This window comes from Marmota monax, unplaced genomic scaffold, assembly GCF_021218885.2.
Source record: "Marmota monax isolate L192 unplaced genomic scaffold, Marmota_monax_Labrador192_F-V1.1 WCK01_AAM20220418_F8-fsc00215, whole genome shotgun sequence".
In the NCBI taxonomy this organism is placed as follows: Eukaryota; Metazoa; Chordata; class Mammalia; order Rodentia; family Sciuridae; genus Marmota; species Marmota monax.
Genome location: NW_026695214.1, coordinates 1,515,770 through 1,797,668, shown reverse-complemented (window position 1 = coordinate 1,797,668; position 281,899 = coordinate 1,515,770). Strand labels below are relative to the sequence as shown.

General features: G+C 51.5%; 8 protein-coding genes, 2 non-coding genes and 2 pseudogenes across 41 annotated transcripts in view; 9 read left to right on the top strand and 3 right to left on the bottom strand.

The window, feature by feature from the left end:
* LOC124084154 (NACHT, LRR and PYD domains-containing protein 4-like) overlaps nucleotides 1–6,558 on the top strand; it is a 15,056-nt gene extending 8,498 nt beyond the window's left edge. Inside the window, exons 8-10 of the mRNA XM_058574716.1 lie at nucleotides 2,427–2,597; nucleotides 3,682–3,852; nucleotides 6,187–6,558. Of these exons, the coding sequence (XP_058430699.1) occupies nucleotides 2,427–2,597; nucleotides 3,682–3,852; nucleotides 6,187–6,271 (427 nt within the window). The 3' untranslated portion in view covers nucleotides 6,272–6,558. The remainder of the gene's footprint in view (nucleotides 1–2,426; nucleotides 2,598–3,681; nucleotides 3,853–6,186) is intronic.
* A 35,655-nt stretch (nucleotides 6,559–42,213) lies between these two features.
* Nucleotides 42,214–61,894, bottom strand: Znf787 (zinc finger protein 787). Of its 3 annotated transcripts, none has more exons than XM_046431008.2 (3): nucleotides 61,505–61,894; nucleotides 49,430–49,518; nucleotides 42,214–43,930 (listed from the first exon to the last, which is right to left on the bottom strand). In XM_046431008.2, the coding sequence occupies exons 2-3, from the start codon at nucleotides 49,506–49,508 to the stop codon at nucleotides 42,864–42,866; spliced, it is 1,146 nt and encodes a 381-aa protein (XP_046286964.1). In that variant the 5' UTR covers nucleotides 49,509–49,518; nucleotides 61,505–61,894; the 3' UTR covers nucleotides 42,214–42,863. The 3 variants fall into 3 exon arrangements, with proteins under 3 accessions (XP_046286964.1, XP_046286965.1, XP_058430741.1); XM_046431009.2 differs by lacking the exon at nucleotides 61,505–61,894 and adding an exon at nucleotides 60,999–61,147; XM_058574758.1 differs by lacking the exon at nucleotides 61,505–61,894 and adding an exon at nucleotides 57,130–60,852.
* Nucleotides 61,895–74,912: 13,018 nt separating this feature from the next.
* Nucleotides 74,913–86,612, top strand: Znf444 (zinc finger protein 444). 18 transcript variants are annotated; one of them, XM_046431016.1, is made up of 6 exons: nucleotides 75,316–75,560; nucleotides 77,852–77,992; nucleotides 78,493–78,677; nucleotides 78,852–79,198; nucleotides 84,379–84,487; nucleotides 85,520–86,612. In XM_046431016.1, exons 4-6 carry the CDS (start codon nucleotides 78,881–78,883, stop codon nucleotides 86,101–86,103), a joined length of 1,011 nt encoding a protein of 336 aa, XP_046286972.1. In that variant the 5' UTR covers nucleotides 75,316–75,560; nucleotides 77,852–77,992; nucleotides 78,493–78,677; nucleotides 78,852–78,880; the 3' UTR covers nucleotides 86,104–86,612. The 18 variants fall into 18 exon arrangements, with proteins under 18 accessions (XP_046286969.1, XP_046286967.1, XP_046286968.1 ...); XM_046431013.2 differs by lacking the exons at nucleotides 75,316–75,560; nucleotides 77,852–77,992 and adding an exon at nucleotides 74,913–74,964 and having other exon boundaries at nucleotides 78,621–78,677; XM_046431011.2 differs by lacking the exons at nucleotides 75,316–75,560; nucleotides 77,852–77,992 and adding an exon at nucleotides 74,914–74,964 and having other exon boundaries at nucleotides 78,594–78,677.
* Nucleotides 86,613–108,896: 22,284 nt separating this feature from the next.
* On the top strand, nucleotides 108,897–112,875 carry Zscan5b (zinc finger and SCAN domain containing 5B). Its single transcript, XM_046431129.1, has 4 exons — nucleotides 108,897–109,274; nucleotides 110,975–111,175; nucleotides 111,914–112,040; nucleotides 112,178–112,875. Exons 1-4 carry the CDS (start codon nucleotides 108,897–108,899, stop codon nucleotides 112,873–112,875), a joined length of 1,404 nt encoding a protein of 467 aa, XP_046287085.1.
* A 14,570-nt stretch (nucleotides 112,876–127,445) lies between these two features.
* Nucleotides 127,446–155,197, top strand: Eddm13 (epididymal protein 13). Its single transcript, XM_046431128.2, has 12 exons — nucleotides 127,446–127,530; nucleotides 130,131–130,148; nucleotides 139,027–139,053; nucleotides 139,103–139,146; nucleotides 140,482–140,705; nucleotides 141,340–141,390; nucleotides 145,998–146,092; nucleotides 146,354–146,380; nucleotides 148,225–148,251; nucleotides 152,479–152,603; nucleotides 152,756–152,793; nucleotides 154,980–155,197. The coding sequence occupies exons 1-12, from the start codon at nucleotides 127,446–127,448 to the stop codon at nucleotides 155,002–155,004; spliced, it is 786 nt and encodes a 261-aa protein (XP_046287084.1). The 3' UTR covers nucleotides 155,005–155,197.
* On the top strand, nucleotides 130,531–130,601 carry Trnav-cac (transfer RNA valine (anticodon CAC)). The gene has a single exon. It is a non-coding gene; the product is annotated as a tRNA-Val (tRNA).
* A 2,378-nt stretch (nucleotides 155,198–157,575) lies between the features above and the next one.
* Znf667 (zinc finger protein 667) lies at nucleotides 157,576–190,726 on the top strand. Of its 7 annotated transcripts, none has more exons than XM_046430936.2 (6): nucleotides 157,576–157,795; nucleotides 170,241–170,371; nucleotides 172,334–172,425; nucleotides 174,170–174,296; nucleotides 176,681–176,773; nucleotides 187,668–190,726. In XM_046430936.2, the coding sequence occupies exons 3-6, from the start codon at nucleotides 172,393–172,395 to the stop codon at nucleotides 189,245–189,247; spliced, it is 1,833 nt and encodes a 610-aa protein (XP_046286892.1). In that variant the 5' UTR covers nucleotides 157,576–157,795; nucleotides 170,241–170,371; nucleotides 172,334–172,392; the 3' UTR covers nucleotides 189,248–190,726. The 7 variants fall into 7 exon arrangements, with proteins under 7 accessions (XP_046286892.1, XP_058430719.1, XP_046286890.1 ...); XM_058574736.1 differs by lacking the exon at nucleotides 157,576–157,795 and adding an exon at nucleotides 169,125–169,332; XM_046430934.2 differs by lacking the exon at nucleotides 157,576–157,795 and adding an exon at nucleotides 169,125–169,476.
* LOC131423697 (frataxin, mitochondrial-like) lies at nucleotides 157,806–168,363 on the top strand (annotated as a pseudogene).
* Nucleotides 190,727–201,069: 10,343 nt separating the features above from the next.
* LOC124084080 (activating transcription factor 7-interacting protein 2-like) lies at nucleotides 201,070–202,622 on the bottom strand (annotated as a pseudogene).
* A 1,123-nt stretch (nucleotides 202,623–203,745) lies between these two features.
* Trnaa-agc (transfer RNA alanine (anticodon AGC)) lies at nucleotides 203,746–203,817 on the top strand. Its single transcript has one exon. It is a non-coding gene; the product is annotated as a tRNA-Ala (tRNA).
* A 3,541-nt stretch (nucleotides 203,818–207,358) lies between these two features.
* Znf583 (zinc finger protein 583) lies at nucleotides 207,359–223,867 on the bottom strand. Of its 7 annotated transcripts, none has more exons than XM_058574731.1 (5): nucleotides 222,133–223,841; nucleotides 221,088–221,188; nucleotides 218,835–218,961; nucleotides 218,314–218,388; nucleotides 207,359–209,775 (listed from the first exon to the last, which is right to left on the bottom strand). In XM_058574731.1, the coding sequence occupies exons 1-5, from the start codon at nucleotides 222,203–222,205 to the stop codon at nucleotides 208,301–208,303; spliced, it is 1,851 nt and encodes a 616-aa protein (XP_058430714.1). In that variant the 5' UTR covers nucleotides 222,206–223,841; the 3' UTR covers nucleotides 207,359–208,300. The 7 variants fall into 7 exon arrangements, with proteins under 7 accessions (XP_058430714.1, XP_058430712.1, XP_058430713.1 ...); XM_058574729.1 differs by having other exon boundaries at nucleotides 207,360–209,775; nucleotides 218,314–218,412; nucleotides 222,133–223,840; XM_058574730.1 differs by having other exon boundaries at nucleotides 207,362–209,775; nucleotides 218,314–218,409; nucleotides 222,133–223,838.
* A 1,726-nt stretch (nucleotides 223,868–225,593) lies between these two features.
* Nucleotides 225,594–237,072, top strand: Znf582 (zinc finger protein 582). Its single transcript, XM_046430960.2, is given in 6 exon segments — nucleotides 225,594–226,286; nucleotides 226,856–226,944; nucleotides 228,065–228,191; nucleotides 228,945–229,040; nucleotides 234,565–235,758; nucleotides 235,761–237,072. Coding segments are annotated over 5 exon segments (1,644 nt in total). The 5' UTR covers nucleotides 225,594–226,286; nucleotides 226,856–226,935; the 3' UTR covers nucleotides 235,979–237,072.
* The last annotated feature ends 44,827 nt before the right edge of the window (nucleotides 237,073–281,899 follow it).

The following is a 281,899-nucleotide window of genomic DNA, read 5'->3' as shown; positions in this document are numbered from 1 at the left end:
GACGCCATCGTACAAGAGCAGGAGAAGCGATCTCCCTCCTGCAGTGGTGGGTTGAGCTGCCGGTCAGTCTCTGAAAGAAGCCCACTCCAATGTCAGCACAGTATTTAAAAATGGAAGAGGAATAAACCCGAGTTGTAGTCTAAGTGCAGGTCACGTGAGGTTCTCCCCAGGTCCTTCAGACTGGATCCAGAAACAAGAATCCCAAACTAGTGTCGGCCAGACCCCCGGAAAAATCCATGGAACAATCCTCTGTGGGGGCAGATGATGGAGGACATGAGCCGTGACCTTGACATACTCCAAATGGATCTTCCAAGGTCAATAAATTCAACCCACTGAAAAGAACCTAAGCTCCAAGGAGATAAGGAACACAGACAAGAGAGAGGTCCCCCAACCTCAGACTCGTGGGCCAAACCGTTGTGTGTTCTGCTTCAACAAAAGAACACCTTTCAGCTCTTAGGAACAGGGACCCCGTGGAAGCAGCAGATAATGGATCACCTAGAGATGAGGGTCAGTGTTCACCTCATAGATGATTTGCACAGTGGGTTAGAACTAATGGAAGAAAAAGAGTGGCCAAAGATGGGGCACACTTGTGCAAGAGGTACCGGGGACTGAACCCAGGGGTGCTCAGCCACGGAACTACACCCCAGTCCTCTTCTCAAACTTGTTCTTGACCTAGAACTGGGACTTTCTAAATTGACGAGGGTCTTGCCAAATAGCCGAGGCTGGCCTCAAACTTGGGATCTTCCTGCCTTGGTCTCCCAGAGCACTAGGGTTACAGGCGTGAGGCAGTGTGCCCAGCTCAACATTGTCTCAATTGCCAAACCACAGAGATGCGGGGAACAGGAGAGAAGTAAAGAAACAGATGGCACCGACAGCCGAAAGGGCCAGAAGAGTGCAAGTTCGTTGCTACTCTCTGCAGAGGGCCACTTGTATCCACCTTCTCCCGCAGAGCGTGGTGCCGGCCCTGCATGCTGTGTGAAATGTTGGAGTTGTAGTACACAAAGGTGAAACTGAGCAGGGAAGTTTAATCAGTTTACTGGCTGGATCACGTGGTGGCACACTCTCGTCATCCAAGCGGCTCAGGAGGCTGAGGCTCGAGGATCAGGAGTTGATCAGCAAGTGAGCGAGGCCTTAAGCAACTGGGTGAGACCCCGTCTCTAAATAAGAAGGGCTGGGGAAGTGGCTGAGTGGTTAACTACTTGAAGGTTCAGTGTCAAGTCCCAAACCAGTTAATAATACAGCTTACTGACCCGTGTATCAAGTGCTATGGCTCCAGTATGTAATCAGCAGAAGAATTCGTGAGGCACTGTACATTTCTGTCCTGAGACTCTTTACCTGGCTTACACTCTGGCGCATCTCGGGACAGAGGAGCCGCCGTCCAGTGCTCGGGGATTCCTGTGGCTGCAGGGAGCACTGCAAGTCTTCACCAAGGGGAAGAGATCCTACACCTGCCGGGGGTGACCTGACGGGGTGTTGTGGGCACCTTAGCACCAGGAACCTGACAGATTGTTCCAGACTCGGTCAGCTTCTAGAAGAGCATGACGTGAAGAAAACTCAAGGAGAAAACCGTGAACGCTTCCAAACCACGCGCACAATGAGATCCGCTGCCCTGTGTGGCTTAGAAAGAAGCTTGTGCCAGCGAGTCTCACTAAACCCTCAGGGAAGAGCAGTTTTGTCAGAGTCTTTGCAGATGGCAAATAGAAGAGAGCCCCACGTGGACACTGGAGGACACGGTAGTCTTGATAGCAGCGACAGCTGGACGGTGGGAAAGGACAAGTGCTGTTTCCAAAGTGCTGATTCCAAACCTCTGTTGAGGGAATTCACCCTGATTTGTCCTAGCATCAGAAAGGACAGGGGGAGGGTGGGGCTCGCAGACAGAGCTTAGGCTGGGCAGCTGCAGGGCCCTGGGCCCTTCCCCGCCTCCCAAAGGAGATGCTTAGAAAAAGGTCAGTGCGGGCAACTCTCTATACGAACTGGTTAAAAGTAAAAATCTGCCTAAAAAAACAGAATGTCTGCATTAGGGACCTATCCCTTCACTATAACTCTTGGAAAATTATGAATGTTGGGAACTTCCTCGACCCGGTGAAGGAAGAAGTTCATCATGAAATCTCACTGTGCAGGTCCTCGCGGCACTGGCTGTGGTACTTGGCCTCTGTCCTGATGCCTCTTGAATATTGCAGTGCACCCCCTGAGAGCAGTACAGCTGTCCCAGGGCCCCAGGCTTCGGTCACCTCCATACCTAGTGTCTGCTTCTTGGTTCTTCCAAGACGGGGACCATCACACGCTCCTTCCAGGACATGGTTGTAACGGTTCTTAGTTCTGGTTCTTCTCTCCCTGCGCCTAGTCTATACTGAGCCGTTTGGGCCTCCTCCAGGCCTCCTCCAGGCCCTGGATAACAGGTCTCTGTGTTGGCTGTTGCCATACAGTTTGCAGAGGTGCGGGATCACGATGAGGATCTGTCAGGACCTGGCTCTCGTCCTTGAGACCAACCCAAACCTGAGAAGCCTGGATGTCGGGGGCAACAACATAGGAGATATCGGCATGGCGTTCCTGAGCGGAGGTGTGCTGCACCCCCACTGCGGCTTAAAGGAACTCAGGTGGGTGCTGGGAAACGGCAGGTGCATCCTCACGGTGGCAGAAGGACAGGCTGATGGGCAGGAGGAGACTGTGGGGGCAGCCGCACCTGGCTGCTGCTGCACACCCATCCACCCCACTGCCCGAGGCTGCCTGAGCGCTCACTGCTGGCTGATCCTGGCTGGGAATGGCTGGTCTCGCCCTGGGCTGGCCGGGCAGGCTGGCTGGCAGCTGGGGATGACAGTGAGGCAGCCCACGTCTCATTTAATGCTTAGTCCAGCTTCTGACACAGCATCTGCATGTGTTCATCAGGCTGCGCTAGCAAAATGCACAGACCAAGAGACGGAGATGCCCTGAGCGCAGGTGGCTGGGTTCTAGAGGCCCCTGGAGGCCGGAAGTCCAGCTCAAGGTGCCCAGGGCTGGTTCCTTCTCAGGGCCTGCAGGGAGGACGGCTCCAGGCTGCTCCTTGGCTCCAGGTGCCGCCTCCTCCCTGTCCTCAGTCTTCCCTCTGGGCCTGTGTGGGCCTGGACTTCCTGTTCCAGCGGGGAAACCAGTTAGAGCCCGTTGGGGTGCACCCTCAGTGCCTTCACAAAGACTGTCTCCAAGTGCAGTCACACCTGGGGCTGGGGTTTCAACACGGCCCTCTGAGGGGACAGAGTGCAGCCCTGAGCAGCGCCTTGGGGGTTCCACGAGATCAGGAAGCGTACCAGGCTGGTGTGTTGGGTCCCCCCTGTCCTCCCAGTGTCCAGGGAGCCTGAGGCAGGAGGATCACAAGTTCAAGGCCAGCCTCAGCAACTCTGGAGAAGTTCTCTCCAAGTAGAAGGGGCGGGGGATGTTGGGCAGTGGTAGAGCGACCCTGGGTTGGAGAACCAGTGCAAAAGGAAGAGAAACCTAGCAGGCATCTGAGGGGAGGCCCAGAACTGCAGAACCTTGCTTCCAGGGTGCCCGGTTACTATTCAGAGTGAGGTTCCCAGCCCTGGTCCCTGTCCAAGCGCCGGGGAAAGGACTCCATCACAGAGGAAGGGGGATGCCCAAGGGCTGCCAAGTGAGCCTGGGCGGTCTGGCTGGAACCACCCAGGGCCGCTCCTCACATCTTCCCTGTTGCAGCCTGGATTCCTGCCAATTGACCAGAGAAGGCGGTAAGATCCTGGCTTCCATCATCGCCTTCAGTAAGAGTCTGAATGAACTGGACCTCAGGGGCAACCCCCTGGACAACAGCACCATTCGACTGTTGTGCTTGGCCACGTCACTGCCCGGGCGAGTCCTGCGGAAGCTCAGGTGAGCTGCATGTCGTCTGTGTGGGCTCCCCTGTGCAGCTGCTGGGTACAGGCTCACTGCTGCCACATGCAAGTGAAGCTCCTGCCCAGGTGTCGCAGGAACACAAAGGTGAGTTTAAAATCCATTCCCAGCAGCAGGTGGGAAGTGGGAGCCCATAAAGGGACTTGGCACCGTAACACAAGTCGCACACATTACATTTGTAGATAAAACGTACATTCATGCGGACGGGGGTGACCTACAAGTCTTTGGCTTCACAGTGGTGCAAAGAGGCACCCGTGCACACGGTTCCCCCTCTCGGTGCAGAGTTCAGCAGTGTGTGAGGTGTCCTGTGCGCCATTACCCAGGAAGCTGGGTGCTGGGTGATTGCCCGGCGGTAGGTGAGGTAGGTGGAGCTGTGGGGCTCAGTCGGTCAGGCTGTGAGGGGGGTGTGTGTGTGTGTGTCTGACAACGTCTTCAGCCTGCCGTGGGGTCGTAGCCTTTTCGCTGCTGTGATTAGAACACCTGACAGAACAACGGCAGAGGAGGAAAAGTCCATTTTGGGGCTCACGGTTGCTGGGGTCTCAGTCCCTAGAAGGCCAGCTCCCTTCGTCGGGGCTCGAGGTGAGGCAGGGCGTCATGGTGGAGGAGAGTGGCTGAGGGAAGCCCCGCACGTCAGGGTGACCAGGAGGCAGAGACGTCCCTCTCCAGACACAAACATCTACCCCAAAGGCAGGACCCCGAAGGCCACCTCCTCCAGCCCCACCCTTGGCCTCCAGTCACCGCTCTGCTAACCCCGTGGGGGTGAATTCACTGAGTGGGTTGGGGCTCCCACAAGCCAATCATTTCTCCTCTAATCCTTGCATTGTGTCGCCCGTGAGCTTCTGGGGGACACCTCACATCCGAACCCTACACACTGGCTAATCAGAATGCCACCCCACCGTGACCTGAGAAGGATCTGTATTTACAAACAGAACTTCATATTTGGAAACATTATATTTATAAGTTATGTTCATATAGACCTAAATTATACAAAGGTGTAATGTATATTGACTTGTGACATTGACAGTTATAAATACATCATTCCCATTACACTATATAATTTACTCCTAAACACATTATGAAACAGTGTAATGGGATACACCATTTACACACCACTCTTCTCCACCCTCAGGACCACAGCAATCCCAGGCAGCTATCGGCCCCCGGCTTCTAGAAAGGAGCCCGTTGACTTAAAACTGTAACCCCCCGCCCCAGTGCGCAGTGCTCCTCCTGTGAGGACCTGGTGCGTAGTGTGCAGTCTACCCTCGCACTGTGGGGGGACCCTTGGGTGCTGGGCCCGTGGCTTTCCCTCTGGACCTTGGCTAGCCATTCAGAGTGTCGAGTGCGGGGGGCCGATGTCGATGGGTGGACCGACTTGGCTGTGTGTCCTGAGCCTTGGGGGTCTGCGTCTCAGTTCTGGCCCCATGTGTCCAGCTCGAGGCCTGGGCAAGACTCTTGTCCTCTCCAATTACCATCTTCTCTCTGCCAAGTAGCAGTAATGGCATGAGGTGGGATCGAGGATGTACATCCAGTGACACAAGTACGTTGGAACTAAATGCCAGCACTGCTCTCTTCCCACTCCCTGGAGCGTCTTGCCAAGATGCGCATTGAGGGGACAGTCCATGGGGACAGGTTCACGCCAGGGAGTGGCATACAGAGGCATCTCAAACAGGAGACACATGTATCCACAGAAGAAACAGGACACAAGGGCCCCGAGCCTGTCATATCCGAGTCAGTGTGTCCTAGGGTGCAGGTGGGGCCCAGAGAATCACTGGGCCTCGGGTCCTGCCTGCACCGCGTCTGGTCACTGGCTCAGAGCTGACGAGGTTCAGCGTCTTGCTCACCAGTCGTGGGGATTGGTGTCCTCAGGGTGGCTGTGAAAATGGAACAAGATGTGGTGGGACACCCAGGCCACAGAAATTATTACCATTTTGTCTCTTTAAAGCATAACTCCAAATCCATTGGCTTCTCGCCCCCAAACCCCGGGTCTGTGTGTGCCTGTGTGTACGTGTGGGTGTGCACGCGTGTCCGTGTACTGGGGCTTCCAACAGCAACTCTGGTCAAAGGCGTCTAACTGGCAGTTTGAGATCACATGTGGTCCATTTGGAGAGTTGACGTCACAGAAATTGGCCAAGCGACAACTGGGGTTTGGGAGGGTGGAGTCCAGGTGTTGAACACTCACCAGCCACCTCCTCTCATCACGGGGCGTCTGTCCCTTGGAGCATCGCCAGGATCTCTGCGCTCTGCCTGGAGGAAATTAGGGACAAAGGTGAGATTTTCAGTGTGACTGACACAGGGCTCTTTTCTGTTCTGCAGAGTGAGCAGGGCTTCAACAGAGGAAGGTTTCTGGTTCGACTTGAGACAGGATAACCCACTTCCCTGCGAGATCTCCATGGATTAGTGACGGAGCACCCATGGGGAACCAGGCTGCAAGCCCATCCCCGTCACCCTGATTCCCGCCACCCTGATTCCCGCCCCCTCCTGGGGACAAGTGCAGGGGACAGCGGGGCCTGGCACAGAGGTGTCCCCTCCCCGAGGCACTGAGCTCCTTCCCTTGTGTCCTGCAGGGTACGATCTTTAATTTGTTCTGTGGCCTTGGAGAAGAGCTGAAAGGGTAGAAGATTTAGTGAGAGGGTCTGTCTCCAAGGACATTTTCAAAACCCAATAAACTATCCTATCTTTAAAGCACTTGGGAAACCCTGAGATGGAATTTGTGACTGCTGAATGAGAAGCAGGAGCGCGGGTTACACATGGCCGCCTCTCAGGTGACTTGGGAAGGCGCTGGCCACACTGACCGCCTTCCTGACAGTTCTTCTTGGGGTCTAGGGGCTCTTTTCTTCTCTCTCCTGACAAAGGCTTTCTGAAAACACCTTTCCACACAGTCCTTCCACCTCACACTACAAGTAGAGGCAAACCGACCTGTCCCTCCCTGTCCCTCCCTGTCCCTGAGCCTCAGGCAGCCCTGTCGTGAGATGGGTGCACAGCCTCCAACACCTGTCCTGTGCTCAGCTGCGTCCATCAGTGACCGCACTGAGCTTTTCATGCCTTACCAAGACCACGCTGTGGACACGATGCTGCAAGCCCCCTTCACTGTTAGTGTATCCTGTGAGCACAGATGTGCACTTCAAAATGGTGCACTTCAAAATGGTGCACACCTGTCCTCCCAGGGACTCGGGAAGTGAGGCAAGAGGCTGGAGAGTTCAAGGCCAGCCCCAGCAGGTTGGCAAGACCCCGTCTCAACAACAACAAGGGATGTTGTGCATATTTTCCACAATAAAGGGGGGAGGGGGCTGAAAATCATGAAAGGATGATTGGAAAAGTAGAATGTCCCATGTAAGTGGAGAGCAGTCCACCCGACCAGCACAGGGGCTAAACTAAAGGTCGCTTGCGTGAATTTACTAGGGACACCAAATAAAACAGACACACAACTTACCTTTAAATCAGGCTTCAGTACGGCTCCTCCGCTCTTGGCCTCAAGCTCCCCAAATGGGACACTGAGGAATGTCACCAGAGGCCAGCGAGAGAGGGAGCACTTTCAAAAGTGCAAATTCCATCCAAAAAAGGTCAAGAGGGGCACGGCTACAAGGACAGGTCAGGTAATTCAACCCCTGGGCTGTGGGAGTCCACACCTACTCAGGAGGACACCTGCTGCTGCTTCCAGGAGGGGCAGCGTCTGCCAGAAAGGCTGCTGGGGACAGGAAGGAAGTGAGACCCTCAGCTCCCACCGAGGAGACGAATCGGCTCAGTGTGGAGGAAGGCATCAATGGAAGGCCCACAGCTGACACTTGTAGAGGCACATGCAGGGCCAAGCGCCTGACATCGTCTGGGCAGAAAGTGAGGCCCTAATGGGCCCTAGGAAGGAAACTGTCTGCCAGGGTGAGAGGGAAGAAGGTAGCTGTCCCCTGCCCCCGGACACTCAGTGCTCCCACCTGTGCAGCCCAGCAGCTGCCACCCCACCCTCCCCTGGGCTTCTAGTGACCTGTGGGCAGGTAGGCGGGCTCTCACGTCCACGGTGCACAGAGCTGGACAGCCAGGATCAACTCTCCTTGGTGCAGAGCACGTCACACAGGGCGCTTGAGGTGACATACAAGCAGGGACCAGGAAAGGGACTTGAGGACAGTCTCCCATGGAGCCCAGCAAGGTGGAGGCCCCCAGGGGTCCCCAGCACAGCAGTGCAAGAGCCCTGGAAGGCTAGACTCTGGGCAGTCGTGGCCCAGGAGGCTGTAGCTCCTGCAGAGAGCAGGGGGGCGGGCAGCAAACTCCTGATCCTGGTGCAGACTCTGGCGGGACCAGGCAGGCAGAGGGTGTCCAGGGAGCCCTGACCACCACCTCTCCAACTGCCAGAGAGCTCTCACAGCCCACCCAGGAGGCTGGGAAGAACGCAGGCCTGAAATGGTGGAGGCCACTTAGAGTGACCGCTTCCGCAGGAGAACCCCAGGGAAGTGCCCATCGCAGACAGGAGACTTCGGGAACCAGCCAGGGCAGCTCCAGCCACACCTGCTCAGACACAGCGCAGGCCACAGAGAGTGAGTCAGCCACACGCACCAGGACTTCACCTTTAAGGAATGGCTTTCAGTTGGCAGTCAGAGAGCCACCAGAGAAAGGTGTGAGGAGTGGAAAGGGACAGGGAAACCTGTCACAGATGATCTGACTGCAGAGCTGCAAACCCACAAGTCTCCCTAGAAAACCACCCTGACAATAAGAGAGTGGGCACACACCGCGGCCGGCCAGAGAGCCCCTGACAATGCACAGAGGTCAAAATGCAAATGGAATGAGAAGCAACTACAGAAAAGGCACCTTAGCCCAGGAAGGAGAAGGGAAGAAAAGGAAGTGCCTCCTTTTAACTCAACCATAAGGAATCCTCAGGTGAGAAAAGCAGGCAGTTCCTTCCCGCAGGACCTAGAAGGAGAATTGACCCATTAAGGAAAGAGAGCCCCGCTCCCGCGTGGAAGGCGCCCACCAAGGCGGGCGTCTTCTGTCCATCAGGATCCCTGGAGCTGAGACTCGCGCCCCAGAATGCCACTTGACCACTCCACAGGCATCTCCAGGAACATGCTGGAAGGAAGAGGAAGGAGGAGGAGGAGACCCTGCAGACACTGGGGCCCCTAAAGCCTCCTCCTGAGGGTAAAGGCCTGACAGAGGCACAGACAGGCAGACAGGCGGCCTAGGAGCCAGGCGCAGGATCAGTCCCATGCCCATCTGACAACAGGGCGTCGCTGGCCGGTGGAGGGACTGTCAATAAGTGTCATGGCCCAGGTCTGTTTCCCACGGCATCCACAGGACCATCTCCACGTGGTCAGAGGCGCGAATGCAGAAAGGAGTTGGAACCCCAGAAGCCCCAGCAGGAAACGCCTTAGTGTCTGTACACCCAGGCCCTGGAGAGGACGTCCCTACCCAAGATCAAACTTCAAAAGCAACAGAGGAAAGGAAATCATAAAGGTTTTTGAAACCATCTCTATTTCTAAAAAATACTTTAGGCAAAGCAAAGGCCACATGACAAGCTGGGAACTCTATTTCTCTGTCTGATTCATGAGGAGCTCGTCAGTGCTGAGGAAAAACTGAAATGGACTAGAGAAATCAACCTTCCAAGACCTGGGGACCTTGAAGTGCTAATTAGAGAGTCACAGGTCCCATTTCTTAATTATGTAAAAGGGAGAAGACCTCTGCCTTTTACTCTGTTGGTGGGGCTTTGAGCAAACACAGCTGTCAGCGGGGCCGCTGGGGTGCAGGATGGCAGGTCCCTGTGGGGAAAGGTACACGTCCTTAGGATACTTGGGGAGTCCCTTCCCTGGCTTGAGGCCTAAGGTGAGGGCAGGGCAGGGCACTGACCTGCTAATGCCAGGTGACCGTGAGCCAGGGAGGTGGAAAGGCCAGATCTTGCTGGGGCTGAAGCTGCAGGAGGGTAAGGGCGTCCCTGGGGCGAGGGTTGCAATGCTGCTGGGCCCCCAGGCCAGGTCTCCTCTGCTGGTCCCCGTCCTTCAGGGCAGGGTGGGTAAGGGAACGTGGGCGGAGGACAGCTGAGATAGGCCTTAGGGAAGAGGGAGTGCCCTGCTCTGGGTGCTTCCCTCCCTGGAAGCGCACCTCTCCCTGAGGATGACCTGGGCACTGATGCCCTCTGCTGGGTTAGGTGGGGGTCTCCCCAGCCCTGCAGCTGGGGCATGGCCTCAGTGGGCAGGGGCCCAGCTCCCTGCGTGAACGTGGAAGTGTTCAGGGAGCTGCAGTCCAGTCTCCAGGCTGCCCCTTCCTCCCCTAGCCGCTCCACCCAGCAGTTGAGAGCATTTTGTTTTCCAGCGCCCAGGCTTCTGGGTGGTCCTCCCATGGACTGAGGGAGGGGAAACTCGGGAATTTTGGGCTGCAGTTATGATGTGACCTTTTTAACTGATGAAGACGCATTTCTCCTCCTCCGCACCCCGTCAGCCTTTGCTGTGTCCCCCTAGGAAGGCACCTACTCGCTGGCTCCCGCTGGCCTGCTGTGCGCCATCCAGGGCCTGACCCTCGGTGGTCTCTGACATCAGTCTCCCATTGTGGGCGATGGTGAGGTGGTCATTGGGTGAGGTGGCCTCCACTGTCGTGATTTCTAATCCTGGGCCGCCCCTCAGTGTTCACTGAGAGGACAGCGTGGAGGGCTGCCCTCTGCAGGTGTCCCTCAGTCCCCATCAGGTGTCTCTGTGCCCTGGTCCTCTGCACCTGGGTGGGTGCCAGCCGCACTGAGCCTCCTGTGCTGAGGGCAGGGTGGGTGCTGGAGGCAGCCCACCTGCACTGAGGGCTCCAGGCCCTGTAGGGTCCCTCTGCTTTGAGCAGGGCTGTGTCTAATGATGCCAGGGCTTAAGCAGGGTGGTGTCCCCAGCGTCCCCGAGCAGATGGTGCTTGTTTGCTCTTGCACCAGTGGCGGGCCCTCTTCCTGCGTCCATAGGGACATGGGGACAGTCAGGCAGGACAGAGCAGCTGGACACGTCAAGCACAGACATCACTGTGGCCTTGGGTACCACGTCGTCAGTGGTGTTCGTGTGCATCGAAAGTCCCGGACCAGCTGGACACTGTGGCCCAGGCCTGTGATCCCACCAGCTTGGGAGGCTGAGGCAGGAGGACCGCGAGTTCAAAGCCAGGCTTAGAGACTTGGCGAGGCCCCCAGCAACTCAGCAAGACTCTGTCTCTAATCAAAATATAAAGAGGGGCTGGGGCTGGGGTTCAGAGGTGTAGCACCCCTGGGTTCAATCCCTAGTACCCCCACCAACTATCCCCCTCCAAAAAACGAAGGCAGACCAGTTTTTTGGACCTGCTCACATTCTTTGCTCATTTCACGGCCCTGAGCTGTAGATCCTCTCCATGGAGTCGAAGAGACAGCTATGTAAAGTATTCCTCATAAGTTTCAAGTGTATTTTTACCAGTTTGTTTTCTGGAGAGACGTAAGGTTTTATTGATTTGCTGCTTTGGGGGTTTTTTGTTTGTTTGTTTTGTTTTGTTTTGGATTGGGGAGGGGAGTGAGTTGACTGAAGACTTCCTTGGCTTTTCTCCTATTGGATTGAAATGTTCTATTCCACCTACAAATTATTTTGGGATTAAGTATAAAGTAGGAATTCATGAACACAAATATTTCAATCATGAGCACATCTTCCTTTTAAAAAAATTTTTTATTCTGATTTGTTATATATGATGCAGAAGGCATTACAATTCATATTGCACATATAGGGCACAGTTTTTCATATCTCTGCTTTTATACAAAGTATATTCTTTTTTTTTACCCTCTTGCCACCCTCTTCTTGTTCTGTGTAGAGTTCATCTATTCCTCCCATGCCCCCCTCCCTACCTATGAGTCAGTCACCTTATATCAGAGAAAACACTCAGCATTTTTTTGGGGGGGGATTGGCTAACTTCACTTAGCATTATCTTCTCCAGTGCCATCCATTTACCTGCAAATGCCATGATTTTATTCTCTTTTAATGCTGAGTAATATTCCATTGTGTATATATGCCACATTTTTTATCCATTCTTCCACTGAAGGGCATCTAGGTTGCCTCCACAGTTTAGCTATTGTGAATTGTGCTGCTATAAACATTGATGTGGCTGTGACCCTGTAGTGTGCTGTTTTTAAGTCCTTTGGGTATAGACCGAGGAGAGGGATAGCTGGGTCAAATGGTGGTTCCATTCCCAGTTTTCCAAGGAATCTCCATACTGATTTCCATGTTGGCTCCATCAATTTGCAGTCCCACCAGCAATGTACGAGTGTGCCTTTTCCCCACATCCTCACCAACACTTATTGCTGTTTGTCTCCATAATAGCTAACATTCTGATGGGATCAGAATTAGAGTAGTTTTGATTTGCATTTCTCTAATTGCTAGAGATGATGAGCATTTTTTCATATATTTGTTGGTTGATTGTATATCCTCTTCTGGGAAGTGTCTGTTCAGGTCCTTGGCCCATTTGTTGATCGGGTTATTTGTTTGTTTTTGGAGTTCTTTATACACCCTAGACATTAGTGCTCTCTCTGATGTGCAAGTGATAAGAATTTGCTCCCATTCTGTAGGCTCTCTGTTCAACTCACTGATTGTTTCTTTTGCTGAGAAGAGGCTTTTTACTTCTAATCCACCCCATTTATTAATTATTTTTTAAAATTCTTGTGCTATAGGAGTCTTGTTAAGGAAGTAGGGGCCTAATCCAATATGATGGAGATTAGGGCCTAGTTTTTCTTCTATTAGACGCAGAGTCTCTGGATTTATTCCTAAATCCTTGATCCACTTTGTGTTAAGTTTTGTGCGTGGTGAGAGATAGGGGTTTAATCTCATATTGTTGCATATGGATTTCCAGTTTTCCCAGCACCATGTGTTGAAGAGGCTATCTTTTCTCCAGTGCATGTTTTTGGCACCTTTGTCTATATAAGATAATTGTAATTAAGTGGATTAGTCTCTGTGTCCTCTGTTCTGTACCATTGGTTTACCAGTCTGTTTTGGTGCCAATACCATGCTGGTTTTGTTACTATTGCTCTGTAGTATAGTTTAAGGTCTGGTATAGTGATGCCACCTGTTTCACTCTTCCTGCTAAGAATTGCTTTAGCTAAACTGGGGCTCTTATTTTTGTAGGTGAATTTCATGACTGCTTTTTCTATTTCTATGAGGAATGTCATCGGGATTTTGATTGGAATTGCATTAAATCTATATTGTGCTTTTAGAAGTATGGTCATTTTTATAATATTAATCTGCCTATCCAAGAACAAGGTAGATCTTTCCAGGTGTTGGAGTAGCTTTTATTTTTTATTTTATCATTGATTTCTAATTTCATTCTATTATGATCTGATAGAATACAAAGTAGTATCTATACTTTTTTATATTTTCTAAGAGTTGCTTTGTGGCATAATACATGGTCTGTTTTAGAGAAGGATCCATGTGCTGCTGAGAAGAAAGTGTATTCTTTCATTGAAGGATGAAATATTCTATATATGTCAGTTAAGTCTAAGTTATTGATTGCATTATTGAGTTCTATAGTTTCTTTGTTGAGCTTTTGTTTGGACAATCTATCCAGTGGTGAAAGAGGTGTGTTAAAGTCACCCAGAATTATTGTGTTGTGGTCTATTTGACTCTTGAACTTGAGTTTGTTTGATGAACATAGATGCACCATTGTTTGGGGCATATAAATTTATTATTATTATGTCTTGTTGATGAATCATTCCCTTAAGCAGAATAATATATCCTTCTTTATCCCTTTTAATTAACTTTGGCTTAAAGTCTACTGTATTTTATATGAGGATGGAGACCCCTGCTTGCTTCCACAGTCCATGAATGAGGAATGATTTTTCCCAATCTGTGGATGTCTTTTCTTATTAAATGAGTCTCTTGAAGGCAGCATATTGTTTGGTCTTTTTTTTTTAAATCCAATATGCCAGTCTATGTCTTTTGATTGGTGAATTTAGGCCATTAACATTCAGGTGTATTATTGAGATCTGATTTGTATTCCCAGCCATTTTTGTCTATTTTTGGTATTTAACTGGACTTGCTTTCTCCTTTGGTTAATTTTCCCTTTAGTGTAATACCTCCCTTTGCTGATTTTCATTGTTGTTTTTCAATGGAATATTTTGCTGAGGATGTTCTGTAGTGCAGGCTTTCGAGTTGTAAATTCTTTTAACTTTTGTTTATCATGGAAGATTTTTAGTTCATCATCAAATCTAAAGCTTAATTTTGCTGGATATAAGATTCTTGGTTGGCATTCATTTTCTTTCAGAGCTTTGTATATGTTACTCCAGGATCTTCCAGCTTTCAAGGTCTGCGTTGAAAAATCTGCACATAATCTAATTGGTTCCCCCTATATGTAATCTGATTCCTTTCTCGAGTGGCTTTTAAATATTCTCTCCTTATTCTGTATGTTAGGAATTTTCATTATAATGTGACTTAGTGTGGATCAGTTGTGATTTTGTACATTTAACAGCCTGTAAGCCTCTTGTATTTCATTTTCCAATTCATTGTTCATGTTTGGAAAAATTTCTGATATTATTTCATTGAATAGATTGCTCATTCCTTTGGTTTGGACCTCTGTGCCTCCCTCTACCCATGGTTCCTCTACCTCTGTTCATGGTTTCTTACCATTTTAACTGTTTGATCTACATTTTTTTCAAGATTATATGTTTTGGGGGGTGGGGATGTGGCTCAAGCAGTAGCACGCTCGCCTGGCATGCGTGCAGCCCGGGTTCGATCCTCAGCACCACATACAAACAAAGATGTTGTGTCTGCTGAAAACTAAAAAATAAAATATTAAAATAATTCTCTCTCTCTCTTTAAAAAAAAAAGATTATATTGAAAGGACAAAGAAATTGAAATGAAAAGGATAAGGTTTGTAAAGTTTCCAAGCTGCACTCAGAGCCTGAAATTCCTGTGGCAGTCAAGACAATTCCCGGAACTGCCTGTTAAGATGTGTGTCGAAATCTTCCCCTGACCACCTAGTTACTAAATCACCCCTTCCCAGAAGCCATGTAGCTCAGCACATATACATCTCAGGGCTTCAACCAATCAGTTTAAATATATACCTATCTTAGTACTAACCAATCACCCCCACCCGACCTGTTCCCACCAATGATGTGCTAATCATGTTTTAGAGTTGTTATTTGATTTTCCCGCGGTATATGATGATTTGCTAAGGGAGGCTATGATGTATGTAAAGTCCCTGCCCTCTCTAAAGAATGTATATAAACTCTGCTCAAGTGGTTCTCGGGGCTCTTTGTTCTTTGCTCCTCTGAAGTGAGCTCTGAGCCCCAGCATGCTGGACCCCCAATAAACCCTTTGTTGTTGCATGAGACGGTCTCTTGGTGGTCTTTTCCTCTGGCGCTCGCCCGACCTTTTCAATATGTTTGGTCTTCATTGTCTGAGGTCCTGTCTTCCAAGTGGTCTAATCTGTTGTGATGCTTTCAATTGAACTTTTAATTTGGTTTATTGTTTCTTTCATTTCAAGGATTTCTGGGGTTTTTTTTAGAACCTCTATCTCCCTATTGAAGTAATCTTTTGCTTTCTGAATTTGCTTATGTAGCTCTGTATTGAAATGATCTTTTGCTGCCTGTATTACTCTCTTACATCACCCTTTAATTCACAGAACATTTTAATTACGTACATCCTGAACTCCTTCTCTGTCATTGCTTCTGCTGTGCTGGCCGTGGGTTCTAATAATGTGGTATCTTATTTGTTTGGGGCACTTTCTTCTCTTGTCTTTTCATATTGCTTGTGTGTCTTCCCTTATCACTAGGACCTGAGGTGTCCTATAGGCTCATAGTGCCCTGTAGGGATCCAATACCTCTCCTCCGAGGTGAAGGACAAAGTTGTCAGATCCCAATGTAAACAGTACACACCCTAAAAACAAATGTTTGCTATTAAGACGTTTGCAGTTTGGTCACCATGTACAGAAATGCTGAGTTCAATTATTATCTACCATAGACTCGTAGGTTTGTAAAAGGGTTTACAGTTTCTGATGCTGGACGAAGAACAGGGCTGAGGAGTAGGATGATGTGCTGAGGAGGTAGGAGGTGAGGAGACAGGGTCGTTGTATCCTAGGAAATCCAAGGAGGAGGATGAGCCCAGGAGAAGGGAGAGGAAGTAATTTGGGTAACAAGTAGGAGGGAAGATGGAGAGAACATAAAACAAACACACACACGTACCAAGAAAAGTTAAGAATGTCAAAATAGTAGAAATTGGTGGGAAAAAAGAAAAAAAATATATATATATACACAACACAAGTGAAGTATGCTATTCAGACGTCCCAGCTCCCAAGATCCTAATTCATGCAAAGTACCTGGTTTCACCTGTGTTGGGGATGGGAGGGTGGGAATAGAGAGGGAGGGGCAGATCTTGAAGGAAGAGACAGGGTTGTTGGTTGGAGGTCAGTGTCTTTCCTGCTTCTCTTCTCATCCAGTAGGTGGGTCGCCTGTTGTTAGCTGGTGTCTGCGCCCTCAGGATGGTGAAGGTGACCAGGGTGTCACTGTGCTGGGGTAGCGGCTGCTGGGGAGGGGGGAGTTAGAAACTGGGTACCTGGCCAGCTGGAGTTCCCGTTGCCCCCACTGAAGATGGTGATGAAGGGGCCCAAGATGGAGGTTCTGGCTTTCAGCTGTGGGGAGTCGGATTGAGTGGGGGGAGCTGGGCAATGGCGTTGGACCAAGAGTTCAGAGAGGCGCTCGTGCAGTGTGTGGCTGTCGCTGACTTCAGAGCCTGTGTGAAGTCCCCAGGTGCAGGCAGGCCACTGCACGTAGGGGACTATCTCCCTGCTGCAGAGTCCCAAGATGGGGGCCACCAGGGGGCCCACACTGGTAGATGGGGGTCCACACGAGAGTGGCGGCCATAGTTCCTGTGTGTGAGAAGCTGCCGATGTCCTGCATGGAGTGATGTGGGTGATTTCCACTGGTGGGTGGCCGAAAGTTCTGCGCGGGAGTTGATGGTGCCCGCTTGAGTACCTGACAGTCCTGCATGGGCAGGTAGTTGGGAGATCCACTCTGATGCTGAGGCCTGGAGCCCTGGAAGGGCACAGTGGCCATGATTCCCACATGGGAACAGGAATCTCATTCACAGAGAAGCAGTGTCCCACAACTTGAGTCCTAGGTCACAAAGTGACACAGAATGCTGCCTCCCTCTAGCCCGCCATCTTGGATCTCCTTCTTTTTCTTTCGATGTTGGGAATTGGAGATTGAACCCCCAGGGGCTCTACAGTGACCATATACCCAGTCCTTTTTTTTTTTTTTGACAACGGATCTCACTGAGTTGCCCCAGGCAGCCCTTGAATTTGTGACCCCCGTGCCTCAGCCTCCCAAGTCACGGGGACTGCCACTTCACCTATCACCAACTGAATTCCAGGTCGTGATTGATCTGGGGGTTCAAGCTCTCTGCAGGGTGTACATGCCCACCTGTGAACGTAGTTTTCACCCTTGTCTTTTACACCCCACGTGCCTCCATCTGCTTTGCTGCCAAAGGTCATGTCAACCATGGAACCTTAAAAGAGTGGGCAGAGGAATAGGGCGAGGTGCAGAACTTTCTGAGCAAGAGGCAGCAGGGTAGGAGGCCTTGGTGAAGAGAGGGCTCAGGCTGGACGAGGACCAGCGGAAGGTGACACCAGGGAGTGGCTGCTGAGGTCACAGCCTCTCCAAAATGCTGGCACCTTGAGCTGTTAGTGAGCCGTGCCCTGGGCGGGCTGGAACCGCGGGTGTTTCTGAGCTGGTGCTGAAGGGCTGAGGCCCGCAGGAGCTATGGGGAGGCCAAAGCCATTCTGAGGAAGCCAGGAGAGACGCGGGGACCACCTGGACGAGGTGGTGGGCAGGTAGAGAAGGGCGCGGAAGCGCACCTGGGAAAGGACCCGAAGCCGGCAGAAGAGTGTAAGGTGGGCTGGGTGGTGCTCGGGGGTGAGGACCGGCTTGGGGAGCTGCCAGGCCTCGTCCCAGGGAGCACGGGGGTGAGGCGAGGCTCTGCCTTGGACCCACCCAGACCTCACAGCTGCTGTGTCCCTGTCTGTGTAACTCAAGGCCTCCGGGGGTGTGTGACCTGTCAGAAGTGGGAGGGTTGGAGGATGGCTCCTGAAGGTGACCATCTAGTGACCACAGTGTGCTGCCCCAGACGCGCCTGCCCAGGGCCACACGCAGGCAGGTGAAACGCAGGGCATCCTGGGCTGAGAGTGCCTGCCACCTGTGCTCCCTCGTAGGCAGCCTGAGCCCGTGTGCCCCCCACGGGCCCCATGTGGAACGAGCTGGGCTTCTGGGCCCCGCTGGTCCTGCAGTAACGGGGCAGGGATGAGCTTGCCCCTGGCTTGGGTGGTTGCTGCGTCTTACACCATTCTCTCTTCTCTGCTCTTGGATATTCAACGTCTATACTCTCAGGAAATTCTAAGCCAATAAAGACTGTCCAAGATCCAGTGGAGAAGCAGCACCGGGTTTGTGTGGGTGGCGTAAGGATGGATGCCCTTGTTCTGTGTGACAAAACGTGAGTCGGTCCCAAGGTCACACGGAGAATCTGTTCACGTGCTCATTGGCTCTGACTCTCATGGGTTGTGATGCCTCTTCCTGTATTTTGGATACTCGACCTTAGCAGGTACATGATGGGCAAATATCTTCCCATTCTCCGGGTTTGCTGTTTATTCCCTCGATCATGTCCTTCAAAACTCAAAAGGTTTTGATTTTTATGAAGGCAAATTTGCTTGAGTTTCTAGTGTCCTATCTGAAAACTATTTCCTAGCCCAAGATCATGGTTTATGCCAGTGTTTTCTCAAGAGTTTTATGGTCATAGCTCTGAAGAGCAGTTGGTTCAGGCAGGGATGTAGCTCAGCACTAGAGCACTGCCCTGGTGTGAGCAAGTCATTGGTGGATCCCCCATGGCGAGCACACGTCTCGAGCACACGTCTACACACACACACAGTTAGTTCTTTGATCTGTCTTGAGTTGATTGCTTGTGGCGTGAGGTAGGGATCCAGCTTCAACCTTGGCCTGGGATCTCCAGTTCCAGCAATATTTGTTGAACTTTGTTCTTGCCCACTCAACTGACCGGTGCTCTTTCCATTGAGTCGAACAGAGGCAGGGGTTTGCCTGAGGACTGTCCTATCCCACTGATCTTCGTGTCTGTCCTGTGGCAATACCACACAGACCTGACCACTGTTGGTTCATGGTAAGCTTTGACGTCGGGAGGTGTGATCCTCCAATTTGTCCTCAAGATTTTTGAGCCAATCTGAGTCCCTTCGATCCCCAGAGGAATTTCAGGACCAGCTTGACAGTTTCATAAAAGAGGATAAAGTCCTCTGGGATTTTGACAAGGATTGCTTGAAATCACTCGGTCAGGACTGGGAGTATTGCCCACTAACACGAGTCTTCAGCCATGAACACAGGGCGATCTCACCAGTGCTTGGAGGCCTCTTTCAGTTTTTTGTGGCTTTCAGGAAACAGGTCGTACACTTCTCTTGCAGAAACTTCACCAGAGGAAGAGCGGGATGGTGGGACGGCCGCAGAGCTGTGCAGACCAGGCGCGGGAAGCCAGAGTTCCCTTGGCAGCCGAGGCAGCGGGGCGGAGGAGCGGGCTGTGGGGCCCAGGTGGGTCATTCAATGGGCTTAACTCATCATATTGTTATGAAGGCAAATCCCGAAGAGCCTCTGGTTCCAGTGAACTGGAGCATCAGGCACAGAATTACTTGGCTCTAATCAGAGCTGAGAGTAGGAAAGTATCTCCTCCAAAATTGGAGGTTTTCTCAGCTCCTACCAACAAGTATCTTATAGACAATTACCACCATGAAGAACCCGCAAGGGGATACATGGTCACAGACATCTCAACTCCACGGTTTCCATAGTCCAGAGTCCTGTGTGAATTAAACCACACAGAGGGAGGATGGTGTCGTCCCCAGTGCACGGGTGGCCTGAAGCAGGTGCTGACCCAGGGAGTCACAGCAGGCTCCAGGAACAGGAGACACGCTGCGTATCCACAGTTCCCCCTTTCCAAATGTCTGACCAGAGATTCTCTGCCTCCGTGGGTCTCCTCCCGTTGCCATCACCCAATACTGGACACTTCCCCTCTCAAGCCCTGCACCTAGACAGTCACTCCATATGGCCTCTGCCACCAGGCCCTGGGCTGTCTCCAGGAACCCCCTGGGCACCTTACATAAATGGAACAGTGTGGCCTCAGTGACAGGCTTCCTTGACCTGGCCTCAACCATCAGGGTTTATCGATGTTGTCACCGTCAGCCCCTAGTGGTGCCTGACAGCTGGGCCTTCCGTGGTGTCTCCCCCTGTCCCCAGCTGGTGAGCCTGGCTGGGCCCACTCTGGGCTGCTGTGAAGGATGCTGTGCTCAGAGGCAGCGATGGCGACCAGGAAGCTGGCTCCTGTGAGATTCTGGCAGCAGAACCTGGTGTCCAGTGGCCTCAGAAGACTGGCCTGAGGAGCCGCCCCACGTGCTGCTGGGAGAGCCCGTCAGGCGGTGGCGAGGGAGACGTGACTGCAGGCCCAGACCCTGGAGTGTGTCGAGCTGGGCTCTCACTCCCCGGGACACCACAACATGCCGACCGTGTGTTAATACGCCTGATTCTTCCTACGGCTGACAGGAATCCAAGAGAAGCCATGAGTTTGGGGCTGGAGGTGTATGAGGAAGTGGGTGTTGATGCTGAGGGGTCCCCGGGGCCCCTGTGGGTGCCGAGTTGGAAGGTGAGCCCGGGCTCTAGGGAGCTCTTAGGGGTGTGCACTCTGGACACTTAGACCCACGGAAGAAGAGAGGTGGCTGAGGAGGGAGCAAAGCAGCCTTGTCCGACGGGCGCGTCTTCCTCCCTCCTGAGCCCCCAACCCCTGTGAGGGGGACCTGGGCCCAGGCTCCCGTCTCCTTCCAACAGATTCAGGGCGGGTCTGTCAGCGGCTTTGCCTCGCGGAGATAGGACGTGGAAGTCTTCATCCTGGTTCACAGACTTCTGTAGGAAGTCACTAGTCACGTGACGTGGTGCAGAGACTCCTGCTGTGATTTTTGTGAGCACAATGGCCGGACCAGAAAAGTGAAGGTCCCAGGACGTGGGTCTGGGTGTTGAACAGGCTGGTGAAGGCGCTGGGTGAGCGGAGGTAAAGGGCGAAGCCCTGGTCTCATGAGTGTGCAGACGCAAGGAAGAGTGAGTCTATAACGAGCACGGAGTCAGCAGGTGACGACGGCATGGCTCACGGCCCCACCTGGCACCCGGGGCCAGCCTGAGCTAGTAAGGTCGATGCTCTTTCTTAAATCTCTCACCTCCCACAGGAGGACCTCAAAGGTGGGGAGCTGGAGCCCGAGCACAGGATCCGTGTCTCAGATCTCAGGGACACTGCAGTGCAGCTGGGACTCCAGGGACCACGGCCCTGTTCTGAGGAGCAGGACCCCCAGGGGTGTCCATAGTCGGGGGGACTGCATGCCTGCCCCACAGATGGAGGTTTTAAGGCCATGGTGCAAGACCCTCAGCTCCCCCGAGCTCCTGACTACGTAGGTTACTCCACAAAACGCGGTGCCCACGGGTCCAGGCCCTGTTAGGGACGCTGAGCCCCTGGGAGAGGGGAAGCCCCACGCAGAGTCCAGGCAGAGACAGTCGTAAGCCAACAGAAAGGCAGCCCACAGGTCTTGGGGTCTGAGAGAAGTCAGGGTGAGCAGAGTCTGCGGCTTCTGAGGGGCCACCGCTGCAGGGGATGAGGGACAGCTCCGTCAACAGTGCACAGCCAGGAAGGACAAACGGCCTGGCACTTGGGCTTCTGCCCCAGGACCCACGGTTCTGCCCGGGGCCTGTGCATATTTACTGCACCTGCCCGAGTGGAGACGGCGTGTTGGATCCTGGGTGTGTTGGTGGTGAAGGCCGCGGGGACCTAGCGCAGCCATCACTGTGGACGCCCATTTCTTTTTTTTGGTGAGTGCATCCAGATTCTCTCTTGAGGTTCATGACCCCTCATCGGCGATTGCTTTCTCCCCGCTGTGTTTCACTTGTACCAAAAGCCACTCTGCTCCGATTCTGTCTTCCTGCCTGCCTCCTGCCAGGAGGTGGCTGTGTGATAGCCAGATTCTCCAGAGTTGGACGCACACCTCCGCTTTCAGAGAACTGCTGACTGGCCAGAAACCAAACTCTGGTTGACGCTGTTCACAGAGGGGCTCCCGGATGTGCCCGTGGTTCTGCACAGCAAGTCGGGCCCAGGGAAATCGGTGTTGGCCCAAAGGCTCATGCTGAGCTGGGCGCAGGGCACACTCCACGACACCTTCTCCTACGCCTCATTTCTCCAGGACAGGGACATTCAGCAGATGGAGGAGAGCATTTTGCAAAGTTGATTGTGGCCAGACTCCCAGGCTCCAGTGGCAGAGATCACGTCCCGGCCTGAGAGGCTGCTGTGGTGGTGGACGACTTTGACCACCTGGACTCCCTGCAGAGAGCGTGACGAGCGACTCTGTGGAGATGGGGCTGAGGAGCAGCCGGCCTGCATCCTGATGCCCAGTCTGCTAAGGGAAGTGCTGCTGCTGGGGTCCTCCCTGATGGCCACCATCACTCACGTGGGCATGGAGAAGCTCAAGTCCCTGGTTCAGTGCCCTGTCACCTGATGGTGCGGGCATGTCGGTGGAGAGGAGGACCTGGCTGCTCCTCGAGCGCATCACAGATGACCCTTACCAGACCCAGCTCTTGCGCTCGGTGGTGGGCAGTCACCGTCTTGGGCCAGTGCCAGGTGTCCACGGCGTGCCCACTGCTCGGCATGGCCCTGCAGCTGGGGAGGGGCTTGGCCCCTGTCTGCTGGTCCCTCATGGGCCTGGATGCCGCCTTCATGTTCCGCCAGCTCAGGCCTCCGAGACGTGCCACCAGGCCGCCTCAACCAGGGGGAGAGGGTGACTCTGAAGGGCTCCAGGTTCTACAAGGACAACCTGTGGGTGCATGGGCTGAGGGAGGCCGCGCCGTCTGCCCTGTTTCACATGGACGTCCCCCTCCAGGAGGACTGCGGGAGAGCAGTCACTCCTTCCTGCACCCCGGCCTGCAGGAGTTCTGCGCCACCCCGTCCTACCTCCTGGAAGGGCTGGAGAGGGAGTGGGGCCGTGGCTCCTGTTCCTGAGAACATGCTGGGGCTGAGGGAGCTTCAGCAGACGTCCTGGGCTCCTGCCTGCTCTGGATGAAGCGGTTCTGGTTCAGGCTCATGAGCAAGGACGTGCTGAGGGCGCCGGAGGACCTGCCGGGCTGCCCGGTGTCCCTGGCAGTGAAGCAGGACTCCTGCGCTGGGTATCTCTGCTGGCCCTGCAGGCCGCCACGGCCACCCCCAGGACGTGCTGGACTCCTTCCACTGCCTGCTCGAGCCTTGGGATGAAGAGTCTGCCTGCTCGGCGGCGGCGTTGAGCAGCTTACAGGAATGCGGCTTCCCACCAGCAGAGGGAGGACCTCGTGGCCGCCTCCTCCGGCCTCAGCTCTGCCAGCATCTGCGGGAGATCCGGGTGGGCGTCAGAGACCTCTTCTCGAGGAGCGAGCTTGCCGAAGGGTGCCCCGGGGTCCCCCCAGGCGCGTGTCTCCTGCGGTTTTGTTCTGGGGCTGGGGTTTGGCCAGAAATGGCAGGGCCCACGTGATCCTTGTAGGACAAATCACCCAGACCCCTGGCTAAGATGACTGGACTGAATCTGGCTCACCGTGGATAAGCTCCTGGACAACACTGGCCCACGTTGCGGGGGTGGATCTGGGCCTGGAACCCAGGGGCTGTGGTGTTTTCCAAAGCTCTCTATCAGTTGGATCCTTGTGACTCACACGCTGTGCTGCCCTCTAGTGCAGGGTCCAGAGCTGTGCTAGTAGAATTTTCTGCAATGATGGAAATGTTCAATGACACCTTGTCCAATATGGCGGCCACCAGCCACGTATGCCTATTGCGCTCTTGAGATGCACAAGACTGAGGAGGTAAGTGGACCTTTGATCTTCTTCCACTGTAACTTGCTTATATTCACGTGGTCCTAGTGGATGGACTTACCATATATGCCCCATGGTGCTCACCTGTCTATCCGGTAGCCCATCCTCCCATGACCCACATAGAAGCCCAGTCTCTCTGTCTAAACCCAGGTGTACTACTTCCCAGACTGTGAGCTCAGGGATGTTCCCCGACTACCTGAGCCCATTTCCTCATCTGCAAAACAGACTTGATGGCGTCAGCCAATCTGGCTGTCATGAGATGGTGCAGACAGCCAAGTATCTGGGAACTTGTCGAGCGCACAGATATTGGGGGGTAATATCGTCAGTGCCGATCAAGGGCTGGCTTAATTCAGCAGAGAAGACTGGTTTTGAATTTTAGCTCTGCCTTTAACAAGCTCTGTGGCAATGACAGCATGGGGAAGTAGCTCCAACCCCTTGGACGGCAGCAGATTCACACACAGAGGGGCCCAGGTCAGTGCTTGGGAACAGCCAGGCCTGACCCGGCAGCTGCACGGGGTGGGGGATGATCAGCTTCGACGCCTGCTCTGCTGGAGGAGCTCGCACTGGGGCAGGAGAAAAGGCACCTGGCCTGATGCCTTGCTCTGCCCTTCCGCGGCCAGGGGAGCCCGGGCCTGGGCACTTTCCTGCCGAGAAGCTGGGAATGTGTTCCAGGGTGTGCTGAGCTGGCTCTGCTCACACCCGGTCCTCACGGCCACACCGTGTGTGCTGCTCAGCACTGCCACATGCTTCCAGTTCAATTTGCAGGTGACAGACGGCTGTATGTTTGAGGGGTACAGTGTGATCTGATGCAGGTACTGAAAGCAATTAATCAAGGTAATTAGCAAATCTATCCTCTCCCCTGGGTATGATTTCTGTGTAGTGAGGACATCTTAAACTACCATTTAAGCAATTTTAAGATGAATATTAACTACGGTCGCCACGTTGTGCCAGTGATCACTGAAACCTGTTCCTCTTCACGGACCTTGTCCCTTGGCCGGTGTCTGCCCTGCCCGCCAGGATCCAGCAGCCGCCACCCGCCCATGACCGTGGGACGTGTTCAGGTTCCTGTGAGGTCATTGCTCGTCCCTCTGGGCCTGGGTCACCCACCTCCCATGCTGTCCTTCAGATTGACTGTTGGCTTTTTTATTTATCCCTTGAGGCACCCTGGTGAGATTGGGCAGTGCCCTGGAGAGGTCAGCCCCGTGGTGAGGTGGCCACCATGAGCAGGTGGCCACTGTTTCACAAGAGAATCCATGTCGCTGATGCTGGCTCTGCTGCGGGTCTCTGGGACCGAGTCTCGGACCCGGAACTGTGACTCCATCACCCTCCTTCAGAGGCCCTGGCCGCCCTGACTCTAGCAGCTTCCGAGTTCACATCCTGGGTCCCCCACCTCAGAAGTCACATGGTGGTTGTCCTTCTGTGACCGGCTTGCTCTTCTTAGCTTAATATCCTCTGGATGCATCTGTTGTTGGAAATGGAAACTTCTTTTTTAAGGCAGAATAAAACCCCATTGTGTGTAGAGACCACATCTTTCTCCATTTATCGGCTGATGGACATCAGGTTGCTCCCAGGTCCGGGCTGTGGTGCAAATAGCCCTTCCGGGTCCTGACTTCAGATCTCTGGGGTGTGTGCACAGAAGTGAGATGGCTGTGTCGTGCCCTGGTGGTCTCTATTTCTTGTGGGGTGGCCACGCTGTTTCCACGGTGGCTGCAGCATCTATTGGGGGACCTAGAACTTGAGCAGGAATGTGGTTTGAGCGCACGTGGCAGCTCCCACCCACCCTCCTGCTCCCCGACAGCGTGGAAATGCCCAGGAAGCGTCTGGGGGAGGCTGTCGGCAGTGCACGCGGCGGGTCTGAAGGGCCCTCTTGCCGTAACCTGCGGTCTGGCTGCCCATTGTCCCAGGGCTGCTGGTGTCCAGGTCCGTCCCTCACATCTGTGTCTCCGACAGGCTGCTGTAGAAGCCCCCGTGGACGGGTCCTGGGAACTCACCGGAACCTGCAGCAGGTCAACCTGGGAAGCAGCGTCCTGAATAAGTGGGCCATGAAGACACTGCGTCCAGCTGAAGTGGCCGGCCTGACGGAAGGCTGCCCAGCCCGGGTACAAGAGCGCCTCTTCCCAGGACTGTCATGGCCTCCCCCCACCCGAGGGAAGGCCCAGCCGTGACCCCAGTGTGCCGAGGGAATACGTGCTGTGGCAGGTGGCGGGGAGTGACTGGAAACCGTGCCACCAGATTGTTGAAGCCAGTTCCCTTCTTCTGGCTCTTGAAGGACGAGTAGGAGTTGGTTGGGAGGGGAGAATGGGAGGAGAGCTCATGGCAGGAGGCAGCACCAGGATGAGGGCCATCAAGGTCGCGGTTGCTGACCTCCCCCTCCGCCCCATCCCTCCCTCTGTGAGGCGGGCTGAGGAGTTTGGCGTGTGTGGTTCTAAAAATAAAGTTAGTTTCTTTTGACAAGTGGCTCCTGATTGTGTCCAGCCAGACTGCGGCAGGAGCCCACCTGAGGGCCCAGGCTGGGTGACACTCATCCTCATGACTCCTAGTCCCCGTGGCCCACACTGGCCTCCCCGTGGCTGAGCCGCTTCCCTGCTCCACCCTGCGCTCAGCAGGCCGAGTCTGTCCTGCACACTCTGCCCCCAGCCAGCACTGTTGGATGCTGGTCCTCTCCTCCTGGACCGTGCTCCCTCTGTGCTCCTGTATGTCTTAAAATTAAATGGCGACCTGAGAGCCGGCACAGGAGAAGGGGAGGAGGCAAACCCAGGAGGCAAGGCCACGTCAGTGTCTGTCCCCTCTGCTCTGCAGATTTAAAGGTGCGGAGGGCGCGCCCGGCCTGCGGTCCCTCGGAGGACGCTCCTCATCAGACGGCTGGACCTGGCGGCTCTGTGGGAGGCGGAGGTGAGGGGCCTCTGGGGGCTGCTGGGGGCTCTGAGCTGAGCCTTGGCTCCACGTTGGTCCTTCTGCTTTTTTATTCTGAAATAATCACAGAAGGTTTCAAAAGCAGAGTTGGGAAGACGGGGAGGCAGGGCTGGGTGGTGCGGCGGGCGATTCCCCCCAAGCAGGTCTTGGTGCCACTCAGCGGCACCATGAAAAGCTAGCTGGCAGCGACCTGCATGACCACAGTGACAACCCGCAGGCTTCACAGGGTGGAAACGGCCGTCGCAGGAGGTCGCTGCGCCCAGGTCGCTGCCCTCCTCCAGTGGTCGCGGCCTACGGGACCGCACCACAGCCATTAACACGCGAGTCCCTCCTGTAGCCTCCTCGGCCCGGACCCCTGCCGTCCTGCACTCAGGACGCCGCCTGGCACCGCCGCCCCCTGGTCTCATGCCTCCCTGAGCCCAGTGGCCCCTGGTGCTCTCCGCCTACTTCTGGGGTTGGTGCTGCAGTAAGATAGGACCATGGAGTCATGGCCTGAGACCACAGCTTCCTCCCAGCCTGGGCCCTCAGGTGGGCTCCTGCCGCAGTCTGGCTGGACACAATCAGGAGCCACTTGTCAAAAGAAACTAACTTTATTTTTAGAACCACACACGCCAAACAAAACAGCCTCTCAGGAAAAACCCTCAGAGCCTCAACTGCCACCACCGGCTTTCCACAAGCCTCTCTCTCCCACCCAAGCTTCTCCCCACCTCCCACAATCCTCCTGCTCTTGAGGCCGATTGGCTGGGTCACGTGGGCGGAGCCAAAAAAGTCCCCCAATGAGCATCTCCGTGGTCTGAAAGGGCAGGGAAACAGCCCAATGAGCATCACCGCAGAGGAGCCAATCAGCTAGATGTTGCTGGGGCCGAGGAGCCAATCATCAGCCGGCAGCTGGAAGTTTGCTGGCAGCTGGAAGTTTGCTGGGGCCCCTTCGGCTGTGGCTCTCAACAGGCTCCTCTGTGGCTCAGTGCCAGCAGGTGGCCAGGCCATGCTGTGGTCAGCTTAAGGTTCCCTGACCAGAGGTGTCTTGGGGTGTCCAGCTTCTGGCAATGACCGTAGCTTGTGAGTGGGTCAGGGTAGCTTGGTCAAAGATGCTGCACCCATGGCCTCTGCGACGGGCAGCCTGGGCCCTGCTTCGGGCTCTGTCACTGATGCCCAGTGGCCAGGAGAGACCAGGTGTTGGGCCACTGCCGTGTGGGCTTGGACCTGCGACTCGGGTACTGCACCTTCACGGTACAGCAGTGCCAGGTTTCTGTTCTCGCGACTAAAAGGCTCAGGGGTCACTCCAGTTAAACTGGGCTAACTGGGCTGCACGAAACAACCACACAAGAGACACAAATACCTTTTTCTTTGGGGTCACTGTGACGGCTCCTCTGACCTTAAGGGTCCGCAGAAAGAGTGAGAGAGCGTGAGAGCACGCGCTGACCCCTTTTATTGAGGAGAAGCTGTTCAAATGAGGCAAGGGGTCAGGTTTCAGGGGGCTGAGTCTATCTTCATGATGTCCACTGTCAGCAGGTTGACTGACACCTGGGTAGGCCACACCCAAGGGCACAGTAAGAGGAGGGGACACACACAAGGCACTTCCATGGATGATTCTATCCTAAACAGGGCAAGGGGTTATATTACAAAGGGACAGGTGAGCCTAGCTTCACCCATGGGGCTGTAGCAAGACACACCCATTTCTGTGACTGAGCACCTCAGCACCCAGCTGGGGAGTGTAACTCAGTCACCCATAAGGTTGGCCTCCCACACAGCAGCGTGCTGGCCAGAGACATCCTAAGGGTGAGAAGGGCCCCCGGTGTGTGGCTCCCCGGGGGAGGCGGCTGCCAACTCTCAGCCCCCCATGCCCTCCTCCACTGGTGGGGCCTTGGGTTCAAAGGGAAAACAGCGGACCTTGCCAGACAGGAAGGAGGTGGGCTGTTCAGAGTCTAGAGCGGGGACGGCAGCTCCCCAGAGGCACACTGGGCTTGTTCCTGGTGGCTCTGACAGGCAGGACACCTCCATTTCCCTCGACGCTATATCCCCAAGGCCTGTGGACATGTGGCCATGTCATATCCCAAGGGTTAGTGGAAGGATGCGGGGAGGCCTGGCTGGCTCTGCTGTTGGAACGTGACGTGGACAGCAGGTGGGCAACGCTGTGGAGGGTGGGCTCGGAGTCCTGTGAGTGGGTCCTTTCACCGAGCAGACATCCTGTTCACAGAACCGCGCTCGTTGGCGCCCACAGGCTCATCGGCCTGGAGCTGTTGGCAGGATTAGAGGAAACTGAGATCAGGCAGACCCTTCCCTCTCTCGTCGCTGTTCCGGGGAACACGGCACAGCAGCCCCGGGTGGCATCCGTGCCGTGTTGGGTATCATGCCACCTCCAGGTGGCAGTCCATGGGGGACCACCTGGTCTCTGCAAGCATTACACCCTTTTGCCGCTGGGGCATTTGGTACCCAGGGCCGGGCTGACACCAACCCTCCATGGGCACAGAGGGACTGCTGGAGGGGTCAGAGAGCTCCGTCACCACCTTCGCTGGCTCTTGCGAGCCACAGACCTGCTGCGAGGCAGGCTGCGCAGTGTGGTCCCACTCCACGCGTGATGAGCAGGTGGCCATGGCTGGCGTTGGTCACACATCTCACGTGCTCAGGGGGCGGGCACCATCCCGGTTTCCAGAGGGTGAGCTGGGCGGTTCCAAGGACGTTCAGCTGCCTGCCAGGCGGGTGCTTGAGTGCCCGGTGGACCTGGCATGGAACGCCAAGCCACAGGCTAGATGCACTTCCTACCGTCAGACTCGGCCCGGGGTCCTGGGTTGGGCCTTCTGGTAGATGCTGGGGGCTGTCTGTGGGCCACACAGTCCTGTGGTGCTGGGTGCAGCAGGGAGCCAGGTGAGCCGGCCTCTGCCTCTCAGAGGTGACGTTCTCAGGAGGAAGGTGGACCTACAGGGACGCCTCCGGGTGTGGGGAGCTCAGTGGGTGAGGCGGGCAGTGTGTCCAGCTTGTTCTGAAGAAGTAAGACCTGGGAGACCCGAGTGAGACCTGGGCCGGGCAGCGCAGGGGCAGGAGCAGTGTCCAAGGTGAGCGAGAGCCGGCCATCACGCCGCCCATCTCTGCAGGCTGGACTCCCGCGGGGTGACCCCGCCTGCTACCCACCCATCTCCCAGATGCTTGCAACAGCCACCGGCCTCAAACCCCTCAGCCTGGCAGGGAACCAGGGGACGGACGAGGGCCTCGAGCCACTCTGCACAGCCCTGGGGACCTCACAGGGCACCCTGACGGAGCTGACGTGATGGCTCCCCTCCCCAGGGTGAGGCCCTCTGCACGATGTGTCCCCCTGCAACCCAAGGTGGGAACAGATGGGAGGGTGGCCTTCTGGAGTGCCCCAGTCAGGGGGACCCAGGGAGTCATGCTTCTGAGTCTGTGAGGGCAGCAGCAGGAATCCGCCCTGGACAAGCCACCCCATGTACCCTTGAAGCCAAGCAGAGCGGGAGGCGGTGACTTCCACGGCTGGGGGACTGGCCCCCAGTGACTGAGGCAGACTCCCTGAGCACCCGGGTTCTGGCACCGACTGGGTCAGACAGGAGGCGGGTCCCGCAGAGCATGGCCACGTCCTGGTGGGACTCCTCCGCCTCTGCCCAGGGGAAGGGGAGGGACAGGTCCAGGTGTGGTCTAGCAGTCCTGCGGGGCACCCTGCCCTGAGCCGCTGGTGGCAGGGAGAGCTGTGTGCCCGCAGCTGGGCCACTATCGGGCAGCAAAGCAGGGACCCGACCCCTGGCTGGTCTCCAGGCTGTGCCCTGGCTGTCGCTGGAGCACGTCACCTAGCTCCAGAGTCACAGCCAAGGTTGAGAACGGCGGCACAGATCACCCTCTCGAGGCCAGAGGATCCCAGTAGGAGCCAGGGGCCCTCCTCCCTGGCCAAGCCGCCAGGCGGCGTCCTCACAGGAAGAGCTCTGTGTCCTCCGAGGGCCCCTGTGCCAGGCCCACGGCACGCGGACGGCGCTCGCATAGCCACAGGCCTGGAGAGCGGCCGTGGGCTCTGGTGGGCCCTGGCCTTCAGGTGCAGAGCTTCTTCAAACAGCCGAAGCCAGGCGCCGTGGGAGCCTAAAGCCACACGGACAGGGTTCCCACAGGCTCACAGAGCTGGGGACAGGGACAGGAAACCTCGCGGGGATGAGGGAGGTGCTCCAGGGACAGACCCCTCACCTTGTCCCGCGCACGTCCTGCAGGCTGGACACCTGTGGCCTCATGGCCTCGGCCCTCGTCAGCAGCCGCAGCCTGATGCACCTGTGCCTGCCCCAAAACCAGCTGGGGGCGAGGGCTGAGCCTGCTGGGCCCCCTCCGGCTGCTGGTCTGTGCCCTCGGGAGGCCGATGTGAGTCTGCCTGCTGCCCGAGGGTGGCCACACGGCTTCCTCCCAGAGCACAGAGCTGGGGTGGGGTGGGGGATGCTGCCACCAAGGGACCTGAGACAAGCGTCCCGGGATCTGCAGGATGGGGACTGGTCCCGGGACCCCCACAGATGCCTCAGCAACTTAGGGAGACCCTGTGTCAAAGTACCCGAAACGACAATGGTGGGGGATGTGGCTCGGTGGTGGCCCAGCCCTGGGTTCAGTCCCTAGCCCCACGGGGAACAAACCACAGGATCTCAAGTACAGTGGCCTTCAACCCCGAGGCTCCCGGCTGCACGGCGGTGCTGGGCCTGGCAGCTGGAGGGGTGCCCACCCAGCTGTCCACACCTTATCCCTGGGGCCTGTGAATGGGCCACCTCACGTGGCGAAAGGGACTTCGTGGCTGAGGTTGAGGATCTAGACACCTGGATGGATGACAGGGCTGGCCAGGGGCAATCCGGGGCCTTTACAAGGAGGGTGCAGTGAAGCACAGGTGGACGTCCTAGGGATGCGTCACCAGCCACGGCGGGAAGAGGCTCCTCCCTGGACCCTGCTTCCCGCTGAGCCCCAGCCCAGGGGGCCCCCGTGCTGAATGGACGTCCAGCACCATAAGGTGGTGGGTTTGAGTCCTAGGCAACTAAGTTGTGGCCACTCGCGAATGGCAGCCACAGGAAGCTGGTCCTCGGGGTCCAAGGAAAGGTAAAGAGGAGAAGAATCTGGCGCCCCACATGCCCAGTGCCCCTGGCCGCCCATCCTCAGAGCTCCGCAGCCCTCCTGACCAGGCGCGGCCCTTCCCAAGGGGAGCGGGCCCCACCCTCCCTGCCTGCCCTGGGGTCCCACAGACTGGACCATGTGGCCTGCACGTGGCGGGCTGCGGCTTCCTCTCATTGGCCCTCATGAACAACCTGTGGTGACGCTCCTGAGCCTCAGCAGAACCCCGTGGAGGACATGGTGAAGCTTCTGTGCAGGTCCTGTAGGACCCTGCTGGAGTGCGCACTGCAGGGTTGGCGGGGCTCCTGGGGTCCACGGGAGCTAGTCTCTCCCGTGGCAAGCAGATGTTTGGGTGCAGAGAGTGTGAGGGCAGATGCCCGGCGCTGCAGGTCCTCCGTCCGACCTCAGAGGGCACCACCGTCGCAGCCTGCAGGCGCTAGAACGTCAAACCCTTCTTGTCCCACTCTCCACTCTAGACAGGGTGTGGGAAAGCATGACACAGTACTCCACTCAATGGTGGATGTGGCCTTTAAAATCCCCTACAGGTGGGCACTTCCCTTAGGTCCCGTGTCTCAGTCATGAGCACTTAATAGCATTGTCTCTCAGGAACAAAGACAGAATTGGTAGACCAAAGAGCAGGACCATTTTGAAATCTCTGCCCTCCCACTAGTGAGTGGAGTTGGAGAGATTGTCTTACTAGCCTGTGGGTGCCCTCAGTACAGATCCCCACTGGTGTCAACCGGCCCCCTGAGCCCTACTTCTGCATGGGATAGAACTTCACCCTCAGTCGACTGGAGCCTCAGGGATTTTGCACTAACTGCTGGGGATTATGGCCCTCAGTGTCATTGTAAGGCACAGCCTCCACTCTGGCCCTCAGATGTGAGCCCCCATAACTCAGTCCCTCCCCATTTTGAGCCACATGCTTCACAAGGACTTTCTGACCTGGGGGTCACTCTACTGTGGATTCCAAGCTGAAGATGCAAGTCAAATGTCCCTTGTCCAAGGTGCCTGAGCCAGGAGTGTCCTGGACTTTGGGTTTACCGCACAGTTTGAAATGTGTGTAGATGGAGACATGGCGGCGGGGACCCAAGTCGACACACAAGTCACTTCTTTCACGTACACCGTACCCCGGGGCCTGAAGGTGGCTTCGTGTAGTCTGCAGGGAACCTGGGTTGGCCGACCTGTCCCGCCAGTAGGGGTGGGTGTTGCCATTAGTGGGTTTGATCTTGGAGCACTGGGGTTCAGGACGCCCAGCCTGTGCAGTGCAGACGGTCCCATCTTCGCCACTCAGATGCGCCTGCCGTCCTTCCTCAGCGGCTCCACCCCGCTGCTGGGGACCCCAGGAGCCAGGCCCCTCCAGGAGAGTCAAGCTCTGACATGCTCACTTCCTTTTCCAAAGATGGCCCCCCAGCCACAGGGAGTGAGTGAAGCCCACTGGGTCTCTAAGCCCGCCTTGGCACTGTCCCTAAGATGGCCACCTCTGCTGTCTGCAGGTTGGTTGCCTGCTCCCCATGGCCTGCTGCAAGAACCTGTCCTGCGTGACCTCCACACATAAGCAACTCCAGAGCTTGGACCTTGCCACCAACGTCCTGGGGAGAGTGGAGTGACAGTGCTGTGCGAGGGACTGTGGCAGCCAGGCAGCTCGCTGAGGAGATGGGGTGAGCTCCTGGGATGGCCTCGGGGGGGGGCACTGGGAGGAAGCGGGGGGCCCAGGTGTGGAGGAGGAGGCGCTCAGGTGGACAGGTGCAGCCTGAAGGGCCTGGCCTTCAAGTCCAGCCTGTCCTGTGGATGAGATGAGGGGCAGCAGGGCTTGGGAAGGGGTCTGCGGATAAAGCCCTGGGGGTTCCCAGGCAGCGCGTGGTGCTGAGCAGTGGGTGGGGTTGGTGGACCTGGTGTGGCTGTCTAGCAGGAAGGTCAGCACTTGAGCAATCTCCCCAGTGGCTCCCACTCCAGAGGGCGTCTTTAGGACTCCGTCATGGGGCTCTTTAGGACTCCGCTGGATCGTGCATGGGACCCAGCTCAGCCATGTTGGGACCTGCCACAGCCCACGGGAACCTTGGAAATACGCCACATGAAAGGGACCAAATACACAAGGTCACGTGTGTTGATCCCATCAGTTGGTAATATGCAGGAGAGTCAGCCCCACAGACAGGTGGATGTGGTGTCAGGGCCTGGGAGGGGCAGGCACAAGGCCATCCCCATGTGCCAAGGAAGCTGGAGAACCAGGAGGGGGCGTGGCCACCCAGCCTGCCCGGGGCTCTGCTATACGCCCTGGGCTCCACCTGGGCACCAGCGTCACAGGCTGAGTGGCCCTCTCCAGGACACTAGTCCACCCCATGAGGCCATCTCCAGGACCCCCGCCAGCCCCACATGGCCCTCCCCAGGACCTCCGCACGCCCCATGAGGCCCTCTCCAGGACCCCCGCCCGCTCCACATGACCCTCTCAAGGACTCCCTGCCCCACGTTACCCTCTCCGCCAGCCTGGGGACAGGGTGTACGGCAGGGTTGGAGCACCTGGGTGACCCCACAGGCACAACACTGTTGCTGGCTCTGAAGCTCTGGCTGGACATGGGTGGTGACCTGCCACTCTGACCCACCAACAAAGCTGGAGCCCCTGCCTGGGTGCCGAGAGCAGGACTGCACAGTCTCTGCCGGCAGGAGGCCGGCCTGGGTGCTCCCATGTGGGTGGCTCACAGCACGCAGTGTGTCATCAGGGAGCCCCGGTGACTGGCTCTGGGAGCCCCCAGAACCAGAGGGCAGCCAGTGGTGGGCTCCTGGAAGAATGTTCCCTGGCGAGTCACTGGACGGCTTGGGTGACCAGACCTCTTTGGTGGCCTCTGTGGTCATCCCAGGCTGCAGAAGCCTCTTCTGTCCTGAGGAAGGGTGTGGGTCAGCTCACCACCCCAAAGCACACCCAGGACAACCGGCTCACAAAGGCCAGGGCTGTTCAGACCCCAGCTCGGACCCCAGCTTGGGAGGCCTCGGTGTAGGCGTGGCCCAGTGGCTGCTGGGCCTGGGTGAGGCAGCTGGTCAATGGGGGACCTGGCAGAGCAAGGCCCACTCACCTTAGAGCAGGGTGGGAGCAGGGGGGAAGGGGCCTCGGTCCCCCTCGAGGACACCCTCATGACAGAGCAGCGGGGAAGGGACCTTGGTCTCCCCCGAAAGAAAAACTCATGACCAAGGAACGGGGGCCGACTTCCCAGAGTCCATCCACACCCTGACCGCAGCACTCTGGGAACATTCTAGCTCCAGCCGCAGCCGTGGCCTGGTCCTATGCTGCTTGTGTCCTGTGGTGGAAAGTGAGCAGTCTGCCTGGCCCTGACTGTGGCCGCCTCTGTCTGTACACCAACTCCCCCTGCAGCCCTTCCTCGGGCCAGCACTGGGCCCAGGAGGCCTGCAAAGGCAGAGCTCGTGAGCAGCAGCGGCCACTCAAGCCAGGGATGCACATCGGAGCCCGTGGTGTCCACTAAGACCTCATGGCCTTCCCTGGCCGCACGCCGCCTTCTTGGTAAAGGCATGATTGCAGCAAGCGCCTCTCCGACCTGCGGGGTTTCCAGATTGGTCTTGGAGAGCCGCTGGTGCAGTCCTTCTGCGTCCCCCTGCACTGCAGCTGAGGAACAGTGGCCCTGGGGACAGGAGGGACACCCGCCCCGTCTGCTTGCTCTTAGTGGCCTCCTCAGCTGGTGGCTTCTTTGCAGGAAATCTTGAGACTCTTTCTGGGAGAGTCAGCCCACCTGTGGGCACCTGGGCATGGGGACAGCGTGGGGCAGGACATGGGTGGACGAGGGAAAGATGGAGGGAGGGAGGGTACCTCGTAGTATTCCCAGCTAGAGGAGCCTCCACCTCCCGAAGCACTCAGGCTCCCACTGGGACCACCTGCACGCAGACCAAGTGGACGGCCACCCCTGGGGTCCACCACGGGTAGCAGCCTCAGCTCAGCCTTTTCCAGGAGATGTTGCTGTGCACAGCGACCACAGGGGCCTCGGCTCTGTGCCCACCCCTTAGCCCATCACCCCACGGGGTTGGCTCAGGCCGCACTGCTGTCCTGCCCTCTTACAAGTGGACCCTGGGATCTTCCCATCTCTGTGACATAGGAAGACGTGTACCTACCTCAGTGTCGGCTTGAAGAGGAGTCCTAAAAAGCAGCCACGGTCCTGCCGCCCACGTCCTCTGTGGGCAGGAGAGCAGACACCAGCAGCCCTGGGGCCCTGGGGTGTGGGCAGGGCTGGGCTCATCTGCCTCTCCCTGGGAGCACTCCTGTGGCTGCGGGCCGCAGGCCTCGGGCCCCTCTGCTCTGCCGTCCCCTCTGCGTGGAGGTGCTGCCAGGCTGGCAGAAGAGGACACCCAAGCAGCCGTGCCTCACCACAGCCAGATTCCATCCACTGCCCCCTCCCCTTGGCCAGCTGCAGCCACAGGTTCTCCGAGGCAGGATGGGCCCCAGGAAGCTGGGGACATTGAAGTCCACGGGCCCTGCTCCGCACTGGGGAAGCTGCCCTCTACCACACCTGCCGGAGGGAAGTGCTTTCTCTCTGGCCCTGGGCCTCTCTAGGTAGAGGAGGGACTAGCCTGGTGGGCTGGGAGCCAGGGTCCAGCCCTGCTGGCAGTGGGCTCTGCCCAGGCGGCTGGCCTCTGGGGCTCAGGGCCTGCACACCCCGCTCCTCCTGCCGGCAGCAAGTTTCCCGGGTGCAGGGCTCCATGCACCTCAGGAAGCTGAGCTGCTTCGGCTCAGGACCCGTGAGGAGCAGAGGTGACACTTGAGTGCCATCTGACGCCTTGTTTCTTATTGGATTCCAACTTCTAAACAGATGAAAGGATGATTCTTCTGTGAAATCCCTTCCACTGGGTATGGGCTCGGGTTGTCAGTAGCAGACAAAGACCCTACTCTCTTGGAGGCCATTCTGTCCACCGGGGGGCAAGGCAAGACCACCCCTGTTGTCAGAGCGTCGTAGACCTGCCCGGGAGCTGGAGAGCAGGCGCTGTTTCTTATTGTGTGGTCTGAAAGGCCACTGTCCCTGCGCTGGCTGTATATTGCTCACAGTCAGGTTTGGGGTACGCCTTAGGCACAGTGAAAGGCCCTGTTAAGTGTGTGTCCTGAGCTCTGATGCACAGCTGGACACCATGAGGAGGGGACAGGGCACCCACCTCCTGGAGTCCCCCACCTGCCTGTGGCCAGCTCTCTCCCTACTTCCATCCCTTTCAAGGCTGCTGTGGAAAAGGCTGCTCTTTGGAAGGTGTCGGGAGAGCTGAACATGGGGGAGGAGCCCCCCAGGCAGGGCTCCTGAGATCTGCTGCAGCTGTGGCAAGGCCCTGGGGTTGCAGCCAGTGGAAGAGAAGAGGGGCCTGCGTCAGTCCCTTGAGGACTCTGCTCTGAGTGTTCTGGGCACAACAGAAACAAACCCTCATTTGGCTGTTGCAAGGAAGTCACTCTGCAGCTACCCTTGAGCATCAGATTTTGCCCTCTTTGGCCTTTGGACCCCAAGACTTGCACCAGCGGCCCGCAGAGCCACCTGGGCCTCCGACCTCAGAAGCGGTCTCAGCCTCAGATGGGGCGTCAGCCTTGGAGGCTCCGAAGCCACCAGCCTCAGAAGGGGCTTCAGAGGCTCCTGGACCTCTGCACCCTCATCCTCCCAGGGTCTGAGGTCCTGGCTTCAGGACCGAGTCTTAGCTAGCATCATCTCTGGCCTCCAGCACACCAACAGCATGGTGGGACTTCCCAACCCCTGAGGTCACCTGACCAACTACCTGCTGAACTCCCACGTCTATAGGAAGTAGGAAGACGTGCACCTACCTCGTGCATATAAACACGACTGGTTCTGCTCTCTGGAGAACACTGGCCGAGGCACCAATAGAGCAGCCGAGGTGCAAGGGGCGGAGTGTGGCTGTGTCTTTGAGGGCCGGTGGAGCTTGCTCGTGGAACTGGGTGCACCGTCCAGGTGTTCAGACAAAGGCCTGGAGAGGACTGCAGCAGACACCTGGCAACCAGGGCCGAGGTCTCGGTGCTCCACTACTCCCCGCTCTCTGCCGAGATGAGCAGGGCTCCAGCAAGAGGGCGGGGAGCCTGGTGCCTGGGGTACCTGGGGGCCAAAACTGACTTCTAGACAGACACGGGGCTCTTGGAGGACTCCAGGAGTGGGTGTCTGTACCCAGACGAGTCACTGCCCAGGCCCCAATTGTCCCTTCCCTACTCTTAAATTCGTGGCCTGGGAAGGAGCAGCAGGAGGACGGGGACCCTCCCCAGAGGGTGACGGGTGAGTCCCCCGCATGGCCTCCAGCCGCCTCCCACTGTGGGTGGGGCCCAGCGGGGTGCTGCCTTCTGCACAGGCCTGGCCTCCTCTGGGACCCTTTCCTCCTCTACCAGCCTGAAGCGGGGTGAAGTGTGTGTGAAGCCCAGTCACCTGATGCCTTCAGCCACAGGCTGTAAACTGGTCCCCGGGAGAAGTGTCCATTGTCCCATGGTGTGGTCCTGCGGCAAGCGCCTGGGTCCAGCTCACCCTGTAGCGCAGGACTGCTGGAGCACGGGTGGGCGGAGAGAAGGAGGAGCCGGCCTCCAGCCTGACACGGGGGGGGGGGGGGCACCCAGCTCTGTGCTGTGGCGTGACCTGTGCACCGTAGGATGTGCTAACGCTGGGACACCCACCCTCCAGCTGCGGCAACCAGACAGGTGCACACAGATGTTCCTGGGGGGGGGGCTCCATCTCCCCAGGCTGAGAGCAGCTGGCCCCTCCCAGGCAGATGGCCCTGACACTCCAAGGGCTCTCACCTCAGCGGACCTGGTTTCCACATGATCCACGTGGCAAGACATGGGCAGCTTTGCCATCCTGCCACGGGTGGGGAAAGCTGTTTAGATCCGCTGTCATGCACCACTGCCTTCCTCCTCTTCAGGGCTGAATAACACTCCACTGCGGGCCCACACTCCCTGGCCCGCCCACTCCCTGCTAGGAAAAGGATCCTGCTGCTCTGCAGCGGGGCAGAGCTCCGCCTCCCTGGGCCTTCCCCTCTAAGCGCAGGGCTAGGCCAGGCAGGTGAAGAACCAGCTGGTAGACAGTGCTCATTAAACCCTCGCCTCCCTCCCGCAGTCTCTCCGGTGTCTGCCGCACCAAAGCCCCCACTGGGAGGGCAGGCGGAGGCAGTCCCTGCAGAGGCTGCTCTGCTCGGCAGGCAACTTGTCAGTCTAACATCTCGGGAGCGAGCTCCTTCCCCCTGCAGGCCCCACGTGCCAAGACAGGGCACAATCTAGTTGTGGCTTTGTTATAGCAGCAGATGACTATAGAGGAGCTCAGTGCATCAGCCGGGAATTAGCCACGCAGAGGTCAAGTCCACCCATGAGATGCCACGGGCCGCTCTGGAGCAACCATAGGTGTGCAGCTAGTTGACAGACACACAGACAGCAGTCAAGGAAGACTAGGTGGATGACAGACACACAGATGACGAGATATTGATAAACAGGCACACAGACCACAGAGGCACACAGATGACTGCCGACAGATGGGCAATGGCAGAAGTAGATGGGGTGTGCTCCCACTTGATTGTGTTTTCATCAAGGAGAATGGAGAGAGGAATGAGGCATGTGGGAGCTGGAATAAGAAAGATTTTTTTTTAATATTTATTTTTTTAGTTGTAGTTGGACAGGATACCTTTATTTTATTTACTTATTTTTGTGTGGTGCTGAGGATGGAACCCAGGACCTCACATGTGCTAGGCAAGCGCTCCACTGCTGAGTCACAACCCCAGCCCTGTGAGATTTTGTAAATAACATTTTCTTCCAAGTATAATTCTTTAAAAACAAAAAAACCTTGTGGTTAAACATATCAGTTCTTGACCCAAGCCCTCCTGGTACAGAACCACAGCCCGAATGGCCAGCCGGCCTGCCCACTGGCGGCCACCCCCAGTGCACAGCATCCCAGAGCCAGGCAGTGAGTGGGTGCTGCACGTGGCTGCTGGGCCCTGCTGCTTGCTTGATGGGAGAGCTGGGGAGACTGGGCCCCACCTCCTGCCCCTCTGAGTCCTTGTCTGTAAAATGGGGCACGCCCTCCTGCAGCCGGAGACCCCACGAGGCTTCAAAGGAGGCCTGTGAACTGCCCCTGAGACCCAGGGTGGGGCTCTGTCCAGAGTACTGAAGGACCTGACCCAGAGGCACCACCGCTGGGGACCTGCTGGGGGCCTCCTGGGTAGAGCTGTCCATCAAGGCAGGAGAGGTGAAATGAGTGGGGTCAGAGACAACACCTCCCCACCCACGACCTCCTTGGGATGGGGTGGATGAGTAGATGCACACCGCGACCACAAAACACACACTGCACATATATGCACAAAGATGTATGAGACGTGTGTACTAAGACACATATGAATGCACACATAAGACACACAAATATATGCACAGATATACACACCCCCGACATGCACACAAAGTGTCCTGACCACACCAGCCCAAGATGCTCTGTGACTGGAGGTTTCATGACAGAACAAGTTCAGAACACGGCTTGCCCACCCTCCACACCTGTGCCCACCCTGGAGTACAGAATCCCAAAAGCTTTGGGTGGGATGCCTCTCTAGAGATCATCCAGACCACCAAATCTCCACTATCTGCCATGTGCCAGGTGGGCACTGTGTCCAGGCTAGGGACCAACCCAGCACTTCCCATTAGTGTGGCCTGGAACCTGCACTCTCCAGGACACCCTGAAAACAGGGCTATAGGGAATACACAACTCTGGCACTGTTCAGAGCAGGAAGTCCAGGGAGGACCCCTGCCCTCACACCCAGAAAGCACCCCTCCAGGAAACTGCCCGTTGCTCCTGCCCCACCAGGGCCCTCCTCCACGACCTACCTCCTGTCCGCCTCTTCATCCTCAATTCTTGGCAGCTGTCTCCCCTGGGCCTAGAAGATGCACTCCACAAGGGCAGACACTGTGACCACCAAGGTCACACTGTTCCCCAAAAAGCCCGTGGCAAACAGCATGTGCTCAGTAAACACGGAGCAGTATGTGGCCTCCTCCATCCAGGAGGGTGGTGGTGGGCTCAGGGCGGGGGTGCAGGGGAGGTTGCATAGCCCTATAAACTGCAGCCCAGAGTGGATGGCTTGAGTGATGGGTGTGAAGTCAAAAAACACGGTGGCAGGAGTTATCTCTGCTGCCACCGCAGCTAGGGCTTCGTGAGATTGGAAAGGTGGCCCAACCTGGCATGCCCTCAGCTCGCCCGCCCACACACTGTGAGAGCAGTTGCAGTGCCAACCTGTGGTGAGTGCCTGGGAAGGGAGGCACCCCCTCCTTCTGAGACAGGAGGGCCAGGTCCAGTGCCAAGGACACTTGTCTAAGCCCATGGACATATCAGCTCACTAACACAACTACTACTAAATGGATCCCTGCATTAGGGAAAGTAATGTAGGCCCAGAGGATTTGAGACTTGCCACTTGGTTCTACCCCTGTCTGGGAGGCACGTGCTCTGGGACCAAGTGCTGGGCTTGGATCCCTTCCCAAAGGATTGCCAGTAAGATAGGCAATCTTTTCCTTTCGCAGAGGAGGAAACTGAGGCTCAAGGTTTTGCCCAGAGCCAACAGCCTGGTAAGAGGCAGGGTGGAGACTGGCCCTGAATCTTTCTCAATCTCGGCGTCAGCTCCTGGGGAAGGGGCCAAACTTACCACACTGAGCGGGCACCAGAACCCACTGCTTACCTCCCACTCCTTCCCCCACCTCCAGAAGCACAAGGTCAGTGCTCAGCAGAGGGACATAAGGGCACGAAGCCCAGTCTTCATGATCCCCATGACTCCCAGCAAACCACCCCCTCCTTCAGTGACCTAAACTTCCAAGGAGCTGGGAGGCAACACCAGCCCCCAACACCTGCTCACTCAAGCACAAGCCCCTCCCTGCCTCCTGCAGTGCAGGGGAGGAAGCCTGTGGCCCACCCCCTCCAATCAAACGGCTGCCCGCCAGCTTGGAAATACCCACTGGTGGGGCGTCACCGCACCCCCCTCAAGGCCCCAGGGACAGGGGTCTCTGCCCTGGGGCTGTGACCCAGGTAACTGGAATTGGCATCAGAGGACCCTTCTGACAGGACGCTACAGCGGTCCTGAGGGACCAGGCGGGGACACTGCAGCTCAGTGCTGGACACAGCCACAGCACTCAGTGATACCTAGGTCCTGCCCCCAAATGCATCTCCCACCTTCAGTGCCCTAGTTTGTCACTGGGAATTAGCCCTCCCGGCACAGCTACCTTTGCAAGAAGTGCCCATGTGACCAACTGGCTGGAGGCATCTGGGCAGGAGAGGTGTGTGCTGTCTCCAGGGAGGAAGGCAGGACTCCGGGATTGGAGAACTGCCCCCTGCGGCACAGCACAGCGCCTTCCTCCAGCCAGTGGCAGGGAATCCGTGGCTCCTGAGTAGCACCCAGCAGGAGCACCGGCACAGGCGGGGCTGTTCACTGACCGGGCTGGCGTCCACTGCTACACCTGGGGTTGCCAGAGCCCTTCAGCCTCTTGCCCTTCTTCCTCCCAAATCCAAGAACCACACGGCTACGGGGACAATCGAATAGTGTGATTTATTGCCCTCACACCCCTTCTTCCACCTGCCCACGCCAGAGAACAGACAGCGCACCCCATCCTCTGAAGGGGGCTACCCTGGGTGTAGGGTCTCCTTCTGCTTCACTCCTCTGCTACCCCACACCCAGGAGCAGGAGGAAAACCTGGGCTATAAAATCAATAGGACTCGAAGGGCAGAAAAAATAGTGGATGGGAGGGGGTAAGGGGTATGATTAAAAGAAAACTCTAAGAGGGCAAAGGGCCCCTCTCCCCTCGCCTTTCTGGGACCCTCTAAATACAAAAGGCCAGACTTCCCTCCATCCCTTACAACATCCCAGACAGTGTGGGAAGAGAGGGGCAGCCTCTCGAGTGAGGGTCTGGCCTCTTGACCTCTACAGTTCTCACATTGTCTAGCTCTGGCGGAGAACCTAGAAAGGGCAGGGTTGGGAGAGCCAGCGGGCACCTTGAGAAACCATCTTGCCCTAATGCCCACAGGTCCTCTCGCACCAAGACAGCGCAGGCCGAGTAGCAGGGGCAGGAGACGAGGATGCCACCGGTCGCACCCCTCTGTCCATTTCTCCCTGGCCTCCAGGTCTTGTAGTCCCCGCCAAGCCCGAGGGGCCCTGCTCCCCCCCCCGGGCGCCCCCACCCCTACCGGCCCTCTGTGCCACGACACTCGGTGCAGCGCCCGCCGGAGGCTGCGTCCTCGTCCTCATCCTCCCCGCCAGCCCGGTAGAAGCTCTGTCCGCAGCTGCTGCAGACCGAGGGCGCGCCCACAGCGTGGATCTTCTTGTGTCTGCGGAGCGCAGCGCCCTGCACGAAGCCCTCGCCACACTCCACACAGATGTGCGCAGGCTCCTCGCCGCCCGCCGCCCCCAGCCCGTCCCCGTGCTGAGCCCGCTGGTGGGCCAGAAGCCCAGCCCCATGCCCGAAGCCCTTCCCGCACTCCATGCACACATAAGGCTTGGGAGCCGGGGCGCGCCGTGACCTCGGCCCAGATGCCCGTGCCCCTGCGCCGGCCATAGCTGCGGCAGCCGCGGCGCTCTCGCCAGGCGCGCCCACCACGATGATGCCCTCGCCGTCGCCCACCGGGATGGCGATCTCGCCGTCCGCCGCCGCTGCCTCCTCCGGCGCCTTAGCGCGGCGCACACTGGCTGCCAACACCTTGGCGGCCACACCAGGCCCCGACAGCTCGGGGTGCAGCCGCAGGTGGCGAGCCAGGCTCTTTGGCTGGCTGAAACCGCGGCCACAGCGCGGACACACAAAGGGCTTGAGGCCGCTATGCGAGCGCCGATGCTTGGCCAGGCTCTTGCTCTGCGTGAAACTGCGGCCGCAGTCGGGGCAGGCATAGGGCTTCTCGCCGGTGTGGATGCGCTGGTGCTGCATGAGGTTGGAGCTCCAGCTGAAGCGCTTGCCACACTCGGAGCAGGCGTAGGGCTTCTCGCCCGTGTGGATGCGCCGGTGCTGCACCAGGTGCGAGCTCTGCGAAAAGGTCTTGCCGCAGTCGCTGCAGGCGTTGGGCCGCTCGCCCGTGTGCGTGCGCTGGTGCCGTGTCAGCTTGGACCAGTGGCTGAAGCTCTTGCCGCACTCGTTGCAGATGTAGGGGGCGGGCGGCCGTGGCCTGGGTGGGGGCCCGGCCGGGGGTGCAGACTGGGGTGGGGAGAGCTTGGTCGGGGGCCAGCTGGGGACGTCGTCATCATCCATGATGAGTATGTCCACTGGAAGACAAGAGAGAGGTGGGGAGGGAGTCAGAGGCAGCAGCTCCACAGAGGGCTGTCCATGCAGGAACCCTGGCTGAGTGCTGGCCTGGGACAGCTTCTTGATTGCCTTTATGGAGTACACCCTACCACAGTGGGGACAGCACCCACATCACAGAGCGCAGGTCGGGTCTGCTGCTCTTCACACCCTCGGCCTGTCCTCTGCCCAGGGCACTGACCTCTTGGGGGCATCTGCACGAGTGTGCATCACCCATCTTCCCCAAGGTGCGCTCCTGCAGGCCGTGGCAGCCATGCCTAGGGAGCAGAAGGACCTCCAGGAGGCCATTCACCGACTACATAAATGGATGTTTAGGAAGGAGGCCAAGAAAGGCCTCCAGGGAGAACACGGGAAACCCGGAGCCCTGAGCTGGGGCAGGGAGGCTGAGGGCCAGAGTCAGGCCACACCCAGATGCAGCCTGGACCTGTACGATGGAGGACGCCACCTCCAGCCCACCCGGACAAAGCCTTTCCCGCATGTGCACCATGCCTGCCCAGGCGCCCGTCTCCCAGCCCGTCCTGTTCTTGAGACGTGGGTGCTGTCCACAACACCTGCTCTCCTCATGGGGTCTGCCAGAGCTATAGGGCCTCAAGGGGTGCACCCTGATTTCCTTCAAAGCAGGAATCACAACCTACCCGAACTGTGTTCCCTCTTGCTAACACAAAGGTGCTCAAATACATCTGTGAGACGTCACTGGTGAACACAGGGAGAAGAGCTAGACCCTCCGAGGGCAGAGCTCCGTGCCCTCTATATGTCAGATCGCATAAGATGGCTGCTATGAAACATGAGTCTTTGCGAGTGAGAAACCCAGGCAGGACAAGCTGACGCCTGGCACACCCCGACAGCCACGGCCCGCCTGCTCAGCCACCTCCTGCAACAGGCCCTCACTCTCCCAGCAGGGTCCCTGGCCAGCAGCACCAGGACCACCAGGAACTGCAGATGCAGACCCCTGGGCTTCACTCCAGTCCACCCACCAGGGGGTTCTGGTGTCCTCGAGTTTGAGAATTACTATATTGTAAGGCAAAGAACACTAGAGTCACATTGGCAGGGGACAAAATCCAGGCAGGAGGTGAGCATCAGGGAGGAACCCTGAAGAGATGGCATGAACCCCAATTTGTTGTCAACACAAATCAAGAAAGAAATACAGCTTATAAGTACATTAAAAAGAGAATTAAAAACAAAAACCTCGGAAGCTCTTAGTCCCAGGCAGAGTGACCGGGCCAAGGGGTAGGAGACCTGCTTTCCCATAAAAACAACAGTTGCCTCGTTTGCAAAGTTGTCAAGAGCATGGGACACAACGTGTGATGCAGAGCAGAGCTGAAGGAGTGTGGCCAGAGGTGCTGGAGGAGAGGCTGGTTCCAGCAGCTACCTCCAACACAGTGCTTCATACTGCCGCATGAGGACCCTCTCATCCCTCGGGAGGTGGGCTCTTTGTCCCACCATGCACTGCGTCACACACCAGGCCAGCCCCGCGTGGTGCTGCAGGTGGAGGGCAGGCTATTAGGCAGAATGCCACTTGGGTCCTTCAGCCTCCCCATCTCAGGAGGAAGAGGCTACCATGTTCCCAGAATCCCCGCAGTCAATTAAAAGGACCGGAGAAGCTGGGGATGCAGCCCAGCAGCAGTGTGTGCCAGGTCCTGGGTTCAGTTCCCTAGCACACGCATGTGAGTGCACAAACACAACAAATCCCCGGGGGGAGAGTGGTGCAGAACACAGGTACTCGATGAAAACCAGCAGGAACCAGGGCGACTGAGGCTGGAGCAGGGCCCTGGGCAGAGGGCAGGGTCCCGACACCTTCCTATTGCTGAATGTGCCCATGGATCAATTCAACCCCACAGCAGACCAACGCTGTTCTCAGCTTGGGGACAAGGAGTTCAGGGGTCCTTCAGCTCCTCCAGCCCTGGCACAGAGCAGGCAGTGTCCCACCCCTCAGACCCCCGAAGTGGAGCCCAGCAGCCACAGTTCTGATGTCAGCCTTCTGTGGCACACATGGCAGGCACAAAGAGCTCCAAAACCAAATGCAGAGGTAAGGAGCTCAATATAAAGACACACCAGGCCAGGCATCTCCGTCGCCGCAGGGAGATTCCCCCCACCTCCCAAGCCCAAGCGGATCAGCTCCTGGTACTTCTTCATAGCTCTGCCACCAGGACTGCACTCCGAGGCACTGTGCTCCGGTGTGTCACTCTAAGCTGGTTGGTCCAAAGGACAGCCCGTGTTTCCTCGCAGTGTTCCTGTTGAAGATGGCCACAGGGTCCTCCCGGGCCTCGGCCAGGCAGCTCACTCAGGCACAGCGTGGCGTCGTCCTGCTTTTTCCAGAGGGCTCACAGCATCTCCTTGTGTGTCTCCACGTAACGCCGACAGAGTGGACCACAGGTTGAATGGGGTGCACAAAAGGGCCCTCCCTTGCCCTTGGTGTTGAAGCTGAACTGAATCCTGCAGACCCCATACCTGCCCCTCAGCACCCAGTGCAGTCTCAGGAGGCGATGGCGGGTCAAGAGCTCACTGCCCCTCAATGGCAAGGTTTTCAGGAAAAAGCACTGGCTCCCTGTCGTCTGAGGTCCCCTCTCCCCAGCACCACTGGGGATGAAGGTGGACAGCTGGCAAGCTCCTCCTGCTGCTGGCTGAAACGCCGTCTGCCCACAGGACCCGTGGCCTTCAGTAGCACCACCTACTTCCACACTCCCTGCCCCAGACCATATCACCAGTGTCCCCAGAGCCCTGGCCTCTTGTGGTGCAAAAGGCTTGCACAAGCAATATCAGGAAACACTCACTGCTCCTTTTTTAAAGGTCCTCAGGAGTTCACAGTGAAACCCCCATTCACATCTGGGACTCCAAGGTTTTAATTTAGCCTCTCACATCTGGCACTTGCACCCCACTTGTCCCCGTGAAACCTTGACTCGGTGACTCGGCCATGCACCTAAGGGACCCCCTAGCACCTGCTGTCCTCATGCCCCGCACACAACTGTGCCCAGCCACCAGGCGTACATGGGGACAGCCTCACCTGCGCAGTGCTGAGGCCTGGCCGCTCACCGCCCACAGCCGCTCTGGTCACAGTAGCCATCTGAGGCTCACTGGTGTGCCATCAGACTCCTTGGGAGGGCGCTCGGGCTCCTGGGCTCACGGCTCACCCGAGGACTCCGCCTCTGCCTCTGCCTCTGCCCTGGGCACTGGACAGCGGTGCTCACCCACTCACGTCACATCACGTGCTACTTCTGCTGCAACACCACAAGGGGCAGGCAGTGGGGGTCCATGCTGCGTGGCCTGCTTGGGGGTCTCCTGCTTCACTCTCTCGCCCCGACATCCTCCGCAGGGCTGCCTCGCGGTGCGTGAGCCTTCCCTGTGCCTGGCCTCCACACGCGTCACTGCTGACCCTCTTCATTTCTCTTCCATTTTACGTCCTCTCTCCGTCACCTCAACTGTTCATAAGGAATCCTGGACTCTGCAGTTCTGGGGTTCTTCCACGCGCTGTGCATCTTGCACATCTCAGGGATCCGCACCTTCCTGGGTGTGCTCTTCTGTTGTCCTTTCCAGGGTATCTTTTGGGGGCTGCCCTTAGCATTCTTCTGTGGCTCACGAGGATCCGCGGAGGTGGTGAGTTTGACTTCAGCTGCCTGCACCCCGTGCTCGGTGGCCACACGCGCGCCCACCCGCGGGGGGCTCTATTGGCTGCTCCCATTTTCACTGGGACCCTCTCTCCTTCTCTGTCGGCAAGGACAGGGGCCCAGCAGGCTTCCTGTTGGTTCTGGCTGATCCAAGAGCCCCAGGCCCGGGCTGCTCCAGCCCTTCAGACCTCCCTGGCCTGGACACAGCAGCCCCTCCTTCAGCTGCCCATCTCCAAGGCCCCCCATGCTTTCCAGTGAGAGCCTGAAGGCAACCGCCCTGCCTTCCTCTTCCCAGCACCCTCGCTGCAGGCCACAGGGGCTTGGGCCTCGCGTCGGCAGTGTGCTGGCCTTCACTATCCAACTGCTAAGTTCCTGCCCGGGAACCTGAGGATCGTCCGGGGCCACACAGCCGCTGAGAAAGCTCCCTCAGAATCAGCATGTCTCCTTAGGAAGTCGTGTGGGCCGCTTCTCCTTTCATGCCCTGTAGCGAAGGCCCTGGAGGGCTTGGGGGCTCTGCCCACCCACCACTGCTCACTGCATACTGAGAACCCCAAGTCGGGACGGAGCCATCAGGAGACTAGGTGCCCAAGAGGCAGACGGGGCTCACCTCCACACCCTGTCACGGCTTCTGTTGCCTCACCTGCGCGGACAGGAAGGATGGCACTGATCAGCAGGAAGCCCAACCTCACTGGGCTCTGTGTGGGCTCCAGGAGACGACCCACCTCAAGAGAACTAGTGGGGACAGGTGAACGAAGTGCCGTTCTCGGTGAAGGACTGGCTTGGAGGACCTGAGCACACTTCTCAGAAACATTCGAATACAGAACACGATGATAAAGCCTCCAGTTGCACCAAAACCCTGGCAAACCCACCAGCCCGACGACGGCCCCCTCGGCTCTCCTCCGCGTCCCCCCTCGCTGGGCTCCAGTGGAGAGGCAGGCACCAGGCAGCTCAGCACCCTCCCTCAGGAGCGCCTGCTCCAGCACAGGCCTGGCCACAGTGCCAGCAGCAGGTCACTGTGCTGGGTGGCCAGTGGCAGGACAGAGGGCAGAAGAAACACGGGCAAGTAGCACTGAGTGCTTCCAGACGTCAGGATTTGTGCCCCACTCTCCCTCCAGCCCCATGTAAGCAGGCACAGGGCCACATCCTGGGTGCAGACGCAGGCCCCAACTGAGCCAGCTGAGCCTCAGGCTCTGTGAGCAGTGCTGCCTGGGCACAGAGGATGCCAAACCTGGGGCGAGGCTGCCTGTTGCCACTGCGCCTCTTCCCAGGGCCTTCTCATCCCTGGGCTGTAGTCATGGCAACAGAGGAAGTGAGTGTGTGGTGGGCTGCGTCTCAAACACACCCTGGACTGTGCAGCCTACAGATGCGTTTTATTCACCCAAATACTTTATTAAACAAAAAACATTGCCAACACGCAAAGATTTCATGGTGACACCCATCAAGTCCCCTGAAACACAGGCACCCACCCTCCAGGCCGGTCACTGCTGCCTTCCAGGCCCTGCACTTGGGTTGGCCACCCCTGGTCTGAGGAGCAGCCTGCCAGGGAGCAAGGGCCACCTGGAACCAGAGGCCAGTGGAAGAGCAGGGGTACCCTCAGCAAGGGACAGGGTGCTGCCCCAAGCTGGAGGCACCGGAGAAGAAATCAGACAGAGGTGGTCCCCAAGGCCTCAGGACGGTTCCACTGCAAGGACAACTGGAAACACCAACAGGAGCCCCTCCAAGCTAGGATGCAGAGCCCTGGGGAGGAGAGGAAGGGGCGGGGAACCAGGCGTGCCAGAGTCACAGCAGGGGGAAGAGCGTTTCCCCCCCTGGCGGGAGGGCAGCAGAGCTGGCTTAGTGGAACCTACAGGGCCACCTCACCTGGGTTCTCGTGACTGGCCATCTGCTGGTCCTCAGAATCCAGTGGCCCTGGAGACCAGGCCTCTTCCCGAAGCTCCATGTCTACGTCCCTGTAGGAAGTGGATGAGACAGAAGGTCACAGTTTACAGGGCACCAGATGGAACTGAAGGCCCTGGGGTCAGGCACTGCACCAACAGCCCAGCAGACAACGCCCACGACTCGCCTCTGACAGGGAGTGGAGGGAAGGCCTGGGGCAGCCACTCAGGCCACAGCCACACCAGCCTCCTGCCCAGCGCCACCTACAGCTGGGACACAGCGTACAGTGCTGCCTCTGTGCCTCAGTTTCCTCATAGGCAAGATGAAGGACCTCAGGTGCAAACAGGATGATGCATACAGCACTCTTGCCACGGAGGGACTCCTGATCCACAGAGGTCCTTGTGCCTATGACAGGTCACCTACCAGCACAGGAGGACTGGACAGCAGCAAGTGCACCTGCCTGCCCTGAGGCCTTCCTATATCCCAACCACACGAAATCCTCAAGCCAGACACAGTGGGCAGGTTCCTGACGCCAGTCCACCAGCGCACTGGAAGAGAGTAACTGGACCTCGAGGGTATCTGCTCAGACGGCAGCCAGACAACACTGGCATCCAGGTGTGGAGGGAACTCCAGTGACCACATGGCATCAAGGAATGGCAGAGCCAGCAGGCAGCTTCCAGATACTAGGACTTCACAAACAAGAAAGTTCCAGTAGAATTTGGGGAGGGGAACTGACACAGTGCTGCCAGCTTCTACAGCCAAAACAGAGCAGTAAGAGGGAATTCCAAACACAAAGAACTCCTGCCTCCTGTACAGGCCCTGCTGACTGGCTCTCAAGTCCCCAGCACCTGCAGGAGACAAAGCTGTCACAACTCCAGACCCTCAAGACAAGAGCCATGCACGGGTCTTGCAGGCAGGCAGCAGAAGGGCCAGCCAGCTCCGGGCCTCGGGAGCAGCCTCGGCGGCACGACCATTTCCCATCAGCCCAGCCAGCCCAAACCCCTCAACGCGTTCTGAGACACCGTCTCCAGAGAGCCTCGCACTGCCGGCCCTCCTCCGGAAGGCCCTAGCTCCCTCGCCTCTTGCTGGTCGGTCTGCACGCCCCTGCCCACTGGCAGCACTAACCCTGCACCCCTGCAGCGCCAGGCATGGGGGTGCTCTCGGGAATGTGGACCAAGACTTGAGGGAGCAGCCTGCTGAGGCATAGCCTGCCGCACCCCACGTGCAGGACCTCCCCATCCGGCTCAGGCAGAACTCCAGCAAGAACACACTGGGGACAGACACCAACAGCCCGGGAGCTTGCACAGTATGCAGGCCCCTGACCAGAGGATCACCTCTCCAGAAGCCACTCAGAAGGGAAAACCAAAACCTCAGCAGACGCTTTTTATGAGGGAAAAAAAGATCATGTCAGAGTTTAGCACCAGAAAACCAGCAAGGTCACACATGCCCAACAATGGAAAAAAGTGTCAGCGAATCATACTGGCCTGCTCCACAGAGGGTGGGCTGGCCCCAATGATAGCAGGGTGCCACCAACAGGGACCACCTGCTCATCACATGAGGATTGATTCTAACTTCCTTCTGACTCTATTTTTCTGATTTAATAGTAAAATATAATTACTTCTTTTTTTTTTATTTTTTAGTTTTCGGCAGACACAACATCTTTTGTTTCTGTATGTGGTGCTGAGGATTGAACCCGGGTCGATGCATGCCAGGCAAGCGCGCTACCACTTGAGCCACATCCCCAGCCCACAATTACTTCTTTTTTTTTTTTTTTTTTTAAAGAGAAAGTGAATTTTAATATTTATTTTTTAGTTTTCGGCGGACACAACATCTTTGTTTGTAGGTGGTGCTGAGGATCGAACCCAGGCCGCACGCATGCCAGGCGAGCGCGCTACTGCTTGAGCCACATCCCCAGCCCCCACAATTACTTCTTAATAAGAGAAAAAGACTATAAAGACTGATCTTTTTGACAGTTGTGAGAACTGTATCAAATGGGCAAGTGGTGGGCACAAGGGCAGAGTGGGGGGCAGCAGAAGTGCCCAGGATACGCCCAGCCAGGGCTGACCTCAACCACAGAGGCAGCGGCGACTCCCTTTCTGCCTGAAAGCAGGGGAGAAACTCCCACATGCAATGTGCTCTGCTCCATGTACCGGGCAGCCGAACGACTTATCACAAGGTGGGAGCCAAGGCCACGGCCTTCTGCACAAACAAGCCCTGCTGAAGCTCGGATTCCCCTCAGCCCCAGCCACGCGGCCACCCTCCCGGCGGTCCCCAGCCTTGGGCCTCACTGTCCCAGGACGCCTCCAGCACACAGGCAAGGTTAAGGCACATGCTTTTCTCCTGGTCATCTGTCTCATGTCAGCCTCTCAGGCCCAGAGGCCCTACGAGAGGAAGTTCTGCTTCCCCTGCAAACACACAAAACTGGCCGGTGTGGTGGCGCACGCCTGTAATCCCAGCACCTGGGAGGCTAGGACAGGAGGATTGCGAGTTCAAAGCCAGCCTCAGCAACGGGTGAGGCACTAAGCAACTCTGTGAGACCCTGTATCTAAATAAAATATAAAACAGGGTGGGGATGTGGTTCAGTGGTCGAGTGCCCCTGCGTTCAACACCTGGTACCCCCCCCCCCCAAAAAAGACACAAAACTGCAGCCTACACAATACATCATCAACCTCCAAACACCATAGGAGCCAGGCACAGTGACCAGACCTGTAACCTCAGCGACTCGGGAAGCTGAAGCAGGAGGATCACAAGTTCAGGACAGGCTCAGCAACTTAGCAAGACCCTGTCCCAAAATAAAATTTAAAAAAAGGACCGAGGATGTAGCTCAGTGCTAGAGTACCACTGGAACCAATCCCCAATACCAATTTTTTTTTTTTTAATTAGGCAAAGTCTGGCACACTGCAAGGGACGAAGAGTAGTGCCCAGCTTTGGGAAACAGCCTGGCAACTCTTCCAGTGACAAACGCACTGACTACAGACCCTCAAGTCCACTGCTGGGCCCATACCCAACAGAAGAAAACACTCATGTCCGCCACAAATGCCACAGGTGGTGTTCATGGCAAGTTGTTCCCAATGGGCAAAAAGTTGGACCAATCCAAACGCCAAGGCAAGGGCACAAGGCACAAGGCACACATGGCGGGGACTCCCCATGCAGGCTGTCTGCGCCAGGAAAGACACAGTGGCTGCTGGAGGTCAAGGCAGGAACAAGTGAATGCCGAGTGGTGGGGGCTCCTAGAAGGTGAGGAGACACTCTGGAACTAGACAGTGGTGCTGCCTAAGCAACTCCGCGAATGATAGAGACCACCAAGCTGTACACTGCAGAAGAGCGTCTCAGTGCGCACAAACCTCTAGTAAAAAGTGAACTCCAGAACAGCGCCCCGCCCACTGACGACAACACCACATGGGAAGAGAACCGGAGAGACGGGAGGCTGCTGCCAGGGGCCGCCAGGGCCAGGGGAGGGCCAGGCCTCATGGCCTTTGCTGTTTGAGCCTTCTCTGCCAAGTGCGATAATGTTTCCCTGAAACGAAAGCCTAAGCTCAAGAGGCACAGGGACTTCCCAGCTCAGAGCCCTCCCTGGCCCCAGTCTCAGGCCCAGCTTCTGCAGGGAGGGGCAGCCCAGGGCAGTGAGGCCACAGGCATCAGGGCCAGGAAGAGAGCTGGCGGCTGAGAGGTGGAGGGGTTGACCCTAAGCTCTCTGCAGGAGTCTGAGGTCAACAAACTCCTCCCACCTGCCAATGGTCATTGTCACATTTTAAGACTGATCTAATTACCTACATGAATGACAGAGGCGACTTGCCTCCTGGTCCACAAACCCTAAAATACTTGAGAAGTGGCCCCTTACAGAAGTTCACTGACTCCTGATGTGAACGATGGGGCTACAGGACCGGAGGGAAGCTCTCAAGGCCCAGCAAAGAGGAACCCGGGGGAGACTGAGGACAGGAGGAGGGAAGACAGGAACAGGGCAGGCAGGAGGGAGGCCCCAGCTTGACCTCAGTGTTGTGTGGCTGCTGACCCCAAATTCTTGATGATTCTGTCTGTGGATCCAAGGTTCATAAATGAGGGCTGGTGGGTGGGCTCACAGGTGACATACCACATAATAACCCGGCAGACCCCGAGCAGCCTGGGCAGGAGGGAGGCCTTCCTCCCGCTACTCTGCACAGCCCGAATCGCCACTGTGCACCGGGGCCCTGCAGCGGGCGTGGCAGAAGGAGCGCATGGGCACTGAGCTGGAGCACAGGCATCTGGCGGTCAGCTGCAGGGGCGAGGGTCTTTACCAAGGCTTTGGTGCTGCTTGCCCCTGACTTCTCCCAGTCGGTGGCTGCTGAGAGCAGCTGCGGTCTGGGGCAGGACAGCATCCCTGGGAGGCAGATGTGCATAAACAAGCTGAGTGCAGACACCCTCTCTAGTCCCTCGGCAGCACTGCCCTTTGACCTTGAGCAAGGCTCTGCTTCTTCAGGCCTCAACAGCATCCTCCGTAGGATGGGGACAAGGAACAGCAGACGACTGGTACCACTGTGTAGGAAGTAATCAGCAAGACTGGCAAACAGCCTAAGGGTAGCTGAAATGCCACGCAGTCCTCCTCCTCTCCATTCACCTTCCCTGACACCCTCACCTGGGTGCTGGCCCTCCTCCCTAAACCTCTGGGCTCTGGGGCCCACCCCTAGGACCTCACGGTGCGGGGAGTGGGGCTTCATCTGCAGGGTCAAAGATGAGGAGCTGGGGACCTCGGGCAGCTCCTGACTCCACTTTCAGGGCCCAGGGCAATTCCCTGGAGAAGGTCCCTCACCTGCTCTCAAGAAAACCCCAGGCATGAGGACCTGGTCTGATCCCCAGCACCACACACTAGAAAAGAAGAGCACTGCAGGCAATTCAGGGAACCCCGAAGCAAGAAGGCAGCAGCCTGAATCAGAGCCTACCCCAGCCATCCCTGCCTGTCCTGCCACTCCCTTCAGGGCCCTCTCCGTGCAGGTGATCACCCTGCTCTGACCTCCACCTCCAGAGGAAGGAGGGGAGGGCATCTCCTGCGCCCACCCCAGTCGGGCCCTCCAGCAGTCCAATTAGCACGTGGATCTGGCAGGGCTATTAAGCCCCAGACAAATTATTGTTATTATTGTTGTTATGAGGTCCCACCCACCCTGCTGGATGCCTGCCCGCCAATTATCCCCTCTTTCTTCTACTGCCAATCCAGCCTCCTCCTCCCCGACACTGGGGCTGTGGGCAGGGTCAGAAGCAACCCCTCCCAGCAAGGCCAAGCCAGGCTGCTCCCAGCAGATGCTCCCAGACCCTCTCTCCCACCCACTTGCATCCTCACACACTGGCTAAGCCTCGGAGGGGGACTGTACCTCCTTCTCACCTCCTGGGAAGCCCTTGACCATCTGCACTCCTCCCACTTAGCAACTCAGTTAAGAAACACCCTCTGACTTTTCAGTCACCCAATGCTGCGGCCACCCTTCAACATGAACCCTCAGACATCGCTGTGGCACTGGCAAAGGCATGGGCACGGGCACCTCATGCACTCCTCCTGTTTCCTTCACCAGCACAGGCTTCTCTACCCACCCTTCCCACTGCCAGCTCCTGGGGGCTTCCCCCCTCGGCTACCACAGTGCAGGCTCCCAGCCTGCCCTTCTCAAGTCCCCTCCCACATCACAACCAGTGAACCCTTGTAAAAAGTCACTCTGTTCAAATAACCCTGTTAAAAACTGGGCACCTGGGCTGGTTCCATAACCTAGCTATTGGTGAACTGTGCTGCTACGAGATTGGGTTAAAGAAATATGATATTTATACATAGTAAACTTTTACTGTCATAAAGAATAAAATTATGGTATTTGCTGGTAAATGGATGGAAATGGAGACCATCATACCAAGTGAAATAAGCCAGAGAGTCAAGGGTCAGAATGTTTTCTCTCACATGCAGAAGCTAGAGCAAAGTAAGGGGGAAAGTTGGGGTAGGGGAGGAAATGCCATGATTCTAGGAGACCCGAAGGGAGATCAGTGAGCAGAGGAAGGAGACTGAGGTAGAGGGAGGAGGGACGGGAAAAGGGAGGAGCCGTGGAATCGGACGGCAGACCACACTATGTACACACATAAATACATCACGGTGAATTCCACCTCTGTGTACATCCATAAAACACCAATTTTTAAAAACAATAGAAGGAAGACAAGCGTGGAGGAAGGGGATCGGGGGCAGGGGAGGGAGGGAAGAGGAAGCCCTGGAGAACGAGTGGAGCGAACGGTATTCTGTGCATGTGGGAGGTGGTCAATGTGAACCCCACCATGGTGCATAATAAGACATCTAATTAGGAACACTGGGCAAAGGCGCTGAACAAGCATTTTTCCAAAGAACACACACAAGTGGTGGCAAGCTCGGAGAACTGCCCCAGGCCATCGGCTCTCAGGGAGACTGAAGGAGCCTAAGGAGATGGCACCTGGCACCTCGCACCCCTGGAACACGGGCTCGGGGCTGCTGGGGGGGCTGGAAGCCTCTGCTGGGCAGGCTAGCGCACTGCAGTGGGATATGGGCAGCCCTCACAGGCCAGCACCTCCACTCCTGAGCGCACACCCAAGAACACAGCCACCCAGAACCCCCGACGTGAATGTCCACAAAAACACTCTCTCCACAGCCGGAGCGGAGGCACCCACCGCCCAGCTGACACCCACCCTACAGAGGAGCCCTGCAAACTCAGAGTGCGCCAGGCTCAGAGTGCGCCAGGCAGAGGGCACTGCCTGCCTCTAAGTGTGCATGATGTCCAGATGTCCGTGGAGAAAGACAGTGGACTGACAGCTCCCGGGCCAGGCAGGTAGACAGGACGGCCACTCAGAGGGCAGCTTCTCTTGGGGAGGAGCACGGTGTTCTAAAATCGACCATGGCAATGGGTGCACAACTTGGGAAGGCACACCTTACGTGGGTGAGCTGTGGCATGGGGGACCTTACCTTAACAAAGCCACGACGACAAGAAAAAGCAGCGCAGCTCAGTGCTCCCTGCCCACGCGCCCACCACTGGCCCAAGGAGCACTGTGAAACCCAGATTCCTCCACAGGGCCCCGTCTCCCCTGCAGCGGCGTCTTCCTCCAGACCTGGATTTCCTGTGCACTGCCACCTCTCCTGGCCACACCTAGCATTTCTCTCTGGAGAGCCCTGCCCAATCCTCCACCTGCCAGCCCATTCCCCTTTTCAAGGGTGGGCTCAAGGGTCCCCTTCTTCCTCCACCTCTCATCATCCTTTCTTGGTTCCTGCGGTGCTGGGGTTGGACCCAGGGCACTGTGCGCGGCAGGCAGGTGCTCCACCATTGGCCACCTCCCACCCTCTAGTCACCTTGTCTATTCCTTCCTGGCCACAAGTTCCTTGGGGGCGAGCTCTAGGTGTGCCTCCCCCTTTCCCCTGCACCCGCAGTCCCAGACACGGACTCATGACCTCAGTGGACCTCTCCATCCTACCGCCCCCACCTCTTCCTGGGCCCAACAGAACCACCACTGCTTCCCCACCACCTCCTTCCCCCATCCTCGCTCGTACCAGTCCTGGAACCCATTCTCCTCCCTCCCTGCCCCCCGATCCCAGGACTACATCTGCACAAGGCCAAAGCCAGGCCCTCAGCACGTCAGCCTGGGGCGAGGCCTGACCATCGACTCTGACACATGTCAGGCTCTCACTCCTGTTTGGGGGTGAGCCCCAGGTTCCCGCATCTCACCTGGAGCCACTTCTGATAGACCACATTCTCTGAGAACACTATCTGCGCTTCAGTCCATTTGAGGCTGCATTTAAAGGTGGCTGGGAGCACCACAGGGCACCTGCTCCCCCTCTCCCAGTCTTCTTCCCACTCAAGGTCACATGCTGGGCACCTCTGCTGCCTCAGCAGACCAGTGCCCAGCCCCCCTGGTTCCCCACACATGACTGAGCAGGACATACATGGCTCCTGCCCTGGAGTCACACCCGCCTTCTCCACAAGACATTTCTAGAACCCTCACCTACTGTGAAGCTGCAGTGCAGCTGGAGTGGCAGGAGCTCAGGTTCCTGGGGAGCAACCCTGCCCCTCCCTGGCCACGGGCTGCCCTCTGTGCATGCTGATCTTCAGATCTACTCCCAACACTCAGATTCTCAAATGCTGGCAAATAACTGAAACCTGCTAAAACCCAACAGATTACTCTTCAGAACGTATACTATGGACTCTGGTGGTAACAGGTGACGCGAGTTCATCAGGGTTAACAAACATGGCCACGGTGAGGGCAGAAAGACAGGGACACACAGGAGCCCTGCAAATTTTACTCAGTTCTGTTGCAAACCTAAAACTGCTCTTAAAAATTAACATACATGCCAGACATGATGGCACACACCTGTGATCCCAGCTACTCAGGAGGCTGAGGCAGGAGGATAGAAAGTTCAAGGCCAGCCTCAGCAACTTGGTGAGGTTCTAGTGACTTAGCAAGACCCTGTCTCAAAATTAAAAATAAAAAGGGGCTAGAGGGTATAGCTCAGTAGTTAAGTGCCCCTGGGTTCAATCTATAGTGCCCCTTAAAAAAAAAAAAAAAAGCATATTAAAAGATAGGCAAGAACAAGCACAGACCAGCCCCCAGCAGGGCACTTTCTGGTTGGGCGTACACCCTCCCATCAACCTTCCAGCAACACATACTTGCCCCTACCTCACTCGCCTCTCTAGCTTGCTCTCTGCTGAGGCAGCGTGCCCACTGACAAGCCCCATCATCAATGGCCCCTGCCTGGAAGCTGTCCAACTGCCCCTTCCCCCAGCTCCACTGTCCTGCTTACCCCGAGGCAACAGATCAAGCCCCAGACCCGCAGGCACAGAGTGCCGTAAGCACATAAGCTCCACTCCTGATCCCCTAACACCTAGGAGAGATGGCGAGGCGCAAGGACAATCTCTCCAGGCAGGCTGCTGGGTCAGCAAGCAGCCCCACCAGAGCAGCCAGTGACCTGGGCAAGGTGCTTTGCCTGTGTGTCCGTCCTGCGCTCCCAGGGCCAGGATTGGGATCCAACAGGATAAGGCACGCTGAGAGTTCGACAAGCAGCAGCAGACACAGTGAAGGTGTCAACACCATCACTGCCATTTGATCCAGAGGTTGAGACAGGCTGTGTGGCTGGTGCGATGCCAGAGCCACAGAGCCCCAGCCGAGACACAGTCTGCAGTCTCTCGGTGCTGGCACTGGCTCCCTGTCAGCGCCTGCTAACATGGGTGAGACCTGTTCCCTAGGAAAGATGGCTACCTAACCTCCGTGGCTCCTGCCATGGGACCCCCTGGCAAGTCCTAAACAGCGTCCAGCAGAGTATGTCCTCAAGGAGGGCACAGACTACTCGCAGCACTGCCCAGCACAAACCCTACAGCACCCTCAGGAATCAATGGCTCTGAGCAGCCTGACCCTGAGCACTGAGTCTGCGACTTCATCTGATCTTCCCTGGGTTCCTAGTATCATCTACTGCAAGGCCAGGCATCCTGGGGGAGGTTGGACAGGCTCCCCCCTCAGCACAGGATAGAGAAGCCACTGTTTGCAAGCTCACAGGGAGAGGGCAAAGGGGATGGCAAAGGCAAGTGTGGAAACCACTGGGGAGGGCCCCAGTGGCCTGGCCCACCTGGGCCAGGGCTCAAGCTGGTTGGCTCCTCCATAGCAGTAAGGCATGTGCTCTCTGAGCTCCTAGGACAGGGCCGCCAGCACTAGCAGTGTGACAACCCCAATTCCCCCATCCACTTGGCTGGCATGAATCTCTCCCTACGCTGCAGGACCCCTAAAATGGGAGGCTGGTTCTCAAAGAGTCCCTTGAGGCAGCCAGCAGCCCTGCATGGAGTTCTCATGACAGTGCACCCCACAGAATGGGGAACCCAGAGACCACAACTCTACAACTAAGAGGCCTTCAGATCGGGTTCATCTCTTCTGACTCGACTCTTAGCCAAAACAATCAAGCCAGCAGAGGGGTGGTACAGCAGTCAAAGGCCAGCACAGTAACTAAACACAGCACAGTGTTCTGATGGTGCTGTGGGTCCTGGAGCTTGTGAGCACTGACCAGCCTCCATTCAATCCTGCTAAATGGGGTAACCACCTCTGCCCCAGGGCCTTGAAGAACTCAGGGCAACACCAGACACTAAATGCATGGCAAGTGTCATCAAGTCTGCAGACCGCTAAATACCAAGGCCCAATACTGGCATGACCTCAGCTCCAGAGGACAACTAACCCAGGTTTACGGAGGCCTATGAGGTGTGTCTGGGCACAGTCCTAAGAGCTGGGTGTTCATCAGTGACTAGAAGACCCTGGGGCAGCTGCACAGTTGCTATGGCCTTGACTATGCATCCTGCCATCCCCCTGAGGTCCCTGGGTCCTCTTGGCTATTTCCTACTCTATCTACCCCAGATGTGCTGCTGGCCCTGCACATTCACCTGACCACAGTGCACTCCCTCCGGGTCTCTGGGGCCACTCTGGCAAATCACCCCATCTCTCTACAGCCACTGGGCCTGGCTCAAGAGGCACTGGGACCCTCCTCTGCCACCCAGTCTGGGGCCCCACAGCACAGCAATACACTGGAACCACCTGTGTCTGCGTCCTTGATGGACTAGTTTATTAAGGGAATTTCACCAGGCTCTTCACATTGCAGGAGGGAAGAAGAAACAGTCCAGGAAAGAGGAAGTAACACATCCAAGGTCACAGAACTGGACTAGACTGGGCCAAAATGGGAACTCAATGCCTGGCTCCAGAGCCCTTTCCAGAGCTTTACACTGACCTCTTGAATTCTGCCCTGGCTCTTAAAGGGAAGTATCAAGAGCCTTCTACTGAGGCTAACGCTGTCCTTATCAACCAGGGCTGTCCAGGAAGAAAAGGAGTGTAATTTCCTGTCTCGGGCTGTAGAAGGAAGGAGGGCAGGCTGAAGGACTGGCGCCCCAGCGTTCTTGGGGAATACTCCCGGCCGGCCAGCGCCTCTCTTCCCTCTGGCATTGTGCCATGTGCCAGGCAGGATAAGCCCTTCCCATTCCTCCGCTCAGCTCGGAAGGTTAGGACCTGCGGCACCACAAGTAGTTGACTGACGGGATGTTCTCTGGGCAGAGGCAAGGGGTCTAAACTGAGCCCAAGAGGCTCAGGGTCTGCCAAGGCGCCAGGACACTGTGCTGGCCCAGCACCGAGGCCAGACCTCAACTGGCTCCTCTGCACTGCCCAACAGGAGCCTGGAACCAGAAAACCACAGGGAAAAAAACAAGTCGCTGCCCTCCTGAGGCCCCAAGGGCTGGTCGGGGTGGCTCCCGGACCCAGCAGGGCTTTGGCAGGGTGGTGCCCTGTCAGGGTTCGCTGTCAGCCCTCCACCTGGGCCCGTGCTGTCTCGCGGTCCCTGGTGCCCAGCACGGGTGGACACAGGCGGCCTCCGTCCTCACTTCACTTGCTCCCCCGGCCGCCACAGGGGCAGCGGGGGAGGCGCGGCGGCCGGCGGGGCGCGCAGGGAGGCCGCGGCCTTGGCCACGCGGCGCTGACCTTGGCCCGGCCGCCTCCCGCCCGGGACGCGCTTCCTGCCGCCCGCCGGCGAGCGGGGGAATGAATGGGCCTTCGCTGCCCGCATCCCCGTAATTACCCGTGGATCAAAGGGCAGAGCGGCCCGCCCGGGGCAGCAGCGGACCACGCCGACTCGGAAAGGGGAAGGAAGGAAGAGACCCGCGAGACCTAGGGCCGCGACGGCCCGGCCGCCGCTTCCGGCCAGCCCGGCCCCGCGCGGCCTCAACTCCCCCCCACCCGAAGTCGCCAGCACTTCCGGCCGCGGGGGGCGGAGGTGCCGAGCGGCACGGAGAAGCCCCGGACCCAGCCACCCGCCCGACCCGACCCGGCCCAGCCCAACAGTCACACGCGCGCCACCGTGCCGCGCGCCCGCGCACTGCCCCAGAACCGCGGGTCGCGCGCACGCGCAGTCCCCGGTCGCGCGCCCGCTCACGTTTCCCCCCCCCCAACGGCGCGCACGCGCGCTCGCCCGCCTGGCCGCGCTCGCCCGCCCGCCTCCCCACCCACCCCCGTGCGAAGCCTGGCTCCCGACGCGCGCCCCCCGCCAACCCCGATGCACGCCCCCCACGCCCGTGCCGCCCTCACCTCCTCCGGCCCGGGGCCACCGCGCCGCACTCCTCCTCCTCGCGCCTGCCTCGCGGATGGTGGCAGCGGCGGCAGCGGCGACTCAGACCCTGGGGTCAGGGGGACGGGCGCCCAGGCCGGAAGTGACCTTCCCGGCCGCTTCCGCCCGCGCCGCTCCCCCTCCCCTGCCCCTCCGCCCGGGCCGCCACCCCGTCCTCGCCGCTCTAGGCAGGAGGGCTCCGCGACCCCTGGCCGCAGCCCCCCAGCTCTATGGTGCCGAGCGGCGCCGAAGGAAGCCACTTCCGGACGCGTCTAGGACCCGAGTCCTCCGTCCCCGCTCTATGGCGCCTCGCGCCGAGGGGCGCCGGCCCCGCCCCTCCCAGGACAGCAGGCTCGGCACGGCCCGTTAGGCGCTGACTTCCGGGTGTCTGGGCGGCCCCCAGCCGGCCGCTCGCGCCTGCGCGGTCCGCAGGCCGCGCCACCCCGGGGACGCTCGCGCCACCCGGTCCTCCTGTCGTCTCTATCATGGTAACCCCTTCCGTCCCGGGATCTGGCCCTGGGCCCCACGGCTGCCGGACAGTGCTGCGCTTCAGGCGCCGCGCCAGGGAAGCCTGTCCCTGCCGCTCCTGTCGGCCTCAGTTTCCCGCTGCCGAAGGACGCGACACGCGCGGTGCCTCCCCTAGGTCCTGGCACAGCCAGGCTTTGTAATGGGTCTCCTCCCCACTTGCGGAGCGCGAGCGGCCAGGGCGCTCACTGAGCGACTCGCGAGGGTGCGTTTCGCCGTGACTGTGCACTCGGCAGCGGGAGTCCCCGTCCCCGCGCGGGCCCCGGCGCTGCCAGGCAGGGCTCCTGTGTGGGCCGTTGCCCCGCGACCCGTCTCGCCCGCCGCCCAGGGCGGCCCTCAAGCAAGGGCCTTAAAACACGTATTTTTAAATAATGGTCCACACCAGTGTCTGTGAGCCGGAGCCCCTGGTGTCTTCTCTTCCCTATTTTACTCCCTCTCCCCTAATGTGACCTAAGCTGCAGGTTAATTATAATCATTTTATGTTGTCGTCACTGAAACGGACAGCAAGCTTGGGAGTCAGAGACACAAGCGCTACACTTAACTTGTGATGGGACACCTCTCTCAGCCTCACTTTCTTATCTGTGAAACGGGGCGGGAAGACCATGTGTGTAGTAACACCTGTGAACGTCGCTCAGTTCGCTCCCTGGCTCATCTAAACCCCAACGGCAATGGGACAATAATTACTTATTAGCCATTTCATGCTACAGCTGCGGGGAATCCTCAGGTCAGTCCACACGAATCCCGAGATTGCACACTCAATGTCTTTGCATGCCAATAGTAAGATATGTTTGTGTCCCGGCTTCAAAAATACTGCAAAGGCAATTTTTAAAACAAATCTTAGTAAAGAAGGAGTATGCTGCTATAGATTTATGATCATGTGTATGAACTCTGCACACACAGCCCATGTACAAGAAACACCACATCTGTGTTCCTCTGAATTAGGTCAGCAGGTGTCCTGTGGAGGCTGTAGTGAAAGGGCAGCTTCCTCACTCTTTGTCCCCTTCCCTTACTAGCTGGCCAAACAGAACCAAACACTGAGATCTGGAGCAGCTGACTTGGATCACCAGACGGAAGCCACACGTAGAAGATGGTGGAGTTAGGAGACAGGGTGACTTAGGCACTTGATGGTTCTGTGACAGGCACAGTGCCTGCTGAGTTTCACATGAGAGGGAAACTGCTAGTTCTGAGTCTGTAAAACAACCAAACGAGCACTGGGATGTTTCTCAACCACAGGGCAGGGTTGCAGTGGCTCCGTTACCACTAAAACCCACGCTCTTCCCTTCCTCTGGCCTAAGGTCATTCCTGGGGTTACACTGTCCTCTCGGCATCTCAGTGTGGCTTCATGATGGGTTCTCACCAATGGGATGGGAGTACAGGTGACACAGGCCACTTCCAGGCCCAGGCTTTTAGAAGCTTCACTGTCTCCCCTCTTGCTGGCTGGACATGGACAGTAACAAAGGAAACAGCAAAGCCAGAGAAGCTTGGGTCCCCCGTTGACCCTGTGTTAACCCATTCTCCCACCAGGTGCCCGTCTGAAGTAGAGAGCAGCGTCTGATCTGCATACCCATGGCCATAGCAGCTTTGTCCACAGTAACTGAGAGATGGGAGCCACCTGAGTGTCCATGGACAGATGAATGCATAGACAAAATGGGATATTGTTTGGCCTTAGAAAGGAAAGGAACTCTGACATGTGCAACAGCACAGAGGAGCCTTGCAGACATTAAGTGACCTGAGCTAGTCAGAAAAGAAACTGTGTGACTCTGCTCCAGGAAGTACTGAGAGTGGAGAAACTCGGAGATAGGCAGACCTGTGATCACCAGAGGGCCGGTGGGAGGAATGGAGAGGTGTTGGTTAGGGTGCCTCATTTCACTTTTGGTGACGCTGGAAGCACAAAAGGAAAATAATTAAACTGAACTATACAACTAAAGATGGCTAAGCTATGTGCATTTACCACAAATGAAAATGTTTTTAAAATATGAATAGAAACAACTTCTAATGGAGAGATACTTTTCCTGCAGCTGCCCTCCCTGATGCAGACTTTCAGGTGTATGCCTAACTGCCAGCCCCACCCCCACCCCCAAACGTCATTGTCCTCTAGATGCAGTGATTTGAAGCAGAGACGCTGAGTGTGATGGAGTGCTGGGTTTGCATACAGAGAGAGCAGCAGAGCTCTCACTGCCTCCCGTGATCCACACCAGCCAGCCAGGGGCCTTCTCCTCTGTGGCCCCGCAAGTCTGCACTCCTAGGCAGACACTGGGACAGGGAGGCTCTGGAGCCAACGGTGACCTGTCCCCCACCATGCAGAGGAGGCCACAGCAGAAAATGAGGCTGGGCATGTAGGTGAGGGGTGAGAGGGCATGACCCGTGGCTCAGCCATCCTAGCCAGAAGGCCCTGGTGCCCCAGTTCCACCAGCCGTGCTGAAGCTTACGCTCGCCTTTCCTCAGACGTCTCTCCAGAGTCCCCAGGAGGTCCCCAGGAGGTCCCCAGGAAGGCCTCTGCTAACTTCATGTGGGTCTCTGCCACTGGTAACTGAAGAGCCCAGTCTCCAGGCACTGCACTCGGGGGCCTGGCTCTTGCTGAGCAGTAAAGCCCCAGTGGCCAGTTCTCTGAGGCGCGGAGCATGCCTCCAGGGCTGCTGCCAGCCCCATGTGAATGTCGTCCCACACCACCCCACCCGTCAGGAGCAGCTGCAGTTGGCAGATCGGAGGCGGAGGGTCTGCAGCTGTTGAAGTCCCGTTGCTGTGAAGCCCTGTACTCAGAGAAGTGCACAGCCACCCTCTGCAGATCTCCCCGTTGTTAAGTCAGCAAGCACCTCCTGAGTTTTCTCCCTGGCCAGCGACTTCCCTTCTGAGCTACCTGGTCTACTCCCCAAAGTGGGGGCCTCCGCTGCACACTGGCAACTGTGCTGTGCACAGTGCAGTTTCCCAGGCTTCTCCCCACACCACAGAATCCGAATCTGCATTCTAACCTTCACCCTCAGGACTCCTCCTCACACAGAAGTGTGAGGAAGGCTGGCCCTAGTCAACCAAGGATGCCCTCTTTAATCTGAATTCCAGGCAACTATGGTTTTCTAGTATAGACATGTCCCAAACTGGTCCCCAAAAGAAGTGCTTCTCATTTATTTGAAACAGTGTAACTGGATGTCCTACCTTTCATTGAGCCCAGCAGCCCCAGATTGTGACAGCACCTCCCCACCCATTTCCCTAGATCCCACACCTCTTCTGGGCATCCCCAGGCTGGGCATCAGGAGTGTAGAAAAGAGGGAGATGATTCCATCCCTGGCTGTATGGAAATGGAAGCAACACCTGCTACACAGCTGAGCACAATCCCATCTCACGGTTCCCCTCTCTGGGTAGCATGTCACCCAATTTGTGCCCATAACAGAGAAGTGTTTTGAGTGGGGTTCTGTGGCATAAAGTTGCCTCCTGCATGGCAGGATACAGGACATGATACTTGGCAGAGCAACATTCATTCTGCCACCATGAGGATAACCACCTGAAGACAGAGCCCACACCACAGGAAACAGAGTCCAGGAAAGACAGGCCTGTGATGGCAGTTTGTTGTGTCTGGATCAAATCAACTCCTGAAGCTATCCCTATCTTGGGGCTGATAAATCCTCCTTCAGTTTGAGCACGTTGGATTTGAGTTTTCTGTCAATTACAGAGGGGCACATCCCACCTAACACAGACAGAAAGCATTGAGAAACCAGCCTCTACTTCAGAGCAAAGCCTGTCCAAGGAAGGGGGCGTGACCCTTGTCCTGGGAAAAACCCACAGAGCACTCCTAGGCACATACCCGCCCTGCTGAGTTGTTTGTCTGTAAATAACAGGAGAGATCTGCTGTGCCAGGTGTCCCTGACTCAGTCAGGCTAGGTGAGGACCCATAGCAACCCCCCTAGCAACCACCAATCAGATTGAGACAGGGAGAATACCTGGGATGCCAGATGACCCCCCAGTAGTTTATGGTAGTTGATAACATGTTGGGAAACCATGTAGTTTAGCACGTACTCCCCTCATGGCCTAAACCAATCAGTTCAAAGGAACCCCACTCTTGTACTAACCAATCACCCTACTCAACTTGTTCCCGCCAGTGAATGTGCTAATCAATGTTAAGAGTTGTTGTCTGACTTCCCCGCAGTGTGAAATGATTCGCTGTGTGATGCTGTGACACATAGAGTATCCCCCAAAACCTTTAAATCTCACTGAACAAAGGATCAGGACTCACTCCCTGGGACCGCTGCGTCGGGAACAGTTGTGAGTCCAGGCTCGAGCTTGCAATAAAGACTCTTGTTGCTTGCATTGGATTCGGCTCCTGGAGGTCTATTGGGGTCCCACGAATCTGGCATGACACCATCACCATTGCCCTTGCTCCCTGCAGGTGGGAGCAGTGATGGAGACAGGAGCCTGAGGGCCCAGAGCCGCTGGCCACCTTCTCATCGAGTCCTGCCTGACATCAGAGGCCAAGCAGCAACAGTTCTGTGGGCTTCACCTGGTCCCTAGAAGCTCTGTGCTGACAGACACCTAGGACTTTCCAGCATGAGAGTATTTCCAACCCCTCAGTGTTGGGTAAGGGAGGTGGGGGCGCAGGTGGCAGAGGGAGACTTATTCAAGACCCAAAGAAGCTGAGTGAGTGGTGGGTTGGGGTCTGAATGCAGCTGGTCGAGCCCCTGCTCTGACCCTGTCCAGCCCTTACCTCCTCCACATCCTCTTCCCCATATCTGCCTCAAAATAGATTCCTAACACTTCTATAGCTCAGCCCCCTGCAGCATCCCCATTGCCCTGGGCTGAAGCCAAGGCTGCACCTGAGCCTACAGGACCCCTCGTGTCTTAGAACCTCACCCTACACCCACACGCTCACCTGCACTGGAGGCCATACAAGGTGACAGCCATGGAGAACTGGGCATGCCCCTGAGGTGCCACCAACTCTCCACTGCTGGCACCTGCTCCAGCTGCTCCCCAGCACGATGCCCTCTCCCTTCCCCAGGTCGTTCCCACACATCCTTCCTGATTTGTCAAGGTGTGGACCACCTACTTGCACCCACTCCTTCAACACGATCCCATCCCTCCTGCTGTATCCTGCAGCAAGCAGAGCAGAGCCGAGGCTCAGCCCGGGGCCATCTGGATTGGAGAGGGTCAGGCCCAGCTTCCTTTCAGCGCCTGTGGCTCTATTAGAATCACGCGATCCAGGGGTTGGTCGCCCTATGCAGTCTTCACAAACCTGAAGGATTCCAAGCTCCTACCCAGGAATTCAGTCATCAACCACAAAGACTATAGACACAGGGCCCAGGTCAGAGGAGACAGAAATGCAGGTCCAACAGGTTCAAAGTAAAAAGGGGGTGGGGCAGGGAGACTTCAGTTAGGTGGCCAAAAACAGAAACCACCACCAAAAAATCCCTGAACCTGAATGTCTTCAGTGTCACCAGGGCCTGGTCTTGCACCTCTTCAGGCTCTGCTTGCCAGCTTTGCTTTTGCTCTGGGGACCCTTACAGTGGAAGGACAGCCTCCAGCGGTGGCCAGCCTCTGCTCACCCAGGCAGAAGTCAGCAGGTGAAGCTGGCACCTGATCCCATCTCAGTGCCCCAGCAGATGCCCCTCCTGTCCAACTGGCTCTGATTGGGCCACCTAAGCAAAGCACAGAGGGTGGGGTAGACAGTGCTCTGATTGGCAGATCTGGAGTCTCGTGTTCACTCCTGGAATTAGTGATGGACCCCAGGGAAGGAAAGGTGGGGAAGAGGTGACCGGTGTCTCTCTCCCTGGGAAGACGAGGGAGAGGAAGCTGAGCCAGACCACCCCAGGGCTAGGGGCAAGCAGGGACAGGGTGCTGCCTTTCCTCCTGCGACCCTCATTGATCTCAGACAGAGCAGCCTGGTGCCCAGCGGTTCCATCCTTCATCTCACAAAACTCCACAGGGGTCTCCGAGGCAGGTGCCAGTATGGAAGACAGGCGCAGATGTGTCTGTGTGCTCTTTAAAAGGATATGCAAAGGCATGGTATGCAACTCTTAGGAATGAAATGCATCCGTAACTACGTCTGTTAAGTGAGGTGTAGTTGGCTATCCACTGCACTTCCTGCTCCCCAAAACCCTGACACCCAGGAGAAAAGACTGAACAAAGCAGAACAAGACATCCACGGACCTCTTAACCACCGAGCTCCTGTCCTTTAATAAGAAAAGGGTATTCTGACCCTCCAGGCACGGTTCATTTCAAGTGAAACCTACCCTGGCGTCACAAACTGTCAAAGCAGAGATGTGAATGAGCGGACCCTGGAAGATGCCCGTGGTCCTCCTCAGGCAGGGCCTTGTTCGCAGAGCTAGAAGGAGGTTCTGTAAATTCCCAGTGTTCTGAGAAACACGTGCCTCCCTGCCCTTCTCGCAGCTGCAGGAGCTTACCTGGGGTGGTTTTTCCTGACATGATCACAGGACATCAAGTGTTCCAGATCTGATCTCACATCCCTGCCACCTGCTGCTTGAAGAGGGGGAGATGGCGCCAGCCTTGAAGTTCAGGTGGCAACTTTGTGTAGGGCTGCAGCATGCGCGGCCCTGGAGCCTCACCAGGCCACTGTGAACCTGAGGCAGCCCCCGAGGCCCCATGCCCAGCTAACTGGTACTGGAGAAAGCGGCCTGACGTGGCCCGTCTCAGTTTCACAAGACAGTTGTTTTGCGTTTTGGTTGGGATTCTCTTGATAAACAAAACTGGGAAACAATTTTCAAAAACAGTGTGTGATCCTGATTAGCATGGAGTCCATGCTAGCGAATCTGCCTACTCTCTCAAATGTGTCCACACAGGAAGAGCACAGCACGCCCACAGCCCAGGCTGCAGGAGACCTCTGCCTCCCCTGAGCGCCAGGAAGCTGTGATGAGCCTGGGCGAGAAGCCAGCTAGGGGCAGATGGCTCTGAGGTGGGTTATGGTGCCATTGGCCTCAAGTTCAATGTTCATGAGTCAACAACACACATCATATAAGGCATCTTTAAACAGGAACACACCAAACAAGGCTATGTATCGATCAGCTGATGAACACATGGTTGGAGGCTCCCCAGAACTGCCCCTAGTTGGGCAGCATGTAGATGTGAGCAGGAGCCAGCGGGTTAGGCAAACACACTGCGCAGAACAAGTCAGTGGCACCCAGTTAGCTACCTCGAGACCCTGCCTGGGCTCGGCTCTGTCAAGGAGGGAGATGGATCAACCCAGGGGAGGACAAGGTTGTGTTTGTTCAGAAGGGCCTAATTGCTGAGACATCTTAAACAAGACCTGCACCAACCACACCAGCCAAAGAGTCCCAGACCTGGGAAAGCAGCGTGATTCAGGTCTCAGCGCACTGACCATAAATTCCATAAAACTAGTTCCAATTAGGACCTGTTGTTGCTGGGCCTAGGACGGCAGGCCCTACCTTAGGTAGCTAGCACCGCTCCAGGATAGCAGTTGGGTACAGCTCTCCCCCCTTGCTCCAGGATAGCAGTTGGGTACAGCTCTTCCCCCTCCCCCCCTTGAGTAAAAGGCAGAGTGAGATCTAGGAAGTGACATGATTCACTGTCCATCAGGAGCTAGGAGTGGTACTGGGCCAGGGTTCTCCCAAAACTTCCCCTCCTACTCAATAAAACTGAGCTCACAAAGAAGACAGTCCTGGGTCTCCTCTTGGAAATAACCCCATTCTCCCTTTGGTGCCTTCTTTTTTAATAAACTTTGCTACACTTTCACCAGGTGTTGTGTCTTGTTGGAAACCCTCTCTCAGGAGCCCAGGACACAGCACTAGCCCCTGCCTCGTGGGCAGCCACTGTCAGTGGCAGTATTCCTTTGTGGTGAACGCATGGAACCTAACTCCTGCAGCAACTCAACACACTCAGGCTTGTTTTGTTCTGCGTTTAACAGAATGTAGGCAATAATTGCAACTGTGAATGTATGCCCGACTCCTAGGAAACTCAAAACACGAGCCAGTGTTGATTTGTAGGACTTCCCAGACTCCCCAGCACAGTGGTGCACAGGGCCTCTGTGCTAGGCAGGCCACCGGGCAGCTTTCCTGCTGATAGCCTTGCCTCTGGCAAGGGTCAAGACGCAACTCTGGGTAACACGCCCCTGGCCTTCTCACCCTCATAAGGGTGGCCAGTGGAAGTGGGCAGCCACTGAACCCAGAGCTGGGACCAGGGGAGCATTCAACACACACCAGCACACACCAAACTCACCCCCAGATCCCTGACTAGCAGACAGGAGGTCCAGCAAACAGTTTTAACTCCCAGCCTCTCCGGAGAAGAGATGGGTGGGAGTGGGGTGGAAGCCAGAGATCCTCCTCCCAGGAACCACACTGCCCTGGCTCGACATTGCCAGGTGGCTGGGCAGGCTCCTGGGTTCTTCCCTGCCTTGGCAGTGAGGGTATGGGGTCCTGCCTGTAGCCTGCCGTCCCGGAGGAGAGTATTCCTGCCACCAGGGCTGGGATGGGCAGACACTTGGGTCTCGGCCTCCCTCGGCCTCTCCTCTGCCTCCCTCGGCCTCTCCTCTGCCACTTGGGGAACCACACTCGCCCGCAAGCCTCTCATCCTCAAGGCGGAATGTGCTGGTGTCTGAGGTGCCGTCTCCCACAGGTGAGCAGGTGAGCGTGCGGGCAGAGATAATGGGCAGCGTGTTCCCATCATTAAGCAATTCATTTATTAATTTAATTATCCATTCTCAAACATTTCCTGGGGCCCAGGGATCCCAAAATGATTCACACTCCAAGTCAGTCCCTGGAGGCCCCGCCATGGGGCACAGAGCTGCATGGACGGGTGCTGTTCACTTAGGCTTCTCCTTCCTGGGCTCTCCGCGGCTCGCTTACTCACCCATCATCCATCTGTCCAATAACAACCTGAGCCTCCTGGCGCCAGAGGCTGCAGACCCAGCAATGAACTGAACCCCATCCTTGCCCTGGAGGACCTTGTGGCTTCAAAGCACCATACAGACAGAAAACGTTAATTATTGTTTTGAGTAATAATTACAGGCATGCTACAAAGGAACCAGGCTGCTTTAGGGGGGTAGGAGCTAAATTTGCTGCCAAAGGAATTCTCACCCCGGGGGCTGGGAAGCCGGGTGAGACCCGCTTCCCTCATTGCACACAGGTGCCAAGCTGAAGCAAGGCCTGGGCAGGCGACAGCTGGTCTTTGCTGCATGAAGCATGGGGTGGGTGTCCTTGGGGAGGCTCAGTGGAGAACTTTGTGCAGGCGTACTGAGGTGGGGGTGGTCTGGCAAGACTTCCAGAAGCAGGAGACATCTGAAATGGTCACTGCGGGATGCAGGATGTACAAGGGAGGAAGGAAGTCCACTGAGTCATGGCTCCCTCCTGCTCCCTGCCAGTGTCTATGGTGCACTCAGGGTACATCACAAGTGATATGAGATAAGGACCATCTGCCCAGGTAAATGAGATCAGGCCCTCCTATCCAGGAACCTGAACTAAGGACACCTGGCCTGAACGTGGAGTTCAGACACTGCACAGACATGCACAGGAGCAGGGCCCAGGGCAGACTCCCCTGCTGATCAAGAACCCCAAGACCAACTTCAGGGCATCACATGGTGTGCAGGGTGCAACCCCAAGAAGCCTGCCCCAGATATGTGACTGGCTGACACTTCCAGTTCCAAGGAGAGATAAGCCCAGTGTGGCTTGAGGTGACTTGCTTGGTGTCAAGAGGAGGGGATGGAGGAGCTCCAGCCTCGGCTGGTCGATCTAGCTGTTTACCGCATCATGAAGGACCCAGCTCTTCCTTCTCCCCTCCTGCCTGTCCTAGTTGGGAGCTCCAACCATCATCCTCACGACACCCAGACAGTTGCCAGAGTTTAAAGCATCACCCACACACAGGATGAGGTCACAGGACAGCTGTTTCCTCCTCTCGCCTCTTGAGAGCTGGGAAAACCATTCTGCAAGTTCCCCCACCGCTGGGGTGGGGGCAAAACAGCCCCCACATCTCTCCAGTCAGACACCTGGGCCTCCACCAATAACGGTCAAGGAGGGGAAGGTCCTGATTGGCTTAGGCCAGTAAAGACCCGGCCCTTACTAACCCCCACCCCAACTCTGAGCAGTCCTGTATCGCCATCTCCATGGAGCACTGGTGAGTGGCCCAGGTCTCACATTTGGGGGGTGTTAGGTGGAGTTTCAAGCCCAGCTCTCACATGTTCCTCCCATGTATGCCCTCAACTTGGGGGGAGCACAGATTCCGTTTGCCTCTTCCACCCCTTGTCCTCCAAGCCTGCACAGTGTCTCACAGAAGGTGCCCAATCCATGTGAACTGAATGAAGGGGAGACAACATTTTGTGGTGGAATTGGCTGGTTTTGCCACATTCAGGGGGTGGGGAGTGGGCGTTCAACTGCTCTGGCTTGGGTACAGAACTTTAGTGTAGATAAAGCAAGAATCGAAGGTGTTTTTAGGATCTTTGCTCCACCTGGAAGTCCTAGGTACTCTGCACAAGAACACGACCAAGTAAGTGGTACTTCCTCTAGCCTGCAGGTAGGACATAAGGGGCCCACCAGCATGCACCAGAACCCCAACCCCCAGGCTCCTGAAAACAAGCCACCAGGCCCACCAGCAGCTTCTGATTCAGTAAACCAGAGGTAGGGGCCAAAAATTTGCGTCCCAGGTGTTGCTGTGCAGCTGGCTTGGGGACTGGACTTGGAGAACCTGTGTTAGAGGAACACAAAGTGGCCAGTGTGCTGACGCACAGTGCACAGTGAGGAGGAGGGAAGGGGTGCTGGGCTGAAGGCCTCTGTGAACCAAGGACCCGACCCACACACACCCGGCCAGGCTGGAGGTGGTGGCTGAACCATCCCTCCCAATCCACTTGCCAAGCCTGTGCCCTGTGCCCTGGCTCAGGCCTGCAGCTTCTGAGGAGTGCCTGACCCTGTGTGGACAGAGGACGCTGGATCTGAGGGCTCAGATCACGTGGATCACTGTGCATACCAGGGTCAAAGGTGCACCCTGAAGGGCTGCAAACACGGCAGAGCCCCACTTCCCATAGGAGTGGAAACAAAAAACTAAAACAGAGCAACAAAATGTTATATGTCTATATGATGGAATGCTATTTAGTCTTGAAAAGGAAGGAAATCCTGACACATGCTACATAAACTAACCTGGAGGACACTGTGCTCAGTGAAATAAGCCAGCCACAAAAGTACCAAAAGTTCATAATTTCACTTATATAAGGTACCTAGAATAGTCAGATCCACAGAGACAGAGTAGGATGGTGGGGCTTAAGCAAGTGCTCAGCAGTAGACCACTTGCCTAGGCATACATGAGTTCCTGAATTCCAACCTCAACACAAACAATATGATGATGATGATGTTAGGGGCTGGGGGTGTACTCAGTAGCAGAGCACTTACCTCCCATGTGTGAGGCCCTGGGCTCAATTCCCAGTCCAACAATAACAAAAATGGATGGTGGGTGCCAGAGGCTGGGGAGAGTGAATAGAAAGCTATTGTTTAATGGATGCAGATTCAATTTTGCAAAATAAAGAAGTTCTGGAGGTGGATGGTTTTGTATAACAATCTAAATGTACTTAAATGCCACCAAAAGGTACAATAAAAAAATGGGTCAATAAAGCAAGTTTCATGCTATGTAAATTTTACCATTAAGAAAAAAGAAAAAAAAAATCCCTCTGGCTGTGATCTGCAGAAGGAACTGGGTGCAGGAGGCCAGAGAGCAAGCAGGTCAATGTTCAGAGGGGGCAAAGCAACTTGGACCAGGTTAGCAGTGGACGGGAGAGCTGTGGACAGCTCTGACTAAATCGCATTTCAAGACTAAATAGCATTCCATCATAGTCCTGACTATTCTGAAGGCAGAGTCAACAGGACCTGCTGTTAGAATAGATGTGTATGGGCGACTGGCATGGAAAAAGAGACTCAAAGACCACCCTTCGCTTGTGTAGGAATGGTGGAAGAGGAGACTCAAGGTCCACCCTGCCATTTTTGGCCTGAACATTTGGATGAATGATGGACACGTTTAAGATGGTGTAGCAGAAAGAAACCAGTTTCTTCTCGGGAAAGGAAAGTAGTGAAACATTCTCGACTGCCCATTTTATGTCAGAGATGCCTTTTAAGAAATCCTGGCAGGCAGGGAGGGAGAGTCTGGGATGGGCGGGGCCTAGGAATCCAAGTGGAGGTGTGAAGTAGGCCATTAGATAACACAGGAAAACGAGACCGGGGTTCTAGGAGCAGAAGAGGCTTGGATGACAACAACACGTTAGGCAGGCAGAGGGGGGCCTTACAGGTGGGGCAGGGCAGTAGGCCACGGTGGGTAGGCCGGGGTAAGGTCCTCTGCCCGCCAGTTAACCGCCGTGACACCTGTGCATCCACGAATCCGGTGAGCACTGTAACCAGCTGCCTTCTGACGGATGCTTGCTAGGTACCTGCCTCCCTGTCCCTGCAGGGGTCTTCAGAGGTACTAGAGGTGCGGGGCTTCTCACAACCTGCGGCCGAGGCGGCGGCTGCGGCAGGACGGAGAGCCCGGGCCGGACTCGCCTCCTGCCCGCCGAGGCTCCTGGGTCCCGGAGGCGCTTCTCCGGAGTGAGGAGAAGTGCCAGCCCTCACTTCGTCTCCGCGACGCCGCCGCCATGGCTCCGCCTCTTCTTTCGAGGCTGGCGCGCTGGCTAATAGGAAGCCCCCGCATGAATTCGGGGAAACGTAGTCCGAAGGCCGCAGCACTCAGTTTGCGTTCGCGGTAGTCTATTGGGCGCAGGCCGCGCTCCGATGCATCTTGGGAAATGTAGTTCTAGCGCTGGTGGAGACGCGGGGCGCAGCGAGGACCAATGGGCAGCCGCCTTTGGCGCGATGCCCCCTGGGAAGCGTAGTCCCAGAGCGGCTCTGGAGGAGGGGAGTTGTTGGGCGGAACGGGCAACTCGGGGTGTGGGTGTTGAGGGGAAGGGGGAGCCGGGTGAGTTGGCGCAAAGCCTGCCGGGGCATGGAGTCCGGTGAGCTCTGTGCGCATGTGCGGGAGGGTGAGGGGCTTGGGGGGCCGCGCCGGGAGTGAGGTGAGCGAGGGGAGAGGAGGAGGGCTGGGGGCGGTGGACCGGGGACTAGGCGCTTCTGGGGCGCGGCCCGGGGCGGGAGCGGGCGGTGTCGGGGGCGGAGGGCTGTCCGGGGTGGGCCGTGGGGAGGGAGGCGGCCGAGCGCGACCCCACGAGGGAGCCGCCCCTTCGGGAAGGTGCGCGCGGAGTTCGGGGAGGGACCCGAGGCGGGTGGCGAGCGGCGGCCTGGCGTGCGCGCTGTTTTCCGCGTACCTGCGCCCCACGGCGCTGGGATTCCCGCGGGTGAGGATCGCGGCCCTGTTCCTTTATTTCTGGGTCAAGGGCGCCTGCCACAGAATTCATCCTGTGGGCTTGGAGGTGGCCGGCCGTCTGGAGGGGCCGCCCGGTTAGGGTGGGGCCACTCCTAAGTCCTGTTTTGATGCCTATTGCAGTTTATAAGTGTGTTTCAATCTGTGTGCTTGTTTCCCGTAGCATCTCGCAAGGGACTTTGGACAATCATAAGACTAAATGCTAACTTGAGCACCTAGACATCTTGCAAGGTGCTCTTCTCCGCATTTTTATTTTCCTTATATTATTTCTCACTGCGGCTCTTGGGCTAGTTTTATTATTTTTGTCCCTATTTTACGGCCCAGGAGATGGAGATTCTGTGTGTAAAACGTGTCCTTGTACTTTGTCCAAGGACGCTGGACGGTAGGTGGCAGAGCCGGAATTTGCTTCAGAGTTCTTTTGCTCTGAGTAAATATTTGGCCTGTGGGTGAGTGGCTTCTTAGCCAGGCATGGTTTTGTCGCCCCAGGAACAGCCAACGATAACTGGAGATGTTTGAGGTTGTCACACCTAGAAAGTGCTACTAGCATGTAATGGAACGAGGCCAAGGATACTGCTAAACATCTGCACTGCACAGGACAGCCTCCTGTGACACAGAAATTGTCCAGTCCCAGATGCCATTAATGCTGAGGTTGTGAGTCTCAGGGGCCAGCAGGCCTTTATGGGACATTTGATCTATGCTGTACCGTGTCTAATCCATGCTTCTACTTGAGGAGCAGGGGCTACTATTGGTCCTGTATTAATTAAAGGTGGAGCTGATAAGCTTAGAGAAGGCAAGTCACATGGCCAAGTTGATGATGATGAGTGGCAGAGCTAGAAGTCTAGTGAGCCAGCCATGCTCCAGAGCCTGGCTCTTAACCGTGACATGAGTCCAGCCTGTGTGGATGCTGCACCATGATGCTGGGTATGACTGGCGTGAGCCCTGGAGTCAGATCTGGGTTCAGTTCCATCACTCCTTTGGTGTACATTTCTCTGTACAGTGGGATCCTAGCTCAGGGCTGTTGGAAGGTGTTGCAGTGTAAGGCAGATGTCATTCCTTAGGTATCCAGGGTATGTGGCTCTGGGATGAACCCTGTGGCACAACCAGCCTGCCAGACAACAGGGTCACAGCTGCCTTCATGCAGATGGCAGAGAGTACTCCTTGAGGGACAGGTTGACCTACAGGGTAAATAATCATACTCATTATTTAGTACGTATTCCTGAACTGAGTGACCTCAGGTCCTAGCAAAAAGTCCTCCCTGTCCCAAGCAGTTTACTCTCTGCAACCCAGGCTTATAAATCAGGTCAGCCAGATGCCTGGACCTCACTCCCATTGGCTCAGAGTCCCTCTCCAGTGCACAAGGGTCTTTCCATGGCAGAACAGGTTTCTGTGAGGCTTTTGAGGCTTGGCACTGGCCCTGGTTTTCTGGATGCCTTCCTTGTTGGCTTCCAAGCCCATCAGACCTGGGTGGGTGGAGGGGATGCTGCAGCCTAGATTTGAGCCCTGCAGAAGTGGGGTGAATTCAGGTTCTTCCACTTACTAGCTGGTGTTTCAGCAAGCTGTACTTTCTCATCTGCATGAAGGGGTGATGACACCAGCCCCGTGGGATTGGTCATCCTATAAAATTTCTGAGTGCCCACCAGAATGCTGGGCCTGGAATATATGGTGTCTTGCCTTCTTGGAGCTTAAACTCTAGTGAAGGAAGATGGAACAGCAATATGGTTAATGCCACATCTTATTAAATACTAAAAGAAAACTAGTAATAGGGAGGCAATGGAGAAATGCACATGGATGCCACAGCAGGGTGCATGGTCTGGGAGCATCTCCAGAGGGGCATCGAGGCCCCAGTGAGGAGATGGTTTCAGCTGAGTGTGACCATGGGCAGAAGAGCCATCCAGGGAGAAGACAGCAGGTGCATGGCAGAGAGGAGGAGCCAGGCATAGGCCCTGGAGTGGGAGCTACCTTGAGTGGGCATAGGAGGGAGCCTATGTGGCTGGAGTATAGAGAACAGGGAAGGAGTGCTGCACCAGAGGAGGGAGGCCTCTGCCAGATGGTTCATGCCCAACGTGGAGCCAGCACACAGCAGATGAATTCTTCATCTCATGATCACGGATCAGTTAGCAACTCTCAGCTGTGAGCCACAGAGGGCCTGGCCTGTCAGGGTGTCCTGGCTTCAGTGTAACAAGAAGCCGGAAGCAGATCACTTTCCTAGTGTCATGAGAACAGTACTGAACCATAGTACCCCTGGAAGGCTCTCAGAGGTCTCCAGACAACCCAGGACCATGACCCCTGTCCAGAGTTTCTCATCCTTGGCACTGCTGACATGTGAGGGCAGATGGTTCTGACTGGAGGCTTGTCCTGTGCACTGTAGGATGCTGACCAGTACCTCTGGCCAGGGCCCACTGAGGCCAGCAGTGCGGGGCTCTCTCTGTGCACTGACAGACCTGTTTGCAGACCTTGCTAAGTGTCCCCTCTGGTAGCATCACCCATTCCGCAGCCGTAGCCTTGTCCACCTCTGCCTTCAGGAATGAGAGGGATCAGTGCTCCTCAAGGAAAGACGCGAGTTCCCTTCCCCTGCCCACCACAAGACGCAGGGCAGCCTCTGCAGCCGGACATGGCCTGAGCAGCCCCGGTGCTGTACCTCCCCTTAGACTCCAGCCTTAGAAGTAAGCGTCTCTGTGTTGTCCAGGCCACCCAGTCTGGTCCTTTTTTTTTTAATATATATTTTTAGTTGTCCATAGACTTTGTTTATTTGTTTATATGCAGTGCTGTTTATGTGCAGTTCCTCATGCATGTCAGCCACAACTCCAGCCCCCTGTGATGCTTTTTTACAGCTTCCTGAACTGAATCTGTTTATGAGGCTGGAGGCTGAGGTCAGAGTGCAGCTGGGGGTGGGGGGCAGGTGAGGCCTCTTATTGCAGAGGCCACCTCACTGTCCTTGCATGGCAGAGAGGAACCAGTCTCTTACAAGGTCATAGTCCTATCCCACTGCTCCCCTTATCTCACTTAACCTGCTCCCTCCCAAAAGCTGGAGGAGACACAGACACGTGGGTAGTCCTAGGGCCGAAGATCAGCCCCTGGCTATTTAGGAGGAAGAGGGTGGGTGGTGCTTGCTCTTGAGGCCTCCTTATAAGCCCTGTACATGTTTTTAATCCTCACCTTGAAGCTGTTGGAGAAGCTTGGAGGAGCCTGAGGTACAGCAGTACCCAGGGCTGCCCCCAGGGAGGAGCAGGGCCAGGGCCAGGATTTGAATCCATCTGTTCCCAGGAGGAGTCACAATCACCCCTTCTTCAGCACAGCACCTCACAGGGACCTCGATTGACCTGTCCTACCCGTGGCCAGGAGAGACAGGCAAGTACTGCATCTGACAAGGGAGGAAACTGAGGTCAGAGAGGGCAGTGGAGCCAGGATGCTGCCCGGCCTCAGACCTGTCTGGGCCCTGCGGTCCCCTTGGGCACAGGGGAAGGCAGTGGTCTCTAGGGGGATGGAGCTGGGTCCTCACTTTCAAAATTCCCCTCCCCACAGGTGCTGCCACCCCCAACCCAGAAGGCCCCATGGAGGTCCCTGTGCCCCAGCAGCTGCCAGTGAAGCAGGAGGGCGGGATGGCCGAGGCCCTGACCCTGGACTCCCCGTGGCATCGCTTCCGCCACTTCCACCTGGGCGATGCGCCAGGGCCGCGAGAGGCACTGGGGCTGCTCCGTGCCCTGTGCCGGGACTGGCTGCAGCCGGAGGTGCACACCAAGGAGCAGATGCTGGAACTGCTGGTGCTAGAGCAGTTCCTGAGTGCCCTCCCCGCGGACACCCAGGCCTGGGTGTGCAGTCGAAGGCCCCAGAGCGGGGAGGAGGCCGTGGCCCTGCTGGAGGAGCTCTGGGTGAGCTGGCAGGGGGCGGGGCTGCGCAACAGGTTCCCTGGCCACCATCTCCTCGGGGCCGGGGAGGACTTCCTTAACAGCCCGCTCTGCACTGCAGAGGATGCCAGCCCTCAGGGCATGGGGGAGACTGCACACACTCGGAACACACAACCAAGGTGCAGCCCAAGTGCAGATGCTGCAAAGCAGACACGGGTGAAGTTCAGAGAACATCTGGCAGGAAGAGGGCACAGGAGCCACTCTCCTTTCAACACCTGCCGCCCAGTAGGACCCAGGCCCTCAGTTACTGTGGTGCTTGCTGGAAGGACTCTCAGGGCTCCTGAGAGCTGCTGTGTGTAGGGAGACATGCTGTTCTGGAAGGGTCTTACACATCCCCTCTGTCCACCCATGGGGTCCTGTACAGGGCTGCCTGCCCTGTGGCAGTGCGTGGCAGCGCACACAGCACCATCAGCCAGGGGCCTGGCCAAGCTGGTGTTTACTGGGGCCCGTCTCCGTCTCTGCCCTGCCTGGAAGTCAGCTGCCGCTGTGTGGCTCCAGGTCCCACTCTAAATCCCTTGTTGTGTTCTGGCTGGCCAGGCCTTGAGGGCTCAGGGATGACTTCCCAGAGGCCAAGGCCAAGGACTAGCCTGCTCTTAGGGCAAGGTTAAATTCCTTACAGGGATTTGCAGACATAACCCCTTTTTCTAGAAGTCTTGTTGGTGCACAGCCGTGGCTCTTACTTCTGTGTGGTCTGGAGCCACAGCGACAAAACTGGCCTTCTAGCCTTTCACAGCACTGGGCCAAGCCTGGTGGCCCGCCAGGCCAAAAACCTTGACCATCTGGGCCTTTGCAGAGGAAGCTTGTCTACCCTGGTTTAGAGCCATGCTGTCCTGGGGAGATAGAATGTGAGCCACACGTCTTCCCAAGTGTTCTAGCAGCCACATTAAAAGAGGAAAAAGGAGACAGGCAAGTTTGGTTTTAATACCCAGGGTCTAAGGCATTTTCCTTTCAGCATGTGGCCTCAGCCACCATGTGGGGCTGGTGAGGAGAAGCTGGAGCAGATAGGCGTGCTTGTAGGTGTGGTGCAGTCAAGGGGAGCAGCAGTGGGGTGAGGCGTTGGGAAGAACAGTGGCAGTTCATCCCCAGGGGACTGGGGCATAGCAGAGGGAAGGGCAGCATCTCCAGGTCTCTGAGCAAAATTTGGGTGCAGGGGAGTTGGATGTCCTCTTGCTCTTCCAAGTGACCTCCACCTCCCACTCCAGCCACCGCCTCTGGCTCCCTTCTCTAGCCTGGCCTTTCAGGCTCTCTTCTCTTCCTCTGGGCCACACTTACCTCTTCCACCCTGTGGCCACCCCATGCTCACCCACTGGCTGCTCAGGCCTTCTCCTCACCCTTTCTGGGTCACCGTGTTCTGGATTGGGTGCTGTAACAGACCACCAGTGGCACGTGGCTTACACACAGCTCCTGGGCCTGGCTTCCTCCCTTTGCAGCCTCTGGGAGCTGGAAAAGCCACCAGAATATATTTGGCCCTGGAGACTCCAGAAGGAAGGCGTCCCTGCTAGCACCTTGATTTTAGCCCAGAGACCCATTCTGAACTTCTGGCTCCAAAACTGCAAAATGATAGATCTGAGTTGATGCACTGATGCATTTGATGCGTGACATTTCATAACCACCACAATCAGACTATCCCAGCACCCCAAAGAACTCCCTTTGGCCAGCTCTGCTGTCTCCGCACTCCCTCACCCCTGCGTCAGCCCAGCAGAGAAGCATCTGCTCCGAGTTAAGGGAATCCTGGGGTGCACAGCCTTCCAGGCGGCTTCCCACTCTGCAGAGTGTCTTTAAGGCCACCCTGGCATGCTGTGACCTGGACCATGTTAGATGTGTCTCCACTTCTCCACTCAAGCAGGTGGGCTTCCAGTTTCCCATTGTCTTTGGGAATCAGCTGCTGTGACCTCCAGTGTAGGTTTCTGTTGGAGGTGCTTTCTGGTTTTCATGTATCCATTTGGGCCCTGTAACCAAGTGTCAAGGCCAGGCAGCTCATAAACTGCAGAAAGCCATCACAGTTCTGGATGCAGAAGGCTGAGGTCAAAGACAGTGGTGGGTTTGGTGAAGGCCCCTTTCTTGGTTCCTGATGGCACCTTTTCTCTGCATCCTCCAAAGGCAGGAGGGGCCAGGAGACTCTGGCCTCTTCTGTTCACTCCGGAGAGCTACCTTCACAACCTCGTACCTTGCTGGCACTACCTCCTGGGGGTGAGGCTCCCAGCTGGGGAGTTGGGGCAAGGCGCTCAGCCCACAGCAGAGTCTTTTGCTGGCTTCTGAACTGGCCGTTTGTTTTCTTGCTGGTGAGTGTTGAGCATTGTTGGTATATTATGGATATAAGTCCTTTGTCGGTATTAGAATTTCACATTTTTAAAAAAGCTCCTCACGATTTGTTTACCACTGGGGTTGGCAACCACTGGCAAGAGAACATCTCCAAGGGCCCTGGAGATGTTCCCACCTGGTGGTAGCCTCAAGACTGCAGGTGAATAGCTCTCTCTCTGAGCCCTGACTTAGTCTACGGCAAGGTGGGAGTGCATGTCCACCTTGTGGGGGGAGTGAACAAACTCAGAACAACCCTGCACAGAAACACCCCTTGGTGGCCAGTTGCTGTTACTGCTTTTGGCTCATTCAATTGCCTCCTTGGGCATTAAAATGTCCTTTTAGGTAAGATGGTAAAGTCATAGTAATTACTGTTGCTTTTAACTTGCATTTGTGTATCTAGCAGAAAAATCCCTCCCATTTGGGGAAGGGAGGGAGTATGCTGGGGGAATCTAAGTGTGGGAACCGGTAGCCTTCCCTGGCCCCAGGGGCTTTGCTTATTAGCCTTGCAGGTTCTAGAGGATGGAGGGAGCCCCTCACTAAGATGCTGGCCTTGATGAATTTGCTAATTTGTGTGTGTGTGTGGCTGGGGCTCTAACCCAGGACCTCACCCATGTTACTGCAAGTGCTCTATCACTGAACTGTACCCTAGTGCATTACTTTTTTTCTTTCTTTTTTTAATGGTACTGGGGATGGAACTCAGGCACTTTACCACTGAGCCACATCCCCAGACCCTTTAATTTTATTTTTTTGATGGCATGTTCAGCCCTAGCCAGATTGTAGATTCAGCCTTTCTCAGATAGGAGCCTCATCTTGTTCACTGATGTGTCCCTGGCACGTAGTAGTTACTAAGAAAATGCTTGCTTTGGGGGAATGAATAATCTTTGCGCTTCCTGGAAGTACACAGTTTGACATGGGGAAGCCCCAGCATAATCTGCTTTCCCCACTTCTGTTGAGAGAGAATCTGATCTGCCCAGAGAGCTCAGATGACTTGTTTGTAGTCACCCAGCAGCTGGTCTCAGCACACAATAGCTAAAGAGGATTATTTTGAGACTTGGGGGCAGGGCTCTAGGCAGCCTACCCAACCCAGAGGAAGACTGGTGGGTGGCCAGGAAGCAGGGGGTTGGGGGAGGGGCCTCGGGCAGAGCCCTGGAGCACTACAGAAGCGCAGAAGAGGAAAGGAAAGGAGGGGATCCTGGGTCCACAGGTCAGGCAGGAGGTAGTGAGAAGCAAAGGTGTGTGACCAGAAAGCCCCAGGCTTGTACTCGGGAAGAATAAAGTTGTGACAGACCATCAGCAAGTTGGTGAGGACAGAGCGGGGGAGAGAACAGCTCTATGCACCCAGAGGAAGTGCACGATTCCTGGGAAATTGTGCTCATGAGGAAGCAGCACATCTGCAGTCCAAAAGCCAGAGGAGGTGAAGCAGATATTTATCAAAGACCTCCACAAAAGGTGTCAAGGCAGCTTCCCCTGTGGTGGTGCGCTCCTGTAATCCCAGTGTCTTGAGAGGCTAAGTCAGGAGGATTGCAAGTTCCAGGCCAGCCTTGAGAACTTAGTGAGACCCTGTCTCAAAAAATAAAATGTGCCAGAGATGTACTCAGTGGTTTAATCCCCAGTACAAAAAAAAAGCATCAGGCCCCAGCAGTTCTGTGCTGCCAGCCCTTCCAACAAATGGCTCATCGTGTCTTTTATAAACTATTTGAAAACACGGACAAGGTGGGACCGCACCCAGCCCATTGTGCAAGGCTGCCAAACCTCCCCCCAACTGGCCTAGCCACACAAGGACAGCCCAGGAAAAGCAAGGTGTAGGCCCATCTCAAGGAAAAAAGACACAAGAGTCCCAAATAGGATGTGAGCCAGCACCTGGTAAACTGGCGTGTTGAAGGCAAGCCGGGTTTAATCAGACGCACAGATATTCATCCTGAGGAAACCTCCTTAAAGCTCCGACTTTGTGACCTGAATCTAGGGTTCAAGGATGGGCCTGAGCAGGGTGGAGCTAGAGCGTGTGGCAAAGACCAGAGCCATCTCCAAGGGATGGTCAGCAGCCCATAACCACTGGAGCTGCTTGAGTGGTCAGGAGTTAGTCCCCGTCTCCCAACACGAGGCATTTCCAGGAAAGGCTGGAGTCCTCCCAGAGTGGGGCATCAGCATGGCCAGTGTCCCCAGGGACTGGTGATTCAGGTGGGAGAGGCTCATGTTCCAAGCAGAGTTCAAGTGAAGGGGTGTGGTGTGTGTGGTCCTGGGCCAACTCCACCAGCCCAGAAGAACTACAGTCATCTGGGGCAAGGGTTTGAGGAATGGCCACCATGGCGCAAAGGACCTAAAAACAGACAATCCAAAGCTTTTCTTTGGCCTTTGGGCTCTTGGCTGGTACCATCTACTCAGAAGCTATCCACCATTTGTGCTGAGAGAAGCCCTGGTTCTGAACTCACTTCATTTTTTTTTTTTTCCTGAGTTAAAAGTAGCTTATAGGTTCTGCAGTTTATCTAAAGGACAGCAAGAAGCCACAGTGAGATTTACAACAGGTGTGTGAATTAGTTATCTGATGCTATGGAAAAAATCACCCCAAGTTTAGGAGCTTAAAGAGACACTGAAGCCCAGTTTGTGTGGGTCATCAATGTGAGAGTGGCCGGACAGGTGGCCTGAGTAAGGGTTGACAGGGCGGAGGACACACCTCCCAGACAGCTCCCTGACACTGGTTTCCAGAGGCCAGGGGAGCTTCTCCAGCACAGCTTTGGGTTTGCCTGGAGCAAACCAGTCCGATGACTGGTTGAAGTGGGTGAGGGAAGGGAGGTACAGGCTGCGACCCGGTCTCTCAATTTGGAATGTGGTATCTCTCGTTTCAGGGACCAGCCACCTCCCCAAATCATTCAACAGCAGTGAGGGTATCTCAGGACACGACAGAAGGCTCCGGGGTCAGTGTCGGAAAGGAAGATAGAGGGATGGTGCCTTTAGGTGAGCAGTGGCTCTTCCCTACATTCTCCTGGCCCCCAGCACTAGGGGTCCCTTCTCTCCCCTGGCCCCTGCTGTCATCCACTTGTTCAGTGACGGGCCGAGGCACCAGAACCAGAGATGACTCTGGCATGTCTCTGCCCTTGGGGAGCTGGCGGTAGATGGCGTCAGACTGAGGAGGGCAGGCCACAGGAGCAGTCGGTGCTGCAGTGAGTGCTGCCTCTGTCCAAAGCCCTCAGCAGCCCCTGGAGAGAAGGTCTTGCTCTCTGTGTTTTGTGGCTACTGATAGTAGGTGCTAGAAAGGGCTGTCTGGAGAGCAGTGCTGGCAGCCCATTCCTGAGCCTGTGCACCCAGTCCTCAGCAGGTCCCCTCCAGTGGAGCCCGCCCCATCTCCGACAGTCAGTGTCAGGGTGTGACGCTCTGGGCCTACTGCCTTGGATGGGAGTGCAGTCTTTAGGGCAAGGAGGGCTCACCATTGTGCAGCCCCTTTGGAGAAGGGACCGCCAAAGACGTCCACCTGAGGAAGAGACTGGTGGTCTAGGTGGAACCAGTGCTGGAGACCAGGCGGGAGGGTCAAGCTAAGCTCACAATGTAAAACAGGAAAACCAAAGCAGATGGGGAACCTGCAGGAAGGCATGGGCGCTCGTCTGAGTGTCCGGCTTGGTTTCCAGTCACCCCACACCTCCCATCCTATCTCCACGCAGCCAGACGGCCACCGCCGTGTCTTCCTGGAACCTTCCTGCCGCTGCTGCGCTTCATCGTGTGGCCACCCCAGCGCGGCATCTGCACTCGCCCTATCCCTCTGTATGCTTGTTCCTCCCTCCCCCACCTGTCATTCCACCGGTGTTCCTCCTGTCACCCCTCCCCACCCACACGTCCGTGTCCCCCACGCAGTCCATCTGTCCACTGAGTATTCACCTAGGCCTGGCCGCGCGCCAGCCTTTGTCCAGACCCGCAGACACTGGTACTAAGTCTGCCTGCCCCGCCCGCCCCGATCGCAGCCCACAGCGGGCCCCTGACCCTGCGCCTTTCCAGCAGGAGATGCAGTGCCTGGGACTGAGGTGCCGCCAGCAGCAGGGGACACCCGGGCCGTGCGCCCCTACAAGCAGGAGCCGGGCAGCCCACCGCCAGCACCTCCAGCGCCCGGCCTACCTGTCTTCTTGGCAGCCCCAGGCGCCGCGTCCTGCCCGGAGTGCGGCAAGACGCCCCTGAAGCCGGCCCACCTGCAGCGCCACCGGCAGAGCCACTCCAGTGAGAAGCCGCACGCCTGTCCCGAGTGCGGCAAGGCCTTCCGGCGCAAGGAGCACCTGCGGCGACATCGCGGCACGCACCCTGGCGGCCCGGGCCCGGCCCTGCGCCCACTGCCCGCGCGAGAGAAGCCACACGCATGCTGCGAGTGCGGCAAGACCTTCTACTGGCGTGAGCACCTCGTGCGCCACCGCAAGACGCACTCGGGCGCGCGGCCCTTTGCCTGCTGGGAGTGTGGCAAGGGCTTCGGGCGCCGGGAGCACGTATTGCGCCACCAGCGTATTCACGGCCGAGCGGCAGCTAGCGCACAGGGGACCGGCACGCCGGTCCCTGAGGGTGGAGGCTCATTCCCACCCTGGCCTCTTGGGTAGCTAGCTAGCTCACCGCCCTCACACTGCCCATGGCCTCCCTTCGCCTCCCCCAGCCCGCCTTTCCCTTCCCACTCTTTCTTTCCAGTTGAGCCTCACTGTTGCCTCCTTTCCTCCCTTGGCGAGCCTTCAGCCTCTCCTACCCCTGTGTAAAGGGCCTCGCTTCTCTCGTAGCCCTCCTCTGTTTCCTCCTTCCTCCCCCTGCCACCCTTTCCCTGCGCCGAGCAGAGTCAGGATCCCAGTCGCTAGAGAAGAGCCTGGGCAAGGAGTAGTGGCGGGGCTCCTGGGGTGAAGGAGACCCTGAGGAAAGGGCTGGGTCTTGTCCCCAGGCCAGATGGAGGCAGGAAAGGGAGGGGCGAAGGTTCCGACCGGCTAGACCCAGCAGCCAGGTGGGGCACCTTGGTCTGGTGCACCTCTCTGCGACCCAGGTGAATGGGTGCCTGCTCCCGGGAAGGTGGTCAGGAACCACAGTTCACCAGCATCGGAGACTATTAATAAAGTCGCTGACTCAGTGTGTGGCCTGCTGTCCCAGGCTGTCACCATGCCTACAACCCTCCAGGACTGAACCTTTGGGCCCACCTCAGACCCTCCTGAAGTCTGGGCTCAGCTCTGGAAGCAGGGGTGGGGCTGCCCCATGCTTATCCTACAAAGACAGGGAGGAGGTTCAGAGAAGGGGCCCCGTCTCCAGCTCAGTTCTGGACCCCACTCTTCCTGGCTGTGCAGCTTCAGGCAAGACTTGTCTCTGTGAGCAGCAGCTTCCACATCTGATATAATATCCACAGTGGTGCCTTGCTGAGGCTGCTGCTTTAGCCGTGCCATCCTGGGACATTCAAGGACCCCCAGGTATCAGTATCAGTAGGTGTCTTGTGCGGCCCGTTTGGCCAAGAGGGAGTCTCCAGTCCTGCGGGCAGGCCATGAGCCTGCAGCCTGGCTCTGGGAAGGGGCGCTGTCTGCTGTCCAGTGCACAGGCTCTGGCCAGACCCTGCTGGGTGCCTGCATTCCCAGAGCTCCGCATTGCACTGCCCTGTAGCTTAGCAGGGAAACCTCAGTGGAGGGAGTGGGCTGCCCTGGCCCCACAGCTCAGTCCTGGCAGGTTAGCAGGAAAGCATTCGAGGTTGAGAGTGCAGACCCCAGTGGCCAAAACTAGATGGTTTCCTCTGAGGTAAGACACAGGAAGCCTAAAACAAATACTGTCCACATGGGCAACAGGAAGCTTTAAGGGGCACTACACGTGGGGCATAGGTTGAAGCAGAACAATCTAGAATATAGGACTATTGTAGGGACAGACAAGGTAGGGCCTGAAGACAGCAGGAAACAGTTTTATTTGGCTGCAGCCAGGCTCAGAGGGCACAGCTTTTGTTGTAATCAATTAATCCCCTGAACCCCGAGTTCAGGTAGTTTCAGAACTTAAAACCCAGCATGTAAGGGGAGGGGCTCAGAAGTTCACATAAAAGCAGCTTTTCTTTCGCTGTTCTGGGCAAGTTAACCCTTCAAGAGCAGCACCTGAGAAGGGGGGAGCTTCTCCCCTTTCATTCCTCCCCTGCCAGCTGTTACCACAGAGCCCAGTTGGTAACTTCTCTTAGAAATGTCAACATCTCTGTGAAGCCCAGCTCAAGACCAGAGGCCTTGTTAAAGGGTCTGTCTTTTTTTTTTTTATTTTTTTTTTTAATCTTTGCATTTGCAAGCACACTTCTACAAACTACTATTCTGGATAAATGTTTGTGAAAAACTAGTAAAGGGGTGTTAATCACCTGGAGTGCTGATTTCTTCCAGGCTAGGAAGCCTGGAAAACACAGCAACAGGAAAATAGGAAGTTTACCTGCATTGAACTCTTCTATAGAGACTCTGCTGTTGATAGTCCTAAATCAATTATGGTGAAGATTTCCGGAGAAGCTTAGTTAAGATTTGCTGTGGAGGAGGGGGTGCCACTACAGGAGCATATCATGGGCCACTCCCCTCCACAACCAGGAAGACCCTCACACACATCCAAACAGACTTGTAGAGAGCTGTTTGTCCAAGGCTGCTTGGCATGGCAGAGGATTGGAGCGCCAGGAGCACCTGTCACCAGAGAGGGGAAGAGGAGGCACATCACTGAGGGAAGCCCGAGAACTCAGGGACAGGTCAGCTGAAGGTGCTGGGACCCTTGGGAAATGAGACCTGGATTGAGGACCACGTGCGGGGGGTCACACACCAAATCCAAGCCCTTCTCCACCCTGAGTCAACCCTTCCTCTCACAGTGGCCTGCTAGCTGGTCCTGAACCCATTCCAATTCCTCTTCCGAAATACTCCCCAAACCAGCCTCTCTCCCCATTTTCATCACCCACATGGGCCAAGCAACTTTCCCTATCTTCTTGGACAACTGGAATGACTTCCTATTGTCACCAGAGATTGGAGTTATCTTCTCAGCTGGTGTTCTCACAAAAGACAAGCAAGGCACAAAGTGTAGTAAAAGTATGGCAAAGACCTTCCGGCTCTGGATGGACAGTCCGTCAGGTTGGCAAACCTCTGCTGCGCATGCTTCTGTCCACAGGTATCTAGGCACAACCGCTGGGGAGAAGAGCTACAGTTCCTCTGACGTCATGGTGCTGTGCTGATGAGCATCCTGTCATCCTGGCCCACCCACAGGTCCTAACTGGAACTGGTCTTACCAAGCTTATGTTGGTGGGTGCAGGTCTTAATGTCCTGCTTCCCCAGGGACTTGGGGTCTTGTGACAACTGTGCTTTCTGGTGGCGTTGTGCCTACTGGGCCACAGTCTGGTCTGTGTGGCTCGTGGGCTTGTGCAGGTCTTGGCTGGATGTCTGAGCAGTTGGTCCCTTCTGAGCAAGTGTACCCTTGCCCTTTGGTTCTGACCCGAGTCCATCTGTCCCCTCCTGCTGCAAGAGGAGTAGTTTAGAGCTGAGCCCGGGCAGGGGTCTCTAAGCATCTCCCTCATCAGAGCTCCCAGCGCCACTAGGGAGGGTCCTCAACTGATCCAGTCAGCACTAAGTCTTTGCTTGGCCCCCTGGCCGGTCACACAGGGCCATCTCTGTGGTCACCACTTCCTGTGCTGCTCAAAAGAGGGGGGGGGGGACATCTTCAGCTCTTTCATTTCCTGTCACTTGGCATCTACTTGCCCCTGGCAGATGGAGATATTCACTATTGTGCTGCTTGCCATCACCAGCCAGGCTACTGGACCCTCTCCGCCACCATGATGGAGTCAGCACCCTGCTCTCTCACGTCTCTCCACCTGACTGAGCCTGTGATGGCAACGTCCATAGTGACATTCTAACTCTGGCCCCAAATGGGCCCTCAAAGGCCACTCCATTCTGACTCACCTCGACTTCCCAATGACAGGTTCTCAGGAGAGTCAGCTCTGAATTCTCTCCCTGGCTGCAGATTCCTATCCTTCATTTCTTCACCTCTTTTTTGGCACTGGGGGTAGAACCAATGGGTACTATACTACTGAACTATATCCCTACCCCTATTTTTTGGGGGGGAATACCAGGGATTGAACTCAGGCACTTGAACACTGAGCCACATCCCCAGTCCTATTTTGTATTTTATTTAGAGACAGGGTCTCACCAAGTTGCTTAGTGCTACACCATTGCTGAGGCTGGCTTTGAACCTGTGATCCTCCTGTCTCAGTCTCCTGAGCCACTGGGATTATAAGCATGCACCACTGAGCCCAGCTCCCCAGCCTTTTTTTTTTTTTTTTTTTTTTTTTTAAATCTTGAGACAGGGTCTCACTAAATTGCCCAGGGTGGCCTCCACCTTGCAATCCTCCTGCTTCAGCCTCCCAAGCTGCAGAGGTTACAGTGTGCGCCATCGGGCCTGGCCTCTTAAACACCTTAGTCTTCCTGAAACCATTATTTTCAACTTCATCAGCACATTTGCCCTCGGAAAATCCAAGAATTTGTTTCCTGTGGTGTTATGAGTGAAAGAAAAGTGGCGCAGGACTGATCACACACACCTGGGATAGGAAGCCGGTTATTGTCAGGGGCCTGACAAGCTGCTCTGCACCAAGAGAGGGACAGCAGAGCAGCAGGGAGAGCGCAGCCACTCCTCTTGAACGTGGCCTTTTACAGGCTGCAGTCCTGGCCGTGCGCAGGGGCGGGTTTGTCCTGACTGGCTTTAGTGAGCATCCCTGGGCTTGTTTCCTGGGAACAGAGACAGGCACCTTCCTGTCTCAGAGGGGAGCAGGAAAACCAGCAGGTCCCTTATCTTCTCAAGGAGAGAACAGGGAACCAGTGTGTCCCTGTCTCAGGGCCAGTAGGTTGTCTCCTATCTCTCAGTGAGACCAGGAGAGACCAGCGTGTGTCTAGGCTGCAGGCGGGTAGGTCTTACCTGGAGCCACTTTGTCATAAAGTGGGGTGGGGAAGGAAGATGGCTGCAGCTGTGCTAACACTGGGGCAGACCTCTCCAAACACTCTGAATTGGGGGGTCTTTATTAGCCGGCTAGCAACTGCTCCCCGTAGAACCCAAAACTGTCTCTGCAGCCCTGAGCCTGAGCCTTTCAAGGTACTTAAAGGCAAAAACCACATCTGGGTTGATGTAGCTGCATGCAAGCAGGTACCGAAGCTGGATTGAGCAGTTATCGAGGCAACACGATGCCCATAATCATATTTTCATTCTGGGAATCTCCGTGTTCATAAGCAGAAGGGAAGTGGATCAAAATGACCCCAGTTGAATACAAGTTAAAGAATGATTACTAACATCTAGACAATCATCCTCTGAAAAAGGTACATTGTCCAAGAAAAATGGGAACCAAAGAGAACAATTTTACATTGTTTAAGAATTGCCCTTTTGTGTAGCCAAACCTGCTATCCTAAGCAACTACTGATAGGTACGGGGTGGGGGTGTTCCCATGGGAGAAGGATTTCTTATATGACGTGGAGTCTCAGGGTAAAATGGAGTCTGTTTGGTCGTTGCCCATAGCCTGCCCATAACACTGGTTCAAGAATCCCTCAGGGCTTTCTCCCACATTGACAGAGCTTTCTCAGCAATATTCCCCAAAACTTGACTTTCTGGAATAAAATGGGAATCTTCCTGTCATGCTAGTGGAACTGAAGACTGGTACGTGTTGCTGGAAGGCAATTTGGAAACACATTAAGAGTTTCAGAAGTTTATAACTTTTGACTGAGTTGCTTTTCTCCTGGGACTTGAACCTGAAGAATTCCTCAGTTTTGTAGGATGTTCACATACTGAGAAGTTCCTGGCTTGTTCTGTGTGATTGCATGTGGAAGCTGAGGGTGCCACCGACACACCAGCAGATCTGTAGTTGAACCCCACCCTGTCCCTTTTGAGCTATGCGATCTTGGGCACAGTATCTGGACCCCAGACCCAAGATTCCCCTTTGTAAAATGAGGGTCATAGAAGGTCTATTTTGAGAATAAATGAGATAAACCATATAAGGCTATATGCACAGTGCCTGGAATATAGGAAGGGCCCTCTGCTGAGCCACAGATTTTTGTTGTTATTTGTTTGTTGTTGGTACTGGGGATTGAACTCAGGGGCACTTGACCACTGAGCCCCATCCCCACCCATCCAACTTACTGAGTTGCTTAGTGCCTCACTATTGCTGAGGCTGGCTTTGAACTTGTGATCCTCCTGCCTCAGCCTCCTGAGCCACTGGGATTACAGGCATGTGCCATCATGCCTGGCTCAGAGCCACGGTTTTATCATCCACTAAGCATTGCTCTGGAAATATGTATCCCACTCCTCTAGCTCTGAGGAGCAGCACGGATCTGTTTTAGATGCAAATATTCTCTCCAGCCATCTGTGTCTTTTGTCCATGTAGATGAGTAGGAACACAGCTACCTGGCCTTATCTCCTATTTTGAGCACTTCCTAAGTAGCAGGTGTTATTCTAAATACAGTGAGTGTGTTAACTCAATTTTCACAAAACAAAGGCAGAGATGATTAAGGTCCTATATCATTTAGCTGTGTAGTTTCTGGTTATCCAGCATCTATTGTCTGTTTAACTTCTATTTCTATCATCTGTGAGTCATCCATCTATTCCTTGATCCATCTATTACTACCTATCAATCATCTGCCATCTGTCTGCCTATCATACATCTAACTTCCATATAAATCATCTTTCAATCATCTATCCACCTGCCCATCATCTTTATCCGTCTGCCTATCATCTCCTTTTCCAGGTCCATCCACCTCATATTCTGTTTTCTTTCTCAGTATTCCTAAGTGGAAGAGAGCAGCTGGAAAACCTGGTGCCTCCTGCCTCTGATCTCATTTCCCTTCTTTTGATTCACATCATAATTTCATCCTCCAGGCACTTACTTAAAACTTTGTTGTTATTTGGGGACAGACTGACTCCACCTCCTCCATCTCCTCCAGTACTCGACGGATAGTGAGTGGAGGGACCCTCAGTCCTTTGGATGGATGGGTGTTCTCAGCCAAGTAGATCGTGGGGCAGGCAAGAGGAGGGAGTGTAGAAAAAAGATTCTTAGCCACGATTTCAGAGGGATGAAGATTTGCATCCACAGAACCAAAGCGCCCAACTGGAGGGCGCAGGAACACTTGACACAGGTACCCCCAGGTCCCCGCCCACCCACCCCCGTGCCCCACAATCCAACGGAGAGCTCCTGGCAGAGCTTCCCCGCCTGCTGGCTGAAGCCGGCTCCCTGTGGCTTGCAGTCTTCAACAGACACTTGAGGTCGGATTTCCAAGCAGGAGAGCGCACGCCAAGCGCCAGGATAACGTTACTGCTAAGCACTGAAGGTGTAGTATTGAAAAGAAACCAGAGCGTCCCTGCCCCGTGAGCTTACCCTGGGAGACAGTCAAATCGGAAGCCCTGGAGCTGGTGCGCAGGAGACAGCCGAGCAGCGAGTGCGCTGGGGACACGGGCGCGCCTGGACCCAGGACCCGGTGCGGTGGAGCGCGGGAGGCGGGAGCAGGGCGGCGGCGCCTTGCAACTCACCCTGCTTAACCGAGGGCGCGGAGGAGCGCTGACGGCCGCCGCACTGTCGCCCAGTCGGCACAGGGTCCCTCCAGAGGTCACTTGCTCAGTCTCCACCTGTGTGTGGCTCCTCCTCATGGTGACAGGGAGGCACGACAACAAGGCCCAGGGCTGTGGGCTTCTGGAGACAAGTAGAGACCTGGAGAGAGGAGCGAGATGGAGAGAGAGAGGAAGAAAGAAGAGACAGAGAGAGAGAGAGAGAGAGAGAGAGAAGGGAGAGGTGGAGGGAGACAGGGAGAAAGAAGAGAGAGAGAGAGAGAGAGAGAGAGAGAGAGGAGGTGGAGAGAGAGAGCAAGGGAGAGAGAGAGATGCGGAGACACGGGAGGCCAGAATCCCCAGAAGAGCCAGGAGGCACACCTCACCTCAGTCTCTCCCCTCAGGTCCACGGGAGTTGTAAAGGGACAAGCTCTGCTGAGGAGACATCTAGGGACAGCAGCTTGACCAAGCGATTGGAATTAAGTCACCAGCAATGGGGGAATCACCTTCCTATTGACACAGAGCGCTTGGCCCTTGCCCCCGGTACCCACCCAAGCAATATCCGCTAACAAGGACAGGGTTTTGAGGAAAAGGAGAGTTCTGCCAGGGAAAGGCAGGGGACTGAGGTCCCTAACACTGTCTGCCTCACGCCACGGGGGCAGGAAAGGAAAGTGCAGGGACAGGGCTCCCAGGGTCCCTACGACCAGTAGCTCTAGCTCAGGCCCAGGATGGCGACTCAGGGACCTGTATCCTTGTGGTCACTGAAGGAACTCGCCTAGGACGTGGGCGTTGACCTGGTTCCCCTGCTGCTAGGGAGGGAGAAAGGCAGCAGGGAGCAAAAAGTCACAAAGAGAACAAGAGGCAGACCTTGCGCACAGGTCAGGTTTGGACCCCGAGCCTAAAGGGCCCGCTAGGCCCGGCCCCATGCAGGCACAGAGAGCCACGGACACACCCGACACGCCGTGACCTCTGTGGATTGTCCACCAACGTGTGCAAATGTTGGTGACACGGATTGATGGGCACCCTGAAAAATGCCCTGCCTCTGCCCTTTAGTAATGCCAAGGTTGTGGGGGCAAAGGAGATGGAGGAGTCTGAGGGGTAGACTGACTGGCAGGCTCCCAGGCTGGACATTAGTGCCACGTCGGTGTCGACTTGGGTATTTTGACAGTTGTGCTGGGGCTACACCACAGACCATCCTTGTTTTGGGGGAAGGCATTGAAAATTGCTGGGTGAAGGGCAGGGTGTTTGCAGCTTGCTCTAAACAGCTCACACACATGGGGACGGCGCAGATGTGCCAGGCTGAACCCGGAAGCAGAGCACTGGGATTCTTTGGACAAAGTCTCTGTAAGCAGGAGATTATTTTAAAATAAAAACTTCAAAAAAGAACAAGAAAGTTTTTCTCCTTTATCTCAGAAGCCCCCAGAGAAGTATTTTCTCTTCTCTGGAATAAATATGATGGAGTGTGGGTGGGGACCCAGAGCACTTAGGCACTGGTGCTTACCCACTGGGGGAGTAGGGAGAGGGGGAGGAGGGGAGGAGAGGCAGGAGGGCCCCTGGCCCCTGTGACAGTGGACAGAGGAGCTTTGGGGGCAGGGGGTGGGAGCGGGAAGTGCCGGTGGCGGCAGGGCAGGAGGGGGGCTCACCCCCAGCTTCCTCAGTTACTGAAGGGTGAGGCTCAAGGCAGACACTGGCCAGGCTCAGCCACAGAGGCCTGTGTGAGGCAGGCAGACAGAGGCACCAAGGGGTGGACAGATGTGACCTGCTCCATCACCTCCTCACCAGCCGCAGGGGCAGCGAGGCCTGGGCCTCCCCCTCTGGCTCCTGGTCCAGGCCACCTCCCCGTGGCCACTGCACCCTGGGTCCCCACTTCCTCTTTCCCAGCAGAGCCATTGGGGTCTCCTTGCCACTTTCTTGATCAGAGTGCCTCCCCCTCCCTCCTCTTCTACCCCCCCCCCCTGCCTCCTCCCCCTCTGGCCTCCAGATCTCAGTGGAGGGCGGGCCTCTCTCTCCCAAGGCCTTCCTCTTCCAGCTGAGTCAGAAGGTAACCCAGGGCTGTGGTCAGCTTGTTGTCAGCCAGGCCCCTCTGCCCAGGCCTGCAGTCCCAGCCACCTGAAGGCCCAGGCAGGAGGGAGCTTCCAGGCCAGCCTCCGCACTTAGCAAGGCCCTGGGGATGCAGCTCAGCAGTGGAGCGCCACGATGAGGACACTGACCACCACAGGGATGCATATTTCCAAATAACTAGAAGAGAGGTTGCTCCCCACAAAGCCGGGGTGATGCTGAGAGGGCTTGATTGACAACGCCCCGCTGTGCCTTGCGGTCCTGTCAGGTATCCCGACATGGACACACAGGGCTGTGTATGCATCATGTCAATCAAATATAAAATAAGGGGAGGAAGAGGTGGGCCTCCCTCCAGGACCCAGGGCCCCTTCCCTGGTGAAGTCCTTGCTCCTCTGTCCCCCACCTCCATGCTGTGCGCCTCCTGCTCCTTTCCTCTCCACCCTCCTCCTCCTGCCTGCTCCACACGCAGAGAGGGGCAAGAGCGGCCAGCAACCCAGCGGGGACAGTCCAGGGCCCAGGGAGGATGCAGGACAGTGGGGTCCTGGGAGAGAGGAGGGACAGGGGCACTGGTGACCTGGAGGTGGTGAGGAGCCTGAAGAGGGCAGGGCAGGCCCGGGCAGAGGCAGCAGGACGGGTGTGGGCATCCAGGCCTGGATGGCCAGAGGTGGTCAGAGACCCAGGCAGGAGCAGGGCTGATTCCTCAGATCATCCACGTCCTGGGGGGTGGCTTCTGTTTGCTGGACATTGCTTTATCTGAGCTGATTCCTGACGATGATGCAGTGTGTGCTGGGATCCGCGTACACAGTGGGTGATGACCAGATCTGGGAGAGGATGTTTGTGTCCCTGAAAGCTTTGTCCGTTCTTGGTGTCTGGAGACAGAACCCCTGTCCCCGGCTCTTTCACCACCGTGCTGTGGGACCTAAACGCATCTGCAGGGTCTCATGGATGACCCGTGGCGGGGTCCTGGGGTTCCCTGCAAGTGCTGCTCTGTTCCGCGTGGGTGACTGGAGCATCTTCCGATTTGGGTGTCCGTGACAGTCCTGGAACACGTCCCCTACAGATACTGAGGGAGGTTGGACTTTTTATTTTATTTTTAAATTCTTTTATGGCACTGGGGATTAAACCCAGGGATGTTTTACCACTGAGCCACATCCCCAGCCCTTTTATTTCTTATTTTGAGACAGAGTCTCACTGAGTTGCTTAGGGCCTGGCTAAGTTTCTGAGGCTGGCCTCAAACTCGCCATCCTCCTGAGCTGCTGGGAAGAAGTCACGGGCCACCACCCCCTGTACTTCCTGAACCAACATTTTGCCTCAACCAACTCTCTCTCTCTTTCTCTCTCTCTCTTAAATAATCTTTTTTATTAAAAAAAATTTGGGTGTAGTCGGACACTATCTTTTATTTATTTTTCTGTGGTGGAGAGGACCGAACCCAGTGCCTCACATGTGCAGGCAAGCGCTCTACCACTGGGCTACAGCCCCAGGCCCCAACCAGCTCCCTACACAGAGAAGCACAGCTCAGCTCGCATTCATCTTTCTGAGCGTTTAAAAAGCCTGTCCCTGAGCTCTCAGTCCCCACACAGGCACCTTCACGCTGGAGGCGGGGTGGCCTAGACGGAGGAGTTCTCCGGGCCCCTCTGGATGGGGCAGCTGGCGGTGTGCTGGTGCCCTGGCAGCAGGGCATGTGCCCGTGGCTAAGCCCATCCAGCTGTGAGCTCTGTGCGGCTCTCGGTGGAGGTGACACTGGACTCCTCCTGGCCAGGACTGAGCGTCCCTTGCTTCTGGGGAGCAGCTCCTACACTCTCTGCAGCATTCTGTGGCCATGCATGTCCCCTCTGTCCCTCTGGTTCTTCTTGCCATCCTTCTGAGCCTGGCGGAGACTCGGGCATCTGCACCTGCCCACAGGGTAAACCCGTCCCTCCCCAGGTTGGCCACTGCCCTCTGGGGAGAGGCCTTAAATTTCCAGAGGCTGGGTGGGAGCTCCAGGCGCTCAAGGCCAGCACCTCCTGGTGCAGAGCTGCCAATAGCGCCTTCCTCGGGGCCCCACCCCAAAGCAAATCCCAGAGAAAAAGTGCCCGAAGGGACCCGGGATGAGCATTTCTGGTTGGTGCTGCACAGGGGCTAGAGAACTTGCCTCCAGCACACTCCTTGGGGCAGCTGCTGCGGAGCCGGATCTGCAGGGGCACAGCCTAGATCACAGCACCCTGACGGTCGGCTGGGTTCATCTCTGAGCAGGAGACGCTCCAGAGGCCTGTGGTTCGGAAGTTGCGGGGAGAGTAGGCTAAGCGTTCTCTCCCCCAAATGGTGAGTGTGAGGTGACGCATGTCCGTCAGCCTGGCAGAGCCAGGTGCTCAGTATTTCAGCGTCTGCTCACCATAATCATCTGTGGTTTTTATTTGCCAATGTAAAACACACTAAAAAGCAAAACAATTCAGTTGCTCTGAATGTGGAAATCAGCTCTGCTCCACGCAGCTGAGTGCCTGGCTGTGTCCTGAGCCTTCCTTGTACCCGACCAGGTAAGGGGCTGCAGTGCTGCAGCCTGGCGCTGCACCCGGGATCCCAGCAGTTGTCAGACTGCGGAGAGGACCAGTAGCACAAGGGCGGCCCAGCAAGTCAGTGAGACCCCGCCTCAAAATAAAAAGTACAAAAAGGGCTGGGGATGTGGCTCAGTGTTTCAATCTCAAGTACCAGAAAAAAATAGAGAGAGTATTGCATTTTAAGGCTTTCTTGAGGTATGGTTAACACAACGTGCATTAACAGACGCCTCCTGTGCACACACGGATGAGCTAGGCATTGCACACCCCTGACACCACAACCCGCCCCAAGCTCCCAAAGCCACCTCCCCGTATTTCCCTCACTCCCGTGTGCGCAGTTTTGTTTGTTTGTGGTCATAATTCTTAACGTGAGAGCTGTCCTTCAATTTTTTTTCCAGTCCTGGGGGTGGAGCCCGGGGACACTTTACCACTGAGCCATCTCCCCTGCCCTTTTCAGTCTGAGGCAGGGCCTTGCTGCATTGCCCAGGCTGGCCTTGAACTCGAGCCTGCCTCAGCCTCCCAGTACCTGGGACACCGCGTGGCCACCACACCCACCTCTCAACATGTCTGAAGCACAGATATGGGTTGTTAGCCACAGGCTCGGTGCTGCAGAGCCCCTCTCCTCACCTGCCTGCCTGGCTCTGGGTGCAGGTGGAGAGCCGTCCCACTGCCCGCCCAGCTGGCAGCCCCTCTGCTCCCACAGCAGGGCCTGTGAAGCTGTCCCTGATGACTTGCTGTGTGCCGGGGGTCCTGACTGGCCTGCTCCAGGGCGTTGGCAGAGTGGCCTGGTACCTGCACCACCCTGGGCCCGGCCCCTCTGAAACTCTGAATCCTGATTTCTCCATCTGTCCATCTCTGGCTAGACCTCCAACAGTGCTGGCTACCCTCTGGGCCCTGGTAAGGGAGCCCGCTCTCTCCTGACCCAGCTCCAGAGGGTGCAAAGACCCCAACCCACGCCAGGGAACCTGTGGTTAATCCAGATCTGCCTCGGGGGCTTGTCCAGGCAGAGGGATGGGCTCGGAGCCCGTCTAAGGTCCACAGTGAGCTCTGCCGTTTCTTGGTGCACAGCCTGCTGCCCCCGTGCCTCAGTTTCCCCCTTGAGACTGCGGGGGGAGGGGTGATGCACTGCTGCCTAGGAGACAAGGCTGGGGAGGGCTGTGCTGGCACACCAGGGTGCTGCCCACGGCCGGCTGGGGTTCCTCCTCTTCCTGCCTCCCTCCCTCTGGGTTTCCCTGCTTCCTGGGCACTTGGGCACACGGCCATGTCCTTAATCCCAGGACAGCTGAAGTCCCTGTGATGCTTGCGGCAGGTTCGGGCAGGGTTCCGCTCGGCGGTCCAAGTGTTGCAGGGACAAACGAAGCAAGGCACCGAGGACAGCAGGAAACAGTCCTATTTGGCTGCAGCCAGGTTCAGAGGGCACAGCTGTTGCTCTAATCAATCAATCCCCTGAACCCCAAGTTCCTGTAGTTTCAGAGTTTTACACCCAGCAAGTAAGGGGAGGGGCTCAGAAGTTCACAGTCTGCAGAAGTTCACATAAAAGCAGCTTTTTCTTTCACTGTTCTGGGCAAGTTAACCCTCCAAGGACCACACCTGAGAAGGGGGGAGCTGCTTCTCCCCTCTCTTTCCTCCCCCTGCCAGCTGTTACCCTGGAGCCCAGTTGGTAACTCCTCGTATCCTAAAAATGTAGACATCTCTGTGAAGCCCAGCGGCCTTGTTTGTACATTTCTACAAACTACTATACTGCATATGTTTGTGAAAAACTAGTAAGGGGTGTGCAGCACCTGGACTGCTGGTATCTTCTCGGCCAGTGGCCAAGTAAACAGGACGACTCGAAAATAGGAAGTTTATCTACATTGGCCTCTTTTGCAGAGACTCTTTTGCTGACAGTCCTAAAATCAGCCATGGTGGAGACTTCTGGAGAACCCCGTTAAGACTTTTCAGTGGAGCAAGGGGGTGCCCCTCCGCAGTAGACCCGGGTCCTGCACAGCCAGGCAGAGCAGGGAGAACGTGGCCCTGGAGCCAGGCGCAGCGGGGTCCACCCCAGCCCTGCCTCCTGCCTCCTGGCTCTGAGGGCAGGGCAGGGTGGGGAGGTCCAGGGGCAGTGCCCCGGCCCCAGGGAGGCACCTGGTGCTACACTTCACCATCTGACCCTCCCTCTCTCCGCCCTGCCCCAGTCCTCCACCGACCCTCGACCCTCCTAGCTGACCAGCACAGGGAGAGGGCTTGGCCTTTGGAGCTCCTAGACCTGTGGAAGGCCACAGGTGAGTGGGTCAGGGTCCCCTCTCCAGAAACCCCCCATTGGCTCACAAGTGCCTCAGCTGCCCCCGCCCAGCCACTTACTAGTTGGGAACCTGGAGAGGGGACCCTGCCTCCACTTGTGTAGAGGCCCTCCAGACGTGAGTGGTGTAAGGAGTGTTCCAGTGGGAGAACGCAGGGGTGGGTCCCAGGGGGCGTCTGCACGCAGGGGGAGCACCAGCCCGTGGTCACTCCTCATGTCTTCCTGCGAGTCCCCAGCCCTGACGTCTTTGCCCTGAGAAACTGATGTGACTCCAGTTTTTGAGAAACCAGCCTCTACCTCAGAGCAAAACCTGTCCAAGAAGGGGGCGTGACCCTTGTCCTTGGAAAGACCCACAGCCACATACCCACCCTGCTGAGTTGCTTATCTACAAATAACAGGAGAGGTCTGTGGCGCCAGGTGTCCCTGACTCAGTCAGGCTAGGTGAGGACCATAGCAGCCCCCTAGCAACCACCAATCAGCATGAGACAGGGAAATACCTGGGATGCCAGATGACCCCCCAGTAGTTTATGGGGGTTGATAACATGTTGGGAAACCATGAAGTTCAGCACGTACACCCCTCGTGGCCTAAACCAATCAGTTCAAATGAATCCTCCTTTTGTACTGACCAATCACCCCTACCCAACTTGTTCCCGTCAGTGAATGTGCTAATCATGTTTTAGAGTTGTTTTATGATTTTCCCGCGGTGTGTGATGATTTGCTAAGAGATGCTATGATGTATGTGGGGGTCCCTGCCTTCCCCAAAGAGTGTATAAAACTGCTGCAAACCCTGGGCTCGGGGCCTCTCAGCGTCACCAGTTGCTGTGTGCGCGCAGAGAACTGACCTAGCTCGCAATAAACACCTCTTTGCTGCTTACATCGATCTTGGTCTCTGGTGGTCTTTTGGGGGTCCCGAACTCGAGCATCTCAGCCTGTCCCTGGTGCTGGGACCCCAGCCCTGCCTGTCCTGGTCCCAGCCAGGACTGGCCCTGCCTGCCCTCCCAGGCTGGATGTCACCAGTCCCTCCCCTTCGTCAGCCTGAGCCTGTGTGCTGCTTCTCAGTGCTGACCTTCCAGGGCGCCTGCCCCTCACATGGTCCCAGTGGCACTCCTCCCCTCGAGGGCGAGCACCAGGCCGTGCTGGATCCAGGCCCCCTCCTTCACAGTTTCCACCCGGCCTTGGCTGTCTCTCCTAAAGTGGGCGTGGGAAAGGAAGCCGTGTGGGTGGATGAAATCAAACAGGAGGCTGAGCTGGGGGGGGGGGGCTGAGCGGGAGGGTAGTGGGGGGCAGAAGGGGAGAAGGAGGGTGGGCGTGACTGCGATTGGCCCTGAGAACTTGCTGATAGCTTGCTGAGTCCCAGCATCCACCCACCCTTCCTCTCCCAGGGCTCTGGGCTCCCTTGGCAGGAGGCTCCTGAGGAGGCAGGTGCCCTGAGGTGGAGGGGTCCCCAACGCTGGCTTCTTGTCTTTCTCTTCTCCAGCTCCTCCCGCCCCCTGGGAAGACCTCTAGCTTGACCCCCTTACTGTGCAACCCAGAGTTTGAGCACCAAGACCCTGAAGCTAAGCCCCAGACCTCGTGAAGAGATGCTGGAGTACTGAGGAAGGGTCGCAAGATCTTGCTCAGACCTGCAATCCTCGCTACTGGGAGGTAGAGGCGGGAGGAGCGAATGTTGAAGGCCAATATCATCAAATCAGCAAGATCTTGTCTCAAAACAAACAATAAAAAAGCTGAGGCTGTAACTCAGTGGTAAAACCCTGGGTTCCGTCTTGAGCCTTAAATAAGTAAAAAAATGAATACAATATCCTTGGAGGGTCTCAGGTTTTATTGGTCAGTTCTTGGAATAAGTATAAAATGTCCTTAAAGGACACAGGGCTGATTGGTTGGGAACTGTTAGGGAGGCCGGGGGAAAGTGACTGTATTCTGGAACCTTCTGGGTTATCCAGGCCTCCCTCCCATCAGCCGTGAGTGACAGGTCTGAACTCTGTGAAGGCTGGACTGGGGGGGTCCTCCCAGGGGACAGCGCCCTTCCCTGTCCTTGGGTACAGCAGGGGCGGTCACCTGGAGCAGCCAGAGGGCAGCAGGTGGCCGGTAGCTGGGTCTTGCTTCCCTTACCTGGTGCGGGATCTGGGGGGACAGCGAGGTCGAGGAGGGGGGGGCCAGGGCCAGGGGCAGGGCCGGGGCAGGACTCAACGTGCAGACCAAGGCCTTGGGCTTTGGACGGCCCCTGGGAGGGGCTTCGTTCTGGTTTCTGCAGGTCCCTGCTGCGTGGCTGGCCAGTGTCACTTGGAGCTCCATGGTGTCCCCCACCCTCATCTCCCTTCTGCTTGATGTTAATGGCTCCAGGCCCCCAAACTCACTGGCCTGGGCAGCATCTCCTTCCACACAGCGCAGTCGTGCAGGTCAGGAACGGGGCGGGGCTCGGCCGCGGGGTCTCCAACCCCCTGTGGCTTGCTTGGACAGAGGTGCTGGCCGGGTACAGCCTGGGTGGGCTGATTCCCCCAGTCCAAGGTGGCTTTGCCCTTGAGGCTGCTGCGCTGGTGATACCGCAGGAAGGCTGGGTCCCACGCCAACCCTGCACAGGAGCCACTCAGTGTAGACAGGGAAGACCCACCCAGGGGCCGGGGCGCAGCTCAGGGCAGAGCCTTGGCTCTCCCCGCCGCCACCTCAGGTGAGAGCCCAGGAAGAGGCTCGCAGCAGTGGGGAAGCGTCTCCCTCTCCACCAGGACCTCATTGCTGGCCCAGGAGGGGCCACAGGGCCGTCGGGTCCCTGAGAGAAGAGTCACCGTGGGCTTAGCTCCACAGCTCAGGCAATCCTGTCCCCAGGGAGGCTGGGTACACGTGCCGTTAAAAACAGGAGCAGGGGCACACTCTGATGGTCCCCTGTGCCTTGGAGTCACACCTCAGCACACCACGTGGCCGCCTTCCAACAGAGGGCTCTCACCTCCCGGACCCCAGCACAAGTCACCCCAGGGCAGACAGGAGGGTGGTGAGGACCGAGCCTCAGCAGGAGGCAGGAGAGGAGGAGCCTAGTCTGGCCTCCCCTGGGACACCTTTGGCCCTCCTGGGGTCAGCCTGGGGCTCCTGTCCCGACCAGGGGAGCCCAGCAAGCCTTCCTGTGCCCGGGCTCCTCCTGGTCCAGAGTGCAGATCCACATCTCTGGGTCCAGGCATCTGAGTCTTGCCACGATCTAGTTACAGGACGTTTTCACCATGTCGCTCCACCCCCAGAATCCAGTCAGCAGTCACCCTCCAGCCCCCATGTAGCCCCAGGTCTTCTGAGAGCAGCTCCAGGGCAGGCTTAGCCTGTGTCCAGGGGTGGGAACCTCCCAAGGTCCCAGCAACGTGAGCCTCTTGGAAGGCGTCTCTCAGGGACAAGGGATCACTGCGCTCCACATCTGCTGAGAGAGCTGGGCCCACACCTCTCATCCCAGTGACCGTGAAGGCTGAGGCAGGAGCATCCCAAAGGCCAGCCTCAGTGACTCAGTCTGTCTCAAAGTAAAACAATAAAAGGGTGGGGCTGTGGCTCCGTGGTAAAGCACCCTCAGATCCACCCCTCCCTAGCACCAAAAAAGATAAAAATTACTTAAGCTCTTGAGCATCTTACCACACACACATACGCATGAAAAAGGGAAAGGGGCAGGGTGTGGTGGCCACTCCTGTGGTCCCAGTGTCTCTGGAGGGTCACAAGCTTAAAGCCAATCTCAGCAACCTAGGGAGACCCTGTCGCAAAAACAAAAAGGGCTGGGGATGGGGCTCAGTGGTTAAGTGCAGCCATGTTTGTTGATGGACATTAATCACCCTGTCGTGGTGATTGTTCAACAATGTTTAATATCAAAGTGTCAGCTTGGTAACCACAGTTAATAATGTATCTCAACTTTGAAATTGTGAAAAGAACATTTTTTTTTAAGAGGCAAGAGACAGATCTGTTGAAGGTGAAGGTGGTTCTCTGTTAAGTGCAGCACAGGGGGCTGAGAGAGAGGCTCAACGCCCCCACAGTAGATTCTAAATGCTCTCACCACACAACAAAGACCAGAAGAGGCACTGAATATGTTAATCAGCTTGATTTAATCAAGCCACAACATACACATATATCAAAGTCTAACACGGAACCCCCTGAGTATATGCCATTGTTATTAGTCAATTAAAAATAAAGGAATTAATTTTAAAAATCAAGTTATATACCTTTTATATAAGTTTTTGGTCAAATAAGTATATGTCATTAAACACAGAAAGCAATAGACTTTCAATTGAGCTTTGAATGAAAGCCTTTTGTCTGGGAAGGGACCCAGGGATGTCATCAAGACAATTCAGGGCGGGGCCGGGGGCTGGGGGGGGGGTGAGGGCTTGTCTGGCACCTGTGAGGCCCTGGGTTCAATCCTCAGCACCACAGAAAAATAAATAAATAAATAAAATGGAGGTCCATTGCCAACTAAAAGAAGGAATTATTTAAAAAGAGAGAGAGGGCTGGGGCTGGGGCTCAGTGCTAGCACACTTGCCTGGCATGTGTGAGGCATTGAGTTTGATTCCCAATACCACATGTAAATAAATAAAGGTCTATCAACAACTAAAAATGATTTTTAAAAAAAGAGAGAGGTGCTGGGGATATAGCTTAGTTGATAGAGTGCTTGCCTTGAATGCACAAGGCCCCGGGTTCCATCCCCAGCAAAATAAGTAAATAAATAAACAAAGAGAGAGAGAGAGAGAATTCAGAGGTCAGGCTTGAAGTCTAACCACTGAGCCGCCCCCCCCTCCCCCATGGGCTTCTGTTAGGACAAGGCAGTGCAGTGGGCTGGGCCTAAGTTAGACATGTTCAGCTCAACTGAGAACTCAGAGCAGGCACACAGCCCCAGAGGGCAGGTCTCCAGAGAGGAGGATTTTGCCATCTGATAGGTAAATGGTGGTTTCAGACTCCACTAACTCCAGTTACAAATCCGTTCTTTTTTTCTTAATTTGTAAGATGCTTTTGTGCTGTCAAGGGTTGAAACCCAGACCTCAGGAATGCTAGTCAAGTGCTCTACCACCAAACCACACCCTAGCCTTTCCTTTCCTAGCATTTCAAATACTGGGTCTCTCAAATTGCCAGTCTGGCCTTGAATTTGGAATTCTCCTGCCTCAGGCTCCTGAGCAGATGGGATTACAGATTATGTGCTGGCTAAACCCATTCTCAACTGACTTCTTATCAGCACCTCTGGTGTCAACAAGAAAAAGTAATCACAGTTTGTTTTTTGTTCTTTGAGTAAATGACCTTGTGTGCCAGGCACATGCAGTCAGGGTCTTGCTCACTGGAGGGAATGCAGGAAGGTGAAGTGTCCCTAAAACCACCGGCAGGAGTTCAGGGTGAGGGCCCAGAGGCTTGCTCAGGATCTCCCAGGGCAGTGAAGCAGAATCCCTCTAAAACAACGTCCCTCGGATTATCTTGGAGGTTGAACAAGTCCACTGTGAACTCAAATGTGTTAAGACTGTGCTTGAATGATTTTTTTTCTTCCACGTCCATCCTATGGAGCTTCCAAAATCATACCCTAATTTTGCCCAACCCTTAATTATTACCCAGCACTGACTCTACAACGCGCAGTTCACAGCCCACATGAAGGCTTTTCTAAACCTGTGAGGCACAGCCAGGGGTTGGCAGCCCCGGTTCCAAGCAAGGGCCTCAATCCACCAGAAACCACCCCCGGGGGCCCCGGCGTGGGGCACAGAGTGGGTCTGCTTTTCTCTGGTTCCCACTGATGCTGCAAAAGAATATGTTGCCGGATGTCAAACCAGTGATTGAATCTAGTTTGAGCCAAAGTTTTAACATTAATTCCAAGCTGATGAAAACAAGTTAAACGTTCACCAATACGGATTATCCAGTATTTACCTTTCATTTTTCCATGATCTGGGAATTAGTACTGTCAAAACTTTGCACAAATCAGACCCAGTCACCAATGTGATACTCACCGCCTGTTGTCAGCGAGCGTGTCCTGGTGGAGACACTGCTGTCTTGGGCACTTTGGGGAAGTCACGGATACACTCTCCACCTCTCTGTCTGTCTCTCCTTTCCTTTCTCTTTTGCTGCCTTTTTGAAAAGAAATCACGGTTTTACTGAGATGTCATGCACACGCCATGAAACCCACACTTGGCAGCGCACAATTTGGTGACTTCTGGTCCTGAATGGTGAAGGACAAGACCCCACCCAAGCACTTGTCCACGGTCAGGCACCCAGATGGACATAGCATACTTCTGTGATCCCTGGTCACCAAATCTGGGGACTTGTCTTTCGGAGCAGTCCTTCAGGGACACACTGAGCGTCCTGGTCCTATTCAGTCCCAAGGTCCCTGGAGGGAGTGTCAGACCCCAGCCTCTCGGCAGTCCCTCCCTGGGCCTGCCTAATCTGCTGGCCTGGTCTACAGAATCAGGGAAGCGTGTGCTCATGTTGGCTGGCATGCCCAGGAGGCTGTGTGGGACAGGTTGTGCCATGCAGGGCAGGCGCCCCCACACCCTGCCCGCCCACTCCCGACCTCCTGCCTCTGGGTCCTAATGTGCTCCAGTCCTTTCAGTTTACCCATCTATTTGTTTATTTTGCAGAGCTGGGGACGGACGCAGGGCTCGTGCCTGCCAAGCAAGCACTGTCCCGCTGAGACCTAATGCCTTTATTTAATTTATTTATTTTTATGTGGATTGAAGGATTGAACCCAGGGCCTTACATGTGCTAGGCAAGTGCTCTGCCACGGAGCCCCAACCCAGCCCCGGTTGTCAATGTATTTTAAATGAAATCTTTTAATACATATTAATATATATATATATGTGTGTGTGTGTATATATATATATATATATATATATATATATATATATATATATATAAAATGAAATGTTGATTGAACCCAGCACCTCACACGTGCTAGGCAACCTCTACCACTGAGCTCTAGCCCCAGCCCCTTAATATATATGTATAGTTAAAAAAAAAAAAAAAGATGGACCCAAACTGGCTAAAAATTGTGCCTCTGCGCCCTTTCAAACTCATGGAGCACGTGACCTACTTCCATAGGCTCGGAAAAGGCACTCCTTCAAAGTGGGTGTGTTGAATAAGTCAATTTCCTCCTGATGGGATTTTGCTGGTTTATGTGTTTTGATCATTGCAGAAAATCTGGAATGATGAACCCATCACTGGGCGGGGCCAGGTAACAGGAAGTGAGGCTTGACTTCTGTATAAATAGAGATGATTCCGGGAGTGGAGCCCAGATGCCAGAGGCTAGAGGCCAGGAGAGGAGGCCAGGAGAGGAAGCCTGGTGAGTGGTCCTCTGGGGTAGACGGAGGCCGGCTGCAGGGGAACTGGTCGGTGTTTGCCCCACTTAGCCTTGTTGGCCGTGTCTTTCTCTTGTTCTGAGGGGCTGTCCCATGCATGTCTGGAGGCAGCCCTGGCTCCTACGTGCTGACACCAGGGTGGGGCCCCAGCTGTACCTGGAGGGGGCTGCGGGCCCAGCAGGAATCAGCGCCCGTGTTTACCCATGCCCACATGCCCAGGCACCACCAGCACCTGCTGCCTTGTCCCCCATTTAGAGTGTTTCTGTCCCCAGTTTGAGAAGGAGGTCGAGGCCTGGCAGAGCTTGGGGATGAGCTGAGGACTCTGTCTAAAGCTGTCACACAGCATTGAGGGTCTGAGGGGAACCCAGCCCCCTTGGGTGATCTGAAGGACGGGGAGATGGCTAGACTCGTGGTGAACCGTGCTGCCCTGGTTTCCTCTGGGATCAGCCTCCCTGAGTGGTGCTCACCACACTGCCCCTCTGCTTACAAAGCCTTGCTGGAGTCCTCCCTTCCTCAGGGTCAAATCCAGCCTCTGGCTACACATCACCAGGAGGCAGTGCTCCCGAGAGGTGTCCACCCAGGACCAGGGCTCCCCCTGGGGTGCCGCAACTCCAAATGGCTACGAGCAGTTACAAGTGACCCCAGTAGCATGAAACCCTTGACTCACAATTCCAGGCTGACTTTTTTCTCTTTTTAGAGTGTTTTTCCCCCAGTGCTGGGGACTGACGCAGGGCCTTGCACTTGCTGGGAGAGGAGGCTCCCTTCCCAAGGAGGGAACTCAGGGTCACACAACCACCGAGCTACATCCCCAGCCCTATTTTGTATTTTATTTAGAGACAGAGTCTCGCTGAGTTGCTTAGGGCCTCACTAAGTTGCTAAGCCTGGTTTTGAACTTGCAATCCTCCTGCCTTAACCTCTTAAGCTGATGGGATTATAGGTGTGTGCCACTCCACCTGGCTTGAGAATCTTTTTATATCCTCCTTTTCCTGGAGCAGCAAAATATTCTGAGACCAGCAAGGAAATGTGGTGGGGGCCAAGCTGAGTCAATATTTCCAAAATTGCTGCGTCACATGGGATTCTCAGGGTGTAAATATTTTTCTTTTTCTGCACAATTCTGACTAAACATAATTTTTGCTCGGCATCTAGTAGATTCTGGGAGCTTCATATAATTATTCTATTTACTCTGCAATTGAACAGTACCACCTCGGGGCACTGGTGACCCCAGCTACTTAGGAGGCTGAGGCAGGTTGAGGACAGCTTGTGTAGTTTAGCCAGGCTCTGTCTCAAAGAACAGTTTCAAGAAAGAACTGAGGACAGAGCTGGGTGGTGGAGCACTTGCCCAGAATGCACAAGGCGCTGGTTCCATCCTCTGCACTTCAAAATAAAAAAAAAAAATAACAATAATGTCCCTATTGATAGAGAGGAAAACCAGCCCCACTTCTGGACATGCATCGGTAATCCAATGGCCACTCATACCCCTAAACCAAAGCGTGTAGTGGTGTGTGGGTGTTGGGTGAATGACAGAATGGACCAATTCCCCGTTAGGCACACCACCTGTGGGGGAGCATCTGGCGCTGGGTGTGAGGGATTTGGCAGGAGGATGGGGCGCTTTAGACTGACCAGCCCACTGTCCTGCAGAGTCCTCACTGGGAAGAGACTGTGGAACAGGCCACCTGTCTTTCTGACCAGCTCATCAGATCCTGATGGCGAGCCCTCCACAGATGGCAGCAGACCCCACATTAAAACCAGGTGAAAGAAGGCCCCAGGACAGCCCTGGGCAGGATCAGCCCTTGTCCTCACCGTCCCCAGGAAGCCCCAGGCCCGGCTTCAGCCCCGAGAGCTGGCACATGGTGTTTAGAACATTCATTGCCTCGCGGGATGCGGACCCCGTCCGGGATCTGAAGAGGATCTCAGAGCTATGCCACCTGTGGCTGAGGCCCGACCTGCACACGAAGGAGGAGATCATGGACCAGCTGGTTCTTGAGCAGTTCATGATCTCCATGCCCGAGGACCTGCAGGTCCTGGTCAGGGAGAGCGGTGTGAAGAGGTGCCGGGACCTGGAGGACCTGCTCAGGAGCCACAGGAAGCCCCAGAAATGGGTGAGTGCGGCCTGCGCAGGGCGTGGGGAGGAGGGCAGCAACGGTCAGCCGCCAGGCTGTCTCCCTCATTGGCTCTTACCTGAGGAGGCAGCACCCCATGAGGGATACTTGCCAAGGTCTGGGGACTTTTTTGGTTGTCACGATGGAGTGGGCAGAGCTACTACCTGCATCTGATGGGTGGAGGCAAGCGAGGCTGCTAACCCCCTGGCAAGACAGGGGACGGTCCCTAGAGCAGGGTGGCCCAGCCCCCAACGTCAGCTGCTCCAGGTTAAGGAGTGCGGGTCTACAACCACGGGAGCGGGGGCGGGGCAAGGCCGTCCTTAAGGTGTTCACCATGACATGTTGGAGTCCAGGTGACAGCTTCTCATTGTCTCAGATGGCCAGTGTCTGGTGGCCATGGATCTGTGGCTGGCAGGGCAGTAACAGCCTTTGGACTCCATGAGGGTCCATCACACTGGACAGCAGGGGTGTTGGGTGAGCAGTAGTCCATTGTGAGTCCTGCGGCTGTGGGATACTAGCAGCTTCCCTGGCCTTCCCCACCAGAGGCCACTAGCTCCCTCATTGTGATGATGTCTCCAGTGTCTTGCAGGTGGCCTCCCAGCTGAGAACCGCTGGAGTGGGTGGGGTTTAAACAGGGCACCTTCCATCATGGTGGCTGTGTGCGCCTGGATGCTTTGGAGAGTGAGGAAGGGGGTGTGGCAGGAGCAAGGGTCACAGGGTCTAGTGGGGTGTGCACACTCTGCCCCACCATGGGGTAAAAGGTTCATTCACAGGGAGTTTTTATAAGTGGACACAACTGCAGTTTAACACGGAGTCAAAGGAAGACTTACAGACCAATAAACTTACCAATGTTTATGGGAGCAATTATAAACAAAACTGAGCAAAGTAGGAAGTGCAGTTGTCTGTGGGTATCCTTGGGGACCTGTGGTGGATACCCCATCCTCAGTATGGGATGGGAAGGGGAAGCCTGGTGTGGAGGTACTTTGGTGGTCATGGTGCACTTGGCTAATTGGTTAGAGCACCCGACATTGACCTGAACTTAGCTCAACCATCCTCAGCACAAGGCCAGTTCCAAGCCATGGCCTCCTGCAGAGTTTGCTTGACAACTCTGGCACTTCTGCCCTGTGGTGGGGTCCGTGAGACATTCTAAGGGCGACCTGAGAATGCGAATGGTAAGCTTTGATAAAATTGCAGAAATTGCTCCCATGAGATACACGATGTCAGCCTGGGTTACAGGGGCTCCCCAACTAGCCAAACAGGGCCTCCACAAGGCTCCAGTCTCAGGGCACCATGTCTCCACCTGTAGCCAGGTGGACAGGGACTGGACTGTGCCAGGTTGAGATGGAGAAGGTCAGCCCAACTTGTAAATTTTAAATTAGCATTTTATGTTACTTTTTAAGACAGAGATAGAAAATAGGTAAGAGACCTCGGGATGGTGATAAAGTCATCTTGCCCAAGGGCAGGGTGGGGACTTTGCTTACGGATCTGGAGATGCATTGTTATGATGCTCTAACTTCTGGCTTCCACTGGGCAGAACCCCACAGTACTGGGAGGACCCCCAGACCACAGCAAGGGTCGCTGGTCCAGGTGGCGATGGAAGCCCTGGCCCAGGGGCGGGGCACTTCTGGAGAGAGCCAGGCTGAGGAGGGGGAGCCATTTTGGGTCCTTACTGGGTGTCTGTCTGGTCATGTCCCCTACAGTCCATCATTGTTTTAGAAGGACAGAAATTCCTTATACAGAATCCGGATGCTCAGATGCTGGAGGCTGTGGCTGGTGAGTCAAATAGCATGGTGGACTTGTCCAGCAAGTGCCCATCCTCAGCCAGCAAGGCACCTCCTCCGAGCAGCCAGGCCAGCCAGGAACTGCATAACCCCCAGGAGGGCCAGAGACCAGGACAACAGGTGAGTGCAATGCCCCCCTGGGGAGGTGGGAGAAGGTACCAGAGGACACCGGTGTGCCTGAGAGATGCAGGGTGGGCTGGACCACACTCCATGGCTGACAGAGGTGCTGGCAAACAAGGCTCTTGACCTTCTCCCCGTCCGGGCTGTTGGCATTCAGGGTGTGGGAGAGCAGTCCCTGAGAAATAGGGCTGGGTCTGCCTGCCGTGGCAATTGCGCTGGATCCAAAAGACCCTTTCAGGGTACAACTGGCCACAAGGACCCAGTTTCTGAAACTTATTAATTCCTTATTGAAGGCGTGGTTCTCAGCCGGGGTAGTTTTGCCTTCCTGGGGGTAGCCGGCCATGTCTGGAACTTCCTTGGATTGTCCTTCTGTGTGTACATGGGGAGACTGTTAGTGGTGTCCAGCAGGTAGAGACTAGGGATGCTGCTACACATGGCACCAGAGCCCCGCACCAGGAAGAATCACCCAGCAGTAGTACCACGTGGAGGTCGGGAAGATGGGGTCAGGGACAGAGAGGAGCCCTGAGGAGGAGAAAGCCCCCTGGAGTGGGCCTCGTGGGAAGGGTGACAGGTCCCATCAGCAGAGGACCTAGGAACTAGCCGGGATGGCTTATTTTGGCCATGGGGTGGTCCAGACAGCTCCACCAAATTTGGAAAGGTTGGATCAGAGCAGGAAGAGACAGATTTCCCTGCTCCACCCGATGTGACCTGTTGGCAATTCTGTGTGCCACTTGACAGGGTGAGGAAGTCCTGCCAGAGCCGGTTCCTGCCGAAGTAGACCTGCAGAACCAGGGAGAGGATGTGAAGGAAGGTGGAGACCTCCCTGTCCAGAGGTCTCCGGAGCCTCAGCTGCCGCAGGGTCCTGGTGAGTAGACTTGGGAGCCCCAGGTGCCATCTCGGGGAGCTGGGGACTTGCCGCACCATCAGCATTCAGTTCCCAGGACTCGGGCATCCTGGAGAATGCTCTCTAGTAAGTGCTGTGTGTGTTCCTTCTTCCAGCAGATTCTGTGAAGAAGCCCCAAGAAGTTTGTAGTAAAAATGCGCGCGCTCGCACCCCTGCCACCCTCGCTGGGCAGGGAGAAGACGCTCCCATGGAACGCCGTTCCAAACGGCAGAGACGTTCCCAGGAAGCTTCCCACGAAGCCTCCCCGGATCCCGGCCGGTTCTTGGGTCAAGCTGGGGTAAATTCAGTAGTTCCACCCAGCACCGCGCCACCTGCGGGCCCTGCGGGGGCGGAAGCCGCCGGCGCAGCTAGGCACCGGTGCGGGGTGTGCCAGAAGGGTTTCGCCTACCGATCCCAGCTGGTCGTCCACCAGCGGTCTCACACCGGGGAGAGGCCCTTCAAGTGCAGCGAGTGCAGGAAGGGGTTCATGCAGGCCTCAGACCTCCGCGTGCACAAGCGCATCCACACCGGCGAGAGGCCCTTCGAGTGCTCCATCTGCCACAAGCAGTTCACGCACGAGTCCACCCTGCAGGGCCACCGGAGGGTCCACACCCAGGAGAAGCCCTACGAGTGTACAGATTGCAAGAAGCGGTTCAGCCACATGGGCAACCTCAACGTGCACCGGCGCATCCACACGAAGGCCAAGCCCTACACGTGCGACGTGTGCGGCCGCGCCTTCCGCCAGCTCGGGACCTCCAAGCGCCACCGGAAAACGCACCCGGAGAGGCCGCCTGCGCCGGCCCCCAGCCGGGTTTAGGTCCTGGCTCCACAGGGAGGCGTGGTCATGCGCTAGCAAGGCGAGTGGAGAGCGGAAAGATTCGAGGACTGTGGTCCGCACAGGGGCCACCTGGTGGGAAATGACTAGGCTGCAGATGTTGGGGAACTGTACACCACGATGGAGGGGTCAGGCGAGCGCTGCCTTCGCAGAACCGGGTTTTGCGCGGTGGGAGGCGGTTGCTAGCAGCAAACCTTGTTATTTGGATAGTCTGAACTGTAACTGGATTTTGTTTGTTTGGTTCAAGGGATTGAATTCAGGGGTGCTTAACCACCGAGGCACACCCCCAGCCTACCCCCTGCTATTTTGGGACCGTGGCTTGCTAATTTGTGACCCCCCTGCCTGAGCCTCTCCAGCCTCCCTCCCCAGTTCCAGGAATTAGCGATAGGCTCCAGCAGGTGGCAGCAAAGCCCTGCCCTAGCTCGAGCTGGTTCTCCTTAAAATCCTGGGAGCTTCAAAGCAGCAAGTGTCTTCCTGTTATACCAGGGGGTGAGCACCCTTGAAAACGAAACCCCCGCCCCCCCGGCAGTGGAAGGCCAACTTGTAGTCTCCACCATCTGCCTTTTTTCTTGACTTTGAATAATATATTTGAAATACCTTATTATGTAGAAACAAGTTTCTGATTACCGGTAATTACCGGCTAATCAGGTTATAGCCCATTTTGATTTCTTGTGTACTTTGGGGGGACTGAAATTGTCATGATTTCACATATTTTTAATGGTAACAAATAAACTGTCACATCATTTTTTATTACCTCTCCCAAGGTCAAAGGACTTTTTTAAGGTTCAGAGAGCAGAAAGACCATAAAGATAAAAGTGGAAAAAAATGTCTTTGAAGTGAGTTGTTTGGGAAGGCAGGTAGAGGACCAAAGTAGAAGAGTGAGCTTCTAGCCGAAGCTGAGCACAGCCGGGGAACAGGGATGGGCTCCTGCCTGTCCACCTGTGTCTTGGACTGCCTGCCCCTCCAGAAGCCCTCCTGCACAGGAAGACAGGACTCAAGCCTGTGCGCTCTTGAGCTAGCTGCATGGCCTTGTGTTAAACAGGATGCTCTTGTTGAAACTAAACACTCAGTTCCCAAGACTCAACATACAGCAGGGGCAGGCATTTTGAGAAACTTATTATCCACAATCAATGTCAAAAGATTCTGACTCAGATATTTATTTTCTCTCAATGCATTCACTATTTTGTCTGTATTGGGAAAGGCCATGGTTGTTAAATATTCAAACATTTGGGCTGGGGTTGGGGTTCAGGGGTAGAGCGCTTGCCTAGCACATGTGGGGACCTGAGTTTGGTCCTCAGCACCACCTAAAAATAAATAAAAAACGGTATTGTGTTCAACTACAACTAAAAAATAAATATGAAAAAATTCACCATTTATTGTATGTTAAACAAAGTCGAAAGCTTCCTTGAAAGGAAACCTGGGTGCCTCAGGATAGAGACAGGGGGGCCTATTGAGGAGCTGTTGTAAGACAGACCGTTGCTTTGGTCAAGGTCATTTTTGGCTCTTAAAGCCTGGTTCTGTAACATGAAAATTCACCTAATCCACATGGGGGCTTGACAAGGGGATGCTTCCTTATCTGGCTGAACCTGCCCTTGTTGGCTGTCGCCCTGTTGGACTCCAGAAGCAGCGGGCTGCAGGCGACTTGTTGAATGAGGGTGATCCTAGCTAGAAGGCCTGCTTGCTTGTCTGGTAAAGTAACTCACCCAAGAAGACACGGGCTACCTCCTCTTCCCCTGGCCTGACTGGAGCCTCCCCCACCAGGACTCCCAGGCTCCGGGCTATCCCCTGCCCCCCTGCATCTCTGCGCCCCGGCACTCTACCTCCACTGCCTGCCTCCCTGATCCGTGAGCCACCCAGTTCAGACTGACCTCCTTGACCTCCCCAGGGCTGATCAGTCAGCATGCTGCCCCTCGTCCCAGTCCCACTTGGCAGTCCCGGACCCAAGCGGACCTACGGGATGTTCTCAGCGGACCAGCAGCCAAGACGGGCCTTGGCAAGGCCAGAGGTGGCAGGACAGTAATTAGGACAGTGTGGACTGAATGCAGGTGAGACGGTGACAGCGTTGGGCCAGCACCAAGGGCCCGGGGCCATGTGGCTGATCCCTAGGTGACCTTTTATTAGATGGTACTTTTCAGACAAAGGGCCAATTCCCAGTATTGCTTGCAAAGGAAAAATCACGGGAAATTAAATGGGGACAGGGTTGAGAACAAAAAGGGGTTGTGGGGCTAGGGATGTGGCTCAAGCGGTAGCGCGCTCGCCTGGCATGCGTGCGGCCCGGGTTCGATCCTCAGCACCACATACAAACAAAGATGTTGTGTCCGCCGAGAACTAAAAAATAAATATTAAAAAATTCTCTCTCTCTCCCACTCTTTCTTTAAAAAAAAAAAAAAAAAAGGGGGTTGTTGCTGATCATAAGCATAAGCCAAGACTGACCCTGGACCTAGGACAGACGTCCGCATCCAGAGCACGCTGGGCAACCAGAGAGCCTTCAGGAGGCCAGCCACGCATCCCCTACTGTCCCTGCTGATAGGGGCAGACAGATGCGAGCGGTGGGAACATGAGGTCAAGGCCCACTGGGCTGACCCCCACGTGCTTGATTTTCCAAGAAGCAATTCACCTGCAGCCCTGCCTGGCTTACGTGGACAGGGTGCGTCACATTCCTCAGTAAACCACCTGATATCTGCGGGGGAAATGCAGGCCTGAAATAATGTGCATGAGAGGAACCCAGTTACCCTGAGGGGAGCCTTTTGTAGCCCTGTTCACAGACCAGATCCTGAAATTCAGGGAGATAAGGCTTATTCCTCCTAACCCCCAAATCTAGAAGAACCTCTGGTGAAGCATTCAATGAGAACTGGTCGGCACGGGCCCAGTGACCTAGACTGTCCGGGCAGTGGGGACTTGAAAGTCTGATGTCGGTCAAAAGTCAAGAGCTGGACCTGGTAGGACTGACTCTCTGGAATCACAAGAATTGGGGTTTGAAGGGTGGGGACTCTTCACACGGCCTGGTCTCCCAGGAGGCCCCGCCCTGTCACGCCAGCAGGCTCCTCCTGCACCCCCAGTTCTGTCTTCTCTCGCTTAGACCCCACTCTGTTCACTCTTCTTTTTGTTACTGTTTGTGGATTTTATTCTTCAAATTTGCGAGACAAGAACCAGAAGGAAATTGGTGAGACCTGCCCAGGACCAGGGGCTCAGGCTCCGTCACAGGACTCTGTTGCATGGCCACATCAGAGGTCACCTGCCTGGCTTCCAGGCTGGATGGCCAGAGTCCGGACAGCTAGCTTGATCTCGCACTGGGTGTGACCTGGGGGCCTTGATTTCCTCACAGCTCCCTGACGGCAGTGCCCACTTGGGACTGTCATGGTGGGGAGTCACGAGTCATCTCGGGAGTGTTTGCAGCCGCTGTGCTCACAGTCGGTGCTGCCGGGGTCGCCTGGGACGGCCTGGTCACACCCTGTGAACCTGGGGCAGTGGCAGGCTGGATGCTGGCCTGAGGGAACGCAGTGGTCGAGGGGCAGAGGGACAGGCTTTGGATGAGGCACTCTGCCCTGGGGGAAGGAGCTGGGGTGCTGCACAGGAGAAGTCAGGGAGGAAGCCCCCAGATGTGTCACTCCCCCCCCCCATTTGGAGGTGGGGTTTGAAGTTTTCTTTTGAAGTTTTAGTTGAGATAAAGTACTGTAACAACACATCAGCTTAACCATTTTGCCCTTGTCACCCTGTGCAACAGACCTGGAGAGCTCTCGGTCCTGCAAAAACCGGGGCCCTGCCCCACTGCACACTGCCTTCCCGGTCTGGAGGCCTGGTCAGTGGGTCCTGCCACCTATGTTCCCAGCTGCCCGCTAGTCCCGCGGCACAGGCGTGCTGCCCGCTCACCATGGCCCTGGGCCCTGTTCTCCTGTGGGCAGTGCTGCACAGACCTGCTGCCTCCTCCTGCTGCTGCTCCTGGGTGTTTGTGGCAAGGGGCCAGATGGTCCCCCCAGCTGGTTGGTGGTGAGCAGTGGCCCAGGGCTGTGGCCGTCCCCTGTCGTCTTTGGGGAATGTCTGTTAAACCCGCTGCCTGTTTTCGGTCGGGTTGGCGTATGGGTTGTGGGTTTCAGGGGGTCTCTATAGACTGGCTAGCCACCGGGTCCCGTGCACCATTACAGGAGCTTCTCCCTCACCACAGCCCAGTTTCACTCCCTTGGTTGAGTCCTTGAAGGCAAAAACTGCAACTTCTTAAAAGCATTTCTTTCTAGCCAGGCGTGCTGGGACATGGCTATAATCCTCAGACTCCAGGGGCTGAGAATCGCAAGTTCAAGCCCAGCCTCAGCAACCTACAAGGCCTTAAGCAACTTAGTGAGACCCTGACTCCAAAAACAGAGGGGCTGGGGCTGGGGCTCAGTGCTGAAGCCCTGGGTTTCATCACCAAAATGGATGCTCTCCCCCACGATTCTGCCAGGGTTCACCACTCAGTGTGTGTTGACCTGGGCCTGTGCTGCCCACCCACAGCCCTCCTGGCCCTGGCCATCACTCCCTTCCAGCCACTGTGGATCAGCTGCCCTTCCGCGTTTCAGAGAAGTGGACTGGTAGCCAGAGAGCCTCCCTGGGCGCCGTCGTCCCAGAGTCCTGGCCCGGTCCCCCAGCTGCCCGCTTTTAGCCCTCGGTTCCTCCCATCAGGGAGCGGGTGCTGGTGGACGTCTGGGCTGGAAACGCGGCCTTGCAGGGCGCACAGGGCCCTGCTGGTGTATCTGGACCTCCACCCTGTTCAGTGGCCCCCCTTAGGTATCCTTGATCAAAGTGTTGTTTTTCTTTTTGTATTTGGTTTTATTTTTGAAACCAGGGATTGAACTCAGGGGAGTTTAACCACTGAGTCACATCTCCACCCTTTATTATTATTATTATTATTATTGAGACAGGGCCTCACTAAGTTGCTGAGGCTGGCCTTGAACTAAGGATCCTCCTGCCTCAGCCTCCGAGCTGTTGGGATCACAGAGGTGTGCTCCTTCACCCGGCTCAATGTTGTTTCAGTCTCTGATGTTTTACACACTTCTCTCCTCACTGTTCTTTCTTTTATTTCCAGTTTTTTGTTTAGTTTGGTGTGTTTTATTCCGTGTGAATTTTACAAGCTGCTTAACAAATTTCATGTGACTATCCCATTAACCCCCCCCTTTTTTTTTTTTACAATTGTATCTCTAGTAACAGAGTTATTATTCTTTTTCTTTGCAACTTTTTTTTTTTTTTATCATGGTATTGCACGGTAACCCTCCTGTGTTATACGTCCCATAAATATTTGCTGAAAGAATGGATGAATAACCATAACCGTGGGTGTGGTGGTATCCTGCTCTGTAATCCCAGCAACTCAGTCCCAACTTCCTTTCCCTGAAGAGGCCGGTTTTCTCCAGCAGCAGGGGAAGTAAATCACCATAATCCGCCTGCAGGCGCCGTGAGAGGCAATCCTCCTTCAGGGCCCCTGTTCCAGTTCAAGGCCAGCCTGGGCTACTTCTCAAGACCCACCTCAAAATAAAAAACAAAAAGGGTTGGGGATGTAGCCCAGTGTAGAGCGCCCCTGGGTTCAATCCCCAGTATTACTTCTGGAGGGTGAGAAGCCTTTGTTGTAGCTTGATGAAGCAACAGTGCAAGGTCCTTATCAGCGCCCCAGAGACTCTCTCGCTTCCAGCTGTAACTTGGTGGCCATTGAGGAGTAAGGGTTATTTGCTGTTCTGGAAATATGCCCGTTACAAATTGATAACTGGAGAAAAACAAAAAACAAAGCAAGTTCCCTAAGGGCAGTGGCGGGGGACACAGCCCAGCGGCGGGGGAGGGGGGGTCCACAAGCAAGTCAGTCCTGCCAGCCCGCAAGACCTGCTCTCCTGCTGGGCTTGTCCTGGAACCCAGGGGTAGGTCCCAGGGACATCTGCGCTCCCTCTGGATCTGATTGGGGAAAGTCGGTGCATGTTTAGATACAGAAGAGATGCGAAAAGTTGCATCTCATCTGCAATTCCAGGGGGGACGGCAACTTGGTATGTCAGCCAGCAGGGAGACAGAGCGCCTACTGCCCCCGGGACCAGTGCAGAGGGACTCCCTGCTCCGTGTGGGGGTGGCCGGCTCTGCCTCTCATCCCCTCCGGTTTAGGCAAAGCTCCGAGCAGCAGAACAGCCTGGGGCAGGGCTGGGAGGGGTGGCAGGTGACCTCACTGCAGACCAGGCTCCGGGGCTTCAGAAGTTGGTGCAGGGCTCAGTGGGTTTATTCCCAACCTTCACCTCTGGTACTTCCTTTCCCTAAAGAGGCTGTTTTTCTCTGGGAGCAGGGAAGTAAATCACCTTAATCAGCCTGCAGGCAACCCTCCTTCTGGGCCCCTGAGGGACTGTCGGCTACTTTTAATGAGCCCCTGCGGGAGGGAGCGAGCAGCCGCCGCTGTTTCACCTGCTGAAAGTTTACTCCAAGTCAGAAAGTTAACTCTGAGGATCAGGGAAACACCTGGCCCCCAACCCCCAGGGTGGCCTGCTTCCCTGCCGCTCATTACCGAGCCGGGCCCCAGCTGCTCTGATCTTAAAGGTGACAATCTTAAAGGCACACGTCCATCCAGTAACACCGGATGTGTGTTCTGATACTCCGGGTGCATCTGTGTGCGTGTGCACATCTGTGTGCACAAAGGGGGTTTCTTCTAGCGCCCACCCTGTGAACCCAAACCAGAGGCTCCAGTCCCTTACAGGAAGGTGCCTTATTCCCACTGTCCCACACGCATCCCTCCACATCCTTTAAACCGTCTGGCTTACGTTGGGTGGAGATGCCATCACACCCTATGGCTTAGGAGTAACCAGGAGGAAGCCTGTGCATGCTCAGTCCAGGTGTAGACTTTCCTGTCGACATTTTCCATCAGGTGTGGGCTGAATGGAGGATGTGGGTCTGTGGAGATGAAGGGTGACATAGGTAATTATATGTGCAGGTAGCTGTATAGGCATACGTATGTACATAAATGTAACATCACCTGTATGCATACACAAGTCACACACAGCAGACGTGCATATTAAAAGGCAGAACAACTGGAGAGGCTTATACACAACAGTGACGTGATCCAAATTTCCTTTAGACATCAGTGTCAGGATAACTGTTGGAGGAGACGGCTGTGTTAAGCACCCTGACTTGATCCCCAGCAGTGTATACTCATACTATAACCCTTAAACGTGGACGGTTATTATGTCGATTGAAAACAGACATTTTAAACTCAGTCCGTGTGGGGACTCATGTGGGAGCCCCTGGAGGCAGAGGCCAGCAGGGAGATCATGGGGACACCTCCAAGATGCTGGCTGGTGACCATGCTGCCCAGAGGTAGGCCATGGGTGGAGAAAAGTCTGGCAAGAGAGGAGGCACCGGGAGGCAGAGGTGTGCGCTGTCTGCCTGCACAGGCTGCTGCGAAGGAAGGCAAGCAGGTAGTTGTAGGGTCCCGCAAGGGAGACCAGGGGTGGATAGCAGGTCGGGGAAATTGAGTTCCTGTGTCTGTGGATGTCTGGGGCCAAGGACACCTGGATCTCGGGGTCAGGGTGGACGTTGACTGGGCCATCACCAGGGGGCTGACACCAGGGACATGTGCAGAGCTGCATTCAGGCCAGGCACAGGGGCCAGTTGGGGAGAGCTGGGGAGGACGGGTCCTGAGCTCTCCAGGGCAGTATGAGCAGAGACAGAGGGACTGGGGTGCACCAGCAGCTGGAACCCCTGCAACGCGGCTGACCAGGCTGGAGGAGGACCCAGGAGCCGTGGGGAAGATGCAGAGGCCGATGGGCTTGTTCTCAGGAGGCGTCGGGGAGGACACGGACCACTCGTCCGGGGACACAGACTGCAGTGGCCTCAGCCGACACAGATCTCTGATGCAGAGAGTACGCACACGCTGCCACCTGGCTGGGGACTGGCCCCCCACGCCTGTCCCCATCTGAGCTCAGACACAGGCCCTGGAGGCTCTGTGAGCCCTCGGCAAGTTTCTGGGACTGTCCCTCACCTGCCTTCAGAGCTGCTGCAAGCAGTGGTGATGAGCTCCAGGGTGGTCCCCCGACACTGGCCACCTAAAGGCCTCAGCGACCACTGGGCACCCCTGTGTGGAGGGCTTCTGGGGGCATCAGGACACGGAGGAAAGGTTCTTGCCCTTGCAGACCTCGTAGCCCCCGCAGCCCCGTGGGGCACAGGCTCACAGGCCACCTGCCTCCCTCCATCCTCACCAAACATGGCAGTTCCACACCAGAGACCAATCCCTTTCCCGGGCCTGTGGGCAGGCGGCTAGCCGCTGTCTTGCGTTCAACAGAAGGTGGCAGAGAGGACACTGCATGGTTCCCAAGCAAGTAAGAAGGAAGTGCGACCTCTCCTGACTTGCACCAGGGCCCTGGTGCCCTCAGCTGTCCCTGCCTGAGGGTCACCATGTTATGAGGGAGCTCAGCTTCCAGCTCCCAGTCCGAGCCCTGAGGAGGGCGGGCCGGAGCCAGGCCAAGGCTTCCACCCCTGTAGGTGCAGCCCTGGTGCCCAGGGAGACACTGGCAGGGCACCCAGCTGAGCCCTCCCTGGTCTTATGGCCTGGCCAGTTTCCCGTATGTTAAGTTGGTGAGTCTTGAGGGATAACCTACATGTGGTGAAACACGAGTCTTCTTCTTTTTTTTTAAAGAGAGAGAGAGAGAGAGAGAATTTTAATATTTATTTTTTAGTTTTTGGCGGACACAACATCTCTGTTGGTATGTGGTGCTGAGGATCGAACCCGGGCCGCGTGCATGCCAGGCGAGCGCGCTACCGCTTGAGCCACATCCCCAGCCCCTTCTTCTTCTAAGTTGTCAATGGGCCTTTATTTAAATTTTTTTTTTGTGTGGTGCTGGGGTTTGAACCCAGTGCCTCACACATGCTAGGCAAGCGCTCCACCCCTGAGCCCCAGCCCCAGCCCCCAAAGGCACCATTCTTAAATTACAGTTCAACAAATTTTGACATTTGGACAGACACAGCTGTGACCAGTCAGATGTGGAGTATCCCCAGCAGTCGGGAGTGACCCTCATGCGCCTTCCGACTCCTTTCACCATGACTGACTTTGCCTGATCCAGAGCTGCACACGCTGGTGTCACACGGCACACGGCTCTGTCATCTGGCAGGCTTCCTCCCACACTGGTGTCTAGGTCTCCGCGTTGGGTGGGATCCGCGTTCCTGCTTCACGTGCAGTAGAGTCTTCGTGGACTTTCACCCTGCCCACGGGTAATGGAGTCGAACTCTCCCGTGTGCCTCTGCTGTGCATTGATGGGCTACATTTTTCTCTCTTGTGTCTGTTGGTAGAAAGAGCTTTAAAAAATACATTTTGTGGGTGTGACTTCCTTACTGGTGGGCTGCTCCTGCGCTTGGGGAGCCTGGAAGTGCCTCCCTCAGGGAACCTGGATTGTGCATTGGGACTCAGGGGTGGTCCTTGCCCCTCTTTAGGGTGGAGCACACTCAGTTTGATGAGAACTTCAGCTCTTCTTCCCAGAAGAATGTCCACATGCTCAACGTTTTGCACGTGGCCCCAGGATGTGGTGACTTCGAGGGTTCCTCCCATGTGTCCTTCGTGAGGTGATGCTCTGGGAGAAGTGAGTCCTACGGGTAAGTTCAGCTGGTCAGGAAGGGCCCCTCCGTGGGCCGGGAACATGCTCAGTGCCCCTGGACAGAGGCACCCCCACCTTCCTGAGCCACTCTGGCCAGGGGTCTGGACTCACCCCGACTGATGAGAGGCATCTTATCCAACCCCCCAACTTCCAGGCCAGAGAGGGCTCACAGGTTCTGAAGGGCATCCGGAGGAGGGATCCCACAGCCAGGCCACCAGATCCCCAGCTCCAGGTGGCTCCATTTGATAGACATTTTCCCAGAGCTCCACGGTACCTACGCCAGAGCACTGGACTCAGCTCCCCTGGAGTCTGGGTGAGGCTACGGGCATCTTCCCACATCCCTCCGAGGTGATGCCAACAGTCGCTACTCTTTATGGGTCCCTCCTTGTCCCTAGGTGTGTCCTAGACCCCCAGTGGGATCCTCCTTGTCCCTAGATGTGTCCTAGACCCCCAGTGGGTCCCTCCTTGTCCCTAGGTGTGTCCTAGACCCCCAGTGGGGTCCTCCTTGTTCATGGGGTGTGTTCTAGCCCCCAGTTGGATCCTCCTTGTCCATGAGGTGTGTCCCAGACCCCCAGTGGGGTCCTCCTTGTCCCTGGGTGTGTTCCAGCCCCCAGTGGGGTCCTCCTTGTCCCTGGGTGTGTTCTGGCCCCCAGTGGGGTCCTCCTTGTCCCTGGGTGTGTCCCAGACCCCCAGTGGGATCCTCCTTGTCCCTGGGTGTGTCCCAGACCCCCAGTGGTGTCCTCCTTGTCCCTGGGTGTGTCCCAGACCCCCAGTGGGATCCTCCTTGTCCCTGGGTGTGTCCCAGACCCCCAGTGGGATCCTCCTTGTCCCTGAGTGTGTCCCAGACCCCCAGTTGGGTCCTCCTTGTCCCTGGGTGTGTCCCAGACCCTCAGTGGGGTCCCCCTTGCCCATGGGCTGTGTTCCAGCCCCCAGCAGAGGCCTGAGGTGGACACTACCTGTACCTGTGTGCACTCTGCTCTTCCCTAGGTGTGCACTCCTAGGGTGCCGCTTGAGGGGTGAGTCAGGCACAGCCAGGGGTTCGCCAGGGGTTCGCCACGATTGACGAATCAGCACAGGGTGGCGGTACACTGCAGCCATCGCCAGACTTACCGTGCTCACACTTTGGGGCTATTTTAAGACCAATATTGTGACAGTCAATCTGATACTGGAGGTGGCTACTAAGTGACTGGCAGTGGGCAGGTATGCAGCAGGGACACCTGGGACAAAGGGACAGGTCACCTCCCAGGAGGACAGCACAGGCATCATCAAGTATGCAGAGCAGCGTGGACTAGAGACTCGTGTTCAGTTTTGGGGATGGGGGCTGTACTTCTACCTGAAGGGAGGCCAGAGAGAAGGATGTGCTTCAACCAAGACCAGGAATTGATAAAGCCACATTTCAAAGAAGGATAGATTTCCTAAGATCCTTGAGGTGGACCCAATGCATTATAATGACAACGGTCATAGCACTATCAGTGTGCCCCAGGAGCCACATAGATTCTGTGCCACACAACAGCTACCCGTCTATGTCCCCACCTAGTTACTTTCCCCAAGGGTGTACAATTCCCTGTAAGTCGAAAGAGAGCTCCAAGAGGGACTTTCTGCACTGTGTGGCAGGTGAGTGGCAGGTGTGTGACAGGTGTGTAGCATGTGAGGAGAGGCAGGTGAGTGGCAGGTGAGTGGTAGGTGAGTGGCAGGTGAGGAGTGGTAGGTGAGTGGCAGGTGAGGAGTGGCAGGTGAGGAGTGGTAGGTGAATGGCAGGTGAGGAGTGGTAGGTGAATGGCAGGTGAGGAGTGGCAGGTGAGTGGCAGGTGAGGAGTGGTAGGTGAATGGCAGGTGAGGAGTGGTAGGTGAATGGCAGGTGAGTGGCAGGTGAGTGGCAGGTGAGTGGCAGGTGAGGAGTGGCAGGTGAGTGGCAGGTGAGGAGTGGCAGGTGTGTGGCAGGTGAGGAGTGGCAGGTGAGTGGTAGGTGAGTGGCAGGTGAGTGGCAGGTGAGGAGTGGCAGGTAAGTGGTAGGTGAGTGGTAGGTGAGTGGCAGGTGAGTGGCAGGTGAGGAGTGGCCGGTAAGTGGCAGGTGGGGAGTGGCAGGTGAGTGGCAGGTGAGTGGCAGGTGAGGAGTGGCAGGTGAGTGGCAGGTGAGGACTGGCAGGTGAGTGGCAGGTGAGGAGTGGCAGGTGAGGAGTGGCAGGTGAGTGGTAGGTGAGGAGTGGCAGGTGAGTGGTAGGTGAGTGGCAGGTGAGGAGTGGCAGGTGAGTGGCAGGTGAGTGGTAGGTGAGTGGCAGGTGAGTGGCAGGTGAGGAGTGGCAGGTGAGTGGTAGGTGAGTGGTAAGTGAGTGGCAGGTGAGTGGCAGGTGAGGAGTGGCAGGTGAGTGGCAGGTGAGTGGCAGGTGAGGAGTGGCAGGTGAGTGGCAGGTGAGGAGTGGCAGGTGAGTGGCAGGTGAGTGGCAGGTGAGTGGCAGGTGAGGAGTGGCAGGTGAGTGGCAGGTGAGGAGTGGCAGGTGAGTGGCAGGTGAGTGGCAGGTGAGGAGTGGCAGGTGAGTGGCAGGTGAGTGGCAGGTGAGTGGCAGGTGAGGAGTGGCAGGTGAGTGGTAGGTGAGTGGTAAGTGAGTGGCAGGTGAGTGGCAGGTGAGGAGTGGCAGGTGAGTGGCAGGTGAGTGGCAGGTGTGTGGCAGGTGAGTGGCAGGTCTGGATCCAACTGGCCCTGGCCAGTAGCAGGGGACTTGGGCAGCTGGGAGAGGTCAGCCAGGCGGTCAACAGCATAGGAGCCTCGCTGTGGAGAGCAGTGGGCGCTGCTCCGTGGGAGTGACGTCCCCACTGAGGGCAGGGACAGAATGCTCATCCCTCCACCAGGACGGAGCCTGGATCTTGCCAGGAACTGCACGAGGTCGTGACCTTTCCGCCAGTCTGCCTGAGCTGCGCTGTGGTGGGTCACCACGTTCTGCTCCCGCATTTGGTCAACACACCGTTCATTTTATGGATATTTTTGGAAGTTTTAGTATATTTTTCCACACTTAAAATAATTTGAGGTAAAATTCACACAACATGGAATTGCCCATTTTCTGTGAGTCCATAGAGGGTCTACCCAGCCGTGACCCTCCCCTCGCCCCATAGAGGGTCTACCCAGCTGTGACCACTCCTCTCGCCCCAGAGAGCCCGTCTCTCTCAGCAGCTGGTCCTCTTTCCCTGCTGTCCCTACATTTTGGAAACCACTAACCTACTTTCTGTCCTAGAAAGTGACGCACCTGCACCCATGGCGTGACCCAGCCAGTGGCCTTTTGTGTCTGGTGGAGTTCACTCGGCCCGCGCCAGGGGTCCAGTACTTCCGTTATTCCTGTGGCTGAGTGGCCACCCTGGCGTGGCGGTGCTGCGTCGATTCACTCATCCGTTGATGGACACTCTGCTATGAACATCTGCGTGCAAACGCGTTGGATGCTGGTCTCGGATTCTTTGGAGTACGTACCCAGGAGCGGGAGAGGGGCTGGTAGAGTACTTGCCTACCAGGTGCAAGACCCCAGGTTTCAGCCCCAGCACCAAATTATCAATCAATCAATCAATCAATCAAGTGAAATCGAGAGGCAGGGACCAGCAAGTAAGGACACATCAGAGCCGGAGCTCTGCCAGGAGGAAGAGGAGTGGCCCCTGATGGCCTCGACGAGGGATGGGAGTCCACAGGGACTCAGAGGTGCCGCGGTCATGGCTTTGAAGACGGAGGGGGACCTCTGAGCCGAGGACTCTAGGGACCTCCAGAGCTGGGCCCCAAGCAGCAGAAGGAAACAGGGGCTTGGCCCTACAATCTCGGGCACGGAAGCCCAGGGCCTGCAGAGCCTCGTGATCAGGGCCTAGGACGCGTGACCTGCTGCAGGGAGGTGAGAGGAGGGCCCTGAGAGGCTGGACAGGCATCAGTGTGTGGGAAGAGCGAGGGCACAGCCCCCGTGGGACCCCGGCTGGACCACAGCAGGCGGAGCTCTCAGAATCACCAACGATTCTTGGCAAATGAGGTTTCTCATGATGATCTTCAGGAGAAAAAGTTCTAGGGTCAGATACATGCGGGGAGTGCTTTCTGTTGTACGTTCCTTTCTTCTTGAGTATTCTTGGCACCTGTTAGCTGTGGAGGCTCCTCTTGGGGATCCCCCACCCTTTAGTTATCAACACCTCTGAGATGTTGAACGCAGCATTTCCTGAAAACATGGGACCCCAGAACATTCATTTCTGTCTCCCCAGATACCTGTTGACTCCAGCAGAAACAGCCTGCACCCCACTGGTCCACACTGTGACTCGCAGGCCTGCGGTCCAGCGGCTGGCACAAGCGACGGCACTAGGAGGCAGTGGACCTGGCACGTCACTCATGTGACTAGTAAGTGCCGGAGACACGTGTCAACACAGACGGTGTGAGAGCCATGCTTGTTGCCATGTACAATCTGACGAGGTTGTTGGCTTGCTCTGTTTTTCTGAAATTTGGAATGTGTTTAGGACACAGATCCACAGATGTGCTTTTCCGTAAAGGGCCCAGGCAGTGCATATTTTAGACACTGGGGACCAGAGGGTCTCGGCTGCCAGGGCCACCTTGCCCCGTAGTGTGCGAGCAGCCGAGAGTCCACGGTGGAAGGCACGGTGGGTCCAACAAAAGCTCCCACTCTGTCATTTTCGCCTGTCACAGTTTTCTTCTGTCTTTTCCCCCAACCACTTAAAAATATAAAAGCCACAAAAATAAAAGGCAAAATAAAAATATAAGAGCTGCTCCTGGCATGGGCCCTCGCCCGCCGGCAGATGGGCAGGACTCGCCTGCGTAAGCAGATGACTGGCAGCGGGAGAAGCAGCTCCTTGGCCGGCGGCTGGTGGCGTGGGCGCCAGTCTGCAGCTGCCAGCTCAGCTGGAGGGCATGTGTGGGCAGCTGGCTTTGCCCCTGCAGCCTGGAAGAGGTGAAAGACCAGACTGCTGTCCACCCTGGAAGGAGGACATCAGCCCAGTCCCGGCCCCACCATGTGCTGCCTGGAGCCGTTTCTGAAGATGTCCCCGGTGTTTCTGCTCCTCCTGGGCCTCGCGCAAGCCTGCATCCCTCGAGAGGGTAATGGTCCCCGGGCATCTTGGGCTGGGTTCAGACAGGCCCCGAGGCCTCACAGATGCCCCTTGTCCAGGCCTAGGCGTCGGGTTTCCTCTTCCCTTGGAGGAGGTGGCCGGGTGGGCGAGTCCCCGTTTGCTGGCCCAGCCTTGGAGACGCGCACGCCGGTGTCTGCGTCCTGGTCCTTACTGATGGCTTCTTGCACTCACTCTCCTCATCCCACTAGTGGGTCATAGGGTCCCCAGTTCCCAGGACTGCTCGCGCCGTTGAAGAGGTTGCTGTTGTGTAGATGCAGGACTTGACATCCCCACAGAGAGAGGATCCAGTGAGACTCCGGCCCCTGCGATGTGCGGACACCGGAGAGCATGCTGGGAAGGGACTCCCTCCTCAAGTGCTCGTGCCACTCCTGGCTTGCTCCACATGCTCAGGGCTGGGGACCCAGAGGTGTCCTTCTGGGATCCCCATGCTAGGCCAGCAAACGCGCCCTGACTGGGGACCCAGAGAAGGTCTGTCCAAGACCCCAGTGAGGCGCAGGGCTAGCAGCTGAAGAGTCAGGAGACTGTCCAGGCAGGCAGAGCTGCGCGTGCAAAGGCCCTGGGGCAGAAGGCCCCGAGGAAGGTGGACAGATGGAGGAGGAGGTGGGGGACAGTAACAAGAAGGGAGAGGGCCTGGCAGGGGGTCTGAGGGCTTCTGAATGTCTTCCTCAGGGTGAAAGGAAGTGTCTCACACTACTAGGAAGGGAGTGCGGCATGTGTGTGTGTGTGTGTGTGTGTGTGTGTGTGTGTGAGAGAGAGTGAGAGAGAGAGAGAGAGAGAGAGACAATCAGCTTTTCCCCAGGGTGAGGAATGGTTTGGGTGGGAATCAGAGTAGAAGCAAAGTCACAAATTCAGACATGTCAGTCACCAGGAGGAGAGCAGCATGAGCAGGTGACAGACGTGGAGGAGCAGGAGTGGGGACCCGGTGCTGGAAGTCAGGGAATAAGGAGCAAGGGCCCCCCGTTTCCCTTCTGTGATCAAGGCGGCCCCTGACAGGCAGGAGGGCGCTGCCGAGCACGGTGCCACCCCGGGTTCCCGAATTCCCTCACCTGCTTCCTCCAGCGTCACTCCTTCCTACCGCAGCCCCGCAGCACACGAGAGCCACACCACACAGAGCTGAGGCCCAAAGACAGATCGCACTCAAATGTCTCCCCTTTCCCTAATGGACGGCCTCTCCTGGAGGATCGGCCGGGGTCCTCTTAGCGCTTCCTCACACGGGGCCACGGGCTCCAGGCTAACACTCGGGCTTGGGCCCCCAGTCTCCCTTGTCTCTTTTGAGCTCAGGACATCTGGACAGCTCTGGTCAGTTGTCCTCGGAAGGTCTCTCAACCCGGGTTTGTCTCAAGTTCTCCCTCGATGGGACTGAGGCCAGGCACTTGGGACAGGAGTGCCACAGATGTGGGTCTCACGGTGCTGCTGGGTCTCACTGCGCATGTTGACTCTGGCACGTTGGTGGAGCTGCTCTGCCAGCCTCTCGTTACCGGTTCTCCGTGGTGGGCACCACGTCTCGGGGGGTACCTGGAGAATATGTAGATGTCCTGCTTCTCCTCCACGTTGGCCCACTGGTTTCAGCATCCATCCGTGCATTTCGCCTGCAGATGGGATCACTGTAGTGTTCCTCCAAGGGCGATTTTCCTGTCCCCCTTGTTCCTTTCACATGCATTAATGGAATTTCTCTGTAAGGAAGTGCTGACCCTTCTCCCTCATTCACTTCTTTTTCCTTCAAGTTTTTGTATCCGTGTGAACTCATGGGTATCTACTGCATCAATAGATGCATTTTGAGGGCAGCAGAGTGATGACCAGAAACTCCCTCTGGGCTTGCTGAGTCTGAAGTGTCGGCAGATGACCGAGACATTCACGGACTCCAGGTTCCATGAGCACAGGGCTTGGGAAGTGTTATTTACTCCTGCCCTCACAGCTTTCCTCCCATCAGATTTGCAAAGGCCCACAGAGCAGGGGCTGTGTCTGATGTTTCTGTGTCTCTAGCAGGAGGTACAGACCAGCGTCTGGAGAGTAGACCAAGGGAATGTTGGATGGTCGGATGGATGGTTGGGTGGATGGTTGGGCGGATGGTTGGGCAGATGGTTGGGCGGATGGTTGGGTGGATGGTTGGGTGGATAGTTGGGTGGATAGTTGGGTGGATGGTTGGGTGAATGGTTGGTGGATGGTTGGGTGGATGGTTGGGCGGATGGTTGGGCAGATGGTTGGGTGGATGGCTGGGTGGATGGTTGGGCGGATGGTTGGGTGGATGGTCGGATGGAGGTTGATGGATGATGGATAGGCAGACAATGGATAGGTAGAGGGATAGACAACAGACAGACGGATGGATAGATGGGTGAATGAGGGTTGGGTGGATGGAGAGATGGGTGGCAGGTAGACGGATGGATGGGCAGACAGATGACCTGGGTAGCTTCATTGATACAAAGAATGGATGAATCATCTTTCCTCCAGGGACACACCTGCTCTAGTCTTCTTGGTTACTGTCGTGATCTGAGCCTAATGCTTACTTTTCTCCCTGCTCCCTGCTTCTGATCCTGTTGGAATCCGAATGGCTGACACTTTCACCCCCAGTCGCAATTGAAGAAAAAAGTAAGAACTGTGATACCCTCAGCTCTCTATCCCCACAGCTAGCACCTCTTGACTCCCTTGGATCTGGAGATGCCCCTGGGAACTCTGGGGAAGAGGGGCCCCCGACTCTAGCTGGATTATGGTCTAGGGGGCCTCTGAACATTTAAAATTTAGTAAGAACCCCAAAGAGCTTATTTTTCTAGTTTGGGTGATCTTTATTGATGTTTACTTTATTATAAACTAAACTAAACGTTCCTAATTAAAAATATTTATTTGCAAATGGCCAATAGCACAGGGAAGATGCCCCACATTGTTAGTCACCAGGAAAATGCAAGTAAAACCACAGCAAGATTCCCGTAGACACCCTCAGATGACGCATTACAAAAGAGGGACGGAGGGCAGGTGATGTGGCTCAGTTGGTAGAGTGCTTGCCTCACATGCACAAGGCCCTGGGTTCAATCCCCAGCACCAAAAAAGAGAGGGATGGTAACAAGTGCTGGCCAGGACTCAGGAGGAATCAGAGCTCTCCTCTTTCCCCTCTGTGGAGGAGAGCCCTGCTCCTGAAAATGCTAAACATTGAGTCACACACAATTCCACTATTTTTTTTCTTGTGGTGCTGGGGATTGAACCCAGGGCCTTGTGCATACGAAGCGAACACTCTACAAATTGAGCTATATCCCCCCAGCCCTGGCAATTTTACTTCTAAGTACATGCCCGAAAGAAATCAAAATAGGAGTCTACACAGGCACTTGAGCATAGATATTCATAGATGCTCTCTTCATAATAGTCAAAAAGTGGAAGTAGCCAAGTGACCTTTAACTAATGAGTGGCAAACACAAGGGGGTCTGTGCGTACGGTGGATTACTGTTTAGCCGACCGTGGAATATTATTCAGCCGTAAAAACAAAGAGCCAACAGATTGCTGCAGCATAAATGAACCTCCAGAACCTCCTGCTCAGAGGAAGTGCCTGTCGTTTTCAGTTGTCTGAATCCACTGATATGTGACACCCCGAGAGGCAGATCCATAAAGACAGAAGTGTGGTGGTGGTTGCCAGGGGCTGGGCGTAGAATTGGGGGTGATGCCAGACACGGTGGCGCACGCCTGTAATCCCAGCGGCTTGGGAGTCTGAGCAAGAGGATCATGAGTTCAAAACCCCTCTCAGCAACTTAGTGAGGCCCGAAGCAACTCAGTGTCGGGTTGGGGCTCAGTGGTTAAGCACCCCTGGGTTCAGTTCCCAGTACAAAAAAAAAAGAATTGGGGGGTGATGATTATGGGGTGTAGGGTCTATTTTTGAGGTGATGAAATGCACCAAAATTGATGTGATGAATGCATGCACAAATCTAATCTGGAAAATACAGAAATGGGTGAATGGTACGGTATGCCGATCACACCTCCATACAGCTATAGCTTGCATGCTTATTACTTCATTAAAAATAAGGATAAAAACACACACAACATATTAACATAAAATATTTTAATGAAATGACTTTTTTCCTAAGCCAAGCCAATCTGGTGGGAGGAGGGGGGTCGCTCTCCCCGTTGCGAACTCCTTTAAGGTCTGGCTGACAGGAGCTGAGGTCTCACTTCTGGCTTCTGGGTCCCCTCTGTTGTGACGCTCTGTTTTGGTTGAAGCCCAATCTCCCCGACAGGGAGGTGGGAAAGGGAGGATCATGACCTTTTGGGCCGTCGGGGACTCTCCAGAGGACAGATCAGCAGCCCAGAGCGGGAGGGGCCTCTAGGGAGAAGGGCTTGCTCAGTCCCGTAGAAGTCCCGTATGGGCCAGGTGCAAGCCGGGCAGCCAGGGGCGTTGCTCTTGTGGCTGTCCCAGTTCCAAACCCCCGGAACCGGGAACACTGATGGGGAATCTCACTTTAAGGCCAAAGACCCAGGGGCCTGGGGGACATTGGTCTAAGACCTGGAGTCCCACAGGTGTCACAGAACCTGGAGCTGGACGTCCAGAGACAGGAGGAGATGGGCGTCCGAGTGCGGGAGCAGGGCCGGGGCCTGGCCTCCTCTACCTCTGTGATCCCTAGAATGGAGCCCAGCAGGCCCAGAGCAGACCTCCCTGCTCAGTCCAGCCCTCATGCCAGTCCCCTCCAGAGACCCCCTCACACATGCACCGGGGCAGCCTGGCCATTCTCGCACAAGACAGGCACCAGGCTTCCCTTCAGAAAAGGGAGTGGCGCGCTGAGATGGATGCCGCAAGGACTGAGGAAGCATCCCGCCAGCCACCGGGGCACCCCCAGCCCAGTCAGTGAGACGCGCCAGATCAGCCATGGCCCCTGGAAGGCCCCAGGCCCCGGTGGTCCCTGGATGGGACTTTGAGAAGAGTGTCTTTCTCTCCCACCCCTGCAAGCCTGCAGACTTCCAGAGGACAGGGACTGGTGCATCTGTTCCTGAGGCCTAGGACAGTTCCTACAGAAAGGGCTGTCCAAACTGAGAGTGTTGGCAAACACGGACGAATGCTATGCCCCAGACCAAAGGAAGAAGCGGAGGGCCGGGGCCCGCTCCAGGCACCCAGCGTGTCCTGAGGGTTAAACGTGGAATGCAACTTAGCTTTCAAACTAGTGCTGTCCCCAAGGAGCCCGAGGCTGTCAGCGCTCCGGATCCTACACCGTCACTCACCTGGGACGTCCCAGAGCATCCAGGCCCCGCCCAGCCCTGTCAACCCACAGGCCTCAGGTGACAGTCTGGACCCTTTCACTGAGAAGCTCGCCTCTCGGTTTGGAAAAACCTGAATAAAGGCAAACTCCTCAGGGGTCACACTTCAGTCTCTTCGCAGTGCACCGTTTTAATTGTTTGATTTTTATTTTATGTTAAATTACTAACGTATTAATATCTAGATTAGTTATATAGATTACCATTTGCATTAACATTTAATAATATTTGAATCAATAATTAAATATTTAAGATATTATGCTGTTTTAACCTAAAATATTTTACTTTCACTTAATATATAAGATTTCCAGGGGGCTGGGGTCGTAGCTCAGTGGCAGAGGGCTGGCCTAGCAAGTGTGAGGCACTGGGTTCGATCCTCAGCGCCACATGAAAATAAATAAAACCAAGGTAATGTGTCCATCTACAACTAAGAATTTAAAAATAATAAGATTTCCAGCATTTTAAAAGTTCTCCAGATTCTACTATAAAAATCTCCTTCCCTACCTATTGCCCAGTTCTCCTTCCTGAAGGAACACAATATTCTTTTTTTTTTTTTTTAATTTTTGCTTGATACCAGAGATTGAATCCAGGGGCACTTAACACATCCCCAACCCACTGTTTTTATTATTATTATCATTTTATTTTGAGACAGGGTCTCACTACGTTGCTGAGGCTGGCCTTGAACTTGCCATCCCCCTGCCTCAACTCCTGAGCTGCTGGGGAAACAGGTGTGTGCCACCACACCCAGTTAATCCCAGTTCCTTGAAGATCCTTCAGAGACGTGTGCTGGCACGCTCCAGGTCTCTGTGTCTGTTTTACCTAACAGTCAGTAAGTCGCACAGGCGGCTCTGCGTGGGCCTGCGTCCTCCACCTGCAGTGCCCCCTGAACACTGCCCCGGCAGTTGGCTGTGTGGTCTTTCTCGAGTCATGTCCACTCTTTTATCTAAGCAGTCACTCACTGGTGGGCACCCGGGGTGCTTCCAGGAGTTTGCTCTTTTAATCAAGGCAGGAACTCATCCTGTGTGAGGTCAGACCCGTGGGAGACACTCAAATCTATGACCATATATCGTAGGCATCCGTAGAATCACGTCAATGTATGCAGTAGTCCCTCGGCATCCAGGACCCTCCCGCCCCGACTACCCAAGGACACCTCAATCTGGATGTTCAGATCCCATGTAAACGGGGGGGTGGGATCTGCCTCTAACCTACTCACCTATCCATCCCTAGATTTCCTATTGAACCTAGTACACTGTAAACACTTGATGCCTGCGTAGTGTGTTGTTGAGGAGGGAGTGAAGAGTGGGGAATGTCGCACATATGCAGGTTTGTCCAGTAGCGGGGACTGAACCCAGGATGCTTGATCAGAGAACTACATTCCCAGCACGTTTTACTTTTGATTTTTTTTTGTGGGGGGTAGTACTGGGGATTAAACTCAGGGGGAACTCAACCACTGAGCCGCATCCCCAGCCCTATTTTGTATTTTATTTAGAGACAGGGTCTCACTGAGTTGCTTAGTGTCTCACTCTTGCTGAGGCTGGCTTTGAACTCACGATCCTCCTGCCTCAGCCTCCAGAGTCTCTGGGATTACAGGTGTGCACCACCTTGCCAAGCTGCAAATGCAACTTAATATATATATTAAATATATTTTATATATTTGTACACACACACACACATTTCTGTCTGTTGTGGGTTGAATCCTTGGGTGCAGACCTGCGGGTTTGAGGGCTTACCGAGTACGTGTAGGATTAGATACAGATCTGGGCTCACCTATCACACGAGACGCTAGTTACCTATTAGGCCCCAGGCTGTGGGTATATGTACAGAAGTGGCCTGTGAAGCCCATTTCTAACTGTCCAACTAAGGGCTCTCAGCAGGGCTCGGAGGTGCTCGCCTGTAATGCCAGCAGCTTGGGAGGCTGAGGTAGGAGGACCAACCTCGGCCATTTAGGGAGGTGCTAAGCAACTCAGTGAGACTCGGCCTCTAAATAAACACCAAAAAGGGCTGTGGGTGTGGCTCACTGGTTCAGGGCTCCTGAGTAGCCTAGGCCACACGTCCTCGGAGGGCGGAGGGCTGCCTGGCATTAATTGACCCTCTCTCCTCCTGCCTTTGTTTTCCGCTGACCCCGACCTCTGACTCCGTCGTCCTTCAGTCAAACGTGAGTCACTTCTCCCTCCCCATGTGCGTCAGGGTCCTTGGCCCACAGGGGGGGACCAGGGAAGCTGCACCAGGGCCTGACGCCCCACCCAGGGCAGGTGGGCACACCAGAACCCCCTGGGGGGCCTGGTGGGACCACAGGACGGACCCCCGTGTGCCCCGGGCCTCGTGGGAGGCTGGGTGTGTGCGAGACGGCAGGAGAACCCGGGGTTGCTGATGGCACCCCCGTGTCCACTGTGCAGCGGGCTAGATGTGAGTGGCCACAGGTGGGTGAGAGTAGCCCTGCAGGGTGCACACACCTCCCTCCTTTGCCAGAGTTACCGTCCTGGCCTCCAGCTGAGAAGTGGAGGTGACAGGTTCCCAGCTGCACCCTGGGGTTTCTGAGGTCTGGGACAAAGGGACCCTTGGGAGGGGCCGCCACGCCCCCGCGTCCCAGTAACTTATCTGCCTCAGGGCGGGTGGGGGGCAGTGAGGAGCTGGGTGTTAATTCATCTCACATTCTCTCCAAACCTTGGTTGGCAAAACGATCCCGCTGCCCGCTGCCCGCTGCCCGCTGCTGGACGTCCACAGTGCTGAAAGGTGAGGTTCTCCCTCCCCTCAGTCCTCACAGCCCTGACCCAGCAGAGGTGGCCTCTGTGGGCCTCCACCCAGCTCTCCTTCTCCGGGTGTCCACTGCCCACTTCTGGGGCGGGAACCGAGGAGCAGGAGCTACCCCTGACAGAGAGGAGCGCCGTCCCTCCCCCTGAAGCAGGAGCGTCCCCGTGCCAGCTGCAGCGTGCGCTGTGACCCGACAGGAAGCCCCTGGGCTGGGGGCTGATTTGGCCTGCCCGAGAGCTGACCTTGGTGCACACTGATGTCCATCTCCGCCTCCTGAGGTCGGGTAGAACAGCGGCCACCAGCACTGTGGGAAGTCCCCACGGACGTGGTCAGAGCAAGTCAGTGACCACACCTGGGGACTGGTTCACAATTTTGCAAGGCGAGAGGCCAAGTCAGGAAGCCAGATGAGGACCCTCAATGACGGGGGCAAAGGTTCAGCTCTGAGCACCTCTGTGCCACCTTCCTAGCTGGGCAGCCTTGGAGAGGCGACCTCACCTCTCTGGGCCTTCACAGGACTAAATGCTGCTTACAGATGTGAAACCCGTTCACCAAACCCAGGAATCCAGGACTAAGCTCTCCCTGCTCTGCCCTCCGTACCACACGTGCCCACGCACACTCATACACACTCACCCTCACACACACACTTACACACTCACACAGAGACACACACACTCTCACCCTCACACACACACACTCACCCTCACACACATACACGCACACTCTCACACACACTCACACTCATACACTCTCACACACACTAACACACACACTCTCACACTCACACACATACACACACTCACACATACACACTCACATACTCACACACAATCTTACACACTCTCTCACACACTCACACTCACATATACACACTCACACACACACTCTCTCACTCTCACATACGCACTCAGACACACACACACTCTCACCCTCACACACTCACACACACACTCACCCTCACACAATACACGCACACTCTCACACACACACACTCACACTCATACACTCTCACACTCACTCACACACTAACACACACTCTCACACTCACACAAATACACACTCATACACACTCACATACACACAATCTTACACACTCACATACTCACATATACACTCTCACACACACACAGTCTCACACTCACACACATACACACACTCTCACACAAACTCTCATGCTCACACATACACACACTAACACACACACTCACACACTCTCTCTCACACACACTCACACACTCACACACACACTCACACACACACTCATACACTCACATTCACATACACACACTCACACACACTCTCACATACACACACTCACATACTCACACACATAATCACACGCACACAACACACTCTCTCACATACTCACACACACTCTCACACACACTCTCACACTCACACACATAATCACACACACTCTCACACACATAATCACACACACTCTCACACACACACACTCATACACTCACATTCACATACACACACATACACACACTCACATACTCACACACATACACACACAACACACTCTCTCACACACACACTCACATACTCACACACACTCTCTCACACACACTCTCACACTCACACACATAATCACACACACTCTCACACACATAATCGCACACACTCTCACACACACACTCACACTCATACACTTTCACACTCACACACATACACACACTCATACACTCACATTCACATACTCACATACACTCTCACATACACTCTCACACACACACTCACACACACTCACACACACACTCATACACTCACATTCACATACTCACACACACTCACACACACATACTCACATACTCACACACTCTCTCTCACACACACACACACACTCACATACACACACTCTCACGCTCACACACATACACACACACTCATACACTCACATTCACATACTCACACACACTCTCACACAGTCCCTCTCACACACACTCTCACACTCACACACTTACTTACACACACTAACACTCACATACTCACACACACACTCACACTCACACTCACACACACTCTCTCACACACACACTCACACTCACACACGTACTCACACACACTAACACTCACATACTCACACACACACTCACACTCACACACTCTCACACTCACACACATACACACACACACACACCACTACTGGGAACGCACTGGTGGCTGCCGTCACCACTCACCTGTGCCTCTGGTGTTGGCCTTGTCACCTTGGCTGGGCGAGGTGCTCGGCACACCCCCGACTGTCACCACACTCAGTGGGAGTGGGGGGCCCACTTTGCAGGGCTCAGAGTTGGTGACCCTCCCGTGACCACCAGGTGGTGAAAGGCGCGGCTGGGGACCCAGCCCTCGGCCGTGCACCACTCCTGACCGCGGAGGGCACAGACTGCAGGGCACCCAGGTGGCCAGGAGGATGCTTTGTGGAAGAGGAGGTGGACCTAGGCGGAGGAGGGGGAGGTCTGCGTGTGGGTGTCACCGAGAGCTCTGTGTCCCCACTGGCAGTGCAGGGACAATGCTCTGGTCCCTGCGGCCGCGGTGGGGCAGCGGAGCCTCCCTCTGGAGCCAGGAGTGCTCCTCCTTCCCTGCCCAGCCAGGCTGCAGCGACCAGGCCTGCCTTCCAGCCCCTCCGGCCCGCTGAGCCCCTGCCGGAGGCCGGCCTGGTCCCACTGCCCAGGGTGGCTGCCTGGGTCCACTCCCAGCCCTTCCCCGCCCAGCGTCTCATCTCCTTTTCTTCTCTCTGGTGCGACTTGGTCTCTGCGACCCTTGGGCCCAACGTTCTGCTGCCGTGTCTGTGACGCCCGTGACGCCCCGCGCTGCTCCTGGATGGGCGGCTCTCAGGGATCGTAGGTAGGTACCTGCCACACACGGCACCTGGCCGGGGACTTCTGAACTCTGTGCCTGCCCTCACGCTGGGGCCACAGAAGCCCGGACACAGTAGGTTCACACTTCAGCAGCTCAGCCCTGGTGGAACTGACAGGTGACACAAGCCTCAAGGGACATTTCAGTCACCACGGGCCCCACCTAGGCAGTGGTCCCAGGTCACAGTGCGGTGATGCCAGAGCCCCTGAGGCATGAGCTACACTCTGTGGCACTGCACCGCGGAGATCACCTCACCCGGGTCCAGAGGGAACTTCAGAGGCCAGGGCCCCTGCAGAGGACAAGGGCCGGTGGCAGTGTGCGGAGGCCCTAAGCGTGGCCACACTTCCTGGGAGGAGAGGTGCTGAGTCGGCAGGGCGGGGGACCCCTGTGGGCCTCTCCCCTGCGGGCCGCCCCCTGCAGGCCTCTCCCCTGCAGGCCTCCCCCTGCGGGCCTCTCCCCTGGGGGCCTTCCCCTTCTGGCCTCTCCCCTGCGGGCCTCCCCCTGGGCCTCTCCCCTGCGGGCCTCCCCCTGCGGCCTCTCCCCTGCAGGCCTCCCCTGGGCCTCTCCCCTGCGGGCCTCCCCTGGGCCTCTCCCCTGTAGGTGCTCATGACCCTCCTCTCTCCTCCCTCAGGTCTGATGAGCAGGCTCTCCCCGGATGGTGAGTGGGGGTCCCCCGCTGGCCCTGGCCCTTCTCCCTCCCTCCACAGTGCTACACTCCCTGGGCCCCGGGCTCTGGATGTACCGGCTGCAGGTTCTGTCTACTGGAGTTTGAGTGAACTGGCCCCTTCCTTGCCTCAGGAGGCACAGCCGGAGTCTGACCGAGTCAGCACCATCCCGCCGCTTTCCCTGAGTTTTAGAAATAGGATATGCACATGGGGAAAGTCCAGGGAACGCAAAGTAAGAGCCAGGCCATCTGCTTCGTCTCCTGCCCAGTTCTGAGGACCAGCGGCAACACGGTCACCTGTGTCCTGTGTGTTCTTACAAAAGCACCACACAGGAGCTTTGCTCTGCAAGTTAGAAATGGTAGTGCGTCTTCCCTCCTTCTCTCCCACACCTGGCCGTGCGGTCACACCTGAGGAAGGGCCCTCTGGTCAGTTTCGTCCTGTTTTTACTCAGGGTTGTGTCTCACTGCCGTCACAAGCCCTGCTGCAACGAGCATTGCATGGCTTCTCGGGCTTTGCAAGCTCCATTCTGTTCAGTCCCTCAAAGGGGAACGGTGCAAGCAGGGGCGCGTGCAGGTCAAGCCTGGACAAGGTGCACAGACCCGCACCCCACAAACAGCCTGGAGGAGCGCCGCTCACGCCCAGGGTGACACCTGACTTCTCACATTCCAACATGTGGGGCTGAAGACAGTCGGCCCCCGCGAGCTCTCCCAGTGGACCGAGCCCTGGTTTTCTTTGCCCTCGGTTCTCATCTTTTAAAAGGAAACTTTGCCTCGTTTGAGTAAGTGGACAGCAACAACCACAGGCCGTGAGGAGACAACGCAGGCTAAGCAGGTGAGAGCCGAGCGCTGCTACCTGGACGCCGCTCTCTGCCGCGGGTTCTCCTGGGCAGCGAGGTTAGCCAGCGCCAGGGGCTCAAGACCAGTGGGCTCCGAAGAGGCTCGGCTTGTGCTACAAGATGCTCGGGGAGTTAGAGCCCAGTCTGCACCTATCACCAGGAGACTTGTTGGTCTGCGGCCATCACCAGGCGCCTCCTGTGGGTCCTTCGCACACCTGGAGTCTTGGCCCAGCGCCCTCGTCCACTAGCAGCCCAGCGAGGAGGACCTGCCTTGGCCCCTGCCCAGCAGAGTGGCAGCGCTCACTGCACAGGTGGGCACACAGGACCATGAAATGTCAGAGGACGGCGTCCCCTCTCCGCTCCTGTGGCTCCGCTGCTCCTCAGAGCCAGTGGCTCTTGGTTCTCCCCACCCTGGGGGCAAGACAGCTGTGCTCGGCTTGCTGTCTCTGCAGGGGAGTAGGAGGCGCCCTCTCGGCTCCCTGGACAGGTGTGCACCTGCAGTGGAGGAGCTCGGTGAGGATCCGAGCCTCAGGAGGGGCCAGCTCACCCCTGCTCTCCTCCTGTCTCCCCCTGCCCGCCCGTGCAGCCGCAGACCCTCCAAGCCACCCCCACAGGGCCCCCAGCCATGACGGCAGCCTCTGTGCCCCTGAACCGCCTGTGGACGGCAGTGCACCTCACCAAGGGCAGCATGTTCTCATCCACACGCAAAGCGCCTACTACGGAGCCAAAGCTCAATCTAATGCAGCCGTTGCCAGGCACCCCAGGCGGAACCCCGGTAGAAGAGCAGCACCCTCTTAGTGCCCCGCAGAGGTCAGCAGAACCAGCCTGGAGCTGGGCTGGAGGAGCCGGAGCCCTCCTGGGGCTGGGGTTCGTTGGCCTCACTTACAGGAGGGGAATCTGAGGCCTGGGAAGAAGCAGAGCATCAGAGACAAAGGAGCAACTAGGAAGCATTCATGGAGCGCCCTGAGGGAGCCGGCGGGTGCTCGCTCTTCAAATGCAGTCTCTGCGGCACCCGAGACGGCAGACGCCTTTGGAACCTGGACCCGCCAGCTTGGCCTCGATTCTGGGACTTCCCGTTTCAGTACCGAAGCCCTCACGTCCTAGGAACCTGTCAATCCTGGGCGAACCAGGACGGTTGGTCTCCACCCATGGTTTGCGCTGCTGATGAGACCAAGGGTTCAGCTGCTGGCGCTCACCAGCTAGCAAGCAGCAGGGCCACGCCCAGCTCACGTGCACATGCTCAGAGTCCCCTGCCTCCCCGAGGGACTCCCTGAGACGCCCGCCTGTCCGGGCACTCAGCTGAACCCCAGGTCCTTTTCCATCCTTCAGACTCTGGACTCCTTCCCAGCCAGGACCGTGCCCACACGACAGCCCTCTGTCCTGGACCCTTTGCTCCTTCTCCTCCCAAATCCTTTTGCCCCACTAACCCCTGCTCATCTTTCAGGTCTCAGACACATCAGCCCCTCCAAGATGCTTCCCCTGGCTCCCCCACAAGGTCAGCACCGGCACCCACAGGCTCCTCAGCCCTGAGGTCGGCCCACAGCTCCCCCTGACCTGTCCCCCGCTTCACAGTACCTCTGTCACCTGCGCCTCGGAGGAGACTGCACCCCGGGCCTGTGCCCATCGCCCTCGCTGCGCTGTGCCTCACCTTGCCCTGCCTGCACGGGGCACTCCCCGTGGCTCTCGGAGGAAGCCACACTCCAGCAGGGCATCTGTCTGCACCGTCAGCCCTGGGGCTCGCTGGCATCTCCAGCCCTGGTCTCCGAGGGGTCGGGACTTGTCAGCCAGTCCAGGGCCTGAGTCCTAACGCCTGTCTCTCTCTCTGCTCTGCATCTCCCCTGGAACCTGGCTGCCTGCCTTCCTGCCTCAGATAGGACAGAAGAAGAAAGTAAGTCCCGGGACAGTGGTGCTCCCCAGCTGGATTCTCACACCCTCTGGGCCTTGAGACCCCTTTGAAAACTTGGGGGAGGCCTGGTGCAGGCCCTGGCATTGGGCCTTGGTCGGGGTCAGGAGAGGAATCACTGTGGTATGTACTCAGCACCCGGCCACCTCTGCGGGATGCAGGGAAGGCGCCCTGAGATAGAGCGGTTGCTGTTTCCCATGGCTGGTTCCAAGTCGCTGCTGGCTTAGATGGCCCAGTCCCCTGAACATCTAGTGGCCATGGCCATTGTGTGCAAGCCAGGGAATAGCTCCGAGGGAAGGCGCTCTCTGAAAGGAGAAGAGGTGACCTGGGGGGCTCATTCAGCGCTGATAGCAGAGCACGAGCCTGTTCACCCTGAAATCTCACCACAGCTCCAATCAGATGGAGCCCAGTCATAAAGCATGGGGCCCCCAAACTAGCTGATCACCCCAAAACTTTTTCCAAAGCCAGGTTCCTTCCTGACTGAAAAGGCTGTTACGGAAGTCCACTGATCTCTGAGCTAGAGCGAGGTCCTCAGGCCTTTGTTTGGGGTGAGGTTCTGGGATCCCAGCTCAGGTCTGAGGGAGGGGGCTCCATTGGTGCCACCCTTCGGGGAGGCTGGGGATGGGGAACATCAGACAGATGTTCAATGTCTCCAGAGCATGCTCTGCACGTTTAAAGGGGCACTGAGGCACAATAAGAGCCCGAGGGGTTCATCTGACAAACAGTAGTTGGTCAGTGGAGCAGCTGCAGGCCAGCTCCACCAGGGACATCAGGGCGGCCTCGGAGGACAGGCCCCAGGCAAGGCCAAGACCTGGCTCAAGGGGGAACACTGCACACGTCCCTGGTCAGGACGACCAGCACCTTGGCCGTTCTGCCTGGCTGATCCTGAGTTCTGCCTTCCTCCAATGTGATGCAGGGTGAGAATCCCGCATCTGGAACACCCGGGGCCAGAAGCATTCCACATCTGACTCTGTTTAAACTTTACCAGTTGAACATCCCCAACCCCAACCCTCCAAAAGCTGAAAAGCTCCCAAATCCCAAACCTCCTGAGCATTGTGCTGGCTCAGGAGGCCCAGCTGCAGCTCCCGGATCTCAGGTGTCGGTGAGGGCGCTCAAGCCGCTCAGGCACCCGCAGGGGACAGCTCCAGGTGCCTCTGTGCCTGGCCTGGAGGGCCACTGTCTGCCCCGGGCTCCCTCTGGCCTGTCCTCCACCCAGCGGAGCTTTAAGGGAAAAATGTGTCTGGCGCAGGAGGAGCGGCCCCAGGCTCTCTCTCTCTCTCTCTCTCTCTCTCTCTCTCTCTCTTCCATGTGACTCCTGGTGACGGTCCCTGCAGTGAAGAGTGAGTGGTTTTCCTTTCCTACCTGGATGTGCTTGGGTCCCGGGAGGAAGGAAGGAGGGAAGAACTCCGGGGGCCCGGACTCGGGCGTCCTGCAGAGGCTGTCCGGGCTGCCCCCAGAGCTGGGAGGAGAGCCCGGGGTGTGTCCTGGAGCGTCCAGCTGCCGAGCTCCCAGAGGCCCCAGATGGGAAACACGGAAGGGGAACCGAGCACGTCCTTCTATTCCTAGGGAACAGAGGAGCGGGAGCCCTCCGCCGGCTTCCCCACCTGCCCCAGCGGGGACCCAAGGCTCCGGGGCTCCCTGATCTCTTTAGGAGGAGCCCGCAGGGAAGCAGGGCACCCGGGAACTCTCTCCTGGGGGGCCGGGCTGCACCCAGCAAGGCCTCCAGCCCTCTGGGGCGCGGGGTGAGACGGGAGGGTGTCTCTGACTCTCTTCTCCTCTCTGCTCTGCACTTCACCGACCTTGCCGGACCCTCCCTCCCTGCCGCGCTCACGGCTCACGGCTCCACAGCACTGAAAGTTCACGTCTCTCCCTCTGCTTTGTCCACCTTCTTATCTCTGGCAGAGAAGTCTCTTAGCCCAGGGACTGGATAGATGACGATATGGCTTTCACCTTCCGAAAGGTGGGGCATCTTATCTGAGGGACCTCCTGGGACGAGGTCTGCAGAGGGCTGGTGGTGACCCTGAAACTGAGGGCTACCTAGGAGTCAGGTCTGTTTCTTCCCCGCCACTTCTTCCCCAGGCAGGCAGTATTTACCCACACTGTCGAAGGCACAGAGAGGTCCAGCAGCCAGACCCGGGTTGCACAGCCCCTTGTGGGGTGGGTAGGAGGCTGGTCTGCCACCACCTCCACTCTCAAGGAGACTCAAGTCTCCTGCACCCTCCTGCCTGGCCCTGCCCCCTTCCTGCTTCTGCCCCGGGGCTGAGGGAGCCCTGGAAGGTGTAGTCTGTGTCCCCGCCTCTTTGCGGCAGGAACGTCCAGGGTCCCCATGCCCCCTGTGGCTCGTGTGACTTTTCCTGGTCCCCTGCGTGGCTGCACCACACCTTACTCACCCAGTCACCCCCCTGAGAGACATCTGGGTCGCTTCTACCTCCCGGCCCACCTTCAAAGCTGTCTACACTCAGCCCAACACGCCATCTGGTCCGAGCCTCGAGCCACCTCCAAACCCCACCTTCATGCAGGAGGGGCTTCAGTCAAACCCAAGAGACCCCAGATGAAAAACAATGCTACACATCCCAGACCTGTCCCAAGTGCTGTGCTTGTCACCTCAAGAGGCCATCCTGTCCTACAAGTGAGGATGTTGCAGCAGAGAGGGAGAGTGACCTACTCAGATCACACAGCAAGGTGCCGATGAGAGTCCAGGCAGCCTGGACCCTGCTCTCTGGTCGCTGTCTCTGCCCACCCGGCTCAATGTGCTCCTAACCGTGATCTGATAATGCTTGAAGCACCTCCTATTAGCAGGTCCCTGCCTGGTTCTTGCACTGGGAGGGTTATTATCACCCTGTTGTTAAGGAGGGTGGAGTTCAGAGTGGGAACAGGAGGGTGTGGCCTCCTGGTGTAGCCCTGCTGCACACCCAGGGCTCTGAGGACTGGGAACTCACTCCACAGCCGAGGGCTCAGCCTCCTGGGGTCTGTGCTGCTGCCCTGCCCAGGTAGCTCCTGCCCCTGGGCCTGGGGGAGAAACAGGATCTGGCCCTTAGTGGAATGGTGGTCGGTGGGGAGGGTTTGCCGCTCTGAGGCGTCTGGATGCCTGGAGACATTTCTGCCAGAACCCAGGAGGTGGCGGGAGGCAGATGGCACCTGGCTGAACCGGGCAGGTTGCTGAGCACCTTGTGTAGAGCGCCCACAGCCAGACTCCTCTGGCCGACTCCAACTAGTGTGGAGGCTGAAGCCGCTGAGCACCGTGCCTGGGGTGGGGCTGGCGAGGGCTGTCCTGGCCAGCGGGCGCTGCTGTCTGCCCATTTCCCTGGGGCCTGCCCACCTCACGCTGCAGACACTTGAGCAGACAGCACCCTCCAAACAGCAGAGCAGCCTGCGCAGCAACAGGGAAAGCAGACCCAGAAAGCCCCCAAGGCTCGTGGGAGACCCACGTGCGCCAGGCCGCAGCCCGTGGTCGCCTCTTTCTGGAGGCCGGGTGGCAGTGGAGAGGCTGGGTGTTGAGGCCATGGACGGGGCTGGGGCTCCGCTCTGGGATGTAAGTCAACAGCCGGGGCTTTTGTCTTCTCCCCGAGGAGCAGAGGCTCTTCTCTTGGACTCAGAGATACAGAGCAGAGGTCCTCAACAGTTTCTTCCGTAGAGCACCCGGGAGCAGACATCTTGGGCTCCCTGGTGACTGCTCAACGCTGGTGCAGCCTGCCAATTGGTCAAGGTGGACTGGCTGTGTCCACTGAGGCTTTTAGGCCAAGGGCCTCAAGTGCCGGTCTGCCGATGAAGGGACGGAGAAAGGAAGTCAGCCACACTGGGAGGAGGCACGGCCCCCACACCCGAGCCTTGAGCACACGCGCTCAGGTGGGGAAGCCAGGCTCAGGCCATCTGTGGGAGATGTCCAGAACAGGCAGACCAGAGACAGGAAGGCCAGGGAACGGGGGTGGCCAGCCTGGGCGGGATTTGGAGACCACAGCTAACCTCGGGATTCTCTTTGGGGTGGTGAAGATGTCTAAGGTGGCCTGTGTGAAGTCTGCACACACCTGTGAACGTGCTAAGCCGCTGACTGCGCGGCTGCGGTCCTGTGGTCCTGTTCAGATGGGGTTGTTATAGCAGCAGGTTCAGAAGACCGTGCCACCCGCTGTGCACAGTGGGGAGGAGAGGGGTGCCCGCCAGGGCTTGCCCTCCGTGGCTGGCACCTCCCACCGGGTCTGACTGGGCTCTTCCTCCTCGTGGCCCACCTCTCGTGGACTCAACACTGTCCTGTGCCCCTGGACCACGCTGGCTTCTGGACCGAGGACAGAGATTCTGGGTGAGACTGTGGGAAGCTGGCCTTGGCCCTCCGATGTGCCAGGAGGAGTGGGTGGGCGGCCCTGACTGTGCTCCTGCTGGGGCCTCTGCAGTAGTCCCATGGGGGAGGTGGACAGCCACAGATCATCCAAGGACAGTATCAGCCGGTGTCCCGAGGGAGTGGGCGGAGAAGGGTGGTCAGGACAGAGAAAGTTCTGGAACCCAGCAGTCTCGTGGCCTGTGGGCGTGGTCTTGGTGACTCCCCCATCTGTCCTTGCCCTAGGCTTGCTGAGTCTTCAGGTGCTGAACGGTGAGTCGCCCCGTCTGGGTTTGCTCTGTGTTTGCTCCGGGCACAGAGGCACAGCACTCCCAGCTGCCCTGGGTGCAGCAGCCCGGAGGGCACAGAGGACCCTCTTGCCGCCCCCACAGCGGCAGCGTGAACGCTCTCACCTTTCCAACCATCCCGCAGCCTTAGGAAGCTTAGCTACTCCACGCTGAGCCTCATGCCAGGTGCAGGGGCAGAGCAGGGAAAAAACGGACAATCCCCAGCCAGAGAGGGTTGTCTAACCAACATGGTCTAACTGACCGACATGGTCTAACTGACCAACATGGTCTAACTGACCGACATGGTCTAACTGACCGACATGGTCTAACTGACATAGTCTAACTGACCGACATGGTCTAACTGACTGACATGGTCTAACTGACCAACATGGTCTAACTGACATGGTCTAACTGACCGACATAGTCTAACTGACCGACATGGTCTAACTGACTGACATGGTCTAACTGACCAACATGGTCTAACTGACATGGTCTAACTGACTAACATGGTCTAACTGACCAACATGGTCTAACTGACATGGTCTAACTGACTAACATGGTCTAACTGACTAACATGGTCTAACTGACATAGTCTAACTGACTAACATGGTCTAACTGAGTAACATGGTCTAACTGACCGACATGGTCTAACTGACATGGTCTAACTGACTAACATGGTCTAACTGACCAACATGGTCTAACTGACATGGTCTAACTGACTAACATGGTCTAACTGACCGACATGGTCTAACTGACATGGTCTAACTGACCAACATGGTCTAACTGACTAACATGGTCTAACTGACCGACATGGTCTAACTGACATGGTCTAACTGACTAACATGGTCTAACTGACCAACATGGTCTAACTGACATGGTCTAACTGACTAACATGGTCTAACTGACCAACATGGTCTAACTGACATGGTCTAACTGACTAACATGGTCTAACTGACCAACATGGTCTAACTGACATGGTCTAACTGAACAACATGGTCTAACTGACATGGTCTAACTGACTAACATGGTCTAACTGACATGGTCCAATTGACATGGTCTAGCTGACTAACATGGTCTAACTAACTAACATGGTCTAACTGACATGGTCTAACTAACTAACATGGTCTAACTGACTAACATGGTCTAACTAACTAACATGGTCTAGCTGACTGACTAACTAACATGGTCTAGCTGACTGACTAACTGACATGGTCTAACTGACTAACATGGTCTAACTAACTAACATGGTCTAGCTGACTGACTGACTAACTGACATGGTCTAGCTGACTTTCCAGAGGACCCGCGTCCCCCAGGAGGGCAGAGTGGCGGGGCGCACAGGCTTCACCCAGGCTTCTGGAAGGTCGGGTCGGTGGGGAGGGACTAGCAAAGGGCCAGAGAGCGGAGGGCGCAGGCCTGTGGGGTGTGTGGGCGGAACCCCAGGTGGGGAGCCACAAGGCAAAGGCCCTGAGGCAGGAGAGCGCCTGGCCGACAGCAAGGCCGCCACAGTGCCCTCACCCCACGGTCCCTCACCCCACCGTCCCCTCACCCCACCGTCCCCCTCACCCCACGTTCCCCTCACTCCACAATAACCCACGGTTCTCCTCACCCCAAGGTCCCCTCACCCCACGGTCCCCCTCACCCCACGTTCCCCCTCACACCACGGTCCCCTCACCCTACAATCCCCCCTCACCCCACAATCCCCCCTCACCCCACAATCCCCCCTCACCCCAGGGTCCCCTCACCCCAGGGTCCCCCTCACTGAGGGCTGGCGCTGTTCAGGGGTGATCTCCCTCTCCTCCCTTCCCCCTCCTCCTTCTTCTTCCTCCGCAGAAGAAACCAGTGACTGTAAGGAGGAAGGTGAGTGGCAGCCGGCACCCCGGGGGTGAGCGCCTTCCCTGGGGGGGTGTGTGTGAGTGGGGGGTGAGTGTGTGTGTGTGTGAGCGCCTTCCCTAGTGGGGTGAGTGTGTGAGTGCCTGGGGGGGGTGAGTATGTGAGTGCAGGGTGTGTGTGTGTGTGTGTGTGTGTGTGTGAACACCATCCCTGGGGGGTGAATGTGTGAGTGCGGGGGGGGGGTGAGTGTGTGTGTGTGAGCGCCTTCCCTGGGGGGTATGTGAGTGCCTGGGGGGGTGAGTGTGTGAGTGCAGGGTGTGTGTGTGTGTGAGCGCCTTCCCTGGGGGGTGAGTGTGTTAGTGCAGGCTGTGTGTGTGTGTGTGTGTGTGTGAGCACCTTCCCTGGGGGTGAGCACCTTCCCTGGGGGTGAGTGTGTGAGTGCCTGGGGGGGTGAGTGTGTGAGCGCCTTCCCTGGGGGGTGAGTGTGTGAGTGGGGGGTGAGTGTGTGAGTGGTGTGTGTGTGTGTGTGTGTGTGAGCGCCTTCCCTAGGGGGGTGAGTGTGTGAGTGCCTGAGGGGGGTGAGTATGTGAGTGCAGTGTGTGTGTGTGTGTGTGTGTGTGTGAGCACCATCCCTGGGGGGTGAATGTGTGAGTGCCTGGGGGGTGAGTGTGTGTGTGTTAGCGCCTTCCCTGGGGGGTATGTGAGTGCCTGGGGGGGTGAGTGTGTGAGTGCAGGGTGTGTGTGTGTATGTGTGAGTGCCTGGGGGGGGGGTGAGCGCCTTCCCTGGGGGGTGAGCACCTTCCCTGGGGGGTGAGTGTGTGAGTGCCTGGGGGGGGTGAGCACCTTCCCTGGGGGGTGAGTGTGTGAGTGCCTGGGTGGGGGAGCGCCTTCCCTGGGGGGTGAGTGTCTTTCCTGGGGGGGTGAGCACCTTCCCTGGGGGGTGAGCACTTTCCCTGGGTGGGGGAGCACCTTCCCTGGGGGGTGAGCGCCTTCCCTGGGGGGTGAGCGCCTTCCCTGGGGGGTGAGCGCCTTCCCTGGGGGGTGAGTGTCTTTCCTGGGGGGTTGAGCACCTTCCCTGGGAATGAGCACCTTCCCTGGGTGGGGGAGCACCTTCCCTGGGGGGTGAGCACCTTCCCTGGGTGGGGGAGCACCTTCCCTGGGGGGTGAGCACCTTCCCTAGGGGGTGAGCGCCTTCCCTGGGGGGTGAGTGTCTTTCCTGGGGGGTGAGCACATTCCCTGGGTGGGGGAGCACCTTCCCTGGGGGGTGAGCACCTTCCCTGGGTGGGGGAGCATCTTCCCTGGGTGGTGAGCGCCTTCCCTGGGTGGTGAGCACCTTCCCTGGGGGGTGAGTGCCTTCCCTGGGGGGTGACTGTCTTTCCTGGGGGGTGAGCACCTTCCCTGGGTGGTGAGCACCTTCCCTGGGGGGTGAGCACCTTCCCTGGGGGGTGAGTGCCTTCCCTGGGGGGTGACTGTCTTTCCTGGGGGGTGAGCACCTTCCCTGGGGATGAGCACCTTCCCTGGGGGGTGACTGTCTTTCCTGGGGGGTGAGCACCTTCCCTGGGGATGAGCACCTTCCCTGGGGGGTGACTGTCTTTCCTGGGGGGTGAGCACTTTCCCTGGGAGGTAAGTGTCTTTCCTGGGTGGGGGAGCGCCTTGGGGTGGGGGAGCGCCTTCCCTGGGGGGTGAGCGCCTTGGGGTAGGGGTGAGCGCCTTCCCTGGGGGGTGAGCGCCTTGGGGTGGGGGTGAGCACCTTCCCTGGGTGGGGGAGCGCCTTCCCTGGGGGGTTAGCGCCTTCTCTGGGGGGTGAGCACTTTCCCTGGGGAGGCTAGCGCCTTCCCTGGGGGGTGAACGCCTTGGGGTGGGGGTGAGCGCCTTCCCTGGGGGTGTCTTTCCTGGGGGGTGAGCACTTTCCCTGGGTGGGGGAGCGCCTTCCCTGGGGGGTGAGCATCTTGGGGTGGGGGTGAGCGCCATCCTCTGAGCATGATAAAGCCCTGAGAAGAGGAAGTCCGGGCAGCTGGAGGCAGGAGCCTGCATCTGGCAGCTCCTGTTCTGAGCCACTTGGTCCCATGGTCCACATCGCTCGTGGCAGACAGTGGCACACCCGGGCACACCCAAGGTGCTTCTCCTGCTGACCACCGAGTCCCCTCTCTCTCGCTGGAGAAGTAGGGTTATGTGGATGGAAACTGAGGGAAAGTCAGAGGACAGCAGGTGGCGCCAGGTGACCCAGACGATGGAGACAAGTGCTTTAACGCAGCCAGGGTTACTGAATTCACAAGAAATTCCTGAAAACGTCTCTTGGGGTTATGGTTCAGAGAGTATGGAATGAAATTAGGATCCAGACCCCCGCTGGGCTTGGAAGCAGTCAGGGGAATTAGTGAGCAGACCACAGGGGACCAAGGAGGGGCAGGGAGACCAGACCTGGGAAGGCAGGGCAGGCGGCCGGGGCAGTATGCAAGAGCGAATGAAGGAATATAAAGAGGGTCCCTTCCCAGAAGCCTCACGGGGCCCTTCAACTCTGAAGGCTAACATCTCCCACGGAATGTTCCAGAAACTTAAAATCGGTCACTTCCAACTCATTTTGAGGACAAAGCCACCTTGATAAAAGCTCTGAGAGAGTACCAGAGAGGAGACTTTCATTTAATCTTTTCCACAAACACAGATGAAAAATTCCAGACTAGAATTAACAAACCTAATCAGGCAAAATATTTTTTTTTAAATTATGACCAAATTAAGTTTATCTCAACAATGCACAGATGGCTTAATATGTGAAGATTCTCATGTAATATCAGATTTATCATTTTAGTAGATACAGAAAAAGATGATAAAATTCAACAGTTATTCATGATAAAAAAAAAAAAGTCTTGGCAAGCCAGGAATGGAAGGGAACATCCTTTTTAAAAAAATGTCTTTATTAGCTGCTGATGGGCCTTTATTTATATAGTTACATGCGGTGCTGAGAATTAAACCTGGGGCCTCACACATGCCAGGTAAGAGCTCTGCCAAGAGCCCCAGCCCAGCCCCGGAAGGGGACATCTTGTGTGTTAAGGAGTCACCAGGAGCGTGTGACGCTGCAGCATCTAAGGTCCCTTCCCGAGATCCCAGGAGACATGTGTTCTTACCACTCCTACACTGGTGTTCTCCCAGGTGTGCGTCCCATCCAGTCACCTGGCAAGAGACAGGGGACAGAGGAACCAGGTGTGCAGAGAAAAAAGACCATGCCCCCTCCCCCCCAGGGCTGGGCTTGAGCCAGGGCCTCAGCACATGAGGCCAGGCTCCACCAGGAGGCACCTCCCCAGCCTCCTCATTTTACTTTGAGACAGGGCCTAGGTCGCTGAGGCTGGTCTCCAACTTGTGAGCCTCCTCCACCTTACAAGTAGCTGGGGTTACAGGCGTGCACCCCATGCTTGGCTGAAAACTCATTTCTTAACGTGAACCTAGAATCTGCCTTTGCATGGGAGGGCATACCTGTGGACAGGCTGCTGCTGGTGAAATTTTACAACAAAATGCCCTCCCATCCAGAACCTCTTTCCACAAAGGGAGAAGAGAGAGAATAGGTTTTTTTTTTACTGAAAAAGCATTGAGCCAGAATGCAGGGAGCGTTGACAGCCTGCAGACAGGGAGAGAAGGGACACAGCCCACAGCTCAGCGGCCCTCAGGATGGAGCCAGAGGGCTAGAGGGCAGTGAGGAGCCACGTGGTCCCCACGGAAGGGCTACGTCCCCAGGTCTGCATCACCCAGAGACGGGCTCAGGTCCTAGAGCTGGGGCAGGAGGCTTGAGATTCCCTACAACCTGCCCCCACTTCCAAGGGACCCAGTGACACTGTCCGAAAGGGAAGGGGACCTCTTCCTGAGTTTCAGCAGGAGAACGCACACTCTGTGTGTGTTGGATGTGCATCTACCTGTCCAGCAGCAGTGGTCAGGGCTCCTACCTGGGGCTGCTTGGGCAGGCCTGCGGGCCTGAACAACGTGGGTTTCCCTGAATGGAACACTTGGGACCCGGAGGGGAGGGAGAGAAGGCTGGGGGGGCAGGAGCACCGTGGTGGCCCCGAGGTCTGAACGAGGAAGCAGCAGGGCCAGGCGGGTGCCTCCCGGGAGGGACCTGAGGGTGCCACAGAGGCCCATGTGCGGATCCAGGCCAGTGGTGAGGGGCAGGGGTCAGCCTGGGCCGGGTCTGGATGGGAGGCTGTGGGGACGGGGTGGAGCTCCCAAGGGCGAGGCTTTGTGGAACAGCCAGAGCCCCACCTGTCCCCTCAGTCAAGCCTGTCCTGGTCACCAGCCTTCCCAAGAAGCTCCACGTGAAGAGGACCAACTGGAACTTGCTCAGGTGCGCCTACATGATGCTGACCTTCCTCTTCGTGTCCTACAACAGAGGAGACTGGGTGAGCAGCAGAGGGCTCTGGACCCAGAGGGGAAGGGGGACCGAGGGCCGCCCGGGAAGGGCGGGGGGGGGGGGGTGGCGGGAAGGGGCGGGCCTGCACCTCACCTGCTGCTTCTGTTTGCCTCTTCCTCTGACTGGCCCCGTCTCCCCAAGTGCTACTGCCACTACTGTAACCCGGAAGTGGACAACAGGTATGGCGACCGGGAGGGTGGCGCAGCGTGGCGGTCTGCAGGCTCCAGTCACAGAATCACAGAATTGTGGGGGAGCCCCAAGTGACCGCCCTTCATGTTGAGTGGCCGCCAAGGTGGCCCACTAAGCCCACTGGGAGTGAAGCAGGCGTGCGGGGGGCGGGGGGCTCCTTGGTGAATGAACTTGACACCTTTTGTCTTGGGTTTTTAGAAATGTGAAAAGATACACAGAACATAGAACGTGCCCCTAGCGACATTCATCCCCACTACCTTCAGAAAAGGGGAACTACCATTTAGGAGTCCCTCCCCATGGCCCCGGCAGCCAGGAGTGCACTGTCCGTCTCTACTGGTCCACACATTCTGGACCTTTCCTGTAAGTGGACTCCCACTCTGTGTCGTGGCTGGCTTCATGCAGTTGGCCAAGCTCACCCAGGTCATGGTGTGTGTTGGCACACCATTCTTTTGTATGGCTGAATAGTATTCCATTGCGTGGATCTACCACACTCATTTATCCACTTAGAGTTGAAAGACATTAGGTCATTTCCACTTTTTGATAGTTGAGGACAGTGCTTTCATGAACATTTGTGGACAAATTTTTGTTTGAACCTGTAAAACTCTTCTGAGTACACACCTAGGAATGGAATTGTGAGGTCAAGTGAAATTCTATGTCTAACTTATTGGGGAACTTACCCAGTGAATTTTTATTGATCAGCTACTCTTTTTTTAAAAAAATGTTTTATTTTTTAGTTGTAGTTGGACACAATACCCATATTTTATTTATTTTTATGTGGTGCTGAGGATCGAACCCAGGCCTCACATGTGCCAGGCGAGTGCTCTACCATGAGCCCCAGCCCCAGCCCTGATCAGCTACCCTTTAATGGATGGATCCTACACTCAGTGGTGAACAGGGTGGAGAAGAATCTTGAGTTCACAGGAAGGCATCTTGGTCCCTCAGACAGGAATGGTGTTCCTCCCTCTGCCTGCCTGGAACATTCCTCCTGAGCCTCAAGATTCACCTAGGCACCCCCTTGGGCTCAGGGGTGGACACCACTGTAGGGCAGCTGGCAGCGATGGAGGAATGATGCTCCCCACCCCCCTTGACCGTACTTCGAAGCACGAGTCACACCTTTCTGTTTTGGTATGAGAGTATCTGACCCTTTAGGCCAGAGGGGGACAACGTTCTTTGTGAAGGCCAGCCAGTCAAGTATTCTGGCTTGGCAAGCCATACTGTGTCCACTGCAGCCACAGCAACCACAGGCGGTACACAAACAGCTGGGCCTGGCTGTACCCATCTGCTGATGAACGCATGAACAGAATAGGGTACATTGGTACCCTGGAATACTAGTTAGCCATAAACAGGAACGCATCTCTGATACATGCCACCACATGGGTGAACCTTTGAAAAAGTTATTCTAAGTGAAAGAAGCCCGACACAAAAGACCACAGTGTACGATTCCATTTATATGAAATGCACAGAATAGACGAAGCCTGAGACAGAAAGCCAACTGCTAGTTGCCAGGGGCTGGGGCAGTAAGGGGTTCTTTTTTGGGGGGTGATGAAAATTTCTGCTATTAGTCATGATGGCATGAACATCATGAGGGTATGAACACAAGACCGAACTGCAGACTTTAAAATGGTTAAAAGGGGGAGTTTTACGTCAGGTGAATTTTGCCTCCATTATTAAAAACAGGACCTTTGTTAGAGGGGTGCAGGCGGGACCCAGCCCTCCACTCCAGAGCAGTGTGAGAGCCCCTTCTCTGGGCGATTCCTTTGGGAGCTGTGGCACCTGGGGCTCCAGGCCGCATGGGCCTGACCCTGGCTCTGCAATGAGGGTGTAGAGTGGCTTCCGGGAGAAGTCCCTCTTCCTGGAGCGGACCCTCTAGTGACAGGTGGGGACAAGCAAGCGCCCGAGCGCTCACAGGTGCTGTGACCCAGGCAGCCTTCTCCCCACTGTGGGCGACAAGAGCCCCCTGCTCTGAGCCCCTGCTGGGATGGGGAGGAGCCAGTGGGGGGGGACAAAGTGGGCAGAACATAGTGAGGGGAGAGGGGCCCAGGAAGAAGGTGGCCGGGCTGAGCTGCGGAGGCCATGCAGAGGTGCGTGGGCACCGTGGGTGGCCTGGCAGTGCACGAGGACGTGAAGACACGAGGGCGCCCACAGACTGTTGCCCTCCCTCTCTTCCCTTCCTCAGGAACGACCCCCGCTGTGCTTTCTAGTGCGCGTCCTTCTGCCCAACTCAACCTTCAGGGTCCTCCAACTCCCAGAGAATCCTCTGTCCCCTGGACGGCCAGCGAGGAGGGTGGCAGCAGCTCTATCTGCCTCTTTGAGGCCGCGTTAGAGGATGGGCCCAGAGTAGCCGAGTGAACCTCTTGGGGGGTCTCCAGACGTTGTCGACCCCCCCCCCATTAAATGCACACTTGTTGAATGGCTAAGTGCTTGATTCTTCCACCCACCCAACGCAGAGCATTAACACAGGGGACAGGGGTAGGTCACCTATCATTTAACACAGGTACCAATCCTACCAGAAGGTTCTACGGAGCTTTAGCTGTACAGGTGGAGGGAGCCGGCTCAGAGGGTTCGATGCTGGCCCAAGGTCACAGGGTGGCAGAGCTGGCACTGGCCTCGGCGGACCTTATTCCAGCATCCCTATTCTTTTGTGTAAAGACCTGGGGGCTGCCCCAGGAGCAGCTGTGTCCCCTGTCCAGCAGCATATTCTTGCCTGCATTTGGGGAGGCCAGTGTCCTGGTTGAGCCGAGGCTCCGGACATGCTTTTCTTGGGTTCAATCCCAGTTCCACTTCTTATTGGATACAGCAATGTGGAGGAAGCTATTGTCTGTCTGTCTGTCTGTCTCTCTCTTTTGGTACAAGGAATGGAACCCAGGGGCGTTTAACCACCAAGCCACATCCCCAGCCAGCCCCACCCCTTTTTAATATTTATTTTTTTTAAATTTAGAGACAGGGTCTAGCCAAGTTACTTAGGGCCTTGCTAAGTTGCTGAGGCTGGCTTTGAACTCGCCATCCTCCTGAGCTGCTGGGATTACAGGCGTGCACCACCGTGCCCCGCGGAAGTTATAACCTCTTAATGCCTTATTTTATCATCTGCAAACTAACAGCACAGAAGTCCTATCATAATAGAAGCAACATCTGGTTAGTTCATCAAGTTGGTTGAAATGGATAATGTAAACATATTTTAAGCATTTTGTTTTAAAATATGTAACTGTATGCCCACTTGCCAATCTTTTGATATTAGAATGAGGTGATCGCCGTGGCACACGCCTGTAATCCCAGCAGCTCAGGAGGCTGAGACAGGAGGACCTCGACTTCAAAGCCAGCCTCAGCAATGGCGAGGCCCTCATCAACTCAGTGTGACCCTGTCTCTAAGTAAAATAAAAAATAGGGCCGGGGATGGGGTTCAGTGGTCTAGTGCCCCTGAGCTGAATATCCAGTACTGTAGTGGCATGCTCTTCTCCTCAGAAAACCTTACCTAAGCTTCTCCAGAAACCTTCACCATGATTGATTTTAGGACTATCAACAGCAGAGTCTCTACAAGAGTTCAATGTAGGTAAACTTCCTATTTTCCTGTTGCTCTATTACTTGGCCACTAGCCTGCAGCACTCCAGGTGCTGCTTCACAAACATTTATCCAGAAGTTTGTAAAAGTGTGTTTGCAAATGAAACGTGATTTTTAGGCCTCTGGCCTGGAGCTGGGCTTCACAGAGATGTCTACATTTTTAGGATAAGAGGAGTTACCAACTGGGCTCCATGGTAACAGCTGGCAGGGGGAGGAAAGAAAGGGGAGAAGAAGCTCCCCCCTTCTCAGGTGCTGTCCTTGGAGGGTTAACTTGCCCAGAACAGTGAAAGAAAAAGCTGCTTTTATGTGAACTTCTGCAGACTGTGAACTTCTGAGCCCCTCCCCTTACATGCCGGGTATTAAGTTCTGAAACTACCTGAACTCGGGGTTCAGGGGATTGATTCCAGCAAAACCTGCACCTTCTGAAGCTGGCTGCAGCCAAATAAAACTGTTTCCTGCTTTCTTTTCTGTTCTGCCTCATCTGTCCCTACAACAGTACCAAAAAAGAAAGAGAATGAGGTAATGTTTTGTGTTTATGAACCCGTGTCCAGATTATCCCTTAAAAGGGAGCAGAAATATGGACACTTGCACTTGGTGCACTGAAACTTCTATACTCAAATGGAGAAAACTTTCATCCTTACGGCTGTCTCGCCAATCGAATCTAACTCAGGTGGCGAGGCAAATCGTACAGAGGCCAACGCACACCAGAGGTCACCACCAGCCCACCGTCCGACAGCACCCAAGAGGCCCGTTCCCCACGGACCCGCCTCCTCCCCCAGCGCACGCGCAGACGACCTGCATGTGACATCACCACGCCAGGGCGGAAAGTGTTACCGTGGTGACCGCGACGCTTTCAGAAAGCCGCAAGCGACCGCCCAGAGAGCTGCCACCCGCGCCCGGCTCCCGCCTGTGCAGGGGCTGGGCCGCCGCTCGCGCCCCGCCTGCGGCCCCAGCCGACAGCGCGGAGAGGCTGGCCGTGCGAGCGTCCGCACCCGCCGCCCCGGGGGCTTCTGACCCACGAGCCCGCTGGCGGCCGGGCCTGCTCCCACACAATACCCAGAAGTCCCTGGGCCGCTCGCGCTGAGGATTGCCGTGGAGATGGCGAGACGCCGGAAGTCTGGGGAAAGAGGCGGGGCCAGGCCGGAGGCGGGACTTCGATTGGTGGAGAGGCCTCAGCTTCTGGAGCCGGCAGTGGCACCCGCGCATTGCGGGGACCCGCCGCCTTTCCGTGCCGCCTGCCGGATCGGAGAGCCTGGGTTGGCCCGCTGGGTCGCTGGCCGCGCCGGGCCTCGTTCCCGAGCGGAGAGGCCCCGCCGCGGCTTCCCGGGGTCCACGGTGTCTCCCCCGCCTGTGTGACGCCACAGTCCCTGAGTGGGCTGAGCAAATCTGAAGCCGTTGTGAGCTCTGTGCCGCCCTGTACCCCTCTTTCTGGAAATGGTAGGCCTCTTCGTGCTCTCTGCGCCTCGGTTTCCCCTTTTGTGAAATGTTCCGCGGAGCTCAAGCTCAGCGGCCTCGAGCAGGGTGCATAGGCCCCGTGCCTCTGTTTCCCCATCTGTGAAATGAGGGTGATTGTGGAATTCGCCTCGGTAGGCTTGTTGCAAGGACTGAGGGTTCCTAAGCACAGTGGTCCTCATGTAGTGACTACTCCTGTCAGTGGCTTTGGTAACCGTCGCCCTCACTTGGGGCTGAGGATTTGGGCAAGCCACCCCTTCCCTTGGCATCTGGGAAGTTGATCTGCGAGCTGAGTATACTGGGTTTTGTGGCCGCTAAGCTTTCTTCTGAGCACGCAACGAATGGCTTTTTCCTCGCTGAGGGATGCTACAGGTTTCGTGCTAAGACACTGAGTTCCAGAAACCGCGTATTGCCATGTCCAATGCTGTTTGACCCCTGTCAGTCCTCGCCTTTCAGTGAGCCACGAGTTTCCTCGGGATTAAGTGATGGGAACTTGTAATTCTTGTTTCTGGTCCAGGCACTGCCCTGACTTTGCTTGAGGACCTTGGACAGGACACCACTGGGAACAACACAGGGTGCACCCCTAAACTTGGAGTTTCTTTCACTGAGGAAGCCCAGTTAGTAGTTCTAGGGCCTCCCTGCCCTCCCTCCACCTGGTGCCCTCATTGTGTTGCCCAGCATCTTGTTGCTGTCAATCTGAGGTCTGCCTGCCCCATTGCTTATAAATGCTTGTCTTAAAAGTTGTGGGAAAGTTCAGGCCCTGTCCTGTTTCCCTTGTGGCATCTCTGAGCAGAAGGGACGAACTAAGCGCCCTGGCTGAGGCCCTGGAGGCAGAAGGCATGGGCCACCCTGCTGCATTTGTTCAGGGAATCTGCTCCCTTTCTAACTCTCCTCCAGTCTCTCTTGTTAGTGTGGGGGGTGTGTGTCGGTAACAGCTCCAAAGTTCTCCAGTCTCTTTGGGATCCAGTTTCTCTATTATACGTCCTGTTATCACTGTCTTCTCTGTAAGTAACACTGGTGTTCCATACTATACTATAACATTTTATCTTTTAAACAAATTTGGTACATTCAGTGGTTCTTAAATTTGGCACATGTTGAAGCCACTTGAAAACTTGTAATTCTAGTTTCTGACCAGGCACTGCCCTGACTTTGCTTGGGGACCTTGGACAAGACACCACTGGTAACAACACAGGGTGCACCCCTAAACTTGGAGTTTCTTTCCCTGAGAAAGCCCAGTTAGGCACTATGCTGGCAGGGCGAGTTGGTGGACACCTGTAATCCTAGGGGCTCTGGAGCCTGAGGCAGGAGGATTGCAAGCTCAAAGGCAGCCTCACCAAAAGCGAGGCACTAAGCAACTCAGACCCTGTCTCTAAATAAAATACAAAATAAGGCTGGGGATGTGGCTCAGTGTCAGTGTGCCCCTGAGTTCACTGTGCGGAACTCCCCTCCAGAGGTTGGCTCAGATGTCTTGGTGAGAGCCTAGGGCAGTGTGATTCAAAGTTGCTCAGAGAACTCTAATGTGCAAAAGATGGAGGGGCACTGACTAGACGCCCTCCAAGTTCTGTGTGGCCCACTGTTCACCAGTTCTCTCATTCCCAAGCATGCAAAGGGTCTTTGCCTGTCCCCACCTTTTGCTGCCCTCCCCTGTTCACTGCCGGCCCATCACTGCCTCCTAAGCTAGCAGCTGGGAGAATCCATTCCCTACTTCCTCAGCTGCCGGAGCTCTGGCAGGCCTTCGCGCAGTCTTTCCTCCGTGGGCAAGCCAGCGGCCTGAGGTCGTCCTCTGTGACCCCAACACCGACTCCCACTTGAGGGCCCTATGTTATGGGCCCCCAGGTGATCCAGGGTGACCTCCCTAGTTTAAAGCAGCTGAGCAGCAGCTTTGATTCTGCTCAGCCCTGCTCACCCTGCTGGGGCACCTCACCTGTTCACAGCGGCTGCGGATTAGGACATGGACATATTCTTCAGGGTGGGAAGGGGTAGTGTTCTGATCACTGGGTCCCTAGGGTGAGTCATGTGACTTCTTCCAGTCTGTTTTACCAACTCAGAGATGGGTACAGTGATTCTTTCCACTCAGAGCTGCTGTCAGGTATAAAACAGGGTCCGTCTGTGGCACACAGAAACCCTGAATGCTGGCTCCATCCCTCCTTGCTGTGTTAATTTTGACATATAGTTGCCTCCGTAACTGTTACTTTGTCTGAACCTCAAAGCCACTCTGTTCCCGTGTTACAGATGGAGAACATGAGGCTTAAAGAAATGGATTCCCGGCCTCTGGGTTATGTGGCTTCTAAGAGGCAAGCCAGGACAGAAACCCAGGGTTCTTGGCATGAAACCCATGCTTACCCCTTCTGGTTCATTATCACCTCCAGAAACTGAAATAAGAAACTGCATTAAGGCCTCTGTCTATACAATGTCTTTGTGCCCGTTGCCTTATCTGCACCTTTACTATGTATAGTGTCCCTAGCACTTGGCCCTGTCCCCAGCATGGCATGGGTGCTCTGAGTGATCATGCCCGACTGCCCCCAGTGCACAGTAGAGGAGGTGATGGCCTGGTATGTCTCTGGGGAAAGTTCACGGGTTTCCACAGGATGTGCAGAAAGGGAAGACCCAGATTCAAAACAGCCCTAGTCCTGCCTAGGTCTTCCCAGAGACCAGCCCCATCATAGAGCCACTCATTACAGAAGTCACTAACCACCCTGGAGATCCCAAGGGTTTCAGGAGCTGTGTGGCCGAAAAGGAACCAAGACCAGCTGCACATTTTACCTCGTGCTTTTATGGGTGGCAGCCACCGTTGATGCCTGGATCTGCTTGAGGATCTCCAAATTGCCATAGAAGGCATCTGTTGAACGGGTCTGTCTAACTGGAGCACACAAATCATCAAAGTAGGAAGAAAATCATCTTTATGGTAAAGAAATTGGACTACCTTCAGGTTGGTTCTGAGTTTCTGCATGTTATCTTTAGAGGAGTAGGCCCAGTGAACCTACCTCTTATTTAACTCAATGAGGTTTGAGTATTTTAATAATAGGAATTTTTGTTATCCACTGACCATGTAGTTAGGAAACACTATAGTACAGATGTGGGCGATCTCACATCACCCTGACCCGTGCTCCTTGGCTCCCTTTTCTACTGGCAAACACTGTACTAAATTGGTATTTACTATTTCTGTGCCAGAGCTTATATTTTTATCACAGATATGTGTGTCTTGTTTTGCACATAGTGAAATTTTAAATACATGGTGTCATACTATACATCTGCTAGAAGTTAGGCATTGCCATGAGACTCTCATGAGGTTACATAAAGAAAAAATTAGGACATTTATTCAATTATTTCACCCTTTAAAAATCTATTTTTTAGTTTTTTTTTTTCTATGTATAAGATCTATTTGTACGGTGTGTTTGTAACTTTTCTAAGTTCTTAAGTACAGGTGTAGGTCATCTGACCTAGCCCTCCTCCCAAGGGGGCCATCTGTGGCCCAGCTGTGTCCACTCCAGGGACACTGTCCCAATGCTTGCTTTAGGCTGAGTCCTTGCTTCTGCTCCAGGGCTGGACTCTTCACCCACACGGAGACCCCACCCCAAGGCCTGCAGACAGAAAAATTGAAAACAAATATACTACTTCTCAATAACTCTAAGTAGCTCTTGAATGCCTCGCATCGGGGTTTGCAACAACGGGGTATTCCAACGTGTCACGCCCTCCCAAGTACTGGTTGGCGTCTGTAAAGAGCCTCTACTCCACGCGGGGCATATCCTGCTTTGTATCTCTATGTACTCATGGCTGCTTATGTGTTAAAACATGTTGAAGTCCATCCAGAGGGGTGCTTTATGCCCCGAAGGGCTGCCTTGCATCTGGACAGAGGGGTGCTTCCAGGCTGGCGGGTAGACCGCCGGTCGCACCTGGTCAGGAGAGCGCTTTACCTCGCTGTCACATGTGCAGCCGCTCCTGCCTTGGCACCTGAAGATCAGTCCTCTCACCGGGTTTGCACCGCTCTCCTTGGTGGGGAGTGGTGGCCGCAATCTTGGCTCCCGGGCCTCGGGAGCCGAGTTCACAGCACCCTGCAGTTCTTCCCCGTCCAGCCCCTGAGCCCACCTGCTGTGCAGCCCCCCAGGGCTGCTGTGCCCATACCTGCCTGCTGCCTGTCCGGTCAGTCCTGTGGGACTGTCTAAGGGTGACGTCGGTGCGTGACTGCAGAAGGAAGGTTCTGCTCTTGGTGTGGTCAGTTTCTTATAAGCGTAGATTTGTGTTTCTGCCGTTTTTGAATTTTATGGATTGTGCCTCGCTCCCTTTGTTTTTATTTTTCATTTGCCGTTTTTTGCCAAGGCCCTGCACGTGCAAAGCACGTACCTGTCACTGAGCTATATCCACTATATCCCACTGCCCCTTCATTTTTATTTTGAGTATACACAATAACTGCATGATTCAAAAGTCAAATTTATTTAAAAAGGTGGGCAAGCGGAGGTTCATTCCGACCCCATTTCCATGGATCCATTGTACATGTAACCATCTTCATTTGTTTTTAGTGATTTTTCTGTGTTTCTTACAAAGGATGGAACAGTGCATGTGCCCATTTATGCTCTCCAGTTTGACTCAACAAATTTCCTGAAAACCATTTTCTTAACAGGTGCCAAGTTTATCCAGATCTTCTCCTGTCTGTGTGCGTGTGTTTGTGTGTTGCTCTGTGTCTTGGTTAATATTTAGTGATTATGGATTTTAAATTTTTATCATGGTACTGAGAATAAACTATTTTATGGTTCCTTAAATTTGAATTTTTATTACTGTTTGGGTATAGTCTCTTTTTGTTATTCATTGCGTATTCATGTTTTGCCTGTGAATTGCCTGCCTGTATCTCATGACCATTTTCTTCACATAGGTCATTTGTTTTATGTTTACTAATCAATAATGAGTAATTTCTATAATCAGTTTACACGTTCTCCATCACTGATAGGCGTCAGTCCCTCCTCCATCTGTTTTACTTTATCCCTACATCTCAGGCTTCTCTGATGTCGTCCCTAAAGACTACAGGGTGTTCCCTTCTGGATGAAAAAGTATCACTTGAGGACCAAGATGCAGCCCAGTAGCCCAGTGCAGAAGGCCACAAGAAAGAGGACTTTCAGGGTCCCCATGGCCCTGTCCTGGGTGCCGTGGTAACCTGAGAGGAAGGCCACTCAGGTGCTGTAGATACCAGCATGCTGAAGGCGGGGGGCCAGGCAGGTTCCTTGCCAAGAAAGCTCCAGTTCTGGTCCCCAGAACCAGCGGGCCAAATAGCCCAGGACACAATGGAAGGCTGACAAAACTCTGGCTGCACTAGACTATGATGTAAGCCAGGTGGGGACTGTGGTGTGGATCCTGTCGGGGAAGGGAGGAGAAATCCTCAGCCAGACCCCCCCCAGAAGATCGCCTGTGTGAAAGCAAAGGAGGACAGCACAGGGAGCTGTCCTAGGGCTTCCCACCTTCAGATCTTGCTTGCTGGCCTCGTAGCCTGGAAGACCATGACCACCATGATGGTTTTGGCCAAAACAGAGGACATAGCCTCTGAACCCAGCTGCTAATGAGGTCTGTTGGAGGAGGCAGGTAGCCGGGGTAGGGCGGCTGATGCAGAGCCAGGGCAGAGGAAGCAGGGCGTGCGGAAGGTGAGAAGGGTGGCTCAGAGTCTGGTTGTCGGCTCTGACCATGGCGGTGTTTCAGTGCCTCACAAACAACACCAGGACACAACTGCGAGGGCAGGACAGAGCCATTCATGCCAGAGTCAGCCCAAGGGTTCATTGGGCTAAGAAGGACTCCTTTTGGATAGGCAGTATTCCCTCTTCCTTTTTGGATAGTGGCCTTCAGGCCACAGCCTGCATTGGGAACAGAAAGGGTGTCTTAGAAATAGGCACACTGGGTAAGAGCCCACTGCCCAGAGCCACCTCCACCACAGCCCTGCTTTGACTGCTCTCTTGGCTGTTTGGTTAAGAGAAAGCATCGTGTTTCAAGGAAAACAAACAGTTCACCAGCTGCACCAGTAATGCTGGGGACAAATCATCCTGGAGAAACCTCTATTGAAATGTATGAAATAACTGGATTTTTTCTCTCTGCCTCTGCCTGTGGACAAACACTTGGCTTTCAGATAGACAGATAGGCAAACAGATCTAGATAGGTAGCTAGGCCAGTAGATTCACGCCCATCCTTGTAAATAGACGTATGAACTGCCTAATGCAGAGGGAAAGCTTGAGAGGTCCTTGGTAGAATGACAGTTAACCCTGATGCTAGTGAGCACTGGCAGTTGCCACGTCACCTACCCACTCCTGGGGACTTCACACTGGTGTCATCTACTTATTCATTCTTTCATTTACTTTTCTACTTTTCTGCAAGTTTACATTGCAGCATGTTCCTGCCAGCTAAAGGAGCCTTCCTGGGCAGCCATGGTTTTTCCGGTCTCTACAGGGTGGCTACCCAGGGCAAGCTGTTCTCCAGAGGGACGTGCAGGCAGCCTATCTAAATCTTCTAAGTCTCTCTTGAGAGAGTGGCTTCTCCCCCATGTAATTCCAAGGCCTCATGCAGACATGACATGTTCACCTACACAGAGACCCAACCACGAGACTCCAGATTTGGAGGTAACAGATTGGAGGTGGCTAGACTGCACACAGACTGCACAGGCAGATTAAATCTCGGGGGCATGCTTCTCAGCCCCAGCCTTGGCCAAAAGGACAGATCTGTGTGCTCCCTACTCAATCCTGGACCCTGACCCCCATCTGCAGAGAGGCAGGAACACAGTGTGCAACCCACCAGTTAGACGCTGGTGAGCTACTGCAGGGACAAGTGCAGTGGTGGCATCGGCTCAGGGCCTGTTCTGAGTGTAGGGCAAGGATGGTCTTGGCAACATGTTCAAGCCCCACCCCCAGGGCAGGCCAAGGACCACTCCGTGATGCCCAATAGTTCCTGCTTGGGCCAACCCCACTGGGGGAAGGAGGGCAAAGGAAGAAAGGGGATCTGTCTTTGAGGCACTGGGTCATCTCCCCAGGAGATGGTTTTATTCCAGTGGCCCTTTAGCCAACCATAGACACCAAACCCACCAGCCCAGCCTGCAGCATCTTACTGGGCAAGATTACCAGTGGTCAAGGTCTCACAAAGAAAGTGAGAGTGAACCATCTGTCTGTGGCCTAAGCCAGTGGTACTCAGCAGGGGTGACTGTGCATTTCCAAGGGACATTTGGCACTGAAGCTTTTTATATTGTCATATTAGGTGGAGCTGCTCCTGGCACCCAGAGCCCAGAGATCTTAAACACCGTAATGTGCACAGGGAAAAAGAAAAAAAGACCCATATTCAAAATCAATTCTGACCATTTCTAGCTGGCAACCTTGGGGGTATTACTTAAGTCCCTGTGCGTCAGTTTATACACCTGGAAAACGGAGATATTTGATGAAAAAACTCAGAAGAGGATTGAAAGAAGCAAGACCTTGAGGGCCATCTTAAATTTTTTTGTTGTTGTTCAGGGACACACAGCCCATCAGTTCTAGCGTGCCGGTAGTTAATAAGAATAGTCAATGGTCAGCAATCAGAAGTGACACCCCTCGCCCCCTGGTTTTGTTCAAATGCAGAAACCACACCTGGAGGTTAATGAGTAGAAATTTTAGCAGGCACCCTCAAGGCCTATGTCAAATGTAAAAGACCTGAGGCTCCCCAGTGGGAACTCCTCTAGCCAGCTCCTTTGACCCAGCAGGCAGGGAAATGGAAGGTAGAAGTGAACCCAAATAGGACTTATAGGAATGCTTGAAACTCAGGCTAAAGGACATAATAGTCTTGATACTTTTTCAATCCTTTTTAACATAGCTTTTGATCAGTGCTCAAACCCAAAACCTATATAGATCTGTAAGCCAGCACATCAAAATTGTGTCCTGCTTCCAGGGCCCTCCCACATCGCAGGGTTTCTCTCCTTACTTAAATCCTACTCTTACTCTGTTGGCTCTTCCCTTTCCTGATTGTCTGTGTATTTTATTCTTCAAGTCTGTGAGACAAGAACCAGGGAGGAAATTGGCCACGAGTTACTGGGGTTGTTGCAACACACTGCTGGCTTCATAGAGCAGGTGTTATGCCAGGTTCCTGGGACCCCACAGACCTCCAGGAGCCGAATCCGATGCAATCACACAAGAGTCTTTATTGCCAGCTCAAGCCTGGACTCACAACCGTTCCCGATGCAGCGGTCCCAGGGAGTGAGTCCCGGTCCTTTGTTCAGTGAGATTTTATAGGTTTTGGGGGGATACTGTATGCGTCACAACATTACACAGCAAATCATTTCATACCGCTGGAAAATCAAACAACTACTCTTAACATTAGCACATTCAATGGCGGGAACAAGATGGATAGGGGTGATTGGTTAGTACAAGAAGGGGATTCTTTTGAACTGATTGGTTTAGGTCACGAGGGGTGTACATGCTGAACTACATGGTCCCCAACTTGTTATCAATCACTGTAAACTACTGGGGGGTCACCTGGCATCACAGGTATTTTCCCTGTCTCATGCTGATTGGTGGTTGCTAGGGGGTTGCTATGGGTCATCACCTAGCCTGACTGAGTCAGGGACACCTGGAGCCACAGACTTCTCCTGTTATTTACAGACAAACAACTCAGCAGGTTGGATATGTAATTAGGAGTGCTCTGTGGGTTTTTCCAAAGGACAAGGGTCACGCCCCCTTCCTTAGGACAGGCTTTAAGGTAGAAGCTGCTGTTATTCATTTATTCTTCAAAAAATGGAGTCACATCAGTTTCTCACAGGAAAATCCAGCTTTACTATCAGCAACCCTCACAAAGCTCCTGCTGAAGATCCCTCCTGCTGTGTGCAGCTGCTAACACTAAGGGGGTATTTCAGTTGCAGAGATGAGCAGCTAGTGAAACTCCATTGGCCAACAGAAGTGAATATCCAGCATCTTAAAGCTCTGGTTTCAGTAGCAACACTAAAAGTCCCAAGAGTCATATATATTAGCTGCTCTTATTATCTTTTTAAAAATTACATTTTATTTTTTTAATATTTTTACTTTTTAATTATATTTTATTATCTTTTTATTATCACCACCAGGTTACACAAATGAGAAGCCAAAACTAGTCCCCCCGTATATAAATATATATAATTTTATATATATGTTGTAGTTGGATAGGATACCTTTATTTATTTTTATATGGTGCTGAGGATCAGACCCAGCGCCTCCCACACACTAGCAGGGAAGGCTGAGCCACAACCCCTGCCCCTCCCCCCGTACATTGACTCTTAATACTGCTATGGAAATCAAGCCCAGCAAGAGACTAAGGGCTGGAGAACTCATGCTTAGTTACACAGAGGAGCTAGTGCTCTTAAGTTCTGGGCCTCAAGTTGAGGTTACATGGGGCTTTTATAGGAAACTTGACAATTTCCGTTAACCATTACAACATTGGTGGGTTTGAATTCTTGGCCTACATGACCAAAGACCACGCAGAGGGAATTTATGATAAGTGGTGTAGAAAAAAGACAGTTATCTGTCATCTGTGAGTGTTAGCCCAAAGTGGCCTTCACCACAGGCAGCAGTAATTCAAGATAACTGAGCCTACCTCCTTAAGAGCTTTATTTCTAAGAAGTAAGTCTACCAGGTTATAGTTTAGATGGCAGTTAATTGGTCAAGCATTAAGTGATGTAGCCACATTCCTATAGAGCTCAAAAAGTCACAAAGTGTAAGAAACAAGACTATTTGACAGGCACCTGTTCAATCTCTGGCTTTGAAAACCTGTCCCAGGGAAGTTCCTGCGCTGCATGGCCACCAGCCTCCTGGGAGTCATCCAGTGGATGGAGCTCTTGCCTGGTTTTGTGGCCGCCCTGGACTGCAGGTGTTGACCGCTGTGGCCTATATGCCCAGCCAAGCCAGTTTGAACCTGCACTACCTCAACCAGATCCTGAATGTCAAAAAGCAGAGTGTCTTATCTCATGCCTTTGAGGAACTCAGGATCGTTGGGCAACCCATGCTCTCTAGACGAAACCGCCTACGAAAGACCAGCAGAGGAAACGCTGGACGCCTTGGCAGAGTTTTCTGAAGACCTTGCAGGCAAGCCCTGTACACTGGAGGACTATGTCTCTTTGGGAGTGGTGTCCTAACAGTTAAACTGGGTGGAGATCTAGGAACTTGTGTGACCAACAGGTAGACCCCAAACAAACTAATCTGGTTATCATCTCCTTCCCCTGGACCCAAGCAGTAGGACTGGACTGAGAAAACCCGGGTGTACTCCCACCATGGTGTGTCCCTCCACAATCCGCTGGCCGCAGAGCTAACTGAAGCCTTAAAAATAACTGGACTTATCATCCTTGGTCTATTCCAGAAAAGGCACTTAAAATGGCTGCCTGCCCTCTCATAAAGACATTAACAGCTATCAGGCCAAGACCCCAGCCTCCTTCTGCAGCTGAGTGGGGGTTTTCTGTTTGTTTTGTCTTCCATTCTTGCTTTTGAGGACAGCTCTGGAAAGAATGTGTCTGCCTGCAGGATTTGGTTTAATTTCTAGTTTATTTGGATTGTCTGATTTCCTGCTTCACGTGATACCCCTTATACCCGTACCTTAATAATGACTTTACAAAAAGAAAAATAAGGAAAAATTCCCTGGGCGGGGGGTGGGGGGGTGGAGGAGAAAACCTGTCCGGGGACGTTTACAATCTAATAGGTAGGGACCCATGGTTAATTTAGGTTCCCTAAGGGGAAGCTGGCAGAGGTGAGGGGGAAAAGACAACCCTTGCCTCAGGCATTGGTTCTTCATCATAATGTTCTTATAATTTCACGTAATAATCAGGTCTGGTTCCTCCAGCACCATACCTAGTTTCCAAAACTCACAGGGTCACGTGCCTGAGAATGCAAGCCCTGGGCTGTGCGCTCATCTGAACAACCACAAAAACTGCGTCTCAACACACCTGGTCGCAAAACGTGACTTTCCACGCATAAATCACGAAAACTGAGATCTAAAGAGACAGCCAATGAAGCATCTCAGGCTTTCTGTGTTGCAGCTGAAGAACTGAGTCCTGGTGCAAACGCAGGCAGACAAGTGCGGCCAGTGCCCGCGCAACACACGCACACTCTCCACCGGTGAGCACCCAAGCCAAAAGGGCCACACGTGACTCGATCTCTGTGGGGCGTGGAAGCTATCGCATAGCTCTGCGCTCGCGCAAAAACCTAATGGGTGCTAAGGAACCCGCGTCCAACAAAACCGGGACTTCTGCATGCGCGCGCAGCCACTCGTCACGCCAGCCCCACCGCCCGTCACCTCCCCCACCACGCCTGCCCCTCCCCGCTGCGCAGGCGCAGTTCACAGGAGCGCGGGCCCGGGGGCTTCTGGGAAGCATAGTCCAAGACCGCGCAGAGCAGCCTGGGCCTCCCCGTCTGCGAGGGCGCGGTCTTGTCTCCTTGGCCCTCTCTCGGTCCGCTCTTGCCACACTGGACAGATGGGAATTCGCGCGGCTGGAGCCTCCTTAGCCCCGCGTCCTGGGCGAGGCCCTCCACAGTCGTGCCGCCCGGAGGCTTGTGAGAGTTACAGGCCGACAGGTCCGTGAGTAAAGCCGCCTCGAAGCCCACCAGCCAGGGGCGCGGCCTGAGGACGCCGGCCGGACGGCGAGCGGAGAGATGGCTTGGCGAGCACATCAGGGCGGGGCCTCAGCCCAGAGGCGCGTGCACGCGGCTTCCCGCCGGGTGAGGAGCGGGTTGGCTGGCGGCTTGGGCTCCCTTCACGTGAGCGCGCTGGCGTGGCTTCACGCTGAGGGGCCGGGCCGCGGGAGGCGTCGGGCGGAGGCCGTGGGTGGGGGCGGGCCTTCCCGCTCGGGGAAGCCCTGGGGGCGGGGCCGTGCGGGCCGGGGTCCCGGAGGCTATCGCGCATGCGCGGGGGTTATTGCGCAGTTGTGGCGGTGGGCGCCACCAGGACGCTGGTGTGGAAGTGTCTGAGAGCTAGTGCCTCGGGTGATGGGCCTGGGACTGCGCCCGATTCTGCGACAGCGAGGTGCGTTGGGTCTAGGGTCACAGGATGATGCCACATCAAAGGTTGGTGGGTGCGAGATTCTCTGACCCGGGGTGATGGGCCCAGGATCGCTGGATTCTGCAGCAGTGCTGGGTGATGGGCCTGCGTGCTTTTCTGTTGCTCTGGTGTGTACACTTGACAATCTGATGTGGCTGTTTATCAAGTCCATGAGACCCCGCTGAGGACTGTCAGTGGTTTGACAAGTATGTGGCAGTGTGACTAGGTTTCTACCAGATCTTACTTAAAACTGTGGAATTGGAGGTCTTCCAGAGAATTGCACGACTCTGCAGTTGAGTTGGGCTACACTTGTAAACTGAGGCAGGAGCTAGTGTTTTGGTGCTCTTTCTGGCCCTTTGGAGTGGCCTAACAGGCTAGTCTCAGCCATCAGCAAGCATACTTCCCCCTGCATATCTGAAATTCTGAATTACATATTTTTTTTCAGCATCAAGCCACCGACAAAGCAAAAAGAAGTCCATTTGGGGGTTTCCTGAGTTGGAAGGAAACAATGGAAGGTTGTTATACTCGTTTCCTGTGGCTGCTGTAAAAAGTTGCCAATGGCTTCAAACTATACATGTAAGTATTCAATGTCTACTAATTGATGTTAGCTTTATATGTTGCTGTTACTTTTTGCTACTGTTGTGTTCTACAGAGAAGAGTAAAGAGTTTGTTCCTCCTCTGATCTTCTCCAGGGGACAAGTTAGAGGGCTGTGGCCAGCAGAACTGTTTCTCTGTGATATGGTTTCAGCATAAAATGATTGAATTCTGCCTCTGGTTCAGCACCCAGAGGGTGGTTGGGCAGTTTCACTGGGTGTGTTTCTCAGGCCTTGGAAGCATGAACAGGAAATGCTCTGACTGGTGGCTTAGGTCAGAGGTAGAGCACTTGTCTAGCATGTGTGAGGCTCCCAACACTAGAAAAGTACAAAATCAGTAAGTGATCTGAAGAAAAAGGAGTGATGTTGGAACATAGGTTCTGTGGTTTGGAAGAGTACTGTCCTTTATAGGTGTAATAGAAGCATGTACAATGTAAACATTCCAGTAGCCTTGTTGAAAACAAGTGAAAAGAAGCAAATATGCTGTTAAAGTTCATTTTAATGACACGTTTTATTTAAGTCACTGTATCCCACACATTACCATTTAACCTGTAACAAATAGAAAAAAGTATGTGAAGTATTTCATATTCTTTTTTCATACTAATAAGTCTGTTTATTTCATAAAATTGACTGTTGGGAAAATAGAGTGATACACCAGATTGTTCTAAAAATGCTTTAAAGCTTATGGTAACTGGATTATCAGTTTTTCATTTTAATTTCATAATAGATTTTTATCTAGAGATTTTTGAATTTACTATTCAGTTGTTTCAGTAATGAATTAATTGGAATTCAAATACAGTTAATACCTTGGTTGCATTGACCTTATTTCCATTGCTAATCATTTGTGGCTTGTGGCATTTATACTGGATGGCATACGTGTCGCTCACTTAGGCCTGATTCCTTTAGACTGGAGGGGGTATTTTGTGTTTTTCTCACTGTGATGCTGGAAGTTGAGCCTAGGGCCTTGTGCATGCCAGTCAAGCTCTACCGCTGAGCTACATCCTCAACTCAAGGAGGTGGTTTGACCATCTCCCCTGCATTTTCCTACCCTAGTTCACACTGTTGTTCCCCCGCATAATGTTGTCCACCCTCCCCCATTGTATCACTATTTAACCAACTTCTGCTTCATCTCTTGCTTCCTCATCCCCCAAACAAATTTATGGCCACCCCCCAACATTTTGTTAAATGTAAAGTTAGATTTTGTCGCTCCCTGCTCAGCCCCTCCCTTTTCTCCACTAATGGTATCTAGCACTTAGGATCAAATCCAAACTGCTCACCACCTTCTTGATGTTTCCCTCCTGCCCTCCTACCTCACTCTGCTTCAATATATGACCTCACTTCCTTATTCACCAAGCCAGGCCTGCTGTGTGGCCTTTACACCTGCTGTACATCTGCCCAGAAGCTCTCCTCTGTGACTTGGTAGCTCACATTCTTTCTGCATTCAGACCTCAGCTCACTGTCACCTTCTAGGAGAAGCCTTCCCTGACCACCACATCATTCTCTATTTCCGTACACTGGCCCTCTTCCCTTCATAGCAGTGACCTTGGCTGTCATTGTGCTCCATGTGGGTTGCTTTTCTCTGTTGCAAGTACAGGGGCATGGGAGCAGGTACTGTTTGTCCTAGCTTGTTGCTCTCCCCAGTGCCAGGGACAGTGCCTGGCACCTTTAGATGCTTAATACATGTGTGTCAAGTGGAAAATGAGATAATAGCACATTCCTCATTTGCCTCCCGATCAGGAGCCTGCCATGATCCTAAAAGTGGGCACTGTTGGCCATGGCCAATAGTCCCTCCCCTTGCCTGACTTTGGGAGAGGGCAGGCTTGCTGCAGATACCATGGCATCTGTGCAAACACTTGTATTTGCACGTCATGTCCAGGTGAGGGTCCAGGGGACTCTGGGACCACTCAAAAGGTCCACTTGACCCCATGACCTCTCTTCTCCCTAGCACTGCCTTCCCAGCACTCCGCCTCTCTCTGAACGTGGAGCCTGAAGGTAAGGGAAAGGATGCCTGCTGCACGGCGGAAATCCAAATCCAAGGTAAGTGGCAGTTCCTCTTTTCAGGAATAGTCCATTCTGTTTCGTAAGGTGTAGCCATTTGCTTTCCTTCCAGAGACTTCCTGCCTGTAGGAGACTCCTCGTCTGTCCCTGGTGTTCTCCCAGTAATATTGGAGAATGAGAGGTGAGAGGCCCAGGAAGCGCCCAGGGCCCTGTGCCCATTCCTCAGTAGGCCCATGACTGACCGTTCAGCATCCCCAGGGGCTCTGCAGTGCTGGCAGAGTGCCTTCTCCTGAGGGGAGGACAAGAACCTGTGGTTTCTCTGGGTGGGGACAAGTGCCCACGTGAGACCTGCGGAGGCAGAGAAGATTCAACATGTGCTTCATATTCGTCCCATTGGTGGCTTTGTTTCTCCTTGTAAAACCCATATTAGCACACAGTAGAGTTCTCCAGCAAAGATCCAAGTCTGAGAGGAACCTGTGGGTGCTTTGCAGGCAGGGCCACACGGTGTACTAGCCTCCTGTGGTCAGCACTCCTCACCGTTGGACATTGGAACAGTCTTCAGGACGAGTGTGGAGCAGTTTTCCAAAACAAGCACATTTCTCTCTGTGTTGGGGACATTCATTCTTTCCTGCTTTTGTGACAAATTCAAACTTGGCCTCTCAGCACGTGTTTCTTATTGTGCAGTCTCATGGGTCAGGGTCCAGGCACAACATGGCTTAGTGCGGTTCTCTGCTTGGGTCTTCTAGAGCTGAGGTCAAGGTGTCAGCTGTATTCTGACATATGTATTCTGATATTCATGATGTTCTCTTGGCCCCCCTTTTCCATCTTTAAGCCAGCAATAACCAACAGCCAAGCCAGACTCCCTGTGTTAAGTGGTTAGTGTACCTGCAAGGAACTTTTTGTCATACATAACTTATTCACATGTTCTCTAACAGAGTCTGTGCTTAGGAGCTTGAATGGGGAGCCAAACTGCCAGGTCCTCCTGTTAAGTCAGCTGCCTTGCCTGTGTGGCCTCAGATCCTTCACCTGCATAGTTACTGTGGTCCCGGGGGCAGGACCAGGACCTGTGGTTCACAGGAGCACTAGTGAGCCAGTTTAGGCAGGTGCTAAAGATGCCTTTCTTCGTGAATTCCCAGCATGTCTGAGTTGGTCCGCTTTTTATTCAACATAATATTTTTTGGTTTATTTGGGTTTTTTCATACTGGAGATTGAATCCAGGGGCACTCTGCCACTGAACTACACCTCCGGTCCTTTTTATTTGATTCTAATTTTTAATTTGTTTGGGTACTGGGAATTGAACTCAGGGGCACTCAACTACTGAGCCACATCTCTGTCCCTGTTGTGTATTTTATTTAGAGACAGGGTCTCACTAGCACCTTACTGTTGCTGAGGCTGGCTTTGAACTCTAGATCCTCTTGCCTCATCCTCCTGAGCCACTGGGATTACAGGTGTGTGCCACCGTGCCCGGCTTTATTTTTTAAGTCAGGGTCTTGTTGAATTTGCCAGGCTGGCCTTGGACATGTGATCCTCCTGCCTTATCTTCTGGGATCGTAGGTGTGTGCCACCACACCTGGCATACTCTTTTAATAGCAGTTATATCATATTGCACTGCATTTTATTTAATTTATGTAAAACACTTGCACCCTTTAGCCTCAGAACCCCCAGTGCTCCCTGCATGATTCCTGGTACCATGTGTTATCTGTGTTGGGATGAGGCTACCATTTTCTCCAGCTTTGTGGAAGCACAAGTTCATGGTGAATGGACATTTGATTTTTCATTTCAGGCACCAGTGACTTTTGGGGACTTGGCTATCTACTTCTCCCAGGAGGAGTGGGAATGGCTAAGCCCCATTCAAAAGGATTTGTATGAAGATGTCATGTTGGAAAACTACACGAACCTGGTCTCACTGGGTAAGGCCCTTCTCTCCATAATCCAGAACAAGCCTCTTAAGGGACATTTGTCAATTAGGGTCTAGTTAGGGAAATGGATGCTAATCCAGTTGTGGTACTTGTTTGTTTGTGTTGGTTTTTTGCTTTTCTTTTTATTTTTTAACAGGTTTATTATATCATTCACTTAAAATATAGTTTGTCTATATGAACTACATAGTTCAGTGTTTTTGTTGTATTAACAGAGTTGTACAGCCATCACAACCAATTTTTTTTTTCTTTCTCTCATTTCTTTATCTATCTATCTAGCTAGCTATTTATTCATTTATTGGTACTGGGGATTGAGCCCAGGGGCACTTAATTACTGAACTACATCCCCAGACTTTTTTTTTTTTGCTACTGGGGATTGAAGTCAGGGACACCTGACCACTGAGCCACATCCCCAGCCCTATTTTACTTAGAGGCAGGGTCTCACTGAGTTGCTTAGTGCTTCACCATTGCTGAGGCTGGCTTTGAACTTGCAATCCTCCTGCCTTAGCCTCCCGAGCCACTTGGATTACAGGTGTGCACCACTGCACCTGGCATTTTTTTGTTTTGTTTTGTTTTAAAATTTTTTTGTAGTAGTAGATGGATAGAATGCCTTTATTTTATTTGTTTCATTTTTGTGTGGTGCTAAGGATCGAACCCAGTGCCTCATACATGGAAGGCAAGTGCTTTGCCACTGAGCCCCAGCCTTTTTTTTTTTGGAGACAGGGTCTTGCTAATTTGCTTAGTGCCTCACTAAGTTGCTGATGCTTCCCATCCTCCTTCCTCAGCTTCCTGAATTACTGGGATTACAGGCATATGCCACCTGCCTGGCCACACAGTGAATTTTAGAATGTTTTCATTGCCCCCCGAAGAAAACCAATACCCATTAGAATCACTCTTCTTTCCCTGCTCACCTGATTTACCAGGTTAGATGACTGCCACTCTTCCTCCTATCTCTATGAACTTGCCTGTTCTGGGGCTTGCATACAAATGGAATCTAAAGTATGTAGTCTCTTTGACTTAGCATAGTTTTTGAGGTGCATCTATATTATAGCATGTATCAGAACCCCATTCCTGTTCATTGCCACGTAGTGTTTCATTGTGTGGATAGATCACATCTCGTTCGTTCGTTCACTCATGAGCTCCTGGGTGTTTGGGTCATTTCCACCCTGCTGTGAAACATTCATATGCTGTGAACATTCATATGCAAGCACAGGGGTTCATATTCTGAGGAGAAGGGGAGTTGCACTGCCTGTTTGGTTTTTACTTCTGAGGGAGCCAGAGGCGGCTAGTTCTGGAAGTGCAGGGACAAAAAGAAAACCAGAGATGGAAGTCAGCAGAGCCCCTTTGGTGGACACTGAGTGGAAGCAGCTGCTAAAGTCCGACCCTAGTGTGACAAAGCCGAGCATAGAAGGGTAGAGCTTGGAGCTGAGAGACAGTAGCCTACTAACCCATCTTTGAGCATCTGACCTCCTTGTTCAGGAAAATAATTGGTTTTGTGGAGTTAGAATGGAGCACTCTATTGGCTATAACTGAGTGTGCATCCTCCTGGTATAAGACTTTAAAAACCAAACAATTTCTCCAACTGTCACTCACCACTCAGCACAGAACAGTCTGATGCCCCACGTGTTTGGAGTTTTCACCACACACCCCGCGATTCTCATGCCTGGCTGACAGTCCAGCTCTGGCACTACCTGGAGATGCCTCAAACCCACAGCCTGGGGGCTTCATCTCATAAGACTGCCTCATCTGGCAACTCAGGCCTCTGGGATTTCTGACCAACCCAACTGTAAATTTGGGGTTCCCGTGAGTCCCCTCCTCAGGTTTTACCCCAGAACTCAAGAAAGCACATTACTGAGGCTTTACCAGTTAAATATCAAGATATGTCAGGATGCAGATGAAGAGCAGGTGAAGAGATGCAGGGGCAAGGTGAGGGGAAGAGGTGTGGAGCTTCTGCTCCCTCTCTGGTGGTCCACCTCCACAGGTAAGCAACAGGAAGCTCTCCCAACCTGTCTTTTTGGGCCTTGTCGAGGCTTCATATGTGGTCCTGATTGATGAGATCATTGGCCATCAGTGATCTCTGTCCAGCCCCTGTCCTTCTCCAGAGTTCTGGGGTGAGATGAAAGTCCCATCCCTCTGATCACATACTGGGATCCTCTGACCCTTGTGGAGGCTCCCAGGAGTACCTGGCCACCAGTTACTTTCTAGGGTTGAGGGTTTATGTGTCTTACAAGTCACAGTATCACAGTGCCCATTCTCTAGCTGCCCTCCGTGTCCTGTGTGCCCCACTGGGCTGGTACACCCTCACCCCATTGACACAGGGCTTGGCTCTGACTGTGGTGCCGACAGTGAGGTCAGTTCCATGCTTGTCCTATGTGCAGGTCTTTCCTCTCGAAGGCCAAATGTCATTGCCTTACTGGAGAAAGGGAAAGCACCCTGGATGGTGGAGCCTCCAAGACGACGCCAGGGCCCAGGTGAGTGACCAAGGACAGGGCCTACTTCTTACAGTTCAAGCTACTGTACCAGATGCTGGGTGGTTCATGAACAACAAAAACTCATCTCTCACAGTTGGAAGTTCAAAATGAAGGCACTGGCAGGTGGTGCCTGGGGAAGGCCTGCTTCCTGGTCATGCACGCCCGCCTTCTGTGTCCTCTGCAGCTGGAGCAGAGAGGAAGCTTTCTGCTTTCTCTTTCAGTAGGACTCCATCTGATTACCTCCCAGAGGTGCCACCTCCAGATGACATCCCCTTGGGGGAGAGGATTTAGACAGACAAATCTGGGGCAGACCTGCGTTTGCTCTGCTGTCAGCATTTGCTCTGCTGTCATGTAGGCACATTCTGCATGAGAGCCAGGCAGTCCTGAGGGGCAAGCTCTTGAAGTCCCCGGAGTCCACTTCACATGTCCATACCCAGGCCTGTGCAGAGAGGCCAGCCCAGATTCCTCCTTGGCTTCTCCTCAGTCATCGAGTTTCTCCTTGGACGTGGGACACCTGTGCCAGGAGTAGGGATCAGCAGGGTGGTGTAAGCCAGGCGAAGAGGCCACCCGCTGAGGCATGGAGCTTTGGAGACTTCTGGTTTCTTAGGGTATGAATTAAAAGAAGCCAGATGGCAGCACAGGGAAACAGTAGGGCTCATGTTTTGACATTAAAAGAAGAAATTTCCTTTATCAAAATACTGTTTTTTAAATTACATAAAGTTCAGAGAAAGGAAAAGATGAAAAAAACAGCTACATGTGGTTATTGGTAACTATACTTATTTTTTGAAAATTATCATTGTCATAAAATTCATATATTTCTGCTGTTTTCACAAGTTTCAGTTGAAATATTCATTTCTATTCATTCCATTTTCTATTTAGATTCTAATTTCACATTAATGTCAACGTGAGTGTGTGATGTGTGTGTGTGCACATGCTATGTGCACTTTTGCCCTTTTTTGCTGTAAGACTGAGTCACAGGAACGGGATTGCTGGGTCAAAGGGTAAGATCACTTTTCAGACTAAATATTTCTGAATTGTGTTATAGATTTGTCAGCTTCCTAGCCCCCAGTAAAAACTCTGGGCACTAACTCTAGGTATTTTTCTTGTGGACATCATTTCCTGTGTTTGGTCGGCCATAGTTTATTGCTTGTGAATCCATAGGAAACTTGTGCTTCATTTCCACTGGACCTTGCCCCATTAACCCACTCCCTTTGCTGATTCTGCTCTGTACTCTTTCACTGTAATGGATCCCAGCCATTGGTTAACATATCAGCACCATGGACAGAAACAAAGCACAGTGTCATTTTGATTTTTCATACTCACAATACTGGATATTCTCATTAAAAACTTTTATCGCCTGAGGTTGTGGCTCAGCGGTAGAGCGCTCAGCGGTAGAGCACTCGCTTAGCACGTGTAAGGCCCTAGGTTCGATCCTCAGCACATAAAAATAAATAAATAAATGTATTGTGTCCAACTACAACTAAAAAATAAATATTGAAAAAAAACCCAACTGTTCTCTTGGCTTATGAAGAACTTACTGTGTGCAGGTCCTAGGCAAAGGGCCATAGTCCCCGCAACATTTGTAGGTACCTCTGCATTCCTGGGCAACAGATGAGGATTTGAGTCTTGAGTTAAATAACTTGTCCAGGGTCTCTCATCGGGCAGACAGTGGGGCAAGGCTTGGAGCTCTGGCAGTGTTTCTTGACCCCCATATAGAGCTGCTCAATATCCACACTCTCCTACCCCGTAGACCATACTGTTTTTCTTATGTACTTGCTGGCATTTGTTTTCTGATTGACTTATTCTCTTGTAAATTGTCTCCTCATGATCTCTTTCTTTTTTTTCCTTTTTTTGTAGTTGTAGGTGGACAGTGTGTCTTTATTTTGTTTGTTTTTATGTGGTGCCTCACATATGCTAGGCAAGTGCTCTGCCTCTGAGCTATAGCCCCAGCCCCTGATCTGTGTCCTTCTTATAGTGATTTTATGGTTCTTGCAAAGAATGTCAGCTTGTGTAGGGAGCTTTATTATTAAAAACACATTAACCATTATATTTTACTATTACTTTTATAGAGCTTTATGGTTATTCATAGTAGTCGGGTTCATCCAGTTAGCTCATACATCATGGAAATTGATTTCAGTTGATGCTACAGCCCTTCTCTCCCCCTTTCCCTCCAGCCCTCCCTCCCCTCTCCCCTTCTCCCTCTTCTTTTCTACTAGACTTCCTTTCACTTGTCCGTTAATTTGTATTTGATTGGTTCTTTATGTAATCTTATCTTCTCCCTTTCTTTATTTTACTTCTGCTTCCATATATGAGAGAAAACATTTGACCTTTGAGTCTCTGAGTTTGGCTAATTTCACTTAGCATGATAGTCTCCAGCTCCACTCATTTCCCAGCAAATTCCACTCTTTTTTTTTCCCATAATTCTTTTTAATGGCTGAGTAGAACTCCGTGTGTGTGTGTGTGTGTGTGTTATCACAAATGCTGAATCCATTCATCTGTTGATGGGCATCTGGGTTGATTTCGTAGTTTAGCTCTTGTGACTTGTGCTGCTATAAACATTGATGTGGCTGTGTCGTTTTAGTATGCTCATTTTAGATATTTTAGGGAAACACCAAGGAGTGGGATAGCTGGGTCATCTGGTGCTGCCATCCCTAGTTTTTTTTTTTTAACAAATCTACAAACTGCTTTCCAGAGTAGTTGGACTAAGCAGCAGTCCCAACAGTGTACAAGTCTTCCTTTGTCCCCACAGCCTCTCCAGCATTTATTGTATGTCTTCTTGATCATTGACATTCTGACTGGAGTGAGATGAAATCTTAGTGTAGTTTTGATTTGCATTTCCCTAACTGCTAGAGGTATTGAACATGTTTTTTGTGTATTTACTGGCATTTTGTGTTTCTTATTTTGAGAAGTTTCTGTTTGGTTCTTTTGCCTATTTGTTGATTGGGTTGTTTGGGTATTTTTGGTGTTAAGTTTTTTGAGTTCTTTGTGTATTTTGGATATTTAATCTCCTATTGGAGGAGTAGCAGGCCAAGATTTTCTCCCATTTGCAAGCTCTCTCATCATGCTCTTAATTCTTTCCTTAGCTGTGCAGAAGCTTTTTATTTTGAGAGTATCCCACTTATTTTTTTTTCTTAATATTTTTTAGTTGTCAGTGGTCTTTTATTATATGTGGTGCTGAGGATCCAACCCAGGGCCTCACACAGGCCAGGCAAGTGCTCTACCACTGAGCCACAACCCCAGTCCGATAGTATCCCACTTACTGATTGTTGGTTTTGTTTCTTGTGTTTTGGGCCTTGTTCAGGAAGTCTGTGCCAGCACCTACACGATGGAGGGAAGACCCTGTGTTTTCCTCAAGCAGTTATACAGGTGTCCAAAAGCTCCCTGTGGCTACCATGCTCTGTCCCTCCCAATTCACAGCAAATCATTACTTATATTCAATCATATGTGGAAACGGTCACAAAATTTGCAAGATTTAAAACAACAAGAAAAAAGAAAAAATAACTCTCCACAAAGTATGTAAACTGAAACACCATGCTTTGAGAGAATTATCTTAGAAAAGAAAAAATGGTTATAACAGTTTTACTTACCTTTTAACTTATGCTGGATCTCCAATTTTCCTAGCCTTATATTTAAAATGTAAGTTTCAGGACCTACAAGATTTACTAGGCTTATGAAAAACCAGTTAAGACAAAAGGAAAAAAGTGTCTCTTTTAAATCCAAGCTGCTTGGCTGGCTATCTTATCTGTTTTCAGCCAGCTTTCTTAACTAGTTCCTCCCTAATGTTACAACACGGAAAGTAAAAGTAGAAACATTCTAAATGTACAAGCTTTCTTTTTGAAAATAGTGAAACACTACATGAGAATCCACTCTGCCACCTTCCTTGCCTCTGCACCTTGTCTCTGTCTCCTCTTTTATTATTATTCTTTTCATACAGTTTCTAGTGTAATTCCTAAGTGTCTGATCCATTTTTAGTTGCATTTTGTGCAGGTGAAAGATAGAGGTCTAATTTCATTTTTTCTGTATATAGCAGTCCAGTTTTCCCAGCACCATTTGATAAAAGGCTATCTTTTCTCCAAGATGTATTTTAACACTTTTTCAATATCAGACAGCTGTAGGTTTGTGGGTCTGTCTGCCTCTTCTGTGCTGTTCCACTGATCTTCCCGACTATCTTGTGTAGTACATGCTGTTTTTGTCATTGCAGATCTGTAGTATGATTTAGATCACATGTTATGATGCCTTCTACTTCTGCTTCTTCTGTGATGTCATCCTCTACTTTTCTACTTCTGCTTTTCTTGCTTAGTATTACTTTGGATATTCTGAGTCTCTTATTCTCCCAAATGGATTTAAGAAATTTTTCTTTTCTAATTCTGTGAGGAATATCATTGGTATTTTTATGGGGATTGCATTGGATCTGTATATTGCTTTTGATAATATGGCTGTTTTGACAATATTAATTCTGCCTATCCAAAAACATGGGATGTTTTTCCATCTTCTAAGGTCTTCAATTTGTTTCTTCAGTGTTCTATAATTTTCATTTTCATTGTAGAGCTCTTTTACCTCCTTGGTTAGGTTAATTCCCAAGTTGCGGTGGTTTTTTTTTGGGGGGGGAGGGGGTGTGGATCCTGTACATATGGGATCATATCACCAGCAAACAGAGATAGTTTGACTTCTTTTCCTGTTTGCATCCCTTTGATTTCCTTTCCTTGCCTGATTGCTCTGGCTAAGGTTTTGAGGACTATATAGAATAGGAGTGATGAGAGTGGACAGCCTTGTTTTGTTCCTGAATTTAGTGTAAATAGTTTTAGTTTTTTTTCCATTTAGTATGATGTGGGCTTTGGGTTTGTCATAAGGCCCTTATGATGTTGAGGTAAGTTTCTTCGAGCTGTAGCTTCTCCAGCATTTTTAACATGGATTTTATCAAAGGACTTTTCTGCATCTACTGAGATGATCATGTGATTTGAATTCTGTTTCAGTGATGGATCACATTCATTGATTTGTGTGATTTCTATATCTTTATGGTTCAATTTGGGCAGGTTATATGTGTCTAGAAATTTGTGCCTGTCTTGCAGATTTTCCAGTGTATTGGAGTGTAAATTTTCAGAATAGGATCTGATAATCATCTAAATTTCAGAGGGGTCTGTGTTGATATTTCTTCTTTTATCTCCAATCTGTCTTTTTAAAGAACCAACTCTATGTTATATTTATCCTGTATATTGTTTTCTTATTTTTAATTTCATTGATTTCAATAATTTTTGATCATAATTATTTTCTGCCTTCTACTGGTTTGGGGGTGGGGTTAGTTTGTTGTTCTTTTTCTAAGGCCTTGAGGTGGGAGCATCAGCTAATTTATTTGGGATCTCTAATATTTTATTATAGGCTGAGAAGGTAAATTTAGCTGTTTTGGGGTGGAATATTCAATAGATGTCCTTTGGGTCCCTTTAATTTATCTTTGTTGATTTGTTGTTGTTTTGATGACCTATCTATTGGTGATAAGGTATTGAAATCCTCCAGTATAATTGTGTTGTGGTCTGTGCAGGACTTAATGTCATGGAGTAATTTTTCCATGTAAGGGTGCATTGACAGATGTTTACTATGGTTATATCTTGTCGAATTATTTCCTTTAGTAGGATGGAATGGCCTTCTTTGTGTCTTCTGATTAATTTTTGCTTGAAATGTACTTTGTCAGATATGAGAATAACCACTCCTGCTTGTTTTCTTGGACCATGTGCCTGGAATATTTTTTGCAATCCTTTTCTCTTCAGCGGGTGTGTGTCTTTGCCTATAATACGGGTCTCTTTTAAACAGCATATAATTGGATTTTGTTTTTTTAATCCATTCTATTAATCTGTGTCTTTTCACTGGGAAGTTGAGACCATTAGCATTCAGTGTTAGTGTGGATATGTGTTTGTGGTTTCCTGCCATTTTAAATTTTTTTTGCTGTATTTTAGCCATTCTTGATTCTCACTTAGTGGCTTATTATTCTATTGTTTGTCCTCTGTTTGAGGGCTTTGGAAATTATCTTTTAGTTCCTCTGTGTGAAGTTTATCTTTGGATGTTCTTTGTAGTGCTGGTTTGGTATTCATGAATTGTTTTAGTTTATTCTTATTGTGGCATGTTTTAATTTCCCCCTTAAAATTGAAACTGAGTTTTGCTGGGTATAGTAACCTTGGCTGGTAGGTCTTTTCTTTTAGAGTTTGGAGCAGCTCATTCCAAGCCCTCCTTTATTTTAGGGTATGAGCAGAGAAGTCAGAAATGGATCTTATTGATTTGCCTCTAAATGTGACCTGATATTTCTCTCTGCAGCTTTTAATATTCTTTCCTTGTTTTCCATTTTAGGGATTTTGATTATATGTCTCCACAAACTTCTCATTTGGCTGGGTCTATTTGGGGTCCTGTAAGCCTCCTGTTTGTGGTTGTCTATCTTGTTTCTGATATGTGATTGGTTTTCTATAACTATCTCATTGAAAATGTTCTCTGTGCCTCTAGTTTGTATCTCCATGTTCTTTTCTATCCCAGTGATTCTCAGGTTTAGTTTCTTAAAGTTGTCCCAGTTTTCTGGTCATGTTCTGTTCATTTTTTTCTTTATTATTTTTGGACTCAAGATCATATACCCTGTCCTCAGTGGCTAAAGTTCTATGTTCAAGGGCTGAGGTTCTGTTTTCTGCGCCATCTGTTAGTGATGCCTTCAAATGAGATTATAATTTGATTGATTTTGTGTTTAATTTCTGAGAGGTCTGCATGGTTTCTTTGCACTATCTCTATTTCTGTATTAAACATTTCCCTGTAATTGTTCTCTTAATTTCTTCCTTAGATCTTCTTTTAGTTCATTGAACATTTTAATAATTAGTTTTTAATAGTCTTCCTCTGGGTTTTCATCTGCCTCACTGTCAGTGAGATCCTTTGTTGGGGGGATGTTGGATTTTGGGGGGACATTTGTTTGTCTGATTTCTCATGTTTTCAGAGGTCTTGGTCTTGTGCATCAATTTAAATGCATTCCTCTACCTCTTTTTTTTTTTGCGCGTGTCCTTTTGTGTGTAGTATCTTATTTGTTCTGGGGCTTCTTCCTGTTTTTTGATGTATGAGTAGATGCCAAGGGGTGGGACCTGAGTTCCCTCTCTGGTTCTTCCTCCTTGAGTTTTATTGTTGGTTTGGGCCTTTTGTCTCTTCATTTCTTGAGTTGCTGTAGTGTCAGGGAATGTTTAGCAGCAAGGTCTCCTCACAATATGGGAGAAAAATAAACAATAGTGACAAATAGTGACAACTATTAGAAACAACAGATAGTAAGCAGTGTTAAATACCCAGTTCCTATTATGAGTCTTAAACATTAATTGCCACCAATGAACAGGATTGGTGGGTTCAGCAGTTGTCAGCAGTGAAAACAATAACCATGAACGCTAGCCACAGCTTTAAAGGAAACAGCAGGTGTGAGCTATTTCACCATAGTGGCAGTGATTGTTTTAGCTTTAATGGTGGGGGCAGGGGTATGTAAACCATTTAGTTCTGAATGATGTAGAAATGCAGTTAACTGGGGTGGAAAGGAAATGTGTTAGCACATTAGAGAAGACTTCACAATTTCAGAAAATGAACAGAGAAAATTCAGAATAGCATAGCAGGTGATATTATGTAGTGGGAGTGGAGAAAATCAAAGCCTGTATTGGGAGAGAGAATGTTAGAATTTGGTGAATAGCAAAAGATAAGATATAAGAGAAATAAACTGAATAGACTGAATATTTTACTTTGATTTTGTATTATTTTCATGTGTTTATTTCTCTTATATCTTGTGAAGTCTTCTCTAATGTGCTAATAAGTAACACTGCTTACTATAGAACCCTCACAAGACAAAGCTAGAAAAAAGATAATTACATTTTAAAAATGCTGAATATGAGAGAAAACATGACAAATAACTGTAATCTATCTGTCCCTGAAAGAGGACAGCAGAATTCACCCGCTCATAGACACACACACAAATTCACACATGGGAGGAATAAGAAAAAAATAATTAAAAAAAATACATGTGTGTTTTAAAAAAAGAAAGAAAAATATCCAGTGTCTTAGTTGTAGACCAAAGTGACCTCCACCAAAATGGTCAAAATATTTGACCAGCATGGGTGGTCAGTGTCTGTTCAGTAGTCTTTCTCGTCCATTTTTCCTGAGTCAAGTACTGGTAGAACGGATGCAGGACCTTAACCCACGCTGTGGCTCTCTGAGCTGCCTGTGCACCTAGGATTGAAGCTGTGTGCCTTCCTCTATCCGGATAATTTCTAGATTTGGTATTTCAGGTTATCCCATAATTTTTGGAGGTTCTGTTCATGGATTCTTACCATCTTCACTGTGTGGTCAACTTTTTTAAGATTATACATTTTGTCTTCATTGCGTGAGGTTCTGTCTTCCAAATGATCTAGTCTGTTGGTGATGCTTCTGTAATTTTGTAGTGTCCCTGCAGGTTACCAATACCTCATCTTTAAGGGGGAGATCAATATTTAGAGTACTCAAGGTGAACAATATGCATCCTTAAACCATATAGGTTCTATTTAGACAGTTATAGTTTTTTCACAATAAACAGAAATGATGAATTTGATTAATATCTATAATGAAATAGGAGGTTTGCGTAAGGGTCTGCAGTTTCTGATGGTAGAGAGCAGGGGCGGGTGGGAGGTGAGAATAGAGAGGTGTTAGCTCACAAGAAGAGTGAAGGAGGATCAAGAGAAGCAGGCTAGCAGGGGTGCCTCTGGTGTAACCAAGCCCGCAGGGACCTTGGTGATGGTCTTCCAGATTCTGGCTGTTGTTTTTAGATTGTAGCGAGCATGTCCCTCGTTGGTGGCAGTGGTGGTGTCAAGCCTTCCAGGCCCCTAGCCGTTGTCCTAAGATGGAAGCTTCCTTGACTAAAGATGATGGTGGTGGCAGTGGAGGTGTCCCAAGATTGAGGTGATTGCTTTCAGAGATGGGGCTGAGAGGGTAGTTCATGCATTGGCCAGCAGCGCTGTGATGTGTAGTGCTGCAGCAGGCTGCTACCTCCAGGCCCTGTCCATTGTCCCAAGGTGGAGGCTAACACCTTGGAGGGGTTGTGCAGGTAGCTGCAGTGTCCCAAGATGGCAGCAGGTGGGAAAGCCACGCGTTGGTAGACGGGGCTACAGCATGGTCACTCTCCTCCACATGTACGTGTTCACTCCCAGGTTTATATGCTCACATTGACCTAATGTACTGGGGTGAATTCTGGTATGTGCTGTGGTTTAAGGGACTTCTAGATACACAGCAGAGAGATGAGCTGAGGTGATGTTTGTGTCCACACAAAAAAAGTGAGGTCTTGAATGAGGGATGTGCAGAGAAGGAGAGGAAGACAGCAGGGTGTGGGGCAGGACGGACTCAAGCGTAAGACCTGGGTTTCCACTTGGCTGAGGCCCCAGCCTTGCTGTGAAGGTTTCCCTGGTCTCCCTTTCTTGATTCCCCATTTGCATGATTATTTTAAAGTACATCTCCTAATGGGAACTACAATGGTAGTTACTACCAGATATCAAATAGCCACAGGTCCACAGAATTCTTCTCTAGAACCCTTTTAGGAGATTGTTGTCAGGGATTTTAGCCCCCGTCTCCTCCTGACCAGTGGGAGACCCATGAGGTGGGTAAGTGTACACATTTGAAAGAGTATAACAGTAATAGATGTAGAGTTTCTCACAGTGATATGGTTAAACAACACTCTTCAGTAAGTTCAAGTTCCATTTAACACATGACTGTTATAGGAATATAACACGAGCCACATATTTAATCAGAGTTTTTCTACTACCTACATTAAAATAACTTTAAAAACAGGCAAAATTATTTTGTTAACCCAGTGTATTTAAAATACTGCAATGTATGATCACTGTTTTTACAGTGAGATATTTTACTGCCCTTTTTTTGTATTACATCTTCACAATCTGGAGTGTATTTCACACAGCACGTCCCACATCAGACCAGCCACGTGTTGTGGAGCTCAGTAGACCCATATGCCTTGTGGGTGCTGTATTGGACAGCTCTAAACCTGTGTTGTGTTTATTGTTCCCTATAATTTCAGGTTTATAGTCAGTCTGCCGTAAAATCATTTTAAATTATCTGGACTTTTGTGTCCTGCTCCATTTCATCTATTTTGCCAGATAAGAGGTTCATTTTTTATTTATTTATTTATTTATTTTTAAATTTTTTATTGTGGGTAGAGGTTCATTTTTATTTAGTCTAATCTTTTACCTTTTTTCCTACTTCTCTGAGTTTAAAGTTTTCACTCTTGTAAAATCTAAATACTGAATTCTAATTGCTACTAGGTTTGCAGTCTTTAAATATTTGATTTCTGCATTTTGAGGGATTTATAATTTTACAAATGTATAACTTATAATATAAGATTCAATTATTTTAAAGAACATAATTCAGTTACTTTTTAAAAAACGTATTTTCCACATTGTATAACCATCTCCACAATTCTGATTCAGAACATTTTCATCACCCTACTAAGATCCCTTTTGCCGAGTTACAGATTATACAGATAATCCTGATTGACACTGCCAGACCCAGACAACTAATGGTCTTGTCTCTGTAGATTTGCCTTTTATAGACATTTCATAAAACAAAACTATATTTATTGTCCAGTGACAGCCTGTGGGGTTGAATGTGGTATGTGGTACAAATTTATCCTCTAAATAAAACTTTGATTTATTTATTTTCTCATCACAAACTCTCCTGAAATATTAAATATTTCTTTAAAATCTTTCATATGATAATTCAAACCCCAAGAAGACACTGAAAAGTTATTGTTCTGTTTTTCATAGTTATTCTGATCAGTAATGATAATGATTGCATGCATATTGTAGAAGATTGATTTTTCAAGCACAGGAAAACAACCAATCAATTTTTTGGTATCTTTCAGACTCCAGGTCTAAGTGTGAGGTGAAGAAATTACCACCAAATCAGTGCAACAAATCTGGGCAAAGCAGCTGTCAGAAACCAGTTTCTACAAAACAAAAGGTTCCAACAGGGAGCAGGGGCTACAGCAAAAGTTCATTCCTAAGCAAACCCAAGAAAGGTAATTCAGGGAAGAAAGCCTTAAAATGTGATTACTGTGCTAAAACCTTTAGTCAAAGCATCTCTCTTAAACTGCATCAGAACTCACATACTGGAGAGAGACCTTATGAATGTGGTAATTGTAGAAAAGCTTTCAGACAGATCTCATCTCTCATTCTTCATCAGAGAGTTCACAATGGGAAGAAAAGCCATGAATGTGATAAATGTGGGGAAAGTTTCAATAACAAAATAGGCTTTATTCTACATAGAAAAATTCATAATGGAAAGGAAATGTCTAATTGTGGGAAGGGTTTGAGTTCATGTCCATCTCTCAGTGTACATCACAACATCCAAATTGTGGAGAGAGTCTACCAGTGCAGAAAATGTAGGAAAGCCTTTAGTCGGAATTCATCCCTTTTAGTTCATAAGAGAATTCACAGTACAAAGAAAATACATAAATGCAATAGGTGTGGGAGAGGCTTCAAAAAGAAACCAGCCCTTGTTACCCATGAAAAAATTCATATTGGAGAGAAACCTCATAAAAGTGTGAAGGCCTTAAGTCAGAGTGTGATGCAGAGAAGTCACCATTTAGAGAATGCCTTTAAATGTGGAAAATGTGGGAAATCCTTTAGTAGGATTTCACCCCTTCTGCTTCATCAGAAAATTCATGCTTCAGGTAAACCCTATAAATGTGACAAATGTGAGAAGGACTTTAGGCGCCTTTCAACCCTTATTCTGCATCGAAGGGTTCACAGTGGAAAGAAGCTGTACAGATGCAATAAATGTGAGAAGGTCTGTAATCGGCATTCATCCCTCATTCAACATCAGAAAATTCATAAACGGAAGAAGAAGCTCTTTGAGTGTAAGGAATGTGGAAAGATGTTTTCTGGAACTGCAAACCTTAAAATACATCAGAACATTCATTCTGAAGAGAAACCTTTCAAGTGCAATAAATGTAGTAAAGTTTTTGGTCGCCAGTCATTCCTTATTGAACATCAGAGGATTCATACTGGAGAAAAGCCCTATCAGTGTGAGGAATGTGGGAAAGCGTTCAGCCACCGAATATCCCTAACTCGACACAAGAGGATTCATACTGAAGACAGACCTTATGAATGTGACCAGTGTGGGAAGGCCTTCAGCCAGAGTGCACATCTTGCCCAGCACGAGAGAATCCACACTGGAGAGAAGCCGTACACCTGTAAGACATGTGGGAAGGCCTTCAGTCAGCGCACCTCCCTCATCCTCCATGAAAGAAGTCATACCGGAGAGAAACCCTACGAGTGCAATGAGTGTGGGAAGGCGTTTAGCAGTGGCTCAGACCTCATTCGACATCAGAGAAGTCATTCTTCGGAGAAACCCTATGAATGTAGCAAGTGTGGGAAGGCGTATAGTCGGAGCTCGTCCCTGATTCGACATCAAAACACTCATTCTGAGGAAAAGGCCTAATGTTTTAAATCTGTAAAAGCTAAGAATGAGGTTATCAAAGAAGCAGTCACAGGCATGGGCGAAATGTACAGATCTTCCTTAGGGGTTGGGGTTGTGTCCTGAGAAACTCCCCAAGGTTGAAAATATAGTGAATAACACACTTGAAGTACCGAACATCAGAGCTTTGCAACACAGCCCAGTGCAGAGTACCGATCATTCATCATTGCACGGCTGACAGGGAGCTGTGCCCACTACTGCCGCCCAGCACCATGAAAGAGCATCATACTGCCTGCTGCTAGCCTAGGAAAAGATCACATCCTGAAGTACAGTTGCTACAGAACATATTGCTTCTGCACCATCATAAAGCCAAAACTCACAGGTTAAGCCTTTGTATATTGAGGTCTGTCTGTACCTGTCTCTAATATAAATTGTGTATATATGGGGTGATGTGATGATGTATCCCACTTTGAAAGCCAAAGAACAAAAGTCACTGGTGACTTTTGACCTCTGGATTTGAAACCAACTGAGGCAAGCTCAGGAGAAAGATAAGTCTTTTGAGGATGAAGGCTATTTTTCTTTGATGTTTTATTTTCTAGTGTAGTTTTGAAGAGACTTCACTGGCCACATGCCACACAATGGAATTGTGAAGTCTGGTTTTGTAGATGGGGCGTTGAGCCTGATTTGAGTTCACATGAGTTTGAGTCAGTTCCTCAGAACCAAAACTGTCCCATAAAAAGGAGTTCCTGGCAAAATAGGATGCTGCTTTCACCTGACAGTCTTTAGGGGGATAAAGATAGCACCTGTGATGGTGTGCAGCAGCAGTGTTCACCATACTGTCTTCATGGATTTGAAGACATGGTGTGAAAATTGAATATGGCCAAGACAGGCTAATGGGGAAGAACCATGAGGTGGTAACAAAATGAGGAACTTCAGAGCAGGGAGAAAATTTATATTTGAAAATAAATTGTTTATATTTATATGACTATATATTGGTATTTTCATGTAATACCGATGTGTAATAAGTGACTTGTGAAATGTGTTACAGACTAAATGTGTGTGTCACCCAAAAATCACATGCTGAAGCCCTCACCCTCAATGTGTGGTATTTGGAAATGGGGCATCTGGGAAGTATTTAGGATTACATGAGGACAAGGCTTCATGATGGGTCATTGCCCTTAGAAGAAGAGATACCAGAGAGCTTACTCTCTGCACCATGCAAGAGCATAGGAAGGCAGATGTCTGCAACCAAGGAGACAGCCCTCCCTGGAACCTGACCTGGTAGACATTCTGATCTCAGATTTCCAGCCTCTGGAACTGAGAAGTTAATTCTGTTGTTTAAGTCCCCCGTCTGTGGTGTTTTATTATGTCAGCTCAAGTGGACCAAAACACTGGGGAACCTCTAGGTATATATACTGGGCTCTTTTCATTTCAGCTGTTTGCCTGTTTCCAGTGTGTGTAAAACATGTCAGAAATAAAGTCAGAGCTCTGTTTTGTGATTAATTATATTGTCAGGCTTTTCTGTTTGTGTTTTCCTTCTGCAAAAAAATCTACTTTTATGAATACTTGTATCTTGACAACTTTGTGGAATGTGGGATCACATGGGTTAGGTTATTTTGACTTTGACAAGTGAAAACAACAACCAGAATTGTCAGGAGTGAACATGTATGCAGCATAACAAAACAACTAAGTTTCCCGTTTAAATTGGACCTTTCAAATATGAAAAGTAAGCATTAAAAATAAATCTCCACTTGGAGTAAATGGGTGAGTAAGGCCTGGGGGAGGCGACAGGAAGTATCTTTTCTCCTCCTGCTTCTGCACACGTGTCCCTCCTCTCCACCTTGTTCTTCTCCCAGGCTGCCATATGAGTGGTTCCTGATGGAGGGTGGTGTACCTAGAGTGGGGAGGAGTGAGAGGATGACCTGCCCCAGTCACCCCTCCCTTCAGTCTCACTGCCTGTTGGCCTTCTTGCCCTTCTTGGAAACTGCAAGAGTGCATCGGGATGGCAGTACATTCACTCAGAAGCCGACCTGGAATGGGTTATGAAAACTGCTTATTGTAGCTGCCTTATTGCTGACCCCATCAGAAATCCTCACTTGATCTTGTTAGGCCTATTCTCACAGCTCTTTAGTCCAGGAAGGCATTTCTGAGGGCGCCACATAGGCAGTGTGACTTAAAGCCTACCTACCTGTGCTCCCAACTACTAGGAACTCAGTTATTTTCTAAAGGATCAAAACCTTCATTATTTAATTTTTTAGTAATATACATAAGTTTTAGAAGTACATTCACCCTCAAGAAAATCAATATTCGTTTGCTTTAATCCCTAAAACTTTTAAAATCCTGATAAAATTTGTTTTATTCACTTGCCTGGTATAGAAGAGGCAATTTTGACAGTATTTTTCTTTTTCTTTTTTTAAAATATTATTGTAGTTGTAGATGGACAATACCTATATTTTATTTTTATGTGGTGCTGAGGATTGAACCCAGTGGCCCACACGTGTGAGGCAAGCACTCTGCCACTGAGCTGCAACCCCAGCCCAGTATTTTCCTTTTAAGCTGTGCCTATGGACTTTCCATAATCCTTCAGTGACGACATGTCTGCACATTTGTGTGTCGCTGTCCTGGAAACAATTACTCCTAAACCCAGGGATGTATGAGCTGGCTAGACATTGTTCCTGCCCACAGGCACCTGCTGTTGACCAGAGAATACAGGATGTGAGAAAAGGGAAGTGTGTGCCAGGTGTCAGGTAGAGGGTGATGATCTCCCCGATGGGGGGGGCATGTAGGCCAACTGCTTCTAGAGATGGTGATGGTATTAAAGGAGGAACAAGGGGGGAGGCCAGGAGAAAAGTATTCATGCATAAATAATGCAGGAGAAGTGGAGTGTTGGGGATGCTGCAAACTCCATCACTTAGTACCCCACAGGTGAGTGGTAAGCACTTAATAAAATATTTCACTGAAAATATTTTAGTAGAACTGGACTGTCTCTGAGCATGCCTTAACCTGAAGAGGACCTGGATGCTGAGGTAAACACTTGGGAACCAGCCCTCACCCCAAACTAAGAGTCACGAGTGGTGAACTTTAGGTAAGTAGCCACAGCAAACCTGAAGACTTGCCCGACACGGAAGGCTCAACAGAAACGTGGCCTTTTGAGAACCTCTTTCTATTGCCCTACCCAAGATACTGGACTTCCAGAAAGAAACAGTACAGGGCACAAAAACTGCCAGGAAGTATACCTCCCCATCAGGACAGGAGGCCATCCTTAGAAGTACTGATGGAATTGAAGTAAATGTTCTAGCAGAAAAAGTGCACAATGGGCAGATATAGATGGGCAATTGAAGCTGAGATAATCAAATGGAAATGCAAAGAATGAAAATAATAGATGACAGTGTCTTCAGCAAGTTCATCAATATAATTGAAACTCTGATAAAGAATGAATAAACCCGAAAGTAAGAAATATATGTATATGTCTCCATACTGAAACACAAAGTGTTGCTGGTGTCAAAAGCACCCAACAGCTGCGGGGACATATCTTTTAGTCCAACAAAATAATTGAAATTCCAGAAGGCATATGGAATATGGGGCAGGAGAAACTCCAGAAATGAGGCTAGGAAGTTTCCAAAGTTAATGATCCCAGAATGCCAATGTGAAGCTCGGAGAGCACCAAGAAACAAGTACCAAAAGCAGAGACACCAAGGCAAATCATATTCAAACTGCTGGGAAAATCTGACGAAGTCCACTCTGGGGCTGGGCTCAATGGTAGAGCTCTTGCCTAGCATGCGTGAGGCTCTGGGTTTGATTCTCAGTACCACATATAAATACATAAATAAATAAATATCCATAGACAACTAAAAAATATATATTAAAAAATCCCACTTAGTACATGCAGAACACACATTCTTTTTTTAAGTGCTCACTAAATATTTGCAAGATAGCATTAAACATTTAATAAATGCTAGAAAATTATTACAAAGTATGTTTTTTGTAACAAATAAACAATAATATCATGAAGAATGCTAAGCATAAATTACAAATTCCATCTCTTTAATAGTCTGAACTGTTCTGATTATCATGAGTAACCTTTAGTAGTTTGATTCTTTCCAAAAGTTCTCCCATTTTACCTGTTATGAAATTTATTTCTGGAAAGGCCATCGTGTGTGTGTGTGTGTCTGTGTATATGGGTGTATGTGTGCCTGTGTCTGTATATGTGTTTGTCTGTGTGTGTGTGTACACATATTTTGCCATTCCTGTTATGGCTAGAATTTGTCATGTCACCTCTGCTGCTCCATCTATCGGTAGCGTATTTTCTCCCTTTTTTTCTTGGTCAGTCTGAATGAAAGTTTATTGGATTCATTGACGTTCTCATAGAACCAGCTCCTTAAGTTTTCTGTTCTTTGACTTCCATCCTGTTAGTGCGAGATGCCCAGAAGCAATGCAGTTGTCTGGGGACATCCTAGTACTTGTCTTGTGTTCCCGTTTCTCAGGGGTCAGTCTTCCCTTGCGTGATGTCCATTTCAAACTGGATTCTGAACCTCTGCTGCTGCAGTTGCTGGCGGGTGTCCTCTGCAGCAGTGGCAGTCTTTGCTGCAGGGTGCCCTCAGCCAGCAGGACCACACTATGAAGCAGTGCAATGGAGCAGAATCTAGGCAGTGTCGCAGCTCTTGGTGGCAGGCAGATGCCCTCTTGGCATTGCAGCAGACCCAGCCACACCAGTGATTTCTTTCCAGGTTCTTGTGAATCCAAAGAATGAAACCCACAGACAATGGAAGGCAAGAGTTAAAAGAGGATTTAAGTGAGAAGAAAAACAGTTCTTGCCAGGTGAGAGGGGACCTAAGGGTAGATTGTCATCCAGGTGTGCTAGTCTAGGAGTTAATATACTACAAGGTCAGGCCACTGGCCAGTCTGTGCTAAATAGGTGTTAGAAGAGTGCCATGGCTGCTGTCGACATCTAAGCTAAACATGCGGGATGCGGGGAAGCTCTCAGATCAGTCTGGGACTTCCCAACTGGTAGTGCCCTCTTTGTCCTTGAGTCTGTAGCCTTCGCTCAGGTCACACCTGCTCTACCCTTTCCACCATGAGAGGACCGATGGTTGGCTGAATGTTCCCACAGGTTAATCTCATGGGGTGGCCTGTACATTTGGAGCAGCCTGCGTGGTGATTGCGCTACCTGCCTGTTTTACTGTCTGTCCTTCTATGCACAATGTCCTGAACACCAACACTCCATATGTTTTGTTCAGTCTTTTAAAAGACATTTTAGATAGGTTAAACCAATCCCTATAACTCTTTCTTTGCTAGTTTAGTTCTTAGATAAGCATTTAGAGAGGAAAGTAGAATTCATTTAACATTCCTGTACATACATATTTTTATTTTAAAATAATCTTTTTAACTGTAGATGGACATAATACCTTTATTTATTTTTATGTGGTGCCTCACATGTGCTAGGCCAGTGCCCCACCACTGATTCGCATCCCCAGCCCCCCCGTATGCTTTTGTTTGTTTTGCATCAGTGAGTGAATCAGGGATGCTTAACAACTGAGCACATACCCAGGATTTTTTTTTTTTTTTGGACAGGATCTTGCTAAGTTGCTTACAGTCTCACTAAGTTGCTGAGGCTGGCCTCAAATTTGCAATCTTCCTGCCTCAGCCTCCTAAGCCAGTGGGATTATAGGTGTGTGTCACCACTCCTGGCTTGTACATATGCTTTTGAAAAGCTTTACCCAACATTCTGGAAGACAAATGGAGCAAAGGTAGCCATGCCTTAATAATGTTGGCCACTTGTCTTTCCTAACCAAAGCAGTGTCCATTTGGAGTGAAGTAGAAGGGCCCTCAGAGCAATTCTGTGGGCCTTCGTTCAGCGCTGCCTTCTTATTGCCACCCAGTGAACAGAGCAGCGAGGTTGTTCACGATTTCTTTGTGTAGATTTTTCCATTATGATGCTTTCATCTGACAGCAGAAAGTACCAAAGATGCTGGATGCACTTTTAGTGTGTCCCAAATCATCATTTTTGCACACCTTTTTTCTCTTTTGGTGCTGGGCATTGAACCCAGGTCCTGTGTAGAGCAAGACCTCTTCCCTGAGCTCTGTGCCCAGCCCTGCATTACATCAGGGTGCTTAGGATTGACTCCAGGGCTGCTGTGTGCTGAGTAAGCACTCCACCACTGAACACATCCCCAGGCCCCAGCAGTATGAAGTGGTGCCCCTCGTAAGTGATTTTTTTTTTCTTTTCATTTTGTTGAGTTTGGGAAATTGTCTGTAAATTTGAGTCTCTAACATTCGACATAATCTGTGAAAGGATGGACTTTCTTTAAACGTTATTTTAAGACAGAGTCTCACTAAGTTGTTCAGGCTGGATTCCAGCTCATGGTGTTACTGCTGTTTACCAGTGACGAGTCCTTGCTTCCCGAATGCTGAAGTATAACAGCAGAGAAGCACTCTGAGGCAAGTGAAGAGTGGAAAGTAGAAGTTTTATTAAAGGACAGCAGAAAAGACTTCTCCCGGTGGAAAAGGAGATCCAAAAGGCAGAATCTGTGGAAGGGGGAGGTCTTCCCTTTTTTATAGCTAAGGTCTTCTTTCAGCTTCCCACACTCCTATCCTTTGTTTCTTGTTACCTTGCTGTGAAAGAATGCAGGTGGGAAGGCCAAAAGGAGGGAGATAGGTGGGCTGGCGGAGTAATCTGGGCAGAAGGGCCTGGGGCAGCATTTCCCTGTTTGCTGGGAGCTGTTTCATTAACAATTGCTTAGAATGGGCTCTGGGCCTTGGAGACATTAACATTTCAATTTCCCCAAGTGCTGCTCTGGTTTCCTGGACTCCATTCTCTATAATTGCCTCCATTTTATTTATCTTATTCAACATAGACCCGATTTACCTAACTACACTAACTACCTAACTGTAAATCTGGCTTCAATGGCTCTCCCCTTCAACCTCCCGAGTAGCTGGACTTTTGTTATTTTAATTAAGAGAGTTCTTCCTGATGAGTTACTTATCAAGGGGGTGTTTCAGATTAGCAGGAAGTTGTTTTTGCCTAGTGATTTTCAAACCTTAAGGCAGATCATCTGGGGAATTTATAAAAAGGCAGATTCTGCATAGCAGGTCGGTTTAGGACTCACAATTCTGGAATTGTCACAGACCCTCAGGACACTACCGGGACAGCACTTGGAATTACAAGGAATTAGCTTTTACTGTACAGTCCTCTCATCTCCTTGGTCACATAGTAAGGCACCTTTTCAAAACCCATGGCAGTTTAACTTGCCCTTACTACAGGGTCTAAGGCAACACCCTTATCAAACTTGTCAATACTGCTACAGCAAAAGACACGAATGTTCACCCCACGTGAAATGAGTGGTAGTGGGTGATACACTCACCTAGGGTCAGGCTTTCCCTTTCCACCCGATCTTTTATTGTTCTATTTCTCAATGTCGTAGTTATTAGCTAGCCACAGATCTGTCTCCCTAAGGCCCTGAATTCCACTTCTCAAGTCCATCCATGGGCTCCATTTTGTGGGTGCTTGTACTTTACCTCAGTGTGCCCTCGGGGGAGGTGCCAGGAGACCTGTCCTTCAGAGACCTTGGTGTTACCTTCTCTTAGGAGTGATGGCAGCCTCGAGATTCGCAAAGGGTAGCATTTAGGGAATCCCAATTTAAAGCCTGAAGTCTAAGGTGCACAACTTCACAACTGAAATCGTGTGGTTGGACAGTGTTTTTGTGTACATAGCACACAACGTTTAACAAATTTTATACACACACACACACACACACTCACATACACAAACACAACCACACATTGGGGAAACCTCCAAATGACTAACAGCCAAAAGAAATAAAGAGGAGGGGCACAAATTCACAGTCCAGAGAATTGAAAAAGGATTTTTATGGAACCTAGGTGGAGATGTAACCTAGCCTGTAGCTAAGGTGACCACAGGAGGTCACAAATGCTGACTGTCTGTAAAGGAGTGGTGGCTACTTGTATCCCAGGGCTCCTGAGAGAAGCAGTGGCTCCGGTGGCCAAGTGGCCGTGCACAGCACAGTGCAGCAACGTGGGCCCACCAGCGTGTGTGTCCGAGAATACAGACATGGATAGCACAGGCTCCGGGAGAATCAGGAATCAGTAGAGCTAGGAGCCACTGAGGGTCCCCACACCAAAGTGCTCACAGTAGGAACTGGCTCTGTAAAATGGCAACAGTGTTGGAGAAACACTGAACTAACACTCAAGTCTGTAGAAAAGAAACAGTATAAAACATGCTTTTTTAAAAAACAATGTTACTTTTTTTTTTTTTTAGGAATTTTAACATTTATTTATTAGTTTTCTGCGGACACAACATCTTTGTTTGTATGTGGTGCTGAGGATCAAACCCAGGCCGCACGCATGCCAGGCGAGCGTGCTACCGCTTGAGCCACATCCCTAGCCCACAATGTTACTTTTTTAAAGTTGTAGATGGACATAATACTTTTGTTTTTTTATTTTTATGTGGGGCTGATAAACCCAGCTTAATTCCCTCTTAAGATTGGGAGCTATCTTGTCACAAAGACATGAAAAGTTAATTTCGGCTTTACTGTAAATTACTGCGATTTCTAAACTTGCTTGCAATGCCTGCCCGTGCCTTGAACTCACCCACGCCTGGTTTTCCCTGACCAGATAACAACCCTCTCTGAAACTTTAGTGGTGCCTCATAAATTCTGATGTTGGGATCTAAATTTACTCCCTAAGTGCTGAACCATTTAGACCATTAACCTACTACCTGCCTTTGTATTATGCTTGTCAAAATCCTGTTATCTGTAAGTTCTCAAAACACCCCTCTTTTGCAACTTTCTGTGCTATAAAACTGTGCTCCTAGAGAGCCGGAGTGCTGTCTTCTACCCCACGGGTTTTGGGAGGGACAGCCCTGGCCGGTTGGAATTACAAGCTTGCTTTAATTTGATTTAAATTGGAATCGGTGGTCTTTTTTTTTTGCTTCGTGGCTTAACAGTGCTAAGGATTGAATCCAGTGCCTCACATGTGCCAGGCAAATGCTTTACCACTGAGCCACAAGCTCAGCCCCTAAAACATAACTTTTGGGGATTTTTCTTTTAGGTAAGGTTTTCAGAAAACCCATGGGTAGAGTTTTTTTCACAGAATGACCCAGCAGGCATGGGGGCGACACCTGTGATCCCAGTGGCTTGGGAGGTTGAGACAGAGGATCATCATTTCAAAGCTACCCTCAGCAATTGAGGCCCTAAGCAACTTACCGAGACTCGGTCTCAAAATGAATTTTTTTTAAAAGGCAGGGGAGCTGGGAATGTAGTTCAGAGGTCAAGCACCCTGGGTTCAATCCCTGGTGCCAAAAAACACAACACATTCAAAACCAGCATGATCTATATCACCCCAAATGTCTTGCCTGGACAATAAATACTTCTTGTAGCCAAAAAGGGAGATAAAGCAGTTATTCTTTTAACTTCTCCATTTTTGTTGCAGATCAACTTATTATCCGAGTTCTCAGGGCACAGGAAGAGATGGCAGCTTTCTGCAGGGTGCGCGCTGGGCTCTTGCCTGGGGCGGGGGGGGGGGGGGGGGGGAGCATGTCTCTACTTCTGCCCTCCAGTTTAGGGAGGGGCTGCAGGTGCTCAAAGAAATTGAGATCCTTGACTCCTGTTCTGCCATTGGTTTTTTTTCGAGTTTAAGACATTTTTCAAAGGTGACTCCAGAGTGGATGCTGGCGTTTCTGTGTGGCAGTGAATAAACCTTTTATTTCATATTTTTTACATTTATTTATTTTGCATTTCATTTTTTGTTTCTTCTGCTAGAATGGAACTCCACAAGGGCAAGAAGCTGTGACAGTTATTGCTGCATCCACACCAAGAGCCTTAAGCTGGTCCATCGTAGGTGTTTAGTAAGTGAACTAATAGCAAGGCTTGACTCATCTCTTTTTTTTGTGTGTGGCAGGCACTGGGGGTTGACCTCAGAGGCACTGGGACACTGAGTCACATCCCCAGCCCTGTTTCATATTTTATTTAGAGACAGAGGCTCACTTTTGCTGAGGCTGGCTTTGAACTTGTGATCCTCCTGCCTCAGCCTTCCTGAGCTGCTGGGATTACAGGAGTGTGCCACCACACCCGGCTCATCTCTTTTCTTTATAGCCACATTGGGTCCAATATTTGTGAGTGAGATTTACTTTTAAAATACACAAGGGCCTAACCACTTCTCACTATTGCTACTGTTAAGCCCCCAACCCATCTTTCTTAGAGTATCCCAGTAGCCTCTTACCTGTTTTCCCTGTTGCATATCAGCCTTGGCCTACTGGAATCTACTCTTCATTGCATATGGTAGTTGGATGGTCTCTTTCAAGCATAAATCAGAACATGTTCCTTGGGCACACAAATCTCTCCGACGCCTCTCCACAACAGACCATGGTCTGCAGAAGGCCCTGCCGCATCCTGGTCCTTGTTCCCTACCATTCTTTCTCTCACTCATGCTTTCTGGCTACCATGGCCTCTTGCTTGCTGTGGTTGGATAGTCACTTTTTCTCTGGACTCGGTGCTTTATCCAGCCTTAAACACTGCCTGGCAAACTTCCCCTTAGGACGTTACGCCAGCTCTCTGTAGAAGCATCACATTTTTGCGAGGCCTTCCTTGACCAGTGGCCTGTCACTTCCTACCATTCCACAAGCTGTGCCTGTTCTAACTTACTTTCTCCATGGCACCACTTCTTCTTCTCTCTCTTTTTTTTAAAATATTTTTTTTTAGTTGTAGATGGACACAACATCTTTATTTGCTTATTTATTTATTTATTTTTAATGTGGTGCTGGGGACCGAATCCAGGGCCTCAGATATGCGAGGCAAACACTCTACAAAGCTACAACCCCAGCCTTGGCACTTCTTATTAGAAGTAAAATGTATTTGGTTATTTGTTCATTGACTCGTTTCTTCCTGAGACAGTCAACCGCAAGAAGGCAGGGATCTTTGAGCCGATTTGCCTTGCATTCCCAAGGTTCAGAAGTACCTGGCTTAGAGTGCTGCTCAGTAGACATTTGTTGAATGAACAAATGGAAGGCCCTTCCTGAGGTAGCACCGAATCCTTACTGGTGCTTGCACTGTATACAGGAGAAAGGAGGTGCCGTTGCATTCTAGGAAGCAATGACGACTTTTTTTCTTTTTAGATTTATTGATTCATTAGTTCTAACCAGTTATACATAACCGTAGAAAGCTCCTTGATTCACCATACACAAATAAAGCAGAATTTTTCACTTCTCTGGTTGTGCATGAAGTAGTCAAACAATTGGTGCAATCATACATGTACCAAGAGTAATGATGTCTGCCTCATTCCACTGCCTTTTGAAGGAATAATAATAAAGAAGAGACAGAGACAAGGTGCAGAGGCAGGAAAGTGGCAGAGTGGCTGAAAGACCTTTATTTATATCAACAGGTGCATTAGGTCATTAGTACCACAACCACATTATTGTTCAGAGTGTCAGTAAGGTTGCTTGTTCTGCAGTTACATTTCATAGTTATAGTATGCAATGTCAGGAGCTTTGTGCAGTTCTCTGAAGTTACTGTTAGCTGGGCAGCTCCAGGAGCACTGGAGCTTGGTGAAACACTGTAGCTATCTAGCAAGCAGGTCCCTTTATTCCCAGGAGCTATGTCCCTAAGACTAAGGTGAAGCTGATAGGACTCTAGCATGCACGGCATTGCCATAGCAACTGGGCATCCTATGCCTTGGCACAAACTTTCCCAGGTACCCAGCATGCCACAGCCCTGAAGTCATCAGGGACCCCAATCCCAAACACACAACTCCTACAGTCTTTCCCACCCCTTTAGCCCCTCCCCACCAGACCTCTTTTTATAGAAACTTTTTTTTTTTTAGTTTTTTAATGGACCTTTATTTTTGTTTATTTATTTATTTATTTATTTATTTATTTATTTATTTATATGCGGTGCCAGCAGCCAAACCCAGTGTCTCACACATGCTAGGCAGGTGCTCTACCCCTGAGCTACAACTCCAGCCTGAATGGACCTCTTCCTGTCAAATCAGAAAGAAAATCAAGCTGCTGCTTCTCTACAGCCCAAATTCAGTTATGGCATTAAGTTGGAATTATTAGAATTTCCTGATGTATTTTTTCTAATATCTGTCGGATTTTATATAATTGGAGTTGTCAAATTAGGGCTTTCTACAGAAATCAGCATGTCATCATCATCATTGTTTCTTTCAAAAACAAACTTAACCCAAAGTGGTGACAAATTAATCTTTTCACTTGCTTTCACTGAGGGGTTAGAAGGTTCACAGTTCATAGAAATCACTCCCCCTCCCCTTTTTTTTGTACTAGGGATGAACACAAGGGGCTTTACCACTGAGCCTCATCCCTAACCCATCTTATTTTTTGAGAAAGGGTCTGGTTACATTGCTAAGGCTGGTGTTTTGAAATCGTGATCCTCTTCTTCAGCCTCTCAAGCTGTTGGGATCACAGGCATGTCCCACCACTCCCAGCAGAAGTCCCCACATCGTTCAGACAATTAACTCTTATTTCTTACCCAAACTCATGGTTTCTAGATTTGCAATCTTACTGGCTGTGTTACTGGATAAGAATCTGGTTCCACACAGTTTTGAGGTAATATTGCTGTTCTCATATGTCTTTGAAGTCTGGCTATTTTTGTAAGGGGTTCGTCAGCTATTGCTTCAATTTTATTCCGGTTCCTGTTTTCCCCATGTGTTCATTCAGTTCTTTATCAAATAGCTTGTAATTTGTGTATAGAGATCACATTGAATCAAATGCCTGACCTGTTCCAGTGCTGCTGTTCAATTTTCCAAAGCTACACAAATATTTTCATTAGTTGGCTCTGAAGTTTTCATGCACCTAACATTTTGTTTTCTGAAAGCATCATCTTCTTTTGATTCATACTATCCATGTCAAGTAATGACTGCCACTTTGAGTCTGTGATTTTACAGTTTGAAATGCTGGAGTGACAGGTTCTACTGTTTTCTCTTTTCAGAATATTAGTAGTAGTTGGAAGAATGAGCTGAATTCACCAAGTAAGGTGTTTTCTCCACAGCTAAAAAACATTAGTCTAGATTTAAAATGTTATTTTGCCTTTTATCAAGTGACTCTGGCGTTTGCTTCTAAATTGGAAATCATCTTGTCAATACTCTTATCATTTAAGGTGTTTTTAACTACACCAGTCAATATAGTGGGTAGGCAGAAAATGGATTTTAGATCACAATTCTCTTCTGGTTCGAAACCAGTTTCTGTTACTTTTGTCTGATATTCAAGATTAGTTTCAGAAGTGTTCTGTGAATCTTCTGCCTTTTGTATAAACAATTTGCTGGGAGACTCTGTTGTTTTTCTTAGCTTTTGGAATGAATGACACACAACTTGTACATCAATGTATTCCAGTTGATATTGGAATCTACGATTCATTGTTGGTTCATTAGATCCTCAGGAACCACTCCACTGTGAGAATACTGCATCAGGTACAGTCCACTGGGCCTCAGAAGTCTCAGAATGTCCCCAGTTGCTAGTCTGACCCCAGTATTTTTCTTTTGCGGGAGCTTTTGATACCTTCCGTTGACTTCTACCTGGCCTTGCCGTCTTGCATATCCTTACAACACAGATGTTCAGGTGGGTTGGGTGTGGCATCTGCAATCCCAGCAACGTGGGCAGCTCAGGCAGGAAGATCCAAGTTAGAGGCCTGCCTGGGCAACTGAACAGGCTGGTTCAGTGGGCGCAGTCCATAGTTGTCTGGCTCCACTGTCTCTGGGCTGGAACCAAAGCAGAGCATCACCGCCACCTGCCAGCTCCCAGCCAGGGCTGCACGTGTCTCTGTGAACGGTCAATCCAGCAGTCCGACCTTTCTGCACACGCACTTGACTCCGTGCTGTGGATCCAGTGGTTCACCCAGAGCAGGCCCAAAGCCTAGGCTGGGAGAGACCACCTCCCCTGCACCCCCAGGATCGACATGGAAGTGGTATTTGAGTCACATTTCCATCAGTGTTAACTATGCTTGCTGTTTCTGAATCTGTCAACTTTACATGCTCTTTATCAGTCTTATGAAAATTAGGGACTGAACTCACCCCACCAAGAGAGTTATACTTTAGCTTAAAATATAGCTAGCCTATATTTCTTATTTATCAACATAAGACTTCTTGAATTCTTGGTCTACCAGTAATTTGGTCTGATTATTCTCTCTTTGCTAGTTAGAGTGTGACCCTCCTCATCCCCCACTCTTCTGTTTGAGAGCTACTGGTTTTTTTAAGCTAGTTCTGCTGTTTTCTTCCTTACCCTTCCACAGTTTGGTGGAGGCAAACTTTTTTTTTTTTTTTTTTGTACCAGGGATTGAACTCAGGGGCACTCAACACATCCCCAGCCCTATTTAGTATTTTATTTAGAGACAGAGTCTCACTGAGTTGCTTAGTGCCTCACCCTTGCTAAGGCTGGCTTTGAACTTGTGATTCTCCTGCCTTAGCCTCCTGAGTCACTGGGATTAAAGGCTTGCACCACTGTGCCCAGAGAGGCAAACTTTTAATACCCTAAAAAAAAAAAAAAGCATTTGGTTGTGGGCTGGGGTGTGGCTCAGTGGTAGAGCACATGCCTAGCATGTGTGAGGCACTGGGTTCAATCCCCAGCACCATATAAAACTAAAACAAAATAATGCTATTGTGTCCATCTACAACTAAAACTATTTTTATAAAAAATATATATTTTGTGTTAATTGCCTGTCCAAAAATATCAGTACCTGGCCTCATGCTTTCAGTTATTATTGGATGGGTATTTCTAAGATTATAGTAATTTTACTTCATAACTTGGCAGGTGCTTTTCTGTATTCTGTCATTGATTTGAGAGAGAGAACTAGCTTAATTCTGTTTTTTTTTTTTAATTTTTGTTTTTAGGAAACAGACATTTTTGAAAGCTTTCACAATGTTCTCATATTCAGTATTCTGTGATTTCACAAATGTATTTCTGGATTTCCCCACTATTGTTGTTTTTGCAGTTAATCCTGTCCACTATTCAGTAAGCTATTCCAAGCTGAACATGAATGACTTGCTTCAGCCTAGAAATATTCTCAATTATTTGTGATACATTCTTCTTAAATTCTGTTGATTTTTTAAAAATCATAGTCAGATGTGGACCTTCTAAATTTCCATGTCCATTTTCATATTTTTCTGTCTCTTTATGTATTTGGAGATTTTCCTTAATTTTCTTTCACAACTTGATTATTACAGCAGTAATTGTTTTATTCTTGGGGGTTCTGTATTATTATTCCTTTTAAAAATAGTTTCCTATTTTAAAAATGCAACATCTCTTCATATCTCAGATTATACTGGAATTCTCACTTTCCTCCCTTACGACACAACTTGACCTTCTGGATTTAGTGCGGTCTTTTGGCTATTTTCATGCAGACGGTTCTCACCACATGTGATGACCCCTGACCAGCTGCACACATTCTAGAGCTCCATGGTGTGGTCACCCTGTGTAAATGGAAGGGGACTCTGGATGTTCTCCTGTTGCTGAATGGCATGGGTTAGCAGGCCCTCCATGTGCACAGGGAGGGGTGCAAGCCACGGAGAGGCTCCCACATATCAAAGAGGAGGCCTTCCCTTAGGTTGCTACTCTTCACTCGCAAGCTGCTAAAGTTATTTGTAAATTCAGTTTCTTTACTGGTAATTTTTTTTGTCACCTTCTTGTTTAAAACTTACAACTACATCCTGAGTTCAATTTCCATCACTATGAGAAAAAAATTTTTTCCCAACAATACAGATAACACTAAATTTCTGTGAGCAGAACATCCTAGTCCTTCCCCAGAAGGAACACTGAGCAGTTAGATCTGTTCAGAACTTTTCCTAAGCATTTTTTACTTACATAAATCCCTTACTTTTTTTTCTCCAGTACCAAATATAAACCCAGGGGTGACCTAGTAGTGAACTACATCCCCACCCCTTTTTCTTTTTAATTATTTTGAGATAAGGTCTCACTAAGTTGCTGAGGCTGGCCTCCAACTTGTGATTCTCCTGTCTCCCAAGTTGTTGGAATTACAAGTGTTTGCCATTGCACCTGGCTAGAAACATACTTTTAAATATATAATACATATGAATTCTGCAATTTTTAGTCTTTTAATCAAATCCCTACCAATATCGTCAGTCCATTCTTTTTAACTGCTGGATAGAACTTGCAGTTGTGAATGCATTGATGGAAACTTAAGATTGTTTCCTAGGGTCCACGAGCCCGAGCCCAGAGCAGCAAGCAGTGAGCATTCAAAAGGCTGCCTCCACTGTAGCCGGGGTGACAGTACTCACTCCACACCACCGACAGTGCGTGATAGTGTACTTTAAACTTGCAACTTAATGCTGGTGAGGCTGAGCAGGGACCCTGATTTACAAGCCTGCATTCTCTTGTCCACTCGCATCCTTTGCCAGAACTCAGGGGATCCTTTAGCAAACTAGTGGACATTTCCAGAACTCAGAATCCTGACGTTCCGGCACTCCAGGGAGCAGCTATCTCCTCTGGATGTCAGGAACTCTTTCACCCCTTTTGCCTTTTGCAGAAACACTGACAATCTTGCTTGACCTTCTTTTCTTTTGTTTGGCAGTTTTTATGCTGACCAATTGGCTAAAGGGGATTTGGAGGGAAGACCAAGTCGAGTGCTATTTTTATTGCTTTTCCTAATGACGGTTTTTTAAAATATATTTTTTTAGCTGTCAATGGACCTTTATTTATATGTGGTGCTGAGAATCAAACCCAGTGTCTCTCACATGCTAGGTAAGCACTCTACCACTGAGCCATGACTCCAGCCCCCCATTGACAATTTTGATACTGGCAAATTGCTTCCCAGAAACCTGTACAAATTCACACTACATCCCAGAGCAGTGCATAGCAGGTTCTCCTTTCCTCTGATTGCACCATGCAAAATTTTATCAATGTACTGAAAAATGGTTCTTCAAATTGTATTTCTGGCCAGTGAGATTCAGTACTTATCACACACTTATCACTTGATAAATCTTCATATTCTTTGCTGTTGGAGGGAGAAGTGTGTTCTCCCAATCTGGGGTTTAAAAACTTTTTACTTTGTTTATACCATCTTTTAAAAATTTTATTTGTTCTTTTTAGTTATATACGACAGTAGAATGTTATACTATCTTTGGCCATATAAAGACTTTTATGAAATTCTTAGCAAACCTGAATCTTCATGTGCAAGGGAAGGGAGGTTTGTGATCTCACATATTTAGGGAGATTGTCCTCATTCAATGATTTTACATTGTCCTCTAGTGTTTGTTCCACATTTAGGTAACTATTTAAAGCAACTTTCATGTACAGGAGGAGAGGATTTGTGTGTGTGGCTTTGAACTTGTGATCCTCCTGTCTCAGCCTCCAGAGCTGCTGGGATTACAGGTGTGTGCCACCATCCCCAGCTGGGGAGTAGTTCTGAACAGAGCAGAATCAACTTTTCCCAAGTACTGAAACAACTGTTGTCAAATATGACTTTTATTATGCATTTTCTTTATATGTGTGTCTTTATGAATGTATATGTCTATTCACACACACAATCATTCACACAGAGAGACACATACTTCAAGCCGTGAAAAATTCTCAGGATTTTGTTAGGTTTAAATAATCTATATATTAATTTGTGGGCTACTGATATCTATATCATGCTTAAAATTCCCATAGAGGTGGATAAATGTCTACTCAAGTCTTCATTTCCATCCTCCATTCATCTCGTATGTTCAGATGTGAGCTGGTTACTGTGTTGCTGCACACTCAAAGCCTTCAGGAGTCAGGAGGAGTATAAACAGTGCAGCAGGGTAGATATGAGGGAATGGCGAGTGGTTTGAACTTTGGAGAACTAGAAATAACATTGTCATAAAGGTATTAGGTTCATTTAAAACTCAATGCACATTAAACCAATGTTTGTGGACAGCCAGTTGGAATATCCATCTATAGTTCTACTTTACCTTCTCCTTTAGTTTTGGAGTTTTAGAAATGTAACAGCTTCTTTAGTTTAAATGACATAAGTTTGAGACCATTCATCCACCTGGAATTAGGAAAGCAGGTCAAACTTTATTCTCTGTCTTCACTGGTTACGGATGAAGTTTTATCTAGTTTTAAAAATTTGTTGTTTTGTTTATATGTAAATGAGGAACACATCTCAGTTCTTTTTTAAATCTTTTCTCTCTCTCTCTCTCTCTCTCTTTTTTTTTTTTAATCTTTTCTTTTTTTGGAACTGGGAATCAAACCCAGGGCTTTGTGAATGAGAGGCAGATGCTTTGCTGCTGAACTAAATCCCAGCCCTCAGTTCTCTTTTGAAAAGTGATTTTGTATAAAATCTAGCTTCTGAGAACTCTTGAATTTCTAATGAAGTTGTCCTTGTTACCAGTGGTCATGTATCCACATCTCTGCATTCTGAAGTAAAGCCACGGTACCCTGCAGCAGAGACGCTAATGAGAATTGCAGTAGATCTCACCACCTACACTGCTGCTCCTAAGGAAAGGTCTCATAACCGCTCGGCCGACACTCTCGGTCGACTTTCTTATGGTGAAGTCGAACAGCTCTTTGTATGCCATAGTCTTTAATTCTACATTAACATTTGAGTTATTATCATGCTAGGCACTCTGCTGAGCAATTTACATGCATTATTTAATTTTCTCATTAAGTTTTGAGGTAGTACCATTATTATTCCTATGAGACTTAAGTTTACAAAGGATGAACTGCTTCCTCAAAATTAGGGCTAGAAAATGGAAGAGTCAGGATTGGACACCAGATCTACTGGATGTTGGAATAAGTACTTAATTCTGAATAAATATTCAGGAAAAGAGAGGGTTTGGGAAGGTAGTCTGGAATAAGGTATTGGCTGTGGGAGGGCAGGAGGCTTTTTAGGTTATTTTGAGAAATGTGATGAGAATGATGGAATGTCACTGAGGGATTTTAATGAGGCAGAAATGATATGACCTACACCTCTTTTTAAAAAAAAATACAAGTTTGGCTGAAATGCTGATGATGGACAGAGGTAATGGTGCTCCTTGTAAACCAACCAGAAGCCATTTCCATATGCAGTAGATTAATACGTATTGGATAAGGGTGATATGATGGAAATGCATTAAATGGGTCAGCTTTTGTACATATTAGGAGATCAAACCTATAGGTCTTGTCAACTGATTAGATGTAGAGGGTGAGGAAGAGGAAAGGGTCAAGAATGTCTCCATAGTATGGATTTTCTCATGATGAGAAAGGTGTGCACGCTGCCTGAAAGATTTCCTGCAATCTTTACATTCATAGGGTCTCTCTCCAGTATGAATTCTCTGGTGTAGAGTAAGAGATCCACTATAGCTAAAGGCTTTCCCACAAATATTACATTCATAAGGCTTTTCTCCAGTATGAATTCTCTGATGCTGAGCAAGGCCTGCATTCTGGCTAAATGTTTTCCTACATTCCTTGCACATATAAGGTTTTTCTCCAGTATGACTTCTCTGGTGTTGTGCAAGGGAGGAACTATTGCTAAAGGCCTTCCCACATTCCACACATTCATAGGGCTTCTCTCCAGTGTGAACCCTCTGGTGCTGATCCAGGTATGCAATCTGGCTAAAGGCTTTCCTGCATACTTTGCATTCATAGGGCTTCTCTCCAGTGTGAACCCTCTGGTGCTGAGCCAGGTGTGCATACTGGCTGAAGGCCTTCCTACATTCCTTACATTCATAGGGTCTCTCTCCTGTATGAATCCTCTGATGTACAATTAGGTATCCACGATGGCTAAAGGCCTTCCCACACACGTGGCATACATAAGGTTTCTCTCCTGTGTGAATCCTCTGATGTTGAGCAAGAAATGAACCATTACTAAAGGCCTTTCCACACTCAATACATTCAAAAGGTCTCTCTCCAGTGTGAACCCTCTGGTGCTGAGTCAGGTGGGCGATCTGGCTGAAGGCCTTTTTACATTCCTGACACTGATAAGGCCTCTCTCCAGTGTGAACCCTCTGGTGCTGAGCCAAGTGTGCGTTCTGGCTGAAGGCCTTCCTACATTCTTTACATTCAAAAGGCTTCTCCCCAGTATGTATTCTTTTATGTTGAGCTAGGTTTGCACTCTGGCTGAAGGTTTTCCCACATTCCACACATGCATAGGGTTTCTCTCCAGTATGAATTCTCTGATGGAGAGTAAGTGATGAGCTCTGATTGAAGACCTTCTCACATTCGTTACATTTCAGAAGTTTCTTTTCTACATACACCTTCTTATGTTTCATTTCAACAGATTTTTTTCGATAACATCTCTTTTGTGGTTCACACTTATGCACTCTTTCTTTGGTGGGGAATCTCTGATGTATATCTAGTCTTGCATCCAGACTGAATGTTTCCCAAGATTTATTACACTCATTACTTTGATCTTCAGGGAAGATTTCTTTATTAGTGATGGTAAGTTGATCAGAATGTAACTCCTGACTTCCAAACTTGTTCTTAAACCAGTCCTCACTTACACAGTGTTTCCAACTGGGGCACACAAGGCTATGAGAGAGATGGCTTCTTCCCAATGTCACTGCTTTGGTGGATTCTTGATAAACATCTTGCTTTGATGAAAAGTCACTGTTTTTAAATAGATACTCCCAATCTAAAATATATCAATAAAACAAACATATTTTGTATTTTTTTCATTATAAGAAATTTCTAAAACAAAAATGGGAAAATGAAATGCTAAAGTATTTCAAAATTTATGTCTCAATGCATTCTAAGACTTATAAAGTACAAACAACGAGAGCTTAAGAAAGGTGATTCAGGAAATAAAATAATCATATATAACCAGTAAGGTGATATTAGAAGAGCAAAACACTGAAGAGGTCATTGAAAATCACAATTGCTGTTTTATATCTAAGTTAATATTATAGTCTTCATCTTTCCTCTATTGCTGCAGTTTATTCTGCATTCAATCTAAGTTAGTTATCTTTAAAAAGTAGATTTTAAAAACTAAATGCAGTCTTGCCTGCCTGTAATCCCAGCAACTCAGGAGGCTGAGGACCACAAATTCAAAGCCACAAGACCCTGTCTCAAAATAAAAAAAAAAAAAAAAAAAATAAGAAGGCCTGAGGATGGGGGTGGTGTATCTCAGTAGTAGAGTGCCCCTTGTGTTCAATTCCAGTAACAACAATAACAAAAAGCACCAAGTGTAAAATGTCAAGAATATAGCTAATAAGCCTCCATGGATCCCCCAAAACTAAAGACACACCAGAAGCCTTAGGATGCACATGAAACTGCTTGTTCATCAAGCTATATGTGTGAACTTTTGCAATTAGAGAAAGGTCTTTCTGAGCATAATTTTCTATATGCTAAATTCCAACTAAACATACATTTTCTTTCAATTGATCCTTGAAGCTAAGATTCCTTTACATAAAACAAAAATTTTGTATCAAGCTACTTGCTTTTATTAACAGCCCAGGCCTTAATCTGCCTTCTCCTTTCCAGTGATTTCTTACCAGTGTACATTAAAATCAAAATCCCTAGCCTGGTCTATAATCCTGTGGGGCCTGTTCTCTGATCCCTTCCACCTGTCCTTCTCCTGCCTACTGGGCTTCAGCTAGTGGGTATTCCCACTTGAAAGTGCCTGCCCCGAATACCTTCTTCCCTCCCTCAGTGGGCTGCACTCGGTCTGCTCACACATTACCTCTCTAGGTGACCTTCCTTGACCTCCCAATATAAATTACTACACACTTAGCACTATCTGTTCTTTGTCTTGCACTTCATAGCACTTAACTTAGTTCGCATTATCATACATGTTAATTTAATCTCTGTCATCACGAGAATGGACACTTGTATATGCAGGAACCATCCTTTCCTATTTCTTGAATACCCATTGCCTAGAATAGGCCAGGATTAGGATTGTGAATCAATAATACTTGAAATGCCACATTAATTTGTCCTTTCATTTGAATGATCTGCTTGCACAAATGAAGTAAATGACTGAAATACTACTAGAAAACTGGATATATCACAGTAGATAAGGAAATGTGGTAGAAAACTATCAAGACAACAGATCTGAATTGCAGCTGATTACTCCTGCTGCCTTTCCTCAATGCTCTTGCAGACTCCTACCCTGTAGCTAAATAATCACACACCAACTCATGAATGTCCCCTAGAAAGTCAACATGAAGAGGCAGTCCTGAAGACTCAATCTAGGCAAACTCAGGATTAAATTCATAAAAGTGTAATAAGAAAGTAAAAATAAAAGTAGTATGATTTTTAATATTAATTCTCAATGGACTGATAAGTGAAGGATCTATATTATATTCATTACAGCCATACAACTCTCAGATTTTAGAATATATCAGAATTACCTACAGAACTTGTTAAAATATAGATTGCTGAACCTCAGGAGGCTGAGACAGGAGAATCACAAGTCAAAGGCCAACCCTGGCAACTTAGTGAGACCCCTCTCTCAAAATAAAAAAAAAATAATAGTTCACTAAATGCCTACACACATAAATAGAGTTGGGATGCAGCTTATAGTAGTGCACCCCTGCGTCCAACCCCCAGTACCACAAATAGAAAAAACATGCAAATCGCTGGGCTCCATGCACAGAGTTTCTGAGTAGGTCTGGGAAGAGAGCTGAATATCCAAATTTCTAATGAGTTCCCAGGTGACGCTGCTCATCTCAAGATCATATTTTTGAGTACTACTGCCCAACAGCAGCCACTGAAAACATAATGTAAAAAGGGTACACCTAAAATGCCAGGAAATAAATTAACATTCTAAAACATATTCAAATAAGCTAAAAGAAGAGGAAAACAGAAGAATAAAAGAGCAAAGGAAAAAAAAATGATAATGGCAGACCAAAATCAAGCTATCTAAATAATTACAGGTTGAGTATCTCTTATGGTCAGAACCAGAAGTACTTTGGATATTAGGTTTTTTTTTTTTTTTGCATTTTTGAAAAAAAAAAATATATATATATATATATATATATATATATATATATATATATATATATATATAAAAGTAAACATCTTAGGGATGGGACCTAAGTGGAAACACAAAACTAATTTACATTTCATATAAACTTTCATGTAGCTTGAATGTAATTTTATACAATATTTTAAATAATTTTGTGGCTAAAACAAGTCTCATGGTGTGGAATTTTGCACAAATGGCATGTCAGCATTCAAAAGTTTCAGATTTGGGGGAATTTCAGATTTCTGGATTGGGGATGTTCAACCTGCATACTAAATATTAATGGATTTCCTAACCAGTTAAAGGGTAGCATGTGTAAGAAAGAAAACCCATGCTGTCCACAGTAACATGCAAACAGTAAGTACAGGCCAGAGTGCCTTTGTTCATACAGATAAAACAGACTTCAAAGGAGAGTATCACCAAAAACAAGGAGGGATATATCACAATGATAAATGATCAAGTCATCAGGAAATTATAATTATTAATGTGTATGCATCTAATGCATAGCCACATATACCTTAAAACAAAATTTGACAATATTAAGTTCTAAAGGATACTGTATAATCATAGTAAGTGATTTCAATATGTTATATCCAGCAATTGATAAAACTAGATAAAAATTAGTAGATACATAGAAGATAATGTCTGGATTAACTAACTTGATGTAATTTATATTAACAGAACACTATGCACATCAACTGTACAGCAAGTATTGATGGCATGTTCAATAAGATAGACGGAATGTTGGTTCATAAGCCAAGTCTTAGTAAACAGTATGTTCTTTAACCTCAACAGAATTAAATTAAAAATGAATAAATAATGATGTCTAGTAAAATTCACACATCTGTGAAATTATATAGAAACAATTCATTTCTATATAATTCATGAGTCAAAGAGTTTAATAAAAGAAATAAAAAAATATCTTATATTGACCAATAATGATAATATAACACACGGAAATTTGTAAGATGTAGCTAAAACAGTACTTAAAGGAAACTCTTTTAAGATACTTATAGTAGAAAAAAAAACTAAAAGTATAAACATCAACAATCTAGGTGAGAAGAAAAACCAGAATAAACCCAAGGAAAATAGAAAAAAAAAAAAAAAGCTAACTAGAGAAAATAACAAAATAGAAAACAATTGACAGAGAAGTAAAACCAAAAGTAGGTTCACTGAAAAGATCACTGATTAGGGAGAAAAAAAAAAGAATAGAAGTCAGAAAAATCAGAGCTTTAAAGAGGAGTCTGGTGTGATAGAATGCACTTGGAATCCTAGCCATGCAGGAGGCCAAGGCAGGAGGCTCACAGTTTCAAGGCCAGCCTCAGCCACTTAGAAAGACCCTGAATCAGAATAAAAATACAATGGGCTGGGGATGCAGCTGAATGGTAGAGCACCCCTGCATTTAATTCCCAGTACCACAGACAAAACACAAAACAACAACAACAACAACAACAAAAACTGAAAAGAATTATCATATACCTTATAGACATTAAGAAGAAAATATTATGAACAACATATACATAAACTGGACAACTCAGATAAACTGTATAAATCCCTTGTAAGATATACCCTACTAGAGTTGATTCAAGAAGAATTATATAACAAAAATAACCCTTATATCCATTAAGTCTATTCATGGATAAAAATATTCCACATAAACAGCATTCCAGGCATAGATGTCTTAATTAATGAGTTCCACCAGTGTAGGGGGAAACCAATACTATTATACCCAACTCTTTCATAAAATAGGAGAGGATAAAATACTTCCCAACTTGTTTCCATAATGCCAGCATTATCTTGGTAAGGAAATTACCAAAGGATAAATCCATGTAGCATATGAACATAAATGTAAAATATTTAGTCAAACTTTGCCAAATCAAATGCAGGACAATATGAAAAGCATAATCTTAACCAAGTAGAGTTTTATCCCTGGAAAGCAAATTGGTTTAATATTTGAAAATCATCAATGCAATTCATCATATTAATACAGAATAAAGATGAAAAACTGCATGATCATGTTTAGAATGAGTATTTGACGCATTATAAAAAATTTTAGGGGCTGGGGCTAGAGGTCAGTGGTAGAACACTTGCCTAGCATGTGTGAGGCACTGGGTTCAATTCTCAGCACCACATATAAATAAATGAATAACATAAAGATCCATCAATATCTAAAAAATATATTTTAAAAGGAATTGCTTCGAATTCATCAAGATTATCTAAGGAAAGAACTATAACTTACATCAAGGGAATAGGGATAGAATACATTTCCTTTCAAGAATGGCACAACATAAATATATCTGTTCTTACCACTTGTATTCAACATTGTATAGGAGATGCTAGCCATTGCAATACATCAAGAAAAAGAAATGATCAGAAAGTAAGAAATAAAACTGTGTATGCAGATGTTATAAGTGTGTTTTCGAAAAATCCTCAGAAATATATAAAAGAACTCCTATAATCCTATATGAAACTCTTTAAGATACTTATAGTAGAAAATAGTTAATATAAAAACACTTTACATTCTTTGCATATAAGCAGAACACTATTGGAAAACAGAATTTTTAAAAATTATATTTATAGTGATACCCCAAAACCATAAAAGATTCTGGAAAAAATTTAAAAAGCTATACAACATCACTACACTAAATACTATAAAATAATCCTATGAGAAATTAAAGTATACTAAATGGCTTATTAAAACACACTCATGGGGGCTGAAGTTGTGGCTCAGTAGTAGAGCTCTTGCTTAGCATGTGTGAGGCATTAGGTTCGATCTCCAGCACCACATAAAAATAAATAAATAAAGGTATTGTCTCCATCTACAACTAAAAAAAATATTTAAAAAAAAAACATATTCATGATTAGAAGAATCAAAAAAATTTTTTTTTCAGGGAGGGATTACCTGGGATTGAACTCAGGGGCACTTGACCACTGAGCCACATCCCCAGCCCTATTTTGTATTTTATTTAGAGACAGGGTCTCACTGAGTTGCTTATTGCCTTGCCACTGCTGAGGCTGTGAATTCATGATCTTCCCGCCCCAGCCTCCTGAGCTGCTGGGATTATAGGCATGTGCAACCGCACCTAGCTAAGAATGTTGTTAAGGTGTCACTTCTCTCTCAATGGGTACATGGATTCAACATAATCCCAACCAAAACCCAACCTTGTTGAAGAGAAATTCTAAACTTCATTCTAAAATGCAAATGACTTACAATAGTCAAAGTGATTTAACAAATGGCACAATCTGAAATCAAAATTAATCATAATGCTACAGCAATCAAGGCGATGTGGTTCTGGTGAAAGGATAAATGTATAAATTTCCAGATGCAGTGGTACCTGCCTGAAATCCCAGTGGTTGGGAGACTGACACAGGAGGATCTCAAGTTCAAGACCAGCCTCAGCAACCTAACGAGACCCTAAGAAACTCAGTGAGACCCCGTCTCAAAACAAAATAAAAAGCTGGGAATGTAGCTCAATGGTAAATTGTCCCCAGGTTAATCCCCAGTACAAATAAAACAGAACAGAACAAAACTACAATACCACCATTATAATGACTTAGATTAAAAATAATACTGATAATAACAATATTTTTTGAGGGCATAAAGCAAAAAAAATGCTTATATATTGCTAGAGGTTATGTACAATGGACAGTCCCTTTGGGAATCTTTGGCAGTTTCTTATGAAGTTAAACGTATAATTATCATATGACCTAGTTTAGATATTTACTCAAGAGAAATGAAAAGAACTGTCTACCCAATGTTCTTCACATGACAGCTTCATAGCAGCTTTATTTATAATAGCCCAAACTGGAAACAACACAGGTGGGTGATCTGTTTATCCATTCACAATGGATGCTATCAATGTAAAACTCCTCACCAATCAAAGGATCAACGTGGGACTGGGGTTGTGGCTCAGTGGTAAAGCGCTTGCCTCGAGTGTGAGGCACTGGGTTCAATCTTCAGCACCAGGTAAAAACAAAGAGACGCTGTGTCCACCTACAACTAAAAAGATAATAACCACAAAAAAAGGAGCCACATATTCATACATGAACAATGTGGGCAGATTTCAAGATCATCATGCCAAGTGAGAGATGCTGGACAGAACCCAAGCCACAGTAGATGATTTCATTTAGTTTGGCTGCAACCTACTCTAATGTGACAAAGAAAATATCAGTATTCACTTGGAACTGGAGATGGAGAAAAGGGTGGACTGCACAGAGCTAGATGTAATCTTTTTTCTTTTTCCTTTTTTTTTTGTGGTACAAGGGATGAATCGGGGGTCTTGGACATGCTCTACTCAGCTATTCCTCCACCCCATAAGTAGTCTTTTGGTATCTAAATACTATGTGGCTTGATTGTGGTGAAGATTTAAGGATATATGCAAATATCAGAACTACTTAAGTTGTATAATTTATGTAGATACAATTTACTGTTTATAAATATCCTTAATATTAATAGGATCTGATAAAATACAATAGAACAAGTAGATCAAAATATATTAAAACCAGAAAATTATTTTTTAAACAATTCTTCAGTGAAAGGGAACTTTAAAATTGTAGATTATTTGGGAAATGGCAATAACAAAACTTTTAAATGTCAAAGTCTATAGGAGAGAGTTCTAGAAAAAGATTTAAAATACATAGCTCTTAATAATTTCATTACTGAATAAAAGAAAATGAAATTAACATATTAAGCTCTCATTTCAGCAACATAGAGAACAAAATAAATAAGAAAATTAGAAGGAAAAAGTCAGTAAGGGAAGAAAAGCAAAAGAACAAAGAACTGAAAAAGAGAAGAGCAGTAACACTAAAAAGAGAAATCCATTAGCTGGGTCTTGAAAAAGAAAACTGATTTATGAGTGGCAACCTAATAAATTAAAAAAAAAACAAAAAACAATGACTATATAAAATAAGAAACTTGCCAGGTGTGGTGGCACATGCCTGCAATCCTAGCAATTCAATAGGCTGAGGCAGAGGGATCAAAAGTTCAAGGTCAGCCTCAGCAACTTAGACCAAGTCTGAAAAGAAAAAGGCAGGTGCTGGGGCTGGGGCTCTGGCTCAATGGTAGACTAAGGAGACTGGGAGAGCGCTGCCTGGCACGTGCAAGGCCCCGGGTTCAACCCTCAGCACCACATAGGGATAAGTAAATAAAACAAAGCTTAAAAAAAGATCACGTTGATCAACATCATGGGAAACAAAATCTGATAATGAAAAGGATAGTTATGTAACCAAAGACAAATCTACAGAGTCAGTTTACTACAAAGGACCCTGAGAAAGTTGTCAAAGATCTGCTTTTGATAAGACTTTAAGTCTTTACCTCTCAAACTCTCAAGACAGGTGATCTCATTCATTCACACTGACATCTTTAAAGTAGATTTTTTTTTGAACCTCTGTCTTCCAATCCAGTTGCATGTTGCATTTCTACACTTGGAAACCTTCATATGTCATGAGAATAAATCTATTTCCCCAGCAAAATTCCTCATCTTTCCTCCTACCAAGATATTTTCTTATGATTGTTTCTATTAAGTGCTATCACCTTCCAGTTACTTAGACTTGAAAATAAAACTAGAGCTGGGCATGGTGGCCAATACCTGTAATCCCAGAGGCTCGGGAGGCTGAGGCAGGAGGATCACAAGTTCAAAGCCAGCCTCAGCAAAAGCGAGGTACTAAGCAACTCAGTGAGACCCTATTCCTAAATAAAATACAAAATAGGCCGCAGATGTGGCTCAGTGGTCGAGTACCCTTGAGTTCAATCCCTGGTATGCCAATTAAAAAAAAAAAATAGAAATGCTTTATTTTTTTTTTTTATGGTTTATAAAACTCTTTAATAATCACAAGAATTTAGCAAGGTGTTGTGCTCAAAACAGAAACTCAGTGAAATAATAAGTGAATAAAAAATGAATCAATCCTTCAATCAAAGGAATAAATATCTGGAAAGGAACAAAGTCTGGATTTAAACAAATAGAATGAATAACTAGTGCAAAACTAGACAAGGACAAGGAGACACTGACATTTGGACCCACAGATCAGGAAAATGAGTCATGGGAGAAGGTAATAATTTGTGAGAAGATATACAAAAACAATAAATCAAGGCGCTATGCTAAAAATATTACTTCTCAGGCCTCTGCCTTGAATAGAGCCCCCAGGAAGCATCCATTCTGAGCTGGAGCTACACTCCCTAGCAGTGTGCCTCCTACTTCTCTCACTCACCAGGGCATGTTCCTCTTGTTCCTTCCTTCTTCACAATCCAGGGCTCTTTTCCTTGCTCCAATAATGAGATCACATCTGGCTTAGAAAAAGAAATCCCTGCTTACAAGAGATAAAAGAGGAATTAGCCACACCTGTAAATTAGTCAAGTTTCTTGGTCATGGGGGGGGGGGTGGTGGTGGCGCATCATAGGAAGAAGATAAAGAAGTGGTAAAATATTCTGAAAAATGGGGAAGATGAAATTGCAGGACCATACTAATGAAGACACCAATTCTACAAAACTCCACCTATTTGGGGGAGCATAAGAAAAAAGACTTTTATATGGGGTCTTGCTATGCTGGCCAGGCTGGCCCTGCTGGGCTCTAGCAACTCTCCTGTCACAGCCTCTGAGGTAGATGAGACTACAGGCACACACCAGGGCACCCCGCTCAAGAAAGAATCGTTCAGGAGGCACACTGGAGGCTCTCCAAACACTGGAACGCAAACCTGCAGAGAAATTTTGAATTATAAGGAGTCCTCCTTACCCAGTGATACCAGGCTCCTATAGTTCTCCAACATGACCTTCCTGTACAAAGTCCTCTGAGTGGGGTTCAGCCATTCCCACTCCTCTTGAGTGAAACTTACAGACACATCCCCAAATGTCACCAAATCCTGAAATGACACAAACACATATTTGTTAGTGTTTAAATCCTACTATGGGCCTAAGTGAAAGAGTTAAATTGTCTACGGTTTTGGATATAATATTGCATATAGAAAAATCTCCTGACAGTGTACTAAATTCAGAGAAATTCGTGTCAAATAACTGGTAGATGACTTTTCTGCTTGCTTTGATGGAAAGTATACAATTTCAGAGAGAATAGCTATTGGGATGGAAAAGATCTACCATACATACATACACACACAAAATTGGGCTGATGGAAAACTGTAATCAATCAAGAATAAACTAATAGGTTATTCATACTAAATGTCAGGGCATTTCCCAATCTGGGGGAACCAGGATACACTAGGGAAGTAAACAAGATGTTATATAATAAGTAATGGGTGAATATTATTTAAAGTAGTCACTAAAAGGTTATAAAGTTGATAGCACTTAATAAGATAATAAGGGGAAAATGCTTGATTTATCAGAAGGCAAAAAAGGAGAAATAAAGGAACCAAGAAAAAATGGTATAAATGGAAAACAAACAGAAAAATGGTAGGTTTAGACACACATTCATGAGTAATAACATTAAATGAAAATGTACTAAACACTAATTAAAAGACCAAGATTACCATATTGGATTTTAAAAAAACAACTATACGCTATTTGTAAGAGTCATACTTTAAATATAATCTCTGTTGGCAGAGATTCTCAAAAGGTATGCATTAAAATAACACTGAGAGACAGGCACAGTGGTGCATGCCTTTAATTCCAGTGACTCAGGAGGCTGAGGCAGGAGGATCATGAGTTCAAAGCCAAGCTCAGCAAAAGCGAGGTGCTGAGCAACTCAGTGAGACCCTGTCTCTAAATAAAATACAAAACAGGGCTGGGGATGTGGCTCAGTGGTTGAGTACTCCTGAATCAATCCCCAGTACCAAAAAAAAAAAAAAAAAAATCACACTGGGGTGATCATGGTAGACCATGCCTACAATCCCATGACACAGGAGGCTGAGGCAGAAGGCTGCAAGTTCTATTGGTAGTGTTGCTGTAGATTATTTCTCACTCACCAGGGCATGTTCCTCTTGCAGGCCAAATCTGGCCTGCATTTCTCATACAACCATTCTCTGTATTTTAATCTTGTTTTTAAATGTTTACCCTACAAAATCTCTAAGTGTAAGGAAGAACGTTTTTTTCTAAGTGAATAATCCATCCTTTCTCCACTGATTTAAAACTATACCAGTACATTATCATATAATAAGCAAACTAGTAGATGTTAAATTCTACATAGACAATGTCTATTTTTATTTTCCACAGCACTTAGTTCACAGTCTTTAGTAACTACATGTTCAGTGAATGAGTAAATATTTTCCATTCTTATGGAATTCTTATATTTGTTTCTGGACATTATCTACTGATCTTTTCATGTTTCTTCTAGTTCCAATTCCATAGGCTATTACAATTTTCATTATTATAGATCTTTTCCATTTTTTAAAAAATGTAGCTTCAAGTGCTTCCCCCATAACTCTCTTTTTTTAAAAAAAGTATCAATTTTCCACATTAATTCCACTAATCTTAACTGGATGGCCTAGAATATCATAGCTGCAGCCTCCTGTGAACTCAGGATGTCCCTAAAATGAGAATTTACTATTCCCATGAAATTCTACCCTTCAAAATCCACCAAAGTACCTACAAAAAGCCCTGCCTCAGCTGATCCACACTCTTATGCTCAAGATACAATACATCTCACTCCTCAAAATCACCTCAAATAATGTGCTCAGTGGAGGTGTGGAATGTTCCTTGAATAAAGATGAAAATACAAATTAGGGGAAAATATGGAAGTTCATGGCTTTTCGGGGACTTCCTTTTTTTCTGGAATGAAAGATATAAGGAGCAAGTCACTCATAAATGAGATTTTTTAAACTTGTTTTTTAATTTTTATTTTTGTTTATTTTTTAAATTTTCATGTGGTGCCAGGGATCGAACCCAGTACCTCACGCATGCTAGGCAAGAGCTCTACCACTGAGTCCAACACCGGCCCCATAAATGAGATTTTGTTAGGCTGGGGCATTCTGGCAGAAAAATTAAATGTTCGTATAACCTGAAGAATAAGATGGTGTTTTAGAGAAATGCTTCTTACCTTGGACATGGCTTTAAGACTTCTTAAGAGTTTATGAGTTCTTCTGTCCTCCTCCGTCAAATTCCTCTCTGGAAGAGGGGCAGGGTCCTGAGAAAATAGAGCTGGAGAGGGAAAGAGAAACCATAGAGTGCCAGATTAGCTCAGCAGCTCCCAAGGTGACCAGCCTAGAAACAATCTTTCCTTCCCTCTCTTCCTCCTGCAACTGAAGCTTTCAGTGTCACTGAATTGAGACATTTATCTAAACTGACAATTCTTTTTCAAAAGAATTCTGAACTTACAATTTACAATTATATCTCAAGAATACAATGTACAATTTGTGCATAAATTATCTACTCATTTTAAATTATAAACAATAACTGGGGCTGAGGCTCAGTGATAGAGCACCTTGCACGTGTGAGGTACTGCGTTTGATCCTCAGCACCACACAAAAATAAATAAATAAAGATACTGTGTCCATCTACAACTAAAAAAAATTTCAAAAAAAAAAAGGACAATAACAGCAACTACAGAATGGCATTATCAAGGAAGGATTTTCCACTCTTTTCATTCATGAAGGCTTTTCATCAGTGGAATTACAGAGGTTGACTCCGGAGGCTGAGGCAAGAGTATCAAGTCTGAGGCCAGCCTCAGCAACTTAGTAGGACCCTGTCTAAAAAAATAAAATCCAAAAAATACCCAAAGTGTCATGGTAATAATTAAGCCAAACTGGAAATGAGGTCTTAATTTTTAGTCTTTCTACCATTTGATGATGTTGAAAGGAAATATGTCCCAACCTTTTAAAAAGAATTAAGAGAGAAAGCCACCAAGTGAATGCGTTAGGGAAAGCACTTTATGCAGAGTGGGCATCAGAGGGGTCATGTGGTCTGAAGACATTAGGACAACCTGCTTTGGGTCCTGGCTGATAACAAATGCACCTAAAAACCAAGCTCTTAACTTCTCTGAGCATTTCCTGAGAAAGGGTCGATAGAGGTAGGAGACAAGGCTCTTGGTGGACAGTCACTGGAACCTCTTAACCCTGAGTTCTTTTCCACTAGAGCTCACTAACTTGAAGAATAAAGCAATAAGCAGCAGCATCGAGGCTGGAGGTATAGCTCAGTGGTAGAGTGCTTGTCTAGCATCTGGCATCCCTGAGTTCCATCTCTAGCACTGCAGGGGAAAAAACAAACTAAAACAACAACAACAAAACAGAACAAAGCAGCATAGTGAGTATAAGAAGCTGTAGCTGGGCACCGTGGCCCACACCTGCAATCCCAGCTAACCAGGAAGCTAAGGCCGTAGGATCCCAAGTTTCAATCTAACCTGGGCAATTTAGCAAATTGTGTCTCAAAATAAAACACAAAGAAGGCTGGGGACGTAGTAAAGTGGTAGAGCACTTGCCCAGTATATGGGGTGGAGAGGGCCCTGGGCCTGGGATCAGAAGGCTTAAATTCAAACACCCAGTCCACCACACCCAGCTACACCCAGTCCAACTCTGTTCAGTCTCACATGATCCCACAGTGACAGTCTTACACAGTCAGACTCCAAGGGTCATACCATCTGACACAGTCATAATCCCAGTTACAGGACCTCTGATACAGGGTGGCAGGGGTTCACTGTCACACAGTGTCATGTGCTCTACTGTCACAGTCCAGATCACAGTGTTATGTTGTCACATGGTGACAGACATTCTATCTCAGTCTCATACACTGTTGTGCCCCCCCCCCCATGCTGACACCGTCTCATACTGTCACAGTGTTACACACATGCTCTCAGCCTCACAGCAGTGTTCAGGGAGTCACGGGCCCCATCTCACATGATGGGGTGGTCTCATACTGTCATAGAGAGCTTCAGACACATTTTCATTCTCTCACATTGTTACAGGGTGGCACAACCAACACACACTGTCACACACTGTCCAGGCTCCCCTGCATAGATTTGTAGATCTCATACTGTTACACAATGTCACAACTTCACTTCCAGTCTTACATGGTATCATGGGCCCCCTAATACTTGGTGGCACAATGTCACACTATCATACTCTGAAAGCCTCAGCTGTGAGCACAGCCTGTGCATGTGGGCGTGGTGTCACCTGTCACACAATGTCACTCTCGTCTCAGTGGCAAGCACAGCCTGTGCACACTTGTGTGGTGTCACACTATCACACACAGTGTCACATTCTCACAGCCTCACATGCCAGCATGGCCCATGCACATTGGCACAGTGTTACACTGTCACACAGTGTCTCAGTCTCAGCTGCGAGCATGGCCCATACACGCTGTTACACTGTCACAGTGTCACACTCAGTCTCAGTTGTGAGCTGGGCCAACACATACTATCACAGTATCACACTCAATCTCAGCCATGAGCACAGCCCATGCACGCTGTCACAGTGTCACACTCTCAGTCTGAGCCGTGAACACAGCCCATGCACTCTATCACGCTGTCACATACAGTGTCACACTCTGAGTCTCAGCTGCGAGCACAGCCCATGCACTCTGTCACACAGTGTCACACTCTCAAGTCTCAGCTGGGAGCACAGCCCATGCACTCTGTCACACAGTCTCAGCCGCGAACACAGCCCATGCACTCTGTCACACACAGTGTCACACTCTCAGTCTCAGCTGCGAGCACATCCCATGCACTGTCACGTTGTCACACACAGTGTCACAGTCTCAGCAGCGAGGACGGCCGTGCACGTGGGCGCGATGTCATACTGTCACCCCCACAGTCTCAGCCTCAAGCACGGCCCGCGGGCGCGGTGTCATACTGTCATACACAGTGTAACACTCTCAGTCTCGGGCGCGGTGTCCCTGGTCGCGCCCTCCCACGCCGTCCCCCGGCCCGGGCTCTGCTCACCGCCTTCTCGCTCGGGCGCGCGCGGGCGGGCCGGGGCTGAACCTCCGACGACCGCCGCGCTCACAAAGGCGCCGCGCGCCGGCGCAGGCGGCCGCGACCGCGGGGGCCGCCGGGAGTGGAGTGCGGCGCGGGGCGCGCCGGGAGGCTGAAGGGACGCCAGCCACAGGCTCCGCCCCGGGGGCCGCGGAGCCTCAGCCCCCTGCCCGCCCAGACGCCAGGACTGGGGGCAGGCAGAGTGCGCAGGCGCGACTCGCGGTCGGACGAGTGCGCATGCGCAGCCGGAGTCCGGTCACTACATCCCGGAGCGCCTGCCGCCTGCGGCCGCTGTGTGGCGTCTGGGAGAATCCACTAGAGTAAAGGGACGGCCTTAAGAGGACCGAGCCAGGTGTTGACGTCGTCCCCTTTTTCTGATCTTCCACCTTTTGGGAAATGTCCAACGAACTCGTCTCTCGGTCCTTCTCGCCAGAGTCACCAACGACGCTCGGCCTGAGCGGAGCAACTTAGAAGTTGAGGAAGGACAAGTCCGGTGTGTCCCAAAGGCCTCAGGAAAGGGCACGTGGGATCTGGGGCAGGTCGGAGACAGTCAGGCACCAGTAGCCGTTAGTTGCAGGTGGACACAGTACCTTTTTATTTTATTCATTTGTTTTCATGCGGTGCTGAGAATTGAACCCAGGGCCTCACGGGCTAGGCAAGCCCACCACTGAGCTCCAACCCCACCCAGGACCACCCATGAAGAAACAGAGTGGCAATGAAACAGAAATACTTTTGGGTTCTGTTTTCTGCCCTGTCACCCCGCACAGGGAGCTGAGCAGAGGCCTCACTTGCTGGGCAAGTGCTCTGCTCCTGAGCTATACCCCCATCCCCTGGCCAGGTTTCCGAGGCTAGCCTCCACGTTCCTCCTGCCTGAGCCTCCTCAGTTGCTGAAATCACAGGCACGCACAACTGCGCTGGGCCCGATCGTTTTTGTACTGTCAAATCTGTCGAGGTATCTGATAAGGATTTGAATCCAGAATTTGCAAAGACACACCTTGCTAATAAAAACAGAAATAGTACAATTTCCAAGTGAACAACGGATGTGAGCCGCCTTTTCCCTAAAGAAGATATATATCTGGTTCACGAGTCCTTGAAAGTCCCCTCTTCGGTCAGTGGGGCAGGACACATCTAAACCACGGTGGCACCTTCCTGCCTAGCACGAGGGCCAGAATCCAGGACACCCTGTGGGCAGGAACGGAGAGGCGGGCCTCTGCAGGCCACCCCTGCCCCTAGGAGGCACAGCTGTGCTTGGGCGTCGCGGTGGTCTGGTCACTTCCGGCCGTAGTTTCCCATAAAATGGGAGGGTGAGCCTTTCCGTACCCAGGGGACGGGAAACTCAGTAACCCTTTGAGATCAAGTCTGGGGGAGGCAGGTCCGCAGGCGCTCCCTCCGTGCCCTCGCACCACTTTGCACGCGCGGGGAGCAGCGCACGACGCCGCCCGAGCAGGAGCCCACGCGCACGCACGTCCCCGCAGGTCGGTCCTCTCGAAACGCCGCGAGATCCGCCTCGCCACGCCGAAATCGCGTTCCCCGGAAGGGGCCGCGGCGCCCGCGCGTGCGCATCGCTTAGCTTCCGGTCGGCGCCGCGGGATGCGCCTTGAGAGGCGGGGCGCCTGCTCCCCAGGCGGCAGGTGAGGGAGTGACGCGCCACTTCTTCCCGCGAGCCCGCGCGTCTCGCGCAGCGTGTGTTTAACCCGGAAGACGACTTGCTTCGTGGGGGCCTCCCAAGAGTTTCAAGACCCCGAAGCCCTGGGCGCCCCGCCGTGGGAGCCGAGGCTGCACGGGCAGCGCGTCAGGGGTCGCGGTGGCTCCCTCCGAGGGGAGGCGACGCGCGAGGCGCCGGCGGCCCGGGCGGGCGTCGGCAGCAGGGCGCTTGCTGCCTCGGCGCCCGCACGACGCCCGCCTCCGGCTGCACTGCGGCGCCCGTGCGAAGCCCTGCTCGGTGCTGACCTCGAGAGGGTCGAGCGAGGCCGAGGGCTTGACTTCTTGTTGCTGCATTTCCCACATCGTGCAGAGGATCCCGAATTGGATATCTTGTTAGTGATGTCCAGCATTATTTTGGTTGTGCCAAAAATGATTCAGCCACTGGTCTACTTGTAGCCCTGACTCCTTATGTGCTGCGTATTCTTCTGCAGAGCTTGTGTGTGCAAATGTGCACACTACTTTGTGTCTATGGAGGGCCACATTTATGTGCTGATATGGAGCCCTGGGCGTGCGCCATTTAATTTTTCTGCCTCTCCATTTCTTGACTCGAGGTAGACCCTAAAGTGGTGTCCACAAAGCCTATTGAACTGCGGGCTTTTTGATTGTGGAAGTTGGGCAAAGAGCCAGGTAGGCTTTTTTTGTACTGGGGATTGAACATGGGGCACGTTACCCTTCTTATGTTTCTATTTTGAAATAGGGTCTCACTCAGTTGCTTAGGGCCTCCCTAAGTTACAGAGTCTGGCCTTGAACTTGCAGTCCTCCTGCCTCAGCCTCTCAAGCCACAGGTAGACTTTTGAAGATGTTAAATTTGATGCATGAGAGAACAAAATGGCATAATCCTGGGGAAACTTTATTTTGGGCTGGGGCTATGCATATTATTATACAAATCCTCTATATTACTCTACCTAAGAGGAATTTTCCTTGTACTTGAGGTACAATGTGGGTCTCAGTCACTGGAATAAGTGTGAGCATCCTTGTGTTAGATGTGTGTCAGCAACAAGGCAGAACCTCTGGGTATTTAAGGGAAATCAGAGAGAGAGGACCCTTGATTCCTGCCTCCTTGGTTGGGTTGAGTGACAGCCACAGTTTGTCCTCACTCTGTTTTGAGGGTGGTTGGGGACAAGCAGGTGAGGGCTTGTAACCTCCTCTTCTGGGAGCTGTGAGGCATGCCTACCCTCTGTTCTTTCCTTCCCCAGCTCCACCATCTCAGGAGACTGCACTTCCTCAAGAGAGGAACCTGGAGGAGGACCTACCACCTTTTGAAATTCTAAAAGTCATGTCCCTCGTGAGTTTTAAAATCATGTAAATATTTGTTTTCCTTATCCTGAAACTTCCCATCTGGGTTCCATTAGTTAATTTAGTTCTCAGAGGTCTCCATTATTAGGGACTGAAAGGCCCAGACAGCTAATTCCTGTCCTATTGCCTGCCCCCACAAATGCCCATGGGTCCATTCTACATAGCATCACATGTGTCCTGACAGTTCAGCCTTCTGCTAGGAGGACAGATGGAGCAAAAATACACTTTGGTTTATGAAATGAGAGCACCCTTTGTCAGAACTGAGGTGAAAAGAATGGAAATGACATTTGGGGATGTAGAAAAGCAGGGAGCTAGTGCTGGTTGGTCTCCATGTGAGTGTGTATATAGTGTCCTTCTTTGGAAGAAATAATTGAGGCTTAGCTGAGAATCTGAGATTGAATGCCAGAGTTAAGATCTAATTTGAGGCTGCACAGAGCATTTGATTCTGGGTCGTTCTTCAATAAGAGAGAGAGAAGCGCAGAACTAAGGATGTGGCTGATAGCAAGTGTAGACTGTCAGCCTGGTGGGTGGTCAGATCACGTAAGAGCTTCGAGATTTGGGATCAGTTCTGGGTCCACAGTAACTGAGTGTGCCATTCTTTTCATTTTAAGAAAATTGGATAGTCACTAACAGTCATCCTTGTGTTTGTTGTTTTTCTCATGAAGAAAATGCTCACGATATATTCTGATATGATGAATTTAGGTTTCTGAGAAATTCTTGATGTAGGTGAACATCCTGTTTTTAGATAAAAACATTTTTATAAAAACTTTTGAACAATAATTAGGTGAAAGCCCATCAGGTATCTTTTTTTGTTGTCCCATCAAGGTAAAAACTATAGGTCTTACCTTAATGGTGTCAAGCAGAGCAGGCAGCCTGTTTTAGCACACTATTGCACAGAATAAAGAAAACTCCATTTAGCTTTTTCATTTTCATCCCAGACATGCACCAGAGCTTTGGCTTGCTGTTTTAGTCTTGCCCACTTCCTCTGTCCCCGCCCCAGCTTTTTCATTCACCAGAACAACCCCTTCCTGCAAAGACTTCCAGTTTTTCTCATCCCACTGTGAAAACATCTTGAAATATACATGTATCATTTATTCCTCTTGTTCCAGGGGTCAGAATTTTTCAGGGATGTGGCTGTAGTCTTCTCACAAGAAGAATGGGAATGGCTGGAGCCTACTCAGAGGGATTTGTACAGAGATGTGATGTTGGAGACTTACCGCAACCTGGTCTCACTGGGTAAGGTGATCTGGTCTTATCAGGGGTCCACGGCCATTGTCTCATTGGAGGGTTCTTCCTGCCCAGGGGAATCTAAGCCACCCTAAAACTTAAAATCTCAAATTATTAGTGAATAATAAAACACAGATACTCAGAAATGTATTCACGAATCGTGAAGCTCCTGATCTAGTCCACGTGGGTTCTGGAACTAGACAAAGAAAAGATGGATCTGGTGGTTTATTTAAGGGGGTCCATCAAAGGCAGGGGTAAGGTCTCAGGGGCAGAGTCTTGCTTCTTAATGTCTTGTAGTCAGGAGGTTGATTGACATCTGGCAGGTCACATCCATCTCAGGTACTGTGTGGGCCACAGCAGAGTGGGCTAGAGATTCACATTGACCCTGAGCAGCTGACCAGAGAAAATGTCCATTGGTCATTCCCAGACACCAGATGTCTCTATCCACTAGGCTTCCACGCATGGTGACCCACATGCCACATGGCTGGCTCCTGACACGGTCTGTCAGCTTGGATCTTACTCTAGGGCGTTTCTGTCCCCCCCTGGTCGGTTTCTGGGTGTCGGTCAGTTCTGTGAGTGTTGGTCATTTGGGGAGTGACTAAAGGGCATCCCACTAGCTGAATCGATTTCAAGTAATCATTAAGTCGTCTTCTAGCTTTCTTTTTGCCACTGCCTCTCCTGTGCAATGACCCAGCCCTGAGTCTGAGTTCTGGCCGTCCCATCTCCACTATAACTGCGTGGTCTTTTTCTTCTCTTTGCCAGGTCTTGCCATATCCAAACCTGATGTGATCTCCTTCCTGGAGCAAGGCAAAGAGCCCTGGATGGAGGAGAGGGTGGTGTCAGGAAGCCTGTGTACAGGTGAGTGAGGCATCAGTGGAGAGAGGGCAGACCTGCATCAAGGAGGTGGCCCTTGGCATTAGAAAGTCTTCCCTTCAAGTTGCCAGATTCAGAGGTCAGGTCTCGCATACAGGTCCTTGATCTTTCCTTCCTGAAACATTTATTTATCGTCTTGTATTTAGCGATTGAGTGAATACAAGTGTTACACTTCCTAAGAAAGTATTTTCTTTTTGGAAAGAGATGTATGTCCTTTAACCACTTTTCTAAAGGAATCTGTGTCAGCTCTTTATTTAAATTTTGGAGAACAATCAACAAGTGTTTTTGAGCTTGTGTCGTGCACCACAGTGTATACTGGTGAGGGGGCCACACCGTGTCCCCGCCTTCGTGGAGCTTAACTGCCAGAAGAAATAGACATGAACACATGCACGCAAGCACATGCACAAACACGGAAAAAAGAAAAGGTCATCTGGGCCGCACAGCAGGGCAGCTGGTCCAAGGAGGAGGCATTTTAGCTGAGATGCAGGCCTTTGATGGCCCTTGGTAAACACCAGCTATGTGTGTGAAAGCTGAGTCAGGGAAGCCCTTGGTGCCTCTGAGACAGATGGCCAGGGTGGCTGGAGTCGAGCAAGGCATGGAACATGGAGAGAGGAAGGTGCACCTTGGTGTGAGCCGGGGACTGCCAGGGGTCTTGCCCATGTGGAGGATCCAAGCCATGATGTGTGGGACCCACCTGAGAATGTGTAGGTAGCATGTTCCTCACAAGTTTTTTGTTTGTTTGTTTTTTTGTGTGGTACTTTAGCACTGAAACACATCCCCAACCCTTTTTATTTTTTATTTTGAGATGGGCTCTTACTCAGTTGCTTAGGACCTCACTAAGTTGCTGAGGTTGGCTTGAACTTGCAGTCCTTCTGCCTCAGCCTCCCAAGTCTCTGGGATTACAGGTGTGCACCACTGTGTTCACCTTGTGTTTCTTTTTTCTTTAGCTTTTCAATATTTTTACTTGTAGGTGGACATAATACTTTTATTTATTTTTAATGTGGTGCTGAGGATTGAACCCAGTGCCTCACACGTGCCTGGTAAGTGCTCCCCAGCTCCTCATGTTTCTTTTCATTGGTACCAGGAATTGAACTCAGGGGCCCTCAACCACTCAGCCACATCCACAGCCCAATTTTGTATTTTTTTTTTTAATATTTATTTTTTAGTTGTACACAATACCTTTATTTTGTTTACTTATTTTCATGTGGTGCTGAGGATCGAACCCAGGGCCTTGCATGTGCTAGGCGAGCACTCTACCACTGAGCCACAACCCCAGCGCTGTATTTTTTTTAATATATTTTTTTAGTTGTGGATAGACCTTTATCTTATTTATTTACATGCAGTGCTGAGAACCAAACCCAATGCCTCATGTATGCCAGGCAAGTGTGCTACCGCTGAACCACAGCCCCAACCCCCTATTTTATATTTCATTTAGAGACAGGGTCTCAATTGCTTAGCACCTCCCATTTGCTTTGAATTCACGACCCTCCTGTCTCAGCCTCCTGAGCAGATGGGATTACAGGCGTGCTCTACTGCACCCAGCTCATAGTTCCTAAAGTCACAAAAAACACAACGTTTAGATTAACAAGAAATACGAAGGCATGATGGAGAAGAGATTTGAGTGAGCAGAATGTTGGAACCTTGTTTTAAATATTTTGCTATATTAAGTATCCTAATTTAAATCATTCAGAAATTTGTGTATTTTTAGGAATGTTAGAGTCAGGGCCAATAATGGAGGAGGAAAAAGCTAAACTAATATATTTTCAACTAAGAAGTGCTAGTGATAGCAACAATCTCTAATTTAAAATAAATCTAAAAATAACGAAATAGCTGTCTAGTGTTTTTTTGTTTGTATTTGTTTTTTAAGACAGGGTCTCTGTAGGTTGCTCAGGGCCTCAATACACTGTCTTGGCTGTCCTCAAACTTGGGATCTTCCTGCCTCAGCCTCCAGAACAGCTGGGATCATAGGTGTGTGCCACCGCACCTGGCTGCCGTTCATTTTTTTAACAGTCCAAACTCCTCTTTCTGATGTAATCAAGTTGCTTCATAAGGTCGTTAGCATTTTTTATAAGACAAAAGGCAGGTAAATAACCTTAGTCTGGCCCCGTCTCAGCGTTCCAGATCTCCTGTTGGTGTGCCTCCTCTAGTAGAGTCAGTTCTATGGCTCACGTGTGTTGGTAAGGCAAGGCTTTGGTGGCACAGCTTGCTCAGATGCATTTAAAAGCACTGGGTGTGGACTGGGGATGTGACTCAGTGGTGGACCACTTGCCTCACATGCTCAGGGGCCTGAAATCAAAGTGTCCGTAGTCCTCAGATTTGGACTTTGAAATTGAGGGAAGTGTCTCCTGTGAGCCAGGGGACTCAGGAGTCCATCTGCTACTCTGTTAAGTAGGTCTTTCAGCAGCTACTACTACATGATGCTTAGGTCTTGATCCGTTTTGTTATAACAAAATACACGAAGCTGGCTCACTTATAAATAAAATAGGTTTATGTGGCTCATGGTGACTAAAAGGTCCCAGCATCATTGTGCTGGTGTCTGGTGAGGTCCTCCTGGCTGTGGATCATAGCATGGTAGAAAAGTGAAACGGTTACATGAAGAAGGGCCAAGCATATATGGTGGCCTCACATAAAGCGGCTCCCTCTCAGAACTGGTCTATTGACATGAGGCCTACCCTGCTCCCTGGTGGCAGCCGTTAGCCCCTTCGGAGGGTGGTGTTCTGTGTTCTAATCACCTCCCGTTGGGCCCTCCTCTTAGAGGTCCCACCACCGCAGTGCCATCTCATGGGGACCATGTCCAAACCATGGTGCTGGGTGTGACAAATAGTTGACAGTCCAGGTTCGTCATGAATAAACTACCAAAGACAGTTGCCTTCTAGCTGTCTTCACTTGTCACAAGCCTGGAGAAGGTGCCAGCACAGTGTGTACTAATATAACTAAGAGTCAACACTTCACTGTTATCCCCAACAATTAATAGTTTGTCTTTACTTATCTCCATTTGAATTTGATGTACTCACAATTGAAATGTTTAATTATGCAAAACTCAAGTACTTGTTAGAAGTGAAAACCAAAATATTGTATTGCTGACTGTTCATAAGATTTTTAGATATTTTTTTCATTGGTTGTTCAAAACAGTGAGTACTAATGCCCAAATAGCTCCCTGTGCTGTTCCAGATCTCATCAGGAAAGATGAAAACACAGAAGAACTCACTTTTTTGGAGGGTGGGGTACTGGGGATTGAACACAGGGATGCTTAACCACTGAGCCACAGCCACCCGCCACCCCCCGCTTTTTTGTATTTATATTTTATTTAGACACAGGATCTCGCCGAGTGCATAGGCCTTGCTGAGTTGCTGAGGCTGGTTCTGAGCTCAGAGCTTCCTGCCTCAGCCTTCTGAGCCCCGGGATAAGACCTCACTATATTATTGCTGTTTCACATTCACAAGGAGTTAAGTAGACACAGAGGTTAGAAATCAGGATGATAGTACTTTCTTTGGATAGTAATATAATCAGAGATGTTTATATTTAGAAGACTGGGAAAATGCTCATGGAGTCAACACTACGCTCTGCCATTGGTGGATAAAATCTGACCATTTAAGGCAGATGTGATAGATTGGCACACAGAGAAAGGCGTGTTTTTAAAGGCTTTTCCTTGGGAGTAGCCAAGGTTTTTTCCCACATAGTTAAAAAAGAGCAGTAAGGTACTGTGACTTTGCTCCTCCAACAGTGGCCACGGGGCATAGCTGGCTGTCCCACACCATTTTCCTCTGTCCACTGGCCAGCTTTACTTCCAAGGTCTGCTGCCATCCTTTGGTGCCCTTTCCTTTCTTCCTTTCTTTTGTGGAATGTCCTCACCACTGAATAGGGCCGTACAGGGGGACATGGTGAGTGACTGTTTGGAATCTGTCTCGCCAGATGCATTATTGGCCGCAGTAGAGGCTCGACCTTCCTCCTGCACAGCTGGTGCCTGGAGGTGTGTCTTTACCCTGCCTCGTTGCACTGTCTCTTCATGGAGTTGTGTGGATGTACTATGGTTGTAGCACAAGGTCTCGAAGTGACAGCAGCCACATCATTTTCACAAAACCTCATGATCTTTCACAGTCTTCCTCACCTTCTGCTGTAGAAGCAACCTTTATATTCCAATAGTTTTTGCTTAATACTTTAACAACAAAATGAGCAAAACCGATATGCCCACCATACAAGGCAAACACGTACCCGTGAAGTCCTCCCAGGCCATATGCTGAGAACACTTCATGGCCTGTACAAAAGCACCCATCTGCTTTCCCCTGTGGTTCCTTGACATCAAGCTGACAGTGAGTCTTTTTTAGCCAAATGGGGTTGGTAGCTGTAATAGTAACCACCTCAACTGAAATCTCGGGCCTGTGAACTCTGGATCTAATACACCATTCACTTTTTGCTTGTAATTTGAATAAGCAGCAAAATATGTAGTTCTGGAAGGGACCCACCCTTCATCAGTTGTGCCTGATCATCTTAAAACAGGGCGCTTCTTGTTCCTAAGTCACCGTAGGCAGTGGAAAGGTCCAGGAGAGGCTGCTCAGTTGTTGGTGGCTTTGCCGTGGTGGTCAGCTAAACTTCAGTGACAGAAAACGCCACAGAAGCCGCAGCAGCCCTGTCAGCACGGCCTCTGGGTGCCGAGGCAGGACAGGGCGAGCCCCACTTAGTCTTACTTTTTGAAATTGTGATAAAATACACATAACAAAAATTACCATGATAACCATTAAGTATCATTTCAGTAGTGATCATATCCACTACTGTGCAACTGTCGCCACTTTGAACTTTTTATATCTTGTGAAATCTCCATGATTTTGAAAAATACTGAGGATGATGTATATTCAACAAATGTACCTGTTTTAAGTGTGATATTAATGAGTGACCATCACACAGTCAAGGCAGGACATTGGCATGACCTGAAGGCTCCCTGGGCTCTCTCATGCTCCTCCCACATGCTCCTTCATGCTCCAGGCAACAGCCATTTCTGGGTCATGTCAGATCATATCTGTCTCTTCTAGTGTCTCATGGAAGCTTCTTTTTCTTTGCTGGTACTGGGGCTTGAACCTTGAATCCAGGATGCTCCTTTGAGCTGCATCCCCAGTCCTTTTTATATATTTTTTTTATATTTAGAGGGTGTCTTGGTAAGTTGCTGAGGCTGGCATTGAACTTACAATCCTCCTACCTCAGCCTCCCAAACCTTTGGAATTATAGGTGCAGGCCACCACACCCAGCCATAAAGACTATTTTTTTAAAAAAGTGATTCAGAGGTGATTGAGATATACACTAACATGTTTAGAACTACTCTTATCATCTCTCTGATTACCACCCTCGTTTCATTTATGGTATTTGTTTTTCTTTCTCTGTTCTACTTGGCCACCTTTTAATTGCTCTGCCACACTCAAGAGCTTATAAGTATTATTTTGAGCCTAACCTTTCCAGTTTTTACTAAATTTCCTTCTAGAAAAGAAAAATAAAACATAACTGTTTTTTTCTTTTTTAGTCTTGAAATCCAGATATGAAACCAAAGTGTCACCTCCAGAGCAGCATGTTCATGAAGTCAAGTCACCCCGGTGGGAGATAATGGAAAGACTTGCAAGTTATGGTCTCAGGTGCTCGGGTTTGCCTGGCGACTGGGATTGCGAAACTCAGTTTGACAGACAACCAGGAGGTCCAGACAAGCACTTCAGTCGAATGTTAATCAGTCATGAAAAAATACCCACTTTGAACCCACAAACATCCCTCATTTTTTACCAGAACATTCACACTGGAGGAAAGCCACATGGATATAATAAGTGTAGAAATGACTTCTGGCAGGAGGAATTCCTTATTAATCATCCAGGAATTCATTCTAACGAGAAACCCTATAAATGTAAGGAATGTGGGAAGGCCTTTAAATATGGCTCACGACTCATTCAGCATGAGAATATTCATTCTGGCAAGAAACCCTATGAATGTAAGCAATGTGGAAAAGCCTTCAATTCTGGTTCCAATTTCATACAGCACCAGAGAGTTCATACTGGCGAGAAGCCCTATGAATGTAGGGACTGTGCGAAGGCCTTCAGTCGGAGTTCGCAGTTGATTGAACACCAACGGATTCACACTGGTGAGAAACCCTACCAGTGTAAGGAGTGTGGCAAGGCCTTCAATCGGATCTCACATCTCAAAGTGCATTACAGGACTCATACTGGGGAAAAACCCTATGCATGTAAGGAGTGTGGAAAGACTTTCAGCCATCGGTCTCAGTTGATTCAGCATCAGACTGTTCATACTGGCAAGAAACTCTACGAATGTAAGGAATGTGGGAAAGCCTTTAATCAGGGATCAACTCTCATTCGCCATCAGAGAATTCATACGGGGGAGAAGCCCTATGAATGTAAGGTGTGTGGGAAGGCCTTTAGAGTGAGCTCCCAGCTTAGGCAACATCAGAGAATCCACACTGGAGAGAAGCCCTACCAGTGCAAGGTGTGTGGTAGGGCCTTCAAACGGGTGTCACACCTCACCGTCCATCACAGGACTCACACGGGCGAGAAGCCGTATGACTGTACGCAGTGTGGGAAGGCCTTCAGTCACTGCTCCCAGCTGGTTCAGCACCAGGCCTCTCATGCTGAGGGAAAGCCCCGGGAACACGAAGGATGGGGGACGACCCTTGCTCGAAGTGCCACTGCGCTTCAACACTCCAGGCTGCGGAGTGGAGAAACACGCACAAATTTATCGAGTGCAGAAGAGCCCGCCGTCGGCACATACCCATTGTTGATCATCAGGGAGTTTGTGTTGGCCAGCAGCCATGTGAATGGAAGTCAGGGGAAAGCCCAGCAGCTCAGGCCAGCCACAGCTGCCAGCTCCCACACCTTACAGAAAGGCCTGAGGGGGAAGGGGGTGGGAAGGCCTTCGCTCAGAGCTTGTCTTTCATCTGAGGTTGTAAGCTCTACGGAAACATTTGTGGATATAAAGGAATGTGCTTAGACCACTATTTATCAGGCGGGGAAGGTTGGGGAATATTTATCTCTGACACATTCAGAATCATATTTTCTAACTTCCGCTTACTAATTTCAATAAGAGTCAAGTTTTAGTTTTCTTGGGGGTGGGTGAAGAACTGACTGAATTACTCCTGGATTACTCCCCGGGAAGTACATCATGCAGGTACCATAAAGGGTGACGAACAGGTCGTTCACACCAAGGGGTCAGACGGCCCATGCTCTCCTGAGCACTGCGTGCACACAAGCCGGGGAGCCGAGCTCAGACACACCACGGGTACTGGTCAGCCTACAGAGACCCAGGCCGCACAGCAGTGGACAGAGTGGTGCCAGGGCAGGTGGTCATCTCCTGGTCATCACCATTTCTCTGTGTCCCTATTTCAGGAAGAGTCTGTTTGGGAGAGTCTCTTAATTTCCCCATGGGCAGCTTGTTTTGGGTCGTATTTTGTGACTTCTGTCACAGGCAGGTGTCATTTGCCTGCCCAGAAGCTGTGGCAGCTCACCTTATTGGCAGCATCGTCTCTTGCTTAGGATGTGAAAATGTCAGATTCTCATTTTCCAACCTCCTGTGCCACTCAGAGTGACCAGTGTGTCCCACTGTGAGTGGGGCTTTTGGGGAGCAGCTCGCTTCTTCCCTGTGCACTTCCCATTGTTGGACATCTTCACGTGGGAAGGTGAGACTGCAGCTGTCGTGGAGCCAAGAGGAGGAAAAAGGACCTGGAGAAGCCGACTCAGAGCCCGGAGACCCCAGGTTGGGGCAGCCTGATGCCTCTGTGCGAGAAATAAACCTTCACTGCCCATGTTTTAGTTGGGTCTTTTGTAAATTTGCATCCAAAAGCATTCCAAATGATATAACTTCAAAAATATTTAATTTTTTTTTACGATTGATAAGTGTGGCCTAAAAATGTCAGCTTTGATTGTCTTTTTTCATGGCTAAATATAGGGCTGGTTTTTAAATATGTTCCATGAACTTCAAAAAATGTATGCATTCTACATTTTTGGATATAATTTTTGAAATAAATCTGTTAAAGCCAGTGGGTTTTAATGATAAAATTCTCTATATTCTTATATAATTTGATATATTGGATCAGAATTTCCTAAAATTGACTTTTTAAAAAAAAAAACAAAGTCCCGAAATTCCTGAGACTTTTGCTTTTTGTTGTTTGGGCTGTAAGGACGTTACTAATCCTCTACGTGCATGTTACACCTTTCTTTTTTTTAAATATTTTTTTTGTTGTAGGTGGACACAATACCTTTATTTTAATTTTTACGTGGTGCTGAGGATCAAGCCCAGTGCCTTCCACATGCGAGGCAGGCGCTCTGCCACTGAGCCCCAGCCCCAGACCGAATGCCACACCTTTCATCTTTATGTGGTGCCCACCTCTGCCAAGTACAGCTGCTGCCTGTTCTGTCAGGTCTCACTGGACAGCCCTGCTCGTCCATTTGTTGTTTGACACCTTTGCGCCACTGGAATGTTGCAACAGACTGGCCACAAGACTGTGTTTACTGTTGGGCTTTTTAGATAGAAAGTTTGCTCCTACGTGGCCGAGTAATTCTTTGGCTATTTATTTTCAGGTTTTGTATACTAATTTTAATGCCTTATCTCTGTGTGGTGTGCTTCTCCCTGTTACAGGCTGGGCCTTCTGGAGGCTGAGGTAGGGCAAAGGCCCCCTTCAGACCCGGATTCTTGCGATCCAGTCAGATTTCAGACGTGTGGCTCAGAGTAACAGGCATGAGTTTATAGAAGGGATAGGAAAAGGGGAAGGGGACACTCTCAAGGGAGAAAGTAGGTCCTCAGAGAGGAGAGGGACAACGTGCCCCTCCTGTGCTCTAGTTTTATTGGGGATCCCAGAGAAGTTTCCAGAGAGTCCTGCCCAGGTCCACCTCTTGACTTTTGACTGGACAGCGTGACATCAAACTTTGAAGACCTCACTGCCATGACAACTCTTGGTCACTTTGGCCTGTGCTGACCAGTTCTAATTGGATTCTTTTTTTGTTTTTGTTACCAGGGATTGAACCCAGGGGTGCTTAACCACCAAGCCACATCCACAGCCCCCTTTTTTTGTGGGGGGTGGAGGGTCCTGGGGATTGAGTTCTCAGGGGCACTCAGCCACTGAGCCACATCCCCCTATTTTGCATTTTATTTAGAGACACGTCTCAGTGAGTTGCTTAGTGCCTCACTTTTGCTGAGGCTGGCTTTGAACTTGGGTCCTCCTGCCCAGCCTCCTGAGCCTCTGTTGTCATCATACCCAGCCCTAATTGGTTCTAAACCACACATTCTTACAGATTTTACAGTTAGGAGGAATTATAGTCATTTCCCTGAGTTTTAAATCTGGCCTGTGAAAGGGACACAAAAGGTTCCCCCTTCAGGGTGGCTTGGGTTCCTCTTATGGACATTATTTCGGGCCTGTATTTTTCCTACAGTTAACAGTTTGTTGAGGGATGTGACATATCCTGTCCACTCAAGACCATCAGGGCTGCAGGCAAATTGCTTCTTAGAAAAGAAAACGTGGGGGTCAGCACAGTGCACCCCTTGCCTTAACCTATGTTCCTGCCACTCCAGCTCGTCTGTCCCCTATCATGCCATACACTTGTTGTCAGCCCCTATCCCTTAACTTATTAGAAAACACACATGAGGCAGGGATGTAGCTAAGTGGTAGAGAATTGCCTTCCATGCACATGGCCCTTGTATTAATTCCCAGGACAAAAAAAATTACCTTACCAGTGGGGCATGGTGGCCACACCTGTAACCCAGCAACTCCAAAGCCTGAGCAGGAGGACCCCCAAGTTCAAGGCCAACCTCAGCAAAAAACTCGAAAAGGGGGTGTAGCTCAGTGGTCGATCCCAGGGGAAGAAAAACACCCTGATTTTTCAAAATGAAAAGTGAATCTTAGGTTTAATGGAACAGTTCAGCTTTATTCCTTTGCTTCACCTGGTATGTGCTAATATGCTACCTGGGTCTTACGCTGGCTGGCGGTTCCCTTTCTCTTGCTAAATTAGAGCTCTCAGCATGCTTAGGATGGCGGCCGTCTCCCCATTCTTGGTCATTATTTGGGCAGAAGGAGATCACTGTATACTTCCTACCCACTATGAAGTTTGCCCCTCCCATGAAGAGGCCACCCTGATTGTTCTTTCCTCCCTTCGAAGCCTGTTCTTTATCCTTTCTTTCTAATAACCAAATACAAGTTTGATGTTTGTATTACCACCAGCCTCACCTGGACTTGCACTCAAGTATAAGTATGCTCAAGAGTGCCAGTCACTGCTGGCCACTGCTTCGCATGGTTTTCTCCTGTCCAGAATTGACATTTTATTTCCAATGCCATTGAGACTTCTCTTGGGTGTTTATATTATCTCAGTGAAGGATGGCATATTCTGAATTCTCGCATGTTTAAGAGTTTCTTACACCTTCATAAGTTGTTTTTTAGGTTGGCTGAACACTTTTAGGGCTTTAATGATCTGTGGCCCTCATTTCAATGAGTGATGGCTTCTTGTCTTTCAGAAGAGGGACCGGGCATCAGATTGAATCTCATGGTTTGTGTGGATGTGTTCATTTCCTGTTGCTGCTGTAATAAGTTGTCACACTTATTATCTGGAGGTCAGAATCTCAAATAGGTCTCCCTGGACTGGAACCAAGTTGCTGGGGGACCCATGTTCTCTTCTGGACACTAATAAGGGAATCACTTCCTTGTTTTTCCCAGCTTCCAGAGCTTCCGGGCTCCTTAGCTGGAGGCTTTCTTCCGCCCTCAGAGTAAGCAATAACCAGACCAGTCCTCATGCTGTGTCACTGTCTCTGACATGGCACCCTCTGCCTCCCTCTTCCACCTAGGAGGAGCTCTTAATTACATTGGGTGCATCTGCATAATCCAGAATAATCTAACCTCAACAGATTAAAAATTGTAATTCTTTGTGCAATTTGATCCCCCTTGATCTGTAACATATTTACAAATCCCTGGGCTAATCAAGATGTGAACTTTGGAGAACCACAATCCTGGTAAGAAACTGGGAACTTGGCAAGAATGTCTGCCCTTGGAATTCAGAATATCAAGCATTTAGCTTCATGCCGTCTTTCAGCCTGAGGAAAATTTTTTTCCTAAATGTTTAATCAGTACTGAACTGTGGTGTTTTACTTCTATTTTAAAAATTTAACATTTGAATATATGTGTATATGTATATACACACATTTGTGACTTAAAAACTTGAAGTTGTAAGAAAGATATGCAGTGGAAGTCCTTCCTATGCTTTGCTCCTTCTGGTTGTACCCACGGAAGGCTGTCTCCCTGGGCCTGGGCCTGGGAGCCTGAGAGAGACTCTGCCTACCTCCTCTCTTCTTATATCTAATCATAATTCCTCAAAATAGCCTCAGTCAGGTTTCATTTTCTGTATAGAAGAAAAATTTAAATGAAGATGTAGAAAAAAGTGTGTTGTCAGACAACGCAGAGCTGGGATAGGAGTGGTCGGGTTGTCATTTGCACAGGTTTGTGTGACTCGGATTCCCCTCTGTCAGAAAGGGTGCCTGCAGGGAAGAGCACTTTCCTTTAGCCTCAGTCCGGGGGCTTCCTGCCATCCTGCCACCGGGCCATCGTACCATCCTGCCATCCTGCCATCCTGCCACCGGGCCATCGTACCATCCTGCCATCCTGCCATCCTGCCACCGGGCCATCGTACCATCCTGCCATCGCAGAAGTGCGGGGAGCCTCGGGCTCGGGCCTGGCTCTGCCGCACCCTGCCCCGGCGCCCGTGGAACTTGGGGAGAGCCCGGCCGCGCCCCAGGCCAGCGCTGCAGCTGGACGCCAGCGCCCGGCGCGGGCGGCTCCTCCCCGCGGGCAGGAAGAAAAGGGACAACTGGACAGAGCCGAGGCACACGCCAACACGCGTGGAAACTCGTCTTCACCGTGCAGTAGTGTGGGCCGACTTTGAATTCTTCCCGTGGTAATGCCGAGTTTTCCCGGTGCAGGCCACGTCTCGGCTCCCCCAGACTTCCCCGCCAGGAGGCGCCGGTTCCTGGGGCCGCGCAGTGGTGGTCCCGCTGTGAGCGGGGAGGTCAGCCCCGAAGACCCGCCTGGGTGCCACAGACCACGAGCAGGAGCCCTGTCCGCGCCCTGCGACCTCTGCTCCACGCGGGCGCCCCCGCTGAGCCCTGTCCCCACGCTAAGCGACGCGGGCAGGCATTCACCGACGCGGTGGGTGTCGGTGTCACCGAGCACGTGGGCGCACTTCCGGCCACCCCGGGCGGGGTCTCCCTGGGGGGGGGGGGTCTCAGCCATCGCAGGCGGGAAGCGGACCGTCAGAGGGGCCTAGCCGCATCGAATGCCCACTCTGCGTTTTAGCCTTGAGGGACCGGGCTTGTTTGGGGACCGGGTCACATCGCTGGGCCACGGCGGGGCGCAGGTGGAGGAAGGAGCTCCCTAGGAGGAGCTCCTGGTCTCAGCCAGTCGGCGCTTCTCAGGGGGCCTGCTCCCCAACTCTTTCCTCAAGGGTCTAAACGAAAAAAGGGCGCCCCTTTCCCAGGAGACCTCAAACTGCACTACTTACGTGTGTCTGTCACCTCGTGCCGAATGTCCCCAAATCAAAACTGCCAAAGAAAAGATCATCACTGAGCCTTTGCTTCTGTGCCAGCAGCACAGACTGCTCCTACCAAGTGGATCTGCAATACAGAACTCCCCTCCATCTGGATCCCAGCTACTGGGGAGACTGAGGCAGGAGGATGACAATTGGAGGCCAGGTTTGACAACTTAGTGAGACCCTGTCTAAGAATAAGAAATACAAGTGAAAAGGCTGGGCCCGCAGCTCAGTGGTAGGGCGCCCCTGGGTTCTACCTCCTGGGGAGTACCAGGAGAAGAGGGGGTAAAGACTTGGAGGGCCTCTGATTTTGCCAGGGAGCAAGTAACTACTACTTAATGATTTGCAGCCTAAAATTGCTGCCCAGACTAGGTCCCAAATCTCATTTTTAATTACCGGACTTTCCCCCATACTTCCTACAGTGCAGTATTTGAAAGAAGGCAAAGACTTTGTGACAGGTGACTATCACCAATGGTAAGAGATAGGTACTCCTACACTGAGCACTGTGATTTTTTCCCCTTAAATTTGTTCTAGGCACATGTTAAAGCCTTTCTAAAATCTCCATGGCCAGGTTACAGAAGAATGATACTCACTAACGTACCAACCCAGCTAAGATGGAGCACTGCAGAACCTGAGAACCCAGTGGCCCTCAGACACCACCACTTCTTTATCATCATGGCCTCAAGTACACTTGATGGCGTTAGGTTACCTTCCTTGGTGCTGCATTTTGTTCGGCCACTTATGTAATATTAATCCTAAATGAGATGTCCTGATTCTGTCCTGATTTTGAACTGAAAGGGCCTCACGCTGCCATCGTCTCTGCTGCGTAACTTCAGCAGAGCACCTCCACATCAACTCCGTTCCTGGTTGATGAACCAGGGGTTGGTTCAAACCTTTTGCCCTTTCAAAACATCGGCCAAATCTTCTCCATGTCCTGGGCACATCTGTGAATTGGCCCGAGCCAGGGTCAAGCAGTGGACATCTGGATCGGGCAGCCTCACTTCAGCCCAGCGCGAGTTGCCGTTGTGTAACAGGGGCCCTCTTCATGCCTGGAATATAGCCCTTTCCACTGCAGTTTATTTATTTCCCTTGCTCTTGTCCCTCGTTCCCTCCCTAACTACAGCAAAAGCAAGATCACTCTTCTTGTCATTATAGGCCGAGCTGTCCTTCACTCACAGACCACAGGAACGAAGGAGTCCAGGCTGGAGGCTGGCACCCAAAGCTCTAAGAAATGGCTCTCTGCTCAACTCAGCGTTGGTGGTGTTCAATCTGTGGAACACAAACCCGAGTCCAACTCCTGCAGGTAACAGCATGCTGTTGTGCTAGACTGAAAGGACTTCCTGGCCAAGCTCATATTAGGGCATCGGTGACGAGAAAACTGGGACCCTCAGACATGGGACCCACTCAGGGAGCCACTGGTTCCAGTGACTCAGAAGTTGGAGGTGGACCAATTATGGTCCACAACTCCCTGCTCCAGAGAGATATTTATGTCCCACCATGAGACCCCACAGGAATGGAGGAACTGGAGTCAGAGTTCAGGCAGAAAATAAAAGACAGTGTCCCTGCCTAGGGCTTTGCTGTGGGACCCTGGAGCAGACAGCACAACAGGGGTCCTTGCTTTGTGTCAGTGGCTCTATTCCAGGGCTGCTAACAAGCACGGGGTCCTCATACCAGATAAGGGCAGTCGGTGGTCAGGCAGTTAGGGCACTGGACCCACGTAGGCCTTATTCCAGTGTAAAGACCACCTGTGTGTGTGGGTGGGAATGGAAGGCAGGGGTGCCCACAGAGGAGGGTTGCAGGAAGGATTAAAACTCAGGCTAAAAGACGCTGCCAGCATTCTTGACACTTCTTCCAAACCTGTATAACATAGATTTTGATAAACGTGCATACTCAAAAACTGTGTGATCCTCCAGGCTACCACACCAAACAGGTTTTTCCTGAGATCAGTTCCCCTCCCACATAGTAGTTCTCTCTTCTCACTTAAGTCCTACTCTGTTTACTCTTGCCTTCCATTACTGTCGGTGGATTTTATTCTTCAGGTTTGCAAGAACCCAGAAGGAAATTGGTGAGGCCTGCGGCTTGGACAAACTCCGTCTGCCAGCAGGATCAGGGACTCTAGTTCCATCTCAAAACTAGGTTTCACTGGTGTCACTGTTATCCCTGTTAGTAGGGCAGCACACTGATGGCAGATCTAACGGAGACACATGCAGAGGAAAACGGGAAAACGGGAGTCTGAGAATCCAGCCCAAACTGGAAGGACCTCTCTTGGTCTCCTGTAGATAGATGTGGGTAGACTTGGGCAGCAGGAGTAGACGAAAGGAAAATAGGAAATAACCTAATACCACCCTTGTGTGGTTAGGGAGCAATTGCCCAAGGACAAGAGGCTTCAACTGCCATTACCTCTCAATAAAGAAGACAAAAGGGGAGACCTCAGAAATGTAGAATGGATTCCTGGTCCAAAAAGGGACCGTGACAAGTGTCCCCTGTTAGAAGATGCAAGGATAAGCAAGCCACGGCCTCTCCAAGGAGACGGAGCCTTTGGGTATGGGATGACTAGATAAAGGTCAAGTTCAGGGCCTGAGCCTTGTCCCTGGACTAGAGGCCATATATAGAATTGGTAATGATTGTCTTCAAGAAATACGTAATGTGACCGCGTTGGTGGACACAGGAGCTACCTGTGCGTGGATATAAGGTAATGCTGACAAATTCTCGGGCAGGTTAATCGATGTTGACATAGGGTTGGGGGAGGACAGTGAGAGTCCAGGTGATAAGGTGGACTGTGGCGTGACGCCTGCCACCACCCCTATGCAGTGTTCATGGCCTCCATTCCTGGATATATAATAGATGTTGAGATCTTGTGGGGTAAATGGTTACAGAGTATCACAGGGGAGTTGAAAACTTGTGGAGACGACTCTGCGTCTTATTGAAAAGCATTTTTCAAAAGGTGTTTCTTTTCAAATAAATGACACTGCACCAAACTGCCCACAGTCCGCAGGTATGGACGAGTCAAGGCTGCTTCTAGCAGAGGGAACTCAGTGCCAGCAAATTAAAGGTCAGAGCAGGAGGTGCCGGCTGGGTGGTGGCACCTCACTCTCAGTCTGCACGGGCACTTGAGGCGAGTGCTGGTGTGGCCGTGCTCCTAAGTGACAACCTCAAGACTGGGTGCCAATAATATCTTTTTTCTGTATCTCCAAATTCTATCTCAACTCCATCTGCAGGAAGGTAAGTTGTAAGCGGGCAAGGAATTGTTGCTTTTCTTATTTGCTTCAACTTCCAACACAACCAAACGGAATAAATCCACGGCCTTCAGAACCAGAATGGTTCCACCCTGGCGAGGCGCAGGTGGTGTTCAATCCCAGCAGTCTGGTTCTGAGACGCCGACTTATTCATCGCCTCCCAAGTGTGCAAGTGTGAGTGTCCGTGAAGAGTAGGGCAGGAGAAGTCCTGGTATGTGAGTGAGAGGTCGGTGGGAGCTCGAGTGTGCAGGGCAGTGTGCAGGGTGCTGGGGCAGGATGGGACGGCACTGTGCACTGGCAGAGGAGAGGTGAGGAAACTGGTGTGTGCTTTGTGTGTGTGAGGAAGCAATAGGAGCGTGGAAGACCAGGCCGTGTGTGTTCATGAGAGACTGGAATGTGTGAGAAACTGATGTGTCCTTGAAGGAAACCGTAGGGTGTGAGACCCAGAAAGGTCAGAAAGAGACTGTGTGGCCCATGTGTCACTTGAGGCTGTGCAAGGTAACCCCTGAAGTAGCTGAGAATGTGCCTGTGAAGGTGCTGGGTGGCTGAAGTTGTGTGAGGGAATGACCCTGGGTGTGTGTGAGAAGTCTGAGAGCCTCCGTGTGGGGTCACCAGGAGTGGATGTGTGGGTTTGTATGCAGACGTATAAGAGCCTCCGTGTGGGGTCACCAGGTGGGGTTCTCTGGGTTGGTGTGTAGTTGCCTGAGAACCTCTGTGTGGGGTCACCAGGTGTGGCCCTCTGGGTTTGTGTGCAGACATCTGAGAGCCTCCGTGTGGGGTCGCTGGGTGTGGCTCTGTGGGTTTGTGTGCAGACGTCTGAGAGGTGTGGAGTCTCCAGGTGTTCCTCTGTGGGATTGTGTGCAGAAGTCTGAGAGCCTCTGTGTGGGGTTGCCAGGTGTGGTTCTGTGGGTTTGAGTGCAGACTTGTGGCAACCTCAATGTGGGGTCACCAGGTGTGTCTTTCTGGCTTTGTGTGCAGACATGTGACAACCTCCATGTGGGGTCACCGGGTGTGGCTCTGTGGGATTGTGTGCAGATGTCTGAGAGCCTCCATGTGTGGTCGCCAGGTGTGGCTCTCTGGTGTCAGTGGGCGATGCTGTCTCCTCCCACAGCTACAGGAGTGTGATGGTGGGAAACCATGGTAACCTGGTGTCTCTGGGTGAGGCTGACCCTTCCCACAGGTAAGGAGTGTGATGCTGGAGAACTATAGAAACCTGGTGTCACTGGGTGAGGCTGTCCGCTCTCACAGCTACAGGACTGTGATAGTGGCGAGCCATAGGAACCTGGTGTCACACTTGGTGAGGCTGTCCCCTCCAACAGCTACAGGGGTGTGATGCTGGAGAACTAGAGGAACCTGATGTCACTGGGTGACGCTGTCCCTTCCCACAGGGACAAAAGTGTGATTCTGGAGAACTAGAGGAACCTGGTATCATTTTATGAGGCTGTAACCTCCGTCAACTACAGGAGTGTGATGCTAGAGAACTGAAGGAACCTGGAGTCACTGGGTGACGTTGACCATCACTCAGTTACAGGAGTGTGATGGACAACTACAGGAACCTGGTGTCACTGGGTGAGGCTGTCCATTCCCACAGCTACATGAGTGTGATGGTGGAGAACTACAGGAACCTGGTGTCATGGGGTGAGGCTTTCCCCTCCCAGAGCTATGGAGTATGATGGTGGAGAACCATAGGAACCTGGTCTCACTGGGAGAGGCTGTTCGCTCCCACAGGTACAGGAGTTTGATGCTGGAGAACTATAGGAACCTGGTGTCACTAAATGAGGCTGTCCCCTCCCACATTACAAAAGCGTGATGCTGGAAAACTATAGGAAACTGATATCACTGGGTGAGGCTGTTTCTTTTCAGAGCTACAATAGTGTGATGCTGGAGAACAAGAGAAACCTGGTGTCATTGGTGAGACTGTTCCCTCCCACAGCTACAGGGGTTTTATAGTTGAAAGTATAGGAACCTGGTGTCAGTGGGTGAGGCTGTCAACTCCCACAGCTACAGGAGTGTGATGTGGAGAACTACAGAAACCTGGTGTTACTGGGTGAGGCTGTCCCCTTTCACAGCTACACGGGTGTGATGCTGGAGAACTACAGGAATCTGTGTCACTAGGTGAGGCTGTCACCTTTCACAACTATAGGAGTATGATGCTGGAGAATTAGAGAAACGTAGTGTCACTGGTTGAGTCTATCCACCCCCACAGCTACAGGAGTGTGATGCTGGGGAACCACAGAAACCTGGTGTCACTTGGTGAGGCTGTCTCCTTCCACAGCTACAGGAGTGTGATGGTGCAGAACAATAGGAACCTGATGTCACTGAGTGAGGCTGTCCCTTCCCATAAGTACTGTAGTATGATGCTCAGAACTACAGGAACCTGGAGTCACTGGGTGTGTCTGTCCCCTCCCACATGTATAGGAATTGATGCTGGAGAACTATAGAGATCTGGTGTCACTGGGTGAGGCTTTCTTCTCCCACAGCTACAGGAGTGTGATGGTGTGGAACTAGAGGAATTTTGTGTCACTATTTGAGGCTCTTTCCTCCCACAGCTACAAGAGTGTGATGGTGGAGAACTATAGTAACCTGATAACTGGATGAGGCTGTTTCCTCCCACAGCTACAGGAGTGGGATTGTAGAGAACTAGAGGAACCTGGTATCACTGGGTGAGGCTGACCCCTCCCACAGCTACAGTAGTGTGATTGTGGAGAACTACAGGAACTTGATGTCAGTGGGTGAGGCTATCCGTTCCCACAGCTACAGTGTGTGATGGTGGAGAACTACAGGAATCTGGTATCAATGGGTGAGGCTGTCCCCTCCCACAGGTACCACAGTGTGATGCTGGAGAACTACAGGAACCTGGTGTCACTAGGTGAGGCTGTTTTCTCCCACAACAATAGGAGTATGATTCTGGAGAACTAGAGGATTCTGGCTTCACTGGGTCAGGCTGTCCTCTCCCATCATTATTGGAGTGAGAGGGTGGAGAACCATAGGAACCTGGTGTCAGTCAGTGAGGCTGTCCCCTCTTACAACTACAGGGGTGTGATGGTGGAAAACTACAGGAACCTGGTGTCACGGAATGAGGCTGTTTCCTCCCAGAGCTACAGGTGTGTGATGCTGGAGAACTACAGAAACCTGGTATCAGTGGGTGAGGTTGTCCCCACCTACAGATAACAGAGTGTGATTGTGGAGAACTACAAGAAACTGGTGTCCCTTGATGAGGCTGTCCCCTCCCACAGGTACAGGAGTGTGATCCTGGAAAACTAGAGATACCTGAAATCACTGGGGGAGTCTTTCTTCTCCCTCAGCTACAGAAGTGTCATTCTGGAGAACTACAGGAACCTGATGTCACTGGGTAAGACTGTCCCCTCCCACAGCTACAGGAGTGTGATGCTGGAAAACTACAGGCACCGGGTGGTACTGGGTGAGGCTAATCCCTCCCACAGCTAACAGGACTGTGATGGTGTAGAAGTACAGGAACCTGGTGGCACTGGGTGAGGCTGTCTTCTCCAACGGCTACAGGAGTGTGATGCTAAGGAACTACAGGAACCAGGTGTCACTGGGTGATACTGTCCCCTCCCACAGCTACAGGAGTGTGATGGTGGAGAATGATAGGAACCTAGTATCACTGGGTGAGGCTGTTCACTTTCACAGCTACTGGAGTGTGATGCTGGAGTACTAGAGTAATGTGGTGTCACCGGGTGAGGCTGTCTTCCCACAGCTATAGGAGTCTAATGCTGGAGATCTATAGGAACCTGGTGTCACCTGGTGAGGCTGTGTCCTCCCAAAGCTACAGGTGTGTTATGCTGGAGAAAATAGGAACCTGGTGTTACTGAGTGAGGTTGTCCCCTTCCACAGCTTCAGAAGTGTGATGCTGGAGAACTAAATGAACCTAGTGTCACTGGGTGAGGCTGTCCTCTCACACAGTACAGGACAGTGATGCTACAGAACTAGAGGCACCTGGTGGTACTCCGTGAGACTGTCCCCTCCCACAGGTACAGGAGTTTGAAGCTGAAGAAGTACAGGACCCTGGAGTCACTTGGTGAGTCTGTCCACTCCCTCAGGTATAACAGTGTGATGGTGGAGAACTACAGGAACCGGTGTCATGGGTGAGGCTGTCCCCTCTCACATATACAGGAGTGTGATGCTGGAGAAGTACAGGAACCTGGTGCCACTGGGTGAGGCTGTCCTCTCCCACAGCTATAGGAGTGTGATGGTGGAGAACTATAGGAACTTGATATGAATGGGTGAGGCTGTCCCCTCCTGCCGCAGTCCAGCTGCAGCAGAATAATCAGGGGGGGTGACGAATAACTTGTGTATGTTGATACAGCAGGAGTGGAAGCCGTTTATTGCAGGACAGGAGCAGTATTTATACATTCCACACAGCTTATCTAATTAGCATAAACTAGATACAGCAGTCAACCAATAAGGAATCTCCACACTTAATGGCTTGTTTTTGTTACTTCTCAAACCACTCCCTCTGGCATTTTGCCAGGCACCATCCAGACTTGTTCACGAACTCTAACATTCCCCTGGCAAAATGCCAGGTGTTATTTTGACTTGTTTACAGACTCTAACACCCTCCCACAACTACAGGAGTGTGATGGTGGAGAAATATAGAACTGGTGTAATTGGGTCAGGCTGTTACCTCCCATAGTTACAGGAGTGTGATGTTGGAGAACTACATGAACCTGGTGCCACTGGGTGGGGCTGTTTCCTCCCACAGCTACAGGAGTGTGATGGTTGAGATCCATAGGAACCTGGTGTCAAGAATGAAACTGTCCCCTCCACAACTACAGAGTATAATCGTGGAGAACTAGAGTAACATGGTGTCACTGGGTGAGGCTGTTTCCTTTTATAGCTACAGGAGTGTGATGTTGGAGAAATATATTAACCTGGTGTCACTGGTTGGGGCTGTCCCTTCCCACAGCTAGAGGAGTGTGATGGTGAAGAAATATAGGAATCTGGAGTCACAGGATGAGGCTGTCCCCTTCCACAGCTACACGGGTGTCTTGCTGAACTACTTGAGGAACTTGGTGTCACTGGTTGTGCCTCTCCCCTCCCTCAGCTACAGGAGTGTGATGCAGGAGAACTAAAAGTCCGTAGTGTCATGAGTGAGACTATCAACTCCCAGAGTTACAGGAGTGTGATGGTGGAGAAATATAGGAAACTGATGTCCCTGAGTGAGGCTTTCCCTCCCTCAGCTACAGGAGTGACATTCTGGAAAACCAGAGGAACCTTGTGTCACTGGGTGAGGCTGTATTTCTCCCATAACTACAGGAGTGTGATGCTGGAGCACTACAGGAGCCTGGATTCATTGGGTGAGGCTGACCCCTTCTGTAGTCACAGAAGTGTGATGCTAGAGCACTAAAGAAACCTGGTGTCACTGGGTGAAGCTGTCCCCTTTCTCAGCCACCAGAGTGTGATGGTGGAGATCTATAGGGAACTGGTGTACCTGGGTGATTCTCTTTCCTCCCACAGCTACAGGAGTGTGATTCCGGAGAACTATAGGGACCTGGTGCACCTGGGTGAGGCTGTTTCCTCCCACAGCTACAGGAGTGTGATGCTGGAGAACCATAGGAACCTGGTGTCACTGGGTGTGGCTATCCCCTCCCACAGCTACAGGAGTGTTATGGTGGAGATCTATAGGGACTGGGTGTACCTGGGTGAGTCTCTTTCCTCTCATAGTTACAGAAGTGTGTGCTGGAGAATTATAGGAACTTGGTGTCAGTAGGTAAGGCTGACCCCTCCTACACATACAGGAGTGTGATGGTGGAGAACTGTTAGAGTCTGTAAACAAGTCAGGATGGCGCCTGGCATTTTGCCAGAGAAATGTTAGAGTCTGTAAACAAGTCTGGATGGCGCCTGGCAAAATGCCAGAGGGAGTGGTTTGAGAAGTAACAAAAGCGAGCCATTAAGTGTGGAGATTCCTGATTGGTTGACTGCTGTATCTAGTTTATGCTAATTAGATAAGCTGTGTGGAATGTATAAATACCACTCCTGTCCTACAATAAAAGGCTCCCACTCCTGTTGTATCAATCTACACAAGTTGTTCGTCACCCCCCGGTTATTTTGCTGCAGCTGGACTGCGGCAGTGTGATGGTGGAGAACTATAGGAACCTGGTGTACCTGGGTGAGACTGTCCCCTTTCACAGCCACAGGAATGTGATGGTGGAGAACTGGCGTCACTGGGTGAGGCTGTCCCCTCTCACAGCTTCAAAGTTTGATGCTGGAGAACCATAGGTACCTGGTGTCACTGGGGGAGGCTGTCCCCTTCAACAGCTAAAGGAGTGTGATGGAGGAGAACTAGAAGAACCTGGAGTCACTGGGTGAGTCTGTCACCTCCCAGAGCTCCAGGAGTGTGATGGTGGAGAACTAGGGGAACCTGGGGTAACTGGGTGAGGCTGCCTCCTTCCACAGCTACAGGAATGTGATGCTAGAGAACTACAGAATCTTGGTGTTTCTTGGTGAGGTTGTCCCCACCCACAGCTAACAGAGTGTGAATGTGGAGAACTAAGGAACTTGGTGTCATTTGGTTAGGCTGTCTTTTCCCTCATCTACAGGAGTGTGATGATGGAGGACTATAGGAATCTGGTGTCACTGGGTGAGTCTGTATCCTCCCACAGCTACAGGCATGTGATGGTGAGCACTGTAGGAACATGGTGTCACTGGGTGAGGCTGTCCTCTCCACATCTACAGGAGTGTGATGCTGTATAAGAACCTGGTGTCAGTGGGGAGTCTGTCCCCTCCCAAAGCTAAAGGAGTGTGATGGTGGAGATCGACAAGAACCTGGTGTCACTGGTTGAGGCTGTCCCCTCCCCCAGGTACAGTAATGTGATGCTGGACAACTATAGAAACCTGGTGTCATTGGGTGAGTCTATCTCCTCCCACAGCCACAGGAGTGTGATAGTGGAGGACTATAGGAACACGATGTCACTGGGTGAGGCTGTCCTCTCCCAGAGCAACAGGAGTGCACTGGTGATCACTACAGGAACCTGGTGTCACTGGTTGAGGCTCTTTTATTCCACAACTACAGGAGTGTGATGCTGGAGAACTACAGGGACCTGGTGTCACTGGGTGAGGCTGTTTCCTCCCACAGCTACAGTAGTTTGTTGGTGGAATGCCGCAGTCTGGCTGGGCACAATCAGGAGCCACTTGTCAAAAGAAACTAACTTTATTTTTAGAACCACACACGCCAAACAAAACAGCCTCTCAGGAAAAACCCTCAGAGCCTCAACTGCCACCACCGGCTTTCCACAAGCCTCTCTCTCCCACACAAGCTTCTCTCCACCTCCCACAATCCTCCTGCTCTTGAGGCCGATTGGCTGGGTCATGTGGGCGGAGCCAAAAAAGTCCCCCAATGAGCAGCTCCGTGGTCTGAAAGGGCAGGGAAACAGCCCAATGAGCATCACCGCAGAGGAGCCAATCAGCTAGATGTTGCTGGGGCCGAGGAGCCAATCAGCTAGATGTTGCTGGGGCCGCTGTGAGCCAATCATCAGCCAGCAGCTGGAAACTTCCAGCTGCCAGCAGTGGAAACCTACAGGAACCTGTTGTCACTGAGTGAGTCTGTCTCTTCCCACAGCTACAGGAATGTGATTTTGGAGAAGTACAGGAATCTGGTGTCACTGTGTGAGGCTGTCCTCTCCCACAGCTGTATGGGTGGGATGCTTGAGAACTAAACGAACCTGGTGTCACTGGGTGAGGCTGTCCTCTCCCACAACTACAGGAGTAGGATGCAGGAGAACTACAGGAACCTTATGTCATTTGTGAGGTTGTCCACTCCCAGAGCTATAGGTGTGTGATGGTTGAGAACTATAGGAACCTGGGGTCACTGGGTGAGGCTATCATGTCCCACAGCTACAGGAATGTGTTTCTGGAGAAGTAGAGGAACCTAGAGTCACATAAAGAGACTGTCCCTTTTCACAGCTACAGGAGTGTGATGTTGGAGGACTAGAAAATCCTGTTTTTACTGGGTGAAACTGTCCACTCCCAGAGCTATAGGTGTGTGATGATGGAGATCTATGGGAACCTGGAGAACTGGGTGAGGGTGTCCTCTCCCACAGCTACAGGAGTGTGATGCTACAGAACTACAGGAACCTGATGTCACTAGGTGAATCTGTCTCTTTCCACAAATACAAAAGTGTGATGCTGGAGAATTATAGGTACCTGATGTCACTGGATGAGGCTGACCTCTCTCAGAGCTACAGGTGTGTGATGCTGGAGAACTAGAGGAACCTGATGTCACTGTGTTAGGCTGTCCCCTCCGACATTACAGTAGTGTGATGCTGGAGAACTATAGGAACCTGTTCTCACTGGGTAAGGCTGTTTCCGTTTATAGCCACAGGAGTGTGATGTTGGAGAACTATATTAACCTGGTGTCATTGGTGAGGCTGTTCCCTCTCACAGCTACAGGATTTTAATAGTTGAGACTATAGGATCCTGGTGTCACTGAGTGAGGCTGTCCCCTCCCACAGGTACAGGAGTGTGATGGGGGAGAATTATAGGAACCTGGTGTCACTGGATGAGGCTGTCCCCTTTCACAGCTGCAGGAGTGTGATGCTGGAGAATTACAGAAACCTGGTGTCACTGGGTGAGGCTGTGCACTCCCATAGCTGCAGAAGGGTGATGGTGGAGAACTACAGGATCCTGGTGTCATTGGGTGAGACTGTCTTCACACAGGTACAGGAGTGTGATGCTGGTGAACTATAGGAACCTGGTATCACTCGGTGAGGCCGTCCCTCCCACAGCTACAGGACTGTGATGATGGAGGATTAGAGGAACCTAGTGACACTGGGTGAGGCTGTTTTCTCCCACAACTACAGGAGTGTGATGCTAAAGAACTAGAGGAACCTTGTGGCACTGGATGAGACTCTCCTCTACTACAGGTACAGGAGTGTGATGCTGGAGAACTACAGGAACCTGGTGTCACGGGGTGAGGCTGTCCCCTCACACAGCTACAGGAGTGTGAATTTGAAGAAATTCAGGAACCTGGTCTTTCTGGGTGAGACTGTCCCATCTCGCAGCTACAGGAGTGGGATGGTGGAGAACAATAGGAACCTGGTGTCACTGGGTGAGGCTGTCTTCTCCCACAGCTACAGGGGTGTGATGGTGGAGAAATACAGGAACCTGGTGTTACTGGGTGAGGCTGTTCCCTCCCACAGCTACAGGAGTGTAATGGTGGAGAACTACAGAATCTTGGTGTCACTGGGTGAGGCTTTCCCCTTCCACAGCTACAGGAGTGTGATGGTGGACAACTATAGAAACCTGGTGTCACTTGGTGAGGCTTTTTCCTCCCACATCTACAGGAGTATGATGCTGGAGAAGTAGAGAAACCTGGTGTCAGTGGTTGAGGTTGTCCTCTCTCACAGATACAGGAGTGTGATGTGGAGAACTGTAGAAACCTGGATTCCCTGGGTCAGGATCTCCCCTTCCACAGCTACAGGAGTATGATGGTGGAGAACTATACGAACCTGGTGCCACTGGGTGAGGCTGTCTTCTCCCACAGGTACAGGAGTGTGATCTTGGAGAACTACAGGAACATGGTTTCATTGGGTGAGGCTGTTCCCTCCCACAGGTATGGGAATATGATGGGGGAGAACTACAGGAACGAGGAGTCACTGGGTAAATGTGTCCTCTCCCACAGCTACAGGAGTATGATGGGGGAGAACTATAGGAACCTGGAGTCACGGGGTGAGGTTGTCCCCTTCCACATCCTCAGGAGTGTGATGCTGGAGAACCATAGGACCCTGGTGTCACTGGGTGAGACTATCCCCACCCACAGATAAAGGAGTGTGATGGTGGAGAACTAGAGGAGCCTAGAGTCATTGGGAGAGGCTGTCCCCTCTCACAGCCACAGGAGTGTGATGCTGGAGAACTCCAGGAATCTGGTGTCACTGAGTGAGACTGTCTCCTCCACAGGTACAAAAGTATTATGCTGGAGACCTATAGGAACCTGGTGGACCTGAGTGAGGCTCTTTCCTCCCATAGCTGCAGGAGTGTGATGCTGGAGAACTATAGGAACCTGGTGTCACTGGGTGATGTTGTCTCCACCCACAGCTTACAGAGTGTGAATGTGGAGAACTAAGGAACCTGGTATCACTTGGTTAGGCTGTCTTTTCCCACAGTTAGAGGAGTGTGATGATGGAGAACTATAGGAACCTGGTGTCACTGGGTGAGTCTATATCCTCCCACAGCTACAGGAGTGTGATGCTGGAGTACTAAAGGGACCTGTTGTCACTGGGTGAGGCTGTCCCTTTTACAGCTACAAAAGTGTGATCCTAGAGAACTATAGTAATCTGATGTCACTGGTTGAGTCTGTTCCCTCCCACAGCTACAGGAGTGTGATGGTGGAGAACTACAGGAACCTGGAGTCACTAGGTGATGCTCCTCCCACAGCTACAGGAGTGTGATGCTGGAGAACTACAGGAACCTGGTGTCACTGGGTGAGGCTGTCCCCTCTTATAGCTACAAGAGTGTGATGGTGAAGAATCATAGGAACCTGGTGTCACTGGGTTAGGCTGTCCCCTCCCACAGCTACAGTAATGCGATGCTGGAGGACTACAGGAACCTGGTGTCACTCGTTGAGGCTGTCCCCTCCCACAGGTACAGGAGTGTGATGGTGGAGAACTACAGGACCTGGTGTGATGGGGTGAGGCTTTTTCCTCCCACAACTACAAGAGTGTGATGCTGGAGAACTAGAGGAAACTGGTGTCACTGGGTTTCCTCCCACAGTTACTGGAGTGTGGTTGTGGAATATTATAAAAACCAGGTGTCACTGGTTGAGGCTGTTTCCTACCACAGCTACAGGAGAGTGATATGGAGAACTTCAGGAACCTGGAGTAACTGGATGAGGCTGTCCACTCACACAGCTATAGAGTGTGATGCTGGAGAACAACAGGAACCTCATGTCACTTGGTGAGGCTTTTTCCTCCCACACATACAGGAATGTGATGCCGGAGAAATAGAGAAACCTGGTGTCAGTGGATTAGGGTGTCCCCTTCCTCAGCTACAGGAGTGTGACGGTGGAGAACTATAGTGTCTTAGTGTTCCTGGGTGAAGCTCTTTCCTCCCATAGCCAAAGAAGTCCACTCCCACAGCTACAGGAGGGTGATGCTGGAGAATTACAGAAACCTGGTGTCACTGTTTGAGGTTCTTTTCTCCCACAGATACAGGAATGTGATGCTGGAGAACTATAGGAACCCAGAGTCCCTGGGTCAGGATCTCCCCTTCCACAGCTGCAGGAGTGTGATGGTGGAGAATTACATGAACCTGGTGTCACTGGGTTAGGTTCTTTCCTCCAACAGCCACAGGAGTGTGTTTCTGGAGAACTATAGGAACCTGGAGTCACTGGGTAAGGCTGTACCCTCCCACAGCTACAGATTTTTATGGTGGGGAACTACAGAAACCCTGTGTCACTGGGTGAGGCTGTCCTCTCCCACAGCCACAGGAGTGTGATGCTGGAGAACGACAGGAACCTGGTTTCACTGGGCGAGGCTGTCCACTTTCTCAGCTACAGGAGTGTGATGGTGGAGAACTATAGTGTCCTGGTATACCAGAGTGAGGCTGTTTCCTCCCATAGCTAAAGGAATATGATGCTGGAGAACTACAGGATCCTGATGTCAATGGATGAGGCCATCCCCTCCTACAGGTATGGGAGTGTGATGGTTAAGAACTACAGAAACCTGGAGTCATTGGGTAAGCCTGTCCCCTCCCACAGCTACAGGAGTGTGATGGTGGAGAACCATAGGAACCTGGAGTCACTGGGTGAGGCTGTCCTCTCCCACATCAACAGTAGTGTGATGCTGAGAACTACAAGAACCTGGTGTCACTGAGTAAGACTCTTTCCTTCCAAAGCTATATGAGTGTGATGCTTGAGGACTAGATGAACCTGGTGTCACTGGGTGAGGCTGTCCCCACCCACAGCTAATAGAGTGTGATTGTGGAGAAATACAAGAACCTGGTGTCACTTTGTTAGGCTGTCCCTTCCCATAGCTACAGGAGTGTGATGCTGCAGCACTATAACAACCTGCTGTCACTGGGTGACGCTGTCCCCTCCCATAGCTACAGGAGTGTGGTGCTGTAGAACAGAGAAACCTGGTGTCACTGGGTGAGGCTGATCCCTCCCACAGATACAGGAGTGTAGTGGAGAAGAACTATAGTAACCTGATGTCACTGGGTGAGGCTGTCCTGTCCCACAGCTAGAGGAGTGTGATAATGGAGAACTACAGGAACCTGGTATAACCTGTGAGGCTGTCTCCTCTCACATATACAAGAGTGTGATGCTGGAGAAGTATAGGAACCTGGTGTCACTGGGTGAGGCTGTCCCCTCCCACAGGTACAAAAGTGTGATGCTGGAGAACTATAGGAGCTGATGTCACTGAGTGAGGCTGTCCCCTCCCTCAGCTATAGGAGTATGATGCTAAAGAACTACAAGAAACTGGTGTCACTGAGTGAGGTTGTCCCCTTCCACAGGTAAGGGGGTGTAATGGTGAACAACTATATAAACCTGGTGTCAGTGGGCGATGCTGTTTCCTCCCACAGCTACAGGAGTGTGATGGTGGGAAACCATAGTAACCTGGTGTCTCTGGGAGAGGCTGTCCCCTCCCACAAGTAAGGAGTGGGTTGCTGGAGAACTATAGAAACCTGGTGTCACTGGGTGAGGCTGTCCGCTCTCACAGCTACAGGAGTGTAATAGTGGAGAACCATAGGAACCTGGTGTCACTTGGTGTGCTGTTGCCTCTGACAGCTACAGGGGTGTGATGCTGGAGAACTAGAGGAACCTGGTGTCATTGGTTGAGGCTGTCCCCCCCTTAACAGGTACAGAAGAGTGATGGTCGAGAATCATAGGAACCTGGTATCACTGGGTGAGGCTGTCCCCTCCACAGCTACAGGAGTGTGATGCTGGAGAACTGTTGCAGTGATTCACGTGCAGGTCAGCATGGGAAAAGAAGGAAGAAGCAGAGCAAGCAAAGCAGCAGCAGAAAAAAAGTCCTTTATTGTGTACAGCAATCTTTTTATAGTATTGTGAACAAAGAAGTCAGCCTTCCAACAGCAATGAATCAGGTCTTTCAGCTAATTAAACATAGCATACAGAAGTTTTACTTTCTGATCAGAAGTGACCCGCTTCTCATGGCTAATCTACTCTCGGCCTGGAGCATGCCGAGCTCTGCTCTTGTTAAGAACAGATAATGAAATTTTTCTCAGCGCCCTCCTAGCCCACTTGGCAGAACATCCCGTTTGCAGGCAAGTCCTCCCAAGGACAGCAGACACCTCGTTTTCAAGCAGGTCCGCAGTTACCTATCTATACCTTGACAGAATATCCTGTTTGCAGGCAGACTCCGTCAAGGACAGTAATAGTAACGCAGTTACATCTGATTCTCTACAAGAACTACAGGAATCTGTGCCACTGGGTGAGGCTCTTTCCTTGAAGAGCTACAGGAGTATGATGCTGTGCCGCAGTCCGGCTGCAGCAAAATAACCGGGGGGTGGCGAGCAACTTGTGTAGATTGATACAGCAGGAGTGGGAGCCATTTATTATAGGACCGGAGGGGTATATATACATTCCACACAGCTTATCTTAATTAACATAAACTAGATACAGCAGTCAACCAATAGGAATCTCCACACTTAATGGCTCGCTAGCGTTACTTCACAAACCACTCCCTCTGCAAAATGCCAGGTGCCATCTTGACTTGTTTACAGACTCTAACATTTCCCCCTTTTGTTTAATTTAAATAACGACCATAGTGGTCATTATTTAAACCATAAATAATCTGCTACAAGCAGAAGGGGAGGATACAGAATGCCACAATACCAAGCCAATTGATGGCTCCATGCAAGAAGCCCTTGGAAAAATTATACCAGCATTGACACCGTTAGCAAAGGTCCCGAGTTACAAATTGTTGTAGATTACAGTTTGTTGTCTCAGTCCAGGTAAAGCAGTGTCAATAGATTAACTCACAGTCCAGGTAAATTACAGTCCAGGTAAGTTCTGCAGGCAGCTAGCTTGATCCGAAGTCTCGTCCGGTTCTCAGCCGAAGTCTCGTCCGGTTTTCAGCAACACTGGACATTCTACCATCCTAGTCCTCACCAGCACTGGGACGAAGGCAGGAACTAGCTTCCAGGTGTGGGAGAACCATTGTAGTTACTGGCCTTGGAAATGATCAAACTTCAGGGACGCGGGCCGTCTTCCACCTGCAGCATCCGGGGCAGCCCCAGATGGTCCTGGAGAGAGGCCAGGGAGTGTCCAGGACTCAAACTGCCACCGGGCACAGGGAGCAAGAGCCTGTGAGACCATGCCTCCAGGTCAGGTTTGGATATGGGCTCTTGTAGTGGCAACCTGCTCCCCGGGCTGGGGCGGGGAAGAGCTGGCTGCCGCCTCTTGGAAAGTCCTTGCTGCACCATGACCGGTTCGCGCACGTGGCAGCCGCCGCACCGATTCACGCACCCTCCGGTAACGAAAAGTATTCAATAATAGCCTTTTGCTGCAACTTTTTTCCTGATAATCCTTCCTCCTCTGAACTTTCTTCTTTCTGACTAGAGTTCCGGGGCTTCCGTCAACACATGCCCTAACTGTTCTTGGTTCCACTGGGGTGCCTCTTTCCCTTATCAATTTACTTCTCACCCCTTCCATATTTTCGTCACAAAGACAATACAATACACTGAGACAAAACCAGACACAAACATACTGTATCAATCTTCTCCGTTTTCTCAAAATGGCCATTTTTCCTCTCGCCCTGTCTGCCTAGGGACGAGCAGATTTGCTCCCATCCTATCTAGGGATGGGCAGCTTTTTTTTTTTTTTTCGTCATTTACCCCCGAGTGTCCTGGGGCTCCCCATATGGGCCATCATCTGCCTCAGTCTGGCTGCAGCAAAATAACCGGGGGGTGACGAGCAACTTGTGTAGATTGATACAGCAGGAGTGGGAGCTGTTTATTGTAGGACCGGAGGGGTATATATACATTCCACACAGCTTATCTTAATTAACATACACTTGATACAGCAGTCAACCAATAAGGAATCTCCACACTTAATGGCTCGATGGCGTTACTTCACAAACCACCCCCTCTGCAAAATGCCAGGCGCCATCTTGACTTGTTTACAGACTCTAACAATGCTGGAGAACTACAGGACCTGATGTCACTGGGTGAGGCTGTACTCTCCCACAACTACAGGAGTGTGATGCTGTAGAACTATAGGAACCTGGTGTCACTAGGTGAGGCTGTCACCTTTCACAGCTACAGTAGTGTGATGCTGGAGAACTAGAGAAACCTGGTGTCACTGGTTATCTGTCCACCCCCACAGCTACAGGAGTGTGATGCTGGGGAACCACAGAATACTGGTGTTACTGGGTGAGGCTGTCACCTTTCACAGATACACGGGTGTGATGCTGGAGATCTAGAGAAACCTGGTGTCACTGGGTGAGGCTGTCCACTCCCACAGCTATGGGAGTGTGATGCTGGAGAACTACAGGAACCTGGTGTCAAAGGTGAGGCTGTTCACTCCCAGAGCTATAGGGGTTTGATGGTGGAGAACTACATGAACCTTGTGTCACTGGATGGGGCTGTCCCCTCATCTACAGGAGTGTGATGGTGGAGAACTACAGGAATCTGGTGTCACTGGGTGAGGCTCTTTCCTTCCAGAGCTACAGGAGTATGATGCTGAAGAACTACAGGACCTGATGTCACTGGGTGAGGCTATACCCTCGCACAGCTAACAGAAATGTGATTGTGAAGAACTACAGGAACTTGTTGTCACTGGGTGAGGCTGTACCCTCCCACAATTACAGGGGTGTGATGCTGTAGAACTATAGGAACCTGGTGTCACTGGGTGAGTCAGTCCACTCCCACAGCTACAGTAGTGTGATGTGGAGAACTGTCCACTCCCACAGCTATGGGAGTGTGATGCTGGAGAACTACTGGTTGAGTCTGTTCACTCCCACAGCTACAGGAGTGTGATGCTGGGAAACTACAGAAACTTGGTGTCACTTGGTGAGGCTGTCTCCTCCCACAGCTACAGTGTGTGATGGTGCAGAACATTAGGAACCTAATGTCACTGGGTGAGGCTGTTCTCTCCCACAGCTACAGTAGTATGATGCTGAGAACTACAGGAACCTGGTGTCACTGGGTGAGGCTTTCTTCTCCCACAGCTACAGGAGTGTGATGGTGGAGAACTAGAGGAACCTGCTGTCACTCTATGAGGCTGTTTCCTCACACAGCTACAGGAGTGGGATTGTAGAGAACTAGAGGAACCTGGTATCACTGGGTGAGGCTGACCCCTCTCACAGCTACGGAGTGTGATGGTGGAGAACTACAGGAATCTGGTGTCAATGGGAGAGGCTGTCCTCTCCCACATGTACCAGAGTGTGATGGTGTAGAACTACAGGAACCTGGTGTCACTGGGTGAGGCTTTTTTCTCCCAGAACTACAGGAGTATAATTCTGGAGAACTAGAGGATCCTGGCTTCTCTGAGTCAGGCAGTCCTCTCCCACCATTATGGGAGTGAGAGGATGGAGAACCATAGGAACCTGGTGTCAGTTGGTGAGGCTGTCCCCTCTTACAGCTACAGGGGTGTGATGGTGGAAAACTACAGGAACCTGGTGTCACATGGTGAGTATGTCCCACCACAGCTACAGGTGTGTGATGCTGGAGAACTACAGAAACCTGGTATCAGTGGATGAGGTTGTCCCCACCTACAGCTAACAGAGTGTGATTGTGGAGAACTACAGGAACCTGGTATCACTTGGTACACTGTCCTTTTCCACATCTACAGGCATGTTATGCTGGATAACCATAAGAACCTGGTGAGTCTGTCCCCTCCCACAGCTAAAGGAGTGTGATGCTGGTGAACTACAGAAACTGGTGTCACTTGTTGAGGGTGTCCCCTCTAGTAGCTACATGAGTGTGATGCTGGAGAACTATAGAAGCCTGGTTTCACTGGGTGAGTCTGTCTCCTCCCACAACTACAGGAGTATGATGGTGGTGAACTATAGGAACCTGATGTTACTGGGTGAGGCTTTCCCCTCCCAGAGAAACAAGAGTGTGATGCTGATAACTATAGGAATTTGGTGTCACTGGGTGAGGCTCTTTCCTTCCACAGTGACAGGAGTGTCATTCTGGAGAACTACAGGAACCAGATGTCACTGGGTAAGACTGTCCCCTCCCACAGCAACAGGAGTGTGATGCTGGAAAACTACAGGCACCAGGTGTCACTGGGTGAGGCGATACCCTCCCACAGCTAACAGGACTGTGATGGTGTAGAAGTACAGGAACCTGCTGTCACTGGGTGAGGCTGTCTTCTCCAACAGCTACAAGAGTGTGATGATGAATAACTACAGAAACCTGGTGTCACTGGGTGAGGCTGTCCACTCCCACAGCTACAGGAGTGTGATGCTAAGGAACTACAGGAACCAGGTGTCACTGGGTGATACTGTCACCTCACACAGATACAGGAGTGTGATTCTGGAGAACTATAGGAACATGGTGTCACTTGGTTAGGCTGTCCCCTCCCACAGCTATAGGAGTGTGATGGTGGAGAACGATAGGAACCTAGTGTAATGGGTGAGGCTGTTTCTTCCCACAGCCTCAAGAGTGTGATGCTGAAAAACAAGAGGAACCTGGTGACACTGGATTATAATGTCCCCTCCTATAGGTACAGGAGTGTCATGTAGAAAAAGTATAGGAACCTGGTGTCACTGGGTGAGACTGTCCCCTCCCATAGCTACAGGAGTGTGATGGTGGAGAACAATAGGAACCTGGTATCACTGGATGAGGCTGTCTCATTCCACAGCTAGAGGGTGTGGTGGTGGAGAACTACAGAAACCTCGTGTTACTGGGTGAGGCTGTTCCCTCCCACAGGTACAGAAATGTGATGCTGAAGAACTAGAAGAACGTGATGTCACTGGGTGAGGCTGTCCCATCCCAGAGCTACAAGAGTGTGATTCTGGAGAACTACAAGAACTTGATATCACTGAGAGAGGCTGTCGCCTTTCACAGCTACAGAAGTTTGATGCTGGAGAACTATAGGAAACTAATGTCACTAGGTGAGGATGTCCCCTTTCACAGCTACAGGAGTGTGAAAGTGGAGAACTATAAGAACCTGGTGTCAGTTTGTGAGGCTCTTCACTCCCACAGCTACAGGAGTTTGATGGTGGAGACTATAGAAACCTGGTGTCAGTGGTTGAGGTTTTCGTATCTCACAGCTACAGGAATTTGATGCTAGAGTACTTAGGAACCTCTTGACACTGGGTGAGGCTGTCCCCTTTCACAGCTACAGGTGTGTGATGGTGGAGAACTATAAAAACCTGGTGTCACTGGGTGAGGCTGTCCCCTCCCACCAGTACAGGAGTGTGATGGTGGAGAACTACAGTAATCTTGTGTCACTTGGTGAGGCTGTCCCATCCCACAGGTAGAGGAGTGTGATGGTGGAGAACTACAGTAACCTGTGTCACTGTGTGAGGCTGTACCCACCCATATATACAGCTGTGTGATGGTGGAGAACTACAGGAACCTGGTGTCAGTGGGTGAGGCTGTCCTCTCCCAAGCTACAGAAGTGTGATGCTGGAGAACTACAGGGTCCTGGAGTGACTGTGTGAGCCTGTCCCCTTCACAGCTACTGGAGTGTATTGCAGAGATCTATAGGAACTCGGTGTCACTGAGTGAGGGTCTTTTCTCTCATAGCTACAGGAGTATGATGCTGGAGAACTACAGGAACCTTGTGTACTGGGTTAGGCTGTCTCCTCCACAGCTAACAGGAGTGTGATTGTGGAGAATTACAGGATCCTGGTGTCACAGGGTGAGGCTGTTCCCTACCGCAGCTACAGGAGTGTGAGGCTGGAGAAGTATAGGAACCTGGTGTCAGTTGGTGAAGCTGTCTCTTCTTCCAGCTGCAGGAGTGTGACAATGGAGAACCATAGGAACCTGGTGTCACTGGGTGAGGCTCTCCCTTCCCACAGCTACAGGTGTGTGATACTTGAGAACTATACAAACCAGGTATCAATGGTTGAGGCTGTCCCCTTTAACAGCTACCGCAGTGTGATAGTGGAGAACTACATGAACCGGGTGTCACTGGCTGAAGCTGTTTCCTATCACAGTTTCAGGAGTGTGAGAATGAAGAATTACACAAACCTGGTGTCACTGGGTGAGGCTGTCCACTCCCACAGCTACAGGAGTTGTGATAATGGAGAACCATAGGAACCTGGTTTGAGTGGGTGAGGCTGTCCCCTCCCAAAGCTACAGGAGATGGATGTTGGAGACTATTGAAACCTGGTTTGAGTGAGTGAGGCTGTCCCCTCCTACAGCTACAGGAGTGTGATGGTGGAGAACTATAGGAACCTGGTGTCACTGAGTGAGGCTCTCCTCTCCCACAGGTACCAGAGTGTGATGGTGGAGAATTCCAGGATCCTGCTGTCACTGGGAGAGGCTGTCCCCTCCAACACATACAGGAGTATGATGCTGGAGAACTATATGAACCGGGTGTCACTGGGTGAGTCTGTACCCACCCACACCTAACAGGAGTGTGATTGTGGAGAACTACAGGATCCTGCTGTCACTGATGAGGCTGTCCCCTCCCACAGCTACAGGAGTGTGATGCTAGAGAACTACAGGAACTTGGTGTCACTGGGTAATGCTTTCTCCTCCCACAGGTACAGAAGTGTGATGCTTGCTTCTATAGAATCCTGGTTTCACTGGGTTAGGCTGTCTTCTCCTACAGCTACAGGAGTGTGATTCTGAGTACTACAAAAACCTGTTGTGACTGGGTAATGCTCTTTCCTTCCACAGCTGCAGAAGTGTGATGCTGAAAAACTATAGGAAAGTAATGTCACTGGGTGAGGCTGTCCCCCTCCAGAGCTAACAAAAGTGTGATGGTGGAGAACAACAGGAACCTGGTGTCGCTGTGTGAGATGTCCCCACCCACAGCTACAGGAGTGTGATGGTGAAAAACCACAGGATCCTGGGGTCACTGGTTAGTCTGTCCCCTGCCCCCTGCAGTTACAGGAGTGAGATGCTGGAGAACTTTAGGAACCTGGTGTCAATGGGTGAGGGTGTCCCCTCCCACATCTACAGAAGTTTGATGCTGAGAACTCCAGGAACATGATGTCACTGTTTAGGCTGTTCCCTCCCACAGGTACAGAATAGTTATGCTGGAGAACTAATGGAATCTGGTGTCACTGGATAAAGCTCCCACGGCTACAGAAGTGTGATGGTTGAGATCCATAGGAACCTGGTATCAGTGGGAGCCTGTCCCTTCCAAGAGCCACAGGAGTGTGATGGTGGAGAACTACAGGATTCTCATGTCACTGGGTGTGGCTCTTTCTTCCCACAGCTACATGAGTGTGTTGCTGGAAAACTATAGGAACCTGGTATCACTGGGTGAGGCTGTCCCCACCCACAGCTACAGGAGTCTGATGGTGAAGAACTATAAGAACCTGGTGTCACTGGGTGAGGCTGTTCCCTCCTACAGCTACAAAAGTATAATGCTGGAGAACTACTGGAACCTGGAGTCACTGGTTGAGGCTGTTCTCTCCCACAACCACAGGAGTGTGATTGTGAAGAAATATAGTAACTGGAATCACTGTGTGAGGCTGTTCCCTCTACAACTACAGAGTATGATGCTGAACTACAGGAACCTGGTGTCACTGGGTGAGGCTGTCCCCTCCCATACCTACAGGACTGTGATTCTGGAGAACATCAGGAAACTTGTATGTTTGGGTGAGGCTGTCCCTTCCCACAGCTACAGAGTGTGATATTAGAGAACTACAGGAACTTGGTGTCACTGGTTGAGGCTATTTTCTCCTACAACTACAGGAATGTGATGCTGAGAACTATAGGAACCTGGTGTCACTTGGTGAGGCTGTCCCCTCTTACAGCTACAGGGGTGTGATGGTGGAGAACTACAGGAACTTTGTGTCACTGGGTGAGGCTGTCCCCTCCCAGCATTACAGGTGTGTGATGCTGGAGAACTAGAGGAACCTGGTGTCACTGGGTGGGGCTGTTCCCTCCCACAGCTACAGGAGTGTGATGGTGGAGAACTATAGGAACCAGATGTCACTGGGTTGGGCTGTCCCCTCCTACAGCTACAGGAGTGTGATGCTACAGAATGATAGGAACCTGGTGTCACTCGGTGAGGCTGTTCACTTTCACAGCTACTGGAGTGTGATGCTGGAGTACTAGATTAACATGGTGTCACTGGGTGAGGCTATGTCTTCCCACAGCTACAGGAGTCTAATGCTGGAGATCTATAGGACCCTGGTGTCACCTGGTGAGGCTGTCTCCTCTCAAATCTACAGGTGTGTGATGGTGGAGAACTATAGAAACCTGATGTCACTGGTGAGTCTGTTTCCTCCCAAATCTGCAGGTGTGTTATACTGGAAAAAACAGGAACCTGATGTTACTGGGTGATGTTGTCCCCTTCCACAGCTACAGAAGTATGATGCTGGAGAACTAAATGAACATAGTGTCCCTGGGTGAGGCTGTCCTCTCACACAGTACAGGACAATGATGCTAAAGAACTACAGTCACCTGGTGGTACTCCGTGAGACTGTCCCTTCCTGCAGGTACAGGAATTTGATTCTGAAGAACTAAAGGACCCTGGTGTCACTGGTGAGGCTGCCCACTCCCACAGCTATAGCAGTGTGATGGTGGAGAACTATAGAAACCAGTGTCATGGGTGAGGCTGTCCCCTCTCACATATACAAGAGTGTGATGCTGGAGAAGTGTATGACCCTTGTGTCACTGGGTGAGGCTGCCGCCTCCCACATGCACAGGGGTGTGATGCTGAAGAACTACAAGAACCTGGTGTCACTGGGTGTGGCTGTCTCTTCCCAAAGCTACAGGAGTGTGATGGTGCACAATGACAGAAATGTGATGTCACTGGGTGAGGCTGTCCCCCACAACAGCTACAGGAGTGTGATGCAGGAGAACTAAAAGTACCTAGTTTCATGAGTGAGACTGCCAACTCCCAGAGTTACAAGAGTGTGATGGTGGAGAACTATAGGAAAATGGTGTCACTGGGTGAGGCTGTTCCCTCCCTCAGCTATAGGAGTGTGATGCTGGGGAACCAGAGGAACCTGGTGTCACTGGGTGAGGCTGTATTCTCCCATAACTACAGGAGTGTGATGCTGGAGAACTACAGGAACATGGTATCACTGAGTGAGGCTGTCCCCTTTCCAAGCTACAGGAGTGTGATGGTGGAGATCTAGAGGAACCTGGAGTCACTGGGTGAGGCTGTCCCCTCCCACAGCTACAGGAGTGTGATGCAGGAGAACTAAAAGTACCTAGTTTCATGAGTGAGACTGCCAACTCCCAGAGTTACAAGAGTGTGATGGTGGAGAACTATAGGAAAATGGTGTCACTGGGTGAGGCTGTTCCCTCCCTCAGCTATAGGAGTGTGATGCTGGGGAACCAGAGGAACCTGGTGTCACTGGGTGAGGCTGTATTCTCCCATAACTACAGGAGTGTGATGCTGGAGAACTACAGGAACATGGTATCACTGAGTGAGGCTGTCCCCTTTCCAAGCTATAGGAGTGTGATGGTGGAGATCTAGAGGAACCTGGTGTCACTGGGTGAGGCTGTCCTCTCCCACAGCCACTGGAGTGTGATCACAGAGAACTATAGGATTCTGGATTCAATGGGTGAGGGTGTCTTTTCCCACAGCTAAAGGAGTGTGGTGGTGGAGAACTAGAGTAATCTGATGTCACTGGGTGAGGCTCTCTTTTCCCACAGGTACAAATGTGTTATGCTGGAGAACTATAGGAACCTGGTCACTGGTGAGGCTGTTCTGTCCAACAGGTATAGGAGTTTGATGCAAAAGAACTACTGGAACTTGATGTCACTGTTTAAGTTGTTCCCTCCCACAGGTACAGGATTGTCATGTTGGAGAACTAGAGGAATCTGTGTCCACTCCTACAGCTACAGGAGTGTGATGCTAAAGAAGTACAGGAACCTGGTGTCACTGGGTGAGGCTGTCTCCTGCCACAGCTACAGGAGTGTGATGGTTGAGATCCATAGGATCCTGGTGTCCGTGGGTGAGACTGTCCTCTCCCAGAGACATAGGAGTGTGACGGTGGAGAACTACAGGATTCTCATGTCAGTGGGTGTGGCTCTTTCTTCCCACAGCTACAGGAGTGTGTTGCTGGAAAACTATAGGAACCTGGTATCACTGGGTGAGGCTGTCCCCACCCACAGCTACAGGAGTCTGATGGTGAAGAACTATAGGAACCCAGTGTCAATGGGTGAGGCTGTTCCCTCCTACAGCTACAGAAGTATAATGCTGGAGAACTACTGGAACCTGGGGTCACTGGGAGACGTTGTTCCCTCCCACAAATACAGGAGTATGATGGTGGAGAAGTACAAGAACCTGGTGCCACTGGGTGGGGCTGTTTCCTCCCACGCTACAGGAGTGTGATGGTGGAGAACTAGAGGAAACTGTTGTCACTAGTGAAGCTGCCCCCTCCCACAGCTACAGAGTATAATGGTGGAGAACTAGAGTAACATGGTGTCACTGGGTGAGGCTGTTTCCATTTATAACTACAGGAGTGTGATGTTGGAGAAATATATTAACCTGGTGTCACTGGTTGAGGCTGTCCCTTCCCACAACTACAGGAGTGTGATTGTGGAGAAGTATAGGAACCTGGTGTCACTGGGCGGGGCTTTCCCCTTCCCTAGCTACAGGAGTGTGATGCTGGAGAACTACAGAAACCTGGTGTCATTGGGCAAGGCTATTTTCTCCCACAACTACAGAAGTGTGTTGCTGAGAACTATAGGAACTGGTGTAACTTGGTGAGGTTGTCCCCTCTTACAGCTACAGGGGTGTGATAGTGTAGAACTACAGGAACTTTGTGTCACTGGGTGAGGCTGTCCCCTCCCAGAGTTACAGGAGTGTGATGCTGGAGAACTAGAGGAACCTGTGTCACTGGGTGGGGCTGTTCCATTCCCCAGCTCCAGTAGTGTGATGGTGGAGAACTATAGGAACCAGATGTCACTGGGTTGGGCTGTCCCCTCCTACAACTACAGGAGTGTGATGCTACAGAACAATAGGAACCTGGTGTCACTCGGTGAGGCTGTTCACTTTCACAGCTACTGGAGTGTGGTGCTGGAGTACTAGATTAACGTGGTGTCACTGGGTGAGGCTGTCTTCCCACAGCTACAGGAGTCTAATGTTGGAGATCTATAGGAACCTGGTGTCACCTGGTGAGGCTGTCTCCTCCCAAATCTACAGAAGTGTGATGGTTGAGAACTATAGGAACCTGATGTCACTGGTAAGTCTGTTTCTTCCCAAATCTGCAGGTATGTTATACTGGAGAAAATAGGAACCTGGTGTTACTGGGTGATGTTGTCCCCTTCCACAGCTACAGAAGTATGATGCTGGAGAACTAAATGAACCTAGTGTCCCTGGGTGAGGCTGTCCTCTCACACAGTACAGGACAGTGATGCTAAAGAACTACAGTCACCTGGTGGTACTCCGTGAGACTGTCCCTTCCTGCAGATACAGAAGTTTGATGCTGAAGAACTAAAGGACCCTGGTGTCACTGGTGAGGCTGTCCACTCCCACAGCTATAGCAGTGTGATGGTAGAGAACTACAGGAACCAGTGTCATGGGTGAGGCTGTCCCCTCTCACATATACAAGAGTGTGATGCTGGAGAAGTGTATGACCCTTGTGTCACTGGGTGAGGCTGTCCTTTCCCACAGCTACAGGAGTGTGACGGTAGACAACTATAGGATCTTGATATCAATGGATGAGGCTGTCCCTTCCCACATTCACAGGAGTTTGATGCTGAAGAACTACAAGAACCTGGTGTCACTGGGTGCAGCTATCTCCTCCCAAAGCCACAGGAGTGTGATGGTGCACAATGACAGAAACGTGATGTCACTGGGTGAGGCTGTCCCCCACAACAGCTACAGGAGTGTGATTCTGGAGAACTAGAGAAACCTGGAGTCACTGGGTGAGGCTGTCCCCTCCCATAGCTACAAGAATATGATGCTGGAGATCTACAGGAACCTGGTGTCATGAGTGAGTCTGTCCACTTCTAGAGCTACAGGAGTGATGGTGGAGAACTACAGGAACCTGATGTCACTTAGTGAGGCTGTCCCCTCCCACAGCTATATGGGTGTGATGGTGGAGAACTAGAGGAACCTGTGTCACTGGGTGAGGCTGCCCCTCCCACAGCTACAGGAGTGTGATTCAGGAGAACTAAAATTACCTAGTGTCATGAGTGAGACTGCCAACTCCAAAGTTACAGGAGTGTGATGCTGGAGAAGTATAGGAAACTGGTGTCACTGGGTGAGGCTGTCCCCTCCCACAGGTACAGGAGTGTGATGTTGGAGATCTACAGGAACCTGGTGTCACTGTGTGAGACTGTACCTTCCACAGCTACTGGAGTGTATTTCTGGAGATCTACAGGAACTTTGTGTCACTGGGTGAGGGTCTTTTCTCTCATAGCTACAGGAGTATGATGCTGGAGAACTACAGGAACCTTGTGTACTGGGTTAGGCTGTCTCCTCCACAGTTAACAGGAGTGTGATGTGGAGAACTACAGGATCCTGGTGTCACAGGGTGAGGTTGTCCCCTACCGCAGCTACAGGAGTGTGAGGCTGGAGAAGTATAGGAACCTGGTGTCACTTGGTGAGGCTCTTTCCTCCCACAGCTACAGGAGTGTGATGCTGGAGAACTAGAGGAACCTGGTGTCACTAGATGAGGCTCTCCAGTCCCACAGGCACAGGATTGTGATGCTGGAGAACTATAGTAACCGGGTGTCAGTGGGTGAGCCTGTTCCCTCCCATAGCCCCAGGAGTGTGACGTGGAGAAGTACAAGATTCTCATGTCACTGGGTGTGGCTCTTTCTTCCCACAGCTACAGGAGTGTGATGTTGGAGAAACAGAGAAAACTGGTGTCAAGAGTGAAGCTGTCCCCTCCCACAGCTACAGAGTGTAATGGTGGAGAACTAGCGTAACATGGTGTCACTGGTGAGGCTGTTTCTGTTTATAGCTACAGGAGTGTGATGTAGGAGAACTATATTAACCTGGTGTCACTGGTCAAGGCTGTCCTCTCCCACAGCTACAGGAGTGTGATGGTGGAGAACTACAGGAACCTGGTGTCTGTGGGTGAGGCTGATTCCTCCCACAACTACAGGAGTGTGATGCTTAGAACTATAGGAACCTGGTATCACTTGTTGAGGCTGTCCCCTCTTATAGCTACAGGGCTGTAATGGTGTAGAACTACAGGAACTAGATGTCACTGGGTTAGGCTGTACTATCCCCCAGATACAGGAGTATGATGGTGGCGAACTACAGGAACCTGGTGTTTCTGGGTGAGGCTGTTCCCTTCACAGCTTCAGAGTGTGATAGTGAAGAACTACAGAAACCTGGTGTCATGGGTGAGGCTGTCCATTCCTACAGATACAGGAGTGTCTTGGTGGAGAACTACAGCAACCTGGTGTCCCTTGATGAGGCTGTTTCCTCCCACAGATACAGGAGTGTGATGGAGAACTACAGCAACCTGGTGTCACTGGTGAGGCTGTTTCCTCCCATAGCTACAGGGGTGTGATGGTGGAAAACTACAGGTACCTGGTGTCACTGGGTGAGGCTGTCTCATCCCGCAGCTATAACAGTGTGATGCTGGAGAACTAGAGGAACCTGGATTTCCTATGTTGCTGAGGCTGGCCTCAAAATTTATCCTCCTGTCTTAGCCTCCTGAGTCTCTGGGATTATAGGCAGGTGCTATGTGCCCAGCTCCCCAGCCCTTTAGATTTTAGGTTTTTTTTGTTGTTGTTGTTTTGTTTTGAGACAGGATTTTGCTAAGTTACTGAAAGTGGTCTCAAACTTGACATCCTCCTGCCTCAGCCTGGGGGAAATGGGGTTATAGGTGTGTATCACCATGCCTGGCCTCCATTTGTATTTTCAAATCTAGAATTTCCATTTGGTTTTTTTTTAATTTCTGTTCTCTGCTGAGATTTCCTGTTTGGCATTATCATTACAGTCATGTTTTGCCGCAGTCTGGCTGGGCACAAAATCACGAGCCACTCACAGCCTTGTAGATTCAAACAGCAATTCTTTATTCCTGAACTCACACCGGCACTCTACAAATACGTTCTGGGGGAATTCATGTTCTGGGCCCCAATCATGTTCTGGGCAAAATCCCAAAATACTCTCTGAATCCCACGAGAACTCAACGGGAACTCAAGGAGCAGGCGCGCCTGAGGCAGCAGGATACGCCCTATTCCCAGCAGGGTACACCTTAAACCTGGAACCACCCTAAACCCGGATTGTCCTAAACCGGGAACACCCTAAACCCGATCCGCCCTAAACCCGGATCCACCCTGGTCCTTGAGCAAGGTCACCTTACATGCAATGACACTGCAAATGACCTGGGTCATACTATGCATCATTCTTACTTAGCAATGGCCCTCAGCATCTCCCCCCTTCTGATTAATTAAACAACAAGCAATGTGGCTTAAGGACCGTGCCTGGTAGGTTGTCCAATTCAACATATGGTTCTTACCCGTCATCGGAAAACTGACCTTTAGGCGTCAGCCTCCTGTCTTAGGTTGATACCACTGCAATTGAATCATACCCGTCACTGACTACCGGTCCAGCATAAGCCATTGGCCCCCAAATTTTAGACCATCACTAGCAGAAGGGAGGAGGATACAGAAATGCCACGACACCAAGCCAATTGACGGCTCCTTTGGAAAAATTGCATCACTGGTGACACCATCAGCAAAGATATGCCAGCACTACCACAATTCGCTGCACCAAACGATAGTTCACAATGTATACAAGTGATACATAGTCCAGGCAAGTTCTGCAAGCAGTTCAAAGCGGAGGAGTCTATCAATATGTCCATTTCCTCCCAAAGTAAATCGAATCCTTGATTGAGCATTACTTGTTGAGTTATATTCATTGATGCATCAGTTTATACTGTTTACTGTGATAGCTATCATAGAAGCTGTAGTCTGGTTTTATCTTTGTCTTCACCGGCACTGGGATGAAGATAGGAATTCTGGCAATGATGCTAAAGAGACATTATCCTGAACAGAATTATTAAATATGATGAAAAGGAAAGGTGAAAGTAAACAAACAGATCTGTTAACCTCCTTTAAAAACAATCCTTAACAGCTGTTTACCTAATTTAAATTAGTAAACAAACAGATCTGTTAACCACCTTTAACAACTGTTTACCTAATTTAAATTAAACCATTTAAATCACGTGAATAAAAAAAATGATAATAATAATTCGGATCCATTTTTTCATGAGCGCTCCTCATATAAGAAATATGGACATACGCGCACACAGACATACAACACAAAACACAAATGTGCACACAAACATACAACACATAAGACAATAGTAAAGGCCTTGTAGCTTTACCTAGGTGAAATCTCCATTGCAATGTTTAAAAACTCCACAGTCAAAAAATAAAACTGATCAGAAAAACATTAACCTAGGTTTGTATGAGCTCAAAAAATAAAATAGAACTTTATGATGTGGGAAAAATGCAATAATAAAATAGATATTGAAAAAAGCACCCTGGTTGATCACTGTCGCAGATGTAAGAATAGCCAAGCTGGAGCCCTGGATATCAGCTGTTATGGATTTGAGTCAAAGCATCTTCTTTTTGGTCTGTAGAAATTGCTTTAGTTAATCTCTCTGGAATCCAAATCGGCTGCTGTTCTCCCTGTGGAAACACACAAACAGAACCCCGACTCCAGACAATCACTGGGTCAGGACCTTTCCATTGTCCTGTTAGAATATCTTTCCAAAGTACCTTAGGCTTATGTACATTTTTTGGATACATATGCCTTTCCACAGCACTAAGTCCTGATGAATCCAAATTTTAAAAGTTTAGAGTAAAAAGGGTTATTTTAAGTTTATCTTTGGGGGATATATACCCCTTAAAGATCCTTTTAAATTTAACTCTTTCAAAAGTATTCTGCCTTAGTTTTTAGAATTATTTTAGTCCTTTTAATTTTTTGATGTAGTTTTAAACCAATTTCCTTCTAGTTTAATGTTTTCTAAATTGGCTCTTGTCTATAAATTTTAACACCCTCATCTGAGTCTTCTAATTTCTGCACCACCAGAAATTAAAGTTGATGGGCTTTTTGAAAAAATTACTAATAATCTCCTTGTTCTTCTATTTTATCCAATATTTGACTTTAAACTTCTCTCTTCTACCTTTTTCTATCTTCATTGTGTGTATCTAATAGTTGTCTTAGCTTTTTGTATTTTCTATCTGAAATACCTTTACTTGACATTTTCAACCATTTTCTATCTTATTTCTATCTTCTAGTTTTTTTTTCTAAGGTTTGTATATTTACCCTTAGTTGCTTTTTATTTCTCCCATTTTTTTTGTTTGTTTCCTATTTTGTGGGTTTAAAATTTTTGTCTTCCTACTTCTTTTTATCTTCCTACATCTTCTTTATCTTTTTTTCTTTTTAACTTTCTATACTTCAGTCTTTAAAGTTTTTCACTTTAAATTTTTAATCTTCTTTATCTAAGTATCTTTTATCCTATTATCTTCCCATTTTTTTAAGTAATGCCTTTATGATTAACTAGGCTTCGAATGACGCAATCTTTCCTCATGAAGGCATTTTAACCACCTTCAATTTAACCTTTTAAAGCCTTTTGCAACTTACTTAGACATTTTACAACTTTTTACTTTACCACACAAAGATTATCTCATCTAGAAACATTTCTTTTTCTTTTAACCTTCCATATTAAAATATATTTCCACATCTTGAATCTTTTTATATCTTTTTTCTTTTTTCCGCCATGAAGGTATCTCGACCACCTTCAATTTAACCTTTTAAAGCCTTTTAATTATCATCTATACTGTACTTTTAAATGTACTTTTTCACCACCTACAACTTCACTCTTTTAAACGAGGCTCAGATTCTGTTTAAATCGCTTTAATGTTAGTTTACATGCTGCCCTTCAACCAAAGGCTTTTTTTTCCCATTAAGATGCTTTGTCTCAATCTGCCATGTACAAATACCTTTTTCTTCTTTCTTCCTTTCTCAAGCTTTTAAATTAAGTCTAGTTTCCTCAAAATCTTTTAAAATGGCATTTTACAACTTTTTACTTTACCACACAGAGATTATCTCATCTAGAAACATTTCTTTTTCTTTTAACCTTCCATATTAAAATATATTTTCACATCTTGAATCTTTTTATATCTCTTTTTTCTTTTTTCCACCATGAAGGTATCTCAACCACCTTCAATTTAACTTTTAAAGCCTTTCAATTATCATCTATACTGTACTTTTAAGTGTACTTTTTTTTAAAATGTTTTCCTTTACATTCCTTTTTTTTTCCACATGGAAGGTTTCTTTTTTTTAATCCTCTTGTGAAAACTTTATGTAAGTCACTGCAGATAAAGTTATTGTAGAATCTTCACACCCTTTGCTCTCACCCAGTCTTCAGCTCACTTCTTTTACATTATTGAGCACAGAGATGCAACAGCTGTTTTAAAAATTCTGTCTACTTGTTGGCAATGTGGCTCAGTGGTGAAGCATTTGTCTAGATGCACGAGGTCCTGGGTTCTATCCCCAGCACTGCAAAAACAAAATCTTTTTGGCTAAGTCCCACATCTGTGTTATTACAGGATTGATCTGCATTGATTACATTTTATTCTTTGTATGATTACCTTATTCCTCTTTCCTTTGTTTAATAATTTGGGTTTATATTATAGACACTATAAATAAAACATTGTAGAGAATGAATTTTGTTCTATTCTTCTGAAGGGTATTGATTGTTTTGTTAAACAAGCAATTAACTGGAGTCACACTCCAAATTCTGTCTCTAGGGATCCTTTATAAAAGTACAACATTTACTAGTGTCTGTATGGTCCATAGTGTCTGATGGTCCATAGGTTCTGGGCTAGATTTCTGCTCCCCAACCCCCAGAGTTTTATTTTTCTAAATCTACTGTTGGCAGTCCTACGGGACTGTTCCAATGTTATGTGGTCTATCTTGTGAACGTGCTTTGTCTCTGTATCTAGCCACTCCTGTATTGTCATTGTATCAAAGTAAGGAACTGGATTATAGTTGTGGAATAACCCAGAACAGACCGATTTTCATGTCTTCTTGTATATTCAGGACTTTGCATTTCTAAGCCATATGTAATTTCTGTATTGGAGCTAGGGAAACAGCCTTGGGAGGTGAAGAGCAAGATGACGAGAAGCCCCTTCCCAGGTGAGTGTGGGAGCACCAGATAGGGAAATCCCTTCAGAAAGCGGCTCAGCCATCTGCAGAGGTGGGATCTCCTCACTGGGACTTCTCAGAATTGCTTCTCACACCCCACATGTCTGGGGGAGAGGGAAGCCTGCTGCTGTCAAGTACCCCCAACACAGCCGCTTGCACTTCATTTTCTTCTTATAACTCATTTTGCACAAAACAAAAACAATAAAACCCGTTAAGAACTGGCCCGAGAAGTGGCACACCTAGGTTATTGAAGTAAGAAAACAACCGGAAAAATCCATCATCTGGTTAGGAGAAGATGGCCACAGGATCACCTCTACGTCCCAGAGGAGGTCACAGAGCACCATGTGTGTGGTTGTGAAGGATCTCCACAGATTTTTTTTAAACGATGTTTTTAGTTGTTGATGGACCTTTATTTTATTTGTTTATTTATATGTGGTTCTGAGAATTGAACCCAGTGCCTCACACATGCCAGGCAGGTGCTACCCTACCGAGCCCCAGCCCCATCCCCTCTCTAGAGACTCTTGAGCAGCAGTAGTAATAAGACAATATTGGTATTTCAACAGAGAAACCTACTGCATATATGAAAATCAATTGCAAGTGGAAGAGAGCGAGCTTTCTGTAGTCCCCTGGGTCAACGTAGGCATAGAGTGTCATCAGGGTCACTGCAGGCTCCTCCTCCAGGATCGCATGTCTCAAGTCTTAGTCATTTTTTTCCATATCCTTTTATTTACTCTTATTCTCTGGAACCTCCTTGCATATTTTCCACTTGAGATTCTGGTATTTAATAGATTCGCGGGCAAGGGTGTTCATGAAATAATTTTGAATTACCTTTCTCGCTGTGTTTCCATTGCTAATAGCCCGTGATAAAGTAAACCGTTGTTTTCCCCATCTTTCAGAGGTGGAATGTGAGACACAGTGACTGTCTCTGACACAGTCTTTGTGTGATGATGTGTTAGTGGAGAGAACTACACACTCTCCACTTTGAAAAAGTTGGAAGTGTGAAGACCTTGTTGAGAGGCAGAGTCAAGAGACATTTAGCAGGAAAGGATCAGCTCCTCATAAAGAAGCCCTCACTGCAGAACCAGGCTACAGATTCACCAGATCTGGGGATCGTGGCCACCTGCACAATGGAGAAGAAAGCATTTATAATCATAAGTCTGATACCGAAAGCTCCTCCAATCATTCCATGGTACGAAAACACAAGAATGCTCATGCAGGAAAGAAAATTTTTAAATGTAATGAATGTGAGAAAACTTTCACCCATAGTTCATCTGTGACTGTTTGTCAGAGAATTCACACTGGTGAAAAACCCTGTGAATGTGCAGAATGTGGAAAGGCCTTCAAGCAGAGTCCCCACCTTGCTCAGCATCACAGAACACACACCCAGGAGAAATTGTTTGAATGTAAGGAATGTAGGAAGGCCAGAATGCACACCTTATTATATATCAAAGGATTCACACTGGAGAAAAACGTACAAGGGTAAGGAATGTAGGAAAGCCTTCAGGCAGCCGTCACACCTGGCTCAGCACCAGAGGATCCATACTGGAGAGAAACTCTACGCATGTAAGGAATGTGGAAAAGCCTTCAGAGATAGCTCATCTCTTGCTCAACATCAGAGATGTCACACTGGCAAACGACCCTACAACTGTATAGAGTGTGGGAAAACCTTCAGGTATAGCATGTCCCTTACTTGGCACTTTAGGCATTACCATACTGGAGAGAAGACTTTTGATTGCATTGACTGTGGGAAAGTCTTCAGTGTTCACGTAGGACTTACTCTGCATAGGAGAATCCATACTGGAGAGAAACCTTACAAATGTAATGTGTGTGGGAAAGCCTTTCGCAGTGGTTCATCACTGACTGCATATCAGAGAATTCACACAGGAGAGAAGCCTTATGCATGTAATGTTTGTGGGAAAGCCTTCAGCCATCGCATGTCACTCACTGGACATTACAGAGTTCATGGTGGAAAGAAATCTTATGAATGTAAGAAATGTGGGCTTGGGCTGAGGCTCAAGTAGTAGAGCACTTGCCTGGCATGAGTGAGGCACTGGGTTCGATCCTCAGCACCACATTAAAAAATAATAATAAAATAAAGATATTGTGTCCACCTGAAACTAAGAAATAAATATTTTTTTAAAAAGAAATGTGGGAAAGCCTTTAGGCAGAGCATTCATCTCTCTGTTCATTTGAGAATTCATGCTGGAGAAAAGCCCTATGAATATCAGGAATGTGGCAAAGCCTCAGCTGCACTGCCCACCTGATCAGATCTAAGGGGGTTCACACTGGAGAGAAGCCCTATAGATGTATTGAATGTGGGAAGGCCTTGGGTGATGGCCCAGCCCATACTAAGCACCAGAGGTACACTGGCCTCACACTGGCCAAGGCCCTATGTCTGTGTTCAATGTGGGAAGGCATTCAGAACAAAGCCATCCGATGACCGTCACCAGATGTCATGTTGGAAAGAAACGTTGAAGTGTGCCTGTGGCAAAGCCCTCAGCTGTTCTTCAGAGAATTCAGCCTGGAGCGAAAGCAGTGCAGGAAGCGAGGAGTGCCTTCAGCCAGACTGGACACCTCCATCTGCGTGGAAGAATCCACCCTGGGGCACTGGTGAACCCAAGGAATGGGAGCCGTCTCCGACGGAGCAGTGCTGTGCTGTCCTCTGGGGCATCCGGCTCCTCCATGTTCCCCATGGCATCGAGGTCCGAAGACCCTCTGCTGAGCATCTGAGATCATCCACATTTGGTCCCCATTGGCCTGGCCTAGGTGAAGTGCAGTGGCCTCGCCTGCACGGATCTGCAGCTGCTGTTGTCCCCTCGGGCCATTCTCCAGGCTGTAGGTAAATGTCAATGTCACCATGTTGCTCTCTTTAAAAATCCATTGCTATGGAATTTTAAGTTGTGGCACAGGAAGTGCTTGGCATCACGACTGGCTTTTAATTTAGTATCTTTAAGATGGAGAACACCCTTCCCGTGATTAGGAGGCCTATTTGTACACAGCACACGTGGAGGCCACAGCCCTGGGGTCACAGAACTTGAGGAGACAAGGACCCATGGGCCAGTGCCCCTGCTGGGCCCAGGGTTATCCCCACAGGGATCCTGTGGGAGTCCTGGTTGTTAGGGTTAAAGCAGGCAGGCATGAGTTCCCCTAGGTCCAGTTGTGTGAGTGGTCAGGCCTGCACAGTCATCCCGGAGGGGAGCTTCACATTTTCCGGCAGATGCTTGGATGGTCCAGTTGAAGGAAGTGTCTGCTGGACAGAACTGCTCTGAAGTTCCTGCTGGGGCATCATCTTGAGCCGTTTGAGTGTGTTACAGAAGCAGGCTGTGCTGGAGGTGACTGACAGTCACCTTTATTGACAATGCCAAGGTGACAAAGTTACAGATATGCACCACCCTGCACGTGCTGGACCAGCGTTCTTCAGGAAAATCATTTTCAAACAGGAAACTCTGGAAAGCAATGTCAGCACTAGGTGACCATGACAATTTTGAAACTCGAGAGGTCAGATGAGATCAGGTGCGTTGGGCTGGTCTGAGTGTAGGCACAATTTTGAAAGTCTAGATGTCTCCAGATGATGATGATTGGCATGTGTATTAGCTCTGACATTCACCATGACAACACGGGCTTCGTGGCTCCTCTCAGGCCACGTTCCCTTACTGATAAACAAGTGCCAGCGCACACAGAACACGTGTTAGTAAGTGGCTAGAGCTCTGGGTAGGCTGGAACAAGAGAATCAGCATTCTGGGGGAGGAACTTACGCATGAGTATACGTAGTCAGGGCAAAAATTAAACATTAGTGACGTTTGACTGGAGAAACACAGAACCTGAGTAGTCCGGCGCTATTTTGAGACCTGAGTTCAACATTCTAACTTCTAGGGAACCACTAAGCTGTTTAGAATATAGAAAAAAGATTGAAAAGGTTCCACTTCTTTCATGAGGCTAAGCCAAATCTTGTTACTAAACCAAGGGAAAAAATGAAATATCAGATGAATTTCATGTTAACTTTTTGTCACTGTGGCCAGAATACCTGACACTAACAACTGGAGGATTCAGACCATGGTCCTCTGGCTCCACGGCAGAAACCCCAGGGTGGGCAGCTGGGAGGCAGAGAGGGAGAGGCTGGAGGGAGGGGAGAGCCATCCAGGGTACAGTCCAGCCAGGCCCCACCTCGAGGTATCCATTCAGCTCTGGGTCAATTGCGCCATCAGATCAGTGTCTGGGTCCCCATGGTCCAGTCAGTGCGTGAAAGGCCCGCCTCTGAGCCTTCCTGCTTTGCAACATGGGATGTGTGTAACAGGCGTATGCGACACAGACACATATGTACACACACAGCTTAACAGCCCGGAAACGGCCAAGGGGAGCTGCCCAAACACCCACTCAGGTGACCACCTGGTGTTCCACTTCCTGGGGCTGCATTTGTATTAGAGACTAGAAATCCTTCTCCCAAAGTGATGCCTGTCCCCAGCATACCCAGTGCTCTGACAGGTACCGCACTTTGTGAAGGTGGTGGTGTTCCCCACCTCCAGAGTTCACAGAAAGGGGCCTGGCTGTGGGCTCTGGGCGAGGCCACAGAGCGAGAGGAACCCTGGCAGAAAGGAGCAAGGTCAGCATGCCAAGCTCTCCGGGCCCTTCCTGAGTACAGGAAGGTCAAGTGCTGGACTTCACTTAGGATAGGCTGGGCCTCCACAGAGGGACATTCATCTGCACCAATAAGCAGATCACATGTGCACTCCTGAGGTGCACACTTGTAAATAAGTCCAGCCCAGTTAAAAGCTGTTCCAACCTATGAGGTCAAGTGCTCTTAAACCTACTTGGAGCTGGGAGCCAGGCGCCAAGGTACACGAACGTAATCCCTGTGGCTCCAGAGGCTGAGACAGGAGGATTTTTAGTTCAAAGCCAGTCTCAGCAACAGTGAGGCACTGAGCAACTCAGTGAGACCCTGTCTCTAAATAGAATATAAAATAGGGCTGGGGATGTGGTCAGTGGTTGAGTGCCCCTGGGTTCAATCCCTGGTACACCCCCCTCCAAATAAAAAACTTTTTGGAGACTATGTCCTGCATTCTGATGTAAGTGTTGCCAGACCTTTGGAATCTTATCCCTTCCTTCCTGTTTTGTTTTGGTACTAAATAGAGACTGGCCCCAGGAACGCTGTACCACGGAGCCACTGAGCTCTGATCTTCCCTAGCCAGCATCCCCCCGGCCTCTTTGCTACTGGAAATTCAACCCAGGATTACTCTACCTCTGAGCACTTACCTACCCCTTTTAGTTTTATTTCAACAGTCTTGTGTAGGTGGCCAAGCTGGCCTCAAACTTGCAATTCTGTGTCAGCCTCCCAAGTCGCTGGGGGTGCAGGCCTGTTCCATGGGCTCCTTCCCTAAGGTTTTGTATCAGCCTATCAGAGGACAGGTCCAAGGAGGCAATGGGACCTCAACTTAGCCCTGGGTATGTTTGTGACTTATGCCACTGAAAAAATTGCAGGAAGTGTTGGAAATAAGACATAAGCAAAGATTTAAGGACAGCAAAGCTGTACCCACCACGGAGGAAGAGCTGCGGGTGCTGGTGATGCACCTAAGACAGGCATGCACAGCCTTCCCCTTGGGAGCCACGGGAAACCTTCACGGGCTTGTTTGGACTGCTAGTAGGAGAGGTGACTTTCTGTGATTACTAGTAACTGTCTGGCAAGGAAGTCAGTAGCTGCTGCTGGGATTTCACCTTGTTTAAAAGCACGTCACGTATGAGGCCTCAGACCAGGTACCTCTGATGGCTCCAGACTGCTTGTCACCCTGCTCTCAGACCTGGGTGTGGGACCAGCACCTGGGTACCCCTAATACCTTCCTTAACACCATTGACCTTTCTAACCAGATCCCCCAAAGA

Excerpts from the sequence above, each read along its gene's own strand:
- Znf583 (XM_058574729.1), bottom strand. The coding sequence starts at position 222,205 with ATGCTAGACAAGCACTCTACCACTGAGCTATACCTCCAGCCTCGATGC. Across the intron at positions 218,962-221,087 it reads GTCTTAAAGCCATGTCCAAG|GATTTGGTGACATTTGGGGA; the intron begins GTAAGAAGCATT and ends GTGTCATTTCAG. Across the intron at positions 209,776-218,313 it reads AACAAGAGGAACATGCCCTG|ATTGGGAGTATCTATTTAAA; the intron begins GTGAGTGAGAGA and ends GATATATTTTAG.
- Eddm13 (XM_046431128.2), top strand. The coding sequence starts at position 127,446 with ATGTGCTGCCTGGAGCCGTTTCTGAAGATGTCCCCGGTGTTTCTGCTC. Across the intron at positions 140,706-141,339 it reads CCTCTTAGTGCCCCGCAGAG|GTCTCAGACACATCAGCCCC; the intron begins GTCAGCAGAACC and ends CTCATCTTTCAG. Across the intron at positions 152,604-152,755 it reads CCTACAACAGAGGAGACTGG|TGCTACTGCCACTACTGTAA; the intron begins GTGAGCAGCAGA and ends CGTCTCCCCAAG.
- Znf667 (XM_046430936.2), top strand. The coding sequence starts at position 172,393 with ATGCCTGCTGCACGGCGGAAATCCAAATCCAAG. Across the intron at positions 172,426-174,169 it reads GGCGGAAATCCAAATCCAAG|GCACCAGTGACTTTTGGGGA; the intron begins GTAAGTGGCAGT and ends TTTTCATTTCAG. Across the intron at positions 174,297-176,680 it reads CACGAACCTGGTCTCACTGG|GTCTTTCCTCTCGAAGGCCA; the intron begins GTAAGGCCCTTC and ends TCCTATGTGCAG.
- Zscan5b (XM_046431129.1), top strand. The coding sequence starts at position 108,897 with ATGGCAGCAGACCCCACATTAAAACCAGGTGAAAGAAGGCCCCAGGAC. Across the intron at positions 109,275-110,974 it reads ACAGGAAGCCCCAGAAATGG|TCCATCATTGTTTTAGAAGG; the intron begins GTGAGTGCGGCC and ends TGTCCCCTACAG. Across the intron at positions 112,041-112,177 it reads TCAGCTGCCGCAGGGTCCTG|ATTCTGTGAAGAAGCCCCAA; the intron begins GTGAGTAGACTT and ends TTCTTCCAGCAG.
- Znf787 (XM_058574758.1), bottom strand. The coding sequence starts at position 57,155 with ATGTGGTCTATCAGAAGTGGCTCCAG. Across the intron at positions 49,519-57,129 it reads TCTATCAGAAGTGGCTCCAG|GGACGTAGACATGGAGCTTC; the intron begins GTGAGATGCGGG and ends CACTTCCTACAG. Across the intron at positions 43,931-49,429 it reads GGCCAGTCACGAGAACCCAG|TGGACATACTCATCATGGAT; the intron begins GTGAGGTGGCCC and ends CTTGTCTTCCAG.
- Znf444 (XM_046431011.2), top strand. Across the intron at positions 78,678-78,851 it reads CCCGTGGCCAGGAGAGACAG|GTGCTGCCACCCCCAACCCA; the intron begins GCAAGTACTGCA and ends CCCTCCCCACAG. Across the intron at positions 79,199-84,378 it reads CCCTGCTGGAGGAGCTCTGG|GGACCAGCCACCTCCCCAAA; the intron begins GTGAGCTGGCAG and ends CTCTCGTTTCAG.